We start from the raw sequence: 266,502 nt of genomic DNA on the forward strand, positions 1-266,502 counted from the left end.
AATACTAAGTGAATAAACTACATCTTGTACATCTTTAATGAGCAAACAAATGAAATATTCTGTACAAATAGGACGGGGATGACTATCTTTGCACATGTTCACAATTCAAAGGAGTAAAAAGTGTGACATTAAGTTAAAAAGGTAATTTAACGGTAACATTGTAAAAGCCTAAGCGCGAAAACAATCGAACATTATCAAGGCCTGTATTTAAAAAAATAATGATACAACTAAGGCCACTCTAGTGTGAAACTCAAGGTCTTGTTTGACACTCAAATATTTAAATGAAAATCCTTCTTTGTCATATTTTAAAAGATGCAGTTAAGGCCAACATTGTTCATAGAATGGCAAACTTTGAAATAATTGTAGTTAATCAAAATAAAACTGTCAAGGCAAGGAGGGGGGCAAACGATTAGAACTTTCTTGTCAATTTCAGCTGTATTCAATTTGGTTTTGAATTATTTAGGTCTTACAAAAAGTAATTAATAGTACACCCAAATAATATAAGTTAACATCTCTTTTAGTTTGGATTTTCTCAAAGCAGGAATTCCAGGGCATGTATTGATAAGAAGATACAGCAACTGTCCAACAAAAAGCAGCCTAGCTCCAAATCTTAAGTATTTACACAAAGATTTCTTGTATATTATTATGAATACCAAAATTTGGAAATGGACTTCATGTTTGGACTTATTGTTGCCTTTGGAGTTGGGATTGGCGAGAGAACATCATCTCTCAGCACATGAACGTGATAAAAACCCTTGAAAACTCGACACTAAGCATAAACGCACCACACGTGGAAAAATATTCCCAGCAGTCACATGTAAATAATTAGATGTCACAAACTGGAATCTTTTGTACCTTCATCAGATATTTGAGATGAAATGTTCACGTGGATTCCAGAACTGACAAAAAAGGAACAGTTACCATTCACCACAAAAATAAAACTGCACACTGCACATTAGTCATGAGGCTGAAATAACATGTCCTTAAAAAAAAAGGTCTGTACAATAGAATCCAAAACAAAGAAAGTTCCCAGCAGGCTCACATTTTCTGCTGCTGCTGCTGCTGCTGCTTCTGCTGACCACAAATTCATGAATCAGCTGGTCCTAACTGTTATTTTGATGTTTGAGCTCTGCTAGTATAATTTAAAAATCTGTCCAAAGGTTTTTATCACAAGGTGGCCCAAAAATAGAACAGGGCGTCTTTTCCCGTTACTTGAGTCACAAAGAAGTCATTTATGTTGAAATACGATCAAATGTGTACCTAATAACAAAAGCAGAGATTAGTGAGCAAATACAAGTTGTTTCTCTGTTCACCTCAATAAGTAGATACAACTAAAACTCATTGATGGACCCAAAAAAGAATAAATATGGTACTCCACAAGCAGCACGGTGCACCAGTGGTTAGCATGTCTGCCTCACAGTGCTAGGTAGGATTTGAAATAGATGGATAGATGGCAATTCAGTACTTTATTTCATTTTTGTCATAAAGAAAGTCTTTCACAAATATGCATACAAATAAAATGTTCACTTTTCTTGGAAGAACGTTTATTTCAGTTCTTGCATTTTGAGTCACAATGAAACCCTTTTCATTAGCAATCCTAAAGGAGCAGCTTGCTAATATACAGACAGACAAAATTACAATGTGCCACCATATTCAATTCGAGGAATTTGCTTTTTGTGATTTTTTTTCAAAAAGAACTGTTCCTCTGATTTCAGATGGTAGACTCACTTCTCAACCTTGAGCTAGCTGCTATCTGACACATGGACGGACAAACATATGTGATACTTTTTTTTTTTTTTCCACAGTCAAAACAGAACAATTCAACCACTGTTTCAGAGTTAAAATGATTCTGTCCTAGAATTTAAACAATAGTCTTGTAAGTCCAATGCTAACCTCTGAACCAGGAAATAACTGTGAGCTAACAAATGGACGGACAAACAAAAATTATTTTTCCTTTTGGCCAGAGTCGATATCTTTAATCGTAATAGTTTGTAGCTCAAGTACATCCAGGTTTTGGAGAAAGTTTAACCATTTACTGGATGCTGTTTTAAATGCTTGGAAATTCAGCATTCCAGACATTCTTGTCATGAGGCAACAGTGCAAAAGTCTTCACTGGTAGCATTATTTTTCCTGACTGATTGCCTGTGAGATATGACTCAGTTTTTCCTTCCACGTGGGCTCCATTTCCGAGTCAGTGCAAGTTCAGATGCATTTTTCCTCCATAGTTACTGAGCTGAGTGACATTTGTAGTCCAGGGTCCTTAGCTTGGGGGCCCCTGAGCACATGGTCCCCTTCTGTCCTTGGGGCCACGTCGCCATGCTCGCATGATGAAGCCCATGATATATTTTCCACTTTGTGATTGTCACAGCAGCTCCCGGCAGGCGATATTCTTCCCTGGGAGTGATCCAAGAAAGTCTGGGAGCTTATATCCGGAACGTCGCCGAACACCAACGAGCGCGAGTCCCGTTTGGAGACGGTTGAGGAGGGAGGATGGGGCGACACATCCATGCAGTGGCAGCTCCCGTTGCCATTAGTCCTCTGCCCCCTGATGCCCATCTTGCAGAAGAGGCACTTGATGTTCTCCACGAGCTGGCGGAAGACGGCCTTGCGCAGCAGAATGTAGATCCACGGGTCCAGGATGGGGTTGAAGGAGGCAAAGCGAATGGCCGTCAGGTCGGGGTTTTTTTCCAAGCGGAGTTCTACCGGCGTCTTGTAGAGCTGGTTCAGAAACACCTGAGCCTGCAATAAGAGCACGGCGATGAGACATTTCAAAACTCTAGGAAGATAAATAAACCAGCCCAAAAAGAACTTTTTTGTGAAATGGGGATATGTCAATTTCCACAACAGCAAAACTTTCAATATTTTGAATTTGCCCAACATTTTTGTTGTGTTCCTGCATCGATTTCTAGCTGCCTGGAAAAAAATTCTGCCAAATTATTCACCTACATTGCAGCAGAATCTTCAGTTTTATTTGAGTTGTGAATTTCAGACAATATGTCGTTGACGTTGCATATGGCAAGACAAGTGATGTGTCTATTTTGGGCGGGTGACCACAATAAGGTGAATTTATGCTCAAAACAAAAGGTTCAATCTAAGAACAGGAAACACACTTGACTTCAACCGCAGTAGCATTGAAGGAAGAACATCTTTTAGCGTCACCGAAAACCCAAAGGGTTCAGTAACAAACACGAAATGAATTGTTTAAAAATTATTTATAAAGTCATTTATCAGCCCAGGTCATATTGACTGGCAGAAAATTGAATGCTCTTCAATTAGATGGCAGAACGTACAATCCACCTGCTGCCTTTAAATCCTCGAGATTTTCTGTAAATAAATCATCGTTGCGTTCAATGAAACAAGCCCAGGTTTCTGAGTGGGAAGGCGAACGTTCGCTCGACCGTGCGTAAAGTGTGCGTAAAGACTCACAACAAGCGGAATAGAGCAGATGAGCACCACTGCCGAGGTGCCTATGAGCAGGATGACCATCTGGATCTCGGCACCGGCCAGGCGTCCGAAACTTCGGCCTTTCTTGCGCGAGTCCACGTTGCCGCGGCTCAGGTCAGTGCCCAGCGACGTCCTACGCACGTAGCGCCGGTGCATACGGATGAGAGCCCCGCACACCAGCACGTTGCACAGCACCGTTGCCAGGATCAGCACCGAGCTTAAGCCAGCGTACATAAAGTTGAACGCCGCGTCGCTCGTCTCGTCGCTCCGCCACTCCAAGAAGCACCACGTCTGCGGGTACTGTTTCTGGACGCGGCCGAAGCCCAGCACCGGCAGCGCGCAAAACAGCGCGTTAGACACGTAGATGGCCAAGAGGGTCAAGCCGGCCAGTTTCTGGTCCACGTAGTCGTTGTAGAAATACGCGTGGTTGATGGCCATGTATCTCTCCACGGACATGGCGCAGATGATGCTGAGGCCGGCCAGGGAGAAGAAGATTAGGGTGAAGCCAAAGTACTGACACAGGGGTTCCCCGCCGGGCCAGGCGCCCTTCACGTAAGTGGCGATGGTGACCGGGCTTGCCAGCAGCGTGCCCAACAAGTCGGTGACGGCCAGACCGCACACCAGCGTGTAGAAGGTGGTTTCTTTCTGCTCCTTGCGAGACCGGCACAGCACCGCGATGGCGATGACGTTGCCCACCACCCCGAAGATGAACATGATGGACGGGATGGTGGGGATCATCGTGCGGCCCGTCATGGACTGCTCGCTCGTCGACGTCGTGCTCTCCATCCTCCGGAAGCTCCAGTCTGACTTATAGAAGAACTTTCTCCACGCGCTGGAACATCCGCTCGGAACACCTCGATGGCATTGTTTTCAAAGACCCAACGCAGGAGTCCAAAGAGGCGAGCATCTGTTGAGAGCAGGAGTGAGTGTCGAGATAAGTCAGGCTCCACACTGCGGTGACTTCATTCAAACACTCGAGTCCCTCCCACTTGGGGTTCTCTCACAGCAACTGTCAAAAATTTACAAAACACCTCTCAGTGGAAAGAAGCCACAACGACTGAATTTTTATTAAGTGGTTCATTCATTATTTAAATTCATTAGAAATAAATTAAGATGCATTTTATTACATGATAAATAATAATTATTTAATACATGTTTTTTTTTTTGCATACAGTACCGAATTTAACATTATTTAACTTTTTCTGTCTTCATTAACAAATGCACTGGTGCCACTGTTTATTTTAAAATTCAAATGTGGCCCTTGATTACAGACTGTTGTTGTTGCTGGTTAAGTTTTCGTATGGCTTGGCTTGAGCCGCATCCAATATGACCGCCACGGTGACCACTGAACCGCTTGACTGACTTTGGACTGTGCAAGCGAGCAACAGTCTTCAGACTTTCAAGTTCTATTTGACTTGGCACACACATAACACTGAACAGTCGAGTGAATAAACAGCCTGTATTAGTCTCATGTAATGAGATGCATTTGACGTGTTGGACATATTTATTCATGAGGCACATCATCTGACATCATTTGAGCCACAAACGCCTCATTTCCCGCCCGTCAAAGCGTCTCGTCTCGTACGTGCCCTTCCCCTCGCAAATAAAATACCTCAGTCATTAACCGGGCAAGGCTTACCTGGAAGGATGCCAAAGCCTGTTGCTACACTTTCTCTTTTAACTTGCATGTCCCTCAAAATAAAATTCTAACAATAGAGTTGCAAGGGCACGTTATACAAAGTAACTTGATAAAAGATTTTTCATATTTGTAGGTGAAAGGAGGAGCTAAGGTTAAACACCAACTTACAATGCATATAAAAAGTATACACGGTATTACATGACCTCTAACCTGTATAACTCAGTAAAAAAAAAACACTTTGATAGGGGACAAATGGTATCAATCAGAAGAAGGGGACAAAAAGAATTCCAAGGTATACCACAAAACACAGTGAAGACAGTCATCATTCATCAGAGACAGTATGGCCAAAAAATGGGATATCCCATCAAAATGGATGAAAATTGATCAGGCAGCTTTCTAAGACGTAGTCAGCAACACCGAAATAGCTGCAAGAATTTATGGCAAGTGCTGACTGTTCACTCGTCTATAAGAGATAGCAATCTCCCGTCATGTTCAAGCGTGGGCTAAAGGGTCGGGTGGCTCGACGGAACGCCTTATCTAACAGAAAAAAGTATGCCAGTGTATGCTAGCTACATGGCCACAAATTAAGAGGAGCAAATAGCTTCCTTGCCCCGACGACCGGGTTCAATCACTTTTTAAAGCACAGTTACTACAAAAGGGCGAGTGCCCCCCCTGATGCTCGATCTCCACTTAATGTGCTACTAAAGCAGACGATTTGTGTGTTCTGCTCGAGGCCTTCCCTGAGCTTGCAGAAGAACATGTTGGCCTCAGAGTGGCAGCGTTTGACGTCATCACACTGATTGAGACTGCGTGCTTGGAAAGCACATTTGTTATGTTCCTTGTTGCCAGGTTCAAAACAGGAGAGGGGAAAAAAAAGCTTTTGTTTGAATAATTGTGAAAATTATTTTTGAGGGGGGCACGTCATTTGGGAAGGAAACGAAGACAAAACTGTTACTATTGTTAAGTATTTGTACTTTGGAGTATCTGGTTTTCATGTATAGTTGGTCCCTTTACATTTAAACACAGATATTTGCATTTTGAGAGTCTGTTCTTTTTTTACTTCAATTGGGTAAATGGCTCAAACTAATTTCTAGGAATCTAAACTTCTTGATTTTTTTTGCCATCTCTGGGTGTCGGCTCCATAAAGGACAAATGGCCGAAAATGGTTCTTTCTTTTCCAAACACGATTGTTACATAACGTGGGTGTATGGGCGAAATAGCGTATGACGTCAGAATCCTGTACGTCGGTCTCGTTCTGGGCCTCTGCAGAATGTAGTGAAAGCAGATTTGTCTGATTAGGCGTCTTAAGAATGCACTTTTCCTGGATTTGTGTGCCGCAGTCAGATAACCTGCGGCAAGCTGGCACTGGCTATAGTCGAGCTAAAAAAAAAAAGTCACAATCTGTGTTCCTGTCTGTAACACTCGACAATCAGATGAATTTTATCCTGCTAGGTTTTGCATTGTGGAACACTTTGTGAATAAGATGAAAACATCACGTTTTGTTTGAAAGCTTTGAGGTTTTGTTGCCTCGACTGCAATAACAGAAGAAAAAAAATGACTGCAGGTGTTAAGTCTTTTTTTTTTGCATGAGCAAAGGAGGTTCAACTTCAGTTAAAGCTTGTTTTTGAAGCCCTGAGTGTACATGTTTGTTTGGGTTTTGAAGCTAGGTGTGAACCGCCCGTCGATATATCACCTGATATCATGTTTTGGCCGCAGGGTTTTTTTGACGGGTGGGAAAATATCATTGTCGTCATCAAACAGTCAACGAGTAAACCATCATAGAGTACCGGGGCAGGCACAGACAAGCAAGATTTCCCGCCAAGAGGACAACGTGCACACCTCAGAACCTGCTTTGCCGTAATCAACGTCTGACTCATGGCACAGAAATCATGTCCTCAAATTTTAATTTGGCCATTACTGAGATGAGTACAAAATGTTTTGAATTCTCAAAAGGTATAAATAAAGAAAATGGAACAACCAGCGTTGATGAAGGGCACCAATGCTCTCTAGCAGGCAGCGTATTCTGCTGAATGGAACGTGGAAATCAGGCCCACTGTTGAGAAACAATGGAAGGCAAGTACAGAACAACTCACTCTGACAACAATTCAGAAATGGGAAAATAATCCATAGCGTACTTTGGTCTACTCTTGTAGATTTCCTGGTAACGTGATCATTGTCAACAAAACAAAATGCAAATTCAGCATTTCGTATTAGACTTTCACACGAACAGAATCAGCACGTTTTTTTCCCCCAGATTATTGACATGGGTCAAATGTCAAATTGGATTTGCTGCAAATTCTTTCATGTTTATAGTCAACAATTGATGCGCCAGAGTGTAAGTCAACATTTGCTGAGATAACCGCCAATGACAGTGGAGAACACATCCAGTGTAACTAATTAAATTCCTGCACTTGTCTAGAAGTAAAAGTCAGCCCCGTTATGTGTGCTAATCATTAACTTAACTCAGCATTAGCGTAGCTTTTTTTTTTTTTTTTTTAATAAACACCGGCTACATCCAGGTAGGCTTTAGTGGTGCTAAATAGGTCAAAAGCATGATGATGAATAAACTCAAGTTTTTCCATGGTGCTTGTATAAAAGGCTCTAGGAGCGAAATAGTCTCCCCAACAATGTTGGTGGATCTACAAAGTTTTATTTTAAATCCTATTGAATGACACTGGGTGACTTTATACAGTATAATGTCAAATTAGCATGAAATAAAATGAATAGATGAATGGAAATTTTTAAAACTTACCACAAAATATTCGATTTTTTTTCTTCTGCTTCTTGCTAACAAACAAACAAGTTAGAAGTCATCGTGAAGAACCACCATGTGACACTCTTATCTCAAAGCAAACGAGTTCAGTCTCACCTTCAGTTTGGTCATCAGCGTTCCTCCAGATCTTCCAAATGTTCTGACTGGTTGTTGAAAGGGTGGACTCTTTTGAAAATATTATGATTAAATTATGAAATTCCAGTCCAATTCAGTCACTTGATGAGTCATTGGATTTAGTGGGAGTGCTGCTCCTTCGAATTAGTGGGACGTGTACAGTTTGTGTGGACAAATATTTCCAAAAGCATCTTGTTGTAACCAAACGATTGAAGGATGGTGAATTATTATTCACTTAGAATAGACAAGTTAACAAGCGATATTATTAAAAAAATGTTCACAAAGAAACCCGGATCATAACAACATTGAATACTGGATCAAAGATTCATTTCATACAAATCACATTGAGTTTTCAAAAGAGCGCACAAGTAAAGGAGACAGCATCCAAATTGAATTTGGAAATTATTGAATATTACCTTTGACGTAATGAGCAAATTGCACCGTTGTCAGAACAAATGCTGCGCTCGCCTTCTTGCAATCAAACAGACAGACAAATTAGACGCCATTTGTAATCCGCTTACAGGGATAACGATGAAGCCATTGATCTCGATGAATAATGGAATATCTTGTGGCAATTTGGTGGCGAGTAAAGCACATTTTGCAACGCCTCAAAAAAAAGTCCTGATGAGGAACTTTTGTTTTTGTTTGCATAGAAATAAAAGTGCATGCCAGTGATGTTTGTGGTCATAAGCTCCCGTGACGAGGACATGATGTTTGCCCCCCCCCCCCAAAAAACAAAAACAGTGTTTTTAAAACACGCCTTGATAAGGACGTGCCGGTGTCTGGTTAATGTCTTTCACCAGCTAGAATCTCAACTGGCAATACAATTTCCTGCAGCACTGGGTCTGCTTTCCAAGTTGCATTGATAAAACATCCACTTGCTTGTATTTATGTGGTTTAAATGAAGCGCCTGCAGAAAGCCGCCTCGTTCCCTAAGGCCCACGTCTATTAGTGGATCCAATAACCTCTTATTTCCTAGAGAGTCATGAGCAAAGGCGCCACGCCAACATAGTAAATTATTATTTGTCCATCAGACAGTACAAACACAAAACAAAACATACAGTCTTCCACTATCTCAATTAGCAATCAGAATTTTTACTCCATGCACCACCAAAATAAATAATTAGCTTTTCAAGAACCAACATAAATGAGTTAACCCTTAAATAAATAAATAAATCTGATGCTTTCTTCTGGATTCACATTTGTTGTGGACTCCACGGTAACAGCCCCACCATTTGATAATGTACAACACCCCCACCCCTTCCACCCCGGTGGATTTATTATCTTGCCCACATCCAAACGGCATTGCCCATGTCGTCAAGCGCTTCATGTTTGATACGGGCAGAGTCGGCTTTTCGAGAAAACATGGCACATGGCTCAGGACGATATAATGCATTCATTGTGTTGAAAGCTCACAAGTGAATTCCCTTTTGCCAGCAAAGAATCCATTTTCTCCAGATTAGTTATCAGCAAATTCTTCAACGCAATAACCCTTTCTTTACCCATGGGAGAAAACTCCCTAAGACGCACCAAAGCACAAACAGGAACAGAAATAGGAATGGGAGGATGTGATCACAACATTCCGTCCTTCTTTAATCACAAAAGTTCACAAGCCATTTGCTTTGCATGTTGGACTTAACCCAAAAAAGAAACATGTACAATATTAACAGACTAAGTGATAGCTGCAGTGAGGAACCTTTAAGCCTGCTGCTGGAGTGCCGCTTTGGCAGCGAGTCGCTCCTCCTTCTCCTTTTGGGCCTTCTTCCTGTTCTCCTGCTCCCTCTGGATCAGCTGCTTCCTCTCGGCCTCCCAGGCCACCAGCAGAGTCTGATACTGATCCAGGTCTGGTCTCTCCACCGAGGGCAGAAGTTGCTGGGCCAGACCAGTTGCCAACGTCTGAAAGTCGGCCGTGTCGACTTTTCCCTGAGTCTCCAGCTGGCTGCCCATCGCCTGGAAAAATAGAAGGCTGGATTTACACGGCAGGCCCAATACAGACTTTAAAAAATTCTAACAAATTTCACGACACCTTCAATTTGCTCTCATATTCAGAAAGCTTTTCTCTCTCCGCCTGGTCTTCTTCATCAACTTCCTTCCGCTCTTCCTCCTCTGATGACTCCTCTCCAGACGAATCAGAAGAGTCGGACGAGGTGGAGGACAATTCGTGCAGCGCGTCCTCTAGATAAACCAACTGCAATGAACAAAGTAATCAAATTAACCTTCAGGAAATGCTACACCACAAACATAATAAGCTACAGTTAGTCGCGTGTGAGATTTGACAGGTGCCCTCCGCGTCTTAATGCAATCTTTGCGCTGACCCCAGGCAGGTACTGTGACATAACGTCGATGTAATACGTCCCGTGGTCCTACGTGCACGCTCACCATTTATGTCTGTCACAGAGCGTTTGTGTCAAGGATGGTTACAGCCACGCCGGGGGCTCCGGGGCCCTCTCGGGATCTTGTTAGAATAAGGCTGAATTATCAAACTGGACCTGACTGCGGGATAATGAAAATATGACAATGTGTGTGTGTGTTCCATCTCAGTTGATGACGAGTGTCTGTGCTGTGTTCCTGACCAGGTGAGGATGTTGTTTGGGACGATAAACAGGAGAATTAGAGGGGATTAAGTGGTAAGATTTGAAAATAAACAGCATATAATTGATAATAAAAATAACACAGTGAATTGTATTGTTATAAATGGCATCTCTGTGGTTGCTATGGTGACCCAGGATGTCCTACATCAGGGGTCTTTTAATCCAGGGTTTATTTTATTTCTCATCATCAAAAAAAAAAATCAAATATCTGAGACGTTTTAATAAGATACCTGAAAACAGTTTTTAATGGTTAAAAAAAAAAAGTCTACTCTGTCTCTTTTGTACAATTTGCATGAACGAGAGGTCGTGCTTGAGAAAGGTTTGGTCCTTACCGAGTCTTTGGACAGTTTGACGTCAGCGGGCGAGGCGGCAACACTCTCCATGACGGCCAGTGCTCGACTCATATATCCTCGTTCCCAAAAGAGGGGCATGCCTTTGAACACAGCATGGATGCCCTCCTGCATCTCTACCTTGCCTGACAAAAAAAAAAACAGGTAGCCACAGACATCTAGGTGAGGATAATACTGGATATAGTTTTTGTTCCATCCTGTCCTCTCATACTCTCACCTAGCAGAAGGTTTCCCAAGAAGCTAGCTGTGAGGCCTACGCTGTTGTCTTGCTTGAGGCCGCAGATAAGCAGCGAGGCGCCCAGCGCTCGCTCCTGCGACACCTGAGCGCACATACATGCATTACGTCACTCGAGAAGACGGCCCTTTTTGTATCCACAGCTTGCATCTTTGATTCCCTTTTTGTAACCGCATCTTTGGTTGCACTCACAGTGAGTTGAGGTCTGCTTGCGAGGTAACTGGCCAGCGTATAGAGAGACAGGACCTGCGTGGACTCAAGGTCAAAGGCTTCTTGGAGCATCACCTCCTCCACCACGGAGGACGCACCTGGAAATAGATTCAGCACAAGAGGACCTATTAGCAATAATATGTAAACATTGTAAACCTTAAGGAGTCCTTAAGGGGCGGGCAAACGTTTGAGCTCAAGCGCCATGTTTGAATTTGAAAGCGGTTGATTTATTGATTGTTATTTTTGTTTATTTTAATAATTGACGATAATTTCAGCTTATTTAAAATGCAATACTGTAATTATAATTCAACTAAAATTAATGACGCAACCGTTCAAATCCATGTTAAATCGGGGCTTCCAATCTGAGACAGTAAACTATTGTGCATTTGTGACCGTTAATATGTGTCAAGTGTGGGCATGTGGGCCCTTCGAGACGTTTATGTGATTAAGGGCTAGAGAAATACATTGTGTGTATTTCTCCAACTGCGCAATCTCATCTCAATGACTTACTCTTGTAGTCTTTGTCCTTCAGGAAAGAATCGATGAGCAGGTTGAAAGTGAAGTTGTCTGGGAAGATTCCATACTGGACCTACAATAAACACATTTTGGTGTCCATTTCTTTCCTTCCACACAATATTGAAGTCCACAGACAGCTGCAGTTAAATTGAAGTAGAATATTTAGAAGTTTTGGTTGAACTAATTCATTTAGTATTGTGGTGTAAATCTGCACTGTAACATACTGCGGGATTCTAATATTTTATTATTCCATGTTATGTGCGTGGCTAATTTCAGCACCGTGTTGTTTCAGAGCCTTTTGAAATGACACGTACCTTGTTTTGTAGCGTGTGCAGGGCCTTGTCTCTGGCACCGTATTTCAGACACTGCCTGATCCAACTATGAACGGTCCAGTCTCGAAGGTACCAACAATTTGGACTGTGACGGAACCTGGAGGTTGACAGTGTTTTCATTTTTATTCAAATTCAGTTTGCCAACCAATCTCAATATACACATTGACAAACAACTCACACTCACGTAAACACAAATGGAAATTCTTTCGCCTTCAGTAGGCCAACTGACGCAAGATTCAAAGCCACAATTTCCTGACTGTGAACCGTGCTAACCACTCCTCACCATGCTGCTGAGGGCATTTGCATTATTGTAAACTATCGCTGATGATAAATGCAAAAGTCAAAACAAAATACGGCAACTGAAAAGTAATAATTATATGCCTTTGCTAACCCACCTATAATATTCTGTGGAAATCAGATGAGTAGTTTTAGAGCAATACTGTTAACTACCAAAACTTGTTTTTTCCCCCCCCAGCCCGTTGTTCATCGTAAAATGTCCTAAATGTTGTAATCAGACTTCCATTGGAAGGAATAAACAGGAAAGGTGGGAACAATGCAAAGCGAGTAAACGAGAGAAAAGCAAAACAGACAAAGCAAACAGACAATACATTCCAGGAAAACATAGAGGGAAAAAAAAACTGTGACAAAAATATAACTGTGAGCTTGACAGTGGCAAATTTGACTGACTGACTTGTAAAGGTAGTACTCGGCTTGGTCCACCTCCTCTTGGCACGATATATTGTCTACAAACTGGGAGAAAAATACACACAAATTGAACCAATGAAAGCTAAGCCAATGATCACTTCAAATACATGTTACATAAATGTCAAAACTCACCTGTGAGACAGTCAGGGAGCTAACAGGAAGATTCCTGTCATATAACCTGTCCATGTTACTGGCCAGCAAAGCTTCAAGTTTTTTTTAAAAAAAAACAAAACAAAATAACAACAAATTAAATCTTGGGTCTAAACAAATGTCAAACGTAATCATCTTTTTAATGATAGGAGTTCATGCTGACAAGCACAATAACAAAGGTGGAGCTACACTTCCCCCTTGTGGTCTTTGCAAGTCCTGCAAAACCACACACCAAACGTGATATGCAGTTCCCCTATTCCATTATGGTGCAGTGGATAAGAAATAAGTACATAGAAAACGAGACAAAGAAGAAGTTCTTTCTTTTTTTCACCATTGCAGTAATGCGACTTATAACCTGTCAAACCTAATTGTGATGTTTTATCGAATCTTTTCAAGAGGAGAATGTGATAACCCAATCAATGGGAACTATGTTGTTCTTACCCAAATTCTGTGGGTCCTTTTCTCTTGCTTCCCACAGCGTAGTGTCTGAATAAGCTGATGACAGTAAACATCTTCTGGCTGCAGACACATTCATACGTTTTATTACTGTTAACAGGGTTAAAAAGGCCACTTTTGTCATCTCTGCAATGAAAGACAACCAGATGGACTGACTCTGAGCTGCATCTAGCTAACAACAAGAGTAGCGGACATTTAGCTCTTCTTGATCCAACGTCAAATCAGAAGACAATTCCAGTTCACATATTAATATAAACTATTCTGCATAAAATATGAATCACCATTGCCTAAATGCTCCTGGAAGAGGACTCACCTGACACAGACGGAGAGAAACGTTTAACTTTGACAGCAGCAGTCATGCATCTTCTCAACACGGAGGCTGCCATCTTTGGACGATACCAATTGTAACCTGGAGGGGGGCGATTGCAAGAAGGAAACGTACTTCCGGTTTAAACTAAAATCTTAGTTATGCGTGCGCAGTTATTCACTCAGAGCAATGTTAGAAAGAAAAAAAAAAGTACTGTTACATTGAGTTCACTGACAACTCTCATTGCACAATAAATGAAAAATGTATTTTTACAAAAAATATATAATGTTGCGCTTTTTTCATTTGTGCAGATTAACTGTAAACATGTAAAAAATGTAAAGAAAAATTATGTGCCTTTTATTTGTCTTGCATGGTAAACTGTCAAAAAATATAATTATGCGCTTTTTTCATTTGTGCAGACTAACTGTAAACATGTAAAAAAAAAAAAAAAAAAAATGATGTGCCCTTTATTTGTCTTGTATGGTAAACTGTCAGTCAAATAATAACAGAGAAAGACTGACTTCATTCACCCAATGAGAAAAAGTATATAGACGTATTCCTCCTATTATCATCATCCATGCGTTCAATCTTTTGCAGATTGTCTCCTCATTCAAGTCTGTTGTATATGAAAAATGACTGTGAAACTGTTGGATGAGTTACCTAGATATTGATAAAAAATGACTGTCAATAGAGGGAGCTGTGTACATGAAGAAAAGTCGGCTTGAAAATGCAGTGCAAAGTTCACGCTTAGGTATGACTGGCTGTCAGAAAAATGTCAGGATATGAAAATAGTCTAATCATGTGACTTTTTACTCTTTTCTTACAACTTTTTTTTTTTTACATGTTTTTGCATGAAATGGGGATGCCGAGCCATGACTGGCCCTTGACTATAAATATACAATGCAGCACTTTGGCTGCGTGTCAATGGAGGTGACAGGTTGAATCAGGGGTGGAGACGCTTTAGTTAAACAAAACATGGAAGACTTTTAACACGCTCTCGCTTGCATGCCAACCACCCTAAACAGGAAGCTCTTACCTTCGTAGGACACAAGTCAAAGGAATCAATGTTTGGAAGCATAAAAGATAAATACAGCTTGGGCACGATTACATAATCACAATCAACACAATCGATCATTAAGTGCCGTCCTTTTTACCTGCCGAGGGAATTTACCGCGATTCTGCTGGTCGCGGTTTACATCCCGCCTTCCAACATCGGAGGCGACAGGGTCGCGGCTCTTAGTGAACTGTACCAGGCTGTCAGTGACCAACAGACAGCGCACCCTGACGGTTTCACCATCTTCGCTGGGGATTTTAATCATGCTAATCTGAAGTCTGTTTTTCCGAGGCTTCACCAGCATGTTGATTTTCCTACGCGTGGCGACAGCTTCCTGGACCTGGTCTACTCTTCGCATAAAGGAGCTTTCAAAGCCGCCCCCCTCCCCCATCTTGGGCTTTCTGACCATCTCACTGTTATGCTTTTGCCCGCATACAGACAAAAGGTGAGAACATCCAGACCAGTTCGCAAGCGGGTGCGGGTGTGGCCTGAGGGTGCCTCTGATGCGCTTCGTGACTGCTTTGGCTCTACAGACTGGGACGTGTTTAGGAGGGCGGCCACTTGCGACGGTCGGGCGGACATTGAGGAGTATACTGACTCTGTTTCCTCCTACATCGGGAAGTGCATTGATGATGTGACACACTCAGTATCCGTCGTCACTCGGGCAAACCGGAAGCCATGGCTGACAGGGGCTGTCTTCAGGCTGCTGAGGGCCAGGGACAAAGCCTTCCGGGCGGGGGATGAGGCTGGCTTGAGGACTGCGAGGGCCGACCTGTCCCGGGGCATCAAAGAAGCGAAGAGGGCGTTCTCGGGCAAAATTACCGCTCACTTCAAGGACAGCAGGGACGCACGGCGCCTTTGGCAGGGCATTCAGACCATCACGGACTACAAGCCCGCGCCGCAGAGCTGTGATGGCGACGTCCGTCTGCTCAATGACCTCAACCGCTTCTTTGCTCGCTTCGACGCTCAGAACAGCACTTGCCCGCTGAAGGCCACTCCCCCTTCCCACGAGCTGCCCCTGTGCCTCTCCGCCGACAGCGTGAGGAGGACGCTTGCCGCTATCGACATCCGTAAGGCGGCGGGCCCGGACAACATCCCGGGTCGAGCGCTGAAGGACTGCGCTGGTGAGCTGACGGATGTCTTCACGGACATCTTTAACACTTCCCTGCAGCAGGCCATCGTCCCGTCGAGTTTCAAAGCAGCCACCATCGTACCTGTGCCGAAGAAGCCTGCTCCATCCTGCTTCAATGACTACCGCCCCGTGGCACTTACGCCCATCGTCATGAAGTGCTTTGAGCGGCTTGTCTTGGAGCACATCCGGTCAGTTCTCCCCCCCACCATTGACCCCTTCCAGTTTGCGTACCGAGCCAAACGGTCCTCTGAGGATGCCATCTGCTCTGCCCTCCACTCGGCCCTCACCCACCTGGAGGGGAAGGACTCGTATGTGAGGTTGCTGTTTGTGGACTTCAGTTCTGCCTTCAACACCATTGTGCCGCAGCGTCTCATCGGCAAACTTGACAAGCTGGGCCTCAGTACCGGCCTCTGCAACTGGCTACTGGACTTCCTCTGTCAGAGGCCACAGGTGGTACGTGTTGGCGACAAGATCTCCGCCAGCATCACGCTGAGCACAGGGGCCCCCCAAGGCTGCGTGCTCAGTCCGCTGCTCTTCACCCTCCTGACGCATGACTGCGCTGCCACCTGCAGCGGCAACCGCATAGTGAAGTTTGCTGACGACACGACTCTGGTGGGTCTCATCACCAAGGGAGACGAGACTCAATACAGGCTGGAGGTTGACCTTCTGACCGCGTGGTGCAGGGACAACAACCTCCTGCTGAACGTCGACAAGACCAAGGAGATTGTCGTTGACTTCCGGAAGGGTCACGCCCAACACCTGCCGCTGACCATCGACGGTGCTGTGGTGGAGAGAGTGAGCAGCGCCAGGTTCCTGGGGGTGCACATCAGTGAGGATCTCTCCTGGTCCACCAACACCGCGTCGCTGGCGAAGAAGGCCCGGCGCCGCCTGTACTTCCTTCGGAAACTCAGGCGAGCGGGGACTCCTCCGGCCGTCATGACTACGTTTTACCGCGGCACCATTGAGAGCGTCCTCTCCAGCTGTATTGCTGTCTGGGGTGGCAGCTGCACTGACCAAGACTTGAAGGCCCTGCAGCGCATTGTGAAAACGGCTAGTAAGACTATTGGTGCTTCTCTCCCCTCCTTGAAGGACATTTACACCTCCCATCTCACCCGCAAGGCGACCAAGATTGTGAGTGATGTGAGTCACCCCGCTCACCCTTTGTTTGAACTTCTGCCCTCTGGGAGGCGGTACAGGAGCCTGCGCTCCCGCACCACCAGACTTTCCAACAGCTTCGTACTCCAGGCTGTTAGGATCCTGAACTCGCTCCCCCTTTCAGCGTAGCGTCCTGTTCTTGCTGTGTGCTCACTGGCTCGGTTTTGCCCCTCATATTCAATGGGTTATTGGTCTGTTTTTATTCATCGCTCATTTTATTTTATTTATTATTTATTATTTATGGTTTGTGCCTACTTGTTTTTGTTTTGTGTCGCCTACTTGTATGTCTCGTCACCGTGGGATGGAGGAAACGGAATTTCGGTTTCTTTGTGTGTCTTGACGTATGAAGGGATTGACAATAAAGCTGACTTTGAGAGTCAAAAGAAAGCATATTTTTTTCATCTAGATTTAAAAGCATTTACAATCGGGGCTGACTTCACTCATGTTTGTAGTTTACCCCATTTGCATGCAGCATATCAGCCAAATGTAGCTTCACCATGTTTGCTTTGAACTCTGGGCTCCACTAATTGACCTGAGTCTGCAGACCCCAATGCTGCAGCCTTCTTAATGAAAAACAATGTTCTCCAGTGTGGTTTCTCTCCGAGCCAGCGGTTGGGATTGAAACGCAAAGGTGAGGAAAGGAAAGGAGGATGTGAGAAGTTCCTCCAACTACAGTTTCACCTTGTGGGGCACAGTGGTGCGGAAAAGAGAAGCTGCTCTTCTGCATTTCATCTGATGAGAATGGGTGGTGACACGCTGCTTGCCTGGAATGTCTTCTGACCGTGAACGTGTTGGAACATTTGGGGGAAATTAGTGTTGAATAATATTTTCTCATGGTCCTCTTTTGGGCTGGAATAGCAGAGCACAGATAGATGGTCGACTCCATGCCGACACGGATGTGACATATTTCTCTGAAACTGCGATCCAACTGAAAAGCATTTTTTAAAATTTACATTGCCACCAATACATTAGTTTGCATGGAAACTAAAATTATTATGAGGACTTGAGCTTTACTTACAGGAACTACTATTATCCTGAACACCTCTGAACATAAAATAAATATTAAGTAGGTAGTTAAAAGCAAAAATACTAGTCGCGTGTAAGAGATTGACATTGACGTAATACAAAATCGCAGTTCTTTTTTTGTGGCAGCGGGTTTAATGGAGGATTCCACCACTATTGTCTCGATTGATTCGCTGAGCACAATGAATGCTTATGTTGTGACTCATATGAAGTCTTTGTGAGGGACACCCGCTGCTTGTTTTTGCACGAGCAAGAAGACAGCAAGGTGTTTTCTCTTCCTCTTCCTCTGCTTTGAAAGGGAAGCAGCGGGAGGAAAAAAAAAGCACAGAAATCAAGTTTTTAATATCTGGACATGTATTCAGCCTCCGGGCTTCTTCATACGATAAAGATGCTAAGTGCGTTTCTGCTTTTAACAGAATCATGCTTGGTTTCATATGCACTGTGTTGTCCATTAACAAGATGAGACCAAATGCAAAATCACAGTTTATTTCACAATGATTCCAGGAGCTCACATGTTAAATCATTCTCACCATATGTACAGTGATTTACAAGATTATTGCAAGAAATACCGTAATTCCTCATATAAAGAGGAAATACGATTTTAATCAACAATTCCCAAATAGCCATGTATTTTAAACCTGAGAGCCATTCTAAAATGTTTATTTACAAAATTAATTCTTCACAGCTTGCGTTGATATTGTTAATTTTGAAGTCAGCTCAGATAAAACTTGTTTTTTCACACACACACACAAAACACAGGGGTGACATTTTCCACTTTTGGGTATAATTTCATTATCAACCGTACTAAACTTTACAGGTGAATTCATTCTCAAGTACTGTTTCAATATTTTTGTCTACCAATCAGCTGAAAAGAAAAATGGAGAACATGTTTTTGAGCCGCAGTAATGTCTACTTCTACGCCTTTCTGTGACTCTTCCAGTTTCTTTGTCTCACTTGCAAACATTAAACAGTTAAACTGAAATGTTAAGAGGTCAAATGAAGTGAACCTGAAAAGGTTGCATTGCATTTCAAGCTGCAACATCTGCATCCACTTCTCACTCTTCATCGTCCTCCTTCGCTTTTCCTTTCCTTTCTGACGGCCCTGTCGATTCCCTAACAATATCGGTCTGTACTCTGGTCACATTGTCAAGCTCCTCTTCCTGCTCCGACTCATCAGCATGGTCACTCGATTCTCTGTGACTTCTCTCGGCCGCCCGAGAGCACGACTCAATCCGTTTCCAGGTTGCATGAAAGCGTCTCTGTCCAGCCGGAGACCCCCGCCCTCTCACCTCCACACTGGCCGAGGGCTCATTTAAATCCTCGTCAGGGCTGTACTGACTGTGTCTGTACAAACTCTCCTCATCCTCCTCCTGGCAAGAGCTACCGGGCACGCTTTCGCCATCAGACTGCGGAAGACCTGGCAGGCCAGGGGGCTTCTGAGAAAGGTCAAAGGGCTCTTTTTGGTTGAAACGGCCCAGGAGGTTCATGGGAGAGGTAAGGCAGAAGTGCCCCCGCTGTCGGAACACTGAAATGACACAGTGAAGTTGTGACGTATTCATATAGGCCTCATACTTGAACATGTATGCAGTTAAAAAAAAAAATCTTTGATAGGATTAAAAGAAAAATCCATGGTAATTAAACTACGATATAACGGAAATTACTACATTGGGAAAATTTGGCATTTGGATAAAACCAAAAAAAATCGCAAGTTCAAACTATTGAAAATACACAATGAAAATGTAATATATTTTTTAAATATATCAAATTAAAATCCAGCAGTTCTAATTGATTCAACACAAATGTACCAATCTTAAAAGTTAAATACAACTGAACTGTACTTTTGTATGCCACTAGAGGGAGCCAATGCACCCCTTTGAAAATTACATATCAGAAGAATTCTGACACTAACAGATGGTCCACATGGTGGACGTGCTTGGCCGCTTACATCTTTCATCCAGTCCTCTGTCCATGACACCATGCTTCACCTTCATATGTCTAGTGAGATTTCCCTTCAGCGTGAACTTGCTGGGACAGTAGAGACACTTAAAGGGTTTGCTGTCCGAGTGGAGGTGCATGTGGCCCATGAGGTTGTGCATCCTGTTGAACTCCTTGCCGCAGAGCTGAAAGGCAAATAAACAAACGGCAATTATCCATCTGTCCATTTTCTATCGTGTTTGGGCCTCGACTGGGTAAGAGGCAGAACACGATACCCAAGATTGGTTGCCAGCCTTTGCCCCCACATCTACCAATCACTCACTCACAAAGTCAAACACCTAACTTTATTGATACCTCATTTAGTTTTATCTTGACCTTTAGACTAAGTTACATCATATTTTACTCTTAAAAAGCCACGGCCGACCTTTCACACACAAAAAGAAATAAAGGGACAAAGGAGGATGTGCCAAGAAGCTTCTGCACACCGTTTCAATGTTGCCTAAGTGTACCTAATGAAATGTCCAGATTCTGCATCTCTAATGACTACACCTAATGGTGAATGAATGTGCAGGCGTTTCCCCTCCGATATACCCAATGCGATCCCCATCCTTGATTTCCTCTCCTCTTCTCTTCTCTCTCTCTCTCTCTCTCATCAGCACTCAAACACACAATCTCAGACACGCTCACACACAAACAGAAGGAAAACAGAAGGACAGAGCGAGAGGAAGCAACAGAACAGGGAAGGGCAACTCCTTCCTCTCCATTCTCTTTTATTAGGGTGGTCCTTTCCTTCAGGAGGAGAGAGGGACTCGGGACTGTCCGAGAGGACCGTGAGAAAACAGGAAGCCCCCCCCCCCCTCCACTCCGAGCAGCAGAGAAAGCGAGATGAAATCTATTTGCGGGCCTCGTTCTCGGGGGAGGCGGGAGGCCATTGTTAGAGAGGCGGTTTTGTGCGCCGATATCCTTCCTATGAGCGAGGGGGCGGCCGCTGCCAAAAGCCTCCCTGCTATCTGGTCATGCTCCCAGGGCTTCTTCTAAACACCAAGATCAAGCTCCAGAAAAGGGTCCATCACCCTGTCAGAGCTGGCTCCACTTAGCACTTTTCAGGTACTTTCTAGAGTTTACACACCAGAAGTGGATGTGTGTCACATTTTTAAAACCGAGCTGTGCCGAGCCTTTCAGAGATAAGGGTATGAAAAACGTGCAGGTAAAATGTGTGTGTGTCTATTTATTTATTTATTTATTTATTTCATTTCATGACCCAATTATTTTCTACTACAATTACGTTCTACAATACTTTTCCCAGCCTTTGTTCCACGCACCTTGCACTTGTAAGGCTTGATATCGGAGTGGACGATCATGTGGGCCTTGAGTGTCTGCTTCTGCACGAAGCTCTTGAAGCACTTTGGGCATTGATAGGCCCTCACGTTGGTGTGGATGAGCACGTGGCGCTTCATGTTGGCCAGCAGCGTGAACTCGCGGCCACAGATGCCACACTTGTGCTCCTTCACGCCCTGGTGGCAGAGGAAATAAACCCACATATTTCCTAAATCAACATTTTTCTCATACTTGGACCATCGACCCATTTTAAAACTCAAATACTTTGTGGGTAAGCGTGTGCTGCTTGAGGTGGTGCGACTGGATGAACTCCATCCCGCACTCGCTGCAGATATACGGACGGATGTCTTTGTGCTTCATCATGTGATTCTGCAGCTGACTCGGGTACTGGAATGTCTTCTGGCAGTCAGAGCACCTGCATGAACAACAGCTGTTGTCTCTTTATGCACAATTTCACATAATAATTGTCCAATCGATATAATCATAGTAATTGGCCAAAGCCAGAAAGAAACGTAATGCCCCATTCATTAACTGCACTCGTGCATTTTGGTGACAGAGACTCTCTACGCTTTACTTTTGAAGTATTATTGTAAAACAAAAAACAGTATTTATATACTTGGTGGTCACCAGCTGGATCTCATGTCATACTCAGAAATTTATGTTGTCAAATTTCATGTGGCTTTTGTAATTGCCGATCAAATTTCCAAGACTGACATTCATCCTCTCATGAAATCTAGTTGCAGACGAGTCACGTCGGGTAGTCTCAGGGTTTCACCTGTATGAAGTGGGGCCGCGGTGGGCAGTCAAGTGTCTCTTGAGCTGGGCCAGTGTGGGGAAGTCCAGACCGCATTCGACGCATACGTTGTCCTGGCCTTTCTCGTGCTTCAACTCGTGAGCGCGAAGCTCACTCGGGTAGGCGAAGCCTCGGCCACACACGTTGCAGCTGGCGGGTGGGTAAGAAGTAGCTGAGAACCTGATCTGTGATGTTCCCCTCCTAAGAGATTCTCATCCCAACTCCACTCCCATATAAGAACAAACACACAATCCAGCATGTACCTGTAAGGCTTGACGTCGCTGTGCTGCATCATGTGCCTCTTCAAGTGGCTAGTCTGGGTGAAGGCCTTGTGGCAGACCTGGCACTTGTGCGGCCTCATGCCCTGATGGGTGAGCAGGTGAGTGTGCAGATGGCTCAACTGCTTGAATAACTTCCCACACAGATGACAGCCATGGGGCTTGATGCCCTTGTGGCCCAGGATGTGCGTGACCAGGTTGTACTTGGAAGTGTAGGACTTGTCGCACATTCGGCACTTCCACCGCTTCTGCTCGCCGCCCACGTCCACGTAGTAGCTGTCGTCAACGTGAACGTTGAACGTGGGCTTCCCGCTCAGCCCGCCTCGAGGGGGGACGTCGCGATCGCGGTGCGCCGGCCTGACGTCCTCCCTGGGCGGGAAGGGCATGACGGGGCCGGGCATGAAAAAGGGATACGGGATGAGGCTGTGGTGGAGAGGTGGGAAGTATGACGGGTGGATGAGGAACGGAGGTCGGGGCCACATCGGAGGGGGACTGAGAGGCTCCCGTTTCACCTGAACTGGGGCATCGATGGCGGCGGTCCGCCGATGAAGCTGCAGCCTGCTTAGCTCGATCATACCGGGCCGTGTGGGTGAGGGAAGGATGGGATGAGATGAAGAGAGATAGGAGAGGGGGACCGCTTTGGCGCTGCTGCTTTCTTCCTCTTCACCACCCTCACTCCACATTTTGAAGGAAGTCCGTTTGCCTTTTGGGGAGGCTCCTTTGTGGGTACGACTGGGGCTCAACATGGGGGGGAAGTCACGTGGACCCTGCAGAGTGCTAGCCCTCTCTCCAGTGGATGGAGAACATTTCGGGGCATTTATAAGGATGGAAGGTGGGGTCATATAGAACCTGTGCTGATCTTCTCTGAATCGAGGACTTGGCGATGGTGACAAATGGATGGTTTCCATCACGGCCCTGCAGAAGGAGAACGGACGATCAGCCCTTGACTCTTACTATGTTAGGTCGGGATTCAAATTTGTGGAACCTTTACAACTCAAAACCACATGGTTTCAATTCTATATGTCTTTCACTTCTTAATTTCTCAAAGATCCTCTATCCTGAAATTAGGAACTTTGTCAAAAGATCACCTGTCACCTTTTCACTTCTCCATCACCTTTTTCTTGTCTCTGTTCATGTTTTTTGTTTTGAAGGGAAGAACTTCCTTTTTTCTCTTCCACCCATACACTCAATTTTACAAGCTAACAAATTGGCAATTACATTTTGACAGCACTGCATGACTTTAATTGATGATAAAATCCTGATTATGGAAATTGCATTCATCATTTGCCGTTTGTGTCCTGTTGTGACGGTTTTTCCAGTTTTTTGAAAATCAGTGTATTATCGAAATGTGACACTTGATAACAATCATCTAAATAATCACACATATATAAAGAAAAGGTCATTAAAGTTGCAAAAATTCTGCGTAGATATGTAAAGTCATGACACACAGAACGCACCGATGAGCTCACATTCATACTGTATATTCCCAATGGCCATTTCATTAGGTACAATAGCTAACACAATCCAATACAAGACCTGCATTCAATTTCTTACCTTAACAAAGATAATAATGGTCAACTTTGATTGAGACTTCCAGAGAAGAATTTATTTTGTAATTTTCTGATTGAACTATAGTTTGTATCGGTTGCCCGCTCCCTTACTCAAGAATAGAAAATAGAAAAAAAATAAAAACTATCAGTAGCATGCATAATCATCACCTAATGAATATCTGAGACTGAGTATTGTTGTCTTAGTCAAGGCGGATTTGGATCTCATCAGACTGTGCAGGTGTACCTATTATTATGACCAGTTGTGACAGATGCATGCTCATTTGTGACAGAAAGGAAAGCAAAAAAAACCAACAACATTGCTTGAATATAAGTAGTATGTGTGTGATTCTTCCACCTGCAAACATAATCTACAAACAAATACAAATTCAATTTAAAACAGAAGCCCCTCCTTGACCCCTTTTGTGAGTCTACTGTAAATGTGTATGTTCATACCTGGCCAAGAGTTGTTTTGCTGTGCCGCCGTGGCTCCGTGCGGCCGTTCTCCCTCCTGCTCCCTCCTGACAATGCGCGGGCCGTTCCACAGATGAGCCTTTTTTTGGAGGGACTTAAGAAAGAGAACAGGAACAATCACTTTGTTCTCATTTTTCAGATGAGTACCTTCGGAGTGAAGGAAGGAAGGGAGGGGAGAGGAAGTCAACAAGTCGAGTGCCTTCCTGCAGAAAAATAAGGAAACACTAGATAGACATCTCCGTTTGTCGATGAAATGGGGATCTGCAGAGTTTATGGAGGAATGCAGGGAGGGCCCGGGTGGATGTTTCCAAGAGAAAACAATGCACTTTGAATGTGGAACAGCAAGCATGGAGGATGTACTGTAAACACTCATCTCTTTAATTAGAGAAAAGAGTGGGAAAAAAATCACCTCCGGTGTTTGAAGTGACCTCAAAAGTGTACAAGCAAAATGCCAATTGCGTAGGAGTGCATATCATTAGGTACACATGCACAGTTAAATTGAATCTTAAATGGAATCTAATGCTGTGCTAATATTGTCATGTTGCTCCAATATGACAATTCTTGTGCATCATGATTCATTCATTACAGCTCCTTTTGTTGTGTGTGACGCATTCTGTTGTTATTTTGCAGATTCAGAAAAATACCAACAATGAGCAAATCAACACAGCCACCAGGAGGGGCAAATGTCCCATCACGCTCCACTCAAGAGGTCAAAGCACAAAACAACAGTAATGTCAGGCACTTGTGTTTAGAATAATGCATTTTCAAGAAAAAAGACATTCTAGGAATTTATTAAGGATGAAATAAGCACTGAACTAAAATCTTATTTGCAAAGAGGTAGATTATCAAAGCCGCCATAAAACATTCCTGAAGTCACGTGACCGCGTAATAAAAATGAGTAAAGGAAGAGATGTCGTCAGCTAATTTAGGTGAGTGAGTCAAGCGTGAGTAATTGAACTCATATCATTGAAAGAGGCAAACTGTCCTCTTTGGTTTGTGGCCTGTCATTAGCTGTGTTAATTAACTCATGAAGTCAATTAACCTAAGGACCTGGACAATGTGGGCTTCAATCCATGCGAGAGATTAGCAAATTGGTGTTGCGTGTGTGTATCCAAATGTAGCCATACAAAATGGCTGAATAAAATAAAATGAACACAATTGTTACAGTTGCTTGCATTGTCAAGCATCGGATCAGTACTTGCTACTCAAACTGGAGTAAAAAATCCTTTTCCTCATTGACATCGATGTTTTAAAGCCTATCCATGCTGATTTAGGGCAAGAGGCGGGAAACACCCCTGGACTTGAAACCAGCCAATCACAGGACACATTTAAAGTAGCATTCACACTCCCATTGATGCCTCAGAACAATTTACAATCTTCAATTGACCTTCCATGCAAAGCCGAGAGTCTGGATACGAACCTGCGACCTCTGAACTGTGAGGCGGAAATGCTAATAAGTCATCCACCATGTTACCTGACTAGATTTTGTGTCAGATCAATTTTCAGATTAATTGAATAAAATTGGATGATTTCCTGTGGCACACGTGATGATCTCTCACAGTGTGACTAAATCCTATTAATGTCAGAACAGGTACGAAAAAAAGACGACCATTGTACTCTCTTCTTGCACTTTTCCATCTCCTTATAATTTCACCTTGCTGACCTGTTTGACTCGCGGTCATGTAGAGCATGCACAGTCACGCACTGGAATGATTCATGAGACAAACGGTGTTGCAGACCCGTGCTGACCGTTGACCTGAGCGCTGGACAGCCCTACCAGCCAACCACAAGCGACTCATTAAGAGATCCTAAGTGGCTTTTGGCTTTCTGCGCCACTCTTAAAAAGCGACCAGAGGAGTATATATAGGCATTGGTGAAGTGGACCAGCAAGAAGACGCATCGAAATCAGACTTTGGCGAATTTACCATTCAACAACAGGTAGGGTATTTGGCTTTGTGCGACTAGTGTTTAATATTTTCTAATAAATAATCGTTCTTCTTTCAGCAAAGATGAGCGGAGCAACCGTGTCCATGTGCCTGTATTTCCTCCTGTCTGTATGCTCGGCGTGCTACATCTCCAACTGTCCCATTGGCGGGAAACGTTCCATCATGGATGCCCCTCTGCGCAAGGTTTGCTTTTTTGATGTATCGCAGAGTAGTGAGCTACTAAGAGCTTGAGGGCTAACTTCATTTTTCTGTTATTTTATTGTTAATTCAGAAATTAATATTGACAAGGCTTTATGGCTCACATGAATACTAGTTTTATTTTATTTTATTGTTTTGCTTTCAGTGCATGTCATGCGGTCCCGGGGACAGGGGCCGCTGCTTCGGCCCCAACATCTGTTGCGGTGATGGCTTCGGTTGTCTGCTGGGCTCCCCGGAATCTGCCCACTGCCTGGAGGAGAGCTACCTGCTCACCCCCTGCCAGGCTGGAGGGAGATCCTGCGGATCTGAAGGTGGCCGCTGCGCCGCTTCGGGTCTCTGTTGTGATGCAGGTATGTCATTTAAGACACATAAGCTTTATCATTAAGTATAATAAAATAATCAAATACGAAATAAAGAGATGTTAATGTCAACAATCAAAAAAATGAAAACTTAAGCCCTAAATTTAAAAACAACACTTATTCTGTGTTGGGTGAATGACCTCGTGAACTGCATTTCTTCTTGTGAAAAGGTTCACAGCGTAAAAAGCTCGAGGGGGGAGTGCGGATAAGAACACAGAGTGATTGTACTCACAATTACTTTCCCCCCATGGCCTTGTTCAAAGAGAGCTGCAGCGCAGACCAGTCGTGTCTCACGGATGAGGAGGCGGATGATCAATTGGGCCAATACGATGGCGGTGACACCGGTGACATCATCGTGAGGCTCCTTCATCTGGCCGCTCGTGCAACTCCTCATCGACTCGGTCAGTGAGTTGACGCTGAGGGGCGGAGGCGCCCCGTAGACCTTTAGTGCATATTAATATTATTAGTTGTCCATTTGAACCTCTTGTCTACATATTTTTTTATGTTTTAAAACACGAGGTGGATACTGACAGTCATCCATCTATCTTGCATGTTGAAATAAAGTTTTGAGGAAGACAAAAAAAAGTTGTGTTTCTTGTATTAACTTTAGACAAAAACATTCAAGAAGAAGTCAAGTCAAAAAAATTATTCACAATGACATGATCACTCTGATTTGTGTTCCTCGATTATGAACAGCTTTCTGCTTCAGATTGTGTAACCATCCAATCATGGCTTGGCTTGCAAATGTCACACATTGGTTGTTACCTGAGCAACTGTGATGTCATCTTCAGTGGACAGCATGTGGCAAAATGGCCGCCCTCGGAAATGGATAAAAATGGGCGGATTTTGCAGCTTAATTTATGCTACACGATATTCATCATTCGTGTTTAGACTAGTGCACTGCATACTAAATATCGAGAAAAAAAAAGTTGACTTGACTTCCCTTGAATGAACCTCTACCTAGCAATTGGGAAGAAAGGGGAGGACATGCAATCTTATTGAAACCCACTTGCTCCACACTGCCCATCAGAAATCTTATTTCCTTTAAAGACTGACTCAGCAAAAGCCTTATCTGACTGCACTACTTCACCAAACGTGCATTCATCTTTTTATCTACCAGCCATCTTGTGTGTGTGTGTGCGTGCATACGTATGTGTGCGTGAATGTTAGTATAGTAAAAATATCAATCATTATCTCTTACAACAGAGATTTTAAACACGCCCATGCACAGAGCACATTGGAGCACAATGATGGCCGTCGCAGGATTGGCCTTCAGTGATTGAATCTTGCTGTGACAACAGAAACATCCTCCCACAGCTTATCTCCATTGGTGACCTCATCACCTGAGTAAAGTTCACACACAAGAAGGTGCACTCATTATCTCGCCTGCACTTCATATTATTAAAGCTTGTGGAAATTTACAGTTTATACATTGCCACAAATTGTAGAAAATGTAACTTAATATTCATTTATCAGCAAAAAAGTCATTTTGATTGACAGCATTAGTATGATGTATATTCGTGACGTTCTTAAAAAATATGATCATTTTAATTTAAATAATTAATTTATTACCAATTTTACTGACCTGAGTATTATTCATCATTTCAAAATAATCAAATTCATTTAAAAAAATGTAAAACATAGTAATAGTGTTTTGACTTCAGTAGATATTAGTAATAATAATTATTTGAAAAAAAGAGTTCATTTGTCCATTTAAAAATATACGTATATAGATCAATAAAATGTTAGTATCTACTAGCAAAGACCAAATAAATGTCTTTTTTAGGTACGGGCCACAACATTACATATAGCATTGCAAGACTACACATTCAACATTGTTGTGACTTTATTTTGGTCAGCTCCAAGAGAAGGACAAAATATTAGGAACATCATCCCTACTTGTGTCTTGTCACCCGCAAGCGGCCTGCGGCCTCTGTAATTGGAGGCAGCTGAAATGAATGATTGCCACGGAGTGTGTGTGTGTGTGTGTGTGTGTGTGTGTGTGTGTGTGTGTGTGTGTGTGTGTGTGTGTGTGTGTGTGTGTGTGTGTGTGTGTGTGTGTGTGTGTGTGTGTGTGTGTGTGTGTGAGTATTTAAGTCCACGCGATAGCTTCTTGGCCCTTTACCTTCACTTGCCTGACACCATGTCTTTCTCTGGAAAGTACGAGCTTGAGTCTCAGGAGAACTTTGAGCCTTTCATGAAGGCCATTGGTAAGATTTGTTCTTTGGTGACTTAAGCATTTAACTAGTTTGGTTTGGGTCAGCTGTTTATTTCTTTCAGGTCTTCCTGATGACCTCATCCAGAAAGGAAAAGATGTCAAGAGTATCTCTGAAATCGAGGAGAACGGCAACAATTTTAAGGTGACGGTCACAACCGGCACAAAGGTCCTCGTCAACTCTTTCACCATCGGACAGGAGGCTGACCTGGAGACTATCACTGGCGAGAAGGTCAAGGTAAGAACGAAGAATGGATTAACAAAAATGTGGGGAATTTTAATAGATTGGTTACACTTTTCAGTGTTTAATAGTGGCAGACTGACTTTAGCACTGGTACTTTCTTTGGGTGGGGATGGCTATTGGTAGATGAGGTAGTCATTTTTAAAAAAGATTTTTTTAAAAAAGCTCAGTTTTTAATCTTTTTTGCAATAAAATGTGGATGAAAAAATATAACAAATTTGCAATTGATTCACCAACTGCGTTAGTTATGTATGCAATGTTTTCTTCAGTGTGTAAATATCCAAATCTGAAATTGCAATTTACATTTCTAGAATGAGAAGCAGATTAATTAGGGATCTGCCGTTTTGTCCTGTAGCGCCCTCTGCTGTCAACTTAAATTGATGTCAAAATGCCTTCAGCCTTGTTCTCTGACCAAAACCAGAAAACAGGTGAACTGTGAAGTCAGCCGGAAGGCACATAGTCAATGTCAGTCAAGAGCAGTGGCGATGGAGTTGGTAAATTAAAAATAAAAAAAGTTTTTTGTTTAAAAAAAAATAAATAAAAATAACTCAATGCAAATGTTCTGAATAATCAGTCTGGTAACTCAAATGCAGCTCTTGAGCACAAACTTGTTCAGCAAGTGGCTGGTATGTGTTTTTTTTTTTTTTTTTTTTTTTTTTTTTTTTTTTTTATATGATGTATAAACGCTGTGTTCATTGTCTTGAGTGTTTCATATTCCTTTTGCAAAGGCGGTGGTTCAGCGTGAAGGCAACACACTGAAAGTTGCCCTGAAAGGAATTGAGTCAGTCACGCGGCTGGAAGGCGAAACAATTGTCAATGTGAGTGTTGTTGCTTTGCAATTCCACAAAAGTTCAACAATGTTCTGCACACTTAAATGTTAACATTGCACTCCTGTTTTTTCAGACGATGACGATTGGTGACATTGTATACAAGAGGACAAGCAAACGCGTTTAAGTCTGCGCCTGGCATAATAAAAGTATTGAAGGCACATTTGTGTTTTTGTCCAGTGGTCAAGGTTAAGACTGTTGGCTAAACATCACCCCCCTCCCCATTAACAAAAAATGCATTTGTAGGATTTCAGTTTTCTAGAGTGCTACAATTTGTGCTTTCACACAAAAATTAATTGAACCGAACTTTTGTAAATTGGTGGTTTTCCTACTTTGCCAACTACCATGGAATTAACATTAAAATGGTATCTCAGTTGGTGCAGTTATTATTTTTTTCTACCGTAGAAAGTAACTTTTCCAAATAAGCCATTGCAACATTTAGCATACAGTGAAACTTAATTTAAATTGGCCCCCAATGTAGCAGCCATTACTGTGGGCTTTTTAGTGTGGTATATATAAGTGAGGCTACATTGGAATATTGTGATTTATATTTTTAGTACTTCTGTGCAAATCTAGATTAAGCCTATACATACATTAGAATATTTTTATATTACCAAGTTAAGATTAAATATGATATTTTCACACAAAAAAAAGTTTGAGCTGGAGTCACAAATGATCTAAGCATGAGTGAATGGCTGGGTGTCGGTTACCTGATTTTAACTGCTGGACTAGTTTGGCGTGCACTCCACCGGTCACCCTAATGAAGACTAACGCAACTAAAAATAATTTATTTGCCTATCTCCAAAAACTTGAGTGAATTTAAAATGACCTGTGATTCACTTGCTGTCATGCTGCTAAATTGGAATGCAGTTCAGTATTTTAATGTGTGCCAGGACATTTTCTGCATGGGGCGTGTGTATGTGGAACTAAGAGGGGAACACACGACATTCTATTGTTTATTTTCTCCTGTGGAAAAGATTCTTGACCCCTTCCTCCATGGACTTGGGTTCATGCATCATGGTCATGGGTTTGTTCTTCAGCGCTGCCTCTCTCATGCTGTGGTAGACGTACTCGTTCTGCTTGAACATCCTCAGTTCCATCTCAGTCTGCACGCGCATTGACTGGAAGGTGGGGGAGAGGTGTCACAGCACTACTTTAATCCTAATTTTTCTTTTCTGATAGACTTGTTGCTAAATGTAACGTTCAGGTTACACAAACTAAATAATGATGAAAAAAAAAACATTGCTAGATTGAATCATCTGATATCACCAATAATTAAATTTAAGATCAACATCACAAGGTGACCCCATTCCTTTCGTACCTCCAAGTCCTTGGTGATGGGATGCATGGGGCCGTGCGTGACCATGAGAATGGCGTAGGCCTTGCAGATCATCCCGTGGCCCACCTCGATCAGGCCGGCTTGCCAGTGGGTGACTCCCGCTCGCATGGCCGCCATACCGAGGGTCGGGTTATTGGGGTGGTACAGCTTCCTACCCAACATTTTACAAAATATTTGGACTATTCTTGGAATAAATTCAATTTCCTGTTGCGTATTTTGAAATATATAAGCTTATTGAAACAAGCTGCGTCATTTTGAATCAACCCGTACTGCTTGGTGCAATAAATAAATAAAATCTTCTCTACATACGTGTAGCCTTCCACCATTTTGCGTGCGTATTCGGCAGCTTCCTCAAAGTACTGCAGGTAGGCCTGCACCTCGCTCATGGTGCTCCACATCCTCAGGAGGTAAATGTGCGTGTCGGCCAGGATGGGCTCCGTCTTCTCTATGCACTCCTTGCAGATCTTCACCACCTGAAGGAAGAAACAATACAGGATGACAATTGAGTGGCTTCCATCTCAAAGCCGTGATGTGTCGACTCACCTCGTGATAGTCGCCCTTTAATCGGGCCTGATCCATCTTGTCCAGCATCTGATAACAGTAATCTGTGGATTCTTTCACTTGCTCCTCTGACGGCTTTGCAGAGGAGGGATGCCCATGTAAATGTAATGTGACAAAACAAGCATTGGACAAAACTTCTCTTGATACGATCGCCTCACCCGGTAGTTTGTACTTTTGACCTTTAATCTGTTTTTGTATTCATTTTTGTTTTTTTAAATGCAAAACACGCCACTGAGTGATTTACAATAAATACCTTTCTGCAGCGTCAGCCGCCATATTTAGCTGTTTGCATTCACAGATAAAAAGCTTAACCCTTCTAGAATATTCTTTGCTTTAAATAGCCACCGTGTCTCTTCTCATGTTTCCTTTATCAGAGGTGAGTGTGCTGCCTCTAAACATAGTGTGAATGTTTCAACCAAGTTTACATCCTGCATTCTCAGAGGAGACAAATGGAAAGGCCAACCTTGACGCCATCCTGTTCCCTGCCTCCCATCTTCAGGTCATCTTTGATGCGCTTCTTGCAGTGGTGGCACGTGCAATCAAAGAAGTACTGCGTCTTCAGTAGCCTCCGTCTCTCCTCCGACACGTTGATGAAGTCCACGTAGGAGACGGTCAGCTCCTCGCCCTCTGCGATCTTCCCCAACGAGCGCAGCTCAATCCTGAGGGGCGACAAAGAAGTTCTGTCAAAGCGTCGGTCAGCGCACATTTAAGGTTTTATTTGTATTACTGTTTTAGCGGATGATCTTATTATTGGTGTGATGATAAACCCAAATTCACAAAGTGGACACAAAGTGGACACAAAGCAGCTTTCGTGTAGATGAGTAAACATATTAGCAGACAAATTAGGAAGATAAAAGTCAGCAAATATGATCCACTGATATATTTATAGATGCATAGAAAAAGGTTAGCATCTTTACGTGTGTTAGCAGAAAAGTTGGAGGTCACTTCAAAATGGCAAAGGTAAGCTGCAATGGGAGAAATTGAACACAAAGTTGTTCATAGACAAACCACACACACAATTTAGACTAAGAGGTAACGCACCTCCGTTGAGAATGATACAAAGTATTCACAGCTGACTGACTGAAAGACAGTTTTATACACACACGCGCACACATAACACAAGGTCACGTTGAAACCGGACAGTCCCAGCAAGTGTTAAGCAGAGGCACCAGACGGATTGACTCACTTGCCGTGGTTGAGGATGACACTGCAGTTGGGCCAGCAATCGTGATTGACCAGGCATAAATTGGGGAACAGGCCCACCCCCACGGCCTGAAGGCCCCGCTGGTCGCTCACAGTGAAGCCGTTACAGTTAATCTGTACGTAGAACAGTCAAATAAAGTCTATTTATTATTATCCCTTTAGCACTTAGCAGCGTTGCCTCCTTATCATTCTTGTTTGCATGTTATAAATAGTTCACATTTATGGTTCATTGAACCAGCACTTAACAGCTATTAAAAGTTCACGGGTGAGTTTATTCTGTTGGTCTGTCTGTATGGAAATTACTTTCACATTGCTTTTTATGATTGCCAACTTCTGTACAGTTATCACTCCGTCGGCACACATCATCAAAACAATCTTGGAGTTGTGTCAATGGTGAAATAAAAAACACATCAGCGCTCACCAATCCAAAAACATGCGAGATGACTTCGCTAGTGTGCTGCTTGCAATTACGAGGCCAGTAGTCCAGGAAATTGTGGACATCCACTTTGAACTCCTTCAGATCGTCTTCTGGCATGTCTTCGATGTGGTCCTCCAGCTGGTCCAGCGTGGTCAGCTGCGTGTCGGACACCACGTCGCCCTCTTTGTCCAGACGCCACATGATGCGAGCTACCAAGCTGTACCAAAGGGACAACCATACACATTGACATCCTCACCTATGTTAAATTCAGCGTTCTCAACTCACCGGATGTTCTCGTTGGGCGCTTTGCCGAAGTTTTTGATGGCGGAACATTCTTGCTTGTGTTCGGCCCAGCCGGCCCGCTGGCAAGTACGGTCGCAGTAGTGAGAGAACTTGCATTGGCCGCATCGCTGCAGTTTGTCTTGTCTGCGGAAACAGCTGTGGCAGATGCGCTCTGCAAGACTGAATAGTATAGTACGGATAGTGTTAGAATGTGTTCAGGTTGAGGGTATTAGAGAAACAAAGACTAAATAACAGGTAAAATAGAAAAAAAAATTCAAAATAAAATGAAAATGCTTTTTTTTAAAAGAAACTAACTGAGATTCCATGTTAAGTTTATGAAACTAACTACAACTATAATTCTAGCAATAAAATAATTTGTTTTCATTTGTGTGACTTAAAAAAAAAAACTAATACTAAAACTAATTTAGAAATAAATTTAAAAAATAAACAAAAAAGAAAAACTAATGTAAACTAACAAGCCTGGTCTAAAAATTTAAATTAACTGAATTTATTCATTTATTCATAATGTTAGTTCAGATCCACATACATTCATCTCTACCGGTATCAACATTTATGCATTAATCTGAAAGTGATCTGAAAATTTTTGAAAAACTTGACATTGTCTCTCCAAATGCAGTGGAAGACCTTATTCTAGAACACAAGTTAAATTAATAAAATATACTGTATGACTCCCTCCCCCAAAGCTCTTACCTGTCAAAGACAACAGCTGCGAGGCTGGGCTCGGAAAAAATAACGTCCCCGGCCCAAAATTCCTTGTTAGCTTTCAAGCCCCTCCCCTTTCCAGGTGAGTCAAATATTGTTATATTCTCCATAGCTGTGGCACTGTTTCCTGGAATGCTTGAGCACAGACGGACGGAGGACGACAGGAGCGTCTTGCTGCTGGCGGCTGACTAAGTGGTCAGTTAGGGGCTGGCTTGCTTCATAATCCCAAACACCAATCGTCTTCTTTTAGAAAGACAACTGCACATTGCCTGGCAAAGGTACGAAAATAGCCAGCAACTTGTTGAGCTGGACCACCAATGCACAGAACGTGGGTTGCAGTACAAATGCGACATCTCGGTCGGAAACGTTTGTCAACGTAGCTTCAAATCGAATCAGGATTCCTCTGTAATTCGCTCTCACTCTAAAAACCATTCAGGTTAGTTTGTTTTTTCATGGATGGATGCATGTGTCAACTTAACAGGCAGGAAGACCCCCATGGCTCCCATGACTTGGTAGGTGCCATGTCCCACAGGGTTATTTTTGGCCCTCACTTGTTTCTGTCTGTCAAGAATCCGAGGTGATGTTGGACAGCTGCGAGAAAATTCACGCACACACATCCTATAGACCCGCCCTCCAAAAAGTCTGACTTCACTGTTTGTGCTTTCTAACACACACAGACACACACACACAAGCATAAACTATTTTTAACTACTCCACTCATAAGACTTTTTCGCTGTGCATAAAACTTATTTTATTGTTAGCAATGGTTAGCATGCTCAAGGGCCCACCATGTTTCATGTTTAGCTATACAGACATGAGCCAAAGCATTTTATGTATATGTCGCGTAAATATCCGGAAAATGAAGCCAAAGATATATTCTGTTGTTATTACAATTGAAAGAAGTCAATTTGTGACCCTGTGGCAAAATCATTGTCTAAAAGAAGTCTCATTAGCTTGGTTGCAGATTCATGACATGGGTGCAGATGACACTGGATGCCGGTCAATCTTCGAATATCCTCCTGCATCTCTGTGTCCATTGGCCCTGGATGATGAAAAGACAAACTTATTAAAAGGCATTATACGATAGAAACATTTAAAAAAAACACAATGAAATGATAAATCAAAATAGAGGAGAAACATTGCATTTTTTTTCTTACTGGCCAAAATCAAGTGCGCACGTACCTGGCGAGTAGCTGAGCACTTTGACGTTGGGATTCTCAGCTGCCAGCACCCTGAACATCATCTCCCTGGCTGCTTTGGCGGTGCAGTAGAGCACCCAGGAGGGCAGCGGCTGCACAGCAAAGGTTGAGGTGCAGTTGACCACGCTCCATCGCAGTCCAGCTCGCGGTGGAAAGGCCTGCAACACTCCCGCGGTCAGCGCCAGCACGGAGCTAATGTTGAAGGCCAGGTAGGAATTGACCCGGTCGAGGTCAGTGAAGTTCTCAAACGGGGAGATGTCACCCAATGAGGCTGGTGGAGAGAAGAAACATGTCCGTACTGAAATGTTATCTTCTCAGCAAAAAACATTCAAACTAGTTCATGGTTGGGCTTTCCGCATGGCAGTGACTCAGAACTTACTGCGAGAGGAAACAAAGTAGCTCAAGAAAAAGCATAGTAAGGTCATGGATGGGTTTAAAATCCAGACCTCAAGCAAGAGTTTTTCGAAGAAGAAGTGGGTCAAAACCCTTTTTCTGTTCTAAAGAAAAATGCATTGAAAAACGTGCACAGGGTCTCACCGGCGTTATTGATAAGAAGCACGTGGTCTATTTCTTTGAGACTCTGCTGTCTTGCCATGTCCACGGTGATTTCCACGCCATCTTTTGTGCCCAGATCTGCTGCCGTACAGTAAATGGCCACATCCTGGATGTCCTTGAGGTTTTGCAGCAGTTCATCCTTCAACTGCTGGAGCAAAAGCGTGGAGCGAGCCACCAGCAGCAACACGGAACCCGGCTTGAGGTAGTCTGCCACCTGGGGAAACAAGTGACATTGTCCTTCTCTTATGTGTTCTTCCCAACCAACATGCTGACTACTTACAAGGTTCGCAAGTGCCCGTCCGAATCCTTTGGAAGCTCCTGTGATGATGCACATGCACCTTCCCAAAGTGGTTCCATTTGCGTGAAGAACTCCAGACATTACTCCCAAGTTGAATTGCTAAAGCTGAAATGAAAGAGCGGATTCGGGAGAGGAGAAATACTCTCGCTGAATGTGAGCCTTGCGGTACTTTTATAAGCTCCCAAGAACAGGGATTTCATGCTCTCCATTTGATAGTCAAGATAGTCTTGGCTAGTTTTTACATCGGGAACTAATGTAATATTTCACGTTAAATGCAAAACAAGAGGCAGCATTTGCAGCGCCCTGAGTTGAACTACACGCAAATACACAATTTTTCGCGCATATCAAGGAAGAAAATAAAAACCCACACCGCAATGGATAATCGCTTTGGATGTTTTCCCACCAATATCCAACAATCGGGACTTTGTTGAGTGGGAGAGCAATAAAATTCTGGAAAAATCTTGGAAACTTTTCAACAAAACCAAAGAGCCAAACGAACAAAATTTGCAAAACAGAAAAACACTATTTTTCCCCAAAAATATATTATAATATAGCCTAAGATTACATATCTATTGTAACTCTTTCTTTCTATCACGTGGCAACAGTATTTGGTAATTATATCCTGAAATGAACTACGAGATTTTTAAAAAGTGAGGGAAATTACAAACTAAATCTAGATTCTGTTGTCCAAGAAAGGATATTTTCTCTGAACCATGCAGAAACTCACTTGACAAGGACTCAGATCCCTAAAGAGCCGGATTTTAAAGATCACGGCGCCCTCTTGTGGCCAACTGAAACAAAAACACCCGTATTGAAAGTATGCAGCATTTTCTATGCAAATTTGCTATTACGTCATTCTGGTTACATTTCTGTAAGAGTGCAGATGTAATATCTTTGTTTTGTTATGTTTTCAATAATCAGTCATTTCTGCACTCATTTCTGCACAATATTCTTCACAACCTCCACACTTCTGAACTTTTCATGAGCTAAACTCGTAACATTTAATACAGAAATGGGGAACCTAAGTCCTGAGCCATTCAGTCCAGGGGAGCCCTTCATCTAAATAAGAACTGTTTGTAAAATTTTGATGAGTAAATGCCTCTTTGCAGCCACAAAGACAAAACGTTGTCGCCACTGCAGTTGAAACTCAGGTAGAGCTCCCTCTAAGCGATTTCTATCTCCATCCAATCCATCCAGCTCCACGTCCATCCAGGCAATTCTCCCGAGGGAGAGCACCGACTGGCCGGATGCCAAAAGGGGGCGTTTGCATCATGCAGCCAGAGGGGCGGGTCCAGAGGTGGGTGTGTGTCTCTCAGCTGATGCGCGTATCAACCGAGCGACTCCATCATCAGCATCCGACGCTGACAGCGGTCGAAGACGGCATCCCCAGCTGCACCGACGCGCGGCGGCATCGCACGATGATCGCGGCCCGCGAGATGCGGCGCTGACAGCGGAACAACAACGCGGAGCCTGCAGAAAATAGTGAGTATCGTCTATGACGACGGAACGCATCGCGAGGGTTGCTGTGCACAGTCGCTTGGAGATGGGGAGGGGTAAAACAAAAACAACAAAAAAATTGATGATAATCATAGTAATCAAAAGGCGCTGCGTTTGAACGTCCGCCCATGTTAACGAGGCCCGTGGATTTGAGTCGGGGTTAGGATGGCGAGGAGGATTCCACGCGCGGCTGCAGCCACGGGGCCTAGTGAGTGCGTGGAAGCGCGGTGCAATGAGGGCTCGATGCGGATGCTGCTATAAAGCCGCCCTTGCCGCCCAGGGATGCAGAGAAAAGAGGGAGTGAGAGAAGGGGGCGGGGGGGGGGGGTCGTGAGGGGAGAGGGCCACAGAGGCACCTACCTATAAAACACATTCGACTACTACTACTCGTTCCACTGCTACTACTGCTACAGTCACCCGAGAGGAAGTAATGTAGATACATTCATACTTGTTTATAAACTGTACGTGTTTGTGTGTGAGTTCCACTCAGCTATCATAATATTAGGTACACCTGCATCCCCCTCACGTATGAAAATAAGGTGTTATTATCGATTGGAAGCACATCTCAGGATGATGCACTGCTGTTGGACACCACTGCAAACTATAATCATAAGAATAGGCATGTTGTTGAAAATGATGGCTCTTAGAATGAAATAAAAATGTGCATTATTATTTTTTGCATAGGCAGAGTTACTAAAAAGGACATTTTGGTAAGACCGGATTGTAAATGCATTGAATGTGGATCATTGTTTTACTTTTTGTTTTATGAAAAAGTGCTGAAGCGTATGATTATATAGATGTTGTTGTATGTTTACAGTTGTGCCAATAAGTTTACATACGCTGGCAGAATTTGTGAAATATTGGCAGTTTTATGGAAAATATGATATAGTGGTCATGTTTATCAACAGTAATTGTTGTTAGCACAGCTGTTCATGAACATTATTTGTGTTTTACATAGCACATTGTAATTTGGGTCGCTAACTTCTTAGCATGCTAATGGGCCCCCATTTCATGGAAACTTTAGATGACATCTGTCATGGCTTGTTCATTTGAAGATAAATTGAATTTTTAATTCCGATGCTACAGATGATAGTAAATGATCCTGGGAAAAACTGGCTAATGTTCATCTTAGTTTAGTATGTTAGCATACTGCTATGAGTGAGAATGTGGCTAAGATTTTTTGCCCCGTTGCCAAATATCTGCAGGACTGCCTGTGTCATGGCAAAAACATGTTTTGAGGAAATTTTCCATCGAATGTCACATGATAACTTGGAGCCTATAAGGATGCAGTTTAGTTTCATTCGGTCAACACCAAGCGAAGTTTCTCTGCTCACCATTTAGTCGAATCCTATTAATGCAATAACAATATTGTATAACACCTCTCATTTCTCTGTGTTCCTCTAGTGTGTGTGCCCCCACTACCTGCATTAGGTTGTGATGACCCACACTGCATCCAAATGTTTCTGTGACCCTCCCCAAACCTGACTCCTAACCTCTAACCCCTGACCTTTGACCCCCTCACTATGGGCAGTGTTGGCAGTGGGGTGGCAGGCGAGCAGGAATTTGCCATGAAGTCCGTAGGCACGAGGACCACGCTGCCCCGCGCTCCACCTCTTTCGCGCCGTTGCCCCGGCGACCGCAGCTGCAGCGCAGAGCGTCTGCCCCGCCCCCCCGCGACTATATCTGACGGGACGGCCTCTAGCGACGAGCGAGGGAGCGTTAGTATCGGCACCGGCACCTGTACCGACCGGCCCACTGAAACGGCCTCCACCACCAACACGGAATGTACCATGGCGGCGCCCAACAACAACAGCCAGCTGGAGTGCGGCAACGCGGCCCTCAGGAGGGAGTGGGAGAGGGAAAGGCAACGAGAACGGGGGAGAGACAGGGACCGGGACCGAGACTGGGACCGGGAGAGGTTGGATAGGGAACGAGAGCGGGAGAGGAACCGGGAGAGAGAGCGGGAGCGGGTGGAGAGAGAAAGACTGGAGCGAGAGCGGGAGAGGGAACGGGAGAGAGCTCGAGAGAGGGAGAGGGAGCGGATCGAGAGGGAGAAGATCGAAAGGGAGCGGGAGCGAGAACGGGAACGAGAGAGGGAGAGGGAACGAGAGAGGCTGGAGGGGGAACGACTGGAACGGGAGAGAGAGATGCAGGCCGCGGGTCTGGACGTCTGCGGGAACGTCGTGGGCCGAGGAGCCAACGAGAAGAACAGTGTTGGGGTGAACCAGCATCAGCACAGAGAGATGGTAGCCGCCAGAACCGACGGTGAAAATAACCCAGCGGGACACAACCCGCCCAAAATCATGGCGGTGTCGGGAAAACTGGAGCAGGTACTTGCGAATACCCTCTTTTCTCTCGCTCTTGATTCAACTGAAGCTTCGTCCATCCATTTCTCTCCCACACTGCAAAAAACAGCCTTGAGAAACAGGAACAAAGCAATAGCATGCGGAATTTATGTATATCACTTCGTTTTGGCAAAATTGTGGGCCGGTACAGCAGGAAAATTGGACTTGGCAAGAATTCTTAAAATGGAAGTCCAGTCAAAAATGGTCTTATTTTGTAGTCGCTGATGAATACATTAATTTCATCCTCCCACTATCTATTTCCCAGGCAATGCAGAGAGACACCGGTCTTGTCCGTCCCTCCGCCTTCAAACCGGTGGTTCCGAAGAGTTTCCACTCCATGCAGAACCTCGTGGGCCAGGCAGGCGGGGCTGGGAGCGAGGGCAAAAGCGAGGCGAGGGCCGAAGGCTTCTGTGAGGGGAGAGGTGGCAGGAGAGGCAGGGATGGTGGAGGGGGGGAGGCAGGAGAAGTGCCGGAGGCCCTGCTCCTGGACCAGGAAAGCCCTGTGAGGGTCACCAGAGGTGAGGGAGTGGGAAACCCTAATGAGGTGGTTCAGGGGGGGATGTCCGACTCAGGCAGGAACTCTTTGACCAGCCTGCCCACCTACACGGGTTCGGGCTCTGGTTGTGGACCTCCGGCCGTACTTGGGCCGCTTAGTGCTTCCACAAGCCACATCAACAGGTTAGGCATGGCCGGTGCGGCAGCGGGCTTGGACAAGATGGAGAAGCCCGGCTACCAGGTAGGCACTCCTACATACATGCATGATGTGGCATCACTACCAAATGCACTTTTTGATTTTGTCTCCAGAACGGGCTTTGTGCCTCAGACAGTGGTCGATCTTCATCGGGGAAGAGCTCCTCGTCCTATCAGAGGCTGAGTCACATGAATGACGCACCCGGACCGTTACGCCCCTCCCCTTCCTCGGATGACATCATCCAGGACCTGGAGGACCGCTTATGGGAGAAAGAGCAAGAGGTCAGTATTTGCATGACTTATTTTACACTTTATAATATTTCCCAATTTCTACCTCGACCACCAGGTGCAGCACATGCGCCGCAACCTGGACCAAAGCGAAGCTGCCATTATTCAGGTGTTTGAGGAGAAGCAGCGAGTATGGGAGCGACAAATGGACGAGCTGAGACAGAACTATGCCTCGCGCTTGCAGCAGGTGACCTGATTTCTGATTTCCAACCATTGTCCGTAAAATATTGCTGCATGTTTTCTTCTAAGCCACATGTGCAAACTATTGAACATGTTGACTTACAGTACGTAGCTGTACATGCTAATGTCATGAAAACCCAAACTCAACTTCATCAATATCACGCACATAAAATGAATATTTATCGACAGGTTACGCGGCGTGCACAGCGTTCGCAGACCGCCCTGCAGGCCCAGATAACCCGTTTGTCCCAAGACAAGAGAAGACTCCAGGAGGAGATGGCAGCCCTACTTGCCCAGCGAGAGGAGCTGGAGAGAAAGTGTCTGGATTACAGGAAGGAGCAGGCTGACATATTGCCACGTCTGGAGGAGACCAAGTGGGAGGTGAGATACAGTATGAGCACTTGAACCAAATGAAGTGCAACCTGCAAAGTTGAATGTAGTCACAGTCTGTACGGTTTAATTTGTGAGATATCATTTTAAATCGATATACAATTTTAAATTGAGATATCATTTGAATTGGTTTCGTTACCATGCTTAACATTTCTCAAATCATCCTTCATCATTAAAACAAATGGAAATGCCATTAATATGTTCCACTCCACTTCAAAAAAAAATTAAAAAAAATATTTTTGTTTTGTTTTTTATAAAGAAACCTGCACTGTAGAATGTTTTACATTTTAAAAACTATATAGAATTAGACAGTCACATAAAAACTCACCCTTGACGCAGGTGTGTCAGAAGGCCGGCGAGATCTCCTTGCTGAAGCAGCAGCTGAGAGAAAGTCAAGCTGAGGTGACGCAGCGGGCCGGAGAGATGGTGGCTCTCAGGGGCCAGCTCAAGGAGCTCAACGCCCAGCTGAGAGAGCAGGAGGAGGCCATGCTCGGACTGAAGGAGTCCTACAGCTCCAAGAGTCTGGAGTTGGAGAAGTGCGAGGCGGACCTGAGGAGGACTCTGTCCGAGGCCAGTTCCAAATTTGTTTCCTCTCGTGGCATGGAAAACAAGCATATAAATTGAGCTCTTTATGTGCAAAATTGAATTTAATAGCAAGTTATCAACAATGATGATACTGAAAAAGAGTGAAGAGAATAAAGCACAGAAATATAATTTCCCAATAAGTGCAACTGCTAGATGTAGAAAGGTTCCAGTAAATCCAAATAATTGAAATTCTAATCCGCAAAATCCATGTTGGGAAGGAGTATCAGGAGTATGTCGACGTGGGGAATGAACAACATTCAGCCAAAGCCAAAACAATTTCAGGTTTTTGTGCCGGATGAGCTTATAAGAAGCTTGCGTAGATAAAATATGCATATTTGATGTAATAGCTTGAGGTTCATGGAAATTAAGAAAGAGTGTCTTAAAAATCCATCAATTTTCAGCAGTTTTTTTTAACAGAGAGAAACTACAAACATCATACAAAAGTATTATTTACAAATTATTTACAAATAACATTTTTGTTCATTGATCTGTGCCAGTGAGAGATGCACAAGTGATAGGCGGAACAATTAAATGCTTTTTGCCATTTTAACACAAACAAAGCACCTTCAAATCACACGTGGCCCCAAAAATGAATGTGTTTGATTTTTTTTTCCTCCAGGTTTCCATCCTCCGAGAGAAGCTTGGTGTTTTCGAGGCAGAGGTCTTGAGTCTAAAACGAGCCCTGAATGAAGTCAGCAGAGGAGCCGAGGTCGTCATGAGCCCAAATTTAGCCGCCGCGGGCCTTTTGCCACCCTGGGGAATGGTCCACTGCCCGCGAACTCCCGGTGATCAATCGACCAACTCGCTCCCCCCTACGGCCGACACCCTGCTGAGCCTTCAGAGTGATGAAGCCAAAGCTCAGAGGCAGGAGGCTCAGAGGCAGCAACGAGAAGAAGCGCAGTGGCAACAGCGTCAGGACGCGCACGCGCAGCAGGAAATGCAGATGCGGCAGGACGCTCACCTACGCCACGAAGCCCAACTCCGCCAGGACGCTCACCTCCGCCACGAGGCCCAGTTGCGCCACGAAGCCCAGCTCTGTCAGGAGGCCCAACAGCGGCAGCAGGAAGCTCACTGGGACGAAGCGGGCGAGCTGCGCAGACAGCTGGAGCAGCTTCAAGCCGCCTTACGCCTCGAGCGCCAGCAACGCGAGCGCCAAGCCCTCAACTTCGACCAGGAGCGACACACCTGGCAGGACGAGAAAGAGCGGGTGCTGAAATACCAAGCCCAATTGCAGCTGAGCTACGTGGAGACCCTGCAGAAGAACCAGGCTTTGGAGAAACGCATGAGCCAACTGGGGAACAAACCCAGCGCCGCGTGCACCGTTCCCACCACCACTGTCACCAACACCTCCCCGTCCTCCTCCTCCGGTTCGCCACCACCGCAATCCCTCTCGGCTCTGTCTCCTCAACCGCCTCCATCCCTCACCCTCACCCTGTCCCCGCCCTGCGAAGACCAGAAGGGTCCGCCTTCTCTCCACCAGCTTGCCCCTCCTTGGGCAGGACCTTCACGCCTGGAGAGGATAGAGTCCACTGAAATTTAAGAACACATTCAGAGAAACTCGAAATGCCCACTGACCACATCACATCGTACTGTAAGAGCATTTCAACTGACCACACACAAAAAAAAACACAGAATATTTGAAGGTACAAGTAAGATGATCAAAACAGAAAGTATATCAATTTTTAGACAGCCTTCCTCCAGGACAACAAACTGACAATGTTTAGGTGACAGCACTAACACAGCGGTCGTTGATTTCATTCCCGTGCCAGGAAAAAAATAAGGACCAAGACAATCAGGGATATTGTCAGAAATTGCAACAACAGTATTATCATTATTATTATCATGCGATATTTATTATTCATTGTAGGTCTGTGTCAGTCGTATAATGTACAAGTAGAACTAGTGGTCAGAGTGTGTGACGTTAACCTGCATTTTTGGCCAGAGAGCGCCTTACTCCATCGTTTCCAGCATGTGTACGAGAAATAGTCGTGCTGGGGTTAAAAAAAAAAAAAAATACAAGTGTGAATTCAATTTTTAGTGCTTTGATTATATATATGTCTATATAGGTCAATCACTTATTTCTCATTCGGCGACATCACACTGGACTTTTATCATTGAAGTCAGTTTTCATTTCATGCACAATGTCCAACATGCATGAGTCAAACATATCCTCAGATACAACAGAGCTTATATTTTCTCAAATAATACTATTAATAATAAATTGAATATATGTTGAGCTGATAATCAACCCAATCCAAATAATGAGTTTGAAGCGTTTACCTTCACCTGCGGTGACTAAAACTGAACGCTAGTGGTCAGTGTTGATCTACAATGGTGCTCCGAGATGACTTTCTTTCCTCCTTAAACTGTAAAACAGTGGAAAGAAATGAATGGAAGCACACCATCTCAATTAGTCAGGAAATAAATCCCAAAGTGAAAAAAATAGAGAATGTATGATAAACAAGAAATAAATTCTTATAGTTCTAGATTGTACATGTGTGTGTGTGAATGAGGGAATGTGTGCGTGTGTGCCAGTTTCTAAAGACGATAGAGGGACTAGTGGCAATACTGCAAGTAAATCTATATTAAGAAAGAATTATTTCATTTTTTTGAGGACAGTAGAATGAACATGGAGGGAAGTAGGTGTTAGAGTTTGTGCATCTGATTGCATAGTTTATTTAGATTGAACAATGGGAGAATTCAGCCTAACTGCACTACATCATGTCCATGCAGTTGACATGTACATTAGAATCCAGTGTGAATATCATGGCTTTTATATGTGGTGTACATGCCAGCATACAAAGATGTTGCTCAAGAATATTAACGTATCGCTAGGGTATCACATATAGTATGATCATCTTTATTACTGTTATTATAAATGACAAAGAAAATGTGCCATTGAGTTTTCCTTTGTGTTTTTTTAACTGTGTAGATAGCCTATTGGTCTATCATATGGAGGTGTAACCATAGCAACCTTGTCCCAAAAAAGAGAAAAGATGCTCCTTTTGATGTAGGTGATAAATGTAGTTGCCACATTGCATAACTGTTTAGAGAGCAAAATCAATTTTATACATGTTTCAAGTTTATTGTTTATAGTTATGTTATTAGTATTGTTCTGGCTTGATTAAAACCACATCTTTGTTAAGATCAGATGACTGAATAAACGTGAATAATTCAGCTATTATTGTGGGACATTGTATTCCTTTTTATTGTGGTATATGTTTATTTAAATTAAGGAGATCAAGTATTGAAATTGGTTCAAAGCAGATTGGAACTAGTAAAATCTTTTTGCTACTCAACATGATTGCACGACTACACTTATTTTTCTCAAATACTCATTATGGATACCAAAACTAGGTAAGAAAAAATCCCTCATTGACTAGCATGAAAGCTCCTGGTCTCCAGTGATACTGTTTAAAACTGGTGGAAAACATCTAAATTGTCTTTCAATACTTTTCTGAGGGAATTATCACAGGCATGTTTGACCACGAACTTGTCCAGACAGTGCAACATGCGTCATAATACTAGATACTGGCATGCAAAAAATTCAAGAATTCAAGAAATTCAAGAAAAATAATTCAAGAAATTCAAGAAGAAGAAAAAAAGGTCTTCACGTAAAATTATATTATTAAAACCTGATCGCCAGAAAATGCAACTGTACACACAAAGTAAAGATAATATGCAACTGTATAAACAAAAAATATAATAATAATAAACGTACTGGTGGTGTAACTTGATTAAAAAAAAAAAGGTGAGGATGTCACTCACGTGGCCATTTTGTTAAATTTGTACCATTTTGCATTCCGTAGTTGTTTGCACTTGTGCTGAAGACTAGCTATGAATGAAACTTTTAAAGGCTTGGTACGCTGAGACTTAAAGTGCTGTAAATTGGCAAAACAAATTAAAACCGCTTTAAGTATCTTTCAGAATTACTATTGTTTTAATTTATGAAAGTCATTCATTTCGCATATACCCCGCAACATATGCAAACGCTTAAATACGCCGCAGTTTGCTCCTTCTCGCATTCCGTATTTATTACCGGTCAAGCTAGCTTACTGTGTTTACGCTTTACAGCAACGAAACAACAGACAATAGTTCGTTTTCCCAATTTATATTGTTATATCGCTTGCGCAAATTATATTTTCTTCTGGCGGCAATCGACAGCAATTGCTCGATGACACATTCAATCAAATGCACATATAAACGCGACTTTACTGGCTCCTTATTTGTTATCTGAACGTCTTTGTGCATTGTTGTTACCTTGACCTGCGTTAATGAAAAGTGAGACAGTCACAGAAGTTGCACGTCATTCACCGCTATTTGCTGTACGACTATGTTGAGCTTTTTAATTGTGCTTCCTTGACCTATTGGAGTTCCTTGTATCTGAATTGGAATGTGTTTTTTCCTCTCAGGTTGAAAAACATGGTCGTCAATCTTTGCCAGCCACACTTCAATCCGAGCATAAATTGCAATAAGGTATTATCCACCCATTCATCATGGAAGATTGTCTTTTGTGCCAAATCACAATAGAGATTGCATCAGGGCACATGAAACGTGTTTAATAGTTTGATAGTCATTCTTACCATCCATTGTAATTATGCCTCAAGTCACAACTTTTACTTTATGCAGTTAGACTCTTGACACATGACCACAATTATGTTATTGTCTCTACTCTATCCAGTTAATCATTCAGCGTGTCTTGTGAAAGGGTAGAAGAAATGTGATAGACTTGGAAAGAGGGAAAAAAACTGAAGGGTGGGGGACAAAAGGCTTGAAAATAAAGACGCCGAGGGCCACAGTGGTGTGTGGGAGCCTGAATCATCGCTGGCCTTATGCTCTTTTATTGTCGTTTTGTCATATAAGAAAAGATGCATTTTCTACACACTCGCAGCTTCTGCTTAAATTCATTTCAAAGAATTTGTCACCTCATCCTTGGGCGCTCCTCTCAAGTTCAAAGGTCTTCAATCCTTTGCACAGCACCCTTGTCTTGCCGAGTAGTTTGTCGGAGGGCAATGGACAAATGGATTTCAATGTGGAACATGTTTTTATACAAATGCCTTTATATAAATAGATTTTAGTGCAAAGAAGCTTTTTTTTGGAGGTGACTTGTTTCCTAAAATTTAGTTTTAGTAAGTCTTTCCAGTCGCATTGGCTTGCTTTTATTGTTTTCCAGTTTCTGATTGTTTCTTTCATGTCCCTCTGTAGTTGTGTGCAGATGGTTACGATGTCACAAACCTTATATCAGCGGATCCTACTGTGCAAAGGCGGGGCTTCAAGCTGGAGTACTTTTTACGTCCTCCTGTGCAGGTGAGATGTTGCTTCGTTCAGAGGTGTATTTTTGTTCAACCGTCAACGTTCAACAGGTAACGTTAAGGTTCGGCTTCCGGGTGGAGCTGTGCAGAATAGATGTGGAGCTATGGCCTTGGGGCATGGACCGAGGACAGTGCAGCAAGAGACTGGAGATCAGCACCAGCTCTGATCCGCTTCCTCCTCCGAATTTTGGCCAGGATCAGTTTAAAAATGGCCTCCGGGAGGAGCAGAAGAGCAGAAAGCAAGAGGAACCCCGTCAAGCTCGTCAGTCGAATGGCCATCAGTGGAATCTCCAGGCGCAAAAGTGGGGTGGGAAGGCTTCAGATGTGTCTCAGCAAAGGCCTCAGACTCAATCAGGCAGTTCTGAGCAAGACTTTAAATTGGTGGGCCGTTGTGAGCTCAAGGAGGAAACCAAAGTTAGTTTCTCCCGTCCTCCTTTTCAACTGCGGCCCCCCTTTGTGTGCCCGCCTCCTCCTCGCCCCAGCGACAGTCGGCAAGAAGAACTGTGGAGCCGAGGACACCTTTCCTTGACTTCCGTCACGCAGCTCCGCGTGACACTGCCTTTCGGCGGCTCGGCGTCCGCTCTGGGTCTCAAGGCTTTGGCGGTTTGGGGGCTGCCGGCTCGTTGCTGCCCCCCGGAGGAAGTTGAGAAGATTGAGCACGCTCACAAAGCCAGTCAAAGGTCACGATGTGGCCATGTCCCAGCAACTGTCAATCAAATTAAGCAGTCCTGCTCAAACACACCGAGGTAAATATGTTGCCTTATTACTGAGCAATCATCCTATCTTATATTAATACCATGCTTGATTAAAAAAAAAATGGTCTTAAGCTTACTTCAATTATTGGTAGAAAATAAATCACTACAATTTGACTTCACTTTGTGTTTCACTTCTGATCCTAGCGCAGAATGTCTCAATTCAATCCCAGAAGAGTTCCTTGACCCCATCACTCAGGAAGTAATGTCGCTTCCCATGCTGCTCCCGAGTGGCGTGTCAGTGGACAGCACCACCCTGGAGGAGCACCAGAAACGGGAAGCCTCGTGGGGGAGACCAAGGAGCGACCCTTTCACCGGCGTCCCCTTCTCCGCCACCTCCCAGCCACTCCCCAATCCTCAGCTGAAAAGACGAATCGACCACTTCGTCCTGCAGAACGGCGGCGCGAGGAGGGACGGGACGACAGGAAGAAGTGGGGAGGCAGAAAAGCCAAACGCCTCCAGGTTGATTGGCTCTTTGGCGGCAAATATAATCGAGGACAACGTAACGGGACAGTCGTCAGATTCTGGAAACATTCCATGCGACTCGAAGCTTTACAACAAAAACACAGCGCTAAATCGTAACGGCGGGAGGAAACGACACCTGAGTGGATCAGAGGCAGATGTGCCACAGCTACTACCTCAAGCCAAACAACCAAGAAGTCACACAACACCAGGTAAGTCATACCAGCATCAAACAACTGGAAAATAAGTGGCCCATTATGAACAAACAAAAAATAAAGACAAACTAAAAGCAAAAAATAGCTATTGCGATACGTCCATCCTTGCTGTGTCTTGTCTTCTTCAGGGCCAAGCAGCAGCAGCGGTGGCTCGCATGAGCAACATCTGTCATCCAGCCTGGATGATGCCCTCATAGCCGTCTTAAAGGGCAGACCCTCCTTTACGTCAAACTTATCCACGCGGGGGACTGGCGCTCCTCCCACCGGGTCAGTGGAAGCCTCAACTGTACGACAGGCTACTGCTGCAGGTGGGCACTGGAAAAATGAAAAAACATCAAGACAATCACAGTCACATCATTTTGGTTTCACAACAAAGGACCAAGACAATCACAACAGGTGTCAGCATAATAGCAAAATGCCTCTTCACCATGTTTGCTTTGAAACGGGGGATCCGCTAATTGATCAAAGCTCTGTCAGGTTTATATTCACTTTGCATTTTTTAATGTATTCAGGAGCAAAACCATTTATACACCACTAGCAGAATTTTAATATGGATTCTACAGTACCACCCCTGCCTCAGTTTGTGGCAACCCTTCGCATTTTTTTTTTTCCCCCCTTCCCAGGCGAGAGGACGTGCTCATCTTGTTCCTGCGCGCTCTCCCCATACTCGATGCCGGCATCGCCAGTTTACCGGCTCCTCTGCGGCCACTTGCTGTGCCGCCCCTGCCTCCAAAGTAACTCGGCACCTGCGCTCAACTCCATCACCACCACGACATCCTCCGCCTGCTTCCTGTGCGCAACCTGCCGAACTCCCTCGTCTCGCAGCGACATCCTCCGCGTGCATCACTAGCCTGCCCGGAGACAGTACAAGGCAACAGTCTGTTCCCAAGGCGGAGGCACGGAAACGGTGTTTGTCCTTGTTCATCGCTACGTTCTCAGGCGTACAGAGGACGTCAAGAAGTATTGCGTAAAACTGTTTAGGCAAAAAAAAAATAGAAGATTGTCGTCTTCTCTCTCTTTTTCTAGTCTATTCATTGAACACTGCAGCCTTGGTTCAGGCACCTTGTGGACACACAAAGGGGCTTGAGGATAGTGAAGCGTCACCAGGGTCTAAATGCACAAAGATGAAAGCACGGAGGCTGAGGCTTCACAAGATGTTGACCTTCTCATGCCGCACATCCTCCATTGGACATTTCAACTGCTGTTTTGAACAGTTGGAAAAATAAATGCGGAATTTAGGTCAATTGCAGAAATTAAATCCAATTTTAAGATCGAATGATTTTAGCCATTTTGTGCTAACAACCACTCCACAGGTATTCCGTGTCTGTCCTTCTTCAGAGCTGCCACCGAGCGTGCAAAAAGATCCAAAGTCACAAAAGACTTGTATATTACAACCTCGTTGACAAACATGTTGGTCTCCATGACAACATCAAGTATAATCAAGGTTGTGATCTTGCATCCGCTCTTGGAGAGCTGCATGCAAAATGGTGTCCTATAAGAACAATAATAATAACCTGAGCTTTCTTTTGTTCAATGTAGTAAATAAATATTCAACCTTTTTATATTTTATACAGCGCATGTCGACATTAGGGTGAGCTGGAGCCTGTCTGAGCTGACTGGAGAAAACAAGTTGGTATGGTGAGACCCCTATGTCACAATTCTATGTGTGGCTTGTCCACATTTCGGGCAGTGTAATATAAAAGTATAACAATAACATACAGTAGGTGCAAACAGTTATACAGTATAAGTTGCTCTTTGCAGAGGATAAAGTATAGATGCCTCTGATGTCCTGTGAAATAATTTTGAGGTATCTGTACTTGACTTTTTTTTTAATGCCTTTAAATTTTACTCCCTACATTTGAAGCAACTTTTACTCCTTACTCCTCAAACTAGGCTTGTTACTTTTTTCATCTTCCACTATTGAGGACACCTCTGCATGATATAAATAAATGCGCTTAACTGCTAATAAGCAAGACAACATCTAATAGGTGAGCTAAAATGCAGCACATGCAACACAAGTGGATTTAAAATGCTAATTTTGTTTGGATCATCGAGTCATAAAAACAAAGCAAAGAAGGTTAATCAAAGTAACCTTGAGGTTGCGCCATAAGTAGTTTTAGATGTTGATTGGACTGCTCGAGCACGAAGTGCTCAATAATGGCTGACAAATGCTTGATTAATCGTGTTAAAGGTTTTCCTCTTTGGACTTGTTTCTTCTTTACAGTTTGTCCTTTTGCCAGCAGCCTGATTATTGTCGCATGTGGAATACAGACAAAAACATTTGTTGCCGTTGGGGCGGATAAGTGATGCGCAAACACATTCGCCTCGACCTCTCTGGTGCGCCTGTGACGTCACGTACAAGTGTCAATCAAGCACTTAAAAGCGAGGTAGCGGGCGGTGAAGCATCCCGCAGCAAACGAAAGCTCAGCATTGATCAGCAGCAATGGCTCGCTCCTCCGTGCTCCCCCTGTGCGTCCTGGGACTCCTCGCCTTCTCCACCGCGCTCTCCTCCGCCTGCTACATCCAGAACTGCCCCCGGGGAGGCAAGCGTGCCTTGGCCGAGACTGCACTCCGACAGGTGGGCAACATCTTTCTTCTTCTTCCTTATACTGCACAATTTTACTGTAAAAATATCTTTTGAATAAAATTCCAAAATAGACATAAATTTGGGTACTGTACATAATATATGTGACGTTTTTTGATGTTTAAAATGCTCATATTTTATGTTTGCCGAATATAATTGTAGTTAAATAATATACATTTGAAAAATGTAATTCATTAACAACAAAATATCTTTAAATTGATAATATAATTTACCTTTCTGAAATACGTAGGTCATTGGCACCCTCAAAATTTAAAAAGGAATGTTCTTATAGATTAATATTTTTTCAGAAATATTTAATTCAAGTTTAAAATTGAATAATTAAAATATGTAACATTCGAAAATGGAGTACATTGCTAACTTTGATTAAAAAAAATTGCAATATTTTATATTTTTTTCAACATTACAAAAAACATTTTGGTTTAAACTTGAGTACTGAAATGTGTTTCATTATTTTGCACATCTTTATAGTTTTAACATTATGATGTGCTGTATCAGATTGGGGGATAAGAACTAGCAACACGATTAGGACTTTTTCTTTTAATCCTAATGAGCAAAAAAAGTACTAATGTAAAAAAAAATTGGAGTTGACGGACTTTAACTTCAAAATGACACCAATGGAGTTACCCCACTCTAGTTCTGTGGCACTTTAAAATTAATATTTGTGAAAAATGTCCTATTTTTGCCTTGCAGTGCATGTCATGCGGCCCAGGGGAAAGAGGCCGCTGCTACGGCCCCAACATCTGCTGCATAGACAACTTTGGCTGCCTTCTGGGCTCCCCGGAAACGACTCACTGCGTGGAGGAGAACTACCTGCTTACCCCCTGCCAAGCTGGTGGGCGACCCTGCGGACTTGAGGGGGGCCACTGCGCCGCTTCGGGATTCTGCTGTAACTCTGGTGATAAATCAATCTCTATCCTTTCATTTTCCAACATAAAATGTCAGCGACTGTACGTGTGTTCACTTGTTTGAACTGGTTTTGGGTTTACCTCGCAGAGAGCTGTGCTGTGGACTCCTCCTGCCTGGGGGAGGTTGAGTTGGAGAATCCTGCCCAAACTTCTGCAGGGAGCTCACCTGCAGAGTTGCTCATGCGCCTTCTCCATGTAGCTACCAGGGGACAGACTGAGTACTAAAACGCTGTCGTCACTCTTACTCACTTAAATGCCTTTGAGACTCCCAACCTGAAACATACACTCACTTAAGTCGGTGTTTATTTAAGCCAAGTGCACATATTTTACATTTGAAAAACTTCAAGAAAAGAAAGAAAAAGAGATGAAATATTGAAGATCTTGCCTCAATTTCCGCCATCTAGTGGAAGAGCACAGAATTGCTCTGCTTGTCACTATAAGCCACAGGCAAAAAGAGATAATCATTATTTGGAGTAAATAAATCATTTTGAGCCTAAATAAGTGAAAGCGGATAGGGGGTGTTTGGGGATCAATGACTCCAGTCACAACCACTTCTATTTAATGTAACGCAAATAGTGTTATGACGCCTTGTACTCTGCCCTTCCATCACTCTTTGAAATAATAAATAAATTATGTGCATTTGAGATTTGCTACTGTGTTCATTAATGTACAAAACGATGCGCATATTGTAAATTAATTTTACTCCCAGTGCACCCCAGTCTTCTGATCATGCATAGTAGCCAACCAAAAATGCAATTAAATAAGATGCCATAGTAAGTTAAACAACAATGCTTGACCAAGTAGGTGTATGTGACTTTTGAGTGAAAATGGAATAAAACAATATAGAGTATGTTATGATATTTGTCTTATTATAAATTCCCAGAAAGCTCACTGGAAAGGCTCCAGATTGTAACAAAGACAAGCACTACAGAAAAGTGGATATATGAATGTGAATAAATCTTAAGATTCCGATTCTTGGAAAAGGATATGAATAATGAACATCTGCTCGCAGATGTGTTTCAGCATGTGCACGGGTGAAAGTGTGCGTGCGTGTGTTTTGTGTTCATTCCAGCCCGATTACAATGCGGCGCCTGTTGGATTTTGTCAGTTAAATTATTGAATCAAAGCCACTCAGAGTACACTAATTCACATAACCGGCTTTTATGCCGCTGACTGGCAGCTGGTAAACGTTCCAAAAGACTTTATTGTCACGAGTAACTGCATTTGTACTGAGTCCAAAGTCCTTGCACAATGGTTGCTTCAAAGGCAAACCTGGTTTAAACTGGTCGAGCTCGTGCGTAAAAGACTCAACTTTGGGGACCAGGCATGCTAGTTGATTGGTTTAAGTCTTGCTACAGACTAAACAGAGGTCAAAAGTACACTGCTTGCTGGAGAGGTGAAGTTCATTCAGTCATCTTCCAGACCGCTTACAAGCATATATTTATTTTCAGATACGATCGTGATCATGTATAAACATCAATTTCTGGCAGGGTTTTGGATACCGCTCTCATATTTTATCATATGTCACCTTCTTGCCAATTCATAAGAATGCTGTGAATGTGAAACCGTTCATCAATTAAGCCGCAACCTGTCAGAGCCTGTTTGAGTGTTCACCCGCCGCTGTATGTGGGCAGGTACGCAGGCAATGTGGATATATATAAAGAGGAGATGAGCGTGTTTTCTTCACCCGTCGTTTGTTGCCATCATGGAGCTGAAAACGGTTGTTGTGACTCTGTGCCTCGTTGCTTTGGCCATCGACTCTACAGAAGGTAAACGCCACATTGCCATGGAATAGTAGGGGAAATTAAAAACATTTGCTTTTGTCAACGTTAAAATAAATTAGCATAATTAAGAAATACAGTGGGCTTAACAAATTTAGTGTAGTCAATTAGTCGTCATAATTCAAGAACCTAATTGTGAGGTCTATTAATGGCTCACAGATGTTTGATAGTCGCTAACATATATATTTGTATGGGCTGTTTTGACTATAGTGTTGATCAGAAAATAAGAGAATTGACTATTTACAATAATAAACATCATCAAATTGATAACTTTCTGACAGTGTCAATCAAGTTAGCATTCTTACCTTTGTAAAATCAGACCTTTTGAATTACTTTCATTAAATTGTACCACTTTAATAAAATGACCAACTTGAGTCCAATATTCAATGTCATACAGCAAAGTGATGATAGTGGTGCAATGAAATGTTGATTTATATTTTTCACACAAATCTAGCCAATGTTTACAATAAATCAGATTGAATGCAATTCATTTGTCCTTCCATTATAGGTGGCATCATTAAATGCTGCGTGAAAACCAGAAAGACCATCCCCAAGCCGGTACTCATGAAGGTCCAATCGTGGTACTTGCAGGACAGCACCGGACCTTGTGACATCGACGCTCTCGTGTAAGCTCCACCATGACTGCGTAAGTGTGTTGATGCTGTTTGCTATTATAAATATCTTCATTTCTTCATGGCTCCACAGCATGTACGTGGGGGCCTGGAAAAAGCCCATTTGTGCTGACCCCAGCATGGAGAAAGATCTGAACAGGGTTCAGAAGATCCAGCAGACGATGCTGGGAAAAGTACGCCGATCAGCGGCGTGAGCATCTGACGTTGACTTGTGGTTTTGGAACATTCCTAATCATGACTGCTCCTGATCAATTCGCCTGGGGCTTGTGGTACTTTTTGTTTGTTGGTGTGTGTGTGTGTCACTTATCTCATTTCTATTTTTATGAAGCCAAACTCATTCCGGGAATCATTTCACCTACAAATAAAGTCAGCCATGTTGTATTGAATATCAGGCGTGTAGTATTTGACTACATTTCGTTGATCAACTTGAAACATGAAGATAATAATAATTTCTTACTTTTACATATCTTATGATGAGTCAGTAGCAGCTTTTCATCTGTTTATAGTGAACCCTTGTTACATCAGGGATAAGCCACCAGTGAAATCAGTTGCTAAATTGGTTTCAAATATTAATTAGAGATTGACAGATTAAAAAGGAGCAAATACATACAACCTCAGCAGCCCACTTAAATATTCTACATGCTTAGGGCACCTGCTAATGACCTGAAGGTCATATGAACCAAATCCTTTGTAGTGTGATATCATAAGAAAACATGACTGTCAAATGATTAGGGTTATACATCTATTATTTCTCCGTATAATGTTCCCCGAATGACTCATGTTCAGCCTTGTGATCATCGTCCTCGGAGGCATGATAGGCACAAGGTAAACTGAGTCTGAAAACAAGTTTTTTCAAATGAAAAAAAAAAAGGCAGAATGTTTCCGTCGCAGTTCGGACCGAACCTTCAGAGTGGAAGGTTACATAGTCTTCTTGATCAATGATCTCTTAAGCGCTGGGTTTACACTAACCAAAAATGCTGCCACTGAGGTAATATTAAACTGACCAAAAAAATTCCTCTACATGTATAATGATGGGGTTTTTTTTCACAGTCCTGTGCTGTCATTCTAATTCAGCACCCTCCACCAGTCGTGACAAATACAGAAGAACACATTGATGATGTATTTAATGAGCACAATATAAGCTCATCATGCATCTGTTGTTGGATAATGAGTAGGTGAACAATGCTTCACTTTTTGTAAATTTAATAACTTGCCACATGTTCATTCACATTCCCACTTCTAAAAACAATTTCTCCTCATTTCCGTCAGAATGTGGCACGAGTTTTTATCGGCATCAATGTGGATGGACACCATGTGTTCTCTTGGCCTCTGCATTTGTTGTGTTCTCCCAATTCTATTAAAGTTAAATATAAAGCTATGAGAGCTGTAGTTACTAAACACACTTGGTATGGCGTTAAACCAGTCTGACTCACTATTTCTCTGGGCCTTTGAGAATTTTTACCTTGCAATTTGATATTTACAGGCAAACCATCCGGAAGGATCAGAAAACGGATGCTATACCATTATCTGCCACTCGGAGGTGCTGTTTCCTCTATATTTGAGTGACGTTTATTTATTATGAAAATATAAAGTAAATAGCACACAAACATACCCAGAAAACGGCCGTGTCAGGAGATGTGAATGTTTATTGAAAACCAAAAACGTTATGAGTGTATAGCTTGTTAGGAGAAGCCCGAGATTTTTGCAACAAGCAAGCAAGAATCACTCTATACAAGACTGTCAGGAGTATGTTAACATATGAAAGAAAATGATACTAGAATTCCACATCCAAAGTATTGGTAAATTGCGCATAATCAATATTACTCTAACAATCTGTATATATTAAATGCCATCATTTTGTCAAAACACACACAAAAAACGACTATGGGTTAGAAACGCTTCAGAACAGGCTATAATCGGGTACAATAAACATTTGGTGACTTTTAACATTAACAATTTCCAGTTTCACCTCACAGGACATTTCCGAATCCAATAATAGAAATTTAAAACAGGTTTGGCGGCAGGTTTCCTTCTGAAAATACACCATAAAAGCTCAAGTCGGGCTATGACAAAATTTGGTACAGTGTTTTTTGTGTAGTGTAGCTTAAGACATACAAAACCCAGCAAGCACTACAAAAATGCGAGACAAACAGGAGACGTTTATCCCAAAGTTATCCTCAACATTGCAAGCATAATCCAACATATATTTTACAACACAAGTGCTTTATGTATCCTTTAAATACTGACCAAACTATCCCAAAAAGGTATCATCTGGATGTCAGCGCTGATATTCAATTACCCTCTTTGAACCAATTTGCTGTCTTTTAATATAAAAGATGACAAAAAGTAAAATATAATATCCTGACCCCCTTTTTCCATCAAGCAGCACAGTTTGAGAAACTAAACCCTGATCAAGAGACATGCAACCTCTACCCTTTCGATGCCGCACCACTGCCTTTTGGTAAACCGGATTTCTACCAAGCAGTGGTTGAGGGCGCCACTTGACGTTGCTGTCCATTTGTCCTCTTAAATGTGATGAGTCAAATGAGGGAATAAACTTTTTTTTTTTTTTTAAATACAGTGGACATGCTGCAACCTGCAGTGGAATGACAAGCCTCATTGGGGTTTAAAGTACCGCATCCAAACAAAACGACTTAAAAAAATGTTTCCCTTTACTACACTGCTTGGTGGAAAACTATTTGAAGTGCATGCGCTCGATGGGGGCGCAGATCCAATGCGGTGAGAGGAAACAACGCTGCGAAAAGTGGATTAGGCTTGCAATGATCACCTGTCACTCTCACGAGAAGGTAACCCCGCCCCGCCCTAATCTCCCAAAAAAAAACCTGCCCATCGTTTAACACCACAAGGCCGCTGTTAGCAAAACTTACAACCATATTTACAGTCACTCGCTTGAAAACATACCTTTAGAAACGTATTACCGTCAAAGTGCAAAAGAAAACAAAACAAGTGCTCTTTGATCGCCTTCAAAAGGTCGAAAAGAAGAGCGACATTCTTCATATAGTTACATCTACAATAGCAGCCTAAAAGGATAAATGGAAGCTGAATAAGGTGCTTTAGCTTGTGCCTTCTTAGGGTGGAGAGGGACCGATGCTGTGCGGGAGCTTGTGAGCACTAATCTCAGGTCAATTCTTGAAAGCCAACAAGAAATGAGTAGGTAGATCTGTACTTGATTGATGGTGGTCGAGCTACAGTACACAACTAAAGTAAGGAAGGCAGACTGGAGCTGGCCAGAAATAATACGGGGAGGGGGAGGCGCTCAGGCGGACAGATTGTTGGCCAACTCAATGAGCGCTAGAGCGCCATGGAGACGCTCCCGCTGCTCCTGGAGGCGACGCTTGGCGGCTCCCCCCTGGCAGCCCTTCTCATCCTCTGCCATCTCCTCCTCTTCGTCGTTCTCCTCGTCTGACTGGAGGAACTCCATGGGGTCTCGCTGCTCCTGGTCCTGCGCTCTGACTTTACCCTGCGCCTTAGCGGTGGAGGCGGTGGGAGCCCGCTGTTCTCGGGTCTGCCAGTACCTGAGAGGAACAAAACCACCGGCATTTGAACCCCCCAACATCACCTTGAAGGCATAATTTGTCAAGCGGAAGTTGTCTTACTTTGCCAGCCACTCCGCTACTGCCTTGTTGTCCACAGACTGCGCCTTGCCCGTGACCTCCTTTGGCTCCTCCCTCCTCAGGCGGGAGAATGGATGCTTAGGGCAGTGACGGTTGGCGTGCGTGAATCGATTGCCGCACTCTGATGACGAAATGACATATTAAATAAATGGAGGCGTTTAAGTTCCCAAAGTTGATGTGAGGCAGCAATGGTCCGGTTAATAGGCTTACATTAGCTAGTATCAAAGCAGCAGTTGTAATGACTGTGCATGCATTTGGCCACTGGGAAAGCACCCACACACACCCTCACAAAAGAAAAAAAAGAGGCACCTTTCTCCGAGCAGACAAAGGGTTTCTCTCCAGTGTGGAGACGCTGGTGGGTCTTCAGCTGACCACTCTGGACGAATGCCTTGCTGCAGTTAGGGTAGTCGCACAAATATGGTCGCTCGCCTGGAGGGGGATAAGCATAGGGCTGTCAGTGTTGTCAACTCGTGAGTGATACGTCTGCCTTCCAAAAGTGGCTTCACGCATGCATTTTGGCTGCCAAAACTCACCCGTGTGTGTTCTTTTATGGGCCTGGAGAGACTTCTCCCTGGGGAACACCCGGTTGCAGATGTTGCAGCGGATGCGGCTGGAGGACGTCTCACCCTCGCTGATTAGCTCCCGGACAGTGTCGGCTCGAGGGCGCCCTCTGCGGATGCCATCCTGACCGCAACGACAAATACACATCAAAATCATACACTCAGACAAAGCATAAAATAGAAATCAAATTCAAGAGCGCTATTAAAAAATATGAGGAAAGACAATAATGCTCATCAAAGATTAGGTTAGAGAGGTATTAAATTATGTTTTTTATTATAGCTGCAGAAGCTTTAGAAGTCCAAACTACTGCTGTTGCACACAGTTCCATTTACTGGTCCAAAATTATTTTAAGATTTCAAAATGATTACAAATGTATGATGTCGTGAAATGTAATGTATAATGACAATCATCTTTTTCAACAGTGATCTGGCCAAGATGCACAGCATATTTGACGTCATTACGATGCAATAGAAATAAAAAAAGATCACAGTAAACATCAAAACATCTAAGTCCACTCGAATTGCCACTGATTTTATCTCGCGTGGTCATAATATCGCGAGAGTTCCAACAGAACTCACTTCCGGTTACTTTTTTGGCGCCAGGCGAGACGTCATGGATGCGAGCAGCTGCTTCATAAACCAGGAAGGGGTTTAAATCCATCAAGGCACACCCAAACTCGCGAGCGTATTTTACTATTTAAACAATTTTATTTTATTCAAACGTCCCTGTCACAGTAAATCATGTTTTGTCTTAGCACATGTTATTACGTGCTCAACAGTCGCGTCATTAACGGCTATTTGAGAACTACCGAATGTCGTACCTTGTTCTGGTCAGGCGAAGAAGCCGCGTCGCCGTCTCCGGCCGTCCCGCCTGGAGACGAAGCCCCGCTCAGTGAGCCTGGGCTCAGTGTCACATTGTGGGCGTTCTCCCCCCATTTCCACGGATAAACCATGAAGTCGCTGAATCCCGGGCTCGCGGGAGTCATGGCCTCCACCTTCTGGGGCTTGATCGGGGTGGTCTTGATGACGGACACCAGGACCCTCTTGGGTGAGTCGTTGCAAAAGATAACGTGAGGGTGCTTGTTGTCAGTCATTGTTTACAAGTCAAAACTACTCGAAATGGCGAAAAATACGGACGGCTGCACTGTTTTCCCCCTCCAGAAGTTAAAAGTAGTTATTTAAAAACAAACAAACGGCGCACCGTGTCAATCCGGGCTAAATATGTCCTTCATTTCCAGTAGGCGGAAAAAATAACTCCGTTGTTATCAACCGGGTATCCTCAAAAGTTACGAACTAACGATTACGACTTGTATCGTTGCGAGTCCTATCTGGCAGTCTGCGCCCACACAAGTGATTACACCGCGTTGCAAAATCGCGCCCGAGCAGTAAATGCACCAATCGGCTACGGCAAATTCTACCCATGTGATAAAAGCTACCAATAGGACGAGTCAAGCTCGCTGACTTTGCGAATGGCAGGCCAGGAGCAAGGAAGTTATGGCGCTCAGCGGGTGTGATTGGTCGAGACCTTACGTCCAATCAAGTTTGAACAGTGGGTGAACTTGGCCATCCGGATTGGCCAAGGAAGCGGATGCCGCCGTACGCGCGCCCTGGGTGGATCCAATGAGAGTGAAAGGCGGTTAATTTTACAGCGCCGATGAGCAGATGGCGCCCTTTTCCCGCGCACAAGTACGTTTTGGGGTCAGTTTAAAGCGTTGGCTCCCCCGGTGTTACGTAATCATTTTAAACCGGACATTTTCAGAACAAAGGACCCACTGTGTCCCGTACTGCCGTTCACAAATCAAAACATAAATACCAAAATAACAATAAATAACTAGACAAAATATTCTCAAATCAAGACGTATTTATGGCGTTCACACAACAGAGAGATGAAAGAGTCTCCTTTGAAGTCTGCATGACCGCATCTACAAGCTCCGAAAACAAATCATGTGGCAAATTTCATGGTTCTTACTAAAATCTGTATGATTTGTAAAACGACAAATAACCTGCACATCACCCGCATACTTTTTAAATAGGTATTACTGTATAAATAGGGCTTTAGGTGATTCAGGTCGGCAATGCAAATGAGAACATAGTAATTGCATTCCTGGAAACATAATTTTTAAATAAATAAAATAAATGATTATGGATTAATAAATGTTTGGACGGAAGTAATATTTCGCTTCATTTTTTTTTTAACAAACGCTGGTGACGTCATCCCAAATCGACGACATGGATATTCATGAGGGGGCGTGACTGAGTTTACCGCAGGTGCAAAACAATTATAAAATCGGATAGAACCGCTCGCACTCTTGTTCGAAGCTCAATAGAGGTTTGACCGTCACCAGTGAAGGAGGAAAACTGTGGTTTGTGTACTTTTTGGTTTGTTTGTCTTATGTGTGTGTTTGTTTTTGTTAAATTGAATTATTAATGACGACGTGAATTTCCACTCCAGATTAAGATGTTACCGGACGCCTACGGCTGCGTTGTGGCCAACAGGTTCGGGAATCTTCCCGACGACGACAGCGACCCTTTGGATTTAATAAGCGAGGTGGAGCGCGAACAGGAGAGAAAGAGGAAGAAAAAGAAGGAGGAGGACGAACAAAAAGCCAAGCAGAAGAAATCTGGCCAGAAAGAATCCCAGAGGGACAGACGCATGCCCATTATTAAAACAGCCCTTCCAGAACCTGATGCAGGTACGTGACAGTCGACAAACAATGCCATCTCCTCATTGTGTTACTGGTCACTTTGCTTTGTCAGCTGCTGACTGTGAATGCTGGCAGGCTTTTCCAGGCCAGTGTTGTTTTGATAGTCCAAAAAAAGCACCTATACATCAAAAGTGTCCAAACCTTGTCCTCTGAGCGCTGTCACGTTAAAGGGTTAAGCAAATAATGTTTTATTACCTATATAGATTTAACCAGATCTGTCAGACACATTTTCCTCATCATAGACGAACTGTTGTGGCTATAAAAATGTGTATCACCTCATCATTGAATAAACACAAGGTGAAAGAATGACAGTAAGGTCAACCTTATCCCATTGGTTGCAATCACTTATATGTACTGTATATGTGTGCATGTCAATCTGTTTTTTTAATCCCCCCCAGTTTGCAAGCAGCCAGCAGCTCGCAACAGAGGGGATGAAAGAGCAGAGGCAAAAAGAGGCTCCAAGATGCCAGTCTGTGGGGAGCGCAGGGCCAACCCAGCTGTGTATCCACAGGAATTCTCTGTCGCAAAGTATGGTTTCAAATGTTTAGTTGCCAATCATTCAGCAATTATGCACAACCTTTTATACCAAATACGACTTAAAACAATGTTTTGAGTAATCATCTGAATATTTTTATTTTAAGATACTGCATATTGAACAAGAACACTCTGCTTAAATATAGGAGCAGCAAGTCACTATTTAACTGATTCAATTAAATATTGTGTGCATAAATTAAATGATTAAAATGGTTACTAAACAGTTAAAGTTAAATATAATTGAACTGTACTTAATCTGAGCAATGGTAAAGTAACACTGTAATTTTGTCAAAGGCCTTCCAACAATCGGGATACCGACTTCAAGAGTCGAGGGGGAGGCAGAGGTGGCAGAGGTGGGAGAGGAGGATACACAAGGAACTCTGATTATTTTGTCCTGCGGGGCAAAAGAGAATATGACCGACACAATGGAACGTAAGTCTTTTTTTTATTATTTTTATTTAAATTTCCACATGTTTGGTGATTTTTTTAAGAGCACTTTTATTGTTGCCACTCTCACTGTAGCGGCATCTCACCGGATGAGAAGCGCGGCGGCAGAGGTCCCTGGAATTGGGGTTGTGTTGAAGAACCAGCCGGGTATGTGTGTCAGACTGGCTGTCCACAACAGTTGTATTGCCGAATTTGTTAAGTTACAACAGTTTTCGTTCTTGAAGCGAGTTAATGGATGTGATGACTGATGCTCAAGTACATTCTGAGGAGCCTCAAGCACCAGTGAAAGAGAACCAAAACATGTAAGTGGTCCTGACTGATCTAAGATAAAAAAAATTTTTTTTTTTTTTGAAAAGCATGTTTCATTGTTAACCTGTTTCCCCTTAGTGTGAAAGTTGCTGTAAAATATTTTCTCCCACTAGTGCAGTGCCAGAAGAGGAAGACGAAATGTTGGTTCAGGTTGCTGTGGAGATGACTCTTGATGAATGGAAGGCCTTGCAGGAGGTCAGTCGTCCAAAGGCAGAGTTTAATATCCGCAAACCAGACAACAAGATTCCATCAAAGGCCAAAGTCATCCACAAGTCCAAACATGTGGAGGTGAGTCTGCAAATACTCAATTTCAGGGAGACACTCCATGCCCAAAAAAATCCAAGTTTGCATCAGCCCCAAGATGCATTGCTAGAACTTTATTTTAAGAGACAATGAAGGATAAAAGCACAACTGTAGTATCTCCTCCATAAAATTTCAGGCAGGCATCTGCTGCTCAAACAATGCCTCCACTACAGCCACCGTCAGTTCATTTAAGTTGATCGTAATACACGGCGGCCAACAAGGCAGAGGTCAAACCCTGCTGTGTGCGTGACCATTTAATCAGCTAGGTGTTATTTACAATCCAATCTTCAGCATCTAAAGGGGCATGTAGAAGGAATGGAGGATGAAGGAACGTTCCTTCGCCGATCTGTGAATGACATCACCTCCCTTCTGGACATCAACTTTGGTAGTCTGGGACGCCCGCCTCGAGGGGGTAGAGGCAGGGGGGCCCGTGGAGGCCTGTCCAGTTACTCTGAGAGAGACCAAGCCACACTGGAGAAGGTAAGCAATGAATTGCATGTTTCCTCGCTTTGTGTAAACAAAATATTAGTTCTAAATTTGATTTTTTTTGGGTTAACTGATGCCTGACAGTCGTGCTGCTTGTTCACAGGTGGGTGAAGTGGCTCCAGACCCTGACAATCCAGAAGATTTCCCAGAATTATCAGCAGGCAGATGAACAAGTTCACACCTCATGTTGCTGGTGTGGGGAAATGGGTTGCACTTAAACATTGGCCAATGAGGATACGAGCTTTCATGGAATTGCTGTTCTCAAGGTTTGGTGTTCTATTCTTCTGGGTTTTTGTTTCTAGTCACCGATGGCACTGAGCTTAAAGAATTTTGCAAAGATTACAGATGTTTCACTTGGTTGTAATTTGCTCCCCCTTACAAAATGTTCATCAGCAAAACCACAAAATAAAGAGCAGTTTATAGCAGTATGTTTGTTCAGATATATAAATGAAGAGGAAACACAGGGTTAATTACTTTTTTTTTACTTTAAAAAACAAAACAAAAAAAGATTATAGGATATGCTTAAAATCAGTATTCATATAGTGGATACGTCCCAGTAGGACGGTTTTGATTAAAACAGTAAGTAAAAAATATTTACACATTTTTTAAAGTAAATATTTACAGTTATGAAATACAACTGAATAATTCACAAGTGCATAATAGTATTGTGACTAGACAAATGTGCATAATATTGAACATGAACATTCAAGCTATTTAAAGGGACAGTGTAGATTGTTTTGTTTCTGCCATCTAGTGGTGAACTAATAGAACACAATGACCCAAGTTCAAAGCCTGTGCATTTTGAAGCACACACACGACACTGCTAAAGTGACACTTTGCAGGCCTATCACCAATTTGGTCAAGTCAGTGCATTACATTTGTTACCCATGCAGTAGTCACTGAGCCAGCAAATTTGTGATTGTCTCCTTGGGGAATCCCGAGCAGAAATATGGCAACACACGTCAGCGTCCAGTACCGTAAAGGTGTGACCCATGTAATTGGTAATTCCCATACTATTATATTCAAGAAATGTACTACATGTTGACAGAACATATTTTGTTGCATATTGGGTAGAATTTTAAATGGAACATAGAAAATTGTAAACATTCTTGACACTGTCCCTTTAACTAAATGATTAAAATTATCTGACTTTCAGCCTGCCACTGAGGATTAACAGTTAAAAATGTCTAGGACCATGTGTTGAATATAAAAGTTTTAAACACTTAAATACCATGTCATTTTAGGAAGAATCATACTGCTTGAAGCTGGTTGTAAAAATGTTAAAAAAAAAAAAAAAAACCACTCAAAAGTCAGTCTTCAGGGTTTCCACATCCACAGGCTCACCGGAGTAAAGGAGCTCGTGCTTTAGGTATGGAGTGACTGTGAAGAACAGAGAGAAAGACTCAACTGACTGAGGAAAACACTTAATCATTTTCCGTCTCACATCACAAAGATAATAAGATAACATGAACAAAAGATAGATAGATACCACAGCTTAGAAAATTGCTCAGATTGCAAAGCACGGCGAGCTTTACGTCCTCTGGAGGCGGTGGCGGCTCTGTTGTGTGCGAAACACAAAAGAGGCGAGGAAAAAAAGAGATGAATGCCCCAGACAAGCAGAAACAGCATTGTGGAGAATAGTGACAGTAACGGGCAAGCGAAGGAACCAGGGAAGCTATAGCCAGTCATACTCCAAATAACTCTCGTCTTTGGAGGACATGCAACAAGCGGTGCCATTGGAAGGAAGGAAATGCAGACAGACTCGGATACTTGGCAGGAAAGATCATTTGGAGACTCAAAAAACCCCAACCCCTGACTAGTGTGAAAGAGAGCTTGTCCAAGGAAGGGAAATGCATTGTGTCCATAAATCTTCATGTGGGTTGGTCTGGCTTGCCTGCAAGTGCGCCATGTTTAAGTTGACGGGAGTGCACGCGCTGGCCGCATCTCTGTGGCCGCCACATGGCTCACAAAACACCAGTTCCCTGTCGTTGGCCACTACATGCAAGTTGTCTAGGGAGCCGATCAGTGGGCTGCGACATAGGCAGAGAGAGGATCCCTTTAAGTTGGGCTTCATGAGTGGCTATAGCTTCTGGGTTGCCTTCACCAAATGTTAGGCAGTAACAACACAGTCCTGCTTCAGTTTGGTTCAGTTTGGTAGGAAGTACAATTTGTTGCCTTTAGTATTATCTCCTGAAGGACGTTTTCAGTTACGAAAACATGTTACATAAGAAAAGAAAGCACAGCAGTTTTTTTGCCCCAACTACCCTTTTTCATGTCCTTGCTTCATGCAAATTTATGGTTATGACTTAACTATTATATTAAAGTAGGTCAGAGACTAAGGTGCATTCAGAGACAGTTATTGCAATTTTAGTATGGAAAAACTACACCCTCCATATTTTAATAAAAATAAAAAAAAAGTGTTATTTCATAATTACTAACATAATCACAGTTGACTGAATGTCAGACATACCGGCGGGAATAAATTGGACAGATTGTGGAAAAACTACGTACCATACTAAACCAAACCAAACTGTACTAATCGGTAGCTCCGTGCTTGCACTCTACTATACTCTAACTTTCTGAGTGCCACGCTGGTCTCCTACCTGCATGCTAGTCCACTGTCGGGCAGTGAGGTTCTGGTCCTCTTACTGGTGTCGGAGTGGTCTGACAGAGCCACCGAGTTGGCGCCAGTCTTACAGCTCTGTGCGCTGGTCTGAAGGATGGCCCTGCTGCAGAGGAGATAAAGCACGGTAGCAATGACTAAAGTTGGTTGATTGGTGGGTGCGTAATGGGGAAATTGTCTATAGATAGCAAAGCTTACTTGAGAGACTGCGATGCTGACCTTGTGTGAATCTTATTCTCTTCTTGCCTGTGAAAACACGATTGACATAAATGTAGAGGTGGTCGAAGCTATACAGATTTGACTTAAGACTTATGTTGCACTCGTTTGACAAAAGATTAGCAAAGCAAAATGCTAGTAGGGGAGCCGCATAATGTGACGCTGAACAACGCTTTACATTAAAATTATTCATGTAATTGTCATCAAGCCTGCAATATCATGTAAAAATGGCTGAGTGAATCAACCACTTAACGGTGAGGAACTTGAATCATCAGAAAGACAAGATATTCACAGTTAATGGAACTGAAAGAAAAAATGCTCTGCACTAAAAACACAGGTGCTTCTCTTGATCTTCAACTAGAGCATTTAATGCTAACAAAATAGCTGATAAGAATTCATTTAACAGCTAATATTTAGCCATTTTACATTATTTCATTACACTGCCAAAAACTGCTTTTAGGCATTCTCGGTTGTCCTCTTGACAATCACAAAATACACCTTTAAAGGCACTTGGAATAAAAATGAATGAGAAACTGAAGAAAACATGTTGGTGAAATTTTTTCCAATGACTGTACATCTGATTTGGCTTGGCAATTAAAGATGGGGCTCACTTACAGCATTCTCAGTGATTGATCCAGAATGGGGGGGCAGCACATTTTTTGAGGGGGTTCACGGGCCGGTGGAACTCATAGAAATCCTAACCCGTCTATACAGAAATGCAGGATGGTAGAAGGGAAGCCATACACAATCCACCACAGGGCAAGGCTACACAGGGAGGAGAGCAGCATGGCTACCAGTACCAGCCATCTAGAAGGAGGACAAATCCATCAAGAGCAAACAAAAAAAAGGGAATAATAATAAAAAGGAAGGAGACAAGAGACGACTGGGCGGAACGCAAGGTCTACAAATCTCTGCTTTTACAATGGGACTGGATCAATAAAACAACCCTCTTTAGATATTATGGCTGAAAAGCATAACGACCAAAACCAAATGATGCCACTTTTGTTTTTCAAGGTTAGCTTCATCGGCGTCTGATAGCTTCTTTATATGGATTAGCAGCTAGCAAAATCAATTATTGCTGAGTTGACACAATTTACAGCGTCATTGTAAAGGAACAAAACCACAGACTGTATTAAAATAAAGCAAACGACAAAATATAACATTTAGTGACTCATTCAGCATAAGCTCCCAATATCGAGATGAATTAGCATCTTGATATTGAAGGTATACCTAAAGTGTGTAAAGGCGATTATCACGAGTAACCAAGCTCCACTAAGATCGTACTGATCCAGTCTCAATTAAAGCAAAAAAAAAAAAAGCAGACATTAAAGCCATGTGAACTCTGCCCAACATTTAGTAACCATTAAACACAAAGACAGATCGTAGACATCTACGAGGAATGTGTGAGCGTGCATGTCCGGAGGATGTCGTGCCCGTTGCCATGCATGGAGGGGAAAAGGCAGAAAAGGTGCTTTTACATTATTTGCAGTGAAATATGACATGCTCTTCAGTGTTAAACAGTGAAGCCAGATGGTGAGCGCTCAGTCGAGGCGTTAAATAGTTGGATAGCACGGCTGACAAACTGGGCTGAAAGCGCAAGAAAATCATCCTGAGAAAAAAACGAATTGTACTGTTCACAAAAAATATCAAAATTGACCAACATAACCGTTGTTTCAACGTGGCGTTAATACTCCTTGATAGCTAAATGGAATTAGAATCCATTATGGTAAAATAAGGATCGGGGAAAATCTCAACAGTTGATTGAACAAGCCTTCACTAATAGCTCATCTTCATCGGGAGCATTAATCAACGGAATCCGAGCGCCAAACTTTGAAATTTGCAATGCTGCAGTCCAATGGATAGCTGTTGGCAAATATTGTACAGCAAGTCCACGAGAGGCCGAAGTAAATGTGGTGCATCTACTGTACTTATTGCACATCCATGTCGCAGCAAAGCCAAAGGAAAGAAAAATTCAATCAGCCATCCATTTCAACAGGAGTATCTAGCTTTAAACGCGGCAAGTGACGTGCTCTTACCTCCTTCAAACCTCACATCCATTTCATTCCTGTTCCACACCACCACTCTCCCTCAGCTATCTTTGAAACGACAGGCAACTCACTGGCCAGAGCGCGCCTGAGAGGCCGCAGCAGAGCACTACCACCTGCCTGGCACAGGGACAACACAGCCACATGGGAAGATTGGCAGTAGGAAGCCAACCATGCTAGATATCAATGGAGTGGGGGCAAGGAGATCGAAGTTTTTCTTACAACCCCACCCCCCCCAAGAATTCTTCTGATAAAGATTCATTGTATGTTCCCTTTGAGGAACGGGTGAAAATATGCAGGAAATTAATTTAAAATCAGAAAATACTCAAAAGTCAATTATCTGGCTTGGCTAGTGCCCCTAAAGTCCCCCCTCTAGCTCCGCCAGTGACTCTAAGCACCTGCTAAGTATTGAATTAAAGTGCCACTTCACAGCTACTAGTATGCAGGTTATTGCATCTTAACATGTACGATTACCTTGTAGAATATATCAACCCATCCATCCATTCATTTGGTCTCCTACTTTCCACACAGCTGTGCTTGCCTAACCAAACAACACAAATGCCTCATTATATTTAACGTCACTCTTTCCTGACATATTAGCAATTGCCACTTCTAGATTATAGAGTGGCGTACATTCCTTGTAGCCCTAAATGCTATTTACGCCAAAGAACCAGCTGAGGTCTATTGCAAGAATACTACAGGCCCCCCATAGCTCATCAAGTAGCAAACGGTATCGTGCCCAAAATCTAATATCGTCCTCGGGTGCCCGCCCAATTAAATCATACATGGCAGCAACATCGCTCACTTGAGGGAGGGGCGGGGGTTACATTTTTGATAGGAAAATAATCACATTTGAGTTGATTGAGATGGCACTCGAGAGTGGCGGTCTATTTGGATACTTACGATAATGAGCTTGAGGATCTGGCCTGCCTCTTGCTCTTCAGTGCTCGCAGTTTGTCACCCTGTGTCAAGCCGTTCCGGTCCTCGTCGTCACTGTACTGTGGGGATTTGAGAAAAAAGAAATAAAATACAGTAGCAAATATTGCAATAGAAATGATTTACAAAAACATACCAATTCCATTTCTCCTTTCTCGGATGTCCTGTTCTTGTTGCTTCCGTTAATGGTTATGTCATCGACTCCAGAGAGGATTCTGGTTACGGCCAGTTTGCCATTCTTCTTTTCGTTTACCTTCTCTCGGAAAACATCTCCCTCCGCCCATAGACTATTCTGCTTCCTAAAAAAAAAACAGTACAACACATTACCTATCAAGATTAAAATAAATAATGATTAAAAAAACTTTGACTGGCACTCAAATGATAGTTTATTAATTGCATCTTGAAGCGCAATAGAAAGTCCAAAGCGGTTGAGACTAATAAATTGACATCTTTTAATGACACGGAAAAACAGGCCGCAGTGACGGTGGAATGTGTTTTTAGTCAATTTAAAAGCCACAAATTTCTAGCATAAAAAACAAAAATGGCTACTCCGGAAAAATCCTAAACACATTTGTCAAATATAAAAGCCTGTGCTTGTAGAAGAGGAAAACTTAATTGTGTCCAAATATGTTTTTTCCAGACCAGGTATTTTATATCATTTGACTTTTTGCACCTACTCTTCAACAAAGTTCTGCTGAGGTCCAATGATAGATCCCGGGCGGCAGATCCGAATCCAAGCAATGACCTCTGCCGCTGTCATGGCGTAATGCTTCATCATGTAACAGCCAATCAGAGTGCCAGTTCGCCCCAGTCCAGCTGAAATCAAACATTACAGTTGTGGTGATGACTTCCAATCCATAATTATTTTTTCAGGAAGCCCAATTGCGGTTTTACCTTTGCAGTGAACGGCAATGGCTCCCTCCGCGTTCTCACAAATATTGAGGAACTTTCGGACAATGGCGTCATTGGGCGTGCTCCCGTCCACAAAAAAGAGGTCATGATGTTCAAAGCCCGAGTCGGTGAAGCGCTTGGCGTCATACATTTTTTTGTTGAGCCGGATGACACTAGTGACGTTGTGTTTTCTAAAGTAAGGGATGTAGGCCTCAGGTGCGTGCAGAGGGTAGCCTGAAGTTAGAAACAAGAGACATGAGTGCCAGGTAGACGTAACACCGTTTAGAAAGAGTCTGGTCTAGAACTTGCCGTTCTCGATTTTGCTTTTGGGATGAGGCCCGCTAAACGCGAGGAACTTTCCTGGAATGATCCAGTTCAGATCTCCATTTTCTGCCCTCTCATAGTGCTCGTATTCCTCCACGTCAAAGTCGGAGAAGTCGAGCCAGCCGTAATGCAGGGCCTGGTAGAAGGTAATTTCATAAGCGGCAACATGACTCGGCAATTGTGGGCAGTGTCGAGAAAGGCTTACCTTGTGGACAGCACGCAGGCAATCCAGGATGTTCAGATTGTACATGCAGGTTCCAAATGAGGCATCTCTTAAAAAAAAAAAAAAAAGATTTTAAGCAGCGTTTCAATTTCGACTTCTTTTTTAACATTTTGAAAATAGATTTTATTTCTCTCCATGTGATTCCGCATTGTGCCATACTCTCACTAGCCATAATGTTAATCATATTTCAGAAGTTGAATCCACTGCTTTTACCTGAATGGAATATATGTGCGGTTCTTTGACACCAAGAGACTGTAGGCTTCCTCTGGCATCATGTTAAGGTACATTACCTGCACACACAGATGTATGCATACGCACATGAAATAGTAGAATATTTTTTTACACAATGCATAGAAGCAGTTTCTACTCACTGCATAGGAGCCAATCAGGTAGGCGGCATTGGCTTGCTTTTTCTGGTCACCACAGGTGTAAAATACTATCTTCTTCTTTGAAAGCGTAACGGACTGTGCGGAGACATTAAGAGACATACGAGGCCATCTGTTTACCTGACAAGGATATTTTAATTGCATAATTAATATGACATGAGAGGCTTTTATTACAAATAGATCAGATGTTTGAAACTTTTAACACAGAGTCTGACTATTTCTTTTTCCATTATTTGTTATGGGGGGGAAAAAAACTGTTGGACTTGAGTGGTTCCACTGTATGTGCTTAAGTTCCAGTGTTTGTCTCTTAGTGTCCTAATTACCTTGAGCTTCTTTGTCAGCTTGCACGAAAAGCGATACAACATGGCCAGGTTGAGGGGGCCAAAGTCTGCGTAAAAGCTGCGAGAGAACAAGATTAGAAGCATTAGAATGATGACTATCATTTCAATGATAGCCTCTGCGATACTTTTGTACTTTTCCTTCACTTGTGTCCTCCCTTAGGCAGGGCACAGTTTGTGCTGAATTTCAGCACTCCCCCTTTTAATTAAAATGTCAAAGGCAAATTATTGGATATCTCTGAAAGATTATACATTGGAGGGGGGGCTGTAAATTGTAAATATGCAAAGGCTACCACTTTAAAAAAATAATCAAATAAAAGATCGCCGAATCAATGTGGGGGGAAAAATGCGATTTTGTTGTAATGCATGAAAAGAAAAAAAAAGGCGGTGAGGTCCGCCCATTTACAATGACCTTTGTTACTGTTTAAGTACATGCAATAGGTAAAGCACAGAGGCAAACGTTTATTTGGATGAAACTGTTGACTTACTTCTCATATGCCAGCTCTTCGTCTATGCAGAAGCAGTGTCGTTCTGCCGTGCTTTTGATTTTTTGATGAAGGATGGCGAAATATAATTGATCTACAACGTGCACAAGCAAAAAGAAGGTTACATTTTGGCTTTGCAGTCTCCACTTTCTCAAATTAGATTTACCCCCCCCCGTGCAATCTTACCCTTGAGAAGCTCAACGCATAGAGACGACACATCGTCCGCGGTCATGTTGAACCGAGCTGTTTTAAACATGGTGCAACCCGATTTCTCCTCACAAAAACATGCACATACTCAAATAAAAAAAAAAAATAGAACAATCGTGCAACAAAGTTCCCGTGTTAAGTGTTAAAACTCCAATACTGACGTTCAGAAAAGTCTCCGATGAGTGAGTTTCATGTGAAGAAAGTGCGCACTATGCTAAAAGTGATCTCGCCCCTCTGGCTCCGCCCCTCAGCCACCTCGAAACGCCATTGGTCGAAAGAGATCTAATGCTTGACACTATTCGAGGAGGTGCCATCAATCCCTCCCATTTGAGTTTAAAGTTTTCCTTTTGTGACACGCCATAGGCTGCGAGAACGTTAACAAGGCCCAATCACTGCCACTCGGGCGACCGCCTCTTCCAACCGTAATCGTCAAAAACATACACTTTTGCCAGACCCAGCCTTTAACGTTTGCGCTTTGCTTCATATGTCAGTGTGTCCGCCATATTGGATGTGTCAATCTACCCTACAACTAATGCGTGATTTGCATTAACTTCATATGCATATGCGTCTCATACATATAGTCGTATTTTTGGAATCATGCAGGCATGAACAGACAATTAGATTATTCTGATGACTTAAAGTTTACTCATAAAATAAAATAGAAGAAAGTACAAGACTGTCACGTGTATTTCTGTAATGTCAAGAGTGTTCACCCCAACCAATATATGTCAGATGTTTTTTTTTTCTGGGATTAAAATGCATGTCACCTATTCAAGCAGCAAATAAAAAGACCTTTCAAAGGGTTACTTTCCACATCCAAAATGGCAAACACGAGCTGGAGGATTCCGCGCTGACGCGACATCTAGTTGCACATGATATCAGGTCAAAACGGAAGAAGGACGTCATTGCAAGAATATTTGTGTTGTTAAACGTCACCCTTTCGAAAGCCACTATGTCAAAACAATTGTGGAGAACCTAATTTGATGACGATGATAATTGTGGGTGTTTACGACGGTGCAGTCAAAACGCGCAGTGCATTAACAGAGCGGACGGTGTCGCCACATGAGAAAAAAAATATAAAAAATCACAGCACATCATTTTAAAAGGGCCATTTTGCGTATACGGTTGGCCGGGTTGATCGTGTGCGACCACCGTTACCTGAAATCTCAATGTAAATATCCGAGTTTGGCTCCGCCTCTGAGCAGTCATGGGCAGCGCAGCATTTCTTCCTCCTCGATTCCGCTCGCCTCCTCTCGCTCTTGCGCTTCATGTCGACTTTACGGCTGGAGCACCGCAGGCATGATGAGGATTCCTCCTCCTGCACAGCCTCGTCGTTTTCCCCTGGATTTGCGTGTTCACGGTGCACCAAAAATGTGCGCGCAAGCCCCCTGTCCTCTGTTGGTGGGGGTGACGTGCAAACTAAGCAGGGGCAGGTTTTGTGCAGCCAGAGTCCCCCTGCATGTGACGTGTAGCGTGTAGTGTGCTGTCGGCGAACCTGCACGGCGTGTGAGAAGTGATCCTGCTGCTCGAATAAAGCCTGCCCTATCTCCGTGACCATTGGGCGGTGACGTCATCTGCCGTACCATATGTGCAGCATGGAGACACGTTCAAATATTGTACTGGAGAGATAAGAGTAAAGAAAGAAAAAAAAACCCACACCCTACCAAGCCATCATCTATCACTGGAGCTGTCAACGCCAAATTAGCATATTTGCTCTGATAAAATAATTTCTAACCTCTCCTTTTCATTGCAACATTGCCTTTTGGTGGTCTGAGGAATAACGGTTGTCTGGTCAGTCCAACACAAATCTTCATCCATAAGCAAAACTGGAGCATCTCACTTTGTTACATGTACTTCAACGACTTTCCTCTTCATGAATAAATCGTCTGTTTTTCAATGTCACACTTAACATGTCTGCGTCACAGTCATCAGGATTCAAGTTCAAGTCTTGGTTTGTGTGGAGCCTCCTGATCCTCATGGTTGTGTGAGTTTTCTCTCGCTTCCTTCCACATTCTTAAAACATGCATGACGACTAAATGACCGATTGATGTGAGTGAATGGTTGCTTGTCCTGGTTGACCGAATATATAAATATCAACCACAAACGCATCAAAATGTGTTTTAATATGTATACGGACCCTCGTGTACTGTGCCAAGGATGCTTAACACTCAAGCACATCATTCAAATGTGTATATAGTATATTTTCATTCATTCATTCATTCATTCATTCATTCATTCATTCATTCAGCAGTGAGGCACAAAGACATGTACAACTTAATCAGGTATTTTGCAGCCAAGTTGGGATTGGAACATTGGTGAGTACTGCCAGAATGTTTTTTTTTCCCCAGCACAATACTGCTAACTTCCATGTTGCAAAGCCAAAGCAAATGGTTCCACTTTGGGCAGGTGAGCCCGTTACACATGGATGACCTTTGGTTCTTTGCTGAAGTTCAGGGTGTGATGAACTCCGGCGAGCTGCAGCAGCCAGTTAATTGGCATGTGGTCCAGATGGTTCATGTCAAAATGACAGAAGTGCAATTGAGAACCTGCAAAGATCTTTGCGCATGAGTGAGCTACAGGAGTTGGTTTTCAAAAACGTAAGCACTACAGTACCCAAGTAGGGTTGAGTGTAATACATTTGCAGATAATCTTGCAGAACTGCTTCGAGAGAGGAAATCCTACCCGGTCCAGCAATGATAGCACCACCTTGCTGATGAAGATCACCCTGGAAGTCGAATACAGGACTCGTCATGGCTCTCCAGATACTCTTCATTTGACCCATGAAGATACCAGACTTGACATGAGGACTCGGTTGGGCTTCACACATAGACGAAATGATGTTCAGTCACGGCTTCAGTCAAGGCATAATTTGCATTGACTGTGTTTACCTGACACTGTAAACTTCTCTTCTCGTTTCATTCCGAGCTTATGGTAAATGACCCTCTTGGGGTCCACATAGATCTCATGAGCGTATCCTGTTAGTGAGCAGAAAGGCTGGACGAGAAATCAAAACCTGCCTGGGTGCTACATTAACACAGTACTTAAAAAAATATATAAAAATAAGTGTTTACCTGTATGTGATGATGAGCGGATTGGCCAATGACAACTAGACCAACCTTTGCATCCTGCAACAAAAAAAGATTGTAAAAAAATATTTCTTTTTAAAAATAACCTTTATAACTATTTTGTCTTTTTTTGTTTGTTAAATAGAAGATGCATCTAAGTAACTTGTAGCTATAAATCCAGATTGTACACATTATCTTTATTACATAACTGCCACTTATATACTCATTCAGCTAATTTCAACTAGACAAGAAACTCATTTAGCTCATTTCAACTAGACAAGAAATGTGGTGTGTGATGGAGGCATCTTTTTGGTGTATTTTGATAACACGTGACAGGCACATTTTTACAGTTTTAAGACAACAAGGAACTTATGGGAAAAAACTGCACCATGTTTTCTTTACATTATTATATTTATATTAATATTAGTAGTAGTATTTAGGAGTCAGGACTCACCTCCAGTACCTCTTTGGGTACTTTGCTCAGATCATCCACGTAGTCTTTACAGCTGTAACATAAGAAATTCTGCAGGGACATTTTTGGGAGAGCTTAAAAACCACAACACATTGTTTTACAAATAAACTGTCACCTTGTGCATTCTGTTCAGCTTCGTTTCCGCTTATGCACAATTAAGATATTTGGGATATCTCAGTAGAAATCCCCAGGGTTACTAAGGGCAACTTTCAAACACGCATTTAAACGCTACTACCAAATAATGGCTGATAAATCAAGTTTCCCCTACCCGTACAAAAATAATGATCGACTTCCTATCTTGATACAAACTCTTGAACGGGATGGGCGTTCCGTGACGGTCGTAAATGAAACAATCGTCCACGTCTCGAAGGTGCACGTTAATCGGAGAAGATCCACTTTCTCGAGTATTTTCTCTCTCGATTTGTCGAGTTATGGGCAACTTAACTTCTGCCATTTTCTCCCCTTGGGAGTATTTTTAGACGTTCAGCAGGCTGGAAAGCCGCGCCCAATTTTTGCGCGTCACTCGACCACTTGCTGGAGCTTTAAATTTTTTTTTCTTCTTTTTTGTGTGTGTTAAAGGCATCCGCTAATGATCTTGCCTGTCTTGTGTACCGACACCGTGAATTCGATTCCAGCAAGTGACGGTGTGAATGTGTTCGTGACAAATTTCTTTTTATTAAAAAAGAATAATATTATGCATTTAATTTATTTTTAAATACTGTGTGTACTTGTTTTTCGGCCCGTGAGACTGTATTGATAAACAAACTGTCCCAAAGTTGACGGACATGCTTTGGTAAGTGAGGTTTCGTTTTGGAATGACTGGGGATCGGTGTGGAAGCCAATACGGCAGATGCGCTTAAAAATCGGTTCGAATGGGCTAATTACTCAGTTCGACAACGGGAGTCTGCAGTAGAAATAAACACTGAATAAAAGGGATCAAGCATCTTTAAGTGGGAGAGCACGGACGAGTCTGTGTGCAGTACGTGCTGCACATTAAAGACAAAACAAGTCGTCACATTAACCTAAGGAATATTTAGAGATTTTAAAGAACCTAATTTGCATGTATGTGGAATGCTGTGCTTTGAAGATGGGAGAAAATAACAGGCCTGAGTCGAGTATCCAATTTCGAATTAAGAACTGCAAGGCAGACGTACGTGATAAATCCCCACCCACCGTGCTGCTGAAATAATAAACAATGGTGAAGATAAAAAAAAAAAAATCAAATATAATTACAGCCGTTTTGAAGTTTTATAGTGCTTGCGCGTGTACGTTCATCCTCTTCAGCTTCCGTACTTTGCCCCCACGGTGCGGAAGTGTTCTGAGGAGCACGGTCAGATCTGCCACTGTTTAGTGCTGGGTTGCCCCTAGGCTAACGGTGCTTTTCCGCGTTCTCGTTTCTCTCGACGAGACGGTGTCAGCGTTCATCTCGACCAACCAGAAGAAGTCTATTATGTGAGCTCGGTGGCCAAGTGTGGGAGCACCGTGCGATCCGGTGAGGAATGTCTCATGCCGTTGCTACAGCTAGTTTTTAGCATCCAAAGATGGAGCGATCTAGCCTTGCAGCATAGCTCTTAGTCGCCTTTTTATCACTCATTAAAGCTTGCAAAGATACAGACAATGTCAATGGATGACGCTTCGTTCAGGTTGCAAATACTTGCACACCACTGCAGTGTTGCTTTGTTTGTAGATGCCTCATTTGACAACCTTTTCTCTTGTTTACATCTTTTGTTTTCGTTCGATAGCCACCATGCGACCATTTCTTTACCAAACTGTAGTCTCGCAATGTGCTCGTGAATTGAGTCAAACATCTACATAAGGTCGGGAGGTGGATTCGTCTGCTTAAACATTAGGTACAGCTTGCATAGTGCAGCGAAATACTTGAATAAACAATCTGTCTTTTCAAAGTCAATAAAGCTCACTTTGGAGTTTACTGACAGAGGCGTTAACTGTGTTTGTTATCATGGTTTGCAGAGGTGCGCAGCACAGTGGAATAGTGGTTAGACACGTCTGCTTCTCCATTCTGAGGTTCAGGGTTTGAATCTCGCATATTTGCATCATTGAATGTTATTGAAGTGAGGCTGAGTGCTTTTCTTCAAATGCCCTGTGGTCAACTCAAATTCAGATGAATACTAAAGGTATCATGTAAAAATGTTCAATTAAAATGACGTAATGGAAAGCCATATTATACATTGAAACCAATAAAATAAGCACAGTCTTTATATTTTCCAAGTGCCCTGTGATTGGCTGGTGAGCAGACCCGGCCTCCAGCTCACCTCTGACCCTAATGAACACCGACAGTATGGAAAATGGCTCCACTGTGTTTCAACATTGACCACAGATGTGGTCATCATTATTTGAAACTAAACGTCTGGTATCTGATTCCCTTCCAGAGTTTTTTTTGAGTCTTCTATATGGGCCATCTTCTCTCGAAAAATGGTTACGGTTTGAAGAAGAAGACACGCAAGCAGCATCACAGGACAAAGAAGAAGAGGAACTGCTTCCTGCAGGGGCCTTGCATGCTGTGTTTCATCATCCACAGCAGCAGCGGCGGCAGCGGCGCTTTGAGCGAGGACAGCGACCCTCCGGAGGCCGGCGTCAACGGTAGTGGGTGCCGTCACAGCAGCGTCAGCGGCATTACCGTCCCGGGCGTCGGCGCGGTCGGAGTCAGCGCGGCGGCTGCCTCCAAACTCGCCGAGCGCTACGCATTACTCGCCTCTCCTGAGGACTGCTCCAAGTTCTTGCTTTCGCCACCAGAGTTAGCAATTTGGGAAGGGCAGGGGAGGAGCCTGTTGTCAGCTGTCCCGGCCAAACTCATTCCACCGCCGGCTCTTTTTCGGACCGCCGGCGTGTCTGTGACTGTGCCCATTCCTGTGCCTGTACCAGGCTGCACCAGCGACTACGCCGAGATGGTGAGATGCTGGTGAAACATTCACCTCGAGCAATATGGCCTAAAAATGCTCACATTTTTTGACCTGATAAAATACTTGTCATTGCTTGTCAGGAATACGACCAGCTGCACTCCTCAAGTCTCCCAATTCGGTTTTCCTCATGTAATCGGTGTGTGTCTCTCTCCATGCAGGTGTGTAAGAGAAAGTGTTCCGAGGTGCAGAGGTGCACACCTTGCAACAAGCAGCCACGCTGTGCCTTTTCTGCCCCTGATGGTAGCATCGAAAACGGAGGCGTGGGCGGAAGCGTGGGGGAGGCGTCCTCAAACTCCCAACCTGGCCACTGTCATCTTCCCATCTGCCCATTGGCCTCTTCCTCCTCCTCTTCCTCAACAGTGGCCGACGGCTGCCTCGGGTCGGCTCCTCAGGCCGATCTGCCCCAAAGCTCTGACTCGTCCCCCGCCGGTCTGCAGCACCTTGATGACTGCCAGGCCAGAGGCTCTGACGTTGCGGATCATTTAAGCATCAACCACCTGCCTTCTTCCATTCTTCTTAAGGTCAGCAATCATGTGGCGAAATTCTATTTTTACATGCGTCTTTGTTATTAAATACCTTCTGTCTCATCACAGGTTCTCTCACATTTGACGGTGAAGGAGCGTTGCTTGTGTGCCTCTTTAGTCTGCAAGTACTGGAGGGACCTCTGCTTGGACTTCCAATTCTGGAAGCAAATCGACCTCAGTGGCCTACAACAAGTAAGTCACAACAGCAAAAAGTCATCTTTTTCATTGCTTCAGCACAAAAACACAGAATCGGTAGATTTTTCATCCAATAACAGAAGCTAGGTTACCAAACTGTATTGCTGCCTTCCCTTTCCAGGTAAACGATGATCTCCTGGCAAAAATAGCCTCTCGAAGGCAGAATGTGACCGAGATCAACATCTCGGACTGCAGGGGCGTCCACGACCACGGCGTGTTCTCCTTGGCCTCGCAGTGTCCCGGCTTGCAGAAGTACACGGCTTATAGGTGCAAGCAGCTGGGGGACATTTCGCTGGCCTCCTTGGCCGCACACTGTCCTCAGCTGATCAAAGTGCACGTGGGAAACCAGGACAGACTGACGGACAGAGCGCTTAAAAAGGTATTACTCATCTGGAGCCCATTTTGTAGAAGTGCATAAGCGCCTGATTATTTGCTTCGGCTGTTTCCGTCAGCTTGGAGAGTGCTGCGGCGAACTGAAGGACATTCACTTGGGTCAGTGTTACGGGCTCAGCGATGAAGGCATGGTGGCCTTGGCCAAAGGATGCCCCAAATTGGAGAAACTCTACTTGCAGGAGAACAAACTGGTCAGTCCTATTGTTTGTCTCAATGCTGTTTGCATTTGTTGTCGTGCATAGAGAGAAGAGCCCACAGTGTGTGTGTGTGTGTGTGTGTGTGTGTGTGTGTGTGTGTGTGTGTGTTAGTTTTCTGCCATCATTGATGTCCTCTGTTGCACTGAACGCCTTTTAAATGTTGCTTGATTTGTTTCCGCTGGACTTTTGAATCTTTTTTTTTTCTTTTTTGATCACAACACTACTTTCATCTTTGAGGTCATTAGGCAACATGTTTATGCTATCGAGCAGCAGGGAAATTTTTTTTGAAAGGCAATTTTTCACTCCCTTGCTGGGCGGCTACCAGAGCTTGGAATTATTGATCTTATTTTAAAAAATGTTTACCCTGCGACTCAATATAGCGATTTGACAATTTTATGGTAATATGACACATTCCATAGTTGAAGAAAATGTTTTCTATCAATGTAAATAAATATTCATATAAAAGTTTTCTTTATTACTGTCTTTTGGGCATGTATCCCAGCTAAAATATTGCAGGGGAAAATACATTTAAGTCCTTTAATGGCAAATTTGGCAGTACATTTCATACCAATACGTGTGTGCTATTCTTCAATTTACCACTAGGTGAAGCTATTTGACTGGGAAAAAAAATATTTAATTTGGGGGGGGGAAACCCAAAACGCAGCCAGTTGCTTTCTTCCCCACATCACAGATTGTATTCATAGCAGAACGGCGCAGATTTGAGTGTTTCTTTGCCAACTGGCTATCACGAACCCTCTTTTATTGGTCATTTGGCTTCTTGTCTCCGGACCCTCGCATTGAAATCGAATAGAACCGCTCATTTGTCATGTCGGCTCCCGAATCCCTTTCATTTGTCTCGTCTTTCCAAAGTAAAACCATAAAGATCTTGATGAATTAGCCCACTCACAATTGTTAACAATAGCTCAGTTTGTTAAAAGCCCATTCATCAAGTTCATTGTACAACATATTAGCCGAGAGATGAATATTGCTTCTGTTAACATCTCAGCAAAGCTGCTTGCGTCACAGTCGTTTTTCAGATGTGAGATTGTCACATTCATTTGGTGTTTAAGATAAGAAGTCCAAGTGGGAATTATTATGTCTAGGCTCTCTGGTTACTCAGTTTCTACTTCGGTCCCAGACAATTAAAAGAATTCAAAGTAGTAAAGGAACCTTATATGAGATCATCTTCTTCCGGTGATCTGCTTTTAATATGGATGGTGCGCCTTTACAATATTTTCTTTCGCTTCCTCTAAACTTGATTAAGCAAAGCGCCAGAGGATGTTTTTCGTGAGGTCTTTCAATCATCCCCCCTTCTTCCATGCCGTTCTTCTCTTTCCTCTCGTTGTCGTTTGTGCGTTTTCTTTTCCACGCTGGAGGGTCTTCTTTTTGTGTTTAGCAAGCGTGTCCAGTTCTTTTTGCTCACGTATCCTTAAAAGAAATACGCCAAACCACTAATAACCGCGCTACCTCTAATCACTGGTCACATTATTAGGTAGACCTGTACTGGATTGAATGTGTGTAATTTGATGAGGCGATTTGTTTGCCTCCCATTTCCCCAAACACACGCATGGGAAGTTAATTGAAGTCTGTGTTGTTGTCTAGCGCTGTGAACATGAGTAGTGGTTAGGTTAGCCTCTCGAACTTCGGCTAGTCCAATGGCCGCTAGTCTTGAAAGTACTTGCTGCTTCACGTCACTGTTGTAACACTTGTTGAAGTGCAGCAAACATGCTGGTTGTGTGGTCACTTGTCAAAGAAGTACATTCGAAAGTACAGTAAAAGCACAAGTGAGGATAGGAACAGTGGAGTATTTTTTTAAAATATATTTTATTTCTTATTTATTTTCATATGTAATTTATTTTTTGTTTTTATATGTATATTTTTTAATATAAGGCTTTTTTTTTTAAATATCCATATCGCTGGCGTCGGACCATAATGCAGACAAGTAGCGTATTTTCCGCACTATAAGACGCACCTTCAATGAATGGCTCATTTTAAAACTTTGTCCACATATAAGGCGCACCGGATTATAAGGCGCACCTTCAATCAATGGCCCATTTTAAAACTTTGTCCATATATAAGATATATACATTTGGCCCGCGGGCGGGACTTTGGACACGCCTGCTGTCGTGGATCAATATTGGTCCATATATAAGGCGCACCTGATTATAAGGCGCACTGTCGGCTTTTGAGAAAATTGGAGGTTTTTAGGTGCGCCTTATAGTGCGGAAAATACGGTAAATGAACGACTAGAACTTGATGTTGCTTGTTGATTTTCGAAACTTAATTTCAGCTTTCTTGTTGTATTGTAACGTTGATGTCTCCAAGTTTATTTGATGCTACAGCTGGTGGCTGTACGACGTCTCGGATGCTTTTTTTGGCAGTGTCCCTGCATTCCTGATTGCTGCTCATCCACTATTTATGTCACACTTGCTTTTTATGCCATTGCTTGCCTTTCAAGTCTTGTTTTCGTCCTCTGAAGTGAGAGTTTCTCGCTCTCTCTCACCCATTCTTATTCTGTTGTCTCGCATCACCTGGAAGGGCAAAAGGCTGAGAGAATAATAAATTTGTCGTTTCTTCAGTATACTTAGACGACAGAGGGCAGACAAAAATGAAACTTTTGGCGGATGAATTAAAAATTGCATAATTTAAACCTCTTGCCGTGTTGGCAGCTTTGCTTGACTGTTCTTTTTCAATTAAGCGCCCTTTGAAATTGGTGGACGTTTTTGCCCGGAAAGCACTTTTGCTTTTGTAACACTCTTAAATGTGCTTTATCTGCCTTCCTGTCTTGTTAAAATCACAGAGCGTGTGCCTCATTTTCTTGCGATAGCATTGAAAGATTTTTTTTTTTACACACGCTCGCACACACACTGATTATTTACAATTTCAATCAGTCTCGAATGTGGAAATTTGAGTGGAATTGCAGAAGCCCCCTAACCTAGATTAGCATGTGCCCTCAATTTGGGGCTAATTACTACTTTGCATTTTCAATCAGAGCCCCTGTGCTGCTCTTGCCACGTTTTTCCATCATTTTCCAACAGACCAGGACGAATGGAATTTATTTCTCTTAGCACAAACGGTGCGCGAGTGGGAAGCGTGTTTCTTGGCCACCTCCGGTCCGACGGCCTGTCAGCGATCTGTTTTCCGTGGGCGTCGGAATGACAGCCAACCCCCTGACGATCCAATCAGGCCGATTAAATTGTATATTGACACTTTCAGATTTAATTAAGAAGATTATAGGGCCAGCAGAGACAAAAAAGTGCTAATGATAGCTGTCGCTTGTTATGGGATCGCCCTTTTGACGTACACCAACACAGAGAAGGGCCTTGTTTAAAACAAAAAAAAAAGTCAGACTAACACACACTTTCAGGAGCTGATGAAGTGAACAGCTGCCAGCTGCACTGGAATGTCCCGTGGAAACTTTATTCACATATTTCACTGTAATTACACATAAATAGAGCCACTCTGAGCTCACACACTTGTCCGCACAAACAGTGCATTGTGTCGCGCCGCAACTCTCCACCCATACAGTCTTCAAAGTCGTGACAGTGTCGGCTAACTGCTTCAAATTTAAAACCAGCCCAAGAAAGTCAGGCCCATTCACTTAAATGAAAGGTCATGCTTTTTTTCGCCCCAGTTCCCAGGTGTTCTAACAACGTCTTCCTGCATATGTCAGAATTCCCCAATGATCAAGAATTATAGCACACTTTTCATCCTCCTAAAAAAAAAAGCCCATTTTAAGGGGGCAGTCCTGTTTGTTGCAAATGAGACAATGCGCACCCACACAAAGTACATTCTTTGTTCCTTATGACAGTTAGCGGCGGCGCTACGTGTGAAGCCCCAAATTTAAAAGTGTGCATGTGAATTGAGGCCACAATCCCCCATGTAGTAAAAAAAAAAAAAAAGCCTCTTTTGTATTTTCACAGATTGCACACATTTCAATCACCGTCACATTTTTTAACTAAAATATCAAAGTGACCATATCTGGCCCGAGATGATCAAATTAACACAAAACAAATTGAATTGTGACTTCATCCATTCAACCTTTGTTGCCATTCTAAAAATGTATTAGTCATAGTTTTTAAAAGCTTTCATTTTACACACACGTTAAGATTGACTTGTACAAAAAGCATTTGTTCAACTTAATTAAAACGAAAACATGATGACGGGTGTACAGTGGAAGGGCAGAGAGAGAGAACTGCTAAAGGCGGTCGACGTTACGCGTCATTGCTTTTCAACATTCTCAACTCTCATCAGTTTGACCTTTCAAGTTTTGAGCAACTTTAGTAGCCAACTTTTCCCCAGAAACTTTTGATGCCATTCGGAAATGTGCAACTTCAGTGTATTTGCATTTTGAGGTACCGGTACCATCATTGTTCTGGACCTTCCACCAAGTTCTTAAACTTTATCACACTTGAGTTTTTACTTGAGCCGACGCCACGCTTAAAATTCCGACCGTCTATTTGGAGGCAACAGCGCTTTCCTCCTTCAAGTACTTCTGGATCGATCCGTTCCTTCCAAAACGCCGGTGTGTGCATGCTTGTGTGTTTGTAGCTGTTGCCGCTTTTTTTTGCCCAAAGAGTAATAAGATACATTAATGAGCTCTGACTTCAACTTGGACACCCGGCTGCACTCAGACAAGGACACCGTCGATAAATTCCCTCCGCCGGTCCGCTCGCGAACAATACGCGCTTTTAAGTAGAGGGAGGGAGAGAGAAACAAAGAGGAGAATTGGAAAATCTTTTTTGACCTTTGCCACAAAAGGGATATTTTTCCTTGATGTTTTTGTTTTGGCGTTCTCTATACCGGGAAAAGATTAATGATCAATATGTGCTCAATCACGCAGTTAAAAAAATAAAGGCTCAGTATTGACGTGAATAATCTTTTGGAATCCTGAAAGTTTTTATTAACTATCACTGTCTAATGACTGTCAACTTTTAGTTTGGCAATTGTGGAGAAAAATGTAACAGTATCTCAGTTGTGCAAATCTAAATTGCATTTGGTGCAACAACAAAAATGGTCCTCACACTCTTAATTGTTCCCACATTTGGAGTGTGAATTGTGATGGTTTATTCATTCAAAGTCGTTCACTCGTAACGGAAAATAGCTTTTTGATACTGTCCAATAAATAAATAAATAAATAGATAAATAAATAAATAAATTTTGTTTTTTTGTTTTTGGAAAGTTGTCTTTTCTTATGACACCAGAACCAGTCAAGGTCGTTGTGTGTGCAGTTTTTGACTGTTCCCTGCAGAGGGCGTGTTAAGACCACATAGTAACAGGAGCTTTATACATATATGTTTGGATAAAATCATTCTCAAACTACTCTGGGAAAAAAAAGGCAACGCAGTCTGTTGATTTTACGATACACAAAAAAAAATACTGTCCTGTTGCATACATTTGAATGTAGACATTTGCACAAGTCATGGGAAGAGCTGATTAATATGCCTTCATAAATATAATACTCCTCAGTTTTTGTTAATGCTGCGTTTGTAGTGAAGTAAAAGTGTACAGAATCACACTTGCAAATTTTGTATTTTTTTTACGTGATAAATGACACAAGCAACACAAAATTACATTGCTCAGTATAATTTTATGAGTGCCGTTGTCTGTTACAGCAAACAACCAAAAATGATGCATTATAATTTTGTGTAGGTGTTATTTTAAATACTTAAAATAAATAAAATAAAAATTACATAAAAAATACTTTAAATACGAAAAAAAATACAACCTGTGAATTATTTGTCCTTTTATGGTGGATTTTGTTTTGGGCCTACCACTAGATTTGTAGAGTCTGTTGTCTGTCCAACCTAAACGCGTGCCCAGCAACTGTTAACTCTTTTCCACCTCTCGCCTAATTTCAGAACTCTTTTCCACCTCTCGCCTAATTTCAGCTGGCTAATTCTTGTGACAGATGTACCTAATTTTGTGGATGCTGAGTATACTGAACGCCATGAAGGTCCAAGCTTGCAAATCCGATCTTTGACTTGTTAGCTTTCTTTCACATGTCGCGCCACCATTACTATATTACATCCCCCCGAGAACTTGGTGCTCTGCCGCCTTCAACTGATTTGTTAGCACACATCTAATAATTTTTCCATTTCTGACCAAACAACCTGCGGGACCTCGAGTGTTTAAAGAGCATTGCGTATCCCGCTCCGTGGAGGCAGCTCCTGACACCTGGCCAGGGGCTGTCACCCTGATTCATGGCTCCGTGTGACACCTTGCCATGTGACTCTTCTTAATCCCATTGCGTCTATCTCTTCTTTTGTCTACTCACTGCCCCCTCTTCACTTCCCTGCCGGATGATGAGCCGCTCTTTTGTTTTGAGAAGGGCAGTGATGTCATGGTTTCAAACCGAATTGAGTGGAGAGCCTTTTGAGTTCAGTGGACAAAGTACAAAATGTACTGTGATGAATAGTTGTCCTTGATTATCCGGTTGTGTCGTGTATGATGTTGGGAGGAAAAAAACATGCACGACAAAGAGGAGGGAAAAGTAAAAAGAAAAACTGGAGAGTGCCTGTTCATCTTTTACTTTGATATTTATTGATATTTAATTTCATATTTATTTTGGAGTTTATTATTGTTTGTCTTAATTAATGTTTTAATTTTGAACCTGTTGTGTGAGGAATAAGCAGGACAGGAAAAGTAAAAAGAGAGAAAAGTAAAAAGAAAAACTGGAGTGCCTGTTCATCTTTTACTTTGGTATTTATTGATATTTTTATATTCATTTCATATTTATTTTTGAGTTTATTATTGCTTGTCTTAGTTAATGTTTTAATTTTGAACCTGTTGTATGAGGAATAAGCAGGATAGGAAACGCTATCTCGTGTGTGTGGCTTCAAAATAAGCAACATTCATTCACTCTCTATCAGAGCTCACATTTCTGCAGAAATTGTCATTAGCCAATTTTTTCCCCCCTTCCTTTTCTTCGTCAGAGGTCTGAGCGCCACTTTTATAGTTTCCAGCTCTTTTCACGCTCACGTCCGCCACCCCTCGTTCAATCACTCCCAGGTCTTCCACCTGTCACCTCCCCGTCTGTGTGATTGAGAGGCCAAAGCCGCTCTAATCGCTGACTTCATTAGTGATGATTGATAAGCTGCAAGAAGGCAAGCCTAGTTGAATGCCCGTTTATTTATATATGTTGAACACTATTTTGACCTCTCCATTGTCTTTTTTGGGTTTCCACGCTGCGCTGTATTACCGCCGCCCTCTGCCGTGATGCTTTCAGGGGCTGGCCGGCAACAGGGGTTCAATACTCGGGGTAATGAATGTGTTTAATAAGCGCAGTGGGTCAATGGGCTTAATTGAAGGCGTGACAGAAGACGGGGCTCACAGAGCGCTCCTGTAACGAGACTTTAACGAGCCTCTGGGGTTAACAAGGTCAAAAACCGGATTGGTGAAGGGGATCCTAATTATGGTCTGTCCATCCATGTTCAGGCTCTCATGGCTGGGACGCCATATTCCATCTAGATTTTGGAGAGGATTAACTGTTTCTTTGTCGTTCATACAAAATAGATAGATTTTTGCGCTTTGTCATAACCGAGAAAAGGGGGCTTCTCTTCTGACAGGAAAAAAAAAAAGTACGAACATTGGTGGTTTTGCCAAACCCTTGGCTAATGGTAAATGCTATCGCTGTCGCCATTCACAGCTTTTATTTTTTTAATTAAGTCCAAATTTAATCGTGTTCCTCATAACATGGAATGCAAGAATTGAAGATTTAGCTCAATTGCTTCATTATATTGTTTTCAGCCTGGTTGATGTCTGCCGTCGTTTTAATACAAAGAAGAAAATAGCAGCTCTCGATTTTGGTACCTGGAGACCTCTGAATTGTTTACCACATGTTTTAGCGACAGTAGGTGGGCTTGGCTGAATAGTCTCCATTTTATGTTCTTTATTCGGGTGGGCAGAAATAAAAAATAGAACAAAAAATAAGCGGTTCAAACAGTAAAACATTTGGTCCGTGACAACGTCTTTGTTTTATTTCCTCGTGTTTGCGTTGGCGTGCAGCATCACATTGTGTTTGTGTGCTTTTGCAGAATTTTGAGGACTTACGGCCGTGCAAGCCTGGCACGGTGTTTTGTAGTTTATTCCCGAGTGAGGCCAAAAAGCTGAAATACTGCTAGCATTTTTTCCAACCGCATCAAAAATAATTGTAATGATAAAGATGTGAGAATAGTCACGTTAACGTTTTCATTTTGCATGTCATCTGGTAACAAGTGAGAGTGAATTTTTTTTTCATTTTCTGTGTGTAGTTTACAGCCTGCTTATTTGAATACAATACATTTTGAATTTGAATACAATACACTTTGTTTTTATCTTTTTTTTCTCCGCTTGATGTGGTAGTACTGGACAGATGGTTTTAATATTAAGTTGCATGGAAAAAAAAAAGCAACAAACAAAAGAAAAAATATGAAAGTGAAACCGGTCCAACTGAGTTTCTCACAGAACTCACAGGAGAGCTTCGTGATTTATTCGTGTTTTTTTTTTCTTCTCTGCACATTTGTCCGCCTGCAACACTCGCACACACGCACAAGAATGTGCACATTTCCAAGTTGGTCTGGTTTGGGTTTGCTCTGGGGTAGAATGTTTTTTTTATTTTATTTTTTAACTCAATGTGTAACTTTGGTAAGGTGAGTTGTTTCACAGTTTTAGTGATGTGGCTTTTTTGCATGCTCAGCTGATGGACTTTGTTGTCGAGTTCGACTTACCCTGAGTGAAGAAAGAAATCTGCCCCTCTGAATCCACACTGCTCAGTTCCAAATTCAAACAGAGGCATAAAAGTTGTATATTGTATTTCTTATTCAAGATGTACTTCTGTATCACTTTCATTAGCTTCACATAAAAAAAAAAATAAATAAAAAAAAGCACCAAAATACTCAATGTTGATGCAGTCTATGATACCTCACAGACCTCCTGGAAGTAGAGGAAATTAAAAAAACAATGACAATTAATTTGTTCCACGCTTAAACTATGGCTTGCATAAAACCGTTATTAAATGCAAAGGCAATTTCTTAATATTTTATCACTCTTAACTATCATAAAGGATTAGCACTGTATAAAATGACTAAAATCAAGTAAAGCTATTCACTTTTTAAGACGCCTGACAGACATGAATAATGGAGAGGGAAGAGGAAGATTTTTGCAGAGTGATTATGTCACACTGACTTTCTCTAGCTGCTGCTGTAATTAGTGTTTTATGGTGTATAGTATAATATTTACAATGTGTAATGTGCGTCCCGTCCCGTCTTTGCGGTTTACTGACGATTGCACTCAATGAATTACTATCCTTGATTATATTCATATCAAAATCAATTCTAAACATATTTTAAATTTTTTTTGTCCACGGTTGACTTGACAATTTTGTTTTTTTTACCCAAAGTTTCCCTTTTTGTTATATGTGAAGAACGTCAGAAAAGTTCCAGGATGGGTGTCACAAAAGCTATATTTCAAATCCAAACCGCAAACTACGAGTTTCCCCCTTCAATGTAATCACCTTGGAGTGTGACCTCAGCTCTCTGCAGCCATTGAACTTTTTTTCCCACATGCTTTTATATACATATTCTGCGTCAAGTTGTCAAGCAATGACTGGAGTGAGTGATGATGAGACCAATGAGAAAAGACTAGCTATGGATCTTTGAGTACAACCTGGAGACCAACCGCCAGAACCTCCAGTAGAAAAGTCCGACGGCGCCAAGGCCGAAGAAAGCAAGACTGTCGAAAATCCAAAGTCACGTTTAAGCGCATTCATGGATGTGCACGACATCGTCTATTTTGAATTTTTTTCCACGGGGCCAGACAATCAATCAACAGTGATGACATTTGAACGCATTCAGAGAAGTTGACAAAATTAGAAAGCAAATTAAAGAAATATAGAGTTGCTTTCTAGAATTAATAAAAGTGCATAGAGTGAAATTGCTTTTTATTTTATTTTTGTAAAAAGACACCACTTCCCCATTAGCGTTAACGCCAAAATTGTGTGTCTTCCCGCAGCTTATATATTTGCCCGGCGTCGCTGGAGTGCTAGCCTGTTATGAAATGTTGCCTGTAGACAGCCGGTCGATTAATGGTGCACTTAGCCTGCGCTAATTAGCACAATATGTAGACGTGCAGAAAGCGTCAGGTGACCCTCGACAACCTCTGATGCGTAACTCACTTCCTGTCACTGGGCCACATGGCGGAGTTTTCGGGCGTTGCGGAGGCTTTCTCGCAAAATCACGTTCACATTATTATTTTGTTGGATGAATCGCCATTTATGTATACGAGAGGTCTATTCATTAGCGTTTCCTGGAAAGTTGCTAAACTTAGAATTAGCGTTCACATTTTGCAATTTGACATTTGAAAATTGCTTAATTGCTCATTGATATGTTCTTTTTAGTCTTGCGTAAATTGTTTGTAACAAAGCGCCTTTGTGATTACTTCGAACCACAAACAATGCAAGTCTAGATGGGGACAACAAAGGCTTTTCAGCTTGGTGTTATGTTTTTGTAACGAATTAAAAATAGCATTTTCTCCTTGTCTTCCAAATTGCTTGCTTTCTCTGAGAGGAGACACTGTACTACCCCCCCGTACACACACACTGAATTTGGCTTGGGTAAATTTGATCTCACTTAAAAGCAAATTTGGGAGAAAGAAATGCTCCTCTTAAAATGGCGAGGCGGACTCAAAAGGGCTGCCCGGCTAGCAACATGTTCTTTAGAAAGTAAACTGAAGGTGTGAGTGAAAGCAGTTGATTTGCATTTAGATAAATCGCCGGGGATGTGAGAGACGCACACAGCGACCCCCTACTCGGACCCTTCTTCCTGCACCGCAGGATGTGCATGTGTGTGTTCTCTCCGAGATGAAAACATGAGCTATTCCCTGAAAGTAAATGTGTTTGTCCGCGGAAAATAAAGTGTGTGACAGAGCTTTATATCAAAACACCAGGCACAAATAATGACTAATACGAAGCGACTGCACGGGACTGGTGGCTACCGATTGCAGTCGGCTACGTACGGTCGTTGATTTTGTTAGACGTTGCCGAACCACTCCGGATGCCGTTTATTCAATTTTTACGTCTGTCCTTCGTCTCTCATTATGAATAATGACACAGAAATATTGTCCAGTACATTGTGTCCAAAAGCTTCCATTAGTTTGATTTTTATGGCCTTCCCAAGCCTCCTCAAATTTGATTCTTCTCGAGTGAGTGCTTAAGTTTACTGCTTTTTCCTGCAAAATATGGCAAAGCACAATATCTTAATTCTCACATCTTTTTAGCACTCAGTAGGGTGCTTGCATCTGCCAAGCCGCGAAAAATAATGCCAGATAAAATTCCTCTTTTCTGGCTTAGTGGTTACTGTCATAATTTATATGTGAAAAAAGCAGAGCAGGAAACAAGCAAGAGTGGTTGTAGAATTTAACAGTTTTAAGTTGCGGTGGGCAATGTTCCACTGCGCTTCTGGAGGCCAGCTTTTCACAATCTTTCCTGAGTCTATTTCACATACTGTAGTTTATGTTAGAAAACATCCTAAATTCCTTCCTATTGCTTTGCGCTCAGTGGAGTCGTTGAGTTATAAATTAAGCTAACGTTCTGGTTAGCGTAGCATCCGTTGTGGTTTTTGTGCTTTGGGCTCGGAGATGGACTGCAAGTGTGGAGAGGCCACTGGTGATTGACAGCGTTTGCTGACTGTGGGCAGTAAGGCTGCAGTGGCTGTAAATATGAGGCCAGCGTGACAGGTGAAGGTCAGTTTGCGTGTGTGTAAAAGGAGAAAAAAGGTTTTAACAGCTGCGTATTTTTGGGTATATGGTACTGGTGAGTCTTTATTGTGCCTCACCTCCTCTACTACGTTTTGATTTTGGTCCTGTATGTTAAAAAGGAAGACACCCCTAAAATTTTGCTGCTACGAGTCTAAACACGACATTCGGATTAATACCAATCACAACCAATCACAACTCAGCGTCAGAAAACTGGTTAGCCGTGATTGGTTGTGACCTGAGACCTGGCAATCGTGATGTCATTTTGAGTCGACAGCAAAATGGCCGCCGGGCAAGATCGATGAAAACAGGATTTTACCTGTTTAATCATTTTCCACAAACGAACCATTAAGACATTAACATTAAGAACAAAGAACATTTTTGCCCATATTATTACAAAGAACATTTTTGGCACCAGACAACTTAGCTCCGAGCATCATTGGGACATGCAATCCTCACGATAAAAACCACCACAAAAAACTATGATAAAGTGACTGCTCATGAATGGGTATTTATTCGCTTTCCGATAATTTACATTTTTTTAACCCGTATAAATTGATTATTTATAGCCATGTAAGTGCCTTAAATGTGATGAGATCGGACGAGATCTTCTAGTGGTAAGCAGACCTCTGCTGAGTCATGAGAAGAGAGTTTTTAATCCAGCAGATGTACGACGGAGCTCCCCATTTCTCTTTATCGATCACCTTTATTGATAATCGTAAACTGATGAGCTCTGAGTGTCTGAGTGCGGGCCTTCCCGCCCGTGCTGGAACCGTGCCATCGTAACGTGGGATTAGGATGGCGGGAGACAAACAGATTTATGTCCTGGCAACATGATGAATCCCCAGTGCAAACACAGCAATACACAGCCAATATACAGTGTACACTTGCGGGAACGCCCCTGCTGTACCGCAGGGCCTTCGCGTGGGACATTCTGTATTTCCGCAAATAGTGGCCTGGGGAGTTTATTTACTCAACTTCAGATAGGAAGCAAGCCATTATTTGTACAAACACATTTTCTGGACTAATATTAAACTATGTTACTGGTGGATTACAGTTCATGGCAACTGAAAGTGGAGGTTAAAACAAAACAGAGTAACTATTAAAAGGAAAAAGAAACATCAAGAACCCAGTTGGCTAACATTCTGAAATATAGAAATGGCCAAACACCAAGTCGCCATGTCCATGTAATAACCAATCACACAGAGAACTAATTAACAAATGTGGTTAGACTTCACACTTAAATTCATATCAGGAACTGGATCGAGTGCCAGTATTCACGATACAGTAATTCAAGTGACCTCGTAGCTAACATCACGAAAACTCTACCGCTGATTGACTGACCGGCCCGTGTGACCAAAACGCTTCGACATTACTTCCATGAGTAATGAAAACAAACGCCAGCCGGGCCCGCTATGGTTATAAAATGTATAAAATTCTATCTCACGGCTGATTTGACAGTAAAAAAAAAAAGTGCAATAAACGGGAGGTCACTATTCGAGGAAAAACATCATGAGCAAATTCCGTGATTGTTCACTGATGACAGAAATAAAACCTTTTGAATGGCAATGTAACTGCAGGATCTCCACCAAGGCCAAACAAAGATCTGTATTTAATCCACTCTTAGAAGTCGTATTGTATATTTTGTATTCCATTCAATTGTGAAATATATGTTGTAGTTCTAGACTGAAATGACATTTGTTGTACTAGCTGGACAATATCAATCTAAGAGCATCTGTGTATTGAATCCTTCAATGCTTTTGTCTGCCTTTGCATGTACTCCTGACTGCCAGCGGCATAGTATATGTGCAGTATATGGTGAGTATATTATCCCACACTGGGTGGAGGTTCTCCTTTGTCAGCTGACAGTATTATGTGAGGAGAGGGGTGCGGGAGCTTTGCTGACTGGGGGAATCAAGAGTTCTCCTCCCCGTGATGGAAGATCACGTCGCACACTAGTGTGTGTTTGAGCTTTTATTTGACTTCTTCCTGCGCCCCTCCCCTTTCTTTGTTTCTCAGTAATAAAGTCGAGTATTTATTTTACCCTATCCGGCCGGCTCTCAGGTCTCTCTTAAAGGCTGCCGGAGACCACGGTGATATTAGACGGTATGCGTGTCCGCGTGAGCGCGCGCACATGCTCGAGCACGTCTGCTCGTCTCATCACCCATCCCAGACGTACAGTTGTGTCTGCTCGCGTGCTAACACAGAGATTGAAAGTTGCTGATTCCGAGCCACGGGGACTCGTGAAGGAGAGGCCTCTGGCGGGGGCTGATTGAGCTGTGCTGAGCTGAGGTAGAAAAAGTTACGGTAGCCCGCTATTACCTGCCAGCGTCGACAGGGTTTATTAGCCTTGCAGATGCACCGTCGCAGCGCCTCGGTGCAGCCAAGCAAATAATTATATGACACCGGTCCGCCTGGGAGTTGCAGGCTAAAAAGGTTTGTCCGTTTCCTGTAAACAAGACATGCAGGGTTGGACATTTTTTAAGTGTATGAGCAACCTTTTAGATTGCATTGGCGTCAGTTATTCTGACTTTCAGATATAACTGCTATTAAAGCGTTTTATTTCTAGGCCAATTCAAGTCAAAGCCTTCAGCTAGGGTTAGGAGAGTACCGATACCAGCTACCGATACTTACAGAAAATACAATGGATCTGCAAAGTTACAATCTGGTTTGAACATAGATTTGAGCAGAGTTTGAGGCGCAGTTTTGAGTCTTGGAATTGATTGTCTCCGTCTTTAGATGTTCCACTAGAAAAGGGATTTCTGGTTGATTATGTTGATTGAGACAATTTAGAGTTGACACCATGATTTATTTTTTTTGTCCAAAGCCAGCAGAACAGAGATTCGTTTCGAGCTTTTTTTATTTTTTTTGCCGGTGAGTTAGCACTTCGCACTTATGGGATTGTGGCTGACAGTTGGCACAGTGGATGATTTATGAGTGGCCAGGAGAGTCAGAGATGGATGAGGACAAATAAGTTTCATCAAAGTTTTCCGCTAGCCACAAAGGAAAGCTCATCCTCTGTGTTGTTGTTTTTAGTACGCAGCAGTTTTCTCGTTCCCTCTTTTTCTTCTTCTAATTGTAAGCCCAGTTATTCGATCATCTTGCGCAAGTTGATTGATAAGGTCCACTGAATTTCCTGAACTTAAATTCATTTGAGTATTTTTTTAGTGGTTTATTCCTGCATCTTTGTTAATAAAATTACATCTAATCAAATTTATTGCCTAATTAATTACAAGATTGAAAGGATTAGGAGTTATAATTATTGCTCCATATCAGTACTGCACAAATCAACTTGATCTTTTTAGGTGGTTTTGTTCAGTGTCAAAATAAGATACATTTCGACTTTTGAGTTAATAATTATATATATTGCTGATTTTAAATGGCAAACCATGTTCAAATCTCTTCACATCATTCTCATGATCCCACTTACAATTGCTGCAATTTAAAGGACAAGCATTGATTTTTTTTTTGTTGGTCTAATTTAACTGAGATCCAATGCATGGCAGAAAGCTTCATGTCGTTAGCTTCTTTTAAAACCTTAAGTAATAATAAAAAAAGAAGGACGCTGAGTAATAGTGAATGATATTGATCCAAGAATTTCTCTGGTAGCACTTTTTGTCTCGTGTTGCTTTGGGCCATGGCCTTTCTCAAGGTTTGGAGGCTGTGGAGACGAGACTCCTGTGACTTCCCTGCTCAGTTTGTGTCCATTCCTACCCGCCGTCTGGCTTTGGGCAGTTCCCACCTCAATCGTGGGAAGGGGCTTGTTCCAATTTGCCCCCAAGCAGGATTTGCAGTCCTTGTCTCTCAGGGACCAATCAAGATTGTCTTTTGGTACATGGGTACCTCTGTCATGAGTTGGTAACAGGTTAGCTGTTGTACCTGCTTCAGAACACACTTGCACTTTCATCGGGGGCTGATTTCGTCTCTGAATGAAAAACCACGTGTGTGTGTGTGTTTGTATCCAATTAGAATTTAGTGATTGTCTTTAAGATAAATGCTGTCCTTTTTTTCGTTACTCTCCATTATTCTTTGCTAAATCATGTTTGCTTAATGATCCTAAAATATTTATAAACTAGGGATAATAATCGCTTAATGGATCGTTAAGAATTCCGTCTTGGTGTCTAATTGATCGTTGATTAATGGTATCTTGAAGCAAACGAGGCTAATGGAGTGCTGGCACTGTTGATTCAGGCAAAACTAGGTTGCTGTCTAAAAAAAGTCAACAAGGCAGTGGTGTCATTTATTTTTTTGGGCCACGTTATACTCATGGGAGGGTATTGTTTGATTGTGAGAAGCAAATATATTTAAAGCTAAGGTCCCTTGCAAGAAGAGTTTTTCACTTCTGATAACATATCCAGAGTGTATTCTTCAACATTTGTCCTCTCTGAGTCACGCATGAATCTTAACAAATCTCAGGCCATGGCTGTCTGTGAAGGTGCCCACACAAATTTCAGTTCAAATGCTTGACTAAGCCTGTAAATGTTTGATTCTGTCCGTGGCCTCCCTAAGCCTTCCCATCTCCCACCTCCCCTCTGCCATAAGACCCCAACCAACCTAGCACGTAGACATACTTACCAGCATCTCCCCCCACCTCTCCCCGATTTCCCTGATGGACCCCCACCACCTCCACACCAACCACCCTTGACTCTCCCTCCTCAACAAAAACTCAAATCTACCATCCAGCCACCTCTCTTGTCTGGACCTGAAGCGCAAGCAGGTCCCTTTTGTTTGGACTGATAAAAGGAGGAAAGCGGGAAGACGGTGGAGGATTAATTTGAGCACCGACCAGATGACACATCTGCTTGTCGTGTTGCCGTCTCTCTCTTGCCTCCTGTGGCTCCCCTTGCAGTCGCTCTATTATCTTGGGTGAGAGCCGAGGATATTGGACTGAGATGCATGGAGAACTCTCAAAGATGAGACACTCCTCTAATCCGCTGTCTTTTTTTGCTCTCCTTTGTTTTGTCTTACCACTGTCGCCATTCAACTTGGCCTCACTTCTCCTCCATTTTATCCTCATGGACGACCTAAGGAAGCAGAAATTAGAAATGGCTGCAGTTATGTACATAGCTTTGACTCCGAGACAGTCTGAAGGAACTCTGGTGCAATTACTCTGTGAATGTGATTCATCGTTCGTTTGCTCTGAACTCTTCTGCTTACCAAACACATCACTTGAAGTGATGGATTTTGGGCCTCTTCAGTTAACTCTGGTGTGGTCCACTTCACAACTGTTCAAGTGTGAACACTGCATAAAATGACAAACTACACTAAGGGCCCAATTTATGAATATCCCAAATAGTTGGTGCGAAAATGTGCATTCACTCACTTCAGGTAGTGCAAATGGTATTTCTTTCACATCTCCAGCTTTTGGGCCTTCTTGTCAACTCGTTGGTCCTTTCTGTATGTCACCTCCACTTCCACGACACATTTCCCATTGACCATTTTTTTTTGTCCGAAAGCCAGGGTCATGGTCTTTGGTTGGTGTCACCCATTTCAAGGGGCACACTTGATACCCATTCTGCTCTTTTGACAGCTCTCCTGGTCGAAACCAGGAAGAGATTACATCTCATAGTACTCGTAGAACTGCTTTTATTTCCTATTAATGGCGCTTGAATTGTTTTTTCCACTTCCTGGTCGTGTAAAGTTTAAACCGACTGCATGTGGGCGACTTTTAAATTCATATATGGATTTGGGTCAATAAGGGCAGCTCAAGCCAGCGACCTTTAACCCTGATCTTTGTCACTTTAGGTCAGTCACGGGCAGTGGAAACAGATCTAAAATGTCTCTGATCAGAGGAGACAGGAACTCAGGCCAGCGGGTGCACCTCCCTTGCTTCCTTGGCCTGCTGCCCTGTCTATTGTCATTTGGCGAGACCCCTGCTCCCGCCTTTTCATCCCGACTCATGCTCAGCATCCCACGCATGCTGGACCAATAGGGAATTACTGTAAGAACCAACGCGAGTCGTTGGAGACGGAGGGGGGCCGTCTTGTCTGACCTGTCACGTCACGCTGACACGGTGTAAGCCGGAGTGACACTGAGCTCCAGCGTACTGTCTGGGACCAGTCTGGCCCGGGAACTGTGACCCGTGTGACCGGCTCCCCGGCCGCTGGGATCGACAGAAGGCGGCTTTTTGTTTATGTTGTTTAAGTGAAAAGACCAGCAAATCGTAAAAAAAACAGCTCAGCAGACACTTTTGTTGCTAGGGTTGATGGCAAACAATGTTAATAAAAAAGACAGAATATTGAAAAATTTGTCATTCAAAGAGCTAATTTATGTTCATTCCCATTTTTTTTTTTATTGTGGGAACGTGTTCAGACTAAACCAAGTCGATTTTGGATATGAATAGACTCTTGAGGCAAATCTGTGTTGACAATTGGACGCTTCTTGTGAAATAAAAAATCATTCAGTTATACTTTTGAGTCGTGGCACAACCAATGTGAATTATACATTGATTCCACTGTTATGATTTAAGATAAAGTTAAGGGGGTGATCAATATTTAACAAACTGTCAACAAATGCAGAATTTGCAAATTCATACAGTTTGAATTATCTTTGAATAATGTAAAGCATCGAAAATAATCCTGGCATAAGTGTTTTCTGCCGACCTCTGTAAAGGCTCAAACCTTTTTTCATATAAGAAATTAATGAGCAAACAGCCCCCACTGTCTTGACATTTCGATCGCTGGAATGAATCGTGGCTGTGATTAAAAGTTGACTTCCTTTTAGCTATCAAGATCCCACATAAGCACAAATAAATTAGAGCCTGATCCTGTGACATTTGACAGAGGTATGTTATCACACGTGTTGGGATTTTGTTAGTTCAGCAAGACTTCGCTTCACTGTCCAACAAAATGCTTGTCTTTATAATTGTGAGTTCATTTTTTTAATTTGTCTGTTTTTGATTTTTTTTTTAAAAAAAACTCAAACTTTAGAAAATATTTATTATATTCTATATTTTATTATATCTATTTATTTTTAGGATTTAAAAATGTATTTTTTGTCCTCCCATCAAAAAAACATAAAAAAATAATCCACAGGGGAGGTAAAAATGATTCCAGAATATGGAGCGACCTCCTTCAGTACAATGGCATCCCGGCCCTTGCATGGCCCAATTGCTTGCAGCCATATACTTGCCCCCCCTGTTGTGTCACACTAAAGGGAACGTTTACTGGAGTGTGACAACCTTCAGTTACCCAGAGAAAATTCTCCCATTTGAGTGTGGACTGGGCCCAACAATGTGATTATCATGCGCCATGTACGTTTATACTGGCGCCATTGTTGGCCTCTCACCTTTGTCTGTATTTTGCTGTCAACTTGCACTTTTTGTGGACGCCGAACTGGACCGACAGTCTCACTTTTCCCTATTCAGGGCCTCAATAACCTCAAGTGGCCGTCTGGCCTTTCCCCTCCTTCTTCGGTGAATTAAAAATGAGTGAATATAATCGAAATCGGGGTTTACTTCTGTGAGAAAATGTAAATCTTCTCCTGTAAGTAACAAGTCCTGCAGGCCAGTCTTTAGTATCACAAGCCTTGACTCATTTTAAAGTTGAATCCAGGAAAAAAGTACCTAAGTCCTGAGATCTTCCGAGGAGAAAGCACGTCCCCGCTTCGGCTCCATCCATTTCACGAATATACAGGCCTTGTTAAACCACGGCACTTAACGCTCCTATGTGTGTGTGTGTGTATAATGATGCGTCCTGCTTAGGCTCAAGGTAAGACAAATGGGATATCCCCATCGTACTTGTTTGTGTAACTCCCGGAGACGGAGTGGCGACGTTGGAGGGCTCCAATTACCGGCGCAATATCAATGCGGGGCTTTAGCACCGAGACTTGACTCCACTTACAGCTGATAGCGCCGTCTCCGAGGGTCTTTACTTTCCCTCCTAATGTGTTGTCTCATATGCTAGATGAGTTGACATTGTCAGAGACTCCAGTGTCGCGACGGATAGGATGCCGCTTACCTTGTCATTTTTTTTCGTTAGTAGGTCTGTCTGTGGGTTGAGCCAAGCCTGAGTTTTAGCGTAATGATGTGAAGGAATTATTTATAATGACTCCATTGTGTTCATTCAGTTGCTTTTTGTGTTTGGCTTTCGTTAAGATTTTGTTGAAATCTTGTCAGGGTCACTACTTTGGTTTTGAGTGTCCAAGATCAATTTGAATTTTTTTCCAAAAGTACGTGGCCAGGATGAAACTTCTTAAGTTTTGGCTTACAGTTGCACTTTGAGGTTAAAAATGCTTATTACAAGATGTGTTGGATCAAGTTTCACGCTATCGTAAGTGGAACTGATAACATAATATTATCTGATATCCTATTCCATATTTTTCCACAAGTCAATGGTCTTGCTCAGTCCTCATGTGTGCTTGTTATTATGATCAAACGAAGCTTGAAACTACTTTGCTCTTTTTAACAATTGTTATCTTCATGAATGGAACCAGCATCCCTTGACAGTTTGTCTTGGTCTCCACTCTAAATTGCAATTGCTGAATGTGATGGTCCGAGTGGGTTTAGAATACACCAGACTGCGTTACAATTTTCCCCCAATTTGTTAGTAAGCTGTGTGAAGGACACTCGCTTGTTTACTATCACTCCTTAATGTGCCAGTGGTGTGGTGCCTGCCGCTACGCTATTCCAGCGGACAGCAAACCCTGTGCAGCGTCAGACCAATTAGGCGGCAAAGCAAGACTAATGGTGGCGGATCACTTGGCCTCAGAAGGATGAAGCCGTCCCATTTGGACCGCCTCATTATGTGATTGAGTACGGTGTATTTGCGCTGGCCCGGGTGTGTTTGTTAATTTGGAACGGGGTTCTAAATGATGACAAGAAGATGCCCGCGGCGAGCGCATCCACCCTGGCGCCGGCCTTGCTGCCTCTTGAGAGAACCGCGAGGTGACTCTTTACAGGCCTACACCTGGTCACACAGCAGGGGGGGTTCCCAAGTGAGGAAAAATGAGAAATGAATCTCTGTGCTTCCCTTCTCTCTTAACAAGCTAATTAAGAACTATGCATGTGGGTGTGCATCCCGGGGGGCTTTTGAAATGACTCAGTCACAGTCCAGTTCTGCTTCTGAAGAGTCTGAGAGTGAAGGACACGGTGGATGTAGAAGATAGGACAGGACCATCAGTTGCGTCAAGAACCACCAGGGGGCAATACCTCCAGGGATCCACGATTCTTTGGTTGAGCCGCACATGCCTGCGCTCTCCCTGTTGTTCTTCCGTCTTCTCTTCATCTGGATTTTCCATGCAGTCTGGCCCGTGTTACTCTCAGACTGTTCTGAATGTTTTCATTAAGATTTCCAACAGCTGCGTTGCTCTTTTTGCAAAGCTGTTTCAGGTTCAAGGAAAATTTAACCCTTATATTTGAACCGTGGATGTACTGCCTGCACCTTGATACAATTATGGCGTTTTCTGCTCTCCCGATATTAATTCAACTTTGGGCTTTTGCTGTGACTTAATAAATCAGTTAGATGCGACTGAATGTTGATCCTGTATGCTACCAAAAATTATTGTATGCATTCTGGGAAGGCCCTTCTCTGTTCTACCATGAAGGTGATACTTGCGCTGTACATTATGGACAAAATTTAATATCCCAATGTTGATATTTTTTACGTGTGTATGTACTTTCGGCTTTTTTGGGTTGTACAGAGTGACCCGGGAGGTCAGCAGATTAAAAGGCCATCAGTGACTTGTGTGCGCCATTTACACTCTAATTTGCGAATCATTTGGCCTAACTCAGTGTCTTGTACTGTCTGTATATTTGTAGCCTCTTTTAAAAAGAGAGCGGCCGGAATGATGCACAGACACCAAAAAATTGTCATTTGCCCTTTTAACTTAGCGTTTATGGTTCAGAGCCGTTGTTCGAACTGGAGCGCTAAATAGCTTAGCCAAGCATCGCCGTGTAGGCCGTATGTAAATGTAGGTGTGCACTAATTGAAATTCAATACCCTTCTCGTCAGCCAAGCAGTCCTCCTCCTCTTTTCCTCTTTCTACCTCACTCATGTGCCCTCCAACCTTACCTAAGTGGCTCTTTAATTTAAAAGTAAGCACATTAACTTTCTCCAACACTAGGGTAGATAAAGCACCTCTTGCCAACAGATGAATAAACAGCAAAATAAATAACGCGCCATTCGGGTTCATTTCCTCACACGTATATATGCCCGCACACACACGCGCAAACAAACAGGCGAGAATCGATAAACAGCGGTATTGAGGCATCTCTTGAGGTCTGTGTCTGGCTCAGCGTGATGGTTGATTTATTTGTTCTTAGCAAGAGGCGGTAAATCAGTACTTCCCCTCAGGCCAGTGAGGCTCTGCATAGACAGGCAACCTACTTAGTGTCACTCCGCAGCCCCGCAGGGTCTGGCATCTGCACCGGCTCTTTATGTTCCTTCTTTATTATTTATCATCATTATGTTTTCACATTGCCTTTGCTGACAATGGCTAAAGGCCAGACGATGTATTGTGAGGCGCTGGGATGCATTAAGGTATGCTTTGTTGGATGCAAGCAATGCTTTCTTTTGGGAAAGAAATGGAAGAGCCAGCCAAGCCATAGCCAATACGCAAGTACGTCGCAGAGGAGAGTTGTCATTTTTATTGATGTCATGATGAGGCGACACGCCGTAAAAGGACTACAACTCCCAGATGACTGTTGGATCTTGCTTCTTTCAGCTGATAGCCATGCGGTAACACAGAAACATTTAGAATCACTAATTAATTGACAAAGATCGGAACCAAAGACATTTTCGCTACATTTATAGTCAATTTTGGTTAATTTGGGGAACGTAATGTGTAGTTTCAGTTTGTTTTATTTTAGCTTTCATGAATTTGTTAGTTCACGACGAGATGACAATTTTAGCGTCTGTGGTGTGACGTATAAAATACGTCATCAGACGTGTGAAACTTGATTGAGGAAAATTTTTGACCTGGGATGTGTATTACAGTGCGAGTTTATTCGTATTATATCTGACCGCTGATCTTTTAATATTGTGGTTCATAAGTGAAACTTTTCAAAACCCAAAGAAGCATTGTTCACATCTAAACATATCCTTAGTAAGTTCTGGTGGGGGACCAAGTGGCAGGCTAACCTTGCCCCAGGCCTCTCCCAAGGCCTGACGCTGTGTGTCGCGCTCCTCAGCGCCTCAGCGCCACTTTGCTCTCCGTTACCCTTCTTTTCTCTCTTTTGCCCTGAGACATGGAGCCAAGCTTTTCCTCTCCAAGTCGCAACTGCGGTTGAGACAGAAGGCACTGCGGCACTAAAACCTCTTTGAAATCTCTTTCATCGCACTTCTGACCTCTGCGCCTTCGAGGACAAACGAGTTTGTTTAGCCCGCCGCTGCCTTTCAAAATGCAACTTTTTGGAAACTTTTAATGAAGATTTTCCTCTTTGTTCATTCTACAGTGGATTCTGTTCAAAGAAACTGATTCAGGACAAAGTATTTTTTTTTTCTTCTCGTTTTTAACAACACAAGCTGGCAAAGCGGCAGCCAGGCAAGCTGATTGTTTTTGGCCACGGTGCCATTTGGCGCGAACTTGAAGCCTCCAGCGAGTTACCTCCACATCGGTCGTGGCCAGTGTGACATAGCTAAGCATCAACAAACCTGACCTGTTCTTGGCGCGGACTTATGATTTAAAACACATCACTCTCCTTTTTAAAGCGGTAATCCTTTCCACAATATTGTTATGACCGAGCCTTTAAACCATCGCCACCATTGGCCCCAACATCAAATCAAAAGAAGAAAGCAGCATCAGCAGCTAGTCACCTAAGGCACCACCCTAAAACAACATGTTTTTTTTTATTTTTTTATTTCAAATGACAAAGCTGGCTCTTGTGGTTTGTTGAAATGATGACTTTGGTCTGCTGGCAAGCAAGGAGGACTTCATGTTTTGAGAGAGGCCTGATAACTGCTGAGAGTTTAAAAGAGCTCATTTTGAATTATATGACGGTTTTAGACAAGAGCGGTAATGTACTGGAATTAGACATTTTGCTCAAACTTCTTGATTCACAACGGGCAAATGGTCAAATTATTGTAATTTTGAAGTATTTTATACCGGACTCTTGTTCCCATGCAGATGTCTCACTGAGCGCCATAATGCTGAACAGAGAAGAAGTCTTTATTGATATTGTAAATGATACCATGATATTCGCAAATGCCAGCAAAGTATTTTTGTGTACATTCACCGTTTCAACAATTTGGCATTACCACTTAAAAATGTTGACGTCTATAGAGGCGTATATTTTTTCAAGCATACTCACAAAGCAACATCTTGACACTTGTTGTTTTACGACACCGCGTCGCAATACTTGTCACAGTATGGCACTGTGTTACAAGAATGTGGAAATGTTTGACCAAAAATGTGTCAAAAAATATCAAAGATGTCGCTGATTAATCGATTTGGACTCTACTTTTTAGTTGTTGAATCTCTACCTCTGAGCATTTCTAGTTTGGTGTCTTAAGCTATTAACTAATCATGCCTCATCACTACCTTTTATGATCTTTAGTTACTCCATGTCAATCTACATAAACTCATTGGATCCGCATTGCTGATTTAGAATAGTGTGTCAAATTTGTCATTTTTCTCAAGCCACAGTATGTGCAACATTTCTTTTTTAAATTTTTTTATTTTCCATCTTGGAGACACTTGTAGAAGGGTTTCTTTATAGTAACACAAAAAAAATGAGGCTGGGCCAAATCATTTCCCGTACATTTCTGGGATCTCAGTAGCAGACAGACATATATTCCCTTATGTCTGGAGGATATGATTTATTGGTTAGGGCATTGCTGTAGCACCGCAGTGTTTACCTTACTTTAAACATACATTTTATATGTTCGTGTTTTTTTTTGTGTGCAACTTCTGCATATTTGGCTACTACACTCGACTTGTCTGTCTCTCCGTTTGAGCTCATTGAAGCTGTGTAGTCGTGCAAGTTCTGGGATGAAAGAAGAAAATCCCCTGCTCATCCTCAAGCTCTTTCAAAGCGCCCGCCTGGTGATCTAGCGTTTCCCTTTTACAGGCAAAGATTGGACTTTTTAAGGGTCTTCCAAATTAGAGGCACGGCTTAACGGGAATTTAATATTCTGTTTAGATGCTCAATTAGATTTGTAATTACTCCTCAGGCATGATTGCGTTTATATTGGCTAAGTTCATTAATACTGTGGGACCCCGGTCTGTGGCGAGCCACGCAGTAAAAATGAAATTAAACTCTGAACACGAGGCTCCTGCGGGGTCGGGAGGAGGCTGTGTGACTTCAATGATATAGATTAGACTCAGGCTGTGAAATGTTACGGTCACTAGTTAATGTTTTGATACTGTCCTGGTTTGTGCTCGTTCCGATGATATATGTGACTGTGGGAGGAAGACGGACAACCTGGAGGAAATGCGTGTTTCAGTTGTCAAAGAATACGGAAAACTAAATCCAAACACTGCTAGTATAATGATGGATAAATACTGGCTAATGGGTTAGCCAATTCATCCAGCCAAATATAAAAACTTATTGCCAGGCACCCACGTCATTCACCAGTCCAGGCCCCGCCTCCTTTTAAATCCAAGATACCATTTTCGATAGAAGCCCTAATGACAGTTCTATATGTGAGGGAACATTTTTCTTGAAATGTATTGACAATAAAAATATTAAGACAGTTGGATTTTATGGAAAAACTTGCAGGGAGACGAGTATACGGCCCAGGTTGTTTCTTTTCACTTTTTCCATTCAGTGTATTTTTCCAAAGATGGCTGCCGGTCCAGCGATTCCAACCTGGAAGTCCGAGAAGGAACCCACAAGTATTGACCTCCCCCCCTGAATAATTTAGTCATGCATTCCTCCGTTGTGTGGGAGCAACACCTGCATCTGGCGTGCTCACTTTTGTCTGTCATCCTCTCTCTGGATCACTCGTTTCTCCTGGCACCCTGTACGGAAGCCCAGGTGGCTCTGTCTTGCAGTCGATGCCGCTAATCCACTGGAGCCACTTTGTGAAAACACAAAGGCGTTTTCCCCGCTTGATGGGTTCAAAAATTAAATTAGATGAATGGGCGAGCGTGCCAGTTGAGTCACGCCACCTGGGCGGAATAATGGACACATTTGGTGTGAGAATTACAACAGGAGACTGCACTAAAAGCCTGCGATTCATCTGCAATGTGCTTTTACTTTGTTTCGTTCTCATTTGATTTACGAGCCCGCTAGAAATGGCAAAATTATTTAGGCAATTTTTTTTCCCCTTGTGGATGCTGCCTGTAATTTTCTCCGATCTACCCGCTGGAGTCTAATTCATAATAGAAAACCTTGTCATGAATTGTTTGGCTTTTGTTCAAACACTAATCGCTCCGCAGTCTGTTGCCCCTGTCAACAATTGCTTCTCTGGCATTTAACGACGCAACAATCTTCGAATGTGTAATGGTTTCTAATGTAATGTTGTCTTCCTGAAGGTGGCCGTTCATTTTTCTGTCAGTACGGTGCAAGCGTAAAACAAAACTAATTGTCACATTGAATAATTCTTTGCAATATTCTCTCCATTTGTTATGTGTCTTGTTGAAAGGATGGATTTTGGTGAGTTAGCCACAGTCTGTTAAACTCGTGCAGACTTTACGTTTTTACATTACGATACAATACAATTTAAATTTTTGCTTCTCACTTTGCTGTGTAAATGTATTATTTAAATTCTTTAAATTTTGGAGAAGTCTGTAAGGAAGCATCAGAGTATTTTTGTATATAATATTTTGACACTTCCCCCTCATAACACACAACGAGGTATTTCACAAGACTTCACGTGAAAGGCAGACAGTGTCGTCGTTGCTTTTGTGCGTGTGAGCAGACCTCACCTGCTGCCATTAATCGATATTGTGACAGCAATTCAGCCTGTGGCATCAAGTCTATGAGTTTTCGAGAGCAACACTGGAATGGGCATACTGTGCCGCTTGGCAAAAACAGCCTGGCGTCACATCAAACTAGGAAAGGCGATTAATGTTTTAAAGGAGATAACAATAAATACTCAATATTGTCGGCTAATCTCTTTCTGGGCATTTGATTTACGGCAGAAATTATTTTGGGAGGCTGCAACCGATTAATGGAATTCCCATTTATTTCAATAAGGGAAGATAATTTGAATGTATTAAACCTGTATCTTAAGGCTCCAAACAACCAATGGTGAAGCCGTGACTCCTATTTTTTTTCTTTTTTAATAAATGTTTGTGATCATGACACGACTCAGTGTTTAGAGGGGAGACACATTAATCATAAAGCCTTGTATTCTGCATTTTGTGTGTGTTTGCGCCTTGGGGAAAAACAACTTCCACAATATTTATTACAGTAATATAGAAAACGTTGCTTCTATAGTGCGGTGGTAAATATTGGATTGTTGATTTTTGAGGGTTATTTTCCTCTTCAGTGACAGATTATGGAATCCTTGGACTTGTCGACTGTGAGTGAAATAAAGTTTAGCAACCAGACCTGAGAGGAACGACTGACTCCAAGTCTTAAAGTACCATCTTGGTTTTATGAACTAGCTTTTATAGTTTGATGTGTTTGGGGGATTATTGTATAATGGACCTGTTTATGTATTGTGCAAGTACTTAAAGAAGTGGATGTAGTTTGCGCCTTGCTCTTTATGTACAGTATGTCTTGTTTTCACGTGTCGTCAATTTACTATGTTCATTGAACCTTCTTTAGAATAAAAGCAAAAAAGAAAAAAAAGAACGCATGGCTGAAAGGAGGTGAGTTTGGCATACCAGATTCTTTTTCACGGATGGCTGGTGAGAATAAAGAACCACTCAGTGAACAAGCCCAGTGACATTTCGTAAGCAGCTATTATATTTTGGAAGGAAAAATTAGGTTTCCTTCAAGGATACAGACCTTGACAGACTGCTAAATGAAGTTTCGTCATCTTTGCCCTAGCAGGGCTGTCTCATTAACTCCCCCCCTCCTTTCCTGTTTTCTGGAAATTACTGACCACAAAGTTAATATGCTCACATGCTTGTTTTTATACACACGTGAACTAATTTTAAATATTGACTTCCTCTATTGGTTTTTTGACTCATGTTTGCTGACATAATTCGAACCAAATTTCCATTTCTAAATGCGCACCCACACTTTTGCTAACGTTAGCACATCCCCACATGTCACGGACCCTTAAGGCTCAATTAGACTCTTTCTGGTCTCGGTGGCACCGGCTGTATTTTCGGTGTCTGCGCTATGACTGTGAGCTTTCTGTATTTATAGTTTGACATCATTTCTCACATCACCCCTCTGACCTTTTTTGATAACTTCATCTTTCATCATTTGGGGTTTCAGCAGCCCCAGTGGTCTCTTCTGCAGAGTTTTTAGGTGATCTTATTGGAGATGGCAAAGGCAATTTTCCCGTTTTAGTCGTATTCTTCATAGAATTAGACCTTTGATTTAGATTTGCTCCTCACATGTTCTTCATGTCCTCATCACTTTTGGCTTCAATCAATCGTCACTAATCACTACTTCACTAAAAATGATGGCAAGTTTGATTTTATTGCTTGAGCTGCCGCTACAGTATATGCTCCTTTCCTATACCATTCGAGTGCCTCTCCAGCCACTTCTGGATAATTGATTTGGAAAGGAAGATGTGCATAGGGAATAAAGGCTCATTCTCAGAATCCCATTTCGTATCCTTTCCTTGAATATAATTTGGTTGGAATTAACATTCCACTCGGTGCCTTTTTGCTTTGTGTTAATCTGCAGGTGGAAAAGGTGCAAAGTTTGTGAAATACAGTCAAGATATATATTTATTTATTTAAAATAAATGTTCCTGATAGAAATTGACATCAGCGTAATAGGAACTAATAGAGTACTAAATCCTTTTACCCGACATGGCTTTTACTGTTTTGCTTTCTTTTACTTGAAGCACCTTTGTCTTTTTCTACTGGTGCTACTTCTGCCATCATAGTGACAAGTCAAGACAGTCTTGAACTGGAAAACATAGTTTAGACGAGTTTTTGTAACAGTTGAGAATGGCTCTCACAAACGTTCCTGGAGTCTTCGATATGCACCCACCATTTCTCCGTCATTTAACTTCTCTCGGAGGTTGCTGTAATTTTCTGCGGTCGAAGTAAACGTCTTTTGGAAGCCAGTTTGACCAAAGATATTCTGAAGGCCAAAGTTCAGGTTACCTCTAAAAATGCCCAATTTTCAACTCGCTGTTGAAAGTTGAGGGTTTACTTGAGGTAGTAACTGTCAGAGCCCTTCACTACACAGCTCTCTATTATTATTTTTTTTCGTATGTTTTGTCTGCCAAATTGTTCTGGTTTTTGACGTTTTTCGGTCTGAACCCTCGCATGAGTTAGTTTTTTTGGATGATACCTAATTGTTTCATGCTCCATCAAACAACGCCACCTTTTCCCGTGTGTTTTAAAGTGACGTTTTGGCTACCGGCATTCCAGCAGAAGTACTCACTCAACCGCATTTCAATCTTTATGCTAAAATTCTTCCGACGCAAGACTGCACCGGCACAGCAACCCGCCTCCCACAACACGCATGCACATACACACACGTCCAGGTTCACGTTGCGCTTGCCCAATCCCCTCAAAATGGGTGGAAAAAATGAGGTCCCGCCGCCAAATAGCCCGTTCACCAAATCGTTCAAAAACGAAAAAAAATAAATTCCAAATGGTCTCCATTAAAGTTTCCGGCTTGCTGGCAGAGTGAAGCGGTGGTGTTTGGAGGTCATTGTTAAAAGCCCAGAGGAAATACCCCTTTTCCACCCATTTTCAACCATCAAGTGTATGTGACTGAGTTCAGGCTTTATTAGGCTTCAGTGGTGTTTGGACAGCCGGAAGTGAAGCACTAATAGGACAGGACGACGTCGAAATGGACAGAAAGCCCCTGCTGGAGTTCTCTGAATTCCCCCTCCTATGAGTCTCTTCAATCACTCACTCATTTTTACTCCCCATCAGTGTGGTTCTGCCTCCTCAGTCTCCGGTACGAACCCAATGTTACCCCTCGCATTTTTCACATCCTTTTATTTCTGCAATTCTGGCCTTTCCCAAGAGCACTTAGAGTCAGCGGGGGGAAGCTTTTAGCCACTGATTACTCTTACATGGTAATTTCTCCGTGTTTTGTTGTGCCTGTCTTTCTTTCCTTCATATTTCACCCCTCTTCAACTGCAAATGCACTTTAGCCCATTGATGTGTTGAAGAAAAGCTCACATTCTGCCGTGTGTTGGTTGTCTAACATTTAGTGTTGGATAATTATAGATTAGATATAGCAACATGGGATGGGAGATAATTTAAGTTGAGTCCATCTCCCTGTATGTCTCAATAGGCTTAGGGTGCTTTATAAAGGAATTTTTTTTTTTTAAATGTTATTTTTGGGTAACCTGTAGCTGGAGGGAGCACTGTAATGTCCTACATTTCGTTTTTCGACAAGGTGAAATGAGCAGGACAACCTTGTTCTTTATTGGTATGGTGAAATTCGTTCCTTTTAAACAGCCTACTTTTTATGACTTTTTATTCAGCCAAATATTTGTTTTTGCTGTGGCTTGACATGTTTCAATATTTTTCAAAGACAAGTAAAAAACAAATTTTTTAGCAAACACATTTTTATACTATACCAAAAAATAAACCAGACGGCTGAACGAGTCGGTAAAATAAAAAAAGACCCAATAAAAAAAATTACCAATTTGTGTTCTAAAAATGTTTTTTCTAGTTTTTCAAACATATTGACAATTATGCTAGGTGCTTGTCGAAAATTTTAAAGACGCTTTCATTCTATTTTGTCAGTGTAGGTCTTAATTTCAGCCATGTTTTACTCTCTCATTAGTCTGAAAAGAATGACCTTGTCAGTGCTTATCAGCGCTATCCTTCACAAACTGCGACGCCCCCGCACACACTCTTGTTACCTATTTGGTCCTACTTGATCAACTTGAGCTCTTCAAGAGGCTTTGTCACAAAAGAGCTGTTGTTGCTTTCTTGTGACACGAACAAAAAAAAAAAAAGATCCTTTGCAAGGCTTTGCGCTTCTGCATTTGATGTTGCCACTAAGGTATTTTTGTTAAAGAGCCCCATCTGTACGTATTTGTTAAAATAAATACTAAACAATAATGACTACTGGTCTACTTCAAGGTTATTGTTTCTAAAATTAAATAAAACTTGAAAATTGCTCAGCCTTATAGACAAAGCTGCTTATATTCCCCAAATGGAATATCTGTTAATCGGTCGCTTTGTTTTCATATTGCCAGTTTAATTATCTGCACTTCAAATGACTTTTGTCTTGTGACTGAACACTGACCTTCCTCCACATCCCTCAAAATTAACCTAAACGCTTGTTCTTTTTTTATTGCTCACATCAAATATTCATCCCGTTGAAGGGATTAATAATTCAATATTACAATCCTGAATCAGACATCAGACAATCACCATGAAAAAATAATTTTCCATTTGCTCACGGCACATTGATAATTCATATTTTCTCCGCTCGTCACTCTTCACTCCACTCATCACCTCAATAGGGACAGAGTCTCTGTTAGATTCGCTCCTGTTGCCATGGTGATTAGGAGCCCCCAAGATGCCCATGTAATAGAAGGGGGGGGGGGGTACTGGTCTCAATGAGTTTGTTGTTGTCATAGGACAGTAAAAAGGACAAAGATTTTTTTCCATGTTAACAATCCTGACAAAATTTGAATGATTAAAAAAAATTTATATAACGAGGTGTCAAAATCACAAAAAAATCAATCCATTTGATTTGTTCTTGAAATCGAAAACACGGTCCATCCTTTTGGATTGTCACTTGGCTTTTCCACATCGTGACAACGAGGCACTCTAAAGCTTGCACGGCAATTTGAAATAATCACGCTGGAGCTTTTTCTTAATAGGTATTGGATAAATCTTTTCAATGGGGAGTACTTCTAAACTCTCACGTTGTTAGAGCTACCGACTCATGTTGATAATGCCTCCTGACAGTTATGGCATTCTGAATTGGCGGTCATCGGAAGAAGCTGACCCCTTCCGTCTCCAACACCACTGAGTGCGCAGATTCGTCTGTTCAATTCCCCAATGCCTGTTTTCACCGCAGGGCAATATCCAGCCCGCTCCAGCAATATCCAGCCCGCTCCGGCTCGGAAGCTCTCAAAGGGAGTGCTTCGTTTGATGTGTGAGAAGTCCGTTTTAGTTGGATTGTCACGTTTGGCTTCCTGTTTCTTGTAAGACAAAAGCAAAGATTTTATCCTCTGCCATTTGTGCGCCAAGTGTGTTTCTACGGATGAGAATTATTTGATGTTCACAGTTGTACCGTAGCGCCGTATCAAAGTCTTAACCTCACTACATTAAATCTAACATGCGGAGAACCCCTGCAGCTTCCGCTTGTGTGAGCGTGTTGGTACCCTGATCAACCAGGATTGCGTGTTAATAATGTATGGAAATCTTTTTGCTTTATCTCATGATCTGTGTCCATCCTGACATCGGATGCCGTACCCTCCGGGTCCCTCGCTCCCTCATCCAGCCCCACCTCCATCCTGTTGTGCCTAAACATTGAATGGGGCTCAATAAGCAAACGGCCTCATCCATTTTTCGTACTGACTCATCAGATTAGTTTTCTTTCGCCCGGTCCTACACCTTCAAATACTCCATATTGCATTTTGTCTAAAACCTGAATGTATAGATTTTTTCTGCTGGCAATATCTCCAACCTGAACATGGTTCTTTTTTTTTTATGATACTCCTTAAATTTGAACAGGCCAGTGTGAATGAGATACGGTGCATCTTGTTCTGGAACTGTACACTCTTTCCTGACTGCGCCTCATGGCAAAGATTGCTTAAGCTAGCATATCTCTGTGTCAACCCCTGCCACGCTGACTCCGCAGCAGGCTGGCCGTAATATCACATTTTTATGCTCCCCTCTAATGCCCCCATAAACGCATCACTATGTTATACTCCCCTCTGCTTTCTTTTATCATTTGCATGCCTGTTCGCAGGGGAACGCCAAAGAAGCGAGTGTTTCCTTGTGCACCTTCGACACTCATTCATTTCTGATGTTCTTACCCCGTTGCGATGTTGTCACCTTGTATTCTGGGTGAATCTTCTTGCTGATGCTGATGTTTATCAGCCCCATTATAAACTGTTGCTGATCATCAAAAAATAAATAAAAAGACTCAGCTTGGAATAGAAACTGGTAACAACAGAAGTTATTCAACAAATTTGGGCAGGGCCACCGGGGAAAAAAAAATTCCCCAGAGTTTGAGAAATGAGGTCGTGCCAGAGCAGACGTGTCTGACGTACTAGAAAGTCATCGGATTGTCATATGACCAGTCCAGAACTGATTTGACTAACACTACACTAAATAACCCTTGAAACCCACACCACCATTTTTCATAATGGCACTTAATTAATTTCCCCATTGATAGGATCAAAATAGACAGACTCAAAAGGACCAAAAATAACTTTGACTTGTGTTTAAGAAGTCGTGTTAGGGATAAAACCATTGTTCCATTGTTAATGTTCGACTTCAATGATCAAAGGTCAGGAAACAAAAATTAATGTGTTCTTTCAAACGTTGGTTCTTCACTTGCTAGAGTTACTCATTCAGTTCGTCACTTAGACACCATTAATCAGTAAATCCTTCGAAAAATATAAAATGTTTAAACTGCTTTTTTTTTTTTTTTAAAGTGGGGGAATTCCAACCGCTCAAACGATCCAAATCATCATGATCAAAGTCTGACCACACATAACAAAAAGAGATCTGTCTGTCTAGAATACCAAACATGTTTAAAATTAGCCAACCAACATCTGTTTGGATCGGGGAAACACTTTCTCAGCTGCCAAGTACCAAGTTCTGAGATTGTTGTGCGGTTTGCGTGACAGAGGAATGTTGTCGCGTTTGATTGTTTGCGCTCAAGTTCTCGCTCGCGGCATCTGCCACGCCGGCCTCTTTTATCGTTAAGAGAATCTTGTGACATTTTATGATGTATGCTCGAGGAAGATGAGATGGATGATGTTTTAGAAAGATTGATGAGGTTTGGTTGAGATGATCGATGAGCAGTTCTTTGTGACTATGAATGGACAAAGAAAGAACTATTCAACACCCGAAATTACTTTATAAATTAAAAACAACCTTTTATGGCTCCGCTTCATATGTCCTTCGACATGTTGCTAAATTTCCCATCGACCTCAATAAACAATCACAGATGCTTATGTCAACAGCACAATAGAAGTAGTTTGTTTCTTCCCGCAACATTCTCATTGTTTTTAATCTATGTCATTATTCTTAAACAAATTGCTGTTCCCCTTCATTGACACGTTGCCATTTATTACTTGGATTTTCGAACCAAAAACCACGGGGGGGGACATGCCGATTTTTTTCATGCTGTGTTCTGAACATGTAAAGACATTTTTCTTCAGCTTTTAAGAGTCACATGGCAACGCTGTACAGCTCATGTTGTGACACACTTGTCTTGTGCGTGTTTAGACGCCTACGACCAAAGGCTGTCATTTTCTACAATGAGAACAATTTGTAGCTCCTCGCTGCCACGTCTGTGCCGTTTTTGTCATTTCCGTTTACATCCTCGGTCTTTCCCGAGATTTGTTTGCTTCCCTTTGATTTCCCTCGATCATTCCCTCTGTCTTTGCGAGTCCCATTGCACCCTGGGGAGCAATGATTCTCTAACAACCTTTTACTGAAGGCCCGTGGACTTAATGATCGAGCGCTATTGCTAACATCACACGGCACAAAAGGTCAATTTTCAACAGGCAAGCTTTTCAGGTTCCCTCCTTGTATTTTATTATTCTTATCAACACCATGCTAAAGCTGACCTGGCTCGTGTACAATTAGTCTGCGTGTGGCTAATGTGGCAGTGAATAAAAGTGTAATAGTGACACTTTAGCCATCTGTGATAGGAGTTCATTTAATTAGTGCTATGATGGAAGCAGAACTCTTCACCTTTTATCTCTTGATACCGATCTATCGTGACACACATATAGCGCGCGCACACGCTCGCACCCACATTAGATTTAGCTATTAGCTTGTTAATGAGTTGGGTCCCCTGGTCATTAATTGTCAAGCTGAACTGTAATGGGAAAGATAATGGTCCTCTTGTTTACAGCTACACAAAATAAAGCGAGTGTGCTGTAGACCTCTCACAAGAAGCCCCAGCATGTTTTTAATCATGAAAATTGATTTGGGATTGTTTTTCAACTTTGGAAGTCTTTGGCTCTTTTCAACAATTGCTTTTGTTTGGTTCATTGTCTTCCTGATGGTTTTTTTTCTTAGTGGGTTTGATAATGAATTTGATTAATTGTTGATTATTTGGAACTGATTGTTAAATCTTAAAGCTGTGGTGCACGAGTTCATTCTTTAGCTCAGCATGATTCTGGCCTGCAAACTGGATTCCATGATATTAGGAGACTTTTTCATTGATTAAATAACAATTATTAATTGTTCATTTTCCACAGTGTCAAATTTTGTCCAATACCCGCCCCTATTTTTTTTTCTTCTTCAAACTTTACTTCACGGAGCTATTGACGTATTCTCCCTCAGTCTGTGTGACATATGGGAGTTATTGTATTCTATGTCAAGAATGTTCCGCTTGTCCTTTCCTGCTCCCTTTAAAAGCCTTTTTCAGAACTGTGACAGAATCGCTGCAGGACAATGTGATTTCCTTACATTGCGGGGGACCACAGAAGTCGATGTATGGAATAAGCATTGGCGCTCATTGCTAGCACTTTACTTGAAGCTCCGTTCCAGCCCTCTGACAGCAAATATCTGTCCCTGTCACTACTCTCACCATCCGTATGAATAATGCCCCCCTGAATGAGCTCTGCACAGACCCGTAACATGTAACAGCCTTCTAATTTCCCTGCCCGGGGCACTGTCACCTTCCTGGCCATCATCTGCGTTACAGAACTCCCCGAATACTGAGGTGTGCGCGCCTCACGAGTATTTAGGATGTCAGCTGTCCCCATAACGTTCCTCAAGCTCTAATCATAAATCCCTCGCAGGCAGAGGCTACATGCCTGGAGGCCATAAGGGCAGAGGAGGCCAGTACCCTCAGGCCAGCCTCGGGTCTTTCTGGCCCATGACACTGGAAAGGTGGAAAGAATGACGGATGGGTTTCTGCTGCGTAAAAGATTGTACCAGAATACCCTCAAAAACTGAAAATGTACTTTTACTACTGACTGGAGAATGATTCAGAGAAGTCCACGAGAGATTTGATAAAAGTCCATGCTGGCAGAGGAGAACAAGTTGAAAACTATTGCTACCAAAAACAATCAAGCACTTTTTTTTTATTGGATCCATAGGGATTGCTATTAACACCTGACATACAAAGATTATGCACATCTGAAATCGAGAGCGTCATCTGTAAACAACAAAAGCCAGATGTTGCTGCAACTCAACAAGGCAGCAATTTGCTTTCATAACCTTTTAATGTCAGTCTGCGTCAAGTTGCCTTTTCAAAATACAGAGTGCGGTATTTTATCTTTAATAACTGCTCGGGAAATGCCAGCAAGTTAAATAATCTCTTTTTCCCCACTTTGTGAGAGTTACATAAACATATTCAGGGAACACATAAAACATTTAGTTTCAGAACTGAATTGATATGGCTCCTCATTTTGAATTGAAGAACTGCTTACAGTGTACCTCATTTGTTGAAGCTAGGTTGACCAAGTTATCTGTGCTGCAACCAATTGAGTTACCGATTGGTTACCCATTGGTTGCCTGTTTATAGAAGCTGTTGTTCCATATGTTTAATATTGTTGGTCAGAAGAAGAGTTCATGGTTTGCTGTAACAAACCAATATGGAGCCTCACTGTAATGCCTCCCATCAATGAGCAGGTTTCTCTGGTCCAGACACATGATCCACTTGACTTCTTTAAGTCCCATTTGTCATCATTAGCTGGGGACATAAAACTGATCTCTAAGTAAAGCTTAAATGTTAAGTCAATTTCGGGCACCCGTTGATAGATTGGACCGGACCTGTTACCATGGGAACAGTGAAGGGTTAAGAGGTTCACCGTTGTGCAGACTGAAGTTTGTCACGGGGCCTTTTTCCAGTTCAGCAAGGTGGTCTTAGTCTACTGCAAAATAGATCGACCTTGTGGCCAAATACTGGATTTTTCTTTTGAGAACACCTCCATTCAACTCTGCATCCATTTTGTGTAGGGACAATCAGGTTGATTGCGAATGGGGCATTGCCTTGCGCCCACAGCAAGTTGCTAAAAAATCAATCTCGATGGTCTGAAATACTTTGAGTGTATAGTGCTATGAAATTAGGCAGGGACTGAGTGTGTGTGTTCATGCTTTTGGCACTGGTGACATCTTTTGTGTTAGATTCCACACTATTCTGCTATTGTCTTTACATATCAACACCTTATTGTGCTAATAAATATGGCCCGGCCCCGAGTGCTGGAAATGATGAGTTACAAAAAAAAATCGGCTCCAGTGCCAGTTAGAAGCCTGCATTCTATTAAACTTTGGTAGACCGGATGATATGTCACATGTAATTGTAAAAGAACCAGAATGTGCATGTGGATGCCATATTTTTGTTCTTGCAAACACAACCTGATGGTAAGATGGACTTGGTATGGTTCACTTCTTTGTCTTTTCTAAAAGAGGATAAGAAGTGTACAGTATAGGCTGGTTTTTGAAATATGTTTTAATATGGGCTCACAAGAGTTTTGGGAAAACATTATATAGGCACTCTGATATACTTTCAACATAAATAATATGAATTAGAATTTTTTTAATTATTGAAGTATTTTTGTGTGCAGAAAACTGTTTTATTAGGATCCCTTTAATTTTGTCTTTTTGAGCATACTTTAGGGTTAGGGACAAAATCGTATTGCTTTAACAGTTATGCCATAATTGTCATTTGGAAGATGTTTTAATGTGAACTGTAACTATTGATTTAGTTGACTAACCCTGAAAAGCTTTGAGTATGTTTTGAAGCAACCATTGATGTTAACCAACCAACCGTTTACCTCTTTACAATGTCGGCTAAAGCTTGAAGTCTAATAATCAGCAACCGCGTGTTTTGGCATTTGCCAATTTTCTGCCATAGCGAACCTTACCAACTTCTTCAAGAGAAGAACCTTCGTAGTAATGTGCACTTTTGGTTACACTCTTACCCTTGACTATGTATTAAAATCAGCGAGCCGTATAAATAATATAGCAGGTTGACGTTGAAGAGAGGCCCCTCCGTGAATATGCGTGGAGGAAACCAACACACTGGTGGGATTTGAAAATCCATCACTGACGTTGACCACGATGACGGCGACCACTTTACATTTAAAGGGAAAAGAAGTGTCACTGGGCGCCCTCTGTGGTGCCTTCACTTTTTATGTCTGATGCGCAACAAAGAACTGTTGAATTGCAAAAAGAACACATAAGGAACTAAAGCCTCGAGAGAGCTATCTGAGACTTTTTACAAGCTGATGTACAGTAACGGCTTTACATTTAGAGAAGCAAAGCTGCTCTTTTGACCTCCCGCTCACAGTTGCTTCTGATTTCACTCGTATTGATCTTTGGGGGGAAACTGCTTGTGAACAACACATCTTCATCTTTCCAAGTTGATATTTCATAGGTCCTCCAGAAGCCAGAGCACCTGCATCCCATAATAGCACGTTTACACAAGTGCGTGAAACTCTTGAGGGAAGCGAGAGCTTTAGCGATTGAATAAATGACAGGTAATTTTCAGTTGAGAGCGGCGCACGCAGACGAGCGAGGCGATCAATCAGTCAGGCGATCACCCGTGCAGATTCTAGTCGTCCTGGCGTCATCAAGGCAGACGACGTCGATGAAACGAGACGAGATGCTTGACAAGTGCGTGGGGAACGTGGCATTGACGTGCATGTGGAAAGGACGCATAGATTTCCCTTGAAGAAGCGTCATTGTTCCGCCGGGGTATCTTTTGTACCAAGTCGGACCAGAAACGCTTTGGAAGATATGCGAAATGATATTGCAATCTTTTTATGGATCTTTTATCCCTTCTATCCAAAATGGGTCTGGCATGGTCACAGCAGGAGAAAAGTAGATCTATTGATCCTGGGAGTTTCATTTTTCAAACACGGTCGTCTTTCACAGTTGTTCCTTCGATTTTTGAAAAGCATACATAGTGCTTTTCTACAAAGTTTATGGGCTTTTTTTTTGTCATGCTGTGAGTTGGAGTGCGGTGCTGTGCAGTGGTGGGTCGGATGCTCGGTGGGGACTGCGGCAGTTCTTCACCTAGGTTACTTCTGTGTTTGAATTCTAGCTGGTATTCACCATGCTCGTGTTTGGAGATGAATGGAAAAGATACACTCAAACCACATTGTTAAATTTCAGCAGTTTAATGAACCTACGTTCTGCAAATACATACGATATTTCCAAAACCATTTTCAAAGTGGCCTCCAGTTAATTTTTTTATGTTCATATTAGAGGCTGTAATTCAAAACTGCCGGGCCTCACTTGAGTTTTATTTTTATATCTTGTCAACCCTTTGTCATAAACTCTAAATGGGAAGAACAAAATCGATAGTGTGACCTAGCTCACCTGCATCACGAGTAAAAGCATCTGGCGGATAAATTAACATAAATCTCTCCCAAAGAGTGTCAGTAAAAATTTATTTAAATTGTCAGAGTCATGAAAGCGGAGTTTATTGCTGGTCATTAGTACTGTAAAGGATTACGTTTATTGATGCGCCTGATCTAGTAAATTGGCAAATGAGTGTTTTGGTCCGGTTTAGATATGATATAAAACAAACAAAAAATATTGTCATAGGCAATGTGGGCTCGTTACTGTTAGTGTCCTTGAAGGGGACTTCGTGTTGGTGTCTATCGCGGAAAACCTGATTCTACAATCTTGATATAGCCGAATTTATTTAAGTGCTACCTTGATTTATGAGCGTTTCCCACTGCTCACTTAATTTATTAGCTTTTTGTGTTATGAAATTTTGAGTTACTAGTGAGCTTCAAATACTTCAAAATAATTGAGCCATTAATGTGATGTAATGCCCTCACAAATGGGCAAGGAGAGCTGCTTTCATCCAGACAAAAAAAAATGTATCGCTGTATACAATGCACAGTGCAGTAACAAGAGTTAACTCCTTACATTATGCTCGACTAAAAAAAAAAAAACACCCGACAATAATAAAAATATTATTTTCATTGAAGACTAATTCTGCCAATGCCCCACAAACGGCCCTGAGTTGAGTTCCTCTGCAATGCATTCAGACAGGCATGAAGATGGATGCTTAATAGAATGTGTTGCTGGCTATTCAGTAATCATTATTAATCTGTGTGTCGGCAGATCCTTTCTCGGCTTGCCGCCGCGTTCATAAAGCTTGCTTAATTAGATTGATTGATTAGAAAGTGGTGATTCAGAGCTCTCATCCCCGCGCCTCCGCCTCCATCCCATCAGGCCTTTAATAAGATCAGACCGCTTTCATATTCACGCGCCTGCCTCTGTGCATACCAGTCGTTTTGGCGGCCCGTCCTACCGCCCTGCCTGTCACGTCCGGATCCAGACAGGATTTACCGGGCTAAAGCCGCTAAACAAATACGCCCCAGATCACAAGCTTCATTATAGTAATCGGAAAAGATTGAAAATTTCTTCTTGTTTATCTCGCTTGCCTCTGTAATCTGTCCGGACTCAGTGATACGTATGCAATCTGTGTGTGTGTGTGTGTGTGTGTTAGACCTTCTCATCTTCAGAGACTCGCTTCTCTGATCAATACCCAGGCAAACCTTGTACTTAGTGCACAACAGCTCATCAGCACAGAGGAAGCACAGTAAAGAGACTCTCCCTCGCTGTAGTAAAACTTAACGACTTTCCGTGTTGCCTTTGTCTCCAGGCAGCGGATATTACAGAACATAATAAGGATGCATTTAGATTTTTTGCAAGATCACCACTCCTTCAAATCTATACAGCTCAACACAGGCCTGTAAAAGTAGACAATGTTTTGTCTATGTATGTGTTTGTGTGTGAGTGAGTGTGAGAGAGATCAAGCATGGGTCTTTAAGTGTGTTCCCTCTCCAAGGCCGTGATGAGACCACTGCAGGATCACCCCCAAGAGAGTATTTGTGAGGGAAATGATTACCTTGGAAAAGAACCCAACTTTGATGAAAATCACCCCACTTCAATTTGCACCTTGCGGGCATGCATGCGGTGTCCATGTTTTTGCATCATATTGGAAATGTGTAAAATTGCACAAGAGTGCTTTCGTAACAAAGAGCTTTCATCAAGACGTCGTTATATTCAGTGGCCTCTGATTGAGTTGCAGAATTTTCATCTCGAGGGGTTTTTGGATTGAGACTGCTCTGAAGCTTTTTTTTGTGTGGAATTGCAACAATAGAACCACACAGATCTAAAGTTGTTCGAAAGGCACATCGCCATTGGAAAACAGACAGTACAAATGTTTTTTTTTCCCAGTGTTCGGAAGCTTTTATTTATCTAACCTCAGTCATGTCCCTTAAAGATTAAGATATCGTTTACTCTTATTTAATTGTTTTTGGAATGCTAGCTTGCATTACTGGGTGATTGTTTTGCAAGTCTAGACATTATTTTTTTTTCCTAATTTTAATCTTTAAATCTTGGGTAAATACATGCCAAGGAATATTAACTATGCAGTGGACCCCTGGTATCTCAAGACTTTGCTGATAGAAGAATAAAAATAAAATCAAAACATTATTCATAAGCCATTTTGAAAAGCCGTTTTCAACACTTTTGAATGGCCAAAAAATTGTAAAATTGTGTGGGATAACCAATAGAACAGATTTTTTGGGAAAATAATGTAATTTGGCAAATTGTGGCATTGGGATTTTCGGCCCAGTGTCAGTTATATGTTACTTAAAACACGTACAGGCCATTTTTTTTTTTATTATGATAAAAGGAAACTTAATATAAAAAAAATTCAGTCCAACAGTCTCCCGAATCAAACCGACTTTCAAGCATTTATAAAGGCTTAACTTTTGTCAGTCCTAAAATGGAGTCATACCAGATGGCAATTTTATTCATTAAAGCATTTTGTGTAAGTCACATGACTTGCCAAAAATATGTCTTTCTAATGATGTTTTCTTTTGTCCCAAAATCTCTCTGAATGGTAATTTGGGAAGTCGAAAGCATTCATTGTCAAACGCATGCAGGAAACACTTAATAGCGCAACACTGACCGTGAGTTTTTTTGGCATTGTAGACGAGCTTGATAAATGGAAAGTATGACTTTTTAATTCGTATTCTATTTGACATCGTTTTAAGGCTCTACTTTACATGCTCGTGTTCTTAATCACTGATGCTTTGACTTTATTGGTCCAGTACAGCTCAATGCTAAATGAGAGGTGCATCAGGCAGGAAATAACGGCGCATTGGACAAAAAAAAAAAAAAAAAGACAAACACCACTCTGGTCTGATGGAGTCAAATGAGTCGTATGATGGACCATATCGATGCCCATATCGGAGTAGATGTGGCCCCTGGGTGCTTCCCCAGCATTAGCGTAGGCAAGGACATGCTGTAAGATGAAACACGCTCTCACACGCAACATTACCTTTTTTGTTTTTTTTTTGGCAACCACAGCACTCTCAACAATTACCTTGCAACAAGACCCACACAAAAGCCATCTTTATGATTGCAGCGTTGTGCAATTGCAGTCTGCTTTTCTTGCTTCACTAGGAGAGTATTAAATCAGATAGTGGAAGGCTGAAAGGTTTGAAGGCCTCTCTTGGCGGGCCACAAGGCTTCTAAACAAATGGTTGCCATCGCTATATTTATGTTTTTAAATCAAAGTCCTTTCATGGCTGAAGAGGAGCATGTTTTTTTTTTTTTTTTTTTTTTTTTAGATTCTGAATTTTACTGAGGAATCCACATTGATGGATCCGCCCGGGTACAAGTCCTAATTTGATACGGTACATGCCCACCTGGCCTGTTGTGCGCTGCTCTTTATTTTTTTTTCCCGTTCTTTCTCGCTTGCTGAAAATAATTGTAGCGGTGTAATATTCTTTCTTTGGTCCAATGAGACTCGCTACACATATACAGCCTTGGAGTTGAGAGTCTGCATTTTTTTATTGAAGCGCTTGACTTTTTCATTGCTGCTAGTTTTCTTTTGTTCATGCTTGTGGAGCTCAGCTTTTTTTTTCTTCTCTTTTTGAGTTGCATCCACACACTTGTCTTTACCTGGCCCTGCAAGATCATGTTCCGTATGCATCAGGTTTTCCAGTTGGGAGCACCGACTCCCCTTCAGATAATCACTTCTGACTGGAGCGAGAGCCAGATCGGCGGGTCCAAATCTGAGGTGGAGAATTTTTAAGTGGCTCCAGCTTATCGATTTCATCAGTACAAGGTTGTCAAGTACAGTCAACTGTTACGAACACCGCCGTACGGGATGAAGCGTTCTCCTCTGGGGGGTTGATTTATTTAGCCACGTGATGTAAGCACTAAAAGAAATGTCGTAGTCCATCCTCACAACTTTGCCGCCACTTTATGAATCTGTGGAGTTCACTCAACAGTTTTTTCTTAGTTGAAATGATCAAGGGCTGTTAATTTTTTTTTAAATGTTTTGCACACACCCAGAGAAAGTCTTTTTTTTAATTGAAATTATAATTGCTAGTTAATCTGCAAGACAATTTGTGTTCATTACCACAAAAAGTCTATTTAAAAAAAAAAAAAAAAGTAAGAATTGATCTGATTTACACATTTCTTTTGTGGAAATTGAACACCCTTGAAGTATGAATCAAATTTGGAAAACAATGCACTTCTGAATTTAAACAAATTTCAGTGCATGAGTCACGAAACATCTTAGGCCTCAGGGCATGTTGCCAAATTTAGATTCCATCAAAGTAATACATTTATTTGATTTTTCTTCCAACGGCTCTGTTAATTAAGACGCCACATGTCGCCTGTCCTGCTTCTAAAGCTTTTATGAAGGCTGACAACACTCAAGGTCGACCTTGGATCAGATTATTTCAAGTTGCAACCTGAAAGATGGCCAGCACTATTGACAATACTCAAGAGGTTCCACTGTACTAAAAAAGCAAAATACCTCTGGCGTAAAACACAAACTCAAAGCATATTTCAACATCTCTCCAATTTATAGAATAAAATAGTCGAGCATGAGGAGCAGGTTTATTTTGTGGAGTAGCAAATAAGAACTAAATTCTTTTGGACATAATGTAATTGGTGGTGCGGTGCTACATCTAGTCTGCTAGACCTTACGGTCACATTCTATTATGAGCCATTTCAAACCTTTTCAACCAAGTTGGCTCCATACCGTTAAGCTTGAGAAATTCTCCGTAAAGCTTGAGTGGTGCTCCAGGAGGTGTTTTCACCCCCATAAGCCGTGCAGCATGTGACTTTGGCAAAAAAGAAATGGACTCTGTCATTGTTGTTGTGAGTCCCGGAGCCAAAGTGTTTGTCATTTGAAATTTCCAAGATTTAATTGTGTGGTTTATTTTATTTGTTTTATTTTAGATTCATGACAAGGGGTCATGTTTTGTTTTATTCAAGTATTTATTTCAGTTTGTCTAAATGGAAATGATGTTTTATTCCTTTTATATATTTACATATATATTTATATATATATGTATTATTATATTATATATATATATATATATTTTTTAATATATATTATATACTATATATTTATTTTATATTTAGTTTTATTATAACTATTTATTTAATAGTTTTGTTGTTTCGAATGAAAAGTATATCTCATCATGTAAACAACACAAGCGGCGTTTAGGATTCGTATTTGAGTGCTCTAAGCGGTTATAGAGATTCTTGGGGACCTCCAAAAATTAATTTACCTAGACGTGATTAAAAAAGTTTTTTTTTTGCCATCTAAAGTCCTTCAGTGTTCCGTCGTCAATTAATCAGCCTAAAAAGTCGATCCGCTCTCATTTCTTCTCATCTTATTTGCTTGTGGTGATTGATGAGAAGACTTTGAGAAGCACGGAGAGGACAATCTCCCACATCTTTCTCGGGTGTTTCTGAGAGTGAACGTTGCTACAGTATCAATACCTGTATTGATGAGCACAATATAAGGTGGTGGAAATGTTTCGCTTCCCCATTGATCCCAGCCGATCCATTCTGAGGCTGCTCGTGGACGGCCGGGTGAATGAAGGGGAGTGGTCCATCCATCATAAGTCGATGCCGCTTGGCAGACAAGTCCCGTTTTGCCTATTAGCCTCTTTCCTCCTCCTCACTTCAGCTGCTCATCAAGCATAAAACAATCCAGAATGCAGCGCAGATGGAGCTGACATTTAGTCATGAATTTGACAACAGCTGTCTGCACCCACTTGCTTGTAGAATTTCCCCACAATACTTGTTTACAAGATGATTGTACCCTCCCCGCTGTAATGCTCATTTGCGTTTCACCGCCGCGACAAAACAAATTGTAACTTGAGTCAACTAAATTTCATCTCCCCTTGTCTTCTGCAGGTCACTGACCAGTCGATGCGAGCGGTTGCCGAGCATTGCCCAGAGCTGCAGTTTGTCGGCTTCATGGGATGCCCCGTGACATCTCAAGGAGTCATCCATCTCACCGCTGTAAGTCTCATACAGCTTTGGTCATACCTGGACCGTGATGGTGAATGGCATTTTACAAAGATCAATATTCAAAGATTAGACGGATTTCATTCCTATAATTAGATGTGTGAAAATCTAAAGTGAACAGAACTAAGATGACACAGCTTGAATTATTTCAACACAAACATTGCGACCTTAACTACCTCAAAATCATTCAGGTTCTTCGTTTAAACAAAGAGGTGAGATGGTAAAGTGAATTTAGTAAAGTTAGTACTAAATCTACTTTATAGATAAAAAAATATATATAATAATAATAATTTAGCACTGAGTGACAAAATTGATTTTTAGCTTTTTTATTTTAATTATTTTAATTTAAATTACTTTTCTTAAATTTGTCAAAACGGTAAATTAATCCTGTAAGATGTTCTTTATGAATAGCTTACAAATGTGACTCCATTTTCTTCATGCGTGGATGTTTGATTCAGATATAATCCTAGCGCCTGCAGGCCGTGCAGTGTCTCCAAGTGGTAAATTGTACTTTTTAAAAAGAATCCCAGAACCCGACTGTGTCTCGTATCTCCGACTTCATTTTGAAGTTATGTGTTCCCTTTTAAATCTCATGAAAGCCTAATGAGATGAATCCCAATAATATGCCACTTGTCTAAGTGCACCCCGCTGTTTGTATATTAGCATCCTAATGAGTCGGGGCCCCGTGGTTAAAGAAGCTCGGCGCCATATAAACATGGACACACAAAGGCGAATCCTCAGATGGCATTCAGCACTTTTGTCATAACAATCCATCTCGAATGCACGGTCGCTCTTAGGGACCGATGTGTATTGTACATCCACATATGTGCCCTTGTAATACAATTCGATTTATTTCTGATGAACTCGGGCTCACGCACGAGTGTGAACGCACCCACGTGGGGCTTGGGCGGCCGTTCCCTCTCAAATGCAATTACTGTTGTGTTAATAGGACTGAGACAGCCGATACCGCCCTACATTATTAGATTAAACAGCAGATTAATTTGCACTTATGGTTTTGGCCTCCCTATCATCTCAGTGGCCTCTGGTGACCTTGGCCATGGTGTTGTAGACAGACCGTAATGAAGCCAGCCAATCATAACAGCGTTGGCATACAGCGAGGTGAAGGCGAACATGCACGGTCTGGCTTACTTCATTATTATTTATTACCGTGTTAACCCGTGGAGAGTTTTAGCTGTGCATAATCCTGATTTCGAGATTTTTTTTTTCAAAGTTAGTTGCTGATTAGTTATCGATTGTTTATTTCAATTATACTCTCAACTTTTGAGATGTGATGACCGCTTTATTAAATCACACGATGGATTTTTATCCAAATATTCAAGTGGGGGCTGAATTCACACACCGCCGTCGGAAGAAACAATCTGAAAAATATGAACAGAGCCGCAGAGTCTCCTTGCTACATTTATAAGTTGACCACAAACATGCAAAGGACTGAAATCCCGGAAGACTACGGCAAGATCTCTCTTGGAAGACCTGGAAACTGCCAATATCATTGTAAAGATTCAAAGGGGAAAAGACACGGCAGCGATGCAAACGCCAGTGGAGTAAATGCCTCCAAATTGTCTCGCCAACTGTAAAGGAACAATGTCAGACTTGTTCAGCCAAATCTTAGACAGCATGGATTACAACTCTGCACCAATTCCTGCTGGAAAGCTTGCACTCGAATAAACCTGAGGATTTGGAAACAACGCACCGAGAGAATCGGTTGTCGTTGCCATGAATCACATCGAAGCTCGTCTCGGGTTCAAGTCTTATTTCTGTTATTTCCACTGCTATTTTTTGTGTTTCAAGGCTTCCCATACTGCTTGTTTGCTCTTTTTACTGACTCTCTCGGTAATCTTCTCTTTAGCAGGTGATTCCGCCTCATTTATTCCCGCTTGGCCCCTCCCATTGTCGATTGAAAATCGTATTCCCGCATAAGGAATCGTTGCATTTCCTGATGACTCCGTAGACTATCCATGCGAGCGCAAGGCTGCCCTCCCCCTCCCCCCTTGCTCAATTATTACCTTCCCTCCCTCTTATTTGGCCTCCTCAATTGCACGCTGTCTCTTTGATAAGCTACCCATTCCCCTTCCTCGCCACCCTGTTAGCGCAAAAGAGAACTGGACAAAATCCATTATATTTTATGAAGTTCTCATTTATGCCACCCTCATTTCAGATTGATATTCTTTTTTTAAACCGACTTCACACAAATGAGGGGACGAGGAAATCAATTGGAAACGGTATTCTCCTAATCACACGATCTGATTCTCGCAACGGGCCTCCCACGGCGCTAATGCCGATGGTGTGCCGAGTAACTATAAAGACTTGGCATTTATGATCCTTTAATGGTTCGGCCTTGGTTAATTCCACGCGGGCTGTGCGGCTCCCCTGCGATGTGCGGCAAAACTCTATCTGTAGCACGGCTCTGCTTGCTAAGCTATTGTCTTGTTGGTTACAACAAGAAAACCAATTGAGCTCTCCAGTCTGGGAGACGTTTTACACCATTTCACTTAAGTTGCCATTTTGTTAGTTGAGGATTATTACAGCAATATGTAGATGCTGAAGCAGTGCCTTTGACAATTATAAACATGCACTTATCAAAAGCTAGCTGCTATTTTGAGCATGTGCTGTAAAATGGTCATGAAAGCTACCTAGGAATTTTTTGGTTGCTTGCTCGATGATTCTCTACACCAGGGGTGTCAAACTCGTTTTTTTCGCGGGCCGCATTGTAGTCATAGCTTCTTTCGGAGGGCCGTTATGACTGTCAACCCAAATCAATGTATGAGCACCTCATATTATATGCAGTAAAAGCTACAAAACAAACTCGTTTTCAAATCAGACGAGTAAAATCTGGTCAAATATTTATTAAATTTAAATACTATTAAAAGTGAAGACAATTTGCAATTCTAGTAATGACACGATTTGATTGTCTTTGCGGGCCACATAAAATGATGTGGCGGGCCGTATCTGGCCCCCGGGCCTTGAGTTTGACACCTGTGCTCTCCACGATTTTAAAATCCCAGCGTGACACTTTTTCAAAGTCCCAAACAAAGTTGTCTGTAGAAAAGACATGATACATTACTGTGAAAGTACTTCTGAACACAACAAACTTTGTATTTGGCTGTGATTGTCTTTGGATTGTCTGAACTCAAACTCAAAAAAACTCAGTTAGGCCCAGTTATGTGTGTGGCCCGCTTGCGCTAGCACGCCTCTTCTAACTCGCATTCTCCTGATTGAAAAGTGTTGAAATCACCTTGTTTCCGTTAACCGTCTTTTCGTTTGTGAGCTTTTCCATCAATCAGTCTTAAGACATTGCCTCCTGATTGAAAAGTGTTGAAATCACCTCGTTTCCGTTGACCATCTTTCTGTTTTTGAGCTTTTCCATCAATCAATCTTAAGACATTGCCTCCCTCTTGCATATGTGCTGTGTTTGTTACGCTCACAAACAGTCCCTCTGTGTCTCTCCATCTTCCTGTCAAGCGCGGCTCTTTTCTTCTGCCAGTGATTAAGTCCAAGGTCGACTCTATTGGAAAGTTGATGTTAAGAGAGCCGCTCTTGGTGGCGGCGAGGGTTCCTCCCGTCGCTCTGAGATGACTTCCCCTCTGCCTCCTCATACATCAACCTATCATTGCCCCAAGACAATGTGGGACTCATACTTGTTTCTTTTCCCCCCCCTCCTGTGAAAAGTCTTAATGTCTGGGCGAATGAGAGCCGCCCTGGGACATAACAAATGACGAGGCTGTTGAAGAATGTGTCAGAGATGAAACGACATATATTTTGAGGCTGTGATAGCTTTGTGTCGTCTCTCTGATGTGCACAACTGGGATTTTTCTGGTCTTAATTTGGGGCCTTGTAGCTCCATTCAGCCGTGCTGCCTCGGCGGTTTTGTTGTTCCGCGCCACAGAACGTTGGGACCTTTGATAAATATTCTCTAAATTTGAAACAACCGGACCACAATACCTCCAGCTTTCGATGTGCTTTTCGAGCGTATAAAACAGTCTGCTGTGGGACGGGGAGGCTATTTAATTTCAGAACCATAATTATAGGTTTTATTCTTTGTGGTGGCGGTGCAATGGTAATATCAATATATTGAATTTATTTTCTCCATAAGTAATAATTGAAATAGATGTAATCCGGCCCAAGGGGGTCAAACGTCCACCGTCATAAAACTGTTATACTCTTTTGGGCTTCTTCTGTACAGTTGTCCCCTCTGCAGAACTTTTCCCGCTTTTGTATAAATACCATTGACGTGGAATGTCGACACAGCAATATTTGAAATTCTGTGGTAGTGTTAGAAATGTAAGGGACAGAGATACCAGAGGATCTTTGGATGCTCCCTATTGTTCAGGATCTCTTTTGAGTCTTTTGTATGGCGCCGTTATATTGAATGATGCAACTCTCCCATTCATCCGCACTTGGAACGAGAGATTTCTCCGCCTGTCTATTTGGCGTCAATGTCATCATAACTGCATGTTGTTGTTGTCTTGAAGCTTCTGCTATCAGGACCCCCCCACATCGAGTCATTTTTCCAACTTGCATGATATGTTCGGCTCAGTTATTATACCAGACGCGCTCCTTGAGTAAGCACCTTAACGTAAACACAAAAAGTAGAGCGAAGCTTTTTTTTTTTTTTTGCGGTTTCTTTTTTTAGTTCTATTGTTGTCATTACCATTTTTTTTTTTCTTTTGGCTTATCATCCCAGATTCCCTTTTGAATGGGGATAAACAAAGAAAAAGCCAAAGAAAACACAAACCACATGGGGGAAGCGAGGGATTGAGGCAAATCAACGCATGCCAAGCCACGTTGACACACTCTAACCCAGATGTCTTCCATTTCTTGTACTTTACTCACTCTACTATCTATCCATCCATTTTCTACTCCTCATCCTATTCGGGTCACGGTGAAATTTTGTTCCTTAAAATTTGAACTCCCAAGTTGTTTGACTTCCAAACTTTTTTATTTTCCCACAAGTCTCGTTGTAATTGCTTTGGAGGTCTTTCACTGTGACATGCGCCTCGCCTTCACTTGCCCTCCTACAATGGAAGAGTGATGTCTGGCTTTGCCATAGTCTGTCGACACCTTATCTCGCGTCCCCCTCCATATTGGTGCACTGGAAATACATTACCGCAGTGACCTGTGTTACACCGATAACCTCGCCTGGAAACAAGCGAATGAACTAAATGCATGTCTGTACCTATTGCTATATGAAATAAAATGTGTGCGTGTGTGTGTGTCTGAGCGATTGCATACTTGTCCCAGAGGTGGAATTGGGGATAACTGACTGGAGTGAGGGGGGCAATTTGAGGACTAAGAGGGGCTTTTGGAGCAAGAAAGGTTATAGAGGTTGGCAGGGGAGAAGGGGGGAAGGCGCTGAAAATGGAAATAATAATTTTCTCTGCTCCTGTAAGAAGGAGATTGGGGGATTTATATATATAATGAGTAAAGAAGAGCCTGAGGATGATGTTTTTTTTTTTTTTATGTGTGTGTGTGTGTGTTGCAAGAGTAATTGAAGAATAATTCATTTAGCTGTCAGACGTTTTAATCCACAGACGGAGGGGTGACGCAATGAAGGGGTTGTTGACCTCCAGTAGGGTTGGGCGGGTGTGTTGCTTCTTGTCTGGTTATTGGCCAAGCTGGTGCCACTGTACTGTCTGGCTGCCAACCAGCGCTCTTTGTTGTCTGCGCGTTTGTGAGCGCACATACAAGTGTACGCCGAGCCCCGCACGAAACAGTGCTCGCTATCTCCTCCTCGAGCCTTTCCTCACTACTGAGTTTGTTATCAACACTTGCACATGTGGGATTAGTGGCTGAAAGGGAGAAAAAAGGACTGTGGCGGAGGAAATAAGTGATAGACAGTACTGTAGATGGGTGTATGACAGATAAAAACACACACGTACACACATCTATCCATCCCGACCTAGACAATAGAATTTATTGCTTGATATTAAACGTACAATAAAAATATGACTTTTCCAGTTCATGCATTTCTTTCTCTCACTCTCTTCATATTAATATCACAATGCTGAACATTGGATTGGATTTTGTTGGAAATCCACTCAAATTATGTCTACAGCACTTTTGACAGTCAACTGAAGATTTAGGTTTTTAGAATTGCTCAGTTGCTCAATTCACAAATACTAAAAACTATGACTCATTCAGGTGATGCAATTCTGATCAATATGCAATAATGATTTATCACGTGGGCAAGAGTGATTTGATCTTGTCTCACGGAACTCTGCAGGACATGGTTAAGAAGAAAACAAAAGTGTGTATGCATGAGTGCCCACTTGTAGCCACGTAGTGACACGGCTACACTCATCTCACCCCTTTGGCCTCCGTCGCGTCCTGCCTGACACCGTCTGCAACACATGAGGGCGTCTGAGCGGAATGCGTAATGGCGGCCGGGCCGCCGCCGCTACAACAAAACAGTCGCGCTTGTTGTGACTTTGACTTCCTCTTCAGAACTTTGGATGACTGTCGGAAACTTAAGTCCGGCATTTGCTGTGCACAAAGTTTTGAGCAAAAGTGTCTCTTCCACGACGTCTTTTTTTTCCTCAATTGCTAATTCCGAAGATAACATTTTTATTGTCATTTTTTTTATACCCATCTTTAACTCCTACGTCTTAATTTTTTTGCCAATAGTGTCACATTCTCATTTATTCTAAGGTTTTCTATAACTCAACAAAAATGGTGTTTACTTTTCAGGTGTTATTTTGATAAGCTCCATGTTGACGTGTTCACAGGCATCATGTTGGTGAACACTGCAAATACAACAAGCGCTTGTTTTACCAGCCAGCTCTTGAATAGAATCCTTTGTGGCCATATTTAGAATACTAAGTATCAAATGGATGTACACTTTTTGCGACACTATAATATAAGCCCCAATACTCAGAGGATTTATGTTTTAAAGCTTCCAAACCACTGTGGTCATGTAAACATATACCCCCAAAAAAAAAATTATTTTTATCAAGGAACAGTCTCAAACATCCCCATTAAATCACAATTTGAATTAACCAAACTAATGGTTCCAAAAGCAACGCTCGCTCATGTAGCCTTGCGGTTATGACATCACATCCTCTGCATGAGGTCCCCTAGCTTCCTGCTCAGCAAGGCTTGACGCTTGAGGTTGAGCAAATAAATGCTGTAATAACGCAAGAGTTGTAAGTGAGCGTGGACTACTTGGCCCTATAACACCGTTTAATGCAATAAAGTGTCAAATCACCCGCCTCTAATATTGAACTCCCCACGCTTGTAGCCAAGAGAGGGTGTATTTTTAAAAGCGTGTGTTATTTTTCTTTAATTTCAAACGGCGCGTTGCGTTTGACCTCAGACTCTCATTCTTCCTGCCTGAGAGAGCCTCTAATTGAAGCCGAGCCAGGAGGCGCACCCCCTCCTGTCACGCGGGCCACATTAAATAATACTCATTTCAGAAAAACATGTGCTGCTACACCCGTTGTCTCATGTATGAGACGTTTTCTCATCCGTCTCTGCGTGTGAATCGATTGCATGTTTTTGGGCCGGAAACAACGGAGAAATTGTCCATAATTTATATCCAATTTAGCAGATTTAATAGTGCTTTGGCGCACATTGTACTCGGCATAATAAATTCCCCCCCCTGTTCTTTTCAATCTAAATTTAAATTAAAATCATGCCTTTAAGACATAGGAGTATTGGTTGTTAATTTACTGATTGGAGATGAAATTATTTTTGGCGGAAGGGTTGATTCATTGGAGCAGCGTGAGTTCATAATGCGCGATTGTGTTCTGAGAATCCTCATTGTGTTTGTGCACTTGAGCGTGCGTCCACGCGCCGAACTCGGAATATTCATAAAAATCAATGCGTGCATTAATTTGAGCGCCAGCCTGCGTATATTCATGGGTGGGGACACCAGGCTGGCCTCAGAGCAGCTGGATTTTGCAGGTTTGGCTGTTTTTATGAATGGCATGAATAATTATCCAGGTGTAGCTGCCAACTCGGGGGAGACGTGATGAAGTCTGCGTGGTCACAGGCGGTAGAAAAAGAAAAACTCTGAATCCACCCTCACCCCCTCCCCTCATTTTTTTTTTTCCAAAGTCGATTTTTCTTTCTACCTAAATCACCGGCTTTGTTTCCCTTCACCGCCGCGCTCACCGTTAGTTTGTTTTTCTTCCCCTGCGCGTATATTCCTGTGACACACAAAATGAACTATTTCGCGAGTGGAAGTGATTCAATACGATTGGAGCCGTTAAAACGTTTCGAGTGAAATTAATGTAATCTGTCAACTATGGGAAAACAAAGGCCGGCTTTGCGTCCCGTCACCTGATGTGGCTCTGAGTAATTACTGAAAGCTTGTTCTTTTTTCATACATCAACTTGCGGAGATGGATGAACAAAGTTCCAGTCTTGGCTGCCTCCTCCCTTTCGCCAACACATACATTTTCTATTTTCGCCCACCAAGCTACACTACGGGCCAATCCAATCCGACCGCTGTTGGCCCCATTTCCCATTGGTTAGCCACATCAATGAAATTTACTCTATTGGCTGGATTCAGAGCTCAGTTTAGCCGACATAAGCAGTTTTAAATTTGGTGAGCAAATACGATTTTTGTCCTCGGGGGGGATTTCCTGAAGGTTTAATCACGTTAATAAATATGCATGTGTGAGGAGATGTAATGGTCACGTGATAAATCTGATTGGATATAAGTGACACACACACATGGATCGGGTTTATTGGGCATGAATAATTTGTTATTTGATTCGGCATTGGCCACAGGGGAACGTCGCAACTTTTTTTTGTGTTTGCTTGTCCGCATTCACCTACGCTGGCCTTCCATCAAACACCAGCCGCTCACCCACTTGACCTTCTTATTTGTCACATACACACTTATTTGTCCACACATGCAAACACACAAGCTGTTTGTTTACCTCACATCTATTCAGCATATACATACAGACGTCTCCGTGTTATCACAACATTCTGTTTCATGTTTATTTCATGGTGAAGAAGACCTTTAGAACAGGCGATGCAATTATATGGCCAGTTTTAGAACGGTTAGCGGAAGACGCTTTCTCACGTCCGCTTGGTTGACTCAATGAGCCTCTGCCCCCCACCCCCCACCCCCCCGTGCGTTCACGCTGCTGCTTTATATGTCAAACCTATGGAGCCAACAGTCGTGCTCAGTGATCTAAACACCCAACGTGAGCTTGTTTTCTTTTTAGCCGTGGCCGTGACATTTCGCACCCCCGCCCGCCCTCCCCGGAGGCCGCCTGGAATATCACTCCTCTGACTGGTTGACCCCCCTCCAACATGCGTGCAGTTAAATGTGCTTCATTCATTTTCCCAAAGCCTGTTTTTTTCACACATGGTGGGTGTCAGGAAGCCAAGATATTGACTTTTTTTTTTTTTTTAATCCCGGGACCTCTTTGGGAGTATTCAGATAGGAGCGAGGGCTGATTTAAAATTGGGGAGATGAAAGGAAAGGGAGCATACATAGTATTGGCTCAGAAGTCCTCACAGCAGTTATGGAAGCACATATTGGAAAACTAACAAAGTCGTATGAGACTAATTCTTATGCTTTGATGGCTTAGGATGGAAGTGTTTGGAGCACCCATCCAGCCATCACGTTCTATTTAATTGGTTTCTCTATGCTTAACATCACAGAAGAAACACAATGACCAATTTTCAAATGGATGATTTTTTTTTTGTCAGCGCTCCGGGAGTTAAGTCTCCAGTCCTACTTTTAGTCACACATTTGTCTTTTTAATAAAGAAAAATAACTCTGTATTGTATTCAAACATAATAATAAGAAATGACTGACCATCACCACCAAACCTTGATGCTACTTTTATGTTTTCAGCTACGCAACCTGACCGTGCTGGACTTGCGGCACATCTCAGAGCTGAACAATGAGACGGTAATGGAGGTGGTGAAGAAGTGTCGCAAACTCAGCTCTCTCAACCTCTGCCTCAACTGGAGCATCAATGACAGGTATGTTCAGCCTGTTGTTGACAGTCTTATTTTGGATCACGTCGATGCCGACTGATAATCATGTAAGCGCTAAGAGTAAAAGAAAAATAATATGGCTGAGATGAGGCCATACAACCATAGCATGGCAAAAACAAACCATAAAAAAGCAAACTAGCTGCCTTGCAGCTAAAGCAAGCAAGCCATTTTTTAAAATAAATTGTAATAAATCCAATTAAGAAAAGTAAATGGATCGAGAGGATTTTCCCTAATGTTCTTTTAATGACTCATTAGTGTCATGATTGACAAATAATGCTTGATAAATTTTTGATGGTATTTTCTACGAGCTGACAGATTTAAGCCATTATTAAAATATTCTAATTGCATCACCACGGTAAAATCCAAATTGCTGATTTTGTTTTTTTTGACTGTTGGTTGTTTGAAGACACATTTCATCCTGATCGATAGCTCTATATGGTCACATTACACAAAATGTTTCCTTAATGATAACATGGATGTTTCATTTGGCTGATTAACCTTTTTAACATACCCGCTGAACGGAAGATCATCGCACAAACACACACAAGAATCCATCTAAGAACTGATTTAAAAAAAAAAGAAAATGTTCCAAAGCACATTTTCTTTTGTTTCTTTGTCCCTCTGGTCATCAGTCTCCTCTGCTCCCGCCATCTGCTTTGGGAGTCGAGGGGCTGCGCAGTATTGCAGCAACAAGAGTAAACCATCTCCTCTTTTATTTATCACGCTGTGTTTTATTCATATGTTTCAATTTAATCTATCGATTTGCAGCTACGGTTGTTGCTCCTCCCGCCGACTGCGCTCCCACTCCGACTCGGGAGTGTGAACACAATATTGAATTTTAACGCGGTGCACATAACGTGTGTGTGCGGAATCATTCTTGCATTAAGTTTGCGGCAGACATGTGATGGGGAATGTGATGCTACCTCTACCTCCTTTCAATCAACAAAACATGAAGTTTGGCGAAAGGCTCGAAAGGGTTCCACACAGGCGCCCTCGCACGCGCACACACATAACATGGTGCCTTGATGCCGTAATGATATTTACTGAACTGGCCCGTGGGCTCAAGACGTGCGTGTGTCTGACAGGAGCTGCCCGGATCACCTGTGGGAATATTGGAATTTATAATTGGTTTAGTGTGTGTGTTTGTGTAGCCTCACGTGCTATTGCGTGTCTTAGCTTTGAGGGTGACTGAGCCGGTCAGCCATTCTTGATGAATCTTCCACCCTCCATCCCCCAAAGGAGGATTTTTTGAAAATCCTCAAGTTGTAGGTGCAGTTTACTCTTTGTGCCTCCTGGCCTTTTTCCGTGTGGTTATTGTTGCGCATACGCCAACGTGTGCATGTGGGTGTGTATATTGTGCACATGCCCACTGCTGCTCAAGGACTGAAAGCAAATAAAAGCCTTCCAGTCGTAAGATACTTTATTGTTACTCTTTACAGTCGCACGGCTCGAAGCGTGAAAGCGGTGGCGGGTTGGGGTGGGGGTGCTCATATTTAAAGGGTGTGTATGTGTGTGAGTGTGCGTGTGGATTTAAAGGTTCAATAAGTATAAACTGCCACACCAGATCGGGCTATATATTTTGTGGTGCCTGCTTGCATCATCCTAAAAATGTGTTTGAATGTTCAAACCCAGTCAGGTAAATAGTGTTGGAGGAAAGGGGGTGTTTTTTTTGTTTTTTTTCCCTTTCTTGCCAGTGCTGTCAGGCCTGCATGGTTGCATCATGCATGGTTAGAGCTTGTAAGCCACTGTGTGATGACTCACAATGCACAACAACAGATTCGATGAAACACCTTTTAGAAACACCTCTGGAACTAAGTTGGACTGACACTTGAATATACAAGCACAATATCCCAGTTTCACCCAGTAATGAATATTAAACACAAGGAGGTATTTTCCACAAAAGTACAAATAAAATTATTTTTTGTTGTTGCTAAAAATCAACCTTTAATGCAGATCAATTACTTTTTATTGCTCTCACAACAATCTACTCGGCTAAACTAGCAAAAAGGCGGAAAAATGATCATCACATACATTTGAAGGATTTGATAATTGTTAAAAATGAAAAAGAAGACCAAATTAATAAACAGACTAAAGGTTGTAAGTTAAGGCCGTCGCAAACTGCAGACCCTTGCACGCTAACCCACCAAAGAGGCTACAAACCGATACAAAGTGGGTTAGCTCTCTCTAGCTTTTCGAGGTTCTCTGCATCACGGCCGCGCACACAGTTGTCGTGATGCATACCGACATCTCTCACTCTGGCGTCAGAGTAAAGACCGAAATGACTGGAGCCCTCTTCACAATGGTCCTCTGAGGGCACAGCGGGGTCAGAAGTAGTGTGAATGCTTCAGTGGGGTAGCGCTTGGCCAGAGGCAGGTAAACAGGCGCAGGAAATGACCCCTTATTTCCAGGATCAATTTGTCCCCTGATAAGAGGCCATTGGAGAGATACAGCCCTGTGGGTGGTAAAGTACTTGCTCATTTTTCTTTTGCCGCCTCTTGGTTTTTTTTCCCCTTTCCCTTCTCCACTCGTCTTTCATTTCTTGCCAAAACAAACACTGCGCACTCCGGATGATCCCCCCCGCCCCCATCCTTCCGGGTAATGGTGGCGAATGGCATCCATGTAAGAAAGCGAGATGAACAAATCAAGACTTTGCAAGCGTCGCGGGCCAATGGGCAGATTGCGACAGTGGGACGTCAATTTTTGGTCACTGTCATTTCTCGGCGTGAGAGGATAGAATAGGCTGCATGCGGTGGCGTCGGGCGAGCGGGCGGGCCCATCATTTCCCGGCATCGTCTCGAGCCTTGATAGCGGGCCAAAATGGAGGGGACGTTTTTCAAATTTCACAGTTTGAAAATTGGGAGGGAGCCATGATTAAATTGGACTAGCTGAATAAATGGCTGACTTTTCACGATTGGTGTTTTTATGCCATCTTCGAGCCTTTGTGTCGGGCCTATAATGGATTTATTGTTTTCGCTGTTCACACTGTTTGCTTTTGTGTTCTTTACAACGCTTTTATTTGTCCAGAGACCTGAATTATTCTCAGAGATATTAAAATTTGATTTGTACAAGCAGTTCTTTCTCATTATTACGCCGTAAGAAAGAAGTGATTTAAAGCAAGCTGAGAGACATTTTTAATGATTTTTCTTTCTGTGTAATCATTGGTGTTTTTAAAATGCCAATGATGTTAAATACCTGTGTTTGCATGTGCGTGTGAGTGTAAGACCTTCACAATAAAGCAAACAATAGAGTCAATAGAGTAGTCAGACAGTCTTGCATTTGTTTTTAAATTTCATATTTTTTATGAAATTACCTTGTGTATGAATTGTATTCTATAAATAAAGCTACCATCCCAATTTAGGAATAAACTTTCTAGGAAATGGATGGTAAGTTGTCTGGTTATAAGTGGTTTTCTCTTAGCATGGCTCGTCCTAACTTGTTTGTTTGTAGTATTTTCAAACAGGAAAGCAACAATTAGAAGTAAGCTATTATAAAGTCAGTACTTTGCAAAACTCATTCAAGGTGAGCCTTGCTCGCAAATTGTGGAATGCACTTGAGCTAAGAAGTTTTGTGAGATTTTTAAAAAAGAGCAGTCATTTTGTAAAAATCATTTTTCTTGTATTTTTAGCCAAGCACTTTGTAAGTCAAGTGCGAAAAAGTCCAATGTACTCACTTACTTAGTTCAGTCAACTTCTTTATTTGAGTTTCTTTGTGTTGTTTTTTTCCCCAACTTGTTTTCTAAATGCCAAGCAAAATGTCAACCGAGCCCTTACCAGGGAGCGACAGACATTTGTCTTCGTCTTGTTACTCTGCCATCTGTCTCTCCAGATTTGAGGAGAGGTGCTGAGGGGCGTTCTCATGTCCTTGTCACTTCTTTTTTTCGGGTTCCTCTGAAACCTTCATGCTTGCATCAGTGCTTTCTGATCCTCAGCGTTCCGTGCGACAAGTCATGGCATGGACCATATTACAAATATAAGTCATTGTTTAATTACTTAGGTGTGGAGTGATGCTGCAATGGGTTGGGGGGGGCTCTGAGAAGCAGTTTTGTTGCTCGGTTGTTAGACGTGACAGCAAAACACTTGTTCAATGAACCTCAAACGGCCAATCAGCACGTCACCATGCGTTGTTTTCTCCATCTTAGTTTCTGGCTGTTTTATTCTCACACTCCAGTTGCTTCTCTCTGTTCTTTACCCCCTCTCGCTGTCAAGCACACAAACACTGAAGTGATTATTTTTGGCAGGTTGCGTGTGAAGGTACGCGATGACAAACACGCTGCCGCGATGCTTAATTTTGAGGAATGGCGGCGTCAAACTGATGCCTTGATATAAGTATTCAGGATGGAGACACAATAAAGGCAAGGACTTTTTTTTTTTAAACTTGCGGTATTGCTTAATTAAACATTTTAAGTTCTCTATCTGTTGTGAATTTTCTTCATTTTCTTCGGTTTTGACACTTATGCAGAGCACAGCTGTGATATGTACGCGCTCTCATCTAAAAAAATGAGTCGGAAGCCTGACGCTGAAATCCATATTAACTGAATTGTTCACCCACGACGCTAAGAATTATTGTCTCAATTTTGTCCAAATACATTTTTTTTCCCCTGGATGACATTTTACAACGCTCCCCTGTTTTAGGTCATGTTTTCTAAATTGTCATTGCTTTGGTCGATTACCAGTGCCAGAGAAAAGACAGGATAGCAATAAAGGACATGATTTAAAGATGCAAAATGTTTTTCCCCAAAGAAGATCGCTGCTGAGAGTGATTTTCTCTTATTAGATATTTTTGCTTTTATCCAGCTTCGCCGCTTTCTGGATATTATTATGGTTTTCATTTACTTCCACTCTCAAGGTGACTTCCCTGTTAAACAGATTTTTCTTCCAACCACTGAGTTTGTAAAAGTCAATTCCAAAATGTTCCACTGCCTAATTTTCAGACTAGTATTCCATTTTGGGGGGGGGGCATTCTTTTATCAGGAACGCAAAGGCCACGATTCCTTTCAATTGTGCCCTTCCTGATTTTTATTTATTTCGGTGCGTTGTGCAACTTTGAAACTAGTTTCAATTTACCACCCAAAATCAGCAGTGCATGTCTCCCAGTACATCTATTTGAGCATATATGTAGATACTCTGGTTTTTGTCCAGGCCGCAGTAGGCATGCATTTCTATGTATATTTCTAGACACTTGCCTGTGTGTGTGGTTTTAAGTACACATGGCCACAAGACTCTGTGAGTGCCGCCAAGGAGCTTGGCTTCATTCCTCAACCCTGTGAATGTCAAGACTGCATCCACTCACCCTGCAGATGGTTCCTTCTGTATGTTAAAACCCATTGGAGTCGCCTAGAATCAGTGTGTCGGCAGCTAATATCATCGTGTTCTTGTGAAGTGCTCCAACGATCAGCAATAGACGTGCATGGTCACCGGGCCCCAATGAAAACACAAAATACAAGCCTAAAATGAGTTTCCCAACTGTTTGTAAGGTGTGCTTTCGCTAGTCCATGTCCAGTTGTAGGGATCTGATGAGCCCGACTTTGAATTTCAATTGCTTTGAGGAGTGGTGAGACAATCCACCAGCAGAGGGCAGCGGTGCACATTTTGTGATTGATCAACATATTTTTAGTCGGATAATCTGAAGAATACAGTTGAACATTTATATCTGGTATTGCCTTTTGGCATTGTGGCCTTTTGCGTTCCTGAATAACAAAGGAGTTTATTCCGATATTTTTTAAGTAAACCACCCCAACATAATGGAAAAGCCAGTTCTGTGTCTGGAATCAAATTATTTTTATTTCTATTCAGTCAGTAGGGAAAAAATACAGAAATTGTTGCGAGCTAGGTCTCTGAATGAATTAACTTTGTGTTCACATGCAACTATGGTTGGTATTGTCGTGGCCAGGTTGTTTGGCTTCCAGGTGGCAGGCAGGCACAAGATTCTGTGGCTTATTATGCTCGTCCATACCGTGAGGTCAGAGCGCCGCCTGTGTAATCTAAATGGTAAAGAGAGCATTGCCCTTGTTCCACCATGTTGGAGCCCTGGCATTTGGCCCGGGTTTGAGGACCAAAGCTGTAATTTTCCTTCTTCCTCGGTTCTCTTGGGGGAGCCCTTTGGAAAAGCCATGTCGAAAAGTCTTCTTTTATAAGCTTATCCTTTCATGTCCTCTTTCCTAATCATCAATTGCGTGCATTTCCACGTGCCCTTGTTCTGTCCTGCTAGCATGTGGTATGAATTTTCCGTGCTCTCCTTCTTTATTATCGTAGCGCTTTTATTGGTACCATCCCTCTCCTTTGTCTTCCTTCCTCCGCTCACTTCCCTTCTTCCTTCGCATCCTCTCACTGCAGTTCCCTCCTCATCTATTAACCCCACGTACCTCCCCGCAGCGTTCTCCCGGTTGCCGCGCGCCGCTCTCGTCGGCATGATCTCTGCTTTCTTACCCACGGCACATCCGCCGCCCCGCAAATGAGAGTGCGAGAGCCAAAGGGAGCGCATGATGCAAGGTCCAAGGAGCAGGGTTTAATGAAGCCGGCCTAAATGAATTTACTGCTTCCCATTGAGCCGCTGGCTCCCAAGCGGCCGACCCTGCCGTTGTGTTTCGGGCCGCTCGCTCCGTTCTGCTACCTGTTTGTCACACCTCTGTAATTAGCTGCCGCTATTGAGGAGAGTAATTGCATTTTAAAGCCGCGCTCTGTTATGGGAGCCTCAAAAGCGAACATTTTCATGCAAATGTTTCCAAATCAAGGCCCAAATGGAGAAAATTACCCATGGTGTCGAGTGCTGAAAAAAAATACACGCAGGTCATTTTCTGCCGACGACGAAGAAAGGAAATTGTGTCTGTCATTAAGCGGATGGAGGACGTCTGCTTAGATTTGTTCACTGGGATATTTGTATACAAATCTCAGGGGATAAACAGAGAGAATGTCTTTGCTCCGAGACTGATTTACTGTTTCAAATTGCTGTTTTAAACAGCGCTCTGTGATGGCAGTTTGAAAGTAAATTGGACTTATTATTAACTGCTGTTGTTGCTCACCTGGTTTGTATTAGACGGTCCTGGGGACAAATACTGTGCTGATTGCTATTCCTAGTGTGTGTGTGCGTGTGTGTGCGAGTGTGTGTGTATGTGTGTGTCTGTGTGGTCTCACGAAACCTGCGAGTCAGGTGGTAGTTTGTAACCCCTCCGGTTTTAAAGGAACTCTGCAATAGTGGTAAATAATTAGCAAACTCTGAGGAAGTTTGCAAACTAGTTCCACGTTACCAAATGTAGCTTTGATAAACTGAACACGAATGCTAAAAATGAAGAAAAAAAAAACTTTGCCGTCAAGTTCTCAAATAGTAGTGAGACAATTAACATCTATTTTGGTTCCCGCCATGGTTGTTGAGTCGAACTAATTCATTGCGTGGATCTCCTGTTATGCAGGACTTGGCCACAGGGTGGCAGTGCATTGCAGTTATGCAGAAATAGAGGAGTTTCACAACTACTTTAAGTCCCTTGGTGAGCTGCAGTAATATCAGTATTTTTTTTCCAGAGTATAAAGAATATATGCGAGTGAGTAACAATGGCATGTTTAGGCTTTTTGCTAGGCAGTGCTCTGTATTGTTTGTTAGCATTATGCTAAGTGGACTTGAAACATAAAATGAGTCTCCTTATTCTAAGTGCAGCATTATCCTAATTTTGACTCAACTTCTTATTATTGTTTTATTTATTTGGATCCACCGCTTGACATGAGCCATTTTATTCTAGGGGTCGAACATACAAAGATCTTTTCACATTAGACAACGCGACGGCAACGCATAGAAACACGAAGCATGACTATTTTTTTTACCAGACATTCTCGGGACCCTCCCTGGAAACACAGGCAAACTTCCCTCTACCTTCTAAGTTGTAACCACCTCTTTTTATTGAAGTTGTAATTTTTTTTTTGGGACAAGCAGACCTCCTGTTTAAGGGTGAGCAAGAGGTGGTGTGAAGAAAAGCACTGTCGCGACAGTTATCCCGCCAAAGAACTTTGTTTGTCTGTGCGTTTGATCTACAAGTCTTACCGGGGCTTTTGGCAGCGTGATCACGGCTCTTAACCCGCTAAAAGTAAAAGTATGTTATCCTCCGCCTTGGATTAATATTAGTTCATATTTGACAAATGGAGTGCTAAATGTGTCAGAGCTTCAGTGTTTACCGTGTAGGACCTGAAGTGGGCTTGGACTTATCTAAGACCCGGGTTCTTCAAGCGTGCCAAAGCTTCTATATTTTATGTCCACTTCCATTACCTATTAAGCCTTTGTCGGATTGCGGCGCTGCGAAGCGGGCACCGGTCGCCGCTGGTAGCGAGGCTCTCCGACTTTCAGTCTATTCAGTTCATGCCGCCGCCACCCTTCACAGACTTGTAATAACTATTTGCTCAGACTTATACATTCTCACCCCCGCTGACTTAATTTTTTCCCTCTCACCCCGTAGATCTTTCTGAATCCCTATTTTCCCCCCCTCTCACTCCATCTTTCCCGTCCGTCCTCGATGGCATCATTTTTCCCTTCGTTAAGCCAATGACTGTTTAAATCCTCCTTTGCTCCAAGGTCCCGTCAGATCCCCTCGAAGCCAAACACTATTAAAGAAGGTCTCTAGAGCTCAGCTGGAGAGCCCGGGCTGTCCGTGTGTGTATGTACAGTAAGTGTGGCTCTTTGCTGGTGTATTTAAGTGTGAAGCCACAGCTATGTGGGGGAAAATGTTGATGCATTCACGTCGGTGTCCAGGTTATCTCCTTTTTTGGTCTTCTGTAAGAGCTTGGACTCGGTTGGGCAAATCCAGCGGGCGGCACGGCACGCTCAACAGAAGCTTATGGATATTCAGCTGAAGCGCGGGAGGCAATGCAAGAGCTCGTTGCAACACGTAGATAGTGGAAAAATGAAGAACCTGGCTCCAGTCACCTTGGGGTGTGCACTTTTCACATACAAAATTATAGACTGGAGCAAACTGAACTAATGAACACACTTTTTTTTTTTCCCCCTACATATCTTGCAGCTTTTTCCCTGAGGGAAAAAAATATTTATGGTGACGCAAAAGTACAAGTTGCTAGACAGGGGATTTTCCCACTTTGGGATTTCTCGGACTTACTCGTGGCCTTCCAGGATGGGAAGCCTCCGCATTCCTGAGGCAGCCATTACTGTATGAGCTGATACTTTGCTTCCAAAGAAAATGGTGGCAAGAAAATAGTGCGCTTGTGTGTTTTTTTTCTTTTTTTTTTTTGCAGTTGCAGCTATCGCTTGTGCACTGCCCTCACCTGGTCAGCCTTAAAAAAAAAAGAACTCAGTGTTTCTTTCTTTCTTTCGTTTTACTTTTCCTTTTTCTTTTTTTTTTTTGACAATATTGCAGTTCCCTCTTATTTTAGAGAGACAGTGATCACTTTTAAAGCGGGACTTGGCAATTTTCAGAAAAAATTGCTTGTGTTTGCCCTAACATCATCTTTCACAGAATGTAGAATAATAATCATGTTTGGATGTCAGTAAACTCTCTCTGTCGCTCCAAAAAAATATTACCCATCGAGTCGCAAAGGAAGTTAATATTGCAAATTTATTTTTGTTTCTTTCATGGCAGACGCTGTGAGCGTTGCATCGTTAAGTGCGTGCGAGTTAAACAGAGAGCGAGAGACCTGTCTCATTAGCAGATTAAATTAGCTTTAATGTGACGGCTGCTTGGCATGGCTACTTAAATATGACGGCCCATTAGCTATTCAGCTCTCCTCTCGCTACACGGTATGGAAAATGCAATCGTGCAAAACCCCTCTTCGATCACACGAGGAATTCATGCTGATCTTGTGTGGGTTAGGAATGACGTATTTGATTAGATGTAGATGCCTTTTTCTTTTTTTCTTCCTGCCTTGTTCCGGGCACATGAGTTTTGGGCGTTTGTCAGCACCTTGTCTGCTTAATTTAAAAAATGTCATGGTTTGTGGCCGTCATGTCACGGCACGAGCGGAGAGACTCTGTGGGGCTTGTTAGGTGCTTTCTTTTCAGGCTTTTCATTTGATCTGAAGTCTTCATCTTGATCAGCATAGATGGGTAAAGAGAAAAGAGGGCAGAATAAATTAGATTGACTAAGGATGACTTTGGGATTTGTATAGTGCTTGAATATACTAACACTTCATTTCCGTTTCACACTTTCATCCAAATTGATAAGGTGGCGGTGCCGAAGCTTGAATAATTCAAATTTTACTTGACTTTAATCGCTTCCATTTTCTCTTTTTAAAAGTGTTTGCTGGAAGGCCGGTATGCTCGAATTCTATGGAGGGATTTGCATTTGATGAAAAACTACTTTGCTTCTGCCATTCATCCTATCCTATTTTTTACCAGTCATTTTTAACAAATGAACCCAACAGTGATCTGCCCCCTGGCAAATATATTTTACAGTAACTCAGAAATTTATTTTCAGACATCAAAAATGCTGAATAGCATTTTCAGCCATGATATAATGTTGCAGTAGACTTTGACTTTACAATGAGAGTGCTGGTGTCAAACTCAAAGTCCGGGGGCCAGATCCGGCCCGCTGTATCATTTTATATGGCCCATGAAAGCAAATCATGTCAACTCCCATAATCCTTTCTGAAAAGGTTTCAAATATGCATGTAATAAAACATAACGTTTAGCAAGATTTTTTGTCACCATTTTTACACTTACAATTTTACCAATAATTGAAGAAAATATTATTTTTTACTCCGAAACTAGTCATCTGTTTATTTATTGTGTATATGTATGAGGGAAACTGCAATTACGAAGTGGCCCCACAATAAAAATGGGTTTGACACCCCTGAACTAGTCTGTTTTTGCCAACTTGTGAAATATATAGTTCATCTTCATTTTAAGGAGCTTGGAAATTTTCTTATTAAAAAAAACACTTAATTGTACATAGAGCTGATTTTACTGTCTTTATCAAAATGTTTTTGTGCACGTGACAAAGATTAGGTTTAAAAGGAGCACTCAATAATGTGAACGGTTTGATTCTCCCTCCACTTTTATGAGAGCTAGGAATGTTACAATGTTGGTTAAAATATGTTCTGCGCTTTGAGAAGAAAAAATTCAGCTGATTTCTTTTCACTTTACCTTATTTCTTGTGGGAGCAAATAATTTCCCAGAATAGATTGTTTGATTTAAGAGGTTCCGCTGTACTTTCATATTCACAAGTTTCAAATTGGAGTCCATTTTCCGATGCCGGAAATGTCAGCAATTGATTGATGTCAATGCATTTTTCCCATCACGCCATGAAGACTTAATTCCGAGAATGAATCGTTGCGAGCCCGCAGCGAAAACGCGTTGGCAGGTTCAAAGCTACATGCAGCATGCGATTACACAAAGGTTAGCCTAGTTGCAGCAACTTAATGGCTGTCAATTTGTTCTCCAACCTGCCAGCCAAACTTGTTTTCGCTGCTCGTCTTCCCACGGATTTTATGCAAACACCCCTAAAAGCTGCACTGTGCTGCGTTATTACAGAGGTGACACTATCGCACGGTGTCTGTCCTCGCATGGGGGGGAAGAGAACATGCATGCAAAACAAGCACGTAGCTGAATTTTTTCCTTCTTCACTATGAAGAGTAAAAATAAGTTTGGCGTTATATTCAGCTGGACTAAACTTTCAGAAACTAATGTATAGCGCTTGTGACATTTCATAATAAGTTTGCAACGGGCGTGTCCTTTATGAATTTGGGAAATATGTCAGATGTGAATCACAGATGAGGACTTAATTGATTGGGCCTTGATTGTTTGGCTGCATTGAACGTAATACGTTGAGGTAACAAACTCAGTAAGTCGAAGTTGGAGAAACAAAATAGGAACATTTTACCGCAGTGTCACTCTGGATGACATAAATCTGCACCCCACCCATGCATGCTTACAGGATGAACGTCATTCTGTATTTTTTTTTTCTTAGAATAAAGTGGAACCGCGATGGTTAATATGTTCCGGGAAGCTGGTTGGCCACCAGTATTTTTTTTATTTTTATGTAACCCGAAGTGTTTTACATAACATTTGAAGAGCTTTCAAGTGTAAGAAGTTATGGTTCCTTCATTTTGAAATAAGCCAAAACAAAGCAAAGCCGGCAGTTAATTTTTTGATGGATAAACAGAACACTGACATCTTTCCTGACGTTATTCATGACTACAGTTAGATTACTTATGTTATGTGGAATTTCAGAGTTATTTTTTTGAGTTATGAATTGTATGGGTACAAGGTCATGTGACTTTGAAGACCTAAATGTTGAGCCCATCCCAGAGTTGTAGTTGTTCTTCCCGGTTTTGTTCCCATAAATAATCAATTATCTGTTCTTTGTGAATATATGATATGATTTAAAACTGAGCCTCCCCTGATAAAGAGCTTTTGAAAGAATGGCGAGGGAGGGAATGGACAAACTGCGCTAAGTTGGATTCATACCATGTCTTAATTACGCAGCCGTTCTTTGTAATCCCAAATTAAAAACGTTAAAAGAACCTCCCATCTGTAAGTGTCATCTCAGCGAGGGTGGCTACATGGTAAACACTGATGCTGCTTCCGTAATCGATGTTTGTGTGTGCTTGCCTGCATATATATTCACGTTTTAATGGTGTGTGTTGACGACATGTGAATTACTGTCTGCCTACCAATGAGGATGTGGATTTATTCACCAGCGTGTGCGTGTGTTTGTGTTTACGTCATATCATTAACTGTTAGTGGCTTCGGCTAATATATGCCGTTTCACTAGACAACTTTCTCATTTTTTTTTTCTTATGCCCCAAACTTTGACAGTTAGTGGCAAAATCTACATTCGTCCCCTTTCTGTGTGTATTTCTTTCACAAGCGGCGAATAATTGCCTTTGTTCGAAGATGGATGTGTTCCAACCGTTCGCACTACTGCCTCACACCTGACAATTCTGTGTGACTGTACCACCAATCGGGCCAAATTTGAGCGTGATACTGGGCGATTATCCTGTCATGGGACGTTCCAAGAATGGTATTTTTTCCTCACAGATTTTCCCGGAAAATTGTCGGACTGTGATGTGTCACAATGAAATGATAGCAAATCAGAAGTTGTTGCTAAACTCAAATAGCAACTGGTAGCATTAAGTCTCTGTATAAAAAGTCGTTATTGATTAATTATTCCGAAAGCATCATAACAAAGAACAAAATATATAATATATGATTCATAGTACTGAGACTTCTTTTTGTGTTATGTTTGCATACACACAACTGAGCTCGAGTCAAGTATGTCCCTTGTATGCATCTGAAGAATTTTTGATGTTTTTGAAGTTGCAAATCAATCAGCAAAATATGCTCCCCACCGATTCACGTCATATACATTTTTTCTTCTAATGACATTTCCCGGCTTGTGTTTTTAATCACGCGTGAGAGCCAAGAAACATTTTGTTTTGTTCTCTTTCTCCTCATCTGAGGACTGTGACAGATTGTGTCAGGTGTGTCACTACACCAATAAAAAATTGGAGCACTTTTTGACAGGCGTAGTCAAGATACAAATGCCTCGATGACAGAGATGAGAATAAATTGGACCAGATGGAAGAGCGGGCTGAACTTCAAACCGTCGAGAAACACTTCACAAGTCTCCCTCCTCGAATCCTTCACAGAGGAGTCTCTGATATTGCGCCTGCCGTGCACATGAAGGATGTTAAAATCAGTTCTCTTTCTGTCAAGGATTCTTCTTGACTGGAAGGTTAGCGTGCCATTTAATCAGCATTTTACTCGACTGGTACTTGTTGCTTATCTAACTTGCGGTGTGCCTTGTGAGAGGTGCACATGAAAGTCAACATGTTAGCTCTCACCAGTCGGTTTCAATCGTGGAGGTCCAAATGTTAAGACTTTACGTCTTTGCCAAACACGGACGTGTTCCGTCGCAGTTCCATCCTGACAATGACTAGCTCATTATTTCCCCTCAACTCTTCAGGGAGCGGGACACAGTTCCCCTCACATGCACGGGTTTTAGACCACTTGACCTTGGTTGCTATGACAACCTCGCTAAAGGTCGCATCGAGGTATCAGCGTATCTGTTGACGTGTCCCGTAGGCTTTCCAGCCCCCGGCCCACCTGTGATGGCTGTTTGTGTGTGAGCGTAATGATGATTAATACCTTTGTTTTGAAAGCCAGTCGAGAGTTGTGTTTTGCATCTCTGCTTATGTGGGTTCGCCTCCGTGTTTTTTTGTTTTTAATACCCCTTTCTCCTTGTTGCTCTCTGAGCTGTCAGCAGCTTGATTTTTCCAGTATCAATTTCTGTACTTCAGAGAAGTTTTTGACTTTGGGTGTCACACGTATTCAGTTCATTAAAAGAACCACAGTGCTCACCAAACGAGTGGACGGAGAATGCTGGAAGAGATGGGCATGGCGACACACCTATTCTTGAATTTTTTGGGATCCAGTCAGCTGAAACGTTGCCCAAACCAAAGACATGGACCAGTGTCATTTGAATGTTTCCTGTTGCTGTGCACAGAAAAAAGAAATCTCAGAATATGACTGCCCTGAAAACTATTTGACAAACATTTGGGTGTTGCTATGGAAATTAAATACCGCTCTCATTGCGTTTTCTCTGACCCAGCTCTGATAGACTCCATATTTCGTGCTTCACTTATGTCTGTTGGCTTCTCATGAAAATACAATGTAATAGGTTCTGCATGTCTTTTAACGTAATACCTCTTAACTTCTTCCCGATCACTCTCTTGTTTTTTTTTTTGCTGTCAAGCTCGGGCAGACAATTAATGTTTCTTTCTCAAAGTTACATCTCGTCATGTTCTTGTTTGACCCAGCAGTGACATGACCGTGTTGTACAGGTTCGTGTTTCAGAGAGCATGCCAGTGTTTGTTTGTTTGTTTGTTTGCATGCGGGAGTGATAAGTGCATGATTAAACGTATCGGGCCGTCGTGTCTCGCTTGTGCTTGAGATGTGCTTTGGCACCGATAACGTCCAGTTACTCAGAGCGCACTGCACCTAAGGGGGTAATGCGATTAGCGGGGAGGGACCGAGGATTTGTTCGGAGAGCATAGAGAGGATAATCAAACACAAAAAAATGGGATTATCAAAAGATGGAAGAGGAAGAAGAAACCATATCCCTGCTGGTTGCCCCATTGCGTTTAGAGAATAAGCGACAGTGGCACCAACATTTAGTTTTCCAATCAAAGAAATGTACCAATTTTCGCTCATAATGAGTCATCAAGCAGGCCAGCGTGTGTTATTACCAAGATTGTAGTGATTGATTTACTCCCCTTAATTTACTTGCTATTAAGTATGACGCATGACTATTTTCTGCCTTTGGACTGACCCTGTTCTTTGTTGTAATCGGATGATGCTTTTGCAGAGTTTGCAGGGGTAAAAGAGACACTGTGGGCGAGAGAGCTAATGTTCTCTGTGATGTGTGTTGGCGCTCAGTACGCCGTCCAATCATAACAATCTGAATCTGAAGGGCTACGTTTACAAAAAGATCCTAGCTTTGAACCAGAAACGCGGCCAGGAGGAGAAGCTCAACTTTTATAACAGCAGCTCCACCGTCAACATGGGAAAGTATGTGCGGTCTTGGCCTTTTGCTGTTCTTTTGTGGCGTGCGTACGTGCGCGTGTGTGCAGGTTCATCCCCTCGACGCGCCTGCACGTGTATTTCTATGAGAGCCGTGGTTTCTCACGCCGGTCAGAGGACCTCATAAAACATCCAAAGAGAGGTTGATGTCATCCACCCAAGCAATTTGGGACCTCGCTAACCAAAAGACGGCTTGACCGATGAACTTGGTTTTGGGGTTTTGCAGGAAAACCGTCCAGCTGAGGACAGATCTGTTGACCTGTATTAGAGCACACGCAGCCTCTTTCGCTTCTTGTCTGATCTGACATTTCTCCCTGAGCCAAAGGAAACAACACAGCGGCTATTAAAATGAGCTTGGCCTCTTTATGTGTCTCTGTAATGTTTTGTCAGTGAGCTCTTGAACCCACTGGACAGACTCTCTGCTATGTCATTTGAAAAAGCTTCACCGCATCACACTAATGGATGTGGCTTCGGTCCTGACTGCGTATGACGAGAAGTTCCAGTTGTTGGACTTCTACTTGAAATGTGCATAATCATCTATTTACCAATTCACTTTGATTTTAAAACATGTTCGCTAAGTCATGCATTGTGTGGTTAAGAGTTGCTATACAATTGTCATGTTGAGGTCAGTACAAAGTTGAGAGGGGGGAAGCAATGTAACTCAAAAAGTTCGTTGTTTCTGATTGGCCGTTTGTTGATCTTGTTGTTTGAGTGTGCGTGTGTGAGAAAAAGAGTGCCCAATCAGCAAATTCCTCACTATCAGCATCTCAAGAGGCACATGATGGTATGGAAATTTGCTCAGCACGGCCGCTAATAGTTTTGCCCGAAATCGTATTCTTGCGGCTATGGAAAAAGACTGCGAGCGTGAAGTGGTGGGAGATAGACAGGGAAGTAAGAGAGAAGAGGAAGAAGAGAGAGCGAGAGAGGAGGAGGTGGCATAATGCTTATCATTTAGATGCAAGGGCAGATCCATAATTCATGTTGCTAATGAAAGCTAGGAGGTAGCCAGCGAACGCAGGGCGCCATGCTGATCAGAAGGGAAGTAATGGCATTACCATACAGATAGAGCCTCCTCCTGGCCTTCCCTTTCCTTTTCTTTTCCCTTTCTTCCCGTTTCTTTTCTTTGTTTATTCCTTCTTCTCCCACCTTCCTTTGCTTTCCCTTTCACACCTTTATCAGCTCTTTCTTTTCTCATGTCCTCTTCTCCCCTGCCAAGTCTTTCCACTGGCACAGTTGGACTTGGCCTCCCCCTGCAGAATATAGACTGAATCATTTGCCTCTGTTCCCTCACAATGAGCTGACATTGGCAGGATAGGATGGCAAAAGAATATATGACATCCGCGGGAGACTGGAAATAAGCCTGTGCGTCTGCATGTGGATTTGTCACCCTGCCTTGTGTCCTTTTGCATGTACTTGTTTGTATCCCTGCGGTCGGCAACTGGGACAGGCTCAGGGCCCCAGCAGGTAACCGGCCGGCCCAGGTTTGTTTGCGTGCCTTTGGCTTTAGAGGAAAATGTGGTGCTTGGTGTCTGCAGGCCTTTTTGTGGTTGTCAGAAGCTTAGCCAGCCTTGGTTTCCCAAGGATCTGAGAGATTAGCTTGCTTTTTAGGATTTTAACGCAAAAAAAAAAACCCGATGGTCAGATGCTTGAAAATTAGATGAAGCCTGCCAAGACTGAGGTCAATCGAGCATGGCAGCGACTTGCCGAGATACTTAATCCCTCTCGTGGTCTGCGCATGACCCCATTTGTGAAAAATAAATGCTGTCTTCCTAGAAGGGCGCAAACCGGCCCGCAGGCCAACTTTCTGCAGATTGTACCAACATCTTGCTGGCAACGTGTCAAAGAGAAGGAGTTCTTGCACAGAGTGGATGTGGCAGGTGCGTTGGCGCCCAGTCAGAGTGTCAAGTACAGACGCCCGGCTGAGCGCCTGAGACTTGGCCTTTCCTTTTTCAACAGTGGCGCTCACAAACAAGCGTCAGAGAGCAAAGTGTCCCCCAAGGACACCAGCCGAGATGGAGATGCGGTTTCTTACTGCTTTTCATGCCGTCGTAGAAGGCTAAAAGGCTCACGGGCGAACGACTTGCCCTCACCCGCCTTTTTGTCAGCCGAGACTCGAATGGCCAAAGACCCTGAGACGCGCGACTTCAAACTGGCTGCATTTCAAAGACCCCCCATTCAAACAGTCACTTCATCAGTCTGTCAGTCCGTCCATCACTTAGTCAATATAACGATTCCCTCTATCTCTCTCAGGCCCCAAGAGCCATCGGTTATTTCAGCAGGCGTTCTCATACATGCATTTTTATGAGCTGTTAAGATAAAATGTATTCAATGTTGGCTCAGCTCATCACCGCATCCCGCCTGTGTTTTCATTTTGCTTTGTGAACTTTGGGGGAAGTTTGAACTATTGCCAACATGTTGATGATCACTTACTGCAGCATCGTAGATCTGGCCACCAATTAAGATTGTGTCACGTTAATAACTGGTACAAAACTAGAGGCCAGTTGGCAACGAGTCCAAAAGTGGTAGGTAGAGACGGTTGTGTTTAAAAGGGAAGCCAATTCCCAAATTTCTTTGTACTAATATGTTCTGTACAGCCCAACTGGTTGAAACATGGTGGTCTGATTTTGCCACTTGCTGTCGACTGAAAATGACATCACAGTTGCCACAAGTCGCAACCAATCACAGCTCAGCAGTTTTCTGAAGCTGAGCCGTTATTGGTTGTGACCTGAGATGTAAAATAAAGTGATGAATTTGGAAGTGTTTAAGTCTTATTGTACACTTAAATATTATTACGGTCGTAAGAAATGTGAAAATGTTGGCTAAAATTTCGCTTGCAGATTTATGATAGAGGTTTTACAAATGAAGGTTTTTCCATTCAACTGTACTTGTGGCTAAGAGCAAGATTCTTGTTTATACTGTACATGCAGACATATGTGTGTTGGGAAGACCCTGCGGCCTTTTTGATGAGAGCCAATCTAAGTAATGAAAGGAGTGAAAAGGAGAGAGGGAGCGCGCATCGTTCGGAGGAAGCAGCACGGAGCAAGGGAGCACTCGGTCCAAATTATAATACAAATCATATCAGGTCAATCATAAAAGCGGGCAAGATTTACTAGTTTCATTTCGCTTCCCGAGATTCTTCGGTTTAATAGGGCAGCCGGGAGGGGAGAGAGAGGGGAGGAGTGCCTGGCTGAAATGTGGAAGACGGGCATCCATGCACGCTTTTGTGTACGTGTGCGTCCGTAAATAGACAGTATATTTATGGAGAACCCTTCACGAGACCACATTCACCAACTTAAAGATAGCACGGTAGCATATTCTTTATTAGAGAAGATTCGACCAAACCTCTCTTGCCTGTTAATACTCGAGATGGAAGCACAGGGAAAGTAAATTTTCAATATTGCCGGGCATTTTTATTACCTGCCGTTACACGGTAACCTAGCAAAGGAGCTGGAATAATACGAATTAAAGTAGCTTAATCCATCATGGGGAATTTTATTTTGCAATGTTCAAATTTAGCGGCTGATCAGACAGTGACTCAACCATAAATCAATGTGTATTTTAGAAACAACTTGTCGATTTATTCCTTAGTCTGAAATATATTCAGATTTTTTTTCATCAAATTTTCTCGATTTTAGCTTTCAGATAAAAAATAAATGTTTACCATCCAAAGGTATTAACTATTAGTCTTTAAAAAAAGCTAAGAAAATTGATGATGACCTTTGTTTTTGGTAAGGATGTCTTCTTACTCTTCATCCGCTGTTTTCCAGATGGCTTTCTGGATTGGTGTGTGTGTGCTCTCGAACTAAAACCCAAATATGTGGTTTATTTCCAAGACAGAACAAAACCAATCTGTTGTTGTCAGCTGATATGGAATAGTAGATGGTTCCATTCCAAGAACACGGACTGGAAATGTCTTTTTAACCTTGAGGGGGGTGAAAGCAGCTGACCCAGACACTCGACAATGTTGCTCATGGTCCTATGACAAAGCATCCATTAAAAGTGTCAAATCCGGCTTCCTACGACACAATGGTCACTCTTCCATGAGAACTGAGCGAACTCCATCTGCTCAGCAAGATCTGGCGATACAGCTGTAAGCAGCAGCTATTAAATGTACTCCGCTGTTATATTGTTTTGCCAACGACTCCTTTCAGAGTGAGGAATGAGCAGTCTTAAGCGGGTTCGGCTCGAGCCAAAGTCAACTGGGCGAATTTGGAGCGAACGCGGAGATAAACAGTTTTGTAGCCACAGGGAACAATGAGACGGCTGCTGGGATTACAGGAAGTATTTCAAGTGCGTACGATTGAGTGGATGATTCTGGAGTGGTGACGTACGACACTTAATGCTAGAGGGGAGTTTTTTTTTTTAGGTCCTAAGTTTTATGTCTCAGTTGAAGTGCTGTTTTGTTGGCATGAAACAGCGAATGTTTTGAAGACATTAAGTTGTCTAGTGTGGATTCCGCTTGGCAGTTTTTGCGGGTTTTCTTGGCAGAAGTGGGCACAAAAAGCAGTTTTCTGGCCGCTGACCCACCACAAAAAAAAAACATCCATGATCATTTCCAAGAAAGGGTGCTTTTCATATCGCCTTGCTGTCGAGATGCCCATGACTGGTCAGAGTGGGCCACAACATTTGTTGTCGGTAGCACATCCTGTCAATCGACGCGTGAGTGTACGTTAAGTATTAAGCGCGAGTCGGGGATAGACATCAGTCAGAGTGACAGCCAACGATCCAACTGTCATACTCCATCATGCTGCAATAGACCGCTGATGGCTGAGGATGGATGCAAGAAATGATGGAAGGCTAGCACAAAGTTTTTATTTAATATGCAACATAGATTTGAACTTCACTAATTGCCAAATGTGTTTTTTTGGACACTTTCTACATTTACAGGCTTGCTACCTATGTTTTTGTTTTGAGCATCTCATTGAAGTTTGGAAATACGAGAAATAAGCTTTCTCGTATGATTATGGACTTGTAAAATGTGAGCCAAATGACTTTCAATGATGAGTACGGATTACAAAACAGTTGAATTTAGATTTGCTTTAGTGGTGGCGTTAGAAATCAGCAGGTATAAGTTCATATAACAAGTCACGTTCAAACCAAAGAGAATATTCCTGCTTGATGCGTCGGTTTTGATCCTGTGTATACGACCTAATACTAAAAGGCTCCGGCCACTCTCACAGCAGTCTCATCGAGAAATACGTCACATCGACCTTTGTTGACAATCTGACGAGTGCATTTTGCACAAAAGGCAAAGCGAATACCCCCCCGTGCTCCGCTATCACATGTTGACCTTTGTTTGACATGCAACAGCGTGCTCATTTCCCATAAAAGCATGTTACACCAACACCGTGCAACGAGAGAGAACATAAATTGCGCAGGGAAAAATAGGAAAGTGGATGAGGATGAAAAAAAAAAATGCAGTAAAATAGAAAGGTCATATGTTGCAAAGAGTGTTAAGATCTATGTTACTGTCCTGTGCTGAAGACAATATACAGTAATTCAGTCTCCCAGGTGAGACATACATCTTTGAGCCTATCCGGACCATTATTATTCAAGGAACCGCTTAAAAGTTTTAAATCCACAAGGAAAATAACTGTCTATTCAATTGGTATTGGGCTCCAGACTCCTTAAATAGTGGGACATGAGAGACCAACATTTTATATGAAAATTGAACGGTAAAAGAAATACAACAAGCTTAGAGCTATATACCATTTTGATTTTGACAAATTTCCCCGAACAAGAACTCCACTGCTTGTAAGGAGCGCCATAAAAGGAGCCATCCATGCTGCGAGTCGTTTTACTAGGATGGCAGACAGTGAAACGAGGTGCACCTAAAAATGTTTGATCATGCTATTGCACCTCAAAAAGCCAAAGAAAAAGCAAAAGCCAGCATTGCGCAATACTTGTCTTTCTGTATGATGCAGCTTTGTACAGTTGACTTCCTACTACTGTGCTATTTGTCTCTGTACTTTTCCTGCATTTACATTCATTTGAACCGGTTTGACTTTCTATTACCGCCAAGTGTTAAATGGCTTTTCGAGAAAACTAAGGGGAGTTTGGAAAGAGCTGCTTGTGGGTGTCATTCACTTTTGCTGCATGCATGACAAAAACACCTCTTTGTTTTTTTTTTTTTTAAACATTTGCCAAGTGGCCGTCACCCTATGGGAGCAACTCTCCTTGTTGTGCTTCATCCTCGTCATTAGCTCACATGCCTCTTCAGTCCTGATTGTCTCTGATTGGCCGTATTTATCTCTGACTACAGCGCAGCGGCCATTAGCGTCGGTGGTGTTGAGAGGTTGCGGTTGAAATAATCAGTTATATCTGCCCTTGCTTTTTAGTGCTACCACGCAACGGCGTGCAAAGAGCCACAGAAATGAGCAATGATTTGGATGGAATATCCGGAGGGGAAAAAAAAAGACTTGTGAAAGTTGATAGCAAAGGCGCTAAAGTTTTTGTTTGTGTTTGTATGTGTGATGGGTCATAGAGGAGTTTTTATTCTAATGTGGCCCCATGTAAATACCCAAAACAGTGTGCTGTTATTATTTATATTTATGAATTCATACCATTTGGCCCAGTGTGAAATGATGGGTCATTTTCATGCAACAAGAGGCATCGGTGCTGCATTTACAATCACTCCCCACCATTTCCACCATCAACTTCCAATCTGCCTCCCCTCCTCCTCCTCTTCATTCCGCATGTCAGGATCTACTGAATATGGATGTGTGGAAAGAATGGAGCGCTGTGGTGATGCAGCGGGAGTGGAAGAAACTGACTAAGGTTTGCTTCTGTCACCAGCTTCTCACCTAAGGAGATGTGGCACTCGAAATTATGCCAGTCGGCAGCCGGGTGAAGTGGCTGCCGGCAAATTGGGGGGGGGGGTTTGTGTGGGTGGCAGATCTGGTACCGATTTTTGTCTCTGGAGGATGCCAATCAGTCGGTCACGCACATTTGGTGGATGATGACCATGTGACTTGTTTTCCCATCCAATGGAGTCATCGGTTTGGATCATAGCGGGTGACCAAATAGACCCGATTTTTAATTGGTCCAACTAATTGTTCTATTTCTACTTTCATCCATATAAGACTGAGGTTGTGAGGCGGGGTACAACCTGGACTGGTTGCCAGCCTTCTTCCACTTAAATTTAATTTATAAAAAGACACAAGACTCCAAAACAATAACTTTAGACAATGTTTGACAAATTGCTCATTTTTATCACAACCATTTAATATATTTTTTTTTCTACTTTTCAAATTTTCATAAAGACAGTAAAAAGCAAATGTTGCTTCCTTTTTGACTTGGGTTGCAATTTCAACTGAATATTAAAGGAGCATGAAAGAATTGCTTCTACCAAGCAAGGTTTTATGTTGACTTTGCCGGAGCCGTAAATGCATTATGCATATTATTACTACGTGGCTTCCTATCATTAACGTTCCTACACATGCACAAATACTGCACATAAATGTATAATAATATGCCCAGATGCTTTTTTTTTTTTGGTTACTGTGTTTTCACGTTATTAGTTGACCACACACATCCTCCATATAAATGTATGTATGTGCTTCAGGTATCATCTTCAAATGTGGGTTTTCATAAGTATACATATTTATCCATATGAGGGAAAATCCCCGCTGGAAATTCCCTCGACACATTCATCATGTGCCGCACGTGAACATTATAGCCTACTCGCCTGCCCCCCCTGGAGAGATACATGAATCCATAACCGCTACGGCTGCAGGCGAAGCCAGCGCCGTTCAGCTACATTGTGCATGCTCGGCCCGTCGAGAACTTAATGACGCGGATTTCGTTTGCGTCTCATTCCTAACTAAATACAGTCTTTGTGGATTTGTATAATTATACTTCCTCTAAAGTTTTCAAATGTAATGTCCCAGTGTTTGCTGTATTGGCTAAACTTATTACAATGAAGTTGATGTTGCTCTTAATTGGCTCAAACGTGTGCACTTAACAATGATTGCAATCAACAGAGGCGGCCCAGTGTGAAGGTATGTTATTATAGTCATTAGTGCCAGCAATTACGATGATACCCCTTCTGCACCCTGTATTTTCAGTTTTTTTTCTCACATTGTAGTGCTTATAGCCAAAGTCATTTTATGTTCTTTAACTTCAGTGTTTCTAACTTTTCCCACTCGCTTGTGTTTCTTTATTTGCTGGCTTGGAGTCATTGTCTTGACTTTTTTTCTGGACATCTAATATGACTGTTGTATATGTGCAAATTGTGTTTGAATTGTGCAAACATTTGGAGAAAGGTGACAGTTAAGGCCACGGGGGTCAAAATAATTTTGATCACAGCCACATTACAGTTGTGCTTTCCCTCCGAGAGCCATCATGAAAATCCTCCCTTGTGTCACAGTTGTTGTTTTGGCTGAGCGAAAAGATGACTGACTGACATTTATCAAACTTGAAATGTTTTCAGTTCTACTACCGGTTGCATTGTATTCGTGAAGTTGTTCTTTGTGGCCTTAGGAGCCAAACAAAACAATCAACTCCCCCTCCCCTTCTTTCTTCGGCATCGTAATGGAAATCAGATTGGAATAAAGCCTTGTGAGAATGAAATAAGCTTCATTTTCTATCTGTGTTGGAATTACCTCATCTGAATATACACACAAGGAATCTCGGAAGACTTAAATTTTCACACCCAAATTAGTTTTCAGTGAAATAGATGTTCTCATTTGAAGATGATCAGCTGGCCATGGATAAAGGGGGATTTTTTTTTTATTTGAAAGCTATTTTAGCCACCACAACTTGTTAGCCGGAGCTACGTCAATACAATATCGATAACGTAAATCACTCCTGCTCACTCATTGGCCGAGCAGTTTTGCCATCATCTGACATTGCAAATCTTCCTCCTTTAGACGAATGCCCTTCAACTCTTAAACAATGCATTTATGCAGTAATCAGAAGTATTTTGGTAATAATTAATTTGGTCTCCCTCTAAATCCTCTGTATAACTGTTAAAGTGTGCTTAATGAATGAGGTTAATTATCTGGGTTTGGAGTCAACCGTTGAGATTCTTTCTCTCCCGCTCATTTGTCTACTGGAATTTCACTCAATTAATTTGATACTGCAGAAATGATGGCGCTATCTTCCCGTGGTTCATTCATAGTAAGGTCTCCGCTATTAAGCCCTCATGAATTCCCATGTTTGACACTGTAGAGCTTGTCTCTATTAAAAAAAAAAATCCATAATTTATTCTAACATCATCCTTTTTTTTTTTTGGTGAAGAAGCTGGACTGCAAACAGTAATGAGAAAAGAAAGGCTATGTGGGAGACTAATGAGCATTGAGGGACGGAGCAATGGAGGAAGTGAAGGAGCTGCTTTTAGACAGATTAATGGATTGATAAATGCAAATGCAGGTTTTTTCCCAGAGAGCTTTTTGGTCCACCACTGAAACACTGGAGCGAGGTGAGGACGGACGTGGTTAGGGGGAAAAATTAAAAGACAGCGATGGAAGTAAGTGCACCTGCACTACAGTCTGTTAGGACTTCGAGCGCTTACTGGGTTCTTCATCTAATAAATGTCCCGGTCGCGGTGCTTTCAGGTGAATAACAAAGTGCCCAGAGACAAGGCAGGCTTTAAGACTGACGTTTGGGTTTGCTATCAGTCCAGCCGGGGATGGATTAAATACATTAATTGCGGGCTAAAATCTTTGATTTTATCACAATTATTATTATGAACAAGTAGAAGTTATTGGTTAATCAAAAAAATAAAAATTATATATATATATATATATATATAAAAAATATATACTATATAAAATAATAACTTACGTGTACATGTAGGGGGGGGGGGTGAGCACGCCTTCACACTTCAACAAAAGTTGAGTGCGGTTATTGTGCGTGCTTGTGTTTTGTGTACAAAAAAACTGTCTATCTGCCAATGATGGCAGCCCACACTCCCAGTTGTCATTTTACAACAGCTTGTAGACAAACTCATTACATCCAACACCTGCTCCCCTTACCTACCCCAAGGGTGTGTAAGTGTGTGCGCGGCGAGGACGCGCCGATTCAAGTCAACAAGGTGAACTCGCTGTAATTTACTCGTGACCGTCTGCGTTCAAGGCTTGCTTAGTGGTGAGACTGGGCAGTAATGACTCTATAAGTGAGTGTGATGAGGAAAGTAGTAATCCGTATGTTGAAGTGAAATCTTGAGTAAGATGTTGTTTATTCTCAGAATTTATTGAGGATTGCTGAGGAAAATCCAGAAGCTTTTTCTTGGATGATTGATTAGTCTCACCTCCAAATGAATTTGCCGTTGTTTGTGTAAAAGTGCAAATGACATTTAATTGGGTACAATAAGACTTGAAAGAGGTTAACAAAGAAAGCCATGCAGGTAACTACTGTACTAGCAACATATTAGACGTTAAGCCCCCTCGCAAATGGATTGGGGGATTAAAAGGATAATCCACCATGTCATTTCTTTTTACCTCCAATTTTGCTATTTTAGCGACTTTCTCACTGAACTCGTACTACTCTTCTCACCGACAGAGACGGATTGGACCGTGATGGAGAGCTAAGTGTGATTTTTCATGGTACCAAAGTTTGAGAACCTCTGTTGTTATTCTCTTGACAATTTGACTTCATTTGGATGTCAAACTTTTTGTGAAAATATAAAGCATAATGATGGTAAATTTGATCTCTTAGCAAGATAGTTTCACTTTTGTCATTTCCAGGAAAGATCTACCCATTCCCCGAACAAAATTCTGTACTTCCATTTTGGTCAGCACATGAATCAAACATGTTCTGGCGTTCACGTCTTTTATCCGTGGATCTTTACACCGTCATGCCCCACTTGTAACCTTTTACACTAAGATGAGCAGCGGTCGGCCAGCCATGTTGCGGCCGCGCACTTTATTCTTCCCTCCGCCCTTGACCGGTCTCTTAACACAGAGAGCAGGCAGATAAGCCGAAATTTACACACAATGCTGAAGCCATTAGCGTCGGACTTTAACTCTCCTCCCGCTCTCTCGGGGCTTTGTTTCATGTTATCAGATCCGCCGGGATGCGTATATGGCAGATTGAATGTCGACGAGTACGGAAAAGGCTAAGATGTCTAACCTCCTATTCACACGCTGCTCGGCTCATCAGCAGAGAAGGCCCCTTTGTCCCTCAACAGCCGAGCAGACGGGCAGTACACGATAATTGCGCTCGGACAATACCCGTCCTCCCCGTTGGTTTGACTCTGTTCGGTCTCTTGGATGAAACGCTAGAAGATGAGTGCGCGTCCGGGAGGAGAGGATGGATGAAGGACGACGACGGATTGTGTTTGTGCCTCTCCGAGTTTCTCCGTCTGAATGAAAAGGAGCGATAAAAGGTTTTTGGACTCGGTAGTCCGCGTCGGGCTGTCATCGTGTCGTTGAACTTGTCGGATGCCAACTGGCAGTCGCTACAATTGTGATGTCACCGGTTTGGCAGATAAAGCCTCTTGAGGAAATACGATTAGCAGACAGCAGGGTACTTGAAGCAAACGTAGCCGTGTCGCTGTTCTCTCATTTCCTCCCATGATGTCATTGCTCTAATCCAGGTGCCTTGTGCTGAATGCACTATACACGACATGAATATTCTGTACATGCTGTTGAAATGTTGCAATTTTCCTCCTGTGTTACGACACTTCATTTGGTGCACCTGGACAATCTAATGACACTATTCAAATAAACCGTCTTCGGGATACGGGAGGAAGCTGTTGTTTGTGTAGAACTCAGAGACGTGCAAGCCACAATAGTAACAAGCTTCTGAAAGCCGTACGAATAGTTTTATTTTCAGAGAGGCATTGATTTTGGAAATTGTGGTGTATTACTTTTTGTAATTCTGTCAAACGTTTATATATGAATAAAGGCGAGATATAATAAGCAACAAGATATAATAGGCGGCTGCAAGGTACTGTAAAACTTACCTCACTGCCAAAGCTCATTGTGATATCAAAGCATAGCTTTACATTTATCTTGACATGAGAATGATTTGTATTTTAATAGGTAGGTAACTTACTCCGCCTTGAAGCTTTTATAGATTTGGAATTATATATTGTTGGTTGGCAACCATCTATTCAAAACTCTATTTATAGAGCACTTGAAAAAAAAAATCACCTGCAGCTGAAACAGTGCGGTACATACTGCATATAAAAATGACATAAAACAAATAATAATCATAAAAAAAAGAAAACAATACTAATGAAATATATATAAATAAAAAAGGATTCATTTTTCATAAAATAATATAATATTGTATACATAAATATTAGCGTTTGAGGGACAGTTCTGCCTATAAAACATCTTTTCAATACTTTGTCAACAATATCATGTTGTGAAAAAAAAGTCAAAATCACAATTATGTGGACTTGTTACCTCCATACAGTAAACAGGATATAATTTAATTATTTTTTCTCGCTTTGTGACATTTGAGTGTTTCTATCACAATGCTGGTTTTCTTGACTTTTTTGCCCGAGTGGTGGAGAGGCAACACCGCCCGTACGATGGGCCGTTTTCAACAGAATGTTAAATTACTTTTGTCCTGCTGCGACGTTTGGCTCATTTGTCTGCGGGTACCGCATATAAATAATGCAAATAATAAATAATGCAAAGAGCAAATATTGAGCCTACTTGAGCGCCATGCTTTTGTAAATGCAGTATTAATACGTAGCTGGTATTGCATTGTTTGAACACAAGATGCGTGTTAATGAAATTGGCTTAGGAAAGATGCTGTGATGGCATTATAATTGCATTTTTTTTTTGCGTGAACATGGCCACTATAGACTCGAAGCAAATTTTTTTATTTTATTCTCACTTAAGGAGTCATTCTTTTTTCCACTGGCTCAGTTCACAAACACTTCAGTGTACTTGTGTTGCTTAATGTACTTCAACAAGGGGCTGTGGGTGGAATGTTCTGGTCTTGTTATGAACCTCAGCCACAATCACCACTTGGTTCTGTGAACGGTGCTTGATGGAAGTGAGTCACAGCTTCACTCACTCTGCCTGCTGTTTGTTCCACAGGCCTTCTCCTGCTCCGTCCTATTATGTCGCCACCTCTTGCCATTCCATTTTCTTTCATTCATGCTAACATGATTTGAGTTTCTAAAGGCTCATGTTTTCTTTTGCTTTATTAACCATTAAAAGCCACCCGTTTTTATCCATCTCAGGGGACGGCCATTTTATGACCAAACTCGGAAAACGGGTGAGCCATGAATGGTCATTAAGGAGCAACTGTGATCTTATTGTCAGTCGACAGCAAGTGGCAAAATGGCCGCCGCCTGAGATAGATAAAAACAGTCGAATTTCATTCATCCATCTGTTCGTTCATTCTTCTATTCATTCATTTTTATGTTATTTGTTGTGATCAATATTTTTGTTTTAAAACTGGTGGACTGTGATAACTGTCTAAGTTGATTTAGTTTTCGCAAAATGGTTTCCTTCTTAAAAAAAACAAAACAATAATTGGACATTCATGCTTTTTTTCATCTGAACCACCAGATGCTTCTGTTTCTGCTCCTTTTTTTGCTTTATATTTCTCATCTGCTCTTCCCTCCTTTCCCTTCTCCTGCCCTCCTCGCTAGAAATCCACCTTATCCAGAGGGTGACTTTGACAGGCGGTGAGCTCACACTTGTAACCTCCCTGCCACATGTGCCAGGCGAGAAGCAACTGGAGAATTTGGCTGCAGATTGAATAGCTTCCAAAGATGTCATATCGAGACAGCATCCCGCAACCCCCAAAATTTATTCCTGCCTGGCTCTCTCCTCCGCAAGCCTCCACCAATCAAGTTGCCCCTGAGTTGCCATGTAGCTGGCCAACCCTCTCACTCTGAATTGCCCCTAGCTTTTTTTCCCCCCCTCTTCCCTGGTGTGTGTCCTCCAACAAAATTATTCCTTCAGCACTTGTCATGCGAGCCAACCACTGTGAGGCAGACCGGCAGATGGAAGGTCTGATTGGCTGTCAACTCATGTTTATTTCCTTGTTGTCAGGATGTCGGATGAGATAAAACATTGTTCCTCCGCATTGTCATGTTTTCACCGCGGGTTTCATTTAGAGTATTTAAAGTAGTTTAGGTTGGTTGAAAGTCGCCGCCCACCTTCACTCCCCCCCTCCGATTTATGTATTTCACAGCGTGAGACACTGAGCCGATCCTAAATGGCTTTGGGGTGCAACGCTGGGATGGCTGCTAGTGAATTGCTGGGCGAGTTGTCAATTAATTGCTGAGTGGGAATTGATCCCATCCCGATTGTCAGCGAATGAACCACTTCAAGCGTTGATCTTCATATCAGCGCAATAACCATGACATCATTTGACAGTATCCAAAAAAGATAGGGCCACAATGTGGATAAGGGCAAAATTCAGGTAAATTAGTAACTTTACTTAATTTGATTTTTCTTTAAGGATTTTTGTGATTCTATTGATAGTTTCTTGTATCCACCAAGAAATGGTTATGTGACTAAGTTTACTTAATCTTTTACTGGAAACATTAACTAGATATTTTTAGGCAAACTTATTTTCAACACACAAGACTCATGGAAATCTCTTTCTCTCTCTCTCTCTCTTTCTCTCTCTCGCTCCTCTCTCTCTCCCCCTCTTTCTCACTTCGTCTCCTTTTCTCTTTTTCCTCTCTCAACTTGAACATTCATATTCTCCATATTGTTGTTGGTAGAACCCATTTAATTTTATTTTTTTGAATTTTTATCTATCATCTCTCTCTCTCTCTCCCCCCCTTTGTATTGATTAATGAGGACCAGCTTCATGTGGAAAGTGGACGGAGGTTGGCTTGTGTCACTACGAAACAGGTGGTGGACATTCGTAGTCAAACATACATACGCATACATAAACACATATACCTCAGGTGGTGGACGGAGCTCTCATGCTGAGCGGATTTGTATCAAAGCCCAGACATAAAACAGAGTTGGCAGACTGGGACGCAAACGGGTCCAAGTCTACTTCTGCTGTGCATGTGTGCGTCTGTGTGTCTACATGCACATGTTTGTTTAAGCATGCAAGAAAAATGATGTATGCAAGGAAATGATCTTTTTTTTTCCCCTCCGCCATCTTTCTGCAAGTTATTTTTTATTCCAATTTATGCTTCTGGTTTTTCAATCAACTCCCCGAGTTTTGGCAGCGTGGTTGTCTCCATCGGTTCGGCCTCCTTAAATGTCAGCTGGGTGCTGGGAGGTGCTGAAAGGTGTTTGGATCTCCAAGCGTATCTTTCAGAGGTTGAAATGTGTATTTTTACGCAGGCGTTTTATCACCCTGCACAATTACGACAGTCTGAATTCACGCCGATTGAAATCGCCTAGCGTGACAGTAGGGATGGTCAAAGTATGGGTCCGCTTGGAACCCGCAGACACGCACACATGCCAGTGCTCGTCATGTCGACAATCTCCATGCATCACAGCGTGCTGATTGCGAGGCATGCAAACATGTTCGCATGTCAGCGCGTTGCCTATTATGTTGGTTTATGGCTGCGGAAATGAACATTCTCCCTGGCTTTTTTGTCTCCTATGGGAGAGAATGATACACACTGTAAATCCGCTTGAGCTGCGTGAAGTGTCATGACGCATTACACACCCTTATACCTTGGCTTTTGTCTCATTGTGATAGCCGTACCGCATCTTCCCATCTAGTTACGCACACAAAACATTTGGTGGAAAAAATCCCGGCCCAAAAGCGCCCCCTCCCGTGCTACCCATTTAGGGCCCACGCTGAGTTTGTAATGAGCATAGCTAGCACGAGATTACGCTCGAATACGATATGGCGTTTGGGAAGGATTTGCTTCGATTTGACGCCGAGCCTCGCGATGGAGTGCGCTTGAGCTCTTTTTGCAGGCCGGGTGACCGCCGGCCTCCCTCTAGCCTTTTACTCAACACTGCTAATGTGTATCCCGGCTAACACGTATCGCCCTTCAGGGGGTGATTTCTCATACAGGAACTCGACACTCTGGACTATACAGAGACGCATTACTATAAAAGCATAACGGGTAGACGTGAAGACTAAAGAAGAAGTGATAGAAGCAGCTTTGGCTATAAGGAGAAAGGGCTGTGATGGTTTGAAGCACAAGAGGAGGGCAGCGGGGCAGAGACGAGAAATCAAAGAAAGCAGAACAGAGGAGAAAGAAAAGACTGAATAGGAAAAGAAGGATAAACATGAGAATAAAGGTCCAAAAGATGTCTGGTTGTTGAAAGCGGTAGATCACAGAGCAACATTGAGACAGAAGAGAGAACGAGAAAGAAAGTAGAGAGCAAGGACTCTTATCATCTGGAATCTATAGAGAATTGATGGGCAGAAGAAGATATAGTCCCATACATCACACACTGTCTCATAAAAGCTGCACCGCTGTTGCTGTTCCGACTCTGTATTCTCCATCCTGTCTGTCCAAATAGTTCACCAGCTGACTAAATATCTCTTTTTAAGGATGCAGGTTCTAATATCCACTGCTGTGGGAAAGAGACGGGGATCAAAGGCACTGCGTCGGTCGGCAAGCAAATTCTTTCCATTTCATTTGGGTTAGGAGCTGAAGGTTAGGGAGATAAAATTGAACAAGCAGAATTCAATCAATTCGGGCGTTTACTTTTCTAAACGGAATAGCCACAAAGGGAGGAACAGAATCCAAATGAGGAATTTAGATTTTTAGTTTTTGGAGTAAAAAATTGGTCTCTCTTTAATGCCACTTGTGGTGACGAGAATATTTTTGTTTGTTTGTGTTGATGAGTAATTGTAGACATTTCCAAATTGTGTTCCTTAAACAAAACATGACAATAATGATGTCATATGCATACCAGGAAAAGAAAAAGAATGGTTCTAAATTATGATTTCAGTCTCATTTCTGAAACCTGTCCTCTCAGTCATTCCGTTTCACTCTCTTCTTACTCTTGTCTTACGCATCTCAAGCTTTTGCCCGCTTCAGGCTGATTCAACAAAATTCACTTAGCTATCAACTTTATTGGATTATCTTGTGCTTGAGATGGCATCTTTGGACAGGCAAACGTAGAGTCGAGCATCTTCAACAGAGATAAACCTTCCGCTCTCTTCTTAGCCATCTTGCTAATCATTTTAAAATCCCACAATTTTGCATTTTGGAAAATCCATTCCAAATTGGCAGATGGGCTTTTTTAAATGGTGTTTGGTTCAAGGAGCCATGTTTTCTTGAATACCTAATGTCTGTATGTCACCAGAGTCAAATGCCCCCGTCGTTATTACCATTGTTTAGTTACCAATTTCTAATTAGTTTCTTCCCTCTGTTCCTAGTGGAGGCAACAATTGGATCAGTAGTGTGTTTATATTTTTTATGCCTGAGCTCCATTCCAATATTAAAAATGTTTTTGCATGCCGGTTTTATTTGTTTTGCTCACATTGTTTACTATATTCTGGCAAGGCGTGACATTTTCATGTTAGGATAACAGCACCGAGGGAATCGAAGGTGTTGCGTGATGTAATTGAAGCGATGCTATTCAGTGATAACATCCAGTTGGAGTAGGCGTCGTGTTTATGCCGCTGCATACGTTCTACATTTGGCGTAATCTTTTTCACGTGATAGCAATTTTAAACCGCTGATAGAATCCCACGTTTGACCTTAAGCCGGTGATTCCCAACCACTGTGTGCTACGAAGGATAATCAAATGTCCTGTGGGAAATTTGCCACATCATTTTTCCTCAAATTATCATTCATACTAATCTTGTTCTCCATCTACTGTACTCCACTGACGTGAAGTCACCAAATATTGATGAGCAGCCAAGAATAAAGGGTTCATGGATAGCCCCATTACGTGCAGCTTCAAATCACTTTCGACTTGATGAGGTTTTGAATCCATGTGTTCCAGCGTGGCACTGCTACAATAAACATGTTGGATGAGTTAGATGGACGACCTTGCGTCTTGCACAATGACGGAACTGCTCGCCGGGCTGTCATCTGGCAGCTTGACTGCGGTTTGAATGTGGTCGTCTCTGGAGCCTCTCCCTGTACTTTCTCTGGTTTATCATGTCCAGATAACTTTTCTGAGAGACGTGCTTGTAGTCAATAGCGTCTGTGGTGTCATTCAACGCCTGTCATTTGGCTCTCAAATGAAACACATTCAACTTGTGGAGGTTTTAGGAAAACCTGAAATCTCGATGGCTGTTTTACTTTCCCCTTCAAGGGGTTCAGTGAGTAACAGTGATTGGTTTAAAATTGCAACCTGTTGAGTGTTGACAAGGAAAGTACCGTTGGCCTGGCTCACTCAAAATTCTGATATCCTTTAAACAATCCAGTGATTTCCTACCGAGGTTAGGAGTCTTTTTTTATATTGTCAATTACCATTTGTGACATAAGGAACTAATTCCTTTTGCTCAAATGTGAAACTGTCAGCGTTACAAACTTATCTCTTGTATTTATTTTGCTTTGGACCTTGACTTGCTTGGCTGCGGAATCTTGTCTTGGATCGTGAAAATGATTGTCGTTCTGACTATGACTCAGAATTCCCTGGAAGGTCAGAAATTCCTAAAGGTAAAGATTGATTGGAAATTGCATTGAGTAAGGATCATCAAAATAAAATATAACTACGTATTTAGCCTCCTATTTTTGGGGGAACGAGAAAAAACTGGTAATCAAGGTCCTTTTAATAGCTCACCACACTTGTGATGACAGACCAGTCTTCTTATTATGGGAACGGTAGGAGTCCATTGATCCGGTTTTGCCACCCTGGCGTGCGTGCTGCTAATCCTAATGAAGCCGCATCCATCCAACAGACAAAACAATTAGGAGCTTTTATTCTTTAAACACAAGATAATGATTCATTCTAAGCTCTATACCATCTCCCATTGCCAGTCATAAGCATGACACGTTTCACTTTCCGAACATAGAATAAACACTGTGCCTCACGCATCTCTTGCATCTTCTTGTCCAAAGTGAGAGGGACAGTATGTGTTGGTAAGCACTCATTAAAATGAATAGCGGTAATCAAACCGCAAAGCAATTAGTCTCGGCTGAGCGGACAAAGTGTAGCGCACCGTTAGTTACGTACGCCATCACCATGACGTCCATCAGCTGTCCCTGCAAAGTCACGGGACTGAGGAGTGCTCCATTTTGTACAGGCTACCGGCTGATTACTTCAGGGCCTGGAGCAAGGTTGTGTTACTTATTCTTAATTAATTGAGGTGTTTTGTAATTAGTGCCGGTTGAAAATCATAAAATTATACTGTAAATTGTTTTTTCAAATGTAAGTGACATTGCGGTATTTGTAAAAAAAAAAAAAAAAACACACACACACATATATATTCACATAATTCATTTTACAGTGAATCTGTAAATTTCTTATGATTTTGTGTTTTAGTATAAGAGTCCAGGTGGACCCTGGCTAGCGCTGCGTCTTTGCTGCCAAAAAGACCTTGCTCCGTCTTATATTGCTTTCATTGAAGGACGGGCCTGACAACCACGGTTTTAGTGACGTTGGAAGGATGCCTGGGGAGAAGTGAGTCATTTACAACATGTAACAAATCCACTGGCAAAGACAGCTAAAATTCATTTTTAGAACATTGTAGACAGAGAAATCTGGGGGTAATTTAAAATGCTACATTTTCAGAACTGTGATAGAGAAAAGAAATATTCCCTTTGTGAAAGGGACTGTCTGTATTAGGGAAGTTATCAATTCACCTTGTAAATAAGACAATATGGAACCTATATGGAATGTGAATTGTTACTCTTCCATCCGATTCCTGTATTATATGATGGAAAAGTCAAAAGGAAAATTCATTCTAAAGACAGTTGATAGTTATAGGCCTTTCATCAACCGGTTTTTTTCCACGATGGTCCGGGCAGCTGTTGCGTCGTACTTTTTTCTGAATTTCGACGATTGACCCTGTTGTCATTTTTCAAGTGCTTTGTTTTTGACAAAATAAGAACTATTTTTTTTTCTCTCCTCACACACTCGCCCCAATTCTGAATACAAAGACATTGTTATATTATTTAAAAATCACATTTTATCTTACAATATTAAACCGGAGACGGTGAGAACAGCAAAACTGTCATATGAAGTTGAGCAACAATCCCCCTCCTCCTCCTGATATATTATTACCGTCATTCCCACAAAGCTGCCTCAAAGCTTCTTGAGCATGGACATCACGCAGGCCCGTGTGAGTTGGCACGGCAACAGGCTGTCTGTCCATTTGGGTCAGCTTCAAGTGGGTAACTGCCACTTAACCCCACTAAGTCTTTTTTTGATCAAGATAATCAGCCTCTTTTTCACTGACACTTGTTTTTGACATGATGTAGTCAGTCCCGCGAGTTAAGAGGTGAAGTTGAAGTCTTGTCGAATTAGCCAGCTTTTACCCTCCTAAGGCTTAGCAAATATTTTCAAGCCAAACTTACATGATAAGACTTGACTTTTCATTCTGTTCCTAGCTCCGAAGGCTTGCAAAGATGCCCATTCAGCTTTTTTTCTTTTTTTTCTTAAACCTCAGCGTTAACAGGAAAGCCACAGTGACGGACATTTATAGTTGCCGTTATGACCCTTGTGGCACATTTTGGAGCTGACCAATGACAACCTGCTGGGCTGCCCTGCCATAATTCGCAAAATTGGTTTAAAACATGATGAACGGCTGCGGAACAAAATAGGAACGGGATTCTTTCTTATTTGTGTGGTGGGTACAGCGGGGCGGCCTGGGAAATCAGCCAGACCCTAATTGCTGCCGCAGACCCCCATTTAGACGATTGGAAGGCTCAAACAAATAGCGATAAAATATGTATCTTGCAACATTGGCTTCTGGATTTAATGATTAGTAATATTGTGACAATAATAAATAATTTACAGCGCTCTGTGATTGTGAGTGGAATAATGTAGTCCTATTTTTGAAATCTATGAGATAGACGTTGTCTGTGGGGGTGTTTTTGTATTTTTAACTTTGCAATTTATATGAAAGGCAAAACATAAAATAAAATGAGGTTTCATTGCAGCATTGGCAGGAAACATTAATTACGATACAGTTTTAATTGAAGCACATGAAAGCAACAAAGATTTTTCATTGTTTTGTAATGTAATGAACATTTTCTTATTGAGTAATATCTGTACTGCCTTTAGTTGAAGATTTCTGCTGTTTTCCTGTTTGAAAATTCTCCTCCTTGAACTGTCCCCTTTTCAGATATTAAATCATTTTTTTTCACGTCCGTTTATTGGACTGCAATGAAAAAAAGTTTCTTTTGTCCAAAGCCCCGAACGTGAGCGAAACTCTTGAGGAAGCAGAACCTTGCTTCTCTACGCTCGGTCTGGGATTTATAGCCGGTATAAAGAAAATTTACTACAAGAATCATTTTGCGAGAGCATTTTCCTAAGAAGTGTCAAGCCTTGCTCTCGGCCGCTCCGCCCATCCATTTCATTAAGTCCAAAGACAGCCGCAGAAGTCTGAAGCCTCGTCCGTCACCTCCTCCTCCTTCTCTTGCTGCCGTTTTTATGTTTTCAACCTCTCGCTGGACCTTCAGCCGCTTTCCCTTTTCTGCGTGTCATGCTTCTCTTCTCTCCCAAATTCCCTTGCTTCTTTTGTACATCCAGACGGCCGTGTAATTGTTGGCCTGTCGTGTGAAGGGCCCAATGAGACGAGGCCTTGCGGTGGTGGGCGCCGTCCTTGTGTACCTTCCCCGAGCGCCATTATGCTTTTGTCCCTGTTCCGTTTTTGCGTTCTTGCTGAAGAGAAACGCTACACTTGTTGTTTGCCTGCTTTCTTTGCGATGATTTCATAACCTGGCTATGCGCATATCAACATAACCTTATCTTCAAAATACACTCTAACAACAAACTGGAAACACTGAAAATCTCCAAGCGCATCGGAATCGTTATGAAAACGGAAATCCAACCGAACCCGAGGGAAATATCCCAAGGAAATAAATTTCGACACGATGTTCGGTTGTAAATAGGGAATTAAAACAAAGAAAATGAGTTCTCCCAATCAGAATCAGACGTGGAGCTCATTCACATCCTAATTTTGCTTAGGTTTGTTAGCCACTTTGTGATTTTAATAGACTATCCCAAATCCCTACTAGATATATTTCCCTTGAACTACCTTACGCATTTGTACCTTCCAAATGCCTTTAAATTTCTACTTCAAGTAAAGTGCATACATGTTGAAGTTATTTCTCATGTGGATGAATTTGACGGACAGATTCAGCAAGGCCACTTATCAAGATGCACTTATCACATTCTAATACATAAAATGTATAACTTCACAAGTGACAAAGTGCCTCCCAAGCCGACATTTTTCTGTGAACTAAACCGTGTTTAATTTCCGCTTGTGTGGAAATGTAGAAGTAAGATCAAGTGACATTTATGCTGCCCCACAAGCTATTTGTGCCGACAGCGTGGTGACACTCGGTGACCCCCTCGGTGAGGCTCGCCACCTTGCTTCTGTCGCCTGCCGCCTGCACCAATTACTCGAACGTTCCTTAGGTTGTCATGGAAACTCTGATATTGTCGTTTTTGTCCGCAAAATGAGACTGAGGTGAAAATTAGCTGACAACATATGTCATGTAAATGACATCTTTATTGTTTTATACACCACCAAACGTCTTGTTTTCCCAATTCACTTTTAATCCAAACTGCACCCAAACTGATAAAGTATCTGCGTTTTAGTATCGCAGCATATTTAGTGATCCGATTGACGACATAGAATATCAGCACCATACTAAGATTGGCGTCAGTATTGCTACACTGCTAATCCCAACCTTTGTCCATTATTCAAAGCCAGCGGATCACTAATTCATGTCAGCTGACATCGGTGGGAATGGGTGGGCGAGCATTTGTTGCATGCCGCGGCTCTTTCATGTGGCTTGACCTGCCGACTCCTGACCGCCGCTTTCTCCTGAATTTATCCTTCCTCCATTTCATTCGTGCTCACTCTCACCTTTTTAATGCTATTTTTTTTTCTCCTCTTCCTCTCCCGTTGCTCTCTTACTGTTGTTCCCTTTAGCCACCGAATGGAAATTCCAACTTGCGCTCTTTCCCGCTGTGCTGTCTTTCCATCTTCTCCGGCTCCCACTCCTCAGTCACTGATGTCTGATCTAATTGCTTTTGCGGTGACCCTCGGGACCCCGGGAGCACAGAGTAACAAGCTCCCACTGGATGCAACTGTGGCTCGGCCACCGTCGCTGCATTCCTAAATCTCTCCTTTCTTCTCATCCCTTTGTTGGCGGGCTCTCTCTGGCGCATTTATTTATTAGCAGCTCCAATGCAGCTGCCCCCGAGACACGCGGCTCGGTATTTCGGCTCAGCTGGCTCCAGCGTGGGCCTGTTATCGTACATTGGTGGGTCGGGCTTGTCAGGTATTTTTCTGTCTTTAAAGACCATGGCCATAGAAAATCTTAAATTTAAAAAGACGATTTATACGGATGCTTAAATACAGTATCGCCAGCCAATGTCTAAAGGGCAGCAAAATAAGTATTTTTTTTTAACCAAATGTGAATAAATCAGTGACTGTACAAAAGAAAGCCTTTTTATTTTTAACCAAATGTGTATAAATCAGTGACTGTACAAAAGAAAACCGTATCAGAATAAAAAAAAGGGACAAACATAAACAGGACAAAATGGGAAGACAGAATAGAAAGCATGGCCTGATAACATTGAAAAGCCTCCCTGGACCTCGGCAACTGGAATGTAATAGAAAAAGGGAAATATAAAGATGCAGCCCAGTGAACTAAAGCAGATAGGCCAGTGCACATTTGAACAGCTTTGGCTTTGCCTTGAAAATAAGAATTTTAGAAATATGCTACACATTTGAACTTTACTCACACATCTGTCTCTCCCTGATTCCACAATGCAATATGTCACACATGGAAGGGCGGCGCTTACAAGCCCAGCCTTTAGAATCCCATCTTTCAAAAGGAAATGTTTCTTTATTAGATTCCCAGTTGATTTCAGTTCACTAGAAACTATAGTAAGCATGCAAATTTTTGCTTGCCCTGTGGCCAGATGAAGATGAGTAGTCCTGGAACATACACAATGCAGTTCCAGCTAAGCAAAGCTGTCAGTCAAAGCGTCCAACTTTTTTTTTTTATGTTATTGACTAATACATTACTGCATTACTATTCAGTTTAGTAAATATGAAAGTCACAATTTGTTACTGTAGCAATGATGATAATCAGCTGGCACAAAGCAAACTGCCACTTAGCATTTATCATCAAGTCGCCATTATTTGCCTCTCGATTGCTGCAGTGAATGATTTTTGACAACACTTGAATACGTATTTTTTTAATCACTGTTTTGCCTCACGTGTATGTGGCCCAAAACGAAGAATTAGTAAATAATAAAATACAGGAGGACACTCGATTCTAAGATAAGGACACAACTACTTCATTAGCATTATAGCATTAATGGCCACACACGGGCTTGATTATTTCACAATTTGTTGACTCAAAATATCGCTTGAACAGTCCCTGTCAGACAAAATAAAGATCTCAAAAACAAATGCACCAAGTCACAAGACAAAAAAATAATAATTCAAGAACAAATGAGAAACAAAGTTGAGTGAAGTCCATCAATCTGGAAAAAATTATAAATCAATTTCCAAGGCTTTGGGAAACATGGCCATTATTCACAAATGGGAGAAAATTGGGAACAGGGTGAAACTACCCTGGAGGGGGCAGCCAACCAAAATTACTCCAAGACTGCAACAACAACCCATCCAGAGGTCAAAGAAAAAAAAATAGATTGTCACCCAAAAGCATTGAATCATCTTTGAATAGACAAATACCTCGACTGTATTTTTCCCTTCTCACATGGAAAAGGCGTTTTTTTTTTTTGTCTTCTTGGGCGTCTGTTAATTTGAATGTGTGAGCGGTGTGTTTTCCCTCTTCGGCTCATACATATTTATGAGAGAACACCAGCATAACGATCAAAACATTTTCTGCTGAAGGTTAATAGGTCAAACGTGTTGATCAAAATCCCGTTGTAGCACACACACTTCTCATTAGAGACATTTAAAGAGAATTGCTTGATACACACACTCTGATCTTCCCCTTGGCCCTCCCTAGTGTATACTTTCATTTTACCTTTACACACACACACACACACACACACACACACACACACACACACACACACACACACACACACACACACACACACACACACTGCTTCTGTGGGCTCGCCAGTGTGCTGAATGTAGATCACCCTCTTTGAAGTGAACAAGTATGTGTGTGTGCATGCACGTGCATGCGTGCACTCACTTGCCGACACGTGCACGTCTGTTCCAGTTGTTCCATCGCATTAATTTAATCAGATCAGGTGTTAAATAATGAATGGCGGAATATGTGACCCCCAGATGTTCTTTTTAACCTCAACTGCTGAAGAATCCCATGCACCCCGCCCCCCCCCCCCTCTCTCCAAGCACATAACTGGGCGTAGCGGATGGCCTGCTTGCAGATGCTTTAAATATTCTTTCTTTGCTTTGCTTTAGGTGCGTGGAAATCATCGCCAAGGAGGGGAGGAGCCTGAAGGAGCTCTATCTGGTCTCCTGTAAAATCACAGACCACGGTAGGCTACTTTCCCCTCGCCGTCCCTTTGCTGCCGCCGGCCTCCGACATCATTATCGTAACCGTTATTACCCGCCGACACCGCGCGATCCGGGGTTCATTTTTACTTTTACAGCTTGGCCCACGTGAGGCTCGCAAACAGTAAAATTATGATTGAAAAGTTTTATGCAGGACGGTGTCGGATCTCCTCTGTGGTCCCCTCCTACTTGCTTCCCACTGCAGTTGCAGCATGAAACTTTTAAGTGCAGTTTTGGAAATCGGCATCGCCGAGGCACCTTTTTCATGAAGTACATTAGCAGTTTGGTATTGTGGGAACTGGAATCAATGCAAATCTGTTTGTCCTTGAACACATTTTTTTTCGGGGGGTCATATTTATATATCCCCCCTCCTCCTTTCACTCAGCCATTTTGCATTCCCATAGTAGCAAACAGCTAAATAAATGGTGTAGTTTCTCAGATATGTATAAATTTGTTAGTATCCCCACTGTTATTTCAGCGGCATAAATTCATTTCTAAATTATATTATAATCATTTTTGGTTAGCATAGTGACACTTGGCTTTGTTCATTCTAGTTTCCTTCTTAACTAAAACAAACACACAACTTTGCTGATATTTATAGACACACTTTATTACTGTCTGGAACCGAAAATAGAAGAAAAATATGGAGTCGATGCGTATCTTTTGCAGCGATAACAGCTTCCACTTATCTGGGAAGACTTTCGACCAGATGTTGGAGTGCGTCCGTGGGAACGTGTCTGTGGGAATTGTTGTCCATTCGCAAGCTCCTTCTGAGTCGCACTTACTGTTTTAATTCATATCATGACCAAACACATCCAGCTTGACTTTATAGCGCTTGCTTTGTCATGACTGAGCGGTGAGGGGCCTTCCTGCGATACACGATAGCAAGGCGACACGGGGGGATGGTGTGCAGCAATAGTAGGAATATCGTCTTCCGGGTGTTGCTTGTTGTGTCCTCCGTGTAGCCACAGGGTGGCGACCCGGCTGATTACTCGACAACACGGTGACTCGCGTGAGTTACCGTGGCAATAATCACCTTGGCCTTCCTGAACCTAAACCTCCAAAAGCGTGGGCGTGCGTCCTGTGTGGGTTGACGAATGACTCCCACATCCTTAAAGTACATTGAAGCTGCAGCAGCTTGCTCAGTCAGCCGCCCTTTTCGCTCTCCGTCTCTAATCCCTTCGAACAAGATGAATTGGTGATATCTGATCTTCTTCCTTGGCTAATGACCCCTTTGGCCCTAGCAAGCGTGGCCTTGTTGTTTTTTTGCATGTCCATCCACAGTCACAGAGCTTGCTGCTGTAGGCGCTGCGAAAATGATTGGTGGGTTTCCTGCTTCAGTCGCTGATAAATTGAATAACAGAAATGAGATTTTACATCTGCCAAGCTGCTCCCTCCTTGTTTGCTGCTCCCTACTTTTTTTTTCCCCAGCTCATCTCCTGTGCTAATTATTTTTATTAATGGCTTCTCTGAGTGCATTTGAGATGTCCGCAAGCTTCTTACATTTGCTTTGTAGCCTTTTCCAAGCGTCGACTTCCTGTGTCAGTTGATCGCAGGCTGGAGAGAAACGCGGAGACATTGTTAGATGACGCCAGCAGAAAGCTACGAAACATGTAATCTTAGCCCGGCTGCAGATGGTTCTTAGCGATTATTTCGCAAGGAATAAATGGAAAAGTCAAGACAGAGCCTTTTTGGGAGGTAATGATCTTGCTGAAAGCCCTATTAGTGGCATGAAAACAGCCTTCTTCCATGCTGGCTCCCATTCGTCAAAAACATGCAAACCAATTAGTATGAATGTGACTTTATGTTGCAATCTGGGCAGCCTTGTTAAACACGTGCATTCTGGGATTGACTTCTTCTGAAATCTAACCTCTAATTTCTTTGTCGTTGTCGTTCTTTCAAAAAAAGAGTGCTACTCATGTTTCCACATGTGTTTTTGGGCTCATATTTTCTGGAATCATTTGAATACACACCCGACCCCCATCGGCAAGTTTTTCCCTTCAGTCATGCATGTGGTCTTTTAGTTCTGAGCACTTTATCGTGATGACTTCCCGTTTCTCTCTGTGTCAGGCCACTGATGGCACCGTCAGCTTTTACTTTGTAGAAATCAGTCAAGTGCGCGTGAGACATATTTTCTCATCACTCCTTGGGGCAGTTATTATTGAGCCCTAATGAGAGCTGCCTAGCAACAAGTGACCATGCAATTGTGACATCACAGGAATAATAATAATAAACTAGAATTTGTCTTTATTCTACTTTGAGTTAAAATGTTAGAAAGAGTTGCAGAACCAGAATACTAAGAAAAAATAAGCTTTTATTTGTAGGGTTCAAAACATTGGTCAACCTTTGTCTTTTGATTGTGTAATAATAATGTGTATAAATAGTTTATTGTGTGCCTTTTAAGTTTTTATTTATTTACTTATCTTGCCTATAGTTATTTATTTTCCACACACACCATCATTTGCATTTGAAATAAAAGCACCACATCATCAGTTCGAAAGCCGATCCTGATGAGGAAACCTGCTGGGCCGCTCTCTCTTTCAGCGCTAATCATACCTCAGCAAGTGAGACCCCGGCACAAGCCGAGACCCGCTGTGTCATCTGGAACCACTACAGTATTACACTCAATTGTTTGTATGACTAGCATTCATGCGCATCCACGTGTGTGCGCTATGTATTCGTCTCAGCGCACTCATCCACAGTTGCCCACCTGCTTTATGCGAGGGGAGGGGTACAAAAAGAGCGACCTCGCCACCTCTGTTCTTTACATATGGTAATTCCTTTTCACCCGCATGGCTGCCGACAACCTCTTAGCTTGTCAGTCGCGGCCTCTCATGTACGTCTGTGCGAATGCAAGATGGAGTGAAGCACCTGTGGGAGAAGCCATGAATGAGAGAAAAGAAACCTGCGAGGCTCTTGGAAAAGTGGGAATAATTACATTGCGCTCGCAGAGAGCTGTAACACAAAGTCCCTTATAAATCCTTTTTCATTTCTCGTATTGACACAGTGACACCACCACCATCTGGAGACTTTCTAATTGTAGGATTCACCTTTCAATCTATAAGGTCTCTTTGTTGTATAAAAGTGAGTCACCATATATTTGTCAAACTGCGTTGCTCAAATCAAAGGCACTCGCTAGGCTAACATTTGTATAGTATGTTTTGTATTTCTGATTGTACCGCTTAATAGTTACCCCAAAAATGCCTGTCAAAATAAGGTTCTTTTCCAAAGCTGGTTCTCGGGTTTGTTTTCGATCGAGGTTCTGAATCTGCGGCGACGGACGTAACCCACATTTGTCCGTGAATTGGAAAACGGCGCTGTCTCGGACTAACCTGCCATCTTGGGCCGCATGACTACATGTTCTTAATTGCTGTGTCAACTAGATTTTTTGCACGCTGTTCATGACCGCGAATCCACATATGTTGTTTCCGTCAGAAATCAGGGCTCCTTGTAATTACCACCTGTCTGTGACAAACCCAAAATGGGTCCGCAACCCCCTTGTGTGAGTTGAGAATGCCCTTCCCAGTTTTTACTGTAAAGCATTTTGACATCATATTCACTTGCGTCTCTCCAATATGCAGTCTAAGAACCAAATTACCACTTCAGGTGAAATTTACAGTGGATCTGTTTTGTTTTTTTGTATTGATGATCACGCTTTGTCTCCCTTTCCGTCTTTCATCACTCGCTTTCATCAGAGGCGGTTTCTTCTAAATGGCCCGAACAATGATAGATGACATTCTTAGCCACGCCTCTTTGGTCAGGAAAGCTCAAGAATGAAATATTGTTCTGTATGCATGTGTCATACAGTATGTGTGTTACTTATTATAGCTCGAGGCTAAGCTAATGTATTGTTTGATTGATTGAACGACACAAAAAGTCAATACCAGGGTATTTTCGTGTTTTGTCTTCCTTGCTTGGATGGCCTGAGAAGTTGATGAGAAAACAAAAGCGCTGATCCACTGCCATGCTTTAATTTAAATACGTTGTTAATGTAAATGTAGCATTTTAGATTCAATGTTTTTGTGCAGGTGTTTGTTTTTTTTTGTTTGGCATGCGGTTATCATAGAATATGTGAGGACGCGTAATGAAAATGTTGATTTAAGGACGTGATGCTTATAGTATTTCCTCAACGGTGTGCTTAAAACACTGCGGCCGTCTCTCTTTGAGCTTTTACGTCCTGTCATGTTTCACCGTTGTTCCTTCTGTCTCATTTGTTTACAATGCAGTTGTTCGCCGGCGTGCAATGAAAGCGCCGTGAAACATGATGTAAACTCGGATAGCATAATGGCTTGTTTGCCCTGCTTTCGTGCGGGCTTTCAGTTGGTAAATAATGTAACTCTCAAAAGCAGTCGATTAAAATGTGGGCGAGCGGCGCGGCAGATTTATGCTGTCTTCTAAGGGGAGCGGGTCAATAGACAATCTGTGTCTGTATCACTGCTGCAGGGGTGGTTGCGTGTGTAATTGCGTGTGTTCTGGATTAAAAATAAAAAGAACTTTCTTGGCTTCTCACTAATGTTTTGGTGGCTCCATCAATTTTAATGACCTTTAGTATCTATAGAGACAGACTGGATTTTTTTTTTTGTATAGTTTATATGCAGGAAATAATTTATCCATAATTTAAGATGCTAGAGACTTTGACATAGATTTTTTTTTATAATCTTGGATATAAAAAAAAAAGTTTTCTGCAACTCCATTGGAAAACCGAATGACCATTAATCAGAACCCCCTGTTTGTCAAAATGCAAAGTTTATTAAAGCATCGAGTGGCTGACCCGTGAGGATGTCGGTGCTCGGGAACCCTAGAAAGCTGGAGTTTGAATAACCGCAGGGTAAAAAACATTTAGCGACATGACCCCTACTCAAGGGTATAATAATTCCGCTTCCATAGGCTGGGTTTATATATTTCCCATTTCCTTACATCAATGTGCTGCTATTTGCGCATGGGCGAGCGGTGCGAAGAGGTGGAAATTGAATTAGTTTCCATATATTGTCCTCCCCGCTTCTCACTCCACCTTAAGCTTTCGCAGCTATATCTGTTTGCCTCATGGAGGGGCGGGGGGAGGGAGGGAGAGGGATGAAGATGGGCCGTGTGGGTTCCAGGCTTGCCAAAGCTGTTACCATTTTACCGTTCATACGTTTAGCACTGTTCCGTTCAATCCTACGCATGAGTGTCTCCATGCATGTGATGTAAACAATGGCCGTAATGTTTGTGGCAGTGCAGGGCCTTCCTAACCATGAGCCCCCACGTGCGTTGGCCAGGGCTTGCATGATATAGCAGCTCAATTTGTTCTCCCCACGCTGTCTTCTGGCTCACTCACTCACTTCCTGTCAGCTCCTAATAACGCTGCGCTGTAAAAATCTGCCCGTGGGACTCAATAACACAAAGTGTCCCTGTTATTGTTTCTCATAAGGTTTTTTTTATTTTTTTTGCTTTTGTTAGGGAAGTGAAGTAGAGGTTGCGTTTTTGTTAATAGGTTTTTTTTGTCCCCCATCCCCTGATTAGCTCCTGCGACCTCACATGCTCGCTTCGCCTCCAGGCAGGTGTAAAAGTGTCGTAATGACTTTGCGGTTTTGTCGTCTTTCTGTGGTGATCTCCTTTTTGTTTCCTAGCGTCTTCTTACCTCGCCATCTCACTCTCTCGTCTCCCGCCTCCTCCTTTCTTGCAGGTGCGAATGGAGCTGTCCTCCAGGTTACGAGAGTGTTGATGTGTGTTGGTGGCCACATTTAGGAGTGTTTAATAGTTAAAGCACCCAGTTGCCTGTTCTATATTTAGCTCTGATAATGTTTTACTGAATCCTTTGGTGAGAAAGTCACTTTTTGTCTGTCTGTCTGCCATTATATGACGCACTAGTTGCAAAGTTTGTCCCCACTGTTACCTGAAAGAATCCCAGCCCAAGTATATATAGCTTACCGTATTTTCCGCACTACAAGGCGCACCGGATTATAAGGCGCACCTTCAATGAATGGCCCATTTTATAACTTTGTCCATATATAAGGCGCACCGGATTATCAGGCGCATAGAATAAATAACTCAACATTGCTCAAACGTTAACGCAATCACAATATATTAACACTTGAAATCGTGAAAACAACGATATATCAATAACTCAACGTTGCTCAAACGTTAATATCACACAACACACAAAATAAACACGTAAAGCTTACTTTAAAAGGTTAGTCCTTATCCACGAATCCATATTGGTCCATATATAAGACGCATTGTCGGCTTTTGAGAAAATTGGAGGTTTTTAGGTGCGCCTTATAGTGCGGAAAATACGGTACTATATCAAAGTAAACTATTAGAGTTTCAGTTTACTGTCCTAAATATGTTACTTTAAAGTTGTTTGGTTTTTATGTTAAAGCCCAGCCTCCAAACTTAGCAGAAGGTCACCCTCGGCTTGATTTTTCTGCATGTGTCGAAATTTGTGAGATAATACTGTTGCTAATCCCTCACAAGGTCAGCACTTGTATTGGGTGATTATCCCCCACTGTTTATTCATAATTCCCGCTGATGCCATTTCCTCCTGCTGCCTCTGACCATTGACCTGTCATTTACCGTCTATTGTTGCCTTGTTTTGGGTCCACCTTGGAGGCCGCTGTCCACGCCAGCATCCTCCTCTTTATCTCAGTGGGATTGTCCCTGCTTACAGAAAGCTTATTGAGGGATTTAAATGCAAAGCGTATATCTACTTAAAGGCCATTTTTTGCCTGTTGTGCTCTAATCTCGTCTTTCATCATCTCTCCTTGCGCTCTTGTCATCACCTTGTGGAAAGTCGCTTTTTGACTCTCTCCTACCCACATTGTGTACAGCTTCCCGCTGTTCGTATGACAGCGGAGCTTTAAATCATTCAGGTGACTTGGCAGTGGCAATAATGTGCGGCACATCAGTGCTGTTTGAATATCTTAGCGCGTGACCCTTAAACGTGTTGCTGTTGTAGCAGCAGCAGCTCTGGCAAATAGCTTCAGAGTCAAACAGCGAGCCGCTCATCATTTGATCAAGCGCATTCACGGAGCACCCCCCCGACCCCGACATGTGTTTGTCTATGTACGTGATTGTATGATAAAAGGCTTTTGGAAATTGCTCCTCTTTAAACATAACGCGCAGTGGGGGGTCGTACTCGTGATTTCGTGAAAGACTACGTGTGCTTGACTGGCAGCAAGGTTGTCGCTTCCACCTTGAAGCTGAAATGATTCTTCCGCCAAATTTTTTTTTTTTCCACAGCAGTGACCTTGTTAGTTTGAGATTCACGTGGCCACTTAAATTTTATAACTCGATATTTTTGCGACTCATTTGCCAACCCATATCAAATCAGTTCTTATTTTGGCAGCCATTTTAGTTCTCACCTTTTTTGTAGAAAATATATCTTTTATTTATTTCAGTTGTGCTCCACGAAAACAAATGAAACAGAAGGAAAGATTTGAGTCTTGTTTTAGTTTTTTGACTAATACACAGCATCTCAAGTTCAACACATAATTTTGACACTATACTACTGTATTTATAAAATAAAATAGGTTTTATTATCAAACAAACCAAACAAAAACGTGTTCATGGCTTGCACCTACCCTGTACTTAAGTTTTTTTTTTTTCTTGCTGAGCAATCGCCAAAATTATTCCACTGCATTAAGTTTGCAACGTGATAAATCCTGTTGAGGCAAATTTAATTAATATTGTTCCTGAAAATAAATTAAGTGGTCTAAAAGGACTGCAGGGCTTCAGTGCTTGTTGACTGCTCCTTAATTACTGTACTGTAAGTGTTCAATTTACTAGTTAGCTATAGTAAGATGTTTTTAATTCCTCTCTGACATTCAGATTCATTTTGATTTAATATACTGAATAATTTGTAAAGGTCAGGACTATTGATTCCTCAAGGATATTTTCCAAATGATGTAATTTCATTAAATCTCCCTGTTAAAAGGTTTTACTTCACTCCTCTGGTCTCACTTGTTCCGCCATCTTGCTGCCAGGTCCTCGCCTGGTTTCACCTTTACATATTCTAATCTTTCTCGGCACTCTCCTGCTGTCCTCCCTCCTTGTGTTATCAGTGTGTCCTGTAAAGCTTCATTTACAGAGCAGCCCTAATCAGATGTGTACCAGTGGAGGGCAGTTTGTGAGAGCAGCATGCAGCCTGATAGATAGGACGGCTTATCAGAAGGGGTGCGCGTCTTAAGCTCTCAATTATATGCCTGACGCCCAAACGCACGGCGGAGGCGCATGCATGCATGGTTCCATGCACTTTCTGTGGCTTATGAAGAAGGTTTCTGTTATTCTTGTCAATGTGTATCTGTCTTTCGCAACTCAATCAAGCTTGACCCCCAGTGTTTTTAATTCGAGACCTAACCCTAAGCCTGACTAATGTACAATTTAAGCCTTCCTTTAGTTCTAATGCAGCGTATGTGATTCTGCCCTCCCCGAGAGTGCTCTGATCTGTTGAATGACACCTTAAGGACACAAAAAGAATTGGATGACAATAAATACACATTTTGTTTTTAAAACATCGCTTACGCTAAAGTCAATGTAAAATCCCATTGATGTTAACAGGAAATTAACATTGATTTTGGGAGTGATATTCTTTAAAATAACAAATAATTACACTTAAAATGCTGTCGGAACAGACACTTTTTATTCAGATAGTTATTCATCTAAAGAATTTCACGTAAGAGTCCATGTATAGCTGAATAGACGTCAGTGACAGCTCCTGTCAATACAACACTATCATCATGTAAGATTTGAAAAACCTAAATATACTATATATGTTTTTAACCTTCTGATAGGCATAACGTATACTATTGTATATTGCTAAACCTAGCAAAACAACAATAGGTTCAGTCTTATCATCGCTACAGCTGTCATGCCATAACAAGAAACCTCAGCAAAATCAGTCCGACTTGTAAATGTGTGCAAGCGCTGGCGGTGCAGTACAACTGACAAGGCTGAGATGTGTGTTTTAAATGAATTTCCACGTTCTAAGATGTTGACAAGCTTAAGGTGCTTTGATTGTTCCGCTGGAAAGGTTCCAGAAGGTCAAACTGTTCAACCAAATTAAAGTGTCTGTTACGACTCCATCAAATTATTCATCTTTTGATGCTTTATCATACAACGAAAATACTCAACCTTGGCAGAAGTTGCCATCAACTCATCCTTGTAATAGTATTTCAATAATTTGTCTCTGATTGGAACTTTATAACGTTTCGGGTATTTGAATGTTTTAGCTAATAACCCAGAAGTTGCCTGAGGATGTGTTTCAAGTACTGGATCAGAGGCAGCGGGAATTGTCCTTGAGCACTTTGAGAATGCGCTTGTGGACAGTTAAATGAGACGATCCAGTACTGTAAAGCACAACAAATGTCCTGAAAATGCAGTCCATTAACATTTCACCTGCTATATTAAATGTTAGCATCATCTGCAGGTGAATGCAAAAACAAGGGAGCTTTCTATTCTATTCTCCTTATAAGGCCATTTAGAATTTGTAGAAACGAGATGCAAGGTTTAAATCAAATGAAGCATGAATAGGTTGCGACAGTTCACAGATGATTCAAATTTTGAATTTCACCCAAACGGCTGCTGACTGTCGGCCACAAATGAAAAGTTTTCGCAGACGCCAGTGCACTACGTTACAGTTTGGCCATGGAGTGCCGTGTATGAGGAACACAGCTTGACCTTGCTTTTCTGCTCTGCCGTTACCCAAGTCTCCAGTGCTGACAGCCATATGATATTTCTAACCACTTAAAATATGGCTACGTCTTGACCTGTAAAATCTGACCGCCCCTTTAAATCATTTTACTGCCCATAAGAAAGCTTCTTACAACCGGGGGAAGGTTGTGTCTCAAAGCCTCAAGGGGATGTGACCAGTCCTTGCTTAAGTAATCATCAGCATCATCATTACCAATATTTTCTGACCTTTATGAAATGATGAAATACCATTATGAAATAGGGGATGTGAGACTTTTTTATTTTAATTGGACTAATGCCATAATGGCCATCTCAGCTCTGCCCGCTTAAGTTAAGCCTGGTTAAACGCATCGGTCTGAACAAGACAACAATGCTTTAAATAGGTGACTGAGGCTAGCAAATGCGCTACAGAGCGTTGGCGTGTGTTTATTTTTATCATTTCTGGTAGCGCTATAATCAGTTTGTGTAACTTGTAGCTTATCTGCGTGAAACTAATCTTGCATAGCTGTTGGGTTCATCTGTTAACTCCGTTTCCCATAGTGTGAAACCAAGCCTTGTGCCTTTTAGGTCCAAGGAAAAAAAAAAAAACTGTCAACACATCAGATTTGATCGAAACCGACTGGCCGAAATGTATTCACAGAAATCAATATCAATATGATCTTTGTGCTCACGTGCCACGTGTGTCATTTTGTGTTTGCATTTTGAAAATAATGTCAGACTGCTTTGCTAAAAAGGTTGTGTTGGGTTTAGTTAACCTTCCCAGTAATCTGCCGAAAAGCAGCCCGATTACACAAAGGCTTGCTTTCAGAGCTCCTGCTTTGGCAGGAAAGCGGCTATTATAAGGTCAGTGTTACCTTTATTATTTCTTATTAGTGGACGTGAGACCTCATGGGAGTTTTTACATAAATACACAGTGAAATGGCAATTGGCATCCTGCCTCACGCCAAGGAGACACACCCCGGGGAGCTCGGCTCGACATTGACGCTGTGTTTTTGTGTTTATTGTTTGGACATAAGCGTAGACAAAGTCAAAAGCCAGACACGCTTCCACCTCCGACATCGGATTTCTGCCGCTCGATTTCTCATCTGTGACTGCATGTGTGCATTTTTCTTGTCGCAAAAGGACCACGTTTGTGAGACAAGAGGGCCCCGGGATTGATTCGAGTGCCTCTCCATTCTCTACGACTGCGTTGCGCCGTGGGTCGTCCACAAAGGGGCCTCCGCCATAATGCGGATCCTGTGCGGCATTTTGTAAACACCTCCTCCTGTCTTCTGAGCACAATAAAAGATGCCTAAGTGGCCTTGGCTCCTGGCGAGCAATCAATGCCGACATAACCTGCAATATGCACAAATATACAATCACTCCCCGGCTTTCAAAGTCCTCATCCCTGCGATCGGGCATAAAGAGTTGGAATGGAGTGCCGCCGGCTTTATTGTGTATTGAAGAGAATGTGTGCGAAGTGGCTTATGGTTTTCTTCTTTATTGTTGTTGTAAACTGTAATGGACTTTTCAGCATCTTCTTTATTTGAGCTGCTACTCAACCAATTATTTAAACGAAAAAAAATAAAGGGGCCGCCGCAGAAACAACTTTTATTGTAAATCCTAGCAGATTCCACTGTTCCGGTACACACATCAATAAAGTGAAATGAATGGAAATTGATGCAGGAATATGAAATCCTCAGTAGCATATGGCGTTTACATTGGCAGTCCAAGCATGAAATAGGGCTTATTCTCTTTCAAACGCACCTATCTCAGCCTCATCCGGTCGTGCTTAACACTCTCTCACTACTTACTATGCGCAGACCATAGTCCATTGCTAAGTGCAAGTGAAAAAAGCTATTAAGTCGCTGGAAGGGAGCTGTGTGTGTGTGTGTGCGTGCATACGCATTTGTCCATGTGTGTTTATGAGAGGGAGACTGACAGGATGACAGATTGCTGCTCATTCCGAAACATGACATTCTAATCGGTGTGAATGTTAATTAAGAGACTTTATTGAAATGTTTCTGGTGGCTACAGAAATTGAAGGCTTAGTGAAATGAATGCATGCTATAGGCAGGGAGAGAGAGAGAGAGAGAGTGTGTTTGTGTGTCTTGAGTGGATATCAAACGTCTGCACACCCATGTTCAAATGCCAGGTTTTCCTTACATGAGACCAACATAGATGTTTTCAGAATTTGTTCCACCATTGTGAGCTACAAGTCATAATGACAAATAATGCATGATAGTAATAAAATAAACGATTGATGTAATGTGGTTGCACAAGCGTGAGTGTTTGTGTTCTAACTGGGGCTGGCTGTGTTCAGAATGAATAATTCACGTTCACATTTAAATGACTGTAAATAGGAGTCAGCACGTACATTTAAAATGCCTTTGATTAACCCCACATAAACTTCTGCGTTTTTTTAAAAGGCTTTAACAATTCAATAGCTGCTCCGGATCATTAGATTTTTTTATTTCTTTATTTTTTTGGTCAATGCATTGGTCCCATTAGATGATTGTTACTCCACTGATTCAGACCTTAATGGAAGCCGCTTCTCATAAGGAATTATGAACTGAATATCTTATTTGCACAACTGCTGAGGTTTAAGACTTAAGATTGTTGTCTTAACTTCACAGTCCACTTTAACTTCACCTGAGTTGGAGTTTGGAGGTGGGGTCCTGTACCTAAAGTTGTTTTTTTGAATGACAGTCCCGCTAGTTAAAAACCATAGAGTATAAAACGATTTAATTTCATGGATTGTTTAGCCCAGAAGTGTTTGAGAGGCCCTGCGTAAAAAAACAAAACCAACAACACCTTTTGCATTCTGCTGTCGTTTCCCACGTGCCAAGAAACTGTTCTGATGTGGTGTTTGAAAAGAGATTGCTTTTTTATCCACCCTTTGCCGAAGCTTTCAATACAAGGAATAAAGTGCCAGCATGCAGTGAACGCTGGAGTTGCTGCTGGTTCTTGACATTCTTTCAAATGAACCGTTAAAGCTGTTTAGCCATGTAGCGTACTTCAGAGAAATAGCCTCAAAGTGCGGTAGTGACGGCCAAAAATACTGAAAAAGTGTTTGTGGAAAACCTCGCCTTAAATTGCAATCAGCTTCAATATAAAGTGCTACATTTTGCTTGCATTTATTACACGAGTGCCAATTACTGCAGTGTTAGGAGTTGAGCGAACTCAATTTTACTGGCTTTCATAGTTTGCTTTCAATGCAAACATGTTTTTTTCTGCTAATGGGTAAGTTGCCAATCCTGTTTTAGCTCACCAAGTTCCAAAAATCAACAGTGAGAAACCATGGAATAAGTGATAATTACAAATCCACTTGCTCATCAGCCTTTTCAAATTTAATGCATATTGTTACAAAAGACCCCATGAAACACCCCCCATTGCTTTTAGAGGTCACACTCTTTTATCAATTGCATTAATAGGTATCCCAATAGATAATTCTCATTCCATCTCCCCAAGGGCCCTCCCATGGACAGACCCTCAGCCCGGTTGTGTATCGGCAGCCGGGTAGAGGAAGGACATGATGAATGGTGACTGACAGACCAGGGACGGGGTGACAAACAAGCTCCATCCTCAGCGCTAGCTATTGATTTCAGCTCAGAGGTCTCCGCTTGAAATGGCAGCAGTCAGGGTCAGTCAGCAGCCCACACCGGAGCTAGTGGGGCCGTTAGCCTGGAAAGGGAGACGGGGGAGCAGACAATTTTATCATCACGGTCAGCTGCAAACAGAGTTGAGACGCCGGTGCACTGCGCTTTTGCGATAACCGGGCCCATATTAAGCAGTAAGCGGTGCAAAGTGTTCTGTTCCGTACACAATAGAAATTGATTGTACTGTAGCTGGATATCTAGCAGATAGAAGAAGCTGGATTTGTAGAATAACTGGTTGCGTTGTGATGTGTATACAGCCCAGTGCCTGGAAGAATGAAAATGTTTAGATGCCAATCACTTTATCCTGTAGTGTTTGCCAAAGGCTAGTGGTCGCTAGCTATAGCATTAAAACCACAGGGGCTCTCTGACTTGTCTTTTTCCAGGTGCACTATTGGGCTTGATATTCTCCATAGAGTCGTATCTTGACTTATGAGTTCCTCAATTTATGAGCCGTCATTTTGTTGCTCTTTTTTTTTCTTTGTTTTACTACAAGTGAGCTTCAGATCCATCGCAGCTCGAGTAAAAAATGGAAACTGGAGCAATAAATATGATGCGGTTGCCTGACATGTGGGCAAGGAGAGCCTCAGTTACACCTGAATGGGAGAAACATTTAAACACGTACAAAATGAGAAGGAAGTCTCAAGGAGTTGCTCTTAGCCAGAAGTCAAGCCCAAATCATCCAATCAGCTCGCCTCCAGCTCGTGATGTCACTTGGCCACGCCTCTTAAAGACACATCCAATCCACGAATTGTTCAGTACAGTGCTTTTTTTTCTTAATATGTCACATAAATGTGGCTGTTTTTGAGGCCTAGATTAATGAGATTTCATTTCAATAGGGAATATTGATTTGACATGAATACATTTTTCAATAAAGTTTGTCACAGAATGAATCAAACTTTTGTTTCTCTAAGTCAAGGTACCTAAATAGTGTTTCGGCATAAATATTATTTAGGCAACATATTGAGATATTGTGAAAAGCATTTCTAATTGACACCACAGTAACCATAATCCCTGCAGCTTTCATTTCTTCTCTTTTTATGAATCCATGGCAACTGATCAGTTCAGGTTTTTCTTTGTCCTTGTGCTCCAAATGATAAACGCGGGGAGGCCGAGGGGCCCAAGCAAAGAAAAACCCCGACTCTCTATGCCAATTTGCTTGAGGTCTCTACTGGAGTCATAGCTGTCTGAAAATGCGCAGTCCTGTCATGAGACTTCTTTTCTTTACCTGGCAAGACAAAGCCCATTTGGCTCACTGCGGTTGACTTGACGCCATTGGCAAAAGCCAACATTTCAAGTACCTGGTGAGCCGGGGTTTAAAGCTTGCTGAGCCAAGGTTGCTCATGTTAGCTTAGCAAGTTGCTTTGCCTTTGCTCTGCACACTGCAGTATTATACTCCGTTCTCAACTACCGTTTTCTCGACTGCTGTCAAATAAAACGTTTCCTCTCACTGTGGCCAACAGCCACATGCCGAGAAGTAAATACCAGGGGACCCTAGTTGTCCTCCATTATTGTCTCATTCTGACTGATGCACTCATGCGTGATTTTAGCGGTTTTCCACGATACAATTTTGAAGCGGAAGTAAGCTGAGGTGAGCTGAACCGTTTTTGTGCAGTGGGAAACAACTGCTGGGTGGACAGTTAGCTATCACAGCGGGCTGGTTTTTATTGTTCATGCAGTGCCGGGGCCAGTATTTTGGCAAGTGCACAATACGCTTCTTAGTGGTGCATATCAAAGCTAAAAATATTTTCGATGGAGATTGAATGGATTGGAATGTCTTGATGTAGAAGCCAGGCCAGTCGTCTTATTCATTTTGTCAGAACTGATGCTTGGAGGAAGACTCATGTTCCTCTCATGTTTTATGAGGCCGTCCCCTCTGTTGCGCTTTAAACTCGTAGAAATGTTCTTATATAAATGCTGGCGTTCACTCTAATGAAAGTGGCCGCTGAAATTCATCTGCAACGTATATTTGAAGCAGGGATGGTAGGTCTTTTTATGGAAGCTGCTTTTATTGCCTTTTGGACAATTGCCATAAGTGTGTCTTCATCATAGAGTTACAGTCCAGTGGGCTGGAGTTATGCGTCCTTGTTCAGAAGAGCGGAAGGGGTCACAATTTTATGTACTTTAATGCTAAACGAATGAAAATAAAGTGAGCTCCATACTCTGATGTACGGCGTTGTTTGTGATGCAAGTCCAATTTAATCAACATTGGCAGTAACTTATTTTAAAAGCTGACATGGATCAGCTGGTCCTTAAGCCAATTAGATAGCTACTTCCTCCGGATCACATACAGGGCAGTCTGAGTGTGCCTTTGCTGGGACAAGAATCTGCTCGGTAAATAAATTGATCCTTGTATTAAGGCTATACATTTACCTACAGTAGTTAATTTTAGGTACACCCAAAAAGAACCCTCGCAGAATGCAAGCAGAGTTACAGTAACTCCTGTTTTCAATTATTTTCCAGATATGGCCATGGAATTTACATTAGGTCATGTTTTAATCATACGTCATTGTTGTATAAGTCATTGAATGTGTTTTACAAGTAACTGTGTTGGCCCACTGCAAATTAATAGCAAAGCTAAATGTTTCTTAATTGTATCGCTCCATTTTTAGTTCAATGCTTTTTGTTCTTTGTCATTCCACCCTGGCTTCTCACTGATACTTTTTTAAAATGATATTCACAGCCAGAGGGAATGCAAAACAGGTATTATTCTACATTTGCCCCATTTTTTCTACAAGATTTGAGGTCTTCCGTCATTTTGTAGTATATGCATTTTGCAATATATGCATGGTGGTTTCTTTGACAAATAATCCATCTGAGAAAGAGACGCTAGAAACGTTATGAAAATCGTGTACTGAATTAATCTATCCATGCTAATCATAATATTGACTGTCATTTCTCACTTGTCATATTCAAACCACACCCCTAACTGCTACCTCTTGTCTCTTTATTTTCTGACCGTCCCCGGGTCTTGAAGCTTGTTAGATAGGACATGCCGTATTGCACACCTATGTCCTCATGAATCCAGATCCCTGCCAAGGTTATGTTCTTACATTATTTAACAATAATGGGAACTGACCTTCCTTAAAGGCACGATTGATGAGTCTCTCCCAGAAGGGGTCAATAAGGGTTAAATGAAGAGTTGCCTCTCTTTGAGAATTTATCCTACTTCACTAATTGCACTATTACGCTTTCCCCCTGTTCTTAGTATTCAACCTTCGCTATGATACAGAACATGGCCATTTTGACATATGAGCTTTGTCATGGTAATGAAAGGAGTCCTTGAGATTTTTGTACATTTATCTTTGTGCTTTTCAATTCTGGGATCAGAAAACAGTAGGAAAGTATGTTGCTACAGCAGTGACGTGGCTATAAAAAAAAAAAGGGCGTGCCTGATTGCCAACATGTGATTTAATGTTCGGAAGAAATGGTTTGCAGTTTTTCTATTCTGTAGAGTGCACAGTAAGAAGGAGCAAGCGGCTGATTGTAGATGGAGGTGCTTGGGAGATTTGAAATGGGCTGCTTCTATTTTATATGACGACTTGGAATGACAGGCACGGCGATCGTGCCTTTGCCATGAAGTCACCGTTTTTCGCCGAGCCAGTCCATTTTTCACGGCGACGAATTGCCCCCGACAGCCCAACGGCCAGGGCAACATTTCACGAAATGTAAAAGGTCTGGCGCAAATGAGGTCTGACCTTATCAATAGCCGGGGCCCATCCATCTAAAAGCAGACCCCCTGTCTCCTGGTGAAACACGGCGGGCGGCTTACCTCCCCTCCCCTCCCCTCCCCTTGCCGCTCCCTTTCACCCTTTCCCCAGCCAGCTATTCCCCACTCTGCGCTTTTCTTTCTTTTATGCTTTGGACAGTGAATTGAGCTACACCTGATTGTTTGTCTGTCCATCTATCAGCTACAATTTATCAGACTCCACTTGATTTTGACTGTTATATGTTGTGATAGATTGAAATGCATGTCGCCACTAGGGTTTGGCAGCTTTTCAAATAGATCGATTGTGGGCGTTGCGTTATTATTTTCTCCCAGATCCTATCCCGGTCATCCCTACTTTACCAAAATTGGAGGAATTCATACTTTTCCCAACATTTAATGTTTGTAACTTAAATATTTCATGCAGGGAAAGGGTAAGGTCCGAGCATCACTTCACATGTAGGTGGCTCGATTCCTTCCTTTTTGTCCCTCATTGATGCCCCCCCCCCCCTCCTACCCACCTTTGAAATCCTTTCATTTCATTATACTAGACTTTACTTTCCCCATCATCATTCTTTCAACAATCCTCCAGGTTATATCCTGTGGGATCCAGTTTAAAAGCACATCCATCATACACACATCACAGTCTGGCGGCCCTTATACATTACGTGCATTTGTGTGACCTCACACATGTGCTGTTGCATGTAAAAATGTGCTTTGCATTCTCACTGAATTATGTATAATTGTCAGAGAACCAAGAACAATGGAATCTGGAATTCTTCCTGATGGGCAAGGCAAAGAATAGAGTAGCTGTAGATATATTCCATGTATAAAGATACAAAAATAGGATAGCAACGAAAACTCAACTATATGTAACAGTTGTGACAAAGCAAACTTGAAGCTGCTCCACGCATGTGCATGTTGTCGCTATTGTTGTCGGTATGTTGCAGTACAAATGAAGAGAGTCCTTGCCAAGGCTTCAGGTGTTCCCCAGAGGAACGACAAACAACTTTCGCAGTCAGATCTGCTGCAACTAGAGGAGACACTTCGGACAAGTTAAACAGTGATAAATCTGCATGTCAGTATGATTTAAAGTGTGGCCGCCGCTTTGTGTCGACGTGTCATACGGCGGCCCCCGCAGGGCTCGCCATCCGGCGCGTGGCTTTTTAAGGAGCTAGGGATGATGAAAGTGTGAAAGGTAACTGTGACAGGCTTAACTTGTAGAGGAAATAGAACAAGGTTTGATTAATTGCAGCGGAGGTGATTGGGAAGGCAGACGCTGTGGGTGAACATGTTCCGCAATAGATGCGTGTCAAAGTGTGTGCCGAGAGGCCTTTTTTGACAAGCTTGAATTTGTGTTTGTATTGCCAAATGTAAAGAATGCTGCCGCTACTACGACACACATTAAGTCACTTTAGTAAACATGAGCAATTCAATTCTAATGAGATGTCTCCTGTTATGTGTACTAACAATAGCACCGAAATTGTCGCTGTTGTTTTTCACCAGACAAACTCAGTGCATGTTGTACATTGTGCAGTCTTTTTCTAACTCAGTCTAAGGAAATAGCCTGTTTTGCATATTGGAGGCGGAGGCACATGCACTGTTCTGTTTCGGCGTTGTCATCGATTACAAATAATGAGAAGTGAAAGACATCATTATACCTTTGCGCTAATAGAACATGTGATAGAACACCCTCAATCAAGGCTCCCCACAGCGCTCCCTATTTATAGAGTAGGACATGAAGTACAAAGTCTTTCTTCTTTTCCTTTCATAATTTGATCAATTCATGCCAGCGCAGTTGTTGTTTGACGCAACCATCAATCTGTTTCGAAAAAAATAATTCTGTCACTTGGAGAATTTAAACCAAAACATTTTGAGTCCCACGCAGGAACGTTATGTTGTTTGTTTTGTAAATACTTAAAATGTCTTTGAGGCAAAACAAAACTGATGCAGCTTTATGTTTTACAGTCCAACTCAACCTTTATGTGACTAGGTCAATAGTTTAAAACTTTAAAATAGCATGTACCCAAGTTGCCTCGACAGTGTATACAAATATATAGACCTACGTTTGCAGTGCAGCAAAACATCTAAATAATCCACCTCCAATCCAGTCCCATTCGCCTGCCAGTTAATGTGAGCCATTAGTGTACATGCAGGCTAATTGGCCATTAGGTTGTATTGAGCCAGAGTCCATCTAACATTGCTGACTGGTCTGGAGCACATTGCATTAAGCCTTTTTCTTTATCTAGTTCATTCGTTAGCATATGAGACTTAGTGAGCATGCATAAGGTCATTAAACATGGAGAGCTGATTTTTTTTTTGGTATTTTACAATACGGTTGAGTTTTTTTTTTAAGGGTCAGATCCTGTGCTGACCCAATAAATGTTTGTGGACTTTCCAGTTAGTGAAAAGCAGGTTGGCACTGATGAGCCAATTTCCCCACCATAAAAAGGATAAAGAGTGAAAGAAATAATTGAGACCAACTTTGAGACTCTTTCACTGGCTTGTCTGACTGACGCGGAGCGGATGCCAGCGCAGCCTCGTGAAGTCAAGTCGGACATGGAAGGAAAATCAGAACCAGCTGGTTATTGGCGAGGTGGATCAAACCAGCATTGTTTTTTGAAGCAAGAAAGTTAGTGAAATCATTTTTGGGGTTTATCTGGGTCAACTTTGCAGCAGCAATGCATTTGCAGTGTGTCTTATGTTGGTACAAAGTACCGGTAGCGTATAAATGTATTTTGTCTGACTGAAAATGTAATGTAATCTTGTGCTTAGTGCCAACATAGGAAACATTTTCTCAAATATTTCCATGGTTGTGCTCCACTTGACCTCAAAGCGGAATGTACCGGCACAAAAGTGGAGATTAATACCTTGATTCGGATTGGCACTCCAATGTCAGTTTTCTTTTGAGTTTGACTTTTTGGAAAGTGATTATGTTGTTTTATTTTATTTTTTCAATCTTGCAAACTTTCTGGGCACATGTTTGTTATAATCATGTTTTTATACTGCTGATAACAAAAAAACATTATGTGCGTGTCTAGACTTTTTCACACGCATTTTTGGACGAGGTTTTCTTTTTCCCCAACATTGATTGCTGTTATTTCCCTTCCCGCCAAGCATGCAGTATTTTAGCTGTAGACACAAGTGCTTTCTACATCATTTATAAGAAGGCAACCTTGGCTTGTTTGGCCGTATAAAATGAAGGCGCTCAATCAGTACCTCGCGCACACTCAAAGTTTGAACCCTCTCGACTCCTAACCCCAAGGCCCTTTCATATATTTCATATGGAGCGCGAGGGTTTGTTTACAGCTAATATGAGATTTTGAGGTAGAAATGATTAGTTTGCATTTATGTGAATTTTGATGGCTGTCTTTTCATGCCGGTAAAAATCAGAATATCACAACAATAATAGTTTTATTATAGCGCTAGTCAAAGAGAAAAAAAAAACACAGATACTTTAGTTTTATTGTTGAAGCCCACTCATAAGTGTGGGTAAAACATGATCATTTCCCCTGGCATCTTTTGCTGATAATAAACTGGTCATAATCTGTTTTTTGTGGTAAAAAAACAAAAACAAGGATGATATAAAGAGAAAATAACGATATAGCATGGAGTTGAAGTTCGCAAAAAGAAAATACCACACACTTTTAAAGGCACATTGTGAATTATATACCACAGAGAAAGACAATCCAAACAGTATTAACTGCAACAATTTTTTTTTTTTTAAATAGAGGCTTCACTGATTTTGATGTGATTGCAAACACAAACCCCATCATCTATATTCTTTACTAATATGGTGTTGCACAATCATACTCAACGTGTTTGTGTGTATCTTAGTAGCTGCCCACTGCTGGCAAGTTGGCAGAACAACAATGAAGTGCAGGAATCGCCGTGGCTTGAGCGCTGTGTGTTCACAGCCTTGGAGCAGATGGAGTCAGTGTGAGACGTGAGCCACTTAAATCTAAACGTTGACCCGGCCCGCGAACATGAATGATGGTTTCACACCCCGACTATAAATCCTTCTCGTTTACTCCAGAGGTGCAAATGAAACCTGAATCTTCTCCAGTCTCACCCACCTCCGCCTCTGCGTTTGGCATTTCTGCAGAAATAAGACCAATAAAGTTTGGAAAAACATTTAGTAAAAGAATATTTATCACAGCCTATTCTGTCTATATGAACATTCCCCAAAGTATTTCTTTTCTCACTTTTGCTGCCTTGGTCCAAATTATAAAGTGTTTAGTACTGTTGCTTGTTTAAGACCATTTAATGATGTGGAAGCAGATTAATGTAACAAGTTCAAAGTTTACAAATCCATAGTTAATATTTTCTTCATTTCTATATCGTGTGCATCTACAGTGCCTGAAAATATGACTTTTTAACATAATTCAACATGTTTCCAATGCTTCAATGAGGGCACAGCACTTGGTTATATTTAAAGAAACTACCTCACTGCCTGCGTTCCTAAAATAAACATAAAATCACAGCGAATCACTGAATTTGATCTTTTAATTCATTTTTGGTGCATCTGAAAGCCGCAATTTATGTCTTTATTGGATGATTCATCCTGCAACATGAAACTTTCCAATGTGGGAGAACAGCCAGTTGGGGGTAAAAGAAGCATCAAGCACTAGAGGGCACTCTCTACCCCTCCCTACCCTTAAAAAAATGCCCCCTCTCCCCTCCAGAACCCACATGCACCTTTCGATGAGCATGCAGAACATTGAAATAAAAGTCAGAAAAGTAGCAGAGAGTCCAGGGGACAATCATTTTGAATAATATTAATCAGTGCAAGCACTCAGGACCTCTCTTCCTGTATTCAATTACAACACTTAAATCTCTCTCTCTCTATCTCTGTCCATCTCCACATTTCCTGCTATGGCTGCTGTGCTGTCTCCATTAATATTACTCACATTGTTTTTTTGTTTTTTTTTTGCCTAGTGCAGCACAGATTAGAGATTTTAAGCTAATGAAAAGTGTGTCGTGTCAGAATAGAAAAAAAACAGGGCAAAGTGTGTCTCCCTCTCGACGTTGTGACACTAACAACTCTCCCCCCTCCCCAAGCCTTTTTTACATTTGGCCCACTGTCCCCTTCCATCCCCACCTTGTTCCTATGCTAAATGGGCTGCATTACTGTAATGAGCTGGCAATTTATGGACGAGTGCAAGAGTGTCCGTCCAATGTTTGGTCTACGCCCGCCCCAATACCCTTTGGGAACACATTCATATCCACTCGATTGGACTCTGTATGGACAGCTTGTATACAGCAGCGTTAGGATATGCAACAGCTGTTCTTATGTCGGCACTGACGTCGGATCGATGCGCCCGTGTAGAAGACGTCAAATTGTTACAATAATGAGCGCAAATAGTTAAGTACTCGCAGGCAATCTATACAAAGTAAAAAGGAATTAAACTGGATAATAATCGACACTCAAATCTCTGTTGAACCCTCCTGCAAAAATAATGAAGATAACACATTGGAGGATGATAATCAATAAAATGTCACTTTCAAGTTTCTTCCAGATGCAGAATGGATTTTGTATATAAGGAGACGAAAAAGCTGACATCAGAACAAACTGCTTAAAAACAAATCCGATGAGCCGCTGAAAATAAAAAAATGAATTAATTTCCTGTATTGGATTGAAAATAAGATGACAAATAAATACAAAATAAACACCATGTAGTTCAGATTGCCATCATATTTGATTTGACTGAGACAGTCTGAGCCTACATGACACTTCAAATAGAAAGAATTAAAGAGAAATCAAACCAAATTAATAAATATTATCAGCCTGCAGAGCAACCATCCTACCATCTTATAAAATGGAAAACATTACGGCAAGGAAGCAAAAAGGAAAATAAACACATGTTCACATCATTTACAAATGAAGGCTGTTAACTCGGAGCGGACAGAAAAAAATATCTGTTTCTTTATGCCAGCGGGATTTAGTGGTTCCCATAAATGTTTGTTTCCTCGGTTGCTTGGCGCAGGTCGCCGCCGCCGCCGCCTTCGCCTTGCAGAGTGATTGTCACGCTGGGATGTTTTCTCTTTGTGTGGTGAGGAGCTAAATAACTCTCACGGAGGGTTGAGCATCTGAGCAGAAAGCGGGGGCCTGTTTAGATCTTTGGCCAAATAGCTCAACCCTCCAGAATGTGCTCACTGCATTGTCAGAGGAAATATAATAAATAACAAATAATATTTACGAGGTCAGGTGGTTGTTTTTACTTGTAACCTGAGCGGAAGATTAAAGTAGACGTAAAAGGTCAACATTGTACGTCTCATAAATAACGGGAAATCTACGGCAGCCGCCCGCATATGGATGTTAAACACTGTGGCGACGAGGGCTGACCTTCGTTGTAAAGAGGTTAAAGTTCACCTGAGCGTTCGTGTAAGAGGATGATGGTGACCCTGACCCTTGAAACATCCTCTGAAGAGATGATAGAGCATGGAATGTCTCTTTTCTAATCTTCCCAATCCAAATAAATAATTTTAGATCAGGTCAAGTGAAGTCATGTTCACTTTTTTAATTGTTGTTTTTCAGAAGATCGTCGTATGTAGAATTTATAGATGTATCTGTGTGTTCCCCCTTTTTATTGACTTGTCGGGAACTTCCCACTGTCAGCGGCAAAGTATTTCCAATTACTTCAACTAAATTTGATGTGATGAACCAATTTGGACTGCTTTGCTATTTCTGCAGTTCACAGCAGATGATTGAAATGATAGTCATTGAATAAAAGTGTCTGTTGTAACAAAACAATCCGTTTAGTCAGTTGGACCAGCAGGCAAAAACTAGTCTCTTGTTTGTTTTTCCACAAACGGACTTTTGTGCAGAAAACTTCTCAGCTTATGACTTTGATTATATCGTATTGGTGACTAACTTCCTTCGAAGCAATAAATGTGCTTTTTGTTTTCAGTTTTTCATGAGGCATATCTGGATATGAAGCAGAACAAAAATTAGATTTATAAGATGGAACTTTTGCATTCCGGAGATTTTATTATTGTCATGGAAGCAGTCAAAGCGGAGTTGACAAATCAGAGCAGTCGTTTTCTGTGTGTACGTGTGGTTGAAATGAGCGTCTGGAAATGTACAGATAGTTGATCTGTGGCCAGGTATTGATAAAAAACACCGTCTCAGATCGTGAAAATATTCTCAATGTGTGTGCCTTGCCCAGACTCATTAGTAAGGACAATGGAAGTGCGATTTGAGTTGTGGCCAAGGATTGACCACAACGTTTAAGATCACAGCAGCTTCCGACTTTTTTGAGGAACATTTTTGGTGACATTTGACTCCGGGGTTACACAATCACTGGAAAACTGATGACAGTCTTTTTTTTATTTGACAAAATTATTGTTCTTGTTACATTCAAGTAGTAGGCCTTATGATATCCATTATGCTTGTAAAATTGTGGCTTCATTTTTTATAATTGATAATTATCATAATTATTTTTTCTCAATTTTCTTTTTCCTGGTAAGATGTCGATTATTTTTTTTTCTCGTTTTCTCTTAATAACACGGGGTTAATCTCTTAAAATGTTTATGGTTTTTCTTGTAAAACGGTGGGTTTCATCTATAATCTTGTCTGCTTTATAAATTTGTTGGATTTGTTTTGCTTTTTATAAATACTTTCTCACAAGATTTTAACTGTATTGTCAACTCTCTCGCTCTCTTCTTTTTCTGTTCACAATTTTTCATTTTCTCTCATTGCCCTTTCAAAGACCCTCTAGTTGTTGTTTTTTGAAACACAAATAGCATGTAGTCATTTTATTAAAATCCACCTGCAGTGAGGAAATGAATAACGAAGAGCCCATTGTTGTACATTTCTGACAGTATTAAAATCACATTTGAAGAGAAACCTGCAGCTTCAACATTTGCATGGACGCAGCACAACTGTAGCAAATTGTCTGTCTGCTTTTAACCACACAGGTTCCCCATTAATGGGAGGAAAAAGGCATTACATGTTTGGGGCGGGTCTGTCTGCTCTAAACGCTCTACTAACCTAATCGTCGTGCAACTTATCGCAATTTGCTCATTTGGTTTAGGGCTAAGTGGACCCCCAACACTGAAAACATCGCATTACCCCCTCTGACTTTTCTGTCTGTTTCTCACATACACCATTTTCGTAATGTTTTGGAAATTTGGTCTGGGGAAGCCTTCTTGCTGGTTTAAAACAAATTGTTTAAAGGCTCAAGATAAGATACTAACAAGGATAAACTGTGTTGCTGTCAATGTTTTTCAAATATAGTGATACCCTGAACACCTATTGGCTTAGACCTAGTGATCTTCAAAATAGGCCAGACTTTAGAATGTTCCGTCTAAGCAGCGTGTAAAATGCATCCGTTTTCTCGTGGAACTAAATAAGCATAGGAGAGCGAGAGGGGAACATTTCTCGGCTCTGGATCCAATAGTAGCGTGTAATTACCCTTAAGACCTGTTCCCTTTGCTAAAGGATTAGCCATAATCCAGCAGCAAAAGCATAACTACTGCTAACATAATTCCAGTTAGACTCGTTCAAGTCGTGTATATACAGCGTAAAGCGCTCCGGCTTCTGTCTCTTTCACAATGGGGCTTCGTCTGTTTGCATCAAAGAGTCTTCCACTCGTGCCTATTTGGATGAACAGATTCAGATCTGTCAAAAGTAGAGTAGAAAAGGTGAAGATGATTAATGTCTTCAAGGGGGATGATGCACTGGAGCAGAGTGGCTGTCAGTTTGAAATAAAGCTTTATATTGTTAGTGCTTGAGTTGTCCAACAATCTCGACAGCACTTGAGGGCTTGATACACTATTTGGTGTCACAACAAATTTATTCATTTTAGATGGCAAATTGTGTGTTGGGTCAGTTTGAGAGGGTATTACCGTATTTTCCGCACTATAAGGCGCACCTAAAAACCTCAAATATTCTCAAAAGCTGACAGTGCGCCTTATAATCAGGTGCGCCTTATATATGGACCACTACAGCAGGTGTGGCCAAAGTCCGGCCCGCGGGCCAAATGTATATATCTTATATATGGACAACATTTTAAAATGGACAATTCATTGAAGGTGCGCCTTATAATCCGGTGCGCCTTATATATGGACAAAGTTTTAAAATGGACCATTCATTAAAGGTGCGCCTTATAATCCGGTGCGCCTTATATATGGACAAAGTTTTAAAATGGACCATTCATTAAAGGTGCGCCTTATAATCCGGTGCGCCTTAATAGTGCGGAAAATACGGTAAATATATATTTTTTATATTCAAGCAAAGTGGCCTTTTTTGAGGTATGTCCCTTTGAAATATATAATGGAATATTTACAAGAATCTCAGAGGACATCACTATTGTATCAAAAGTATGTGACAGACGTCTGAAAAGACTTCAATATCTTTCACATTTTCAAAAGCTTTGTTTCAGTGTTTCTTTTCAACGCCGTCAGTAATCACTCGGCCGTTCTGCGCCGTCGTCTTCCATCTTTTCCTCATTGAACTTTCTTCCTGTTAGGATTCTTCAAATTGAGTGCGCATGCCCGTCTGAAGTCTCATTGAATACTCTTAACGCAACACACGTCGGTGCTTTCATCCCGCGGGCACTGAGGATGTTCAGCCCAATTGAGCCTCGACGAATAAAGTCAACCTGTTAAGTGTCCCATTGTCGCGCAAAGTGGCTGATGAGCGCTGAAAGGAACCTTGTTGTAGGTCACCTCGGCGACAGCTCCATCTCTCCCTATCGGCCCTTCACTCCGTCTATCTGTCCTTGCCCATCACTCTTCCTCTATCTGCGCCGCCCGCTGTCACTCACTCTGCCACCTCCGCAATCTGCCTTCCCACTTTTCACTCGGCGTCGCTTTCTGGAAGGTTATCACGTATCAGCTACTCGGAGTCTCACTGAGGTGTGTTGTTTTGTGGTGTGCTGTGTGAGTATTTTATTTTCAAATACATGGCCCACCATAAACATCATGGTCACTTGTTTTGCTTTGCTCTGCTCTTTTTGGACTTTGGCTTTTCATTTGAACGGAAAAGGGTCATCTTGAAAAGTGTCCAGATCCAGAGACCAAGCAGAACACTGTGTTCATAAAATGAGCAGAAAAGTAGTTTGTTGCACTGGTTCAGGTACAATCGGTGCAGACTAGTGGCAGCAGAAAAGATGGTTATTTTCTGGGGAAAAAAAAAGGCTGGAACTTCTCTAAACGATTGCGTGTTTGTCTTAAATGCTTAATTCTTAATAACATTAGCTGTGGTCCTTTAGCGTGACCCCCTCCTCGCTTTGAAGATGAGCACGTTGTGTATCATTCAATCAGTCACTGCGACCATGAGACAAACACAACTCTTGGCCCGGTCAAGCGCACATCACAGGAGCGACATCCACATGATACTTGTCAAGTTAACCTTTCACAGGGTTTCCCCTTTTGGGACGATGAATGAAACTGACAAATATTTGCCAGTGCTGACAAGTCGTCCAATAAGCGTGAGATGGACGCTGTAATGGTCATCAAGACTGGAGTGCTTTAAGTTCTCTTGTAAAATAATGTGATACCTCAAATAGTGGCCAGGGGTCTTTTACTCAACTGGAGAGTATCAGACATTTATCAGAGGAGACTTGTTGACTGTTAAAGATCAGTTGGAATTTTTAAGACAACCCTTATATCAAGTGTGGCTTTGCACTGACTCCATTAAAAATCAAAATGGCTGCTTTTTTTTTTTTTGTTTGTTTCACATTTGCTGCAACTGTGCAAACATTGTCGTGTGGTTGAACTCAGCTTCGTCGTTGTGGTAACGGCCATCGAGTGACAACGCTGAGTATCCCAAACAAAAGACAAAGAAGCAAATGCAATGTCTTCCACATTAGACTTGACAGTTGTGCACTCTGGGATGCATCAACCATAATGAGACCCTCTTTTCCTGTTTTTATTTTTTTTTCCCCCCCTCTCTCCGCACCAGCACATTGTCCATCACGTAAATCTCGGCGCTGTAACATCATGTAGTTAGTAAACGCTCTGTCTTAATCAGCGGCTAAAGTATGGTGTATAAGGTTACGTCCGACAGGCACCGGGATGGCTTGGACGCAACGAGATAGCTGTAATGGCACACCATCATTTAGGACAATGTAATAAGTGAATATCTAATAAGGCCGTAAAAAGATGCTTAACCCCTGGAGCTCTGAGGTCAAGCTCTCAGATAGGAGAGTAAACTGATTACGGAAGGTTCCTTCTCACGTTGCGGTCATCTCAGGATTGACCAATTCCTGACCCCGCTGTTGCGAGAGCAGTTTGCATCGTCAAGAACTCAAGTCAGCGTTTATGGCGCTTGGAATAACTAATAGGTTGGGCTTGGCCGGCTTTGGAGATAACCGGAGGAGGAGTTAATGGAACACTAAAGATTTAAGGGGTCATTCTGTTAGTCACTTTTTGAATTCGGACAGCTCGTGAGTTGTGGTAAAATTCAAACAGGCTGACTTTGTAATGGGAAACTTGCAGCTGTTCATCTGACATGGCCGATGGTGTGTCTCGAGCTGATCCTTTGCAGATAAAATTTAAAAAGTGATTGGATAAATATTCCGTCTTTCACAACCGTTCAAGCAAAAAAGGGAAAAAAAACGCCTTCTGTGATGTTCTTTGAGTTCTGATGAAACATCAGAGCTGAGCTTTACAGCTGGCTTTACAAGTTTCCACTCGCTTCTTGCTTTCATCACACGAAAAACGCAAACTTTTCAGCATCGTGCGTCACGTAGTAAATTAAGAAAAGCTTTCAGTGTTGCTATTTTCTTTTCTCTAAAAACACATTGACTTATTTTGCTAAAACAGTGGGAGGTAAATCGCTTTGCAAATCTTTTCATATCTTTTTATGCAAGTTTAAAGTTGCACTGTACGTTGCTTCCATCACATTTAAACAACCTTTGATGCACACAGACACACACACACGCACATGCACGCACAGACACACACACGCACGCTCAAAACCATTTTCAGGCTGGCCAGGCGAGTGTGTCCTCATTACGGTCAGTGAGTGTGTAGCACCACTCAGTCAAAGCTCCGACTGCCAAAATGCGATGTTCCTTCTCTTTTCTCCTTCAACCCAACCACCTCTCCTCTTTTTTTCCCCGCTAACTACATGAGCTCTTCTTGCATATCGCTTCATCACTTTTTGTAGACAGAAAATCATTACCAGTCAGCAAAGACAATTTCCTGCTCCCTTGGTCACTTAGACTCTGCCACTCACAATTCTTTTGGGGGGGGCTCACATATGAACAATTTTCTTTAATATCAGGATCGTCTCAGTCCTTGACAATTAAATATCGAAACTGCCACGGCAGTATCACACCGAAGGCAGTGAGAGTTGATTTCTCGTCAGAGTTGCCAGATGTTATTTTTTAAATGAAATATGAAGAATGAAATAAAATGCAAACAAAGTTGAAAAATGTTACCCAGCAAGTAAACGCCTCAACATTTTCCCCACGTGTATGTATTCATATGGGACGGTGGTTCTGTCGATATCTTAACTGCCGCTTTGACTGTATTGGAAAGCGAAATGCACTGAAGTCTCCATCCATCGACTGCACTCCACCGCCATCACCTAGGTGAACAAAAGTGATTTTGCTATAGCAAAAAGCTTTTTCAGAGAAAAGCCTTTTCTCCCTCGCAAAAGCAGCCAACGATTTCCATTTACCCCCCCGAGGGAGTGGTTGGAGTTTACAGTCCACCGATGGAGGGTGATGGCAGGAGCAGGGAGGACAAGAGCGCACTCAGGGATATTAGGCTCTAATGGCCACAAGTCTGATTGCCCGACGCTTAGTTTGTTCTGACCGATGCATTATCTGACTCCTTTCAGTTTGCGACAGACTCACACAAAATGATCTTGAGCTTGGTTGGCTTCCTTATGCTCTCCCTGTGAAGTCTCGTGTAATTGAAATTCAACGGTGCGTACGTGAGTGCAGCGCGGCAATCACCAAATGCACGGGCAATGTATTGACTTGCACATCCTTTAATTCAATGCATTAAGCACCTGTCTGCCTCGATTCTCTTTTTTTTGGGCTGGTTAGTCGAAGTTGAATCGGAAGAAACTGAGTCTGGAAAAGAGGAACTCAAGCAAAGTCTTAAAATCCATTGTCAGATTTAAAATTAATTTTCCTCATATGAATTAATGGAATTTAATCTGTTTGAGGTTTAAATGTGAGTAGGTGTGTGGTGAGTTTTCCAAGTTTTTCTTTTTCTTTTTCAAAATCGTCTTCAGCCTGATGTACTGGTAGCTTCAAAAATAAAATATGTAATATTAGTTATGCTAACATTTAGCCACCTAGCATGATAATAAAGGGCATCTTGTTTAACCAGGGTTGATGTTTTTGGTCAAACCATAGTTGCTGTCTTCTCCTATCCTGTTTTTCTCATTCTGTCATTATTGCACCTTCATTTTGTTCGTATTTAAGGTTTGACTGCCAAAACAAAGTTTCGCTGCATAATTTGCCTTTCTTCATCTCACGTACGAACTTTTTTATTGAAATTCTAATCGAAGCTCTGTGGGAATGCAATTAACACGAGTGGAGAGCACAGGTAATTACATTTGGGATAATGTGGTTGGACATTACAAGAAGGGTCTAACACACCCAAACGCGCATTCACGTCACGCGTATGCACAGATCTATACTGCGCACCCATCTGGAGTGAGTGTCCCAACGGTAACGCTATACATGAAACATGCTGCAACTTCAAAGTCTTTTTACTGCCTGTTTAGCTATAATTGCTTTTACTCTTGGCATGCTGAAGCACAAAAGGAACCAGATGTGAAGTGCTTGCCCGGAGCCATTCGATACATGTTACATACTATACACATGATCAATGAATGTGAGGAAGGATGGATGATTACATGCATTCATACATTACATAAATTTAGCTACTCTTGGTTGGACTTTATTTTACAACCTTTTCTGACGATGTAGTTTGACCTAATAATATACGTAGGAATTAAATATCAGGATGTTTGCCAACTCTTTGACTTTCTCTTCTGGTAAATTGATTTGGTGGTGGAAATGAGAAGACGACATCACAAGGCTAAGTGACTATTTAAAGGTTCTGTCAAAGACTCGTTCTGTCTTTAGCATCCTCCTTTCATCTCTTTCCCATCCCTGCTCCATCTACCTTCTCGCTCTAATGAGTGGATGTTGTGAGAAAGTGGGGGAACAAAGATCAGCCCCAGACAATCAATCACCTCTATCAATCGGCTGTCAAAGCACGTATCTCTCTCTGTTGGACCAATAATCAAGATGGTGGTTGTTTATCTCTGCGTATTGGAATACAGGAGCAGCTCCCTAGTTGATGGCAGTGTTACATTTTTAATATCTCTCATAAAGGGAATGTTTACATGAATGCATAAGTCCTCCGCCCTATCCCTGCTGACTTTAGACAAGAGGCGGGTTTATATATTGAACCCCACAACTGTGCACAAATTTCAAATTATATTTAGTTTCTAATGTTGTAAAAATAGGACTCGATATTGGTTATGTCACTACTTTTAAAATCAATTATTCTATCTACATTGATTACAGAATGAAATGTATTACAAGGCAACATTTTCCACATTTTCTGTTATTTTGTCTTGTTTAGTGATAAAAACAACTAAATAACAATTAAAGCAATATCAGGTATAACAACAAGAGGGATTCATGATAGCACTCAACAAACATTTTGAAACTGATTCAGTTACTGGTGCAGTGAATGTTCTCCAAAGTAAAAGCAGATGTTTGCAAATGTCTTAATTTTAGTAAACACAAAGGATAAGCTGTTTTCATGAATGACTTCAAAAATTAATGAATAATTGCTGTTTAGAGGACTTGGGCAATTATAAGTTGAAAAATGTCTTTAAATGATTCCTTGATTATTAAAAAAGTTGATTAATTTGATAATCGATTACTACCGATTCATCTTGACAACTCTATTTCATATAGACTCCTTCTTTTAGGTTATTTTAATCGCCATCAGAATTTGGAAATTATTTTTGTTTACTGAGAAACTGCAAAACTAAAGCTTGTGTGCGTTCCATTTATGTTGAGCTCTGTAAATCATACACTGGCAGGATTCCATTGCTTCAGCATTGGGACCAATGTTAACACCGTAATGCATTCATCTTGCGGCAGTCTAAACAAACGCGGGTGTGTGAGAGATTTGCGGCTGCGAAATGTGTGCGGTGTGTGCGGGATCGCAAGGTGTTGTGTAAACACTAAAATAATGTGTCACATCTGGCCACAGCACTTGCCCTGTTTTCATCTTGAATTTCAATCCATCCCTGTGGGAACATGATGCTGTTACATTTGCATGAGAAAGGTTGTCAGACTAACACCTTTTCTCATTTCTGTGCCTGCTATCTCCCCCAACCTTTCCCTCCCGGTTTCTGCAGCTCTGATAGCCATAGGCCAGTATAGCAGCACCATCGAGACCGTGGATGCCGGTTGGTGTAACGACATCACAGACCAAGGCGCCATGCAAATCGCAGAGAGCAGCAAGTCCCTGCGCTACCTGGGCCTCATGAGATGTGACAAGGTAACAATGTTCAACACAAAATGTCCGACACTGTCGCTTATCATTGCAGTGTGGTGATACAGGCACAATATTTTACTGTACAGTGAACTGGTGTTTATTTTGGGGACCTTCCAGCATAGGTGAAAAATCACAATATAAGAGACTATATACCACTCCCTCACACGTAAAATGATTTAAGCTTAGTATATATAAATAAATAAATAAATAAATAGATTTGTTAAAACAGTTTTTAAATTGTATCTTAGCACCAGTCTACCGTTGTCAAGTATTAGGAAGCTGTTCTGTACAATTACTTTGGAAAAACATAGTCACTGGTACACTTCTTTAAATAAGAGTCTTGTCTGTTGAAGTTTATAAAGTCGACTATCTTAATGCTAAGGTATAATACGAATCACCATAGATGGCCAATTTAGCTATTACGGTATTAATTAACCTTCAAAGAACTGCTACTTTGTTTTTTGGATGCAAATGTGGACTCTCAGTCTGCTGGGATAGACTCCAGCTCCCCTTAATGAGGACAACCGCTATAGAAGGATGGCTAACATTTGTCTTCTAAAAAATAGAACCCAGAGAACTACGTAGAAAACTTGTGAAGTTGGGGTAATTTGTCAAAATATAAACTATCCTATTTATGAAACAGCAACCTTTAGATCTTCTTTTTCCTCATCTCCTTGGTCTCATTTGGAACCCAACGCATCAAACAGTTCTGCACAAAAAGAAGTCTACCGCTTGCTTTGTTCTTTTAATGAGTTGTCCACAGCATTCATTTTCATATGTTAAATTCATACAGTTAGCAGGATTATGCAAAAACAAAAAAATCAAAACTGTTTTCCAAAAATTACAGCCAAGGACAAGCAAGGATCTGGTTAAAAGGGTGGACACGGGAATTAATTTTTACAGTTTAAGTCACTCGGCCATGGGTGCAACCCTTCACCCTTCCAAAATCATCAGGATGAGAATGCACAGAACTGTGCAAAAAAATTAAATAAATGCTTGGCCTTGAAACAAGAATATTAACATTACTTATAGCGCCCTTGGTAGTTTCTAAAATGTTGTGTCACATGTTGTGACTGGTTGGTGTATATTGTATATGGTCATGATTGCATAGCCACAACAATTACCGTTGCTGTGCAATAAATAAAAGACAGACATGGCGGTGAACATCTGTCCTGATTTAAAATTTGTAAATTAAAACACAATCGTTTGTAACGCACTCTAAATTCCTCACACAAATTGACCGTCAGTACGATAAGCTGTATTAACTTTTGTTTTCTTCTTGCGGCGTAACGACTTGTTTTCCGGACCACCTTTGCGAGCTATTGTGCAGTGTCGGTAGAAGTTCCCGAGGACGAATACGGTGCGGTTCGGGCAGGAAGTTGACTTACAGTGCAATCTTTTCACACGGTTAGCAACTCATCATTTTTATTCCACCATTATAATATCAAGACCATGTGTGGCGCAGCCTTGAGCTTGACCTTATGGATTTCTCAGATAAACATTCCCACCCCGCGATCATCAAGCGAGACAAGTACACCGCTCGCGTTTATCTATTTATATGGTAATAAAATGAAACATACGAGAGTCTGACAGTGACCTGGCGTGTAGCGGTGAAGCGATGCGCTCACTTCACATTATTGCAGACAGAAATGTGTATCTATCATATTTATCTCACAGTAATAAAGACTAACCGCATTACATAGCTGGTGATTACTTAGATTCCATTTTCATTTACTTCCCTCCTGCTCGGCCAACTGCGTGACCCAACAATCGATATACGCAGCCTTGCTAATAAAAAAATCTGTTGTGGAATGACCTACATCTCCAGCGGGACAACAATGTCTTCTCATTTTGTGCGCCTACCCCCGCAATACGTATTTACCTGCGTACTAGTCTTCCCGTGGTACTTGTACTGTAGCCCGGAGGATGGAAAGATAAACGATTGCGCTCCCAATGCTCTGAGGGGGGAATTTGGGGATGACTCGGCTAAGCAAAGCGGTAATTGGTGCTATTAGAGTCGTAATGGAGTGTGAATTGAGCCGAGAGAAGAGTTTGACAGTTTCCAAGGTCAGGTACGTTACCTTCTCCAAATTAACCAAATGAATTAAGTGTTCAATGGCCCTCCTGCCCAGTTTATCCTCATTCTCACATCCTAAAATAAAATTTAGAGCTATAAGTATGCCTCTAATACCGGTGAGGGCTGACCTGTGTGGGAAAAGATCACCCCACTTGTGTTGTAGGTTTGCAATATGAGGAAAGCGGGGGATTTGAGGGATGCGAGTAGGAGTTGAAGGCAGTTGTGCAAGATTGAGGGAAAGTTTGCGGAGAGAAAAGGCCATACTGCTGTTCGCTCTTGTTGGCAAACAAATAAACAGAAATGGCTTGTTGTTAAAGCGAGGTCACCCAGAGAGCGAAGAGTTAGAGAGCGAATAAAAGAGGTAAATAGGTGAGAGCCAGAGTCCGAGGGAGCTTGAGGTTTTCTCGCCCTGTGAGCCTTCAACTCCTACTCTCATTCCTCAATCCCCCGCTTTCCTCATCCTCCTCCCATTCAATCACCCGACTTGAGCCTTTCAACTTTTTGTGTAAATTCTTATTTGAATGTTGCCATTCATTTTTGCCCGAATAAAAAGTCGAAGACGTTTTTCACAAATAACAGCTTTTGGCTGAGCTCATATTCAAGGCCAAGCCAATATTTTTTATTGTACAATTACAAGAATTTCTCTTGCACCGTCAAAAGCGAACTGTTAAGAGTCAAAAAGTATTTAATTAAAGTATGTTAGGACTTTTTTTCGACCACATTGTGGTGAGCACCCGTTTCTGAAGAGGTCAGTCGATGGAAATGAGTGGTTTTTCTTGTAAAACCACACAGAAGCACAAAAGACAGAAATGAATTAAACAAAGTTTTTTTGTTCAATTGACTGGGTTCATTTGGCCATTCTGGTTTGGGAAGAAGATCACCTTTGGGAGAATAACTTAGATTGCCGTTTGCTTTTGTTGAGATAACAAATTAACAAATTCACTCATCCTTATTCTGGAAGGGTTTGCATCATGCTTTGGTGTATTCTTACCCAGAAATAATCGGGGACTGGTTAAAACTGATTTACTATTGATAAAAAAAAAAAAAAAAGAATCAATCGCATTAGCAAGTGGATAAAAAATTCACTTGCACATTTTAACATTTTAGAGCCAAAATCCAACCATTAGCTGCATAAATATTAAATGTTAAACCAGCATCAAGTGCAATAATTCCTTTTTTTTTTCACAAAAAAATCAACTCACAAATTATAACGTTTACCCTACATATCATCCCAAATCCACAAAAAAATGTTACTCCTACTCACATTAAATTATCGAGAGGTATAAGACCTTCCTCCCCCCCATTCGACAGTTATTCATGCTTGTATATAATGCACTTTCATTTAATTTCATTGCAGATTCAATTAACAGTAGCTGATTAGCATGCAGTGAGCATTATCACCAGAAAATAGTCCATCTTAATATTTTAACGGTTTTGTAGCAAACAAGATGTTCATGGGAACACATTGCTCACGCTGCCAGTGGATCACAGCAGAGACATGTCCAATCAGATGGCGAGGCTAACTAATCTCATCTCTGCACTTAATTTCCTTCTGGGGGAAAAAAAAAACCCACCAAAGCTGCCGCCTCACGCTCAATTCCACAAGGTTCTCACGGAATGAAAGTCTTGTGCAAATTACGTGACATTACATTTATCTCAGCCACAGTGTCTCTTATTCATGTTGACAAATCAATTTACCCCCACCCGTACTTATTTAACTCAGCATTGTTTCAAATAAGTGCGGCCGAGCTGCATGCAGGCTTTCCATTTTGTCCTTTTTCTTCATAGCCCTGAGGTGGACGCATAAATAAGCAGCTTGTGATGCCAACAGTTTCCCTTCGGTGAAATTCATATTTCCTGCAAGCTCTTATGCGACATCATACGAGATTAAACATGCAGGGAGCGAGGCCAGCAAAAACAGCCTCACTTTGGATCACTTCTTTAAAATGGTGATGGCATTAGATTTAGATACAATCCGGATATAATTGAATGTGAATCTTCTTCTAAATGCTCCAACGTATGACAGGGTGGCACAAATTTGTTTAGCTCGGCGCACTTGAGGAAGCACCGATTTATTTATCCTTCCGCCGTCACTGTCGAAACCAACATACATCGTAAACAATATCAGCCTGCGTGCAAACCATAAGTGTTTGTACGGCAAAAAAAAAAAAATGTTATAAACACTTTGCGTATTTGTTGCAGCCTTGCCTGGCAGATCGTTATTTCTCCCAAAAACAATGTTGACACTGTTTGGGAAATTTCGAAATAATCTTAAACTAATGTTTATCTTTGCGAGGTTTCCTGTCAGGAAGTGTAAGCTGCATGAATGTAGGATAAATAAATGTTCAAAAATGGAACTAACTCGCAAAAACAAGCTCAGCATTTCGTAGGCGAGTTAGACGACAGTTTGCAAGTTCCGCATGGCCCTCGCAATCTCTCTCACCGTTTTCCCTCCCACCTTAAGTGGAGTAAAGTTTCCGAGTGGGTCCTGTCAGTCTTGGACAAATACAATCTTGCGATAACCTTGACACGCAGTGCCGACAAGCCAAGTCAGCTCCTTGCTCGGGCCTACCCCCAAATTTGTTTGGAATTGTCAAATGGCCGGGAATTTTAATGCACCAGCTGAATGTCACAGGACCTCGAGAGTGTAGAATTCATTTAGGAACTGCTAACAGGATCCAGCTGGCGCTCCTCGCACCGAGCAGTGTGAAGGATCGATTTCCAACCGTCACACTTTATACAAACGTGCTTCCGTACTGTATATGTTTGCCTCCCAGGCAGTCGGAATTGTGAAGGACTCATATGAAGACCCCCACCCCCCAGCCCTTTCCCTTCAAAACTGACCAAGCACAAGCCACAAGTCTATTTGATTGTCAGAATATGTAGCTAATTTGTCTCGCTCCTTGCCGTAGCTGACCATATACGGTGTTAATGCGGCCTCTGATATTTTTCGACTGCCCCCCCACCCCTCACACATACACACACTTGCCCATCAGAGTGATTTCCTTTTGTGTCGCAACATGCACAAATGTAACGTTTGTGTGAGCGAGCGTGTGAGGAATTTGCGCTCTTTGCTATGAACACAGCTCATAATGGCGCATTGAAATTAGAGGCACCCTTCAGGCTTCTGCACATGGCGTGCTCCGATGATTACACCTCTGCCTCCAGGGCCCCCCAACCACCGTGCACTGACAAGAATGCCATTGATCCACCCGAACAGAATCAAATAAATTCATTTGGTCGACTCGCAGCTGTAAATTGGTCCCGCTCTTTTGATGTCGTTCAACTAAAAGACTTCACAAAAACAAGGCATGATGTTCTGGAAAACTGATTTTTCTTTATATTTTTCTGTTAGGTCTTTTGTGTGGGCGGAATTCATCTGTCTGCACTTCCACATATACACATGAACTTGTGTTTTTGTCTCAACGATACTTTTGGGGTAATTATTTCAACATTAGCTCAAAGTACTGTGAGACACCGTAACATGTCATCATGGTAAATTTTATGGTTAATGTAGCATAGAACTCTTTGGCTAGCAGGAAATTGACACATGTCCACTCACAATGACACGTTTCCAGGTGAGTTTGGTTGATGTTCTGCAAAGTCACATTGAGTGCAGACCAGTCCTGTAAATTCTGTCACCGCACTCCCCAAATCGACACCGGTTGTTTTATATGCCTCAAGGCGTGTGTTAAAGAAATCTATCAAAAGTATATCACAGCATTTGAAAAATGGTCTTCTCATAAAAAAAGTCTCACTGCAAAATTGGATCTATGTGATCAGAGAAAATTCACTTTAGTCCCGAAAGAGCTCACTGTGCTGCATGTCTTGCAAGGTCACATGCACATTAAAATGGAAGATTTTAATTTGGAACAGAGCTAGCTTTGGACCATCCAGATGGTTTGTTGAATACACACAAACAAAAATTGTTTTTTTAATCCACCTTCAAAATGGTGATTGGACATTTAATCATTTATACCCATACTGATGACAACGTTACAGCATTGTCTTTTTTGCATTCACATGATTTTATTTATTTTTTTTCATGATGGCAAAAGTTAAATTTTCCACTTTTTAGATTGAATCCAATGTTAACAATCAACTTGCGGGTATCCAACGTAAATTATTAGCATCGAGTTGCATTCCGATGGAACAAAGTCCAACGTCGGCAAGTGAATATGAGTTTCTGTTTCCTCTAACAGACTCTTTTGGCTATCCTGGGAACATGTGGAGCTTTCATTGTCTGCTGATGTATCACTTTAGGGATTTTGATCTCATTCGGCCTCAGAGGAATGTTTTCTTTCGAAATGTTTTTGCAGCTTGCGCTTATATGTACTGTAGTTATTTTTTTCTCCCCCATATCTTCTTTCCCTCCGGTGTCCGCTTCTTCTCCACCCCTTCTTTTGCCTGTCAACTTTCGCTCCGCTCTTCCCTCTCATTCTTTTAACACTCTCCCTCGCTGTTACCCCCCGTTTTCCACTACTTCATTAGAGTGAAAACAAATGGGGAGCCCGGGTTAGGAAACAGACTCGCCGAGTCAGCATGAATGTGAACAAGTAAAATAATAGCACTGACTAGTGCCGGGACCATCGGGGGGGACCAGTACTATGAGTTGTCACCTTAATGGGAATGATGAAGAAGGGAGATAGAAAGTCAAATGAGGGGGCGGAGGGAGTTGGTAGATGACAGAAATCAAGAAAAAGTAAATCAAGTAAAAGGAAACGATAGCGTATAAGCTGACTCGGCCCCCTTAAGTGTTTTGCGTAAGCACTTTGAAAGTATGTTGCCATTACCTGAATGGAGGCGGAGCAGTGTTTGGGGAACAGGTATGAGCATATCTGCCCTCCTTTTCTTCCCCAGATGGGCAAAGCAGACAGAGCTTGTTAAAAGAGCAGACATCCCAATCAATATGGTTGTTCCAGTGGAGCATCCAGCTGCCAGGGACTCCACACAGATAGGCACGACATAGCAATTTGCAGACATAAACAAGGGCCTAATTGTTCGGGGCCTGGAGGTTTGTAGCGAGAAAAACAAAGATGAAGCATTGTGAAGAGTTAGAAGCCATTTCAACTCTCGTTTAGGAAATGAGAGTTAGGCCAAACTTTCTTTGATGAGTGTTGTTATTGTGAACAGCAGGGGTGCCGAGTATTAGGCTTGTGAAACCGGGGGAAATTGAGCAAAGGTAGTGAATTTGGACGACGGGCTTTTCACTTTCCTATTTTCCGCTCGTTCGACAGATCCTTTTTTTTTCTTCCAAAAGAGACTTCACAGTTTGAGGCGGTCATTTGCCATTTATGATTTTCCTTGTAATCTTTGAATTTCATCCTGCACGGAGGAACTGTATTGAGTGTCAGTTTTAACTGAAGCCTCCTCCTGATCATCCAGTCATCTTGTTTCTAAAGGGCAAGTGCAGAGAGGGTGAAATAAAATAAGACGGGGTTCACACAGAGGGAATTGCCCTTCAAATATAAATAACGTCCAGAGCCTTTCCTGACACACCTGTGTAATTCCGTCACCGTATTTCCCCTTAAGCTCATGCAATGACATTCGAGGTTGTTGGCCTGTTGCTTTCCGCCCACATCATTTATTCATTCAATTAAGCTTTTTCCTTCTCTGGCACCTCATTTTCTTCCTCATCTGTCGCTGTATACTCATCTCCACAGAGGCCATCGTAATCTCACAGCGTCATGGCCAGAAAGGAGACACGGCTCAGTGCGGTTAGGAGTCTCGCCAATCTCGATTTGGTTGTGGACGATAACTGAAGTTTGCCTTGTTTCAGACAAGAGGCGGCAGGCAACCTTAGACTCCCAATGTCGCGTCCTACTGCGTTGGTGATGAATTAGCTTTTTAATGCTAATGGCCATAGCAGTCCCCCTCTGGAAACAGTGTCCGTACATATTTCATACATCCAGGGGGGCTTCCAGAAACTTTTCAGGCAAGCAACTTGTCAGCCTTCGTTTGATTCCTTGCATTATGAATGGCCGTCTAGAGGCAAAAAGATGCGTGTGCAAAAAAAGTTAGAATAGAACCCATGACTACGCAGCTAGCATTTGGAAAAGGGAACAGTTTAACCCCAAAAACTCAGGCGGAACATAAAGTTGGGAATTGAGCTCCTTTTTTTTTTTTTCATTTGATCATCTCGCATTCCTCAGGAAGACTCATCAAAATATTGACACAATAATGATTGCACCCCACCTTGTTTTAACTTTGACTGGTCCAATCTAATCAGAGCTCTCCTCTCTCTAAAGAGACTGCATGAATTTTTTATCATGGCGTCTCTTTGTAAGGCGAGGGTCGATTTGTCCTTGTTCTTTATTTACTCCAGAGAATGAGCCGTTCCTTCGAGGTAAAAATTAAACAGTAGCTCTGTTGTGATTGTCTTTAAGAAATTCCATTCGTGTCCAACCTCAGTAAGCCTCCAAGGAATTTTTGCTCCTGGTTCTCTTTTTTTTGTGTGTGTTCACCCTCAGTTGACGGAATTTAACAGGCTGATTATGACCTTGTTGTAGTGCCAATCACATCATCGCGTATAAGACTCAAAAACTGAACTACACCGTCCTGTTTCACCAATTTGAATGTCGCTGTCAACATACATCTTCCACGCTATGTCGTCCTTTGACAGCAATTTAATGTGTCCATTTGTATCATAGCATAATCATGAGCCCTAAATTTTGTTATGAAATGTTGAACCCAGTTGAAACAAGTCTCGGTCAAAACAAACCCTAAGTCAACATGTACGTGTATAAATAGAAGCCGACAGCAATCAGATGGTCGGTTTTGGTTAATGGAAGCCAAATGGACATACCGCGACCTCTTTTTGTTATACTTGACATCATGCACGCACATGTGAAAACATATTTTTCTTTTGCCCTTTGTGTCTTTTAATCTTCTAAATACAGCCAGAAAGTGTTTTAACTTGACAACAAATGCTGGCATTGATGTCTTTACATGTCTAATTTCTTTGATTGAAGTTGTTGTGTAATTTTATAATTGGATTCCACGTGAAAACAAGCTTAATGAGGAATCGGACCTTGCCTTAGCCGCATTCCTTTTGTTCCTATTGTCATGTGGTTTGACAAACCCGTGCTCCAGAAGCTCTTTCTTCCACCATGTTTCTGCTTTTTGGTTCAGCAGTCTGATGATATTGTGATTGTGTTGAGAGGTCCCAGATCCCATCCCGGGTGTCCCAAGCAGCACCTGACCTGCTTTTTACCAGCCATTGTTGTGAGGCTTGCTCAGCCTTCTGAGACAAACTCAAATTGGTTTCATTCAGACTTTTCCAAACAGACTCTCAGCCAATGCAGTGATAGTTAATATATCCAAGAACTCCTTAAACGTCCAGCAACATTTTTATCTCTCTTTACATTGTTTTCCATTTGTTTCCCTTATCTTAAACAAATAACTATCTTTTCATTTGTTCTGTCACTGATTTGCAAAGTGTTCAACTGGAGCTTTTCTTCTCAGCAGTTTAAAGAAAGCTCTAAATTTGAGTCGCTGCACAATCTGCTCCCTAAACGGGCTTCCCTAAACATTCACCCCCAAATGTATTTTCTGGCTGACTAATACATTCTCTGCACTAAAGTGGGCAGAGGCCAGGGGGCATTCATCTCTCTTTATTTTTGCCCGGGGCTAGCAATAGCTGCCAGGTGGCTCAGGAAGATGAACCAAAACAAAAGTACGGTGAATGATAAAATAAGAGCAGTTTTACTTTGTGGTTAGGTGCTGGGATTGTGACTGACATTTTGCTTATCAGATGTCAGGTTGTCAGCAACAGGACTTTGCAGTTTTAATTTAAATCAAATCTAGCACACTTTGCATAATAGACATTGCCGTCTTTACAAAGTCAGCTGCACCTCTGCTTTGAAAAACACACAAAAGCCAAAATTTTATTTTTAGTCGTATGGTGTGAGCTTGCCATTCATTATCTTCGAAGCTATACAAAGCACAATAAAAGATCTGCTACAAAGAGCTGCCTAATTGAAAACATAATGAATTCAGTAAAAGCAGAGGCCTTGACACTTCGGTAGCATCCAAACTGTGATCCCCGCATGTGCTCTCAGCTTGTGGTTGACCCTTTGACCTGCCACACAAACCAGTTTCGACTGTGATTTACACAGAACAAAGTGGCCCAGAGGACAGTATTTAAAGGAGGCCATCTTCTCGATTGCAGCACTAACGAGATTCTACCCCATTCCAAAAAAAGGCAATTTCGCAACAAGGGGCAATACATATGTCGATATCAATAGCAACTGCACAGCTGTTTCCACTGCATAGGCATATTTTTGTTCCCATAGTAAAATAACCGTTTCGAACAGTTCAATTTGTGCTTGAAATGTTTCTATTTGGATACACATCGTGTGGTTCACCACAACCTTGTGTAATATTATAAAGTATTGGAAAGTAGTCTTTCTGACTACCATTCTATGGATAAATATGAAAAAGATTTTTATAAATTGGAAAAACACTTCACAACTCCTCCTATATATGTACGTCTTAATTCCCAATTCTCTTATTTCTGAAACGCTCATTCAGAGGCATGCTAATATGATATTCAACTTAGTGTTTGTGTAACCGATTGATTATATTTAGGTCTATATTCTCCCCCCCTGTGAGAATGCAAATTGCTGCTACATTAGTCAGCTTTACGACACGTTTTTTACTGCAGCAAGCATCCAGGCACCGTCCGGCGTTTTTGCTAAATGCAGATTTTATGTGGTGATGGAGTGCATCTGCATCAGGAGTAGTCTTAAAAGAACTACGAGATTGCCAGGGAAGAGATTGCTCATGGGTAGAGGTCATATCAGAAAGGAGGCGTCCATCACCTTGAAAGAAGACGGAAGTCGGCTTTTCGCATAGCAGACCTTGACAAGTCTTGTTCCATCCCTCTCCCGCCGTCTTGTAAACTCTGACAACATCACATTACCCATCAGCACGCATTACGCACGACTCAGATCTACGTACTTCCATCTTTGAAGTTAAAATGGGGGAAAATATCATAAGTATAGGCCTCGCTCCACATAGCCGTGGCTATACTTCCAGATGCCTGAGTAGGGGGATATGCTGGATCATGTGTCTTGCCTTCAGACTTGGCAGCAGCTTTTGAAGGACTGTACAGTACGGGATCAGGAGGGAAAAAAAATTCTGTCAGAGAGATACACCAGAGACCCCTATTACTTTGGTTTTCAGCTTAAAGTTGCCAAGCAACAAAATATCACTGAGAGCACTTTTGCCTGTTAACAAAATTGAAAAGAATCCGCTGAGTCATCATTTGCTAAGCAAGTCTGTGCAATCCTACGCCAGCTTTTACTATGCATATATTTTTATATATATGTGTGTTTGCGCGCATATATACATATACGATAGTATGGGTGAAATAAAAGTGAAAAGTCTTCAAATTGTATATTTTAAAAAAAAAAAAAACTAAATATGAAATAAAATCCCGAGCTTTGGTCGGCCAAAATTTCAGACTTGTGTTTTAGCGGAATTGCACTTTCATCAACATTCGATGGTTTCAATCAACATTTAACGTCTCCGTAACCCGTAATTAGTGAAACGATTCTGAGTTTTGATTGGGAGACATTTAGTGGGTCTTGAGTCTTGTTGGCAATGAAGATTAATGAATGTTTTGGCCTCCCATCAGTTTGACATGTCTATTCTTCAAATGTGTTTTAATTGTAATGAAGCCCTGATTAACAAACCGGGGAGGGTTTAGGGGACTACAGTATAATATGTTATGAAGGCAATCAGGGCGTTGTCATGTGAGCTGCTAATGAGGCTCAGCCAATTGTCATAATAAACGAAAGCTCTTTGGCTGGTGTTAAAATTCAGCCTTTTGCCTCGCTTGTGTTTCTTTTTCCATCTCTCCATTACTGCGGCATATTAAAGACCGTTGCTGGATTTGATAAATGGGATCCAAGTGGCTCCACATCAATGACAAGCTCAGTGAAAATTCAAGACACCCAAAACCAGCGTCTAAAAGTTGGAAAGAAAAGCTTTAATTATTCATCGTTGGAATGTACTTCAGTTGTCTTCTGTTTTTCAGTTTCTCCCACGCATATGACACATTATAAATGACATTTTGGGTCTTGAAAATCAATAAGGTTATGGTTTTGATAATAGATGCACCATCACTGAAAAGGAGACATTTGACTTTAGCAACCTCGCCGATGTCAAGTTGCTGCAAAAGTTTGACTTTTAATCTTAAAATTGCTCTGGAAAGAGTGTCGAAACTGCTGACAGTAGAACATACAGTATGTGGCTCATTTTTTGGCATGTATTCCAAACGTACCAACTAACATACCAACCAAGCTTCAGCCCATGATACGTACAGACTATATTACGTACGTACATAAATCTAACTTAAGCTCGAAAAAAAAAAAAAAAAAGACAGCTGCCCATTTTCCATTAGCTTATTTATTTATTTATTTGATGGTGATTTTCTATTATTATTGTTAATGAAACAATGGTGTTTGGGGGGGGCAGTGAGAATGTGTCCACCACGAAGCGGTGGTGCTTTGGTAACAACGGATGACTTTGTGCTCAACATGTGTGTGAGTATTTATACATCATTTTCCCTGGACAGTGTCATGCTGGCTGGCGGGCGGGCAGGGCTTGGTTCCGGGTGGGTTAAGGTTAACCTCTCGAGGTCTCCGGGGTTACCGTGCCTCTGCTCTTTGTCAGTTTCTCGCAGTGTTCCTTCCTCTTGCTGATTTTCTGACTGGCACAGAACTGATGTGCTGATTTTTAGCCGCTGAGAGCATGAAGGCTTCATTAGAGCCGTACTACAGAACCATTTACCGCACAGTGTGTAACTGGGACACGGATCTTATTATAAACGTCTTTTGGCTCGCAACTGCTAATCCTACATTCATGTATATACCATCTAGCCAATTCTGACAAGACAGATGAGCCAAGAAATCTCAATGATCAATTAATCAAGTCATCTGTTACTTCCACATTTAGGTTGTAATCCGTGAAGGTGTTATTTTGGTGACAAAAAAACGATTAATAAAAAAATAGCGATACCACAAAGACTGTTATGAACTGCCATCACGAGCAAACTACAGGATTTGAATGGCATTTCTTATCACTGCCCATTGTTTAACTGGAGTCGTCGCCGTGTTTGCAGGTGAACGAGGAGACAGTGGAGAGGCTGGTGGTCCAGTACCCTCACATTGTATTCAGCACCGTAATGCAGGACTGCAAGAGGACCCTGGAGAGAGCTTATCAGATGGGCTGGAGCCCAAGTGCTTCCAACGCCTTGTAGCTGTGGCTGGATTAGACACATAATGTATGCATAATGACGCACACACTCGTACACACACACACACACACACGCACACGCACACACATGTTGAAAAAAAGCAGCATTTTTCTTTCAAACGTTGACACATGCACCATATTTTCAGCTCAGTCCTATTTGGTTTTCATTTACTGTTCAAATATGCATGCGGACACACGCACATGCACACACACTCACACACAGACACACACACACACACAATGAACTATTGCATATAATCAATCCACCAACTGAATGAAACGTACTATGTACCATCGTCCGCAAGTCAGAAAACGACAAGCAGTTCGTCAAGCTCCACGGGATGTCTTACCGGGCTTAAGGATTTCTGAACTTTGCACGTTTAAGATTGAGCGCAGCAAACACAAAGATGACTGATAAAAGTGGCAGTTTAGAAAAGAACAATTATCCCGCCAAGTCGAGTCTAGCGACGCGTTCATTTCCTACGAGGCGACGCCCACTGCAGCGGCGACGGCGGCGAGACAGACTGAGCGAATACGGACAACGACCGTGACGACAACATCCTCCTCCAGCTCACTTGAGGTTTTTTGACAAACACGTGATGTTTATCTTGACTTTCTTGCTCGTGCAGTTTGATGTGAAAGGATTTGTGGATTTCTTTGTGTTTAGATGGTTGTCGAGGCTACATGTAAACGTTGTCCTGATGCGGCACACGCCGGCTTGGGTTGCGGCCCAATCCTCCTTCCCTCCTAGGCCATTGAATAGCAGGAAACCACATTGATTATTTCTCTAAAAGTGCATGATTAGATCTTAGATCAAGATTGGCGTCTGACTGAGTTGACTGTCTGAAAACCGTCTCAAATTGGACCGAACCTCTCTGCATGACATGGGAACGGTGCTTTAGTTTTATTCACACGAATTGAATTAGAAAAGCAGAATAAAAGTATTATAACGTCAAGTTTGAGGATTACAGTGGAACCTCTAAATTCAAGCGCAGGAACATGACTGTTTGGACTTCAAAAGCAAATGGAAATTGAATCAATCTGTTTCAGGATATGTCACAATTTTGTTTGTATTCCATTGTGGCATCTTGCATGATGACAATCCGAACATGTTAGTCTACTTCTGAATTGTCGGACTTTGGAGGTTTCACTGTATACCCCAAAAGCACCAGGAAGGGAAATGCCTTAACAAACACCCAATTAAGTCAGTTGACTCATGAAGTGTTAGAAGAATCTTTATCGTTCACGAGTTTTCAAATATCATATGGCGCCCATTGTATGGCCCGGTATATTCATATACATGCAATTTACTTATTAGTGTTATATCGATTTTTAGCATATACTTGTAACATTAGCTATGTAGCAGTTCGGTGAGGGATTTCCTCCGAGCGATAGAGGACCCAAAATTGGTAGTGGAGAGTGGATTACTGTTCATCAAACAAGTTCAGTGCAGACAAGCAGGGTATTTTTTTAGCGTTGGCCCTGGCTTCCTCTCCAATGAGTCACCCAGCTAGCAACAATAGCTTCTTCTTTTTTTCCAGAGTATAAAAATGTACAGTACAATGTAGTTTGAATACAGCAACACTTTGTACAGCATAAGAAGATTTCACACAACTAAAAAGTTGATTTTCCCCTTGTCAGGATTTGTAGACGTAGCAGTCGCAGGGCTCTGCTCCCTGTGTCTGGTTTTGTTCTTTTGTAATCCCCATTCGCACTTTCTCCTTCGCTAGATGTTGACATACTTGATTCTTGATTTGTTAAGGCAAGCGTAAATGACTGGATTTGCATAAAGATGAATAAAACACTACAACTTCAAGCCCCGCCCCTGCACCCACCACCCATTCCTCTTCTTTACGTGTGAAATTGAGGTGACGCCAAATATCTAAAACAGCAGGAACATGTTTTCCCTCTTATTTTTCATAAAGTGGTGACAGCTCTTGGCTGCAGCTTTCCCCTTGACTCGTTACTTCAATTACATTTTTTGACCATAATGAGCATGATGGGCGACACTGTAACATTAGGATTCAGTGTTAGCGGATAAAATGCTAATGAGGACACCAGCATGTCGGTCGGCCATTACATCCAAAGGTCACTTAATGTACAAATAGCACTCAACAAAGTTTCTGTCGTACAATTTCAGCAGAAGATTGTATGACTCTACCAACCAATCATTATATTGTTATGTGATAGACTAGCTAAGAATACGCCATAACAAGCAAAAAAACGAACGAAAATAAACGAGATGCTTTGCTAACTGCTAAGCTAATGCCAAATTTAGTTTAGCAAATTACCAGAATAAATCCTTCGGTAGTACAGTACACTAAACAGATGTCTCAATCGAGAGTGAATTAAAATGTTCTGTTCCGGTTCTGTTTGTGCCACAAATGAAGACCTCCGAGGAAATTATACAAATTAGGCCACTGGTGCGTTACAACATTGAGCCGGTCCAACCATTTGCTGTTTATGTGGTCACTGGTCAGAGCTGCTCCAGCTGTCTTTTTTTTTTGTCTCTGCAGTCTTGCTTTATTTTTTCACCATCTACTAGTGCTCGAAGAAAAAAGCTTCAATGGCCCTGACGTTTGCAGTCTATTTTAATGATTTTTAGTCTCTTAATTGAAGTATTTTCTTTTGAAAATGAATCATGACAGTTGTACATATACAAACAACTGAACTTTTTAAACCATGCCAGACCTTTTAAAGTACTCCCCCGTGACTATAGGCTTTTTCTTCTCAAAGTTAGTTAAACAATTCTGTAGCTAAAGTTAAACCCGACTTCACAGTGATTGAAATGCACAATGGGCTCCTAAACGTTCCTGGTTCCTTTTGTTGAATTGACAAAACAAAATATCTTGTCTCCTTCAATCTGCTTCACTTCTAAAATGAAATGGAGAGGCACAATCAGTCTACACAAAAGATTTAAAAAAAAAAAAACTACTGTTCAATCAGTTTTGTTTTTTTTGTCCATACTCATGTATTACACTGACAAAATGGGAGGTATGGCATCAGACACGATAAGGAACTTGTCTTCCCAGCAATGAATGTTTCATTTTAGATCGAGTCCACAGGTAAATGCTGAATTAGTGTATTAGTTCCGTGTGGTAATGCAATAATGTCAGTGGTGTATAAAAGAAAATGGGCAGTCATTGACAGTCACGGTCAAATATGTTCCCCCTGTTAAAGAGGGTTTAATGTCTTTTCTGCAAAAAGAAAAAAAAAAGAAAAAAAGGATGGCTTGTACATTCATTAGGCGTGACAAGCCGAGACATGAATAATCTGGCCTTTGGCTTTGCCTCCTCATCTGTTTAAGGCCTTCTCCTTTCACCGCGACAGGGCTTTTAATGTCTCTGCCACAAATGAGCTGATCTCCCTGCACCACATTCCCATTTCTCTCTTGGGTAAATTATGCAGCTTGGTGAATTTTAATGCTGCCAATTAGCCCCACTGCAAATGTGAGTGTATGCCATCGATTCCCCTGGCTGATTGAGGTGGATTCCATCAATGCTTCGCACTCCTCGGACCTCTGCAATATTCATCAAGGTGGAAGGAGGCGTCGGACGCTTTGAGAGACTGCGAGTGTAACGGGGGAAATGCCACATGGCAAGGTAGAAATGCGAGCGGGAGTTGTAATTAAGCTGTGTAAATATACATGGGCTTGTTGCATTTTTAATGGACAACTGACACTGACCACGTAGGTCCATGGATATCATGTTGGACCTGTAAGGATGTTAGAGTACAGTAAAATAAAAGATGTACATGTATTGTAGTCTTGAGCTAAGATCCCAAATACGAGTGGGTGCTCAATTGTGTATTCTGTCACTAATGGATTGTCCGAACGGATTGCAACGGATGGGAAATTGGAGACTGACAGTTTTTGGTTTGGAAAATTTAGTGAGCACAAATTTGATCAAATTGAAAGTTTAGTGCAATAGGCAACACAACATTACGGAGTTACAGAAGTCATGTTTTGTTTATTTGAACTTGATCAATCCATGGCAATTGGATGCCCCCCCCAGTACATTTTGTCAAAATTGATGTGACATGATCCCTTCTTGTGACTGTCTCCAAATCCATTCATTGATCATTTGGAAGCTTTAAATTTGAATTGTTGAATAGAGTGTATATGATCATAAAAGAAGTTATAAGGCATGAGAATTGATCATGGCGGTATAGAAGACGGTTTAAGACATTGGACCTTACGTTTCATCAGCAGTTCTCATGTTTCTTCCCATGTGTGATTCCACAGCAATACGTCTGTTTTCTCTCCATACCTTCCTGGCCGTCATTGTTACGTTAACCGTCCCATCGGCCGACTGCGGCGGGCCCGATACGCCAAGACTTTCCCTTCATCCTCATCACTCCGCACTGACTCAACTTTCCTTTGGCAGCTCCACCGCTTCACCCTTGACCTCTCCCAACAGATTCTTCATCTCTCTTGGAAATTATGTCAATCACTTTTTGCGTAGGGGTGAGTCTCGCCTCAGTGCTCTGAGAGCCTCAATATTGCAACATATAAAGCAAAAATATTTCCTGTCCATCATCATAAACTGTTCTCACCCTCAGTTCCCAGAGGACCGTGAGGTATTTTCGCTCCCTGGTACTCACCCTCTCGCATATTGCCTCTTGTTTTTTCTGCATCGGGCAAAGTGCAGCGTGGAATTGTGAAGATGTTAATGGGTTGACTTTGTAACTGACACTGCAAGAGCCAACCCAGAGAAGATATTCATGACTCTCAAGGAGCGTGTGCTGTTCCGGCCCTCGAGGGGACCCACAGAGTGCTCAGTTGGAGTTTGTTTGAATTACATCAGCTGCTTGCTTTTTGGGGAGAGGAAGTTTGGGAATGACTTTGCCTCCCAGTAACTGCATCTGGAAATTGGACTGGAACGTGACAGACCGGGACCCGGTTTGCCTTCTGACCCGAGGCCCCCGATGAAAGCCGGGCTCCGATTCATCCTCCTGAAGATAAAAAATAAATGAGCTTTGTTAATCCACTCCATTTTTAACATCCTCCCAATAAGATCCGCCGACTGCAGAGAATGTTCGAATGTGTCCACGAGAATAATGAAGTCCCTGTGATTCCCCACGTTGCCCCCTTTCTCGTTCATTGTCCGGCTCTTTCTGTCACCCTCAAGGGAGTTAATTGCAGCTTTTAGGGTGGAGTTCGGACTAGTTTCTTTGAGGCAAAGGTTAATGAGAAGGATATCCACACTTTTACATTTACATCCTGGCAAAAAAATGTAGAAAGAAATCCCGACATGGGACAGGAAGACAAAAGCTTTCTTTAGCAACAGCCTCATTTCCATGCGAGCTTCACCGTCGATATGCAGATGTGGCAGGAGGATGACATTTAAAAGTAGTTAATTGTGCAAATCTTTGCTTTAGAACGGAAAGGTCGTGGATTGGGAGTATTTCATCATCCAACAAAGTCCCCCCCTCCCTCCCTCATAACACCCACCCCCTCCCATATCTGCAGGGGGGTGCTAACCCATTTTCATCACTGACCGCCATCGCTTTTCAAAGCACTTCATGAATATTAATATGCACAAACTGTTTGGGAAAGGAAAATGAATCTTCGGCCCAACAGGAGATGACTTAAGAATTCCCACACTCCCCTACGCCATTGTTTGCAAATTCCTTACTGCGTCCGTATCAAATAAAGAATGTCTTGGGATGCCTCCTCCCAATCTGTAAACATCTAGTCCATCACATTTGCCTGGAATTACTAAGCGTCTACAGTTTTGCACTGTAAACTGACTCAAGGAAATTGGATGAATGCTGGAGATGAATTGCATGTTGTCTTTTGTCGATATTTTTGGTCCTACCTCCCAACAGGAAACTCCCGCAAGAGCACATTGAGGATTCAGCAGGTGCACAGATTGGAAATTTTACACCTGCCTTCTCCTGAATAGCCCTAATGGCTCCGTAATTGCACCATTTCATCACTTCCCCTCTGGCTTGATGACATTAAAGAGAACTTGTTTTGGGAACAGAATACATCCGAGCAGGGATGTGAGCAGTGCAAAATTCGGGTATGATCCTATTTTCATTTAATTTGTTTTGTCTTTCAGCTCCCCAACCCAAGAAGAATCTTTCGTTTTTTGATAGAGCTACCATAATACTACTCCATTTGTTATCGACTTACATCTTTGAGTGTTTTTTCAAAGAACACATTTTTCTTTGCGTTGGATAAAAAGACAAGGTGTCCCAAAACGTGATGATAGAATGTTAAAAATTAATACGTTTTGTTTCCACTCTTTCCCAAATCGTTTTCCTCTATCAAATTCAATAAAAAAAAAACATTTCAGTAACTCATTTGTTTGTATCAGGTGTAATTCCACCCTTCCACTTTAGTGTAAATTTGAAAGCACAAGTAAAGAATTTGAGCACAGCCTAGTTTAGATTTTTGTAAGTCATCTGCTGCAATCCTGCTTTTTATGCCCACAGAAAGTAACGGCAGTACGTTTTATAATGTACATCTTTGGGCATGATTCGTAACTCCCGTGACGGAAGGGTGAATCCTCCAATCAAATCAGTAAGACCTGGTTTTATTAAATGTAATTCAACCAAAAGACACATGTGCCTGTTAAGGGAATGGCTTGCTGAGTGACGTAAAGGTGGTTGCATCTACTCCATGCTCTGTGCAAGTGTTTTAACGTTGATTGTGAGTGACTGTCATCCCATCCAGGATGTAGTCGCCCTTTTGCCTCAAGTCAGCTGGCATCTGCTCCGGCTCCCCTGCGACCCCGAACGGGACAGGCGGTAAAGAAACTGAATGGATGGATGTTTTTCACTGCACACAGACGTTAACAATCCCAATCCCGTTCCCTCAAGGACACGGTGTCTGCCCCGTATGTTGTCTGGAAAAACATGACGCACATTTCTTCAACATGATTTCACTGACGTCTCTTTGTCTGCTCCATGGATCTTACATCCTCCGTGTGGTTTTCATCAATTAAAACAATCCTTGCCTGTTCAGGAGCTACAGATGGTCAGGTCGAGACCCGAGTGGCGTCGGGGTCTCCCGGCCAACTGCTCTGACATGTCAGACATGCCGGTATGCCTCGTCACTCCCCACTTCTCCGGCGTAACAAAGGTCGGGCCAACTCCCCTCTGGAGCGACGGGCCCAAGTGGCTCGCCGGGACGTGAGGCGTGACGGGGCTCCAGCCTCAAGGCCAAGCGTGCGCCTCCCACCCACCCCAGTGGACCTTCTTTCAAAGACTGCCCAGCCTCCCCCTTTCCTTCCTTTCTCCGGTCCCAGTGTCCGTTTAATTCCACTTCAATTCCATCTCTCGCCACTCAAAGCATCCAATCGACCCGGCTCGCTGCTCGCACAACAATCACGCACACATTCCACTTTTCATTTGCCTCCCAGAATTCCCTGCTCCTTTTCCATCACCAAAAGCTCACAACTCACCACCTCTCTGAACGCCCCCAAGACACCCACCTCGCTTTTTTTTTCCAGGGGTGTGTATTTCACGGCCTGTTGGCTGGACAGGCTCGGGGTGATTTCCCAAGGTGGGGGCTGAAGGTTAGGAAGAAGCCACGGCTGTCTGCTGATGATACAACCGTGAGTTGGACATTTGTGTGAAATTTCGCTATGAAAATCAGAGTGACAACAACTCAAAAATCCGACGGAAAAAAACAGAGGTGTGGAATTAACAAGCTGTACAATTCTCGGCTCTTTCCTCTGACCTGTGCAATAATGAGGCTCATTGCTATGCGCCTTTTTGGCTTATGTTGGAAACATTATGAGACCAAGGTGGCTAATATGCAGAAATCCAGACGAAAATGTCAGCGATCCAACTGCACGTCATGTGAAACTTGCGGCTTCCCTCTTTGTGCAACCTTGTGAGAACGGGATTTTTCCAAGGTTTCACGGACTTAATGATCACCGTTCACAAGGACCTCGTCAGAAGAAAGAAAATTGTTTGCATTTTGAGGAAAAGAAAATTTGTTCAAAATTTGCGTTTTTATGGTTCATCATGTGACTTACGGTTACAATTAAAATAATTCATACCCTCAAATATTAGGATAAGATTTAGTCACGGAAAAGAATATGAGTGATTGATTGATGATTCACTTTTGAAATATTCATGACAAATTGTTAGTCTGATAGCATAATTACCAATATAAATAAAAAAATATGAAGGAAGATGTTTGTTGAAGAAATCTTTCCCTGTGTAAAGTTCATGAAAATGTCATTTAATTTGTTTTTTAATTTAGATAATTGACTGTGGACAAAGATTTGTTTTTCTGAGAACTAGATTAGATTTGTATTTCTGAGAATTTTCAAAAAAGATTGTTGACAATGACAATTATGCTGTTAGGCTAATGGAACAATTTCATTTCCCTACATTCTCCATTTGGAAAATAATTAATGTCCCGTATCTTGCCAGACAATTTTAAATAAATCTTTTTGACCATGTTCAAGGCTTTTAGCATGCGTCCTCTATAGCAACCGTGTGCTTTGAAAAAAAATAATTTACCTTTATTTTGGCTGTCTGCTTTGGCCGAATAACACGTGTGACTGCTTTTCAGAGAGGCCCCTTTTCACCCACATTTAGTTCCACGCGTTCACGCCTCCGGGAGCCAAGGTTCCCCGGCTGCTGTTCACAGAGCATTCCTATACTTGGCCGGCCGGGTGTTAATTGCCTCACTCAGGGTCACTTCCACCAAAGCTACATGGGAATGTGCTGGTGCTTTTCTTTTCTCTCTGCCCTCGTGTCCCCAGCCGAGGGAGTTGAAGGAACAGCCTTCCAGTCAAAAGCCCCATTTTCCCAGAGCGACGTGGTGCAGAAATAGCCAGAAAAAATATATATCTTTTGTGACAGCTAAGCTTATGTTCTTTCTCAACGTTGCCTCTGTCTGCTTGATAGGAAAGTCGTTACGTTGGTGTATTGTTCTTTGTTTGTACTGTAGGTGCATGGCCTGTTGACTGTAGCGCTGATCTACGTGACATCCAACTTATTTTTGCTCCCGTCTAATGGTGTCCATTTATAGCTGGAAAGAACTCGATCAAAGGAAGGCTGCACTCTTTTTCTCCATGGCCAATAATATGCTGGCACTGTGTTTAGTGGCAACGTGACTAGCGTCGAGAAGACAACTGGATGTACCGCAATTATAAAAAGCATTTAAAAGAAAAAAAACTAGAGAAGGGAGTTAATTTAGTGTTGAAAAATTGACAGCTTATCTCCTCACAGTTATTCTTTGGATTTTTAAAGATCCTGTTGTTTGTAGCTCAATAACAGACAACAATAGGAAAGGGAATCTTGAGGGGATTTTTTTCCGTTTTGAGTCCATTGCTATCGTCACTTTATTACTTCCCTTTGGTTCTTACATTATAGTGATTTTAATCATTTATTAAAATGAAAACAGTTGTCACTGTCCTATCTTTAATGAATAACTATTTCTTCTGAAAGATGTCTGATACAAAAAAGCTGAGGTTGTAAATTTTAGGAACCGGTATGTACGCATAATTATATCCAGCGTGGTGAAAGAAGTTTGCAGATTAGAGATTTTTTTGTCCATGTACAAAATACTGGTCAGCATTTTTTGGGGATCACATTCGTATTTATTTGTACTTTCAATCTCAAATGTAACCTTGTATGTGAGCATATTTTTTTTTCCTTGTAGGGAAAATGTCCGATTAAAGTCATCTGAGTTGGAACCCAATTGGGGAGGATTTGGGTTCTACCATCATGAGCAAACCAGCATTGATTACAAAATCGAATGGCTTTAATTTCTATTGATGTGAATTATAAGGATATTAAACTCCTGAGTGGGTCTTTGATATTGAATCATTACGGTTGAATGAGCTCTCCGCAATACAGCTCGAAATGGATGTGTGCAGGAATATTGGAAATTACCTTTTGGACCACAAATAAGTGGAATAGGAACTGAGGAGCAAGCTACGTTCCACTGTTTGAAGATAAGATCTATACAAAATCTGTAGTCATTAAACTATCATTAACTGACAGGCCTGATGGTTTTGCTTGGCAGGTGCTGTTCTTGTGGAATGTTTACGGTAACTTCCCGAGATGGACAGTCACAGGATGTTTCCATGAACGAAGATGAATTCATCCCATCTGGTTGTCATTCACCAGCTCATTATTTCAGCTTTACGGAACGTTCCGGGTCTCTTATCTCACCGGCTTGTCCTCGTTGTTTCCAGGATGGCTGCTTGGCATTTCATCTCTCCTTTAACCAATTAATCAACAGCTAAGGCAGGTCAGAAGAGAGGTCGCTGTGTGAGGTTGACCAAGTTTGCTGGTTGGGAAGCCGCGGTTGGTGGTGAGTGGGAAGTGGATTGCACTTGAGTTCAGGCAAAAGGTGAGCAACATGGAAACAAACATTAGTAATCCGAGCCTTGTTTTCGGGTTGCTGACTGAGGTTACAAAAAAATGATCATCAAAGGACTCACTTTTAAATTATTTCTATTAATTTTATTTTTTTCTGGACCCTTCATAGTTTATATTTTCCGTATTTCGAATTTCCATCTTTTTTTTTTAACCATTATCGTCAACCACTTATCAAAATACATTACAGTTAATGTAACAAACTCAGTCAGCAATTATAGAACAAAAATACCTTTGCAAGACCAAAAATGTGACACAAGGATTATAAACTCCTACCCGAACAATTCGTCTTGATTTAACCTATAATCTAGTGAAGATTTATCACTTTTGAAAGACAATAGGTTATTTTCCAGGTCACATTTCCTGAAAATCAAGCCAACTTAGACTCCGATAATTAATCAAAGTGTGTCTTGTGCAAAGGCCGCGAGAAGGCTGTTGCGCACACAGCTTTGTGCAGGACTCCATTCATCAGTCCAATGGCATCGATAGACCTGTGGCTGTTGGTTAATCCAGATACTTAACTGTCCACACAAGCGCACCTCTCTTCTGATCACCACCCCAACTCGCTAAGACCTGATAGACTGAAAAGAATAATCAGGCTGTATTAAAGCTAGAGTGGTTGCTGGCAATGAGCGTGGGTGAAAACAATGCAGCATTTGTACAGCCAAGTGATTTTTTTTTCCAATTTTTTTTTTTTTTTTGCAAGCAGCTTCCTCGTGATCTGCCAGTATTCTGTATTCTTGCTTCGTTTCTTTCAGATTGACTCCCCTGTGGACACACGCTCGCTCTGATCCAGGATCGGCCAGGTTCAGCAGGGGGATTGTGCAAAGTAGAGGAAAAAATCCTCTCGTACAAGTTGTGCATCTTGTGGATCTTTGATTTGTTTTGTTTAATAGTTTAGAATCATACAGAAGAAAAGTTTCTCAACCTTTAAGACTCTCATACTTTTAAAAATATGATTTATCTTTGTGGCTATTTTTCAAAGCAGGAAATAAGATGCCTGGTTCACTAAAATCCCGCCCCTGCACTTGTTCGTCAGTAGACTCGAGGTGCATTCAGTGACCACTCACAAAGAAGAAAATCCAAAACGAAATCGAAATTTCAATCATTTCCCGGCAATGACTAGTATGTGAAACATTTTGTGATTTATTTTCTGCAGCAAAATTAACTCAAGTTGCGGGAACAGTTGCCCCGAGAAAGTGGGCATGTGTATATTCTGCAGGGGCGGTACGGGGGTGTGTCTTCACTTTGTGACATCACACAGTGAGGACACCGTTGTTTTCTCGGATTAAGCTGCTGCCAAGAGAGACAGAATGAGGTGGAAAGTGAGATGAGCGAATAGTGGAAAACACAACTTTGGGCGGTTTTCCGGAAGCAGTTTAACACTTGGCTCTTTTAAATTCTACTACACTACATTTTTATTTTGCCCTTTGCTGAATGGTCAGGTGATTTGCACTTTAATGACCAAATATAGTTCCTCCTTCCTGGAAAGCAAGCTTAGCTAAAACATTTGTCTATTTCTTTTTTTACAAATTTGAGGGTGACCTTTTCTGGCCAGACTGTTGAGGTTGCGGCCACGGCTCGTACTTCTTTGGACTCCGGCGCTCTCTCGGCCCTTCCTTCCTACCGCAAACTGGCTCTCACCTCTGGCCGTCTAACCCGAAACCTCACCGCCTCCCCATTTTTTTTTTTTGCTTCCTTTTTTTTTCCCTCCACGCAATGATCCGCCTGACCTCCTCCGACAAGCTGGCGGGATAACAAATCTCTCTCCATGATGACAGGAGTGACTTTTTCTCTCTTTGCAAGAGTCCGAGTGATGAAAGGAGAAATGTATCGACTTTGACGGCGTGCAACAGAAAACATCAGTGCGGTTGTGCTCAAAGGCGATAGACGGAAAAGGCAGATCAATAATTTTCATATTCGGCCACGGTGGACCGCCATCGACCGGATTCTGACTCACATTCCAAAAAGGTGCTATTTTAATCAAGGAGACAAGGTAGAGCTTGCTACCCACTACTGTTACTCTTTTCCCTGTCTGCCGGCGCCTGATGGATGAGGAAATTGGTTCCATCCACTGAATAATGCCAAGAAAAGAAGTCGTCACAAGCAAAATGACACAAAGACATCTACCGAAGTGGATGTTTCACTTTCGGATAGAATTAGCCAGGTTTAAATTGACGCTTCTCCTTCGAAAGCCCCGGCGAGTTTCATCACTCAAAAGAGACAAACTCATCGACTCTTTTTGACACTCGGTGCCGAACACTCGGAGATGCCCTTCACGAGGGAACGCGGCGGGAAGCCCGTGCGGGGATGAGCACAATTGCATCCATTCCACTTGATGTGATTTCACGTCGCACTCGGCCGCACGCTGGTTCGGACCCCCGGTGTCAACCTGATACCGCCGCTGGTTCTTCAATGATGTTCTTTGGCCGTAAAGGACGCGCCATTATTAGTAGCGCCGATAAAAGCTCATGATCATCAAGATCATTACCATCATGTCCATCGTCATCATTGCCAAGTGCGTGCCAGGGGATATCATCGCAATGATGAAGTGGACAGTTTGGACTCGGGCAGATATTTTTTGGGGAATTCAGTGCAAGAAAATATACATAACAAATTTGTTTCATTCTTATTTGAACAATTTCACAGTTGTGTTTGAAGGAGAAGGGCTCCTCCCAACATATTACTCAGAAGATTCATGGATCATCCCGGTTATCAATCAGATTTTCTTATGCACTTTTTAACAAAGTCCCAGTGAAACCGATGATTCAGTGGAAATAACTTGCGTGTTTCTTGTGCCGTGTTTCGACCTGCAAATTTGTCACCCCGGCAGAATGTGGTTACGTGATGCGGGCATGCTGGTGTGGAGATAAAACACAGCGTGTTCCACAATAATCACTTCAAAGTGACCTCTCCTGCGAGGCAGCAGCCGTGTTGTGGTGTTAAAGCTGCATATTGATGAATTCAAACATGTCCTTATTTAAGAAAAACGTTCTTGTTTTGGAAATGGCCCCTTTTATTTGCACGCCGAGAGTCGTATGGGGAAATCAATGTGGTTCTCCAGTGTGTCAAATGTAAATGTAGCAATGTGGGTTGCTTTCACTTCACTAAGAGTGAGGATGCTTTTGTGATGAGGTAACAACGTTTTATTAACAGCACCTGGAAAACTTACAAATAATTGAGGTATACTGGATTTGTCATAAATCCATGTTTTGGCCAAGCGCTGACCTGACGACCTGACACAATTTAAAAAAGATGAAATTCTAGACTTATCTCAGAACTGAAAGTAAAATTGCATTTACTTTATAACCAATATAAGTAAACAGAATATTACAGCTGGGGTTTCTTCTTCAATTTCCTACTGAGACAGTATTGAATGGCTCCAATACCGAAAAATTGATTAATATTAATTAAAAAATATCTCTGGATGGGTAGACGTCAGCTGCCCGCAACCGGAAAGATTGTAGGGGATATAAAATGGGTGGCTGGATGGAAAGCCAGTGTAACCTCGCACAGGTCGTGCGTCATTGGAGTTACGTATGAACTTCCAGTTCCCTGGTGTGGTGTAGCAAGTCCATTGGAATCCTGCCGCAGGCTGGAGACGGCCGCTGTGAGCAGTATGAATAGCGCACTGATGAAAAAAATTGAGATTATTTCATAGCCCACTGTTCTTTTCTGACTTGGCGCTTGAGAAGCAAATGTATTTCTTTCAGTCACTTTAATATTTTCATCCAGTTTATTCAAACAAACTCGATGGATGGATGGATGGATGGATGGATGGACGGACGGACGGACGGACGGACGGACGGACGGATGGGTTTTTTCAGACCTTCAGATCTCTAATTTATTTCCTTGCATTGCTCTGATCTTATTTGTATAAATTTAAAGGTGCTGCAATTCAGTTAAATGTATAAAACAAGTGTTGAGTATTTTATGTTACGCTGTGCAAGGAACATGCATTTTTTCAGAAGACGTGTACTTGAAGGACATTTGGAGACAACATTTACATTCCTCCCTTAGAACTCTCAGTCCCATATTGTATTAACCCTCGTGACCTCCCACAATGCTTTTCTACCACTCTCGTCCATGCTTGTGGAGGTTGTCCGTCTCCTTTGAGAGGCGAAGAGCAAAACATAGCCGTGATTAAACCTCTGTGTTTGCTGCACGCACACATCGATGTACCTACACAAAGAAATTTGGGGGGGCACACGGATCGTAATCCTCGTCGTTGCCCGATCATTAATGCAGCCTCACAGAACCGAGACTGATCCAATGTGGAGCTCAGCACACATCCCTTAAATTGACTGTACACGTCTGTCATCGCCTTCCACCTTGTCCTTTGCTGGGAGACATTTGAGTCAATATGTTTGTTTTTACGGCATTCAAAGTAGCTAGAAAGAATGTTTGATTAAAAGGCCCTATCGACGGATTTGTGTCAACAGGAACAAATCTCTGGTTTTCAAACTCAGTGGACCTTTAGTTTGTGAGTAAACAAGTCCATTTAGCCATATATGTTGCTTCTCCGTCATCATGTTTCTGCTTAAAACGCATATCCTCTGGTTACATTATTAATTTTAATGCAATCCGTTGGATCAAATATGTCCTATTCCTACCCGAAGACATTGTGGAGAAGGTTTTCCCGGTCCACAGAAATGTCGAAACAAAAAAGTCTGGAAGCAATTTCCTGTGTAGGTTTGTGATCAATTACAATTTTAGACATGTTTGGTGAAGATGTGTTAAAGAGAGATTTCATTTGTCAAGTAAAGGCAGTCAAGCAAGGAGGTAGAGGGCTAAGTAGAAGAGAAAGTGAGGTGAACAAAACGGAGGAGCTGAGGACATCACGGTGGAGTAGGGCACATGTTGGCGCTGTGAGGGATGAGAAGAGAAATGCAATCAGGGCCCAGACATGGGTGTAACAGAACCATTTGTTTGTGGCGTAATAGAGAGGAGATGGTTCGGCCCGGGTGATAAGTTTGCCTGGTCGAGGCCTGACCGGACCGCTGCTGGAGTCAGAGCGTGAAAAACACTCAGCGAGACAAATGTGCGGCGCAGCTGGAGAAGAAACACGAAGTAAACAGGAAAAAAAGTCTTGTGTCATTTACTATAGAGATGCTTTAAGTCCTCTAAACTCAAAAATAGTCAAGTGCTACTCACTACTACTCACCAATATTTTATGATTACTCACCAATATATTTACATACTTGTCGTGCAACTTGTATAAATATAGTTGTAAAATTATTAGAATCAACTCAGCAAAAACCAAGTTGTCTCTGATCTCAAAAACTATACAGTTATTGATTAATTGCATTCATTTTATACGTTAGCATTAAGCTAGCAGACTTTCATGAGACTAAATTGCAGTTTATGATTCGGTCGAATGTTTGATTAACTTTTGTTTTCTGTGTCTGTTTTACAGCAAACTTCAACTAGGAATGATAAATACAGCTTGAAACGAGCACACATGGCTTCTTCAACGGAAAACAGAGAGGAAAAGAAGGAGAACTGGCACGTTTTTTTTATGGTCTCCATTGCAGATTCTCACTGATTACAGGTGGGTCCACTCTGGAACATATCGTCAGTGATAATCGGGCGGGTTACTATGTTTGATATAGTGTGTGAGCGGAATTTGTGCTGCACAAGATTTGAGAATAATGAAAAGTTGTTGTACCATGGAATTTAGGATATGGGAAATAGCTTTAAATAAAAGAGGAATTCCCCTTTACTGTGCCTCTGTGGGGAATCTCTTTATGGGCTCTCATCAGTACTGCCATTGTTAAAACCGCAGCTGGTGTCTCTGTGAAGCGATGGCGAGTAGCAGCGGAAGTTCAGGCCTTCAGGTCAGGAGTAGCGGAGAGGGAGAATATGAGATGAGGGGAAACTGACCTGCAGCTTTAGGCCAGAGATTGAGGAGAGGTTCAAGACAGGAAGTTGAGAGAAAGAAAACAAGATGGGGAGGATGACACTGGTCTGACCCGCCAGACGTTTACAGTATGTGAGTCCGACAATTCTTGTGAGCGAGCATCATAGCAAGTGTGTTCACTTGCAACGTGAACAAGCTGTGCGGGGTCAGGATAACACCAGCCAACGCAAACAAGTCCGTCCGTCACACATTGAAGAGTATCGCTCTGATCTTGATCCCCTATCTCAAAAATCAATGAGCGAAACATGCCGGGCGCTTTGGAATGATTCGACAACCACCACACACTTGAGAAAAAAAAGTTTGTGACAAGGATTTAAAAATAAAAATGGAGGAATAACCCTTGGATGTTTGGTCTGAAAATGAATGCGGAAAATGACACTATTCTGCAGCGTAGATAAAATTGGTAGAGTTGGCCAACGCTGCAGACTTGAAGATGCATCTGATCCATCAAGGCCGTGCAGCGAGCTATCGACCGTTGTTTGATTAATGACAGCGACTATCTGAGCTGCAATCGGCTCTCATCTGCTGCTGATGCGGCGTTGCCCATCTGTCTGCTCCACTTTTGCATCACAGCATCGAAGTGCCCGCAACCTGCACATGGGCGCTAATGATCCGCTCTGCCCTTGTTCCTTTGTGTAAAAATACTCGCATTCATAATTATAACATCATCGTTCATAACGCCTCCGATGAACGTCCGTCTTAGGGGGAAGTCGAGCGGGATGAAGGATGAGTCTTGGGCTCATCTGGGGGAGGAACATTGTTAGTCGAAAACTACTCATTCATCTTGTCTCAACACTTCCTGTATGGTGACTGGACGCTAGCTAAACAGTTCTTTATTTTGAACCAGGTTTTATTTAATGCCACTCTTATTTCGGCCTTCCTTCTTCTTTTATTCTTTAAGTAGTATATTTTGAATGTTTTCATCTGCATGACTTTATTTATGGACACTGAATCACCTTCCGTCGTGGGCTACCAACTGTGAAAATCTGAGATCTCATCAAACAAAATTACTAAAAGTGTAAATGTATACAGCTGTACTCCGTGAACAAATTTTGTAGACATGTCAATCTACCCTCAACGTATTAGAACACATTATTAAAAGTATTCTTTACCATCTGTTCTCACTCTCTTGTTGTCAAGATATGGGAGATAATATAACATGACTTTCAGGAAATGAAAAGAAGACTCTCACTCACATCGTTCTCCAAATAAGAGTAAAGGAAATTAAACATTGAACATTTAGACAACAAATTGTTCAATCAAAGTCCACTAGCTTATTGCTAAAATAAAATGGGAATCACCATAAACTGGCAAATGGAAATTAGCATGGATGTTAGAGGGTATTATACTTTTCTAAGAAACTGCCAAAGTTCCCAAAATTGCTGCAGTGCGTATTCCACCTCAAAAGGTTGTGCACGTTGAAAGTTCTTATTTGACATCTTTGCTATTTTTTTCCATAAAACCTTTCCTACAGGTTGTATGCGTGGGTATTAGTCCGTATACGCAACAGTCCCACTTCCCATCTGCCATGAAAGCCAAGGGGGCAGAAAACAAACTAATCCTGTAAAGTCATATCTTTGTTTAGCTTATGAAAAATGATGAAGGGCTCAGCTGCAGGAACTCATTTTGAAACGATGCCAGGAGCTCGACAGGCTAACTACTATAAGTTTGGTCTGTCCTAATATAGATCTTCACTCTGCGGCTAGGTCGTAATTGCAGGTAGCGAGAGAATGGCTTGCCTCGCTGTTGTTGTGCAAGCGACAGACGCCATCTGGCAGCTGTAATATTTATGAGCATAGGAAAGCTGGAAGGCAGGTGAAAGTGAAGAAGAGAAGAAGGTGAGAGGTTCACAGAGGCCACCTCGCAAGGTGAGCCCACACTACTTCTCGCTTGTAACGCCGACACAGTCATAAAACTTTGATTTACTCAAATTGCTTTCAAAGGCACGGCCTTATGCCGAAGAACAACTCGCGTGGGCTTTTGGGGTTGCACGACACAAATGATTCTTGCTACTTTGGACAAATTGGATTTTGTCTTTCAGTTTCATGCAGTGCTAATAAAAGTTCAGCAGCGTTTGCATAACCCTGCAAACAAGCATTTATGAAAACAGAACCTGAGCTTGAGTAGAGGATTGCAGTGAATGCTGTTTTTCTTTTAACTTTCTTGTTCAAACTGTGTAATCCCGCCTCTTCCCTGGAAAAACTTCTGCTGAGTCAATGCCCGTCCGTCTCGCTCCACTTATGCCCCGTCGCCGCCGTGTCCCGTGCTACCATGTGACGCTGGTTCCAGTGGCTTCAGGTCACTACTCCAACGGGGAGAGAAATTTCCCAGAATAAAGAATGGCGCATTAACCTGACATGCTGCCACAGAGAGCAAATGCCAAGCTCCGCCCCCATTGTACCTTGTTACCTCCCACCTAATGGAAGATTCCGACCTTAACATAACACATTTTCACTTGCAACAATTCAGTCCTTCACCCCTCCTGTTACTTCTTCTCCACCAACCTAATCATAGACGACAATTTAAGGATGCGGTGTCAAAGGTCATCGAGATCTGCCTTGTGATACTGACCAAAGCTGACCTGCTGCTAACTGTCATCGCCGTTAGTTTCTGAAAGATGAATTTTAACATTCTCATAAAGCATAATCTGTTGATTCGTTCTGATGCAATCCAGTTGCGGTTTTGTTTGGCAACGTGATTCTGCTCATGTGACTGTCTGGAAGAAATCACAATGAGTTTTGGCATTTGTCCCTGAACTCGCCACTCACCCCCGACCAGCCAAGCCTGAGCTCACTGAACATAACTTAACGTGCATGTCTCTCGTACGATAGCCCATGCTGAAGTCAACATTTACCGACAGAAGATTTGTGATTCTGCTATCCTGATGTTTCTAAAGCCTTTCCAACTCATTCAGCCTTGATCTGCTTTGTGCGCTTGGATGCACATTCCAACAAAACAGTCCTGGTCTGTAGTATTTTTATTGCAGCAACGTTCTGAACTGTTTTGCGGACCCTTCTGACAGAACACAAAATCAACTGCGGTTCAATTAGCTTACCTTGAGATGCAAGTGAGGAGAAGCTCGCAGTACGAGCATGCAATACTGGGAATTGTAAGCACATTGTCAATCAACACAATCGGTTTCTTTTTTTACACTGATGTCTATTGTGAATAAAATGCGTGTTCCTCATTTCAAAGCAGTCCCTGGAAAATCAATCTGCGTGAAACTTTTCTTGACAGCACATGTATAATTTTCCAACTTTCCATCACGTTATGTGCTTGGCATTCAATGTTTTTTTCCCGACTTAGACAAGGTGTCATTAGCATGCGTGACTGAAGTGCCAGGTAAAAGTGCCACTTATGGATGTGAATCGACATTACCTGGTCCGGATGTGGGCGGGTGCAAACGTAACAGTTTGTCGGTGGGTGTTTGTCAGTCTAACAAACAAAAGCCATTTAAGACCATCTGCCTTGCCGGTAGGGGAGTGGGCACAATGGAGTGGATGCTTTGATGGTAACCTCTGAATCTATAGACATCTGTGTGTTTCCATCTGTTTATATTGTTTCACTCGTCAATTGCTCAACTTCCAGTACACTACACTTGTATTTCCACTGCGTTGTGTTGTGTATACACACACACACACACACACACACACACACACACACATACAAATTGTTGTTTGGATATTCTAGGCCAAACATGTGGTAGTTATTTGTATGGTTTGAATCTAGCAAACCTCTAACACTTAAGCACTGACCTTTATCGTCACGCCATCCCAAACACATGATCCAAACCCTAATTCCGAACCCTACAGCAATTTAACACTTAGCCTATACCACATTCATAACCTAGCCCAACCCCTAACCCCAAACCTTGAATTTAATCAGAACACTGACCTCATCCTTTCACCTAACCCTCACCTTAACCCATAACACTGTACAAACTCCTCCACCCACCCTAAACCATTTTACCCAAAGTCCCGAAACTAACTTCTACAATGGAACGCTAACCTTAATCTAACCCGTGATCTAACACCTCACCTCTAAACCTTAACCCCCAAACCACCCAAACTGTACCATCACACCCATTTAGTGTGAACTCAGACCTCACAAAGGTTGATGAATGGGCAAAAATTCCCACACATACTCCGATGTCTTGTAGAACATCTGTCTAAAAAAAACGACACAATATCGTAGCCTCAAAGTGAAGGAACACCTCGATATTTTCTTTCCTTTCCTACACTTTTGTCTGGAAAGTTGATTGGATAAAATTACAACAGACTTTATGTAAAAGAATTCTGCAGGCGTTGTGTTGTTTTGTGTGTGTGCGTGTGTGTGTGTGTATTGGCCAACCGTTGGGCTTCTGGGACCTTAAAGACATAAAGCAGAGATGAGGGCGTAAGGTTAATAAACAGACACATGCACACTCACGCACTCATGCAGAAACATTAACACTCACCAGACACACACATTCAAAAGACTTTTATTTTCCGGCCTTTTGTTTTCCATTTGAACGGATTAGTTGCAGTAAACTTGGATGTGGACTTTTTTTTTTTTTGCATTGGATTTCATGTGGTGCTTGGGATAATCATGCTTCTTTTTAAATAATAGGGACACCAATGATGAAAACAAAGCTCACACACACCAACACTAATATGACACACATGTTTTGACCCCAGGGTTAATACAGCACTGGAAGAGTGGGGGCCCTCACTCTGGCTTTTTTCATATTATTCAAATGAGCAAGAACTATTTTTTTTCCTATTTTAATGAAATGTCGTGTGTTGAAAAGATAGACAGAGTGAAGAATTTTCTTCCTACAGAATAACAAACTGATCTCCCAGCGAAAACGAGAGACGCTGAAAATGTGCAGGATGAGTTGAGTTGGGATATAAAAGGGAAATGAAAGCTTCACGATTTATCCACAAGCCTATAGTGTTTATTCGGCTCGGAGCAAACATCGCAGGCTTGCTAATAACACTCAGGCTAGTTCCTACTTGGCGTATACAAGAGTGCTAACGTATGGCCCTCGAGGCAAATGGATGTCAACAGGCTTGTGCTCACTTGGACTCCATCTTAAGTTGCATGCAACGCTATATATGGAAATAATGACTCCAATACCACGTATTTTCTCTTTGGTGGCAATTTTAGTGCCACAATGAGTCAGTGTTGCAGCGTATGATGATATCATATCGTTCTATGACCACTTTTTTTTTTTTTTTTAAATCTCGTCATGTTTTATTGCCTCTTGTTGTTTATCCTGAGTGGCATCTACAGTAAGTGCCCGCGGCTATATGAAGTGGTGCTCATTTTCACAGTTAGGGAATGCGGTTATGTCGTTCCACAGCTTTTCTTTGCTTGTGTTTTTGATGTTAATCATGTAAATCAAAGACAAACAAACAAAATGCAGCGCTTTTTATATGTAGTTTTCCCTAAGCATGAGTCGAGCTATCTTCGAAAACAAACTTGTTTACATTTTATTGTAGTCCTTCTACGATAAAATGTAAACAAGGTTTTTCGATTCAACAATACACACCTATACAAAATCACACAGTGGAACCTTTAAGACATAATATGAATTTTTTCTTTTTGACTTTAAATAAAATAGTTAATCCTTTTGCCATTCCTTGATTATTTTAGTTTATAATTTATCTATATTAGTCACCAGTTCATATCACATATCAAAGCCACTTACTTGTGCACTCATTTTGCTTCTTTCCCACCCTGATTGATGATCTTAAGCGGCCCAAAACTTAATTCTCACAGAAAATTGTTGTCGGAAAACAGAAGAATGCCACGTTTGTCTCTTGGAGCAAATTTGTTCTTCCTCCAATTCTCCAACTATCACATGCTTTTCCTTGTAAAACAGATGTGGGAACAAAAAGCAGATACAAGATGTTCTTCTGCGATCTGTAAATAAGATAAACAATCATCATTGCATTCATGTGTGTCCTCTTCCACCGGCGACCCACCGCTCTAGAAAGATGCTCTCGGGTGTCGTGCGTGTTTGATTGGATGGGTATGACCGACGGGACACAACCCATCACATGCCTCTTCTCGGTGGATTAACAGGCGGCCCTGCGATGGCGATTATACCAGCGCTCCTGCGGGGGCTAGCTTTATGCAGGCAAGGGGAAAATTCAATCACCGGCTCAAGGAAAGGAACGGCATGAATGAAACGCCACTTTAGTTCCATTGCGGTGTTAACTGCTGTTTTTTTATTTCTTTTTTCAACGCTGCCAATTGAACAAGATGAAAAGAGCAAGATGAGTTGGAGGGCAAATTGTCATTCCGTCTTGCTTTCAGTCACATTTACTCGGAGTTAATCCCACGTGTCGATGATGGTGTTGACAGGAGCTGTTTAATATTCCATTACCAGTACCAAAATAGTTCAAGTGTTGAATCATACCCACATGTACAACTTAACTTGGCTGGAGCTTGACTGGTCTTGTATTAGTTTGATTCTGACAACATATCATTTGTTCACATTTGGAATCAATTTTTCCTCTCACAAATAATGTAAATAGAAATATTATGTTACAGGGTGAAGGGGTCACGTTCATAAAAACTAATTAAATTTACATGCAGTGTTTTAGGTAACATTTCATTATCCTGTCATACAAATCTAAAAACGACGATACGCACCAACACAATGAAATTACATTACCATGTATTAGCGACATCCAACCCACCAAACTTAAAACAATACCGCATATACAGTATTTTTTTTTCTTGATACAATAATAATTAACTCTAATAGATCTAAAGTGTTATATTTACCTGTGGGTCAAAAAGTGAAGCGTAGAGAGTCTCTGTCATTGGAATGCACAAGTACAGTCGAGAAATGGAACCAACAGCCTCTGCTGCAGTGGACACGGCAATCGATTTCTCACTTGACAATCATGCCATGTAGCCTTTGGTTAAAAATAAAAAGGAGCACAGAGGGTTGCAGTTATTCTATTGCAGTACAAAGGTCAGCCGCTTGATGTGCAACATCGCCGACTGTATTTTTTTTTTGTCTGGTTTTTGGTGTGTGGGCAAGCTTTAGGCTAATTGTATCCCAAGATTTTGATCAAAGTCAAGAATTCTATGATTGCTTTTGACTTTAGAGATGTCACTGTAGGAAGAATAATCTGGCAGAAATGATCTGAGGAAGCATGCATGTGCTTCTGCACATATCACAGTATTCTGTCAAACTCGCTGTGTGTGTGTGTGTGTGTGTGTTTGGGGGGCAAGAGATGTCATTTTCAAGGCCTCTATGCACACCATGCACATGATGTGTAGCGCTTCCAACAGTCCTCCGCGACGAAAGCGAACAATGAGCGTGATATGCCGAGGCCTGTGGGTACGCATGTTTGGACTCGTGTTTTTTCTGTCACAGTCATAATGTGACTGACATCATTTAAACTTATGCTACGCTCTGATGGAGACACATCCCAGAGTGGCCTCAGCGTGTTAGCAATTTCAAAGAATACGCATTCATTAAGGGATATTTAATGCTTGTAAAAATAAACATGATTGACAATGAGATGAAACATAAGGCGGCGTCAAGGTGTGACACCACTCTGAAGTCGACAGCTCTCGCTTTGAAAGTCGAGTCTTCGCACCTCTAATGTGACGCTGCCCACCCACGGGGGTGGAAGGAGGATGATGAGGAAGAACACTTTTTGTACGACTGTGACAAATCGTATTGTTTGTGATTGGCAAGTGTTAGCCTTCGGGGTCAGTGTGGGATTGAGTGGGTAGATGCATACTGTTTTAGTGGACGAGTTTTAACTTGGAGACAGTTCTATTATGATGTCATGCTTTCAGTTTTTTATTATTAACCAGTCGGATTCTGTTTCAGAATGGAAAACTTTTCTTATTTACTTTCTATGAATGACTATTTGGGAAAATAAAAACATAATAAAAATAAAGAATAAAATCGTAAACCACAAAAAAGTTACCAGAACATAGTTGTAATGTTGCAATAGTGAAGTCTTTATAAGATTAAAAAAGATTCTGAGAATGAAAAGCTGATGATGGTGCAATCTTGTTTTCTATAGGAATAAATTAGTTGATTTATAATTAATCGATCACCAAATTAATCAACAGCCTGTTTGATAAGCCATTGTTTACGTCAAAATTTATTTCAGCCTCTCAAAAGTAAAATTCAGATTTCTTCAGTCCTTCATGAAAGCAAAGCAAACTGTATTCTACAGAAAATAATTGATGGACTTGGCTGTTTTCAAAGGTAGTTTGAAGATGACTCGCGTCCAAAAGCAGCACCTGTGCCAAGGTAGGCTGATGTTCTCTGTTTGGACGTGATTATACATTTCCAAAGCAGCCTGTCTAGTCTGACTTTCATCCAGTGACTTTCCTTTTATGTTTACACGCTCCTCGTTGATGCCGCTTGGCACTCAAATGAACCTGAATGCTACATCATCTTTGAGAACATTGAAAAATATTCACTCATTTATTTAACATCTGAATAGTGGCAATATTTTTTCTCCTGTGGCTTCAAATCAATAACTTTTAAATGACCCTGAGTGTCACTTTGGTCCCTGAGTCATGGCGGCATTGTTCATCCTAGCCCGTGATCGTTTTAAGGGGCTCGACGGAGAGTCGTTCATCCAAATATTCTCGGCAGCCACCAACTCGTTGATATGAAACTGCATCTCGATAGCTTGTTATCGACTGTTATGGTGTTTTGTCATTTATTTTCAGAGGAAAAATCAAAATCTGGAACTCGGCCAGACTGCTATTACTCTTTGAGCTGTATTGGAAGAGGCTGATGCGATGGGCGGAGGGGAAATAAAGACGGGAAAAATTAGTTCATCTGGATTTGTGATCTGCTGGGGATGGATAAATAGAGGGCGAGGCACGGAGGTCATGCCTGGGATGGGCCTGTAGACACAACCCTGACTGGATGTCTGTAGCTGTGATAAACGGCAATGGACGCTGCACACGCGCACACACACACTTGACAATGCATACTTATGTCAGTAGTAAGCCTCTTCCTCTCTGTTCTGTCACAAGAGATGGAGCGCAGAAAGCAGAACAGGGTGACTTTATAATCCCTGCTGTATTTATACTCTCACCCTACTGACTGCTTCACATCATCCGGCACTTCCCACCCTTCCATCTTACCACATTTGGCCTTTTCAATTAATGCTGAAAGTGGGCATCTTATGGAAAAATGACTTTTGCTTGCTTCTGTATAAATATTTGATTAATATCTTGTGCCCACACCAAGTTTTTTTTTAGCCATGTTTGGGCAGCTAGGCAAAAGGTAACATTAACCACTCAATAGAATCCACAACATAATAAATCATGGTTTCTTGTGAGTGTACGTATTTTTTTAAGCACATTTAGAAGTGATTATCATTTTAGTATTCATACTTTTTGTAACATTTATGTTTTATGTGACATTTTTCCAATGTTAAGTGGGTGCCATATAGCTTTGGTGTCACTTCTTTATAGACCACTCATTTCAAGAATTGAAAACTCCAAAATTAATTCCATCAATATTTCAACTGTAAAAGCGTTGCAATAAAGATGAGCTCATTGCTGTCTGTTTACACACATCATAAAGCCATCACAAAATACGATCGCCGTGAAAACGTAAGACATGTTTAGTGGCAGCTCAACCTTACGCTCGGTCCATTTATGATCTAATTTCCCGCCGTATTGATTTTTCATCCCGCAGCATGTCTTCCCCGTTCCGATCCCTCGACGAGGCGCGCGAGACTTAAACAACTTGTAAACGCAGATAAGGAGGCCGACAGCGCCTCTCACTTTGACGTATATACGGCCGCTTTTTACAAGGTCTTTATACAATCTTTGCCCTTTTACTCCTTTTCTTTATTTCATCTCCCCGCACGCTTGCAAATTGGATGACGACCTTTGCATATCGGTTTTGACAGGACAGGGTCAAGGGAGTCAATCACAGCGAGCCTCAGCGTGTGTTTAAAGCCCAACATAGTGGCGTCATAAACATAAGACAAGACACAAACGATGCCTGCTGATCCCACAACACCACACATGGCACCGGGACCATATTGCAGACGTTGTGAGCGGTCTGAGGCAGGAGGCAGATTTACACATCTGGAGAGTAACTCGCTTGCAAGCACTTAAGTTTGGGCTTGGGTGGTGGAAGGGGCGCGGCCCTCCATCTTTAACTTTAATAAAACAGCCCTTCAGTCGATAGCCTGCGCAGTAAAACTCCTGCATGTGACACTCCGAGCTCGACTCCGACTGTATATCTCCAAATTTTAGCTCCAAACACAGAAGGATACACGCCCGCATTATTTACAGCCTCTTTCTGTAGATATTTTCAAGATTTATCCGAGTTGTGAAGCATTCGCAGGTTCAGCCAGAAGATATAACGGATTGTGTTTTATTGAGTCCTTAAGGGCGCAGACAATCATTTTGATTTGTGTGCATCTATTTGCGATTTCATGTGCAAGTTTCATGCCTTGGAATGTGAGAAAAATGTGCATATTCCAGTCGTGTTCAGTTCATCCCATAGGAAATAATGGAAATAGAATGAATTAATTTGAGATTTGACCAATTTAACACATGTTGAACAAAAAGTTGTAGAGGGAGCTTATAATACTTTGTTTGCTCGGGAGGTGAGTTTCTTCATTAATACGGAAAAAGACATCACATGTGCTCACGGCTTGGGTAACAACCAATCACGGCTCATGAGAAGTTTGCAAGCTGAGCCGTGATTGGTCATTATTTGAGCCCTGAGTCATTTTCAGTACCAAAATATGTTTTTATTGCTGTTCAATGTACATAAAATTAATTATAAAATGAGTTACAGACAAAATATTAACAATTACTGCTGAAAATGGCCCAATTAAAAGTCAACCCAACCATTCATATGGTCCAGTGTAATGTATTTGGCTTTTATATACGCCCGCCCATCATCAAACCGTTTCTGTTGGTTGTTCCAGATGATGGCAGAAAACAAACCTTTTTTTTTTTCCTTGGTGTATCAAGTTAAATTGTGAAGGTGAGCAGCAATTAAGAGTTATTGTTCAGTCCCACAGTCACTGAAGTAAATATTGGACTCTCTCTGACAAGCCACAAAGCTCCCAAACACTGTGACACTAAGACGACATTTTAACAACAGATGTATCAGGAGCAAATTAACTTCCCTCCACGGAGGTCTGCCTGCTTGCTTTTTGTTGACGCCGAGCCTTTAGTCTGGTTTGACAGCGCTTGCCAATGTCTCTCTCGCTCTCTCTTCCTCTGATGGGATAAACAGGCCTTTAAGCAGATGAAGACATGAATCTTACATAAAACATGTTTTTAAATCACCACATAATGTAGTAAGTGTGATGGTGGACAAAAAACAAAAGCTGTATTTTATTTTTCCCCACCAGAGATTTTTACTGCATCATCTTTTGCTAAGTGATGCTGCAAGCTCAACACACATTATTTGAGAAAATGTTTCGGGGTCAGAAAATGTGTGGTAGGTGGCAATCAAAATGATTTAGATTTATTTGAATTGCTTATTGAGACGTTTCTAAAAACCATCCCCGTATTAATGTCGTGTCACATTTCCCGTGATTATCCTTTTACTCGTCATAAAATCCCGCATAGACACCACAATTTTCAACATAATCTCATGAGATTTGATTTTATGTACATGCAGCTAAATGCGATTTTCCATGTTAGAACTGGAATGAAAATTTGCTTGATCTTATTGCTTATATCCTAGTTTAACAACTTTATTTTCATAACACTGCCATTTTTCATCATGATGTTATGATTGTGTTCACTTGATAAGACGTATTACTTCATACTAACAAGATTTCCAATTTTATCATTGTATCATAACTGACTGGATTGCCGGACCAGTGGTTAGCGTGGCTGCCTCACAGTCGAGAGGTTCTTGACCCTCTTCAGACCCTTCTGCATGTGAGGGTGTACTTAGCTTCAGCATAAGGAGAAGCATTATAGAACAGCAATGGATATAAATTTATGGATGTTATTTATTTATTTACTGATTGGCTGGGAGAAATCTATCACCTTATAGAGAGGGATGTCTCTTTTGATTCAAGCTCCCATTACCAAGTCTGATTCCTTGCCCTACAAAGCGCAAATTCAATCAGAAAAGCATCTTAAGTATTTATATTGAGTTTATCAGGAAGGCAATTTGCTAGTTAATTTAGTCAGGCTACAATTAGAATGTCTGATATGACCTCAGAAGAGGCACAGGTTGAAATAGTAATAATGAAGAGATTGGTGGGCTTAAAAAAATTGTCCACATGGCAATATTTATGCACATGAACCACCGCAGGCTAACCCAGCTTAACTAGACTCCGATTCATTAATCAGATAAGAGCTTTGGGCTTTTAGAAGTTTAATATACGTACGCACACGGGGTGCACGTACAAATGTGTTGAACGATGCGGGTGGGTTGGGATGATTAAAAAGTAGACATGTGATGCAATCTACATTTTTATTAAGACGTTGAAAGACACAAGAGGCACTCAGCCTGGAGTGCAGCTTGGAGTCTTATCAGCGGACAACACAAGGGATACGCTTCACGCACAAATAACCGAAAAGGTGCCGGCCGGGATTTAATGTCATGGCAACAGGCAAACTTGTCCGCACGTAGGCAAGAGCAACCTCAAAAGTTGGTACGGAGAAGACGGAGGGAAGGGTTGTTCCGGGCCCAAAAAATAATTAACAAAGTGGGTACAGATGGAAGAGGCAGATGGTTCCGTTTGTGATGGGCAGCCCAGGGCCGCCGTGGTGCTTTATGGGTGATAGATATTAGTCCGTGGAGCCCAAGGCCCTTCCTGAAGATTGTGGCATAATGTCAGTCACATGCTGAGCGAGGACAGGTTTAGCATGTGATCCCTTAATTGGCACGATTACAATTCAGTGAGAGTAATTTGATCCGCCCTGTGTTTGTGAGAGTAGGGAAGGGGCTCACCTGCCCAACACACTCAAACAATAACATGCTATCTTGGTATTTATTTGAATTCGACACCGAGAAAATGACATACCTGCCCGGCACGGTGTAAAACAATGTTTTTCTTTCTTGTCACACTAGGTAAAACCTATCGTGTCCCAACACAAAGTTAATGCCATTTGATTGTTAAATCTGGATAAGAATGTTGGGCAAACGGAAACAATAACAGGAAACTTAGGGAAATCGCCATACGGGGCAGTTGCGGCCAAGACAAACAAGGTTCGTAGTCCAACATACTTGAACTAAACGGGAAAAAGGAGCTGGTTTCTTTTTTACAGCCTCTTCGACCGAATCTGGTACGAGTCTGCAGCAAAACGATCTATGATAATTGAATAATGAATGATATAATACATACGTCAATTTTTTTCCAGAGCTTTTTACTGCTAATGTTGGTCTAATATCTAACACAAAATGCAAATGTGTGGCTTAACAATTAATTACAAATCACAACTGTAGAGAAAGCCCGAAAATAGTCTTCGCTTCTCCTTTCAAGCCACCCTGTTCGTCTAAAAAAAAAACTCCAATATCAGGCACCATCTGTGGGCCATTCACTAATCTGAACTGGAGAGTAATTATCGTTATGGAATTTCTTGAATGTGTCAATGAAACACACCCTGGCACCGCTTTCTTTTTTTTTTCTTTTTTTTTAATATATATAATGTAGCCTATACATTCCGAAGGGAAAGTTGAAAGAGTTTCGAGTGACGGATCTTTGGAAATGTCACCCACGCAAATGTCTCATGATGCCCGGATAATCAGAACCAGAAGGAATGTCGAACTTTGTGTTTGCTATGTATGTGTGTGTGTGTGTGTGTGTGTGTGTGTAATAGGACTAGCTCTGCAACATACTATTTCGTAGCATGCCTGTGTCATGTGCGATAGAGTTAAATGTAAAAGAAATGTTTATGCTCTCCCCGCCAATTATGTTTTTATGGCCGACATTGGTTGGTTGGTTGGCCGGTATTGGCCGTTGTATTTTACAAGGTTTTGCATAAACCACCACCACCAGTGGTTTCTGGGAAACTTGATGGAGTTGCTGCCAAGTTAAGCATCAGATCCATTTTGAGGCAGAGTGCAGCTTATATCTCATTGCATAGCCCGGATAGATGTTTGGATGTATTGGAAGGTGTTGCCTGAATAAAAAGGAGTTTTGAAAGGGTTTTTCTGAGCCGCATTGACTCTTTTTTCTTAAGCAACCCAGCAATTTGGCTTAATCCATATCGACTGCTCTTCCATGACCTCACTCCAAAGGGTTCAGCCCAGAAGATTTACCCAGAGACAGCCAATCTAAACAACCTGATTTAACCTTTTCCCCCTCCAGTACAAGTAGCGAGACAAAAACAGTCGTAGATGCGGGCAGGTAGATGTAGGAAATGTGCCAGAGACGCTTTTGTGTACGTGACTAAAGCTTTTCACTATCAGCTTGTGACATGATGGATGGTGCAGAGATGTAAAGTCAGAGATAAAGCGAATCTCCAGTGGCTCCTTGGCAGCCGAGCAATAAAACTCTCCAGACGTTAGTGGCATGAATTGAGGCCTGTTTGGGCCACCGTGTTTGTCTTATACCAGCAGGCTCTAAATGAAGGAAAGAAGGCTTGTGAAGTCAACAGACAGAAGAATACAGCAGAATCATTACATTAAAGCATCTCCTTGTTTACTAATTGCTTCTTGCCTGCAGAAAACGCGGATCTGTTTGGCTAGTTGTTTACAGTATGGGTGCTTAATTATGTTTTCTTTATAAATATATATACATATACTAATGATCTCATCTCAGTTGACTCAATGTGAATACTGGGCCTGTTTATTTGAACATAAAGCTATTATTCTTTCGTATAAATGTCAAGAGGTAGATACATAGTTTAATCAGATATTCTGCCATCTGGTTGTTCTACCTGTAGCCGGGTTTCTACAATTAGTTTTCATCGCTGATTGTCCACAACTACTTCAGCTGCAAATGTCAAAAAATGCCATCGCACGATCTTTCACCAACCTTCACATATCACAGTTACGTGTACAAAATAAGATCTAGTTCATGACTGCCAAGAATATGAAACATTTCATATATACTTGTATCTAAAACACGAAGCGTGAAGAGTCTTTTGGACACCAAAAACAAATGCAAGTTTGTGTTCTGTGGAGTCAATAAATGGGGTTGCCAGCAGCCACTCAAATATCCAGTCTCTTTCCGCAATCAAGCTCAATCTGCTTTTTTTTTCTTGGCCATCACAGCAGGTTGTTTTGTCGTTCAATGAAATAATATAGCTGGCGCTTCAAAACGTTACTTCATGCTCAGAACACTGTGTTTCACATTTTTTGTTGCAGCTAGTTGGAGTTGTGCATGGGTCAGTCAGTCGCTGAGTCGCAGTTCTCAAAATTACAAGTTAGGGAACATTTTCAAATGATCACTTTGACAATGTTCTTAGAAAATCACAATGTTTCATCATCAATGCTACACCTTGGGGGTTACCTGGTGGCTAAAAAAAGCTATTGCTGCAGTAAGTCACCAGATGTTAGACAATGGCCATGTGTAAAAAAAAAAAAAAGTCGACACAGTCCAGTTTTAATGATATTTTTCAGCACTGAAATCACATCCTGTCATACATTTTAATTACTAATTCTCCCACACTTGCTCATTGTTTAACATTTTACCAGTATTTGTTGCCTGCCAAAACAATGACCTATCTGGCCCTCATTTATCCCATAGCGGTCAAGCCCTCCTCAATCTGTCTTCTCCTATTCATCCATAGCACTGCGATAAGGATGCAGCTTTTGTCGGGCGATTCTTGCATTCAGCTCTTGTGGCGGGGAGATCTATATATATATATATATATACGTATATATATTTTTAATGAATTAATAATAATAATAATAATAGATAGGGTCACTTGGATTCAGTAGTTCTACTCTGATCCGTACACCCCTTGCTTCCCTTTATACTATAAAAACTATCAAGTTTATAATTTTCCCATTAGAAACAAAATGTAGAATCTACCACATTCTACAAAATAGTCCCCAAGTACTGAAGCATAAAACTTTCTGGAAAATATTTTTTTTCCAAAAGTGACTTGAATGGCAGCAAAAGCTTTCATGAGAAAAATCACGCAAACGCTTTTTGATGTTTAAAAATGAGGCGCATTGAGGGATCTTTTGATCACAAGGACAATTGAACTTGAGCAACATGGCTTAGGTCATACTGAAGCTGCACACCAAATGTTTGCAAAAACCCGTTTGATCTCAATCACGCAAAGACATTTCTTTTAATAAAAAAAAGTGATCTGAATTTTGGCATATTGCTATTTTTTTCTTGTAAAATAAATGGTTTCCTCTGGATTGATGGATGGAGGTCTCTGCACTGGTATCCATATTTTGGTTCTGCATCAAGATCACAAAACATGTTATTGGATCAATATAGAAAATAAAGTTATACACTAAAATTTATATAGATTCATATTTACAGTATAAAGGCCCAGATAATGAGAAAATATTCCATCAAAGTAAAACTATACACCAAATTTCAATCAACTAGTTTCACTATTGACATTTCAAGCTCAATTGTGACACTAATGAGGACAACCACGCTAGGGTGGATCGATGCTCTTTCAAAAAGCAGCTGTTTTCAAAAGTATCCATCTTTGACAATGTCATTGTCTGGATATTACTTTTTATAGAAAATGGACGGATGGATCTTCGAAATTTCTGCATTGTAACGCAATATATCGCGCCCACCCAAATGCGTGTCTCCACGAGCCAATTCCATAAACTACCCGTGAGAAGACCTGTCGCATATTGACCACTCCCACACACACAAAGCTCCCCCCAAAAAAACTCCCATCTGATTCCACTTAATTTTGTCAAAACAACAAGAGGAACGGGCTATAAATTTCTTGTTAGCTGGCAGTTGGTCTGCGTGGGAATAGAGAGCAAGAAACTGACAATGTGTTAAACAAGCCATTAGCAATTATAATAAATATTTTTGGAGCTCAGGGATTAGTAGCCACCAGGAATGAAAATGTGTGCATTTTATGCAACAAAACGAGACATGGCACCAGATCTATCGGTCTAAATGGAAAATAATTGTTCCTTTTTGGTCATTAAAACCTTTTAACATCATTTTTACAATCTAACAGGGATAGTAATAGTGCCGCTATAAATTTGCCATAGATAGCCAAGAGGCTGTTTTTCATCTGTGTTAGAACAGATGGTAGAGAATCATCAGGCTTTGAAGAAAAAATTTTTGAGGGACAATAGCGTCTTTAAAGTTGTTCAATCGAAACCATCACTGGTTGTTATTAGCACACAGTGTGAAGCAATAGCCAGCAATAACTTCAACATCTAACTGTTTGCTTAAATGTATTGTTCTCATGAAACTTTTTCCAATACCATATGCTTACTCAGCAAAATATTTCCAGCCCTTCTGCAGCTCATGTGTTGGACACAATGTGGTAAAAGTGTACTTTTTCCCCCCAAATATTTTGCAATAACAGTATGGTGCCATTTAATTCATCGCCATCCATCCCCTTCACCACTTTTAAAATTTGTGTGTATAACATTATTTGAGATATCAAAATAGGCAAACTGGCACTTAGTGGTTTTCTATGACTTTTTACGTGGAGTTTCAAAATAACTTTGGCGTAATGATTTCCATTTATTTACCTTTTTTTTTAAATCCCTGGGTCATGGCTAAGCTGAATTACATGTCTGATCGATCGCCAGTCAATCACAGGGCACATACAGATGGACAGCCACTTCCAGTCATACCATAATTGATTGGGAAATAAACCCACGCACTCCGCAAAGGTCTAAGGAACCATTAGTGACCCTCATATTATTTTTCATTGGGGTCACCAACAGGTGTACCTCAGGGACCACATGAATGGCAGTTTTAAAATAGCTCACCGGGCACATTAGATTTTCCCGATGTTATCTGCAATCGGTTCATACATATTCATCCTATTCATACTTTGAATTTTGAGTAAATTTGGACCAATGCAATCTTTTCATGAAACCTCATCACTTTTCCAGATTTAGACCACATGCTTGTCTTCGTCCATCTCATTGCGTCTCCCCTTCTCTCTCCACAGATGTACTCCAAGACCTGGATTGGTCCACAAATCCATTGGAAAACTGTCATTGCTACCCGTGTGCCTGCCTCTCCCATGTCAGGAGGTCCCATGTCTTGCCTGAGGCAAGAAAGCATGAGAGAAGCAAGCGGATGGGTGGAAACCACAGAGAATCTGCTACAGGTGAGAGCGGGAAACGTGCAATGTACTTCCTGTGTGCTTGACAGTGAGCAAATCGGGACACGCTTATGCTTATTTATCTTCAAAAAAGATTCCTCGCCCTCTTTTCCCCCAGCAATTCCTTGTGATGTGTCTTTGATTGACATGAAGGCAAATGTGTTTTCTTTTACCGCTGCTCGGATGTGACGCATGCCACAGAAATGGGTGATACGAGGTTTGCTTTGCACAACGTATATTTACAGTGCTGAGTTTTCTTCCTCCAGGGTGATGTTCCAAAAAAGCTATTTGGTCCCGCTATGTCTGCATAGAGATGTTCACTACGAATGTCATTTGGAACATAAATTGGTTTTGATTTCGAGGTTTTGTACACCTTAGCCAAGTTCGAATTCTTGTGTTTCTAAAGTTTATGACTACTAGTTATGTTTGTATAACGTTCCTCACTATAATAAGAGTTTGCATCTGCAATGTAAGGCTCTGCAAGATAAGCTAACAGCTAGCCTAGCTTCATTTATTTCTTCTTATACTGCTACACTTTGTTCTTTCAATTTTCTGGTATACTGGAGGATGCCCCGTGGCACCATGTTGTCTCTCACAGGTCGATCTCGGTACTGTGTCCTAAAAATCTTTTTTCTGTTGTTTTCGTTCATGCAGTAACTGCTCATCCCGCTTTCTTGGCATGGAAATGCAATTGGACCTCATGCCGTGCAAAACAAGGCTAACAAGAACACTGAGCTCATTAACTCATTAGCATCCACAGCACAGAGCCGTTTCAAACACGCTCTTACTGCAGTTTGATGAGGCAGGATAAATATTCGAACCTGACAGAGCACCCTCGAATCCCCTTAAGGCTCGGTAATTAGACGAGTCTAAGACTATTGTTGGATGTCACAGAAGACACCCAGTCGAATCACCGTATTTAAATACTCAGCACAGGATCATAAAAGAGGTGCGTTTAGTTATAATCATTTTATTTAAAAATTAACCTCTGCAGGTAGGATTGCAATCAGAGCTCTGAGAAATTTGATGAGAGGATTAAATGAGAACATGCAAATTTCACTGAAGCAAGAGTAGAGATTTAAATTTCCAGAACACAAAACTGTGAGACTCATGCGCTAACCACTGGAACACCGTGCTGCTTATTATATATTTTTATGACAGTTTTATAGAGATAGTTTGACACTGGAACTGGGTAATTGCAATTTCCAATGTTTCGAAATCCAAACAAATCTGAGGTCAACCCTTGAATGGATTGTGTTTGTCCTAGGGAGTCAAGTTTAATTTATCATGGTTGTCAGCCATGTCTTTTGTTTGCGTTTGACTGAAACACTTTGAGGTTTGACCTTGAAAGCACCGAGTGGGACAACAGTCTCAAATGCAGCGTCATTTCTCAATATGACAAGAACGGAAGAACTTTAAGATCGAGAACACCAGACTAATTGAAAGCGTGTCTTGAGGGAATGCGGATAATGCATGTGATTGCGTCGCGATTGTCACAAAACCCTGCGGACATCTGTTTGAGATGAGTGAGAGGCCGCTCGCTGTCCGATAGAAGTCTTCTTCTGTTCTTTGTCTTAATGATAAAACACCAGCGGAGGCCAGACTCGCTTGGCCTCTCTGTCTTCAAATGCCACCAGTAATTATGACGACGTTGTTATTGTTAGGTCTGTTTGACTGGGTCTTGCAGATGAATTGGACTCGGGTGACCTCTTTGCTGCTAGGGGGGGGGGGGGCTCTATGAAGGTAATTGCTCCAATATCCTGGACCGCAGTGATACATGGTGCTGACAAGATGGTATTAGTCAAACACAGTGGTTCTGAGTGTGCCTTTGGTGTTCTTTTGGCCATACCAGATCACAGGTTTTGAAATGTGCAATACTGACAGCAACATCACACATTTTGTGATTTACATGCTTCACTCATCAGATCTCCAGAGTCAGATATCCAAAATATCTCAACCATGCCAAATCCCAACGTGTTGCTCCAGAGTCCACATAGAAATATAATTAAGCTTTCGAGCCCCAGGGCAAAATCTACTTTAAACTTTGGAAGATGTTCAAAGATAAATTAATGCTTTCCAAAACAGGTTTAGTTGAAGTCAGAAAATCGATCTAAACATTGAGATTTGTATGGAGTGCTATTCCAAAACATTTGTAGTTACCACTGTAAACAGCTGAAAGAGGAGCCTGGGACCAAATATGAGAGAATGTACAGAAACGATGTAGTCACACAATAAAGTACAAATCCTGGAGAGCAAACTAGACTTTCACTTGTGAAGGACTTTTGTCATCCCTCCTAAATTGCTCTACGCACGCACTTGTACTAAAGACTTCTCTCAAAGGCAACAACGGGGCAGCTTGAGGACACTCCACGTCATACAGCCTGTTAAGATCTAGAGTTCCACACTCATCAAAATGAAATCTCTTGAAGGGTGGTTAAGAATGAATACCATTGTAAATGTTTGGGGAATTCAGAGTTCCTAAATCCAAAAATATCTTTCAGGCGAAGGGTGAAATAGCTTTAAAAGTCCTCAAAGTCTAGATGCCTTTGCAAATCCTTCAGGTAAGTCAAGTGTATTCTCTTCGCATGTAGTATCAGGCACATTATTTCAAGGCTTTCGTCAGGATTATATCTGATATTGTGTTATTACTTCCTCTGATTCATGAGTTGAGGTAGGTGCCGCCATAGTCATTCCTCAACGTTCGGCGGTTATCTGCAAATCATTGTGATTGATCTCGCGTTTTCCGTGCATCACGTCATTGAGCGTGAGAGAATTAATGACATCACATTGCACGTGTGAAGGGCGTCACTCCTGAAAGGTAAAGTCATAACTCCCAAATCAATCCTTCAACGGAGAAAGACAAATTAAGAACAGGAAAAGATAATCTCTTGCGATCGAAGAATAGTTGGACCAATCAGTCACTGTGAGGTCAGTTGGGAAACAAGAAGTGTTTTTGACAATGGCCTGTCTGGGACATATGCTAATTAGGTGGCAGCACATGGACTGCTGAGCAAAGTCTGTTTGCTGAATGTGCAATCAGTTAAAAAAACAAAAACAAATATGTGATGAATCAAACTTTTGCATCCTCTCAGCTGTCTTTTCAGCTCTGAAAATATCTCCCACTCACTCTTATTTAGTTTTTTATTGCTTCCTTGTTTTGTCTCTGGTTGTTATTAGCAAACAAGGGATAAGCATTTATTTTATTTTCAAGAATATTCCACCATAGTTTCAACAAAACTTCTGAAGCCCAAAGTAACAGGTCAGAAAGGGTATGCCTGCTTTGAGTCTGCCTGTGAGTGCCCAAGAAACGATTGACACGTTGTCAATCACACCTTCTGTCATACTGTGTGCTGTGTCAGAGTAGACTGACAGTTTTAACAAATATGACAAAAACAAGCATCATGATAGCTGGCTCGCGACACAGAGCAAAACATCTACCAAGCAACAGATAACTAAAATAAAATCCTCTTTTTTTTCATCTGGGTTACTTTTAACTCAAGATGCCACTAGAATCAAAATGTTCACTGTTTGACAGTGGATGGCATTGCAAATCTATTTGTCCGCACCCTCTCGGTGTTCGACCCCCATAGCAATCACAGTTGTCATTGTTTGAAATCCCAGTGGGCATAAAATAATTTTCTTCCTGATAATTTTTTATGTGCAGAATGACAAATGGGACTGTTGTAATAATGGCGGCGACAATTAGCAGGCTAAACATACACTAATGCTATTGTGGCCTCATAAATGATGCAGAGCTGGGCTTCTCAATGAAGGCCTCTCCCATAGAGCAATGACACCGAGAGAAGCTAAGAAAGTCGAGTTTGAACAGAGAATCAAGTGGCATTAATAAGAGATTTAATGTTCAGTAGCTCGAACAATCTCTTGCTGCTATTTCTGTGCCACTTTGCTTTGAACAATTTGGCTATTAGCTTTGTCCCCCGTCCGTGGCTCTATAATTTCTTTCTACGGCAGAGCCAGAAAAAGACAGTGAAGCATCAATTTCGTAGCGGGGTTTCAAATCGAGACTTGAGCATGCAGAACTGAATGTGCGTTCATTGCTGTAATGAAAGAGTAGAGCACCAAAGAGGACTTGATAGTCGCCCACCCCTCTCTCCTTGCAGCTTTTTCACTCATGATTACATGTATACTAAGTATCACTCACGGTTGAGGATAACCTCTACAAATTGAAGCCCTCATCGCAGAAGTCATGATAGGCAAAGTACAATGCGCTCATAATATCGGTATCAGCGGTGTCCTGCCTTAATTCACTTTTATTACATTCATTCATAATGCTCTCATAATGCGCTCATAATGATGAGATAGGGAGCAGCCAGAGGATTTTCACAGTGTCATCTTTATTTATCACATACTGTGATTTGTCATTTGCGCCTCTTCAGGTGCTGGTAATGAGATGGTTGGGACCATGCTGGACATTTCTGGCTTGGATAAATCGGAGTAATTTCTTCGTACTTGATCCCAACTTTTTAAAAAATGTTAGAAAATATTGAAAGGGTTAAAAAAATTTGAATGTTTGTGAATCCAAAGGTGCCGAACCACGAGTACGCAGGGGTTCGTTGCATTTGGCAACTTGCGGGCTGTGGGGATCTTCTTCAAGCCCACACGCAGATAAACACACACACATCGGCCTACTTATTTAATCATTTGGCTGTATGATGGAATATCCCAACATTGGGAATAAAACTCAAGAAGCAAAACATTTTAGTTACAGGCTAAATAAACATTTAGACAATTGGGTCATATGTGTGTAGACATTCTGCTACTCACTCATTCCACAGTGGAACCAATGAGAAAGAAAAACAAACACCGTTACTGTAAGCTCTCTGATAAACTGGGTGTCGGTCATAGAAAACAGCTGCTTTGTTGACGGAAACAATCCGGCTCAAGAAAGTTTAATACTTTATCAGTCGTTGGGATGTCCAAATCCCTAAGAAAACTTTCAACTGCTTTGCTCTTTCAACTCTTCAATACAAGATGAGCAATGTAAAGTTGTATGACTGGAATTACACGGATGTGTTTGTATGATACAAGAATCAAACATCTCTTGTGCCTTAACATTTGTAGTGAGTGCCTTGAGTCTGATGCATTCATTTTCTTCTGATAGCTTCTGGCACTCCCAAGCGGAGTCCGGCAAAATCAAATGTACACTTTCTAGCTCAAACACACGCTGGCTATCTCGATTCTAGGAATGTAACAAACTTCGACTGGCAGTATTGAAGAAATTATTCCTTGTTGACGATGAAGACCTTGTCCATACACTTTGCTGTCTGACTTACTAATGCTGTACTTACGAATGGCAACATCGCTCCCCATCTGGTGTCCATCATTTGAATTCAGGGCAGGGCCCGCCCCAGCAGATCCATCTGATTAGTCCAGCTCATCGATTTGTGCCAGCTTGCCACGACTTAGTCAACCCAAGGTGTCTCCTCTCTGACATGCCGTCTTCCTGTGATTTAGTTTGCCAACGCTCTAAGTGCATTGAGTGTCACGATAAAATATTTAATCTAATGTGCATCTTGAACAAGGAGGAAGACTATCAAAAAAGCCAGGCAGCAGAGCAGGGAAGAGAGCTAATGTACCCGATGAGCTCTGATGCAATGAGGAATGTTCGTGTCAACTTTAGGAAAATACAGGATATGGATGCTTAGGTTTGGCATGCTTTAAATCCAACAGTTTCAATCTTGAAAGATAAATGTGCAATTTTCGATGTGGGACGTGATACTAAGTGGGTTGTCATATCATCGCCATCTCACTGCGCACAAAAATAATGATCGTTTTCCAATAAAGTGGGCATGAAAATGTTACATCTGTAAACCTGAAGACACAGAATCCCATTTTCCAATTTCCACGCATGCTACCAGAGTTATCTCTGCTTACAGTCTGAAGCGTATAATAGTTTGAATAGGCTTACAAGACACAATACATGTACGGCAATTCTGTTGCGTAAGCGCGCAAGACAGCATCACATTTATTATGTGAGCTGAATACAAGATGAATTTTGAAGGTACCGTATTTCACTCGCTAAATACATTGATTCCTCTTACATTACTTGATCTATGGTATTCCATTGTTACTTCTGTTTGTATCTTTGTAATGGATACACACTGGACACTTTATTAGGTACACTTGCACAATTATGTGTTTCGTACTTTAGTTTGTTGTTGTTGTGGCAGCTAATTAAGTATACCAGCAAGTGTCAGAGAGGATAAGAAAGGCAGAGAAGGAACATCAACAACCGTCATTGTGTCAATCAAATATTTTACACTCGAAGCGGAAAGGCCCAGACCGACTGACACGCAATTGGAAACTACGAAGAGATGCAACTTGTTGCCAGAGAAAGACAAACATAAGGATGCAATATTGTTTTTCTCTTGAATCAGCTTTTGAGTCTTGTGTGTGAAAACAGATGGACACGTTGCTTCCAAATGTTGAGTGACCATTCAGCAACCCCTCTCTTTGTGGAGAATCATCTGTATTTCTTCCATTTCTGCACTCTCATATCCCATTTCCCCTTTGATTTGTCATCCGTCTGTGATTCATCCTCCCCCCTTCCCTTTTTATGTCCTTAATCACCTGCCGGTCTGCCCGAGCTGCCATGTTGACACCAGACAAACCGAGCCACATTCTCACATCTTTTTAATGAGCCTGTGTTATTATACAGGCTTCAATTGTCCTGTTGGCAAAAGATTGGCGGCCTTTAAACAAAAGGTGCTAACCGGCCCTCATCCTGGGCCTCCTAAGACTCTAAATGTATGAGACTCTCTGTGAGACTTCGGAAGAACTCCTGGGCACAAAGCCAGAAATTTGTCAGGTTACCCCGAATTACTCCTATGCATCAAAGTAAAACTCTTGGGGAAGCCACTTATCTAGTATCAAATATACATTAGAAGTCCAACACAGAGGTTAATTTCAGAGGGAAAGCAGAGGTGCAGTGTTAGCACAGATTAGCATTAGTTATCAGCGTTGGCGTCCGATAACCGTTATATGCTTGAATGTTGCAAAGCTTGGCTACACAAACTGAAATGTGTAAATCAACAACGGCGAAGCGCTGCCTCCACGAGTGAAAAGACGATGCAGTCTTTAAAATGATATTTCTTTTGGTAGGCATTCCAGTAATACTAAATCGCTGAGTGAATTAGTTTGCTGTGTTTTTAAAATATAAATTACTGACATTAACAATGTTAGGGAAACAAAGAAAGCAAGTTTGTTTTTAACGTCTATATTTTAATTGGGGATAACAGTTCTGTAAACTCCTCTTTGTTGTGGAATTGAGGAAAGCCGATTTTCATAACTGGAAAACTAAAAACATTAAATTAAACTGCCCAACCTAAAGTGTTATCAAAGTTTGTTGCCTTGAAATTTGTAGTTCGCTGAACATTTTGTGTGTATGACATTTGTGGCTGTTTTTTAAATTTTAATTATCTCTCTTTGAGAACTACTTTTAAGTACTTCTTACTCCTTATGCAACTATTAGTGGGGAGGAGAGGATGCAAAACCTCCACCCACAAAATTATTCCTTGGACTGCTAATTGCCTCTCCTTCCAACCCTGTGTCTGTCCATTTGCACAGCAGTAGATGAAATTGATTCACAACTGTAATTGCTTCCTAAAGGACATGTTGAGATCGGGGAAGTGTGATCAACCTGGAGTGACGCTGTGATGACAATGCGTTCCCTTTATTTTTGGAGCAGTCTATTCCTTGAACAATATGCTGCCTATTACTGTGATTAGATTTTGCAGTGCACATTTGTGATCCAGCTCTTGTATTAGGTTATTGGGTGTGCCTCATGTGTGTCTTGCAAGTATTCAGGAGGGAAAAAGTGTTTTGCTTTATCACCAATTGTCCATGTTAATATTCCCCTCTGACGTTGTTGAAGTAATCAGTGCAGCCCACTATGACCGTGACAGCAGGTTAAGGAGGGGTGAGGAGGAGAAAAGCTCCGTCTGTGCCAGAGAAAACGAAAGCAGCATGAGGTGTATGTGCTGCCCTCTAGTCAGTCAAATATGCTTGTTATCAATGTGTGTGTGTGTGTGTGTGTGTTTGTGGTGTGTGAGTGAACACAGCAGGAGAGGAATGTAGTCATAGCTGTAAAGTGGGTGTGAAAACAGCCATGTTCAATGACCTCCAGGATGACCTCTCCACCCCTCCTCCCCTTGCTCATTGATAGTGTCCTGTGTGTGCTGCCAAAATGTTTGAAGAAAAAGCATCTAGCGTCGTAGTGAGTGGATTGAAGTCCGTGTGTGTGTGTGTTATTGTTGAGAACAGCAAGAGAATGCCCCCAGAGTTTACACAGGCCTGAGAGAAGAGGTCAAGGGGATTATCTTAAAGTATTGGCCCACCTCCGACCCCATCCATTCTCCCTGTCCAACTTTGAAGGCAGTCGGCACCTGTTGTGCAAATCCACGCAGTGAGTGTGAAACGTCTTTCTTCTTTAATTTATAAGAATAAAAATATCCATAATGTTCTGTTTCACGTTAGGTGGAACTTTAGATTAGCATTAGCACAAAAACAGCACCGTCCAACATTTTGGGTAAAATACATTTTACATGTAGACCTCCTGCACATGAAGCATATCCACAAATCTGTTCAGTATGAATTCATGTGACTGGTATTCCTTGTTTGGGATTGAGGGCCACAGCTCGTTTCCTAAAGTTTCATAAATTCTGCAAGGGAGCGCTGGTCTTGATTTAAGTCGATGACAGATGCAGACTCAAACTTGGATTTGATCCCGGCTGAGTCAGCGATCCCAGCTGGTCGCCACTGCGGGGCGTCTCAGTGCTGGAGCGGTGCCTGATCCCCCGAACCCTCCCCAACCACGCACGCACACACACACGTTCACATTGCAGAATTGCAATGACATTATTTATAATATGACTATTTATTGTTATTTTAATGAGCGGTGATAAAGAACATTAAATGCTTTAGTTGCTGTCATTAAAACAATTTAGAATAATTACATGTGGCATGTTAATATCAAAGAGTCCAAGGTTTTTGCTGTTGATGTTTTTGCAGTG

At 42.0% G+C, this 266,502-nt stretch overlaps 16 protein-coding genes across 36 annotated transcripts; 8 read left to right on the forward strand and 8 right to left on the reverse strand.

Moving 5' to 3' along the window:
• Nucleotides 1–1,689: 1,689 nt before the first annotated feature.
• On the reverse strand, nucleotides 1,690–4,395 carry ptger4a (prostaglandin E receptor 4 (subtype EP4) a). The gene is made up of 2 exons (XM_037258664.1): nucleotides 3,427–4,395; nucleotides 1,690–2,739 (listed from the first exon to the last, which is right to left on the reverse strand). Exons 1-2 carry the CDS (start codon nucleotides 4,228–4,230, stop codon nucleotides 2,203–2,205), a joined length of 1,341 nt encoding a protein of 446 aa, XP_037114559.1. The 5' UTR covers nucleotides 4,231–4,395; the 3' UTR covers nucleotides 1,690–2,202.
• Nucleotides 4,396–9,403: 5,008 nt separating this feature from the next.
• mrps27 (mitochondrial ribosomal protein S27) lies at nucleotides 9,404–13,941 on the reverse strand. The gene is made up of 11 exons (XM_037259620.1): nucleotides 13,829–13,941; nucleotides 13,501–13,578; nucleotides 13,042–13,112; nucleotides 12,896–12,954; nucleotides 12,187–12,301; nucleotides 11,867–11,945; nucleotides 11,339–11,454; nucleotides 11,129–11,231; nucleotides 10,894–11,036; nucleotides 9,997–10,158; nucleotides 9,404–9,920 (listed from the first exon to the last, which is right to left on the reverse strand). Exons 1-11 carry the CDS (start codon nucleotides 13,899–13,901, stop codon nucleotides 9,669–9,671), a joined length of 1,251 nt encoding a protein of 416 aa, XP_037115515.1. The 5' UTR covers nucleotides 13,902–13,941; the 3' UTR covers nucleotides 9,404–9,668.
• A 5,026-nt stretch (nucleotides 13,942–18,967) lies between these two features.
• znf366 (zinc finger protein 366) lies at nucleotides 18,968–24,666 on the reverse strand. The gene is made up of 7 exons (XM_037259599.1): nucleotides 24,534–24,666; nucleotides 22,516–23,445; nucleotides 22,235–22,402; nucleotides 21,724–21,874; nucleotides 21,444–21,635; nucleotides 20,132–20,306; nucleotides 18,968–19,711 (listed from the first exon to the last, which is right to left on the reverse strand). Exons 2-7 carry the CDS (start codon nucleotides 23,436–23,438, stop codon nucleotides 19,242–19,244), a joined length of 2,079 nt encoding a protein of 692 aa, XP_037115494.1. The 5' UTR covers nucleotides 23,439–23,445; nucleotides 24,534–24,666; the 3' UTR covers nucleotides 18,968–19,241.
• Nucleotides 24,667–26,335: 1,669 nt separating this feature from the next.
• Nucleotides 26,336–27,639, forward strand: LOC119127618 (isotocin-neurophysin IT 1-like). The gene is made up of 4 exons (XM_037259601.1): nucleotides 26,336–26,489; nucleotides 26,556–26,680; nucleotides 26,841–27,045; nucleotides 27,318–27,639. The coding sequence occupies exons 2-4, from the start codon at nucleotides 26,561–26,563 to the stop codon at nucleotides 27,461–27,463; spliced, it is 471 nt and encodes a 156-aa protein (XP_037115496.1). The 5' UTR covers nucleotides 26,336–26,489; nucleotides 26,556–26,560; the 3' UTR covers nucleotides 27,464–27,639.
• A 1,538-nt stretch (nucleotides 27,640–29,177) lies between these two features.
• Nucleotides 29,178–30,498, forward strand: LOC119127091 (fatty acid-binding protein, liver-type-like). Its single transcript, XM_037258810.1, has 4 exons — nucleotides 29,178–29,264; nucleotides 29,335–29,507; nucleotides 30,239–30,328; nucleotides 30,414–30,498. Exons 1-4 carry the CDS (start codon nucleotides 29,198–29,200, stop codon nucleotides 30,462–30,464), a joined length of 381 nt encoding a protein of 126 aa, XP_037114705.1. The 5' UTR covers nucleotides 29,178–29,197; the 3' UTR covers nucleotides 30,465–30,498.
• A 783-nt stretch (nucleotides 30,499–31,281) lies between these two features.
• On the reverse strand, nucleotides 31,282–35,112 carry smyd1b (SET and MYND domain containing 1b). Of its 2 annotated transcripts, XM_037258807.1 has the most exons (10): nucleotides 34,852–35,112; nucleotides 34,144–34,320; nucleotides 33,862–34,075; nucleotides 33,424–33,554; nucleotides 33,279–33,317; nucleotides 32,701–32,896; nucleotides 32,220–32,312; nucleotides 31,986–32,149; nucleotides 31,659–31,827; nucleotides 31,282–31,458 (listed from the first exon to the last, which is right to left on the reverse strand). In XM_037258807.1, the coding sequence occupies exons 1-10, from the start codon at nucleotides 34,971–34,973 to the stop codon at nucleotides 31,294–31,296; spliced, it is 1,470 nt and encodes a 489-aa protein (XP_037114702.1). In that variant the 5' UTR covers nucleotides 34,974–35,112; the 3' UTR covers nucleotides 31,282–31,293. The 2 variants fall into 2 exon arrangements, with proteins under 2 accessions (XP_037114702.1, XP_037114703.1); XM_037258808.1 differs by lacking the exon at nucleotides 33,279–33,317.
• Nucleotides 35,113–35,595: 483 nt separating this feature from the next.
• sprb (sepiapterin reductase b) lies at nucleotides 35,596–37,871 on the reverse strand. Its single transcript, XM_037258809.1, has 5 exons — nucleotides 37,643–37,871; nucleotides 36,898–37,020; nucleotides 36,600–36,831; nucleotides 36,046–36,333; nucleotides 35,596–35,905 (listed from the first exon to the last, which is right to left on the reverse strand). Exons 2-5 carry the CDS (start codon nucleotides 36,994–36,996, stop codon nucleotides 35,751–35,753), a joined length of 774 nt encoding a protein of 257 aa, XP_037114704.1. The 5' UTR covers nucleotides 36,997–37,020; nucleotides 37,643–37,871; the 3' UTR covers nucleotides 35,596–35,750.
• Nucleotides 37,872–38,308: 437 nt separating this feature from the next.
• On the forward strand, nucleotides 38,309–46,069 carry lzts3b (leucine zipper, putative tumor suppressor family member 3b). Of its 2 annotated transcripts, XM_037258805.1 has the most exons (8): nucleotides 38,309–38,397; nucleotides 39,816–40,741; nucleotides 41,022–41,492; nucleotides 41,561–41,728; nucleotides 41,793–41,921; nucleotides 42,104–42,295; nucleotides 42,644–42,874; nucleotides 43,509–46,069. In XM_037258805.1, exons 2-8 carry the CDS (start codon nucleotides 39,935–39,937, stop codon nucleotides 44,427–44,429), a joined length of 2,919 nt encoding a protein of 972 aa, XP_037114700.1. In that variant the 5' UTR covers nucleotides 38,309–38,397; nucleotides 39,816–39,934; the 3' UTR covers nucleotides 44,430–46,069. The 2 variants fall into 2 exon arrangements, with proteins under 2 accessions (XP_037114700.1, XP_037114701.1); XM_037258806.1 differs by lacking the exon at nucleotides 38,309–38,397 and having other exon boundaries at nucleotides 38,421–40,741.
• A 649-nt stretch (nucleotides 46,070–46,718) lies between these two features.
• Nucleotides 46,719–51,192, forward strand: ubox5 (U-box domain containing 5). Of its 5 annotated transcripts, none has more exons than XR_005098818.1 (7): nucleotides 46,719–47,365; nucleotides 48,095–48,196; nucleotides 48,253–48,947; nucleotides 49,101–49,627; nucleotides 49,759–49,938; nucleotides 50,254–50,569; nucleotides 50,657–51,192. XR_005098818.1 is itself a non-coding variant. In XM_037259285.1 (7 exons), the coding sequence occupies exons 2-7, from the start codon at nucleotides 47,312–47,314 to the stop codon at nucleotides 50,478–50,480; spliced, it is 1,785 nt and encodes a 594-aa protein (XP_037115180.1). In that variant the 5' UTR covers nucleotides 46,719–47,214; nucleotides 47,302–47,311; the 3' UTR covers nucleotides 50,481–50,643. The 5 variants fall into 5 exon arrangements, 3 of the variants coding, with proteins under 3 accessions (XP_037115180.1, XP_037115181.1, XP_037115182.1); XR_005098819.1 differs by having other exon boundaries at nucleotides 50,254–50,537; XM_037259285.1 differs by lacking the exon at nucleotides 50,657–51,192 and having other exon boundaries at nucleotides 46,719–47,214; nucleotides 47,302–47,365; nucleotides 50,254–50,643.
• LOC119127379 (arginine vasopressin) lies at nucleotides 51,180–53,995 on the forward strand. Of its 2 annotated transcripts, XM_037259288.1 has the most exons (4): nucleotides 51,180–51,268; nucleotides 51,855–52,208; nucleotides 52,926–53,130; nucleotides 53,229–53,995. In XM_037259288.1, the coding sequence occupies exons 2-4, from the start codon at nucleotides 52,074–52,076 to the stop codon at nucleotides 53,363–53,365; spliced, it is 477 nt and encodes a 158-aa protein (XP_037115183.1). In that variant the 5' UTR covers nucleotides 51,180–51,268; nucleotides 51,855–52,073; the 3' UTR covers nucleotides 53,366–53,995. The 2 variants fall into 2 exon arrangements, with proteins under 2 accessions (XP_037115183.1, XP_037115185.1); XM_037259290.1 differs by lacking the exon at nucleotides 51,180–51,268 and having other exon boundaries at nucleotides 51,853–52,208.
• Nucleotides 53,996–54,758: 763 nt separating this feature from the next.
• Nucleotides 54,759–56,579, forward strand: ccl27a (chemokine (C-C motif) ligand 27a). The gene is made up of 3 exons (XM_037258449.1): nucleotides 54,759–54,909; nucleotides 55,430–55,547; nucleotides 55,627–56,579. Exons 1-3 carry the CDS (start codon nucleotides 54,846–54,848, stop codon nucleotides 55,745–55,747), a joined length of 303 nt encoding a protein of 100 aa, XP_037114344.1. The 5' UTR covers nucleotides 54,759–54,845; the 3' UTR covers nucleotides 55,748–56,579.
• Nucleotides 56,580–57,181: 602 nt separating this feature from the next.
• znf367 (zinc finger protein 367) lies at nucleotides 57,182–61,109 on the reverse strand. The gene is made up of 5 exons (XM_037258443.1): nucleotides 60,570–61,109; nucleotides 59,722–59,872; nucleotides 59,498–59,617; nucleotides 59,171–59,309; nucleotides 57,182–59,089 (listed from the first exon to the last, which is right to left on the reverse strand). Exons 1-5 carry the CDS (start codon nucleotides 60,840–60,842, stop codon nucleotides 58,831–58,833), a joined length of 942 nt encoding a protein of 313 aa, XP_037114338.1. The 5' UTR covers nucleotides 60,843–61,109; the 3' UTR covers nucleotides 57,182–58,830.
• An 875-nt stretch (nucleotides 61,110–61,984) lies between these two features.
• Nucleotides 61,985–64,882, forward strand: LOC119126902 (intracellular hyaluronan-binding protein 4-like). Of its 2 annotated transcripts, none has more exons than XM_037258441.1 (9): nucleotides 61,985–62,111; nucleotides 62,201–62,441; nucleotides 62,852–62,981; nucleotides 63,282–63,419; nucleotides 63,510–63,581; nucleotides 63,659–63,736; nucleotides 63,857–64,031; nucleotides 64,338–64,526; nucleotides 64,636–64,882. In XM_037258441.1, the coding sequence occupies exons 2-9, from the start codon at nucleotides 62,207–62,209 to the stop codon at nucleotides 64,699–64,701; spliced, it is 1,083 nt and encodes a 360-aa protein (XP_037114336.1). In that variant the 5' UTR covers nucleotides 61,985–62,111; nucleotides 62,201–62,206; the 3' UTR covers nucleotides 64,702–64,882. The 2 variants fall into 2 exon arrangements, with proteins under 2 accessions (XP_037114336.1, XP_037114335.1); XM_037258440.1 differs by having other exon boundaries at nucleotides 61,985–62,108; nucleotides 62,200–62,441.
• A 135-nt stretch (nucleotides 64,883–65,017) lies between these two features.
• cdc14b (cell division cycle 14B) lies at nucleotides 65,018–74,779 on the reverse strand. 9 transcript variants are annotated; one of them, XM_037258436.1, is made up of 15 exons: nucleotides 74,365–74,779; nucleotides 73,003–73,093; nucleotides 72,500–72,575; nucleotides 72,162–72,254; nucleotides 72,004–72,080; nucleotides 71,773–71,839; nucleotides 71,553–71,703; nucleotides 71,247–71,477; nucleotides 71,030–71,168; nucleotides 70,489–70,651; nucleotides 70,320–70,414; nucleotides 67,354–67,401; nucleotides 67,136–67,261; nucleotides 66,427–66,562; nucleotides 65,018–65,912 (listed from the first exon to the last, which is right to left on the reverse strand). In XM_037258436.1, the coding sequence occupies exons 1-15, from the start codon at nucleotides 74,762–74,764 to the stop codon at nucleotides 65,898–65,900; spliced, it is 1,908 nt and encodes a 635-aa protein (XP_037114331.1). In that variant the 5' UTR covers nucleotides 74,765–74,779; the 3' UTR covers nucleotides 65,018–65,897. The 9 variants fall into 9 exon arrangements, 6 of the variants coding, with proteins under 6 accessions (XP_037114331.1, XP_037114330.1, XP_037114329.1 ...); XM_037258435.1 differs by lacking the exon at nucleotides 66,427–66,562 and adding an exon at nucleotides 66,022–66,090 and having other exon boundaries at nucleotides 72,162–72,296; XM_037258434.1 differs by having other exon boundaries at nucleotides 72,162–72,296.
• Nucleotides 74,780–75,403: 624 nt separating this feature from the next.
• prxl2c (peroxiredoxin like 2C) lies at nucleotides 75,404–77,263 on the reverse strand. 3 transcript variants are annotated; one of them, XM_037258444.1, is made up of 6 exons: nucleotides 77,012–77,263; nucleotides 76,726–76,794; nucleotides 76,278–76,331; nucleotides 76,095–76,200; nucleotides 75,889–76,023; nucleotides 75,404–75,681 (listed from the first exon to the last, which is right to left on the reverse strand). In XM_037258444.1, exons 1-6 carry the CDS (start codon nucleotides 77,195–77,197, stop codon nucleotides 75,485–75,487), a joined length of 747 nt encoding a protein of 248 aa, XP_037114339.1. In that variant the 5' UTR covers nucleotides 77,198–77,263; the 3' UTR covers nucleotides 75,404–75,484. The 3 variants fall into 3 exon arrangements, with proteins under 3 accessions (XP_037114339.1, XP_037114341.1, XP_037114340.1); XM_037258446.1 differs by having other exon boundaries at nucleotides 76,859–77,152; XM_037258445.1 differs by having other exon boundaries at nucleotides 75,485–75,752; nucleotides 77,012–77,256.
• Nucleotides 77,264–78,031: 768 nt separating this feature from the next.
• On the forward strand, nucleotides 78,032–224,811 carry fbxl17 (F-box and leucine-rich repeat protein 17). Of its 3 annotated transcripts, none has more exons than XR_005098725.1 (12): nucleotides 78,032–78,235; nucleotides 79,134–79,652; nucleotides 79,823–80,185; nucleotides 80,258–80,380; nucleotides 80,505–80,762; nucleotides 80,836–80,967; nucleotides 126,046–126,153; nucleotides 135,994–136,124; nucleotides 177,054–177,130; nucleotides 209,512–209,654; nucleotides 222,857–223,570; nucleotides 223,658–224,811. XR_005098725.1 is itself a non-coding variant. In XM_037258432.1 (12 exons), the coding sequence occupies exons 2-12, from the start codon at nucleotides 79,155–79,157 to the stop codon at nucleotides 222,992–222,994; spliced, it is 1,818 nt and encodes a 605-aa protein (XP_037114327.1). In that variant the 5' UTR covers nucleotides 78,033–78,235; nucleotides 79,134–79,154; the 3' UTR covers nucleotides 222,995–224,811. The 3 variants fall into 3 exon arrangements, 2 of the variants coding, with proteins under 2 accessions (XP_037114326.1, XP_037114327.1); XM_037258432.1 differs by having other exon boundaries at nucleotides 78,033–78,235; nucleotides 79,134–79,344; nucleotides 79,498–79,652; nucleotides 222,857–224,811; XM_037258431.1 differs by having other exon boundaries at nucleotides 222,857–224,811.
• Nucleotides 224,812–266,502: the final 41,691 nt, after the last annotated feature.

The sequence above is a fragment of the Syngnathus acus genome, chromosome 9, assembly GCF_901709675.1.
Source record: "Syngnathus acus chromosome 9, fSynAcu1.2, whole genome shotgun sequence".
NCBI classification, from domain to species: Eukaryota; Metazoa; Chordata; class Actinopteri; order Syngnathiformes; family Syngnathidae; genus Syngnathus; species Syngnathus acus.

What these genes read in the sequence shown, in the direction of transcription:
- fbxl17 (XM_037258431.1), top strand. Translation starts at nt 79,155, where the DNA reads ATGGGCCATCTTCTCTCGAAAAATGGTTACGGTTTGAAGAAGAAGACA. An exon ending in CCAGCGACTACGCCGAGATG is followed by an intron (nt 79,653 to 79,822) that starts GTGAGATGCTGG and finishes CTCTCCATGCAG; the next exon opens with GTGTGTAAGAGAAAGTGTTC. An exon ending in CGGACAGAGCGCTTAAAAAG is followed by an intron (nt 80,763 to 80,835) that starts GTATTACTCATC and finishes TGTTTCCGTCAG; the next exon opens with CTTGGAGAGTGCTGCGGCGA.
- LOC119126902 (XM_037258441.1), top strand. Translation starts at nt 62,207, where the DNA reads ATGTTACCGGACGCCTACGGCTGCGTTGTGGCCAACAGGTTCGGGAAT. An exon ending in TGTGTTGAAGAACCAGCCGG is followed by an intron (nt 63,582 to 63,658) that starts GTATGTGTGTCA and finishes TCGTTCTTGAAG; the next exon opens with CGAGTTAATGGATGTGATGA. An exon ending in ACCAAGCCACACTGGAGAAG is followed by an intron (nt 64,527 to 64,635) that starts GTAAGCAATGAA and finishes GCTTGTTCACAG; the next exon opens with GTGGGTGAAGTGGCTCCAGA.
- ubox5 (XM_037259285.1), top strand. Translation starts at nt 47,312, where the DNA reads ATGGTCGTCAATCTTTGCCAGCCACACTTCAATCCGAGCATAAATTGC. An exon ending in CGAGCATAAATTGCAATAAG is followed by an intron (nt 47,366 to 48,094) that starts GTATTATCCACC and finishes GTCCCTCTGTAG; the next exon opens with TTGTGTGCAGATGGTTACGA. An exon ending in TTTTACGTCCTCCTGTGCAG is followed by an intron (nt 48,197 to 48,252) that starts GTGAGATGTTGC and finishes AACGTTCAACAG; the next exon opens with GTAACGTTAAGGTTCGGCTT.
- LOC119127618 (XM_037259601.1), top strand. Translation starts at nt 26,561, where the DNA reads ATGAGCGGAGCAACCGTGTCCATGTGCCTGTATTTCCTCCTGTCTGTA. An exon ending in TGGATGCCCCTCTGCGCAAG is followed by an intron (nt 26,681 to 26,840) that starts GTTTGCTTTTTT and finishes TTTTGCTTTCAG; the next exon opens with TGCATGTCATGCGGTCCCGG. An exon ending in GGGTCTCTGTTGTGATGCAG is followed by an intron (nt 27,046 to 27,317) that starts GTATGTCATTTA and finishes CCTTGTTCAAAG; the next exon opens with AGAGCTGCAGCGCAGACCAG.
- ccl27a (XM_037258449.1), top strand. Translation starts at nt 54,846, where the DNA reads ATGGAGCTGAAAACGGTTGTTGTGACTCTGTGCCTCGTTGCTTTGGCC. An exon ending in GGCCATCGACTCTACAGAAG is followed by an intron (nt 54,910 to 55,429) that starts GTAAACGCCACA and finishes CTTCCATTATAG; the next exon opens with GTGGCATCATTAAATGCTGC. An exon ending in TGTGACATCGACGCTCTCGT is followed by an intron (nt 55,548 to 55,626) that starts GTAAGCTCCACC and finishes ATGGCTCCACAG; the next exon opens with CATGTACGTGGGGGCCTGGA.
- cdc14b (XM_037258434.1), bottom strand. Translation starts at nt 74,764, where the DNA reads ATGGTCACGGAGATAGGGCAGGCTTTATTCGAGCAGCAGGATCACTTC. An exon ending in AGCTGACAAAGAAGCTCAAG is followed by an intron (nt 72,297 to 72,499) that starts GTAATTAGGACA and finishes TATCCTTGTCAG; the next exon opens with GTAAACAGATGGCCTCGTAT. An exon ending in CATTGCCGTTCACTGCAAAG is followed by an intron (nt 71,169 to 71,246) that starts GTAAAACCGCAA and finishes GTTTGATTTCAG; the next exon opens with CTGGACTGGGGCGAACTGGC.
- prxl2c (XM_037258444.1), bottom strand. Translation starts at nt 77,197, where the DNA reads ATGGCAGAAGTTAAGTTGCCCATAACTCGACAAATCGAGAGAGAAAAT. An exon ending in CGATCATTATTTTTGTACGG is followed by an intron (nt 76,795 to 77,011) that starts GTAGGGGAAACT and finishes ATGTCCCTGCAG; the next exon opens with AATTTCTTATGTTACAGCTG. An exon ending in TACCCAAAGAGGTACTGGAG is followed by an intron (nt 76,332 to 76,725) that starts GTGAGTCCTGAC and finishes TTTTTGTTGCAG; the next exon opens with GATGCAAAGGTTGGTCTAGT.
- smyd1b (XM_037258807.1), bottom strand. Translation starts at nt 34,973, where the DNA reads ATGGAGAATATAACAATATTTGACTCACCTGGAAAGGGGAGGGGCTTG. An exon ending in GTCATCCTCAACCACGGCAA is followed by an intron (nt 33,318 to 33,423) that starts GTGAGTCAATCC and finishes ACTGTCTTTCAG; the next exon opens with TCAGTCAGCTGTGAATACTT. An exon ending in CCATCACCAAGGACTTGGAG is followed by an intron (nt 31,459 to 31,658) that starts GTACGAAAGGAA and finishes CCCACCTTCCAG; the next exon opens with TCAATGCGCGTGCAGACTGA.
- ptger4a (XM_037258664.1), bottom strand. Translation starts at nt 4,230, where the DNA reads ATGGAGAGCACGACGTCGACGAGCGAGCAGTCCATGACGGGCCGCACG. An exon ending in TCTGCTCTATTCCGCTTGTT is followed by an intron (nt 2,740 to 3,426) that starts GTGAGTCTTTAC and finishes CTCTTATTGCAG; the next exon opens with GCTCAGGTGTTTCTGAACCA.
- lzts3b (XM_037258805.1), top strand. Translation starts at nt 39,935, where the DNA reads ATGGGCAGTGTTGGCAGTGGGGTGGCAGGCGAGCAGGAATTTGCCATG. An exon ending in TGTCGGGAAAACTGGAGCAG is followed by an intron (nt 40,742 to 41,021) that starts GTACTTGCGAAT and finishes TCTATTTCCCAG; the next exon opens with GCAATGCAGAGAGACACCGG. An exon ending in TGGAGAAGCCCGGCTACCAG is followed by an intron (nt 41,493 to 41,560) that starts GTAGGCACTCCT and finishes TTTTGTCTCCAG; the next exon opens with AACGGGCTTTGTGCCTCAGA.
- znf367 (XM_037258443.1), bottom strand. Translation starts at nt 60,842, where the DNA reads ATGACTGACAACAAGCACCCTCACGTTATCTTTTGCAACGACTCACCC. An exon ending in CTTCGCCTGACCAGAACAAG is followed by an intron (nt 59,873 to 60,569) that starts GTACGACATTCG and finishes CGTTGCGGTCAG; the next exon opens with GATGGCATCCGCAGAGGGCG. An exon ending in GTAGCGGAGTGGCTGGCAAA is followed by an intron (nt 59,090 to 59,170) that starts GTAAGACAACTT and finishes TGTTCCTCTCAG; the next exon opens with GTACTGGCAGACCCGAGAAC.
- LOC119127379 (XM_037259288.1), top strand. Translation starts at nt 52,074, where the DNA reads ATGGCTCGCTCCTCCGTGCTCCCCCTGTGCGTCCTGGGACTCCTCGCC. An exon ending in CCGAGACTGCACTCCGACAG is followed by an intron (nt 52,209 to 52,925) that starts GTGGGCAACATC and finishes TTTGCCTTGCAG; the next exon opens with TGCATGTCATGCGGCCCAGG. An exon ending in GGGATTCTGCTGTAACTCTG is followed by an intron (nt 53,131 to 53,228) that starts GTGATAAATCAA and finishes TTTACCTCGCAG; the next exon opens with AGAGCTGTGCTGTGGACTCC.
- znf366 (XM_037259599.1), bottom strand. Translation starts at nt 23,438, where the DNA reads ATGGAAACCATCCATTTGTCACCATCGCCAAGTCCTCGATTCAGAGAA. An exon ending in AGCGACGTCAAGCCTTACAG is followed by an intron (nt 22,403 to 22,515) that starts GTACATGCTGGA and finishes CCCACCCGCCAG; the next exon opens with CTGCAACGTGTGTGGCCGAG. An exon ending in AGCACACGCTTACCCACAAA is followed by an intron (nt 21,636 to 21,723) that starts GTATTTGAGTTT and finishes CTCTGCCACCAG; the next exon opens with GGCGTGAAGGAGCACAAGTG.
- mrps27 (XM_037259620.1), bottom strand. Translation starts at nt 13,901, where the DNA reads ATGGCAGCCTCCGTGTTGAGAAGATGCATGACTGCTGCTGTCAAAGTT. An exon ending in TTTCTCTCCGTCTGTGTCAG is followed by an intron (nt 13,579 to 13,828) that starts GTGAGTCCTCTT and finishes ATGTGTCTGCAG; the next exon opens with CCAGAAGATGTTTACTGTCA. An exon ending in AATATGAGAGCAAATTGAAG is followed by an intron (nt 9,921 to 9,996) that starts GTGTCGTGAAAT and finishes CTATTTTTCCAG; the next exon opens with GCGATGGGCAGCCAGCTGGA.
- LOC119127091 (XM_037258810.1), top strand. Translation starts at nt 29,198, where the DNA reads ATGTCTTTCTCTGGAAAGTACGAGCTTGAGTCTCAGGAGAACTTTGAG. An exon ending in GCCTTTCATGAAGGCCATTG is followed by an intron (nt 29,265 to 29,334) that starts GTAAGATTTGTT and finishes TATTTCTTTCAG; the next exon opens with GTCTTCCTGATGACCTCATC. An exon ending in AAGGCGAAACAATTGTCAAT is followed by an intron (nt 30,329 to 30,413) that starts GTGAGTGTTGTT and finishes CTGTTTTTTCAG; the next exon opens with ACGATGACGATTGGTGACAT.
- sprb (XM_037258809.1), bottom strand. Translation starts at nt 36,996, where the DNA reads ATGTCTGGAGTTCTTCACGCAAATGGAACCACTTTGGGAAGGTGCATG. An exon ending in GACGGGCACTTGCGAACCTT is followed by an intron (nt 36,832 to 36,897) that starts GTAAGTAGTCAG and finishes TTGTTTCCCCAG; the next exon opens with GTGGCAGACTACCTCAAGCC. An exon ending in AGTGCTCAGCTACTCGCCAG is followed by an intron (nt 35,906 to 36,045) that starts GTACGTGCGCAC and finishes TTCATCATCCAG; the next exon opens with GGCCAATGGACACAGAGATG.